The following is a 226,877-nucleotide window of genomic DNA, read 5'->3' on the forward strand; positions in this document are numbered from 1 at the left end:
TCCTATTTCATGTCTGTGATCATTAGATGTTTAATGAATATTTACCTTTAGGTAAATTCCTATTATCGATATGAGATATTTATCCCAAAATAAATTAACTTACTAGATATTTATAATAAAAGTTTTAATTCAAAATTCAGAACAGTTTTAAACAAATGTATTTTGAAATTAACTAAGTCTGTGTTAATATATATTCCATAGAGGCTTTAATTTTAGTGCATTTAGTTCATGGAACCCAAATACAGATTAAGAGGATAAAACATGATTTGAAAAATAATATATAAAATACTGTTGACTCTCACATTCAATTCATAGAGATCACAGAAATGGTCTGTTATAATGGCATTTGCTATAGTGAATTGACCATAATACTATAATAATCTACCGAATAGACTGCAAAAGTATATCTACATTTTGAAAACTTACAAGACTCAAGCCAATAATACATCCTATAAACAAAATAAATCATGAAAAACAATTCAAAATAAAAACCTGTTACATTGACAGACTCAACACTTGGCCTGGATCAAAAAATTATTCTAACTACTATACAGTGGTCTAATATTAAAAACTGCAGACATCTAGAAATTCATAAACCACCCAAAGCATCACAGAGATTAATAGACAATACTGACTAGCTAGACATTTAGCAAAGGATATATTAAGGAATGATAAACATTTAAAATTGAAATCTATTTACTATTAGTCTTGGTCACAGCTGCATGAGAAAGAGAATACACCATTAGTTCAAAGGAAACAACTATGTGTATTGGGAAGAGTACAGAGGCAGATAAAAAAAAAATATCAGGACTGTACAATGTTATGAGAATGAAGGAATGTGAACTGCAAAGTTTTGTAGATAGAATTAGAGGTGATGTGAATGAGACTTAAATTGTTGAAGGATAGTTACATGCTTGTTCTTTTGTTATGGTAACCTGGGGAATTCTTTTGTTTGGTGGAACAGGGAGGAGCAAGGATAAAGGGGCCATTGGTGCACCCAGGGAGGGGCCGAGAGGCCCTCTGGCACCCCTTCCAAACGAAAAAAAACACTAGAAAAATTTCCAAAATTCTTTTCCTCATTAAAATTCTTTTTTTTTTTTTTTTAATTTATGTTGTGTCGTGTCATCTATTTCTTTGCTACTTATGAATTAGCAGTCACATAAGGTGGGAATACCCTATAGCGCTCGGGAATCCTGGCCACTGTGAACGCAAGGCGAACGAAGTAGTGCTCGAGAGCTACTTCGTTTGCCTGAGCTGGGCCAGAGGAGATCACGGGTATCATGTATTGGCGATCACTGCAGATGCTCAGTCATAGCTCATATGCAATTCATAGTGTGTATATTCTCAAATCATCTACTCAACTCCCCACCCCCCAGGATTAAATCTTGAGTCCTCGGCCCCCTCCAAGATTAAATCCTGAGTGCGCCACTGAAAGGGGCCATCCCTGGAAGTTGCAAAAGGAGGTTGTGAGGAATAGGAGAAGTGGTTTCTTTGCATGGAGGATGATTGAACCATGGAATGCATTGCCTGACAGGGTAGTGAGAGCAAAACAGTGAATGAGTTCAAGGAGTGGTATGGTAGACTGTGTTTTCTACGATGGGCCTCACACATTGAGTCTTGACTCCATGGAGGTCCTGAATCATAATATTTCAGCTTCGAGAGAGAGATTCCGGTATTGAGACCACATGTTTATTAAATACGAACAGGATAAGTGAAAACCCGACAAGTTTTGTCAGTCGTATGACTTACATCATCAGGGGTATTGGTGTATAAAAAAAGTTAAACAGAACTAACAAAGATTAAATTCATAATCCATTAGGTGTTTCCAACTGTGACATTGAAAAAATTGAAACATTCGTTCTGAATGTTTATTGGAACGTTATATGTTGTCACATTCTGTGCTTCATGTGTGTTATGTCTGAGATCTGAGGAAGTTAAATTTTTTATGAATGCCGACCACACTTGGTATAATATCAAACCATGGTTTCTGTTGCACTGTGTAGGAATTCTAAGCATTTTTGCCACCTTCCTTGAATTTCCTTGTGAAACAGTTTTTATCAATATATGACATAATCGTTTTTTACCAAAGTACTTTATGGCCAGTGGAAGTTGTGTGGAAAGCTAGGCCTGATTTGTGTTCTATTCTTTTTTCTATGTCTGTTTATTTTTTTGTTCTGCCATACAGATTTCTCCTGACTTTCCCATCTGGCCTACATAATATGCCACAAGAACAATAGATTTGATAGACCCCTAGTTTTTTTTTTTTTATGGGATAGTGCGAAGGTTTCAGTGGATGTAGGAATCTTGATATTTTTTCTAAAGGGAGAAAAGCTGCTTTTAAGTTGTACTTGTAGAGCAATCTTGCTGATCTATCCGTGGCATTTTTGATGAATGGTGGTGAGATTGTGTTCTTGAAATCTTGTTTTTTCCATGGTTGTGGGAGCTATGTTGAGGATTTTTTTTTTTTGCTCAAATCCATTAGGTATGAGGTTCTGTGTTAAGTAGTGTAATTTCTCATTTCGCTTTTTTCCCTGTGTTGGATATATTATATGCTCTCTCAAGGTTTTTATTATACCTGTTTTTTGTGAGTGGTGGTGGCGTGAGGCTGTATTAAGAAATCTTCCTGTAGTTGTCGGTTTTCTGTTTCCTTCATTTTTTTCTATGAGGATGTCCAGGAAAGGGAATATTTTTTTTCTTCTATTTTCCAAAGTGAATTTTATATTTGTGTGTATTCTGTTAAGGTATTCTTTAAAAATATTAATTCATCTGTAGTTCCTGGCCAAATGACAAAAATATCGTCCACATAACGCACCCATTTCTTGGGTTTCTTTTGATAGTTTTTAGAGCATTAGTTTCAAGGTTTTCCATGAAGAGGCTGGCCAAAGCTGGGGGGGGGGGGACATTGCTAGTCCTTCCTTTTGTTCCCAAAATTTGGCCTGGAATGTGAAAAACATATTATTCATGCAGTGTTTATATATATATATACAGGGTGTTCGGGATAAATTTGACAGTTTCGTAAGGAAAAAGAAAATCTTCTTTGTATCTATTAAATTTAATGAATTGACAAAAAACATTACAGACAGAGTTAATTACAATACTATCAACAAGATTTACTCAAAATAACCACCATTAGCATCGATCACAGCTTCAATTCTGCTTCGGAACCTCGAACAAGCTGATGCTACAGTCTCCCTGGGAAGGGCCGCAAAAACTGTTTTAATTTTATCCATTAACTGGGCGTTTGTATTACTGGAGGTGCAATTGGTGTCTTTTTCAACTGCGCCCCATACAAAATAATCCATGGGGTTAAGGTCTGGGGAGTTTGGAGGCCAAACATTTGGACTGGTGAAGTCGTAGAAATTTTCAGACAACCATTTTTGACTTTTCCCAGAGGTGTGGCAAGGGGCCGAATCCTGCTGCCATACATACGGCCTACCATTGGCTACCCTTGTTATCCAGGGCTTGACTACAGTTAGCAACTCCACGAACAAAGCCCGAATTCCAATGCCAGGGTTCTTCAACACCTGTTCCTGCAGATTTGCGAGGAATTCTGCTGTACGAACGCAATCAGATCGTCTGCTAGGGATCTTTCTTCTTGCTACATCCTCGTAGTCACCATTGCAAGTCTCTAGTTCATGCCTGATTGTTTTTACTGTATTCAGGGAGCATTGGGCAGCAGTCGTAATATCCTTATTTTGATGGCGGGCACGAATCATCATGATACAAGTTATTCTCTTCCATGATTCAGGTGGGTTCCAGCTATCCATCCTTTCTGACATCTTGTATATGAATGAAGAAGGGTCCAAACTTTTAAATGAAGAGAAGTGTGTGTTAATACATGTAACTTACGGAAAAATATAATTAATTGTAAATATGTCAAATTTATCCCGAACACCCTGTATATAGTTCTACAACGTCTGGTGGAAAAGGATTTTCAAGAAGTGTCACTATCATTTCTTGATTCTCGTAGACAGGCTTATACGTTGGTTATGCATTATTAAAACACTTAAGGAATTGAACAACATAGTTAAGGATATAAATTAAATTATACTTTAATAAATATTTTCCGATATTTCGGCAATGTCACATTTCCATCTTCTAAAGGAACTTACAAAAAAAGCACGTGCACGTAGGCACTACAAACACAGTAACTGGGACTGAAGAGATGAAGCTATTGTTCTCCTAAAAGTCCTGATGGTGCCCTCTAGCGGGCTAAGTAGGTGTTCTTGACCGTTGGGCTGAAGGTCTGCTGATGTAAGCCTCCCAAATTTGGGGCAGTCGCATACAACCAAATTTGTTGAGGTTTGGAAAGAATTTCTTAGGGCTGAGGCTGATTCCATAAATAGTCTTTCGTGGCTGTTGGGCTGAAGGTCTGCTGATGTAAGCCTCCCAAATTTGGGGCAGTCGCATACTAGTCGAAATTGTATTAAGTGTATTAAGAAAGCTGATTCCATAAATAGTCTTTCGACTATTTATGGAATCAGCCTCAGCCCTAAGAAATTCTCCAAACCTCAACAAATTTGGTTGTATGCGACTGCCCCAAATTTGGGAGACTTACATCAGCAGACCTTCAGCCCAACGGCCAAGAACACCTACTTAGCCCACTAGAGGGCACCATCAGGACTTTTAGAACAATAGCTTCATCTCTTCAGTCCCAGTTACTGTGTTTGTAGTGCCTACGTGCACGTGCTTTTTTTGTAAGTTCCTTTAGAAGATGGCAATGTGACATTGCCGAAATATTGGAAAATATTTATTAAAGTATAATTTAATTTAAATCCTTAACTACATTCTTCAATTCCTTAAGTGTTTTAATAATATCATTTCTTGGTACCTTGGTGAAGAGGCTAACTTTACCCAAGCTTGCTAAAACTTCTGAAGGTTCTATATTAACATCTTTGGCCTTCTTGATGAAATATGAACTGTTCTTTGTGAAATGAATCTGTTTTTCCTATGTGTGTAACTAACATGTTCAGATATTTTGCCAGATTTGATGTTGAGGAATCTCTTCCATCGACAATCGGCCTTAATGGTGTATCTTTTTTATGTATTTTTGGCACTCCATAAATTCTTGGGACTAATGGGTGTTTAGATGATGGAGTTCATTTTAGTTCTTCCGACCAGTTAGGTATCTTTTTGATTAAGTCATTAGTTTTATTATGTACTCGCCATGTGGGATCTCTGGCAATAGGTGGTGGAATCCTCTAAGAGGGTGTTCATCTTTCTTGTGTAATCTTCTGAGTTCACAATGACTGTTGCGTTCTCTTTATCTACTTTATCACGATGTTGTTGTCCAGTCTTAATTTTTTAAGTGCTGCAGATTCCGGTTGTGATAAGTTCTTACATGGTATTTTGCATTTTAATAGTAATACAGAATTTTGTATATGGATGTTTGCTGTATTGCTAGGCAAATTGCGGATTCCTTTTTCAATTCGTGCAGTGATATCTATTTTCAGAATGTGATGCAGCGTTAAAGTGAAATTGATGCCTTTCATTAGAAGATTGTTTTCTGCTTTTGACAGAATGTGCGAATGTAGGTTAATCACCACTTTAGGGTGATATAGATGTATTTGTTGTTTTTCTTGCTGAAGTAAATTGAATTTCCTTATTAAATTATATTTTTTCTGTTCAGCAACCGATGTAGCTTTATCGTATGTAATGTTATCAATATTATTCCATAGGTCACACAGTAGCAAAGTGGCTAATTCATTGTGTATACCAAATCTAATGGCTTATCATCGCAAGTTCAGATCTAGTGATTGCAATTTGTTCTCAAGAAGAGAACACAAATCAGGCCTAGATTTCCACACAACTTCCACTGGCCATAAAGTACTTTGAGAAAAGTGATCATGTCATATATTGATAAAAACTGTTTCACAAGGAAGGTGGCAAAAATACTTAGAATTCCTACACAGTGCAACAAAAACCAACGTTTGATATTACACCAAGTGTGGTCGGCATTCATAAAAAATCTAACTTCCTCAGATCTCGGACATAACATGTGAAGCACAAAACATGACAACAAATAATGTTCCAACAAACGTTCAGTAATAAATGTTTCAATTAATTTTTTCAATGTTACAGTTGATAATGGACTCTGAATTTAATCTTTGTTAGTTGTGTTTAACTTTTTTTATACACCAATACCCCTGATGATGACGTAAGTCATACGACTTACGAAACTTGTCGGGTTTTCACTTATCGTGTTCATATTTAATAAACGTGGTCTCAATACCGGAATCTATCTCTCAAATAACTGATCCACAGAAACCTTTGCATACATAATACTTCAGTTTATTCAAATAATTCTGTTAGTACTGGATATTAGTAACAACCTTGATTGCCCTACCTATCCTTTCATTATTAGTTGTAGCCTTGCTGGGCGGGACTTGAATGGATTATAGGAGTGGGCAATAGTATGGGACTGTCAATTCAGTGTTGCCAAGTGTAAGGTTCTGAAATTTGGTAGGCAACAATGGGATGCAAAGTATACACTTGGCATGGAAATTTTGGAGGAATTTGAGGAGATAAGAGACCACAGAGGACCTTATAGAAATAAAGAGGTTCTACTTAAATTGTATAAACCCTTGATCAGGCCTTATATATATATAGGCTGTGCACAGATTTGGTCCTCCGGTTTTCATTTCATGGTGATATGTTGGAAGTTAATAGAAGATTGACTAAGGTCGTAACTGATCTTGTGGATATGATAAACATTTCTTCCACATTGAGACATTTAAGTTGGTAAAGGGTTGTTACAAGGTTATTGTGGAAGAAATATTTTATAGAATTGGGGAAGGGGGCATATCAGGTCATTCCAAAAGTAACGTAGTTTTTTTTTATAATGTCTTGTTCTTTTACCATTGCCATTTGCAAGAACTTGGAATAGTGTAAGCTTGGCAAGTGGGTTTCTCATGAACCAATGAACAACAATCGAAGAGAGCACGTCAACATCTGCACTGCTCTTCATTTTCCAGAGGTTCAATCTCGGTTTTGGAGTCGTGTAGTCACCGGTGATTAAAAGTGAATACTTTACAAGAATGTTAAGCTCTGAAGGCAGTGAGTTCATTTAGAGGAATATGCTAAACCTCAGCCAAAACCACACCTTCACTCTCAGAAGGTTTTGTTAAGCGTTTGGTAGAATATGGCTGGTATTGTGCATTTTGAACTCTTGCCACAAAACCAAACAATCACAGCTGAAATATACTGTGAATACTGATCATTTGAATGAAACACTGAAAGAAAATGGGTGTTCTCTGGTCAATCGAAAAGGTGTTGCTTTTCACCTTGATAATGTACAACTTCATAGCACAAGAACCACCTGTACCAAGATTGAGGAACTTGGATGGGAAACGCTTCCACGTCCTCAATATTCTCCTGATCTTGCACCTTCATTTCTAAGTTTGCAACATTTCATTAATGAAAAAGAATGCAATACATTAGAGGCACTGAAATTGAGCCTATGCAACTTCTTTGCCTCCAAACCTGAATTCTCTAGAAATGGCATTGTGAAGCTTTCAAAACGTTGGAAGAGCATTATTGATTCAAATGAAGAATATATACTTGATTAAATTAGCAAGTGATTTATCTTTTATATCCTTTCGAAACTTAATGCTAAAAACGACAATACTTTGGGGATGACCTGATACCTGAAAGTTGTATAAGGAGTGTGGACTGTGGCATGAGGAGTAGGTTCTCTGCATGGAGAGCAGTTAGTCAGTGGAATGCTTTGCCTGATTGTGGTGATTGCAGATACATTGAATGGGTTTAAAGCACAGTTTGATGGGATTTTTATTATTATTATTAAGAGAGACCTCCATGGAGTCAGAGACTCATCGAGGGAAGCCACATACTTATTCTTGAATTCATTCACACTACTTGCACTCACAACATCCAATGGCAATCCATTCCAATCATGCATCACCCTCTAAGAAAAATCTAGCCCTCACACCCTTCTTGGCAACCTTCATTCTCAGCTTCCTAGGATGCCCTCTCGTCCTTTCCCCACCTTCCATTAATTGAAAAATTCCAGGAATTGAAATCCTGCATGACCCTTTCAGAAGTTTGGAAGTCTGAGTCATATCACCTCTCTTTCTCCTCTTTGCTAGTGTCTGCAGTCTACAAATTCTCAATCTGTCTTCATAATCAGTATTCCGCAATCCTGATGTCATTTTAACATTCTCCTTTGTACTCTCCAACATATCAGAATAACACTAAGAAAACCAAGAGACCAGACATGCACACAATAGTCCAAGTGAGGTCTTATCAAGACCTTGTAAAGAGGCAAAATAACATCCTTATCTTTACATGCGAACGTTTGTTTCAGCATTGCAATTATCTTTTGAGTTGTATTTGCAATCTTTGCCACATGGCCCCTAAACTTCAACTTCCTATCTATTAACACTACAAGATCTCTAGCCTCATCAGTTTCTTCTAGCCTAATCCCACCAATATAATACGCCATTGGATATCTAATCATTCTGAAGTGAATGACTTTACCTTTACTGACATTGAACTGACACCCATTTTTCCATGCCCACAATTCCAGCAACATTCCTCATTACCCTACCTATCTTTGCATCATCAGCAAATAATTGTATGTCGCTTGTCAAATCCTTCCCAATATCATTAATATACAGATTGAATAACAGTGGACCAAGCATTGATCCTTGTGGTACACCACTTGTCACCTTAAACCTTGCAGATTCGGACCCTCCGTATACCATTTTTTGATATCTGTCAGTCAGTCATCCTCTTATCCATGCTAATATTGCATAATCCAAACCCATTTTCTCCAATTTATGCAGCAGTCTGCCATGCTGTATTCCGTCAATAACCTTAGCAAAATCCAAACGTATTATGGTGTATCCATTCCCCTTGTCTAGTTCAATGGTAACATTGTTATAGAATGTGAGCAAGTTGAGTTGCTAAAACATGACCTTCCCATAGTAAACCCATGTTGTTCATTGCAAAGTAGATATTCACTGTCAACCCATTTCTGAATGCTGGCCCTGATCAAGTTTTCCAAAACTTACCTTACCTTACAAATTACCTTACATTCCTGTGGAATCTTCCCTGTTCTGAGACTCCTATTAAACATCCTGGTCAAAGGAATGGCCAGTTCAGCTGAACACTCTTTTAGCGTTTCTTCATCTAGTGAAGAGGTAACAGTGAGCTCAATATTGCGTTCACCAGGTTGATAGCTTTTAATGAAATGGGCACTCATTAACTGAACAACCTCTTCTGCATCTGTAACCCTCATGCCATCTGGATTTAGAAGAGTTATTCTTTCATATTCATTCTTTCTTTTACTTGCAGCGTGTCTGTAGAATTCTTGTCGGTTGTCTTTAGCATGCAGAGCCAGTTTCTTTTCATAATCAGACTTTGCTTTCTGTACAACAGTTGTGACTATTCTAACCTGCTGCTTATAATGTTCATAACAGATGTCATTCTTATGCAAATGGTATTCCTTCCACATCGTCCTTTTCTTTTGAATCTCTTGCTTAACAAGATTACACATCCATTTGACTCTTACTCTATTTATTCTTCGAACTTTTGGGACACATTCCGATATTGCATCATTTAAGTATTGTTTAAATGCTTCCCATGCATTGTCGATATTCTCCATCCAGCAACCGCTCCCATTCCAATGAACTCGGTATACTCAGTTTTTATAATTTCCTGCTTTGTAGTTCAGCGTGTAACCTTTTCTGAACGGAACATTCATAAACTTACTTCCCAAGTGAGTACTGCATAATCACAGTCAGTAACTGGAGGCAGAATAATTACTTTTTTTAACTGAAACGCCCTCTGACACTATAATCAAAACTAACATTCTTTGATCTCGTGTTCCTTCTGTCACATGCTGCTTGAGGAAGTTGTCCTGCAACAGCTCAATAAATTTATTTTCATTCTTCTCATGAGATTCTACTGCTACCCAATCAATATTTGGATAATTAAAGTCTCCCATTATGATTACTCTTTTCACTCTCATCTTGTCTATTTGGTAATGCATTTCTTCATCACTAGCAACTGATCCACCAGGTTTGTAATAACACCACACTATGTAATTGATTTAGTTAGATTCCACCTCGCACCAGATGGCTTCAAACTCACTGCCACATGAAATACTGTTAGTAGTAGTATTACAATCATAGGTCTCGAGTCTAACTGGATTCAAGTCATCCGATATCATTAGCAGCGTGCCCCCTCCTCTCCTATCCACTCTATCCTTCCTAAAAATACTGTACCATGACACTCGATACCAATTAGTAGGTCTGATTCTGATAGCCATATCTCACTAATTCCTACAATCTGAGGTCGCAACATATTGACTAAGGCAATAAACTCTACTCCTTTGTTTCTGATACTCCTAGCATTCGTGTACAGACATAATAATCTACCTGCATGTTCTTTTGTATACTCTTGTTTGCAGTCTGCCTGACACAGTTGGACAACTTGCAGATCTGTATTCATCTCTATTGCCTTACACATGTAGACATCTTTGCACACATGCGATGGATCCGAACCGGACGAACACAAACCCGAAATCGTTCTCGCCTCATCAATTTTTCCATGACAAAGCCCATTCCCGTCATTAACACAGTTATATACCATTGTCGCTCTTACACTAACATTCACACCATTCCTCCCTTAGGTCTCATACCAGTTAGTTTTACAAACATTATTACAGTGTTTGCCTCCGGTGGTGAGTTTTTTGACACCATGGAGGTCTGGTGTTAATTGAACATCTCCTCTGAGATAAAAATCTCATGAATGTATATACTGAATAACTGTGATCCAAAGACTGATCCATGGGGTACACTACTGGTAACCTTAATTTAGGCAGATTCACACCTGTCATATATCACTTTCTGATATCATCTATCATGCATTATTTGCCACCTATACGGAATAGAGTGAAATGACTTCGTTCTCCTATTCTCCATAGCCCATCAATCCTTGGCAGATGTTCTTTATGATATAAAGGAGGAGGTTATCTCTAAATGGATATGTAGAGCTTAATAGTATTCTGTGGTCTTTAATCAGCAAATGATGCCACAGTTTTATCCACTTGAATATACTTGTTTTGTTTTTCATTCATGGCTGTGAATGCCAATAACCTGTTTATATACATAATGATAAACATGTAAATACAATAGAAGAAAATTTCAAATAAGAAATTTATTATTATCATTACGTGACAACTCCAGGGGGTCCAAAGACTCATGGAAAGAGGACACTTACTCTAACATCTCTGTCTCCACCACTGAATCCACCAACTACAACTAACCACAACTACACCAATGCTATCCACCGCCTCCCATCACCACTAGTATTTCCATAGACAATCACAAACATGCATACCCACGGCGGGATTCGAACCCGCTGCCTTTTGGCTGGAGAGCAGATACGCTAACTGCTCTGCCAGCCAGGTATTCATTTGGCAATTTTGAAGTATTTTCTTAAAAAGATGTACATTGACTCTGACCTGTATTAAATTTCTAAAAATTCAATTAGGGACAATTTTCTTTTAAAGTTGCATCTTATAAGTCTAACTTTTGTTATTTAGGTACTTTTCCTTTAAAAAAAATGCAAAGCCCAGTACAGTAAATCACTCTTTTTATGACCTAAGTGGTTCCTGGAAAACTCATTAACCAGTTATAAATCGAACTCTAAATATTCACAGGTTCAGTGTCATAAATCAAAAATATGTTCTTAAAAAAGTTTTAACAATATAATACCAAATAATAAAGAAACACATGTAATTGTGAAAATGTTACAAGATTTACTGAGTTTTTTAAAATAAAAATCTATGTGTAGTTTCTTCTGGAGCTTTTTTCCTCCCATCTTCTCTTTTATTGATAAATTTCTCTGTAGCATTAAAGGCATTCCTTGCAGTGACTATGACCTTAAAGTTCAATTTTATTCAAAATTGGATAATCAGTTTCCAAATTTTTCTAACTACCAGTGTAATTTTTTTCAATATCCTCTTCCCCTTCAATAGTTCCATGCTCTGCAATTTTGATAAGTTCCTCATTGGTAGCTCCTTTTCATGATATGAGTTTAGCAGCTCTTCTCTCAGATCACTCGCCCACAAATGGTGGGCAGGTGATCTGAGAGAAGGTGACCCATAAATCATGGAACGTTCTTAAGTAAGGGCCCATCTTTGTGAAGCTGAAAATGGAAGGCATTTATGTGATGTGGTTTTTCATAACTAATAAAACTGGTGATGTTAAAAAATTTATGCAGTTGCTTCACAAAGATAGGCCTTTTCTGTGGCATGTTCCATGACATGCCACAGAAAAGATCTTGATCAGGCCACTCTATAGATCTTGAGACCTGTTGTGTGTGTGTTTGGAGGAGGAGGGGTGCATAAAAAAAATCGGCATCTTCACGAGAGACTTCTAGTGAAGATGCTGATTTGCTTTTACCAAATAAGTTTTAAAACCCTTAAAGTCCTTCAGTTAACTATGAGCATCGTTTCTTTCAGACTTCATACTGGATTTCACAAATTTGTTTAGATACCTGTAATGGTTTTTCTTATTACTATTATTATTATGCAAGTATCTCCAGACTTAAGACTCATTGTTGGAGAACCACACTCTTACACAACTTCCATGGGTGACCCCTTGTTCTCTCTTTACTTGTCATGTATTGAAAAATTTATTTTGTATCAATCTTATGGAATCCCTTTAGATTGATACAAATTTGTATCAATCTAAAGTTTTGTATGTAATCTAAAGGAATCATGACAGACATAAATTCTGTTTATGTCTGTCATGATTCCTTTCCTCTACCTGTCAACTAACTCTGCAACCCACATGTTTAATCTATCCTCATGGAGTATTCCACATGCCTATCACCAGCTTCTTACTCATCTTTGAATCCTCTCCATCACTTACTAATCAGAAACCCAGGCAACCAAATCTGCACAATAGTCAGTGTGTGGCCAAATCATAGCCTTATAAAGAGGGATGACAACATGAACTTTACTTGTTAGAGTGTTTTTCCATATCCAAGTAATCATTTGAGATATTTCACAAACTTTTGCGATATGCCCTCTGAACTTCAACATTTTGCCACATTAAATTGATAGTCACAACACTTTTATCAACTATTGTCCTCAGTTTTGCATCATCAGCAAACAACTGAATATCCCCCTTCATTCAATCCCTATATCATTAATATACACATTAAATTAAAGAATAATGGCCATGCAGAGCACTGAGGTACTCCACTAATGACCATTGTTCACCTTGATACTCCATATACTATTCTCTGATGCTTGTTGGTGCATCGAGGTAGCAAAAGAGAAGAGTGAGAGAGTTAGGATGGTGAGTATCTTACTGCGGTATGACAGCGAAGTGTTTAGAAGGAGGGCCATAATTGCCAATGACTTTATGCGTGGGTTATGCATGGAGAGTGGTGTGGAATTTGTGGATGTGTAGAATGAGTTCGATGGGCGAAAGGACTTATATAAGATGGATGGGTTACATTTGAATGGAGTTGGTGTACGGAGACTTGAAAAAGTGTTGATGAATGATGTGGAAGTGGATGTACAGACTCAGGGAAACTAGATTTATTAAGGGGGGGGGGAGTAGATATGCAGACTTTAGGGAGGCAGTTGAGTGTATGAATGAGTATATTATGCCCGAGTGAGTACGAAGGACAACAAATCAGAATGGGATAGTTAGTATAAGGCATCAAAGTAGGGATAGGACAAATGGGCTTCTGCAATTCATGTACACTAATGCCAGGAGTATTAGGAACAGAAAGGAAGAGTTTTTGGCCATGGTTGGCACTTCCAGGCCACTGGTTGTTGGTATTAGTGAAACATGGCTGACAGAAGATGATAACGCTAGTGGGATTGAATGCGACGGGTATAGCGTGTTCAGGAGTGACAGGGTTAATAAAAAGGGAGGAGGAGTGTTATTGATGATAGCTGATGAGCTTCAGCCAAGGAGTATAGAAGTTGAACTGCAGGATAGAGAAAAGAGCACATTTGAGGCTGTTTGGTGTGAGATAGAATCTAGCAGAACAAAATATACAATTGGGTGCTGCTATAGACCAGGTGATGGAATAGATGGTGGGGATAGTATGCATAGGCAAATAGAAGAAATGAGTGGAAGGAGGGTAATTATTATGGGTGATTTCAATTATGGTAACATTGACTGGAAAGAGGAGAGGGCATGGGAGGAAGGAATTGGATTTTATGCGGTTATTAAGGGACAACTATCTACGGCAACATGTAGTGGAAAATACCAGGGGGCAGAGAGTGCTGGACCTTGTAATTGCAACTGAGGATGTGGCTGTAACGAACATGACCATGTTGCCACCAATTGGTGAGAGTGACCATAAGGTCATGACTTGGGAGGTGGCTAAAGGAGTGGAATTTACAATTAAGACAGGGTACATGTGGAATTACCGGACTGGTAAGTATGACAAGCTTAGGTGTGTGCTTGGCTCAGTGCCATGGCATGTAAAACTGCAAGGGCTGGATGTTGATAGTGCATGGGAGGTGGTTAAGAACTGTTTGCAGGAGGCAATGGTTGACTGTATACCAAGAGTCCGAATAATAAATCAAGTAGGGGTTAAATGGATGAATAACACTATTAAGCTTGAGCTGCAAAAAAAGAAACAATTGTGGAGGGAATTTAAGGAGAAAGGTGACCATCACGCACAGGAACAGTATAAAGCTCAGACCAGGGTGGTAAGAAAAGCAAAAGCAGATTACGAAAGAAAATTGGCCATGCAAGCTAAAGAGAATCCCAAACAGTTTTTCAATATGTTGCAAGTAAAAGGAAAAATGCTCATGGTAGAATGATCTTAAAAAATGCTGAGGGTAGGGAGGTAACCGAATTAGTCGATATTGTGGAATTACTGAGCGAGCACTTTGCAAGAGTATATCATCCAGGTGGTGACTTTGCAGGAATGGAAGAACCAACAGCTTATACTGGAATTGTGATGAATGAAGTAGAGGTAACTAGTCTATTACGGAACCTCAATGTCAATAAATGTCAATACATCTGTGGGATTGGATGGTATACCAGCTCGTGTCGTACGTGAAGCGGCTAAAGAATTGTCAGTGCCCTTGACCATTTTGTTTAATTTGAGCCTCGGGTCTGGGTCAGTCCCAAGGGGGTGAAAAGAGGGGAAAATAGTTCCGCTACACAAAGGTGGTTCCAGGGCTGCTGCTGCAAATTACTGGCCAATCAGCATAACAGGAATCATTATCAAGGTCTTAGAGAAAATAGTCAAGAGGAAAATACAAGATTGGATAGAAGAAAATGGGATACTGTATCGGGGACAGCATGATTTTGTGAATGGTAGGTCATGCCTCAGTAACTTGCTCACGTATTATAACACAGTGACGGCTGAACTGGATAAGGGTAATGGGTTTACAGTGATTCTACTGGACCTTGCTAAGGCCTTTGACAGGATACCACATGGAATTCTGATCAGTAAATTGCAGCATATGGGGATGGATAGGGGGGTGGTTGATGGAGAGAGATCAGAGAGTGGTTTACTCAGGAGTAGAGTCCACAAGACGGCCTGTGACTAGTGGTGTGCCACAAGAATCTGTTCTTGGACCACTGCTGTTTAATTTGTTCATTAATGATATAGGAAAGGATCTGAGAGGAACAGTTCATTTGTTTGTGGATGATGCGAAGTTGGGTAGGGCAATAGTGAATGCAGATGACGTCAAAATTTTGCAGGATGATTTGAATAGATTGGAGGTCTGGGCTAAGGAGAATGGATGTCAATTTAATGTGGCAAAATGTAAGGGTTATGCATTTTGGGGTGAAAAGATTGGTGGCAGTTTACTGCATTGGTGGATCTGTGCTCCAGGAAATTGATGAGGCACGAGATTTAGGAGTGTTGGTGGATAAGGAATTGAAATTTAGGGGACACATTGCAAAAGTGGCCAAATCAGCTCATCAAATCACTTGGTTGCTGAAGAATACGTTGACAAGCAGGTTATTGTTCCTCTGTATTGAGCCTTGATAAGACCCCATCTCGACTACTGTGCCCAGATTTGGTCACCTAGGTTTCTTCTTGATGGGGAGGAGGAGGTGGAGAGGATCCAGAGGCGAGTGACCAAGATGATAGCAGGTCTGTGGAATGAACCTTATGAGAACAGGATGAGGATTTGTGGGTTGCAAAAATTGGTTGATAGGCGGAGGAGGGGAGATATGATTGAGACATTCAAATTACTGAAGGGTTTCTATAAAATTAATTCAGAAGATATTTTTGAGAACGGCTGGTTTTGGGAGGACTAGGGGACATCCATGGAAACTGGGCAAAAGTGTGGTTAGTAAAGGTGTTAGAGCTGGGTTCTTTACTTTTAGAGTAGTGAATGAGTGGAATGCGCTCCATGAGTCTGTGGTGGATGCTGTGACAGTGAATGAGTTTAAGGCGAGGTATGATAGATACTGTATGAATGTTGAATAGTTGTGATGAATATGATTTGGGGCCTCCCTCGATGAGTCTAATGACTCCCTGGAGTTGCCCATAATAATAGTAATCACTACCCTATCCATACCACTAGTTCATATTCGTATTCGCTCCAACTTGTATAATATAATATAATACTCTTCCATGTGGTATTCCATCAAATGCCTTTTCAAAGTCCAGCAGTGCCACTGTGTAATCATTTATCGAAAGTTTTTTTTCACTTGGTTTTACTATAAATTAAAGATACCAAGAAATTATATTTTTTGTTTTCGTCTTTTACCCAAGTGTAAGCAAATCAAGTTTTTGTGTGAAGTAACCTCACGACTGGGCAACCTGTATATAGACACTAATACCTTCACATCAACTGCCTTAGAATCCCATAATGCATAAGGATATATGCTTGCTTGTCAGTAAGCATATATCCTTACAGGCAAATATAATGCTATACATTGTAGGAAGGGCCACTACTCAGACCTTTTTTTTGACCTTTATTGAGGTCTTATCAGTGGGAGCCAAACCCAGACGTAATATCTAGGTTGAAGTAATCGGAGGTCATATTTCCATATACAAGTAGTCAAAAGGTGTCACTTTATTACTTAAATACTCTGGATTAGAGATGTTGAAAATTTTTTAATTTGGTTATACTATTAATTAAAGATGTCAAGAAATTATATTCTTGGTTTCATCCTTTATCCAAGTGTAAGCAAACAAAGTTTGCGTGTGAAGTAACAAACTTCACGATTGGGCCACCTGTATGTATATACAGGGTGTTCGGGATAAATTTGACAGTTTCGTAAGGAAAAAGAAAATCTTCTTTGTATCTATTAAATTTAATGAATTGACAAAAAAACATTACAGGCAGAGTTAATTACAATACTATCAACAAGATTTACTCAAAATAACCACCATTAGCATCGATCACAGCTTCAATTCTGCTTCGGAACCTCGAACAAGCTGATGCTACAGTCTCCCTGGGAAGGGCCGCAAAAACTGTTTTAATTTTATCCATTAACTGGGCTTTTGTATTACTGGAAGTGCGATTGGTGTCTTTTTCAACTGCGCCCCATACAAAATAATCCATGGGGTTAAGGTCTGGGGAGTTTGGAGGCCAAACATTTGGACTGGTGAAGTCGTAGAAATTTTCAGACAACCATTTTTGACTTTTCCCAGAGGTGTGGCAAGGGGCCGAATCCTGCTGCCATACATACGGCCTACCATTGGCTACCCTTGTTATCCAGGGCTTGACTACAGTTAGCAACTCCACGAACAAAGCCCGAATTCCAATGCCAGGGTTCTTCAACACCTGTTCCTGCAGATTTGCGAGGAATTCTGCTGTACGAACGCAATCAGATCGTCTGCTAGGGATCTTTCTTCTTGCTACATCCTCGTAGTCACCATTGCAAGTCTCTAGTTCATGCCTGATTGTTTTTACTGTATTCAGGGAGCATTGGGCAGCAGTCGTAATATCCTTATTTTGATGGCGGGCACGAATCATCATGATACAAGTTATTCTCTTCCATGATTCAGGTGGGTTCCAGCTATCCATCCTTTCTGACATCTTGTATATGAATGAAGAAGGGTCCAAACTTTTAAATGAAGAGAAGTGTGTGTTAATACATGTAACTTACGGAAAAATATAATTAATTATAAATATGTCAAATTTATCCCGAACACCATGTATATATATATATAAAATCAGCTAACCCCTTTTTTTTCTTTTTTTTTTTTATTCCCGTATACGGGGAGTAGGCGAGGTCATTTAGCCATATCTAACTTTTGGAGACTGAATGGGCAGTTCAATCTCTACTGGTACCAATCAGAGATAGATGGCCCATGGCTATCACTAATTAAGCGGTACACAGTGAAGAGAGACGGCTCAAATGTGCCGCCATCTCGTGGTCCCTAACCCTAACACAATATATTTAATGTCTGAAAAAATGTGGGTTCTACGGTCGATTTTGTTGAGTTTTACAGGACGAAAAACCCGAGTTTCCGGGAGGAAAAACCTGCTTGCCCGTGCCAGAGATCGACTAACTCGGGAACCGATCGAAAAAAGGCTTAGAAAAATTTCCTCTAGTCGCCGACTAGACTCAAAACCAAGTCTTCCTTCGTGCGGCCAAGCGCCGTGGTGTGCAAACGCCACATCCACAGAGCTAGGGAAAAAAAAAAAAATTATAAAAAAAATTCTGTAAAAAAAAAAAAAAATTATGCAAAAAATTATGTATAATCTTCATTGTTAATACTAGAAGAACATGTGTTGTAAAAACATAATATAAAGGCAAAAAAGTATTATTAAAAATTTTAATTGAAATCCAATGTAGGAAATGAAGCACTTCGTGCTGAACTCTTTAAAATTATAAGGTGAATGTCACACAAGATGTTTATTGTATGAATAAATATTTTAACAATCAATAAATAAATACATATTAAAAAAATATGTCACCTCTAGGGAGTCCAAAGACTCATCGAAGGAGGGCATCTACTCTACAACTTCGTCTCCACCACTCACAAATCCACCAACTGACCGCAACTACACCAACGCCATCTATCGCCGACCACCACCACCACTGGTATTTCCACACAACCACAAACATTCAGGTCCACTGTGGGAGGCTGGGGAGCGGATATGCTAACCCCTCGACCAGCCAGGCTGGCCATTTTGGCATTGTTTTTGTCCCCAGATACAGTCTTTTGATTCCAGTCTATATTACCATAATTAAAGTCACCATAATGATCACTCGTTTCTTGCTAGCCATTCTAATTTGCTTATACATTTCCTTCTCATTACCCTCCATATTACCATGTCTATAGCAACATCCAACAATTAAACCATCTTTAATTTATGGTATAATCAATAATGAAAAAAACTTTCAACAACTCTAATCCAGAGTATTTTAGCAATAAGGTGTGACACCCTTTGACTACTTGTATATGGAAATATGATTTCTGCATTACTTCAACCTTGGAATCCCTTCTGGGTCTGGCTTCCAATGATGTTCCATAATGGGGAAATTTGCTGAAGTGATTTCCACAGAGTTGGGACCACCAAAGTGAATGCCTTTTCCTAGGATATGAGTAGCTCTGCTAGGAGATGGGGTGAGCTTGCCACTGAGTGAAACCACTGCTGAGTTATGAATTAAATGATCTTAGGGTCATTTGCTGAGATTAGCGTGATCTGGAGAGGGGGGGAGAATCGCCTGAATTTTTGGAGAATTCCCTTTATTTATATAGTGGGTTTGCTTACTTCCTGGGAAGTAGACAGGCTCTGCTTGGCGGCGGGTTTTTGTCCGCCGCCAAGCAGAGCCTGTCTTTTTGGAAGTGTATAATGTATAGCATTATACACTTCCAAAAAAGGGTGCATGCTTTGTATTATGGGATATTAAGGCATCTGATGTGAAGTCATTAGCTTCTATATACAAGTAACCTAGTTGTGAAGATACTTCACATGGAAACTTTGTTTGCTTACACTTGGATAAAGGATTAAACATTACCATCTTTAATTTATAGATGAACAAATCTTATAAGGTTCTTCATGTCCTAGATGGGATTATTACAAATGAAGAGTGTTAGAAAATTAATAATATAACAGATGATTTGATAGCATATCTAAAAGATAAAGTTCTCAGTGGTATCTTAATTCTAACATTAAAATAAAACATGCTAACAAAGTACATGAAATAAAAGAAGAGCCTGTGTAGCTCAGTGGATGTGGCGTTTGCCAACCACGGCGCTTGGCCGCACGAAGGAAGACTTGGTTTCGAATCTAGTCGGTGACTAGAGGAAATTTTTCTAAGCCTTTCTTCGACCGGTTCCCGAGTTAGTCGATCTCTGGCACGGGCAAGCAGGTTTTTCCTCCCGGAAACTCGGGTTTTTCGTCCTATAAACTCAAGAAAATCGACCGTAGAACCCACATTATTTCAGACATTAAATATATTGTGTTAGGGTTAGGGACCACGAGATGGCGGCACATTTGAGCCGTCTCTCTTCACTGTGTACCGCTTAATTAGTGATACCCTTGGGCCATCTATCTCTGATTGGTACCAGTGGAGATTGAACTGCCCACTCAGTCTCCAAAAGTTAGATAGGGCTAAATGGCCTCGCATACTCCCCGTATACGGGAATAAAAGGCGTTAGCTGATTTTTTTTTTTTTTCAAAATAGGATTAAGTATTTAGAATGTATGAAACTCATCTTGAATTACATAAAATACCTACTTCCTTATTATTATTATTTTCAAATTGTTGCTATACCTTTCCATGGATTGTAATAGTTTTATGTAGCACTGTTATGGCATTCAACTGCTTTCACTATGAAATTATTAATTAACTATTACTTATTGTAACTAAAATTCACTAAGAAGTGAATTTGGCTCAGTTCTTCCACACTAAGAATGAAATAAGTTAATTATCAGTTATTTGTTATAGATGATAAAGAAATAAAACGCTAGAATTAAACTGTTTTATTTCATTACTGGGTACATACACACTGTATGTACAATGTATACGTGTTTGGATAAAATATCAAAATTATGGTAAAAATTAAAAAAAAAAAAATTAAACATGAAAAAAATATTGTTTATTATCGATAAAATTATACAGTTTTTTGTATAATTCAAAATTACTTAAAAATAAAATATATTCTTCTTGATTTGTTTCATGAAAAAATATGTTTATCATCGATAAAGTTATACAGTTTAGTATAATTCAAAATCACTTAAAAATAAAATCCATTCTTCGTTTTTTTTCGAGCGAAAAGGTCAGTAACTTTTTCACTGAGTTTGTGTGACTGTTGAAGAATTTTTTCTCCATTGAAATCATCGCAAGTGCATTTGGTTGGTCGATTGGTAGAGCCTCTGCTACTAATGGCTAGCAAAAAGTTAAGCAAGTTTGAGCGCGGTTAGTAGTTGGAAGGGATTTTCGTTTGATGCTGGCACACTCTCCCTCGATGAGTCTTTGGACTCCCTGGAGTTGTCACAAAATAATGATAATAACCAATCCGGATTCATAGTGCTCCTCAGAAATGTTTTTATTCCCTTTAATGTTGAAAAACAGCGTTCAGGCTCAGATGTAGTCATAGGAATTGTCAAGAGAATTTTTATCAGTACAGTAATTTCAACATTAAACTAAGAACACAATTTAAATTATTTTCTGTTATAAATTTTAACAAGTCAATTAATTTACAATAATCATGCATGTCGGTCTACTGTAGAATACTCGAAGTTCAGTTTCAAGCTTTTCTTTGTTGATCGTGGGATATGCTTCAGTGGTCAATTTTATTTCTTCTTTAGGCAATTTATTCTTAAAATTAGCTAATTTATCCTTGTTAAGTAAGTATATAGAAAATAAATAAAATAAGTAAGACGGAGTAAACACGATAAGCACTACGAACACTCTACTACTGACTCAAACTGTGGTAAACACAGTGCTGCTAGCATCCTTCTCCCTCCTAAGTGCTACAAGATGGATTTTTATTATTTTTTATACAAAATAAGAGAATTGTATAGGATTGTTGATGATAAAATTAAATATTACAAGCAAATATAAATTAATAAATATATTTATATATTGAGAAAAATTGGGGGTGCTGCAGTTCAGCAGTGCCTATGCACGAGTCGCCCCTGTGTATATTGAATGGAAGGGAGTTTCAGGGAAATGCATAGGATAATATCATAATACACTGCAAGAGTAAACAAAAACAATCAACTGGAAATACTACGGAGAGGAATGTATATGCTCTGCTTAGTATTAATGACAAGATAGTTTTGTTGTATGTGTAGTTTTTTTTTTTTTTTTTTTTTTTTTGCACTGACAAAACCATCATTTTAATGTGACTGAGTAATAGCCTCAGTTATGAACCTAAAAGGTAGTAAGAGTACATTGAGGCAGTTAGCTGGATGTTAGTTTGTTAAGTGGATGTTAGGTTGTCCATTTGGGTGAATATTTTAATGGCAACTGTTCAGGAGATAATTTGAGAGGACATTACTATCCCACCATTTATTTTATTTAACTCTCAATTAGGTACACTGAGCCAAAGGCAATATTAATACTCCAGCAAAAACAATTTTAAACTAATCAATTTAAAATAAGTATAATAAACTGATAAGTTAATAATTATGTAAGTACATCTCTGCTTTTATTAATGATATTTTATGGGAATAAGAAATGGCATGCCATGTCATAGGAGTGAGGCAATCGAGATGTGTTGCTACTGATGGCAGGTTGCCGAATAACTGAAACCAAAGTGTACAACCAAGAATAAAATATTTTAACTAATAATAACTGAATCAACATGATTTATTTTTTATTTAATAACTATGGTTTATGTCACAAAATATTAAATTATACATTACGTTTACATACATACATTATGCTTACATATTACAACAAGGTGACAAACTCACTAAAGAAAATGCATATACGGTATTGTATTTGGATTTTTTAAAGACATATGATGGATTGCCACATGACAGGCTAGTAACTAAACTGAAACAGATGGGATTAGATAACAGACTAGTAAGCTGAATAGCTGATTGACAGTCAGACAAGTATCATCAGGTTATATACGGAGTAGTGGTATGCCAAAAGTGGAAGGTCATTAGTGGAGTGCACAGGGATCTGTTTTGGGACTATTATTGTTTCACGTATATGTTAATAACATTAGGACAGGCTTAACTGGAGATGTGCAACTGTTTACCGATGGTGCAAAGTCGGGAAGTGCTGAAATTTGGTAGGCAAGGTAGGAATGAAGAGTGTACAATTAATGGAGAAATTAGGAAGGAGGTGGGAGACAGGGGAGATCTGGGAGTGATGGTAGACAGAGACTTGAAGTTTTGGGTCACACTGCTAAAACTGTAAGAACATCCTAACATATTATGGCAATAATGAGGAGAATATTGACATTCAGAGGCAAAGAAGTTAATGGTTCCTCTGATCAGGCCATATATGCACTACTGTGCACAGATTTGGTGTTACCTGGTTTTCAGGGTGATGAGAATGTATTGGAAAAGGTTTATTAAGTTAGCGGAAGGACTATGAAATGTAAGATATGAGAAGGGATTAAGGAAATGTAACTTGCAGAGCCTTGTGAACAGTAGAAGGGGGGGATATGATTGAGACACATAAGCTGGCAAGGAGTTGTGTAGAGAAGATATTTCATAGAGTAGAGGGAGGCAAGGGTAGAACTAGAGGCTATCCATGGAAACTGTATAAGGAGGAATATGAGAGGAGTGAGAAGAGGTTCTTTGCATGGAGAGTGACTGATGAGTGGAATGCATTGCCTGAAAGTATGGTGAGAGCAGAAACTGTTAATAAGTTCAAGGCATGGTTCGATGAACTTTTGCATGAGACAGCACAGACCTTCTGCGACGAGTCCTTTGAATCCATGAACGTCAGATGATGATGATGACAATAATAATAATAAAAAGCTTTAACGGCTTTGATTCCCTTACAGGAAGCAGGCAAGTCGATCAGATAACATTTGCATTAAAAATAAATGAATAAAATGCTTCTCGATTCACTGTGCTGGATAAAGGCAGTTGATTAGATAGTCCAACGATCCAAGAATTTTAAAGAAAATTCAGCTTTTTAATTATATCAAAGTAGATAAGTAGAGGTAACAGCAGAAATGGATAAAGAAATGATTACATAATAAAATTAAACATGCCAAGAAATTATATTCTTGGTTTCATTCTTTATCCAATTATAAGCAAGCAAAGTTTGCATGTGAAGTAACTTCAGACTGGGCTACCTGTATATATAAGAGGCTAATGACTTCATCCCAGTCGTGAAGTTACTTCACGTGCAAACTTTGCTTGCTTATAATTGGATAAAGGATGAAATCAAGAATATAATTTCTTGGCATTTTTAATTTATATTATAATCAAGGGAAAATAACTTTCAAATTTCTAATCGAGAGTATTTTAGCAACAAGGCGTGACACCTTTTGACCACTTATATATGGAATTATGACTTCTGTATTACTTCAACCTTGGTTTCACTTCTGGGTTTGGCTACCATTGATATGCTTTTGTGTTGAAGTGGTTGCTTTCCCTGAGATGCGAGTGGCTCTGGCTCTGCTTCAGTGGTGGGGTAAACCTGCCATTGGGCAGAGCCACTGCTGAGGGTTCTTCTCGGTGGCAGGGTGATCATTGTCATTGAGTGGAACTACCGCTCAGTTAAATGATCCTTTGAGTCACTCATTGTTGGGTAATCAGAAGGATTGCATGAGATTTTGGAGAGGTATTCTCAATAATGGTCAAAACTGGTTTGGATAGTGGCCCTTCCCATAATGCATAGCATTATACTTGACTGTAGGGGATATATGCTTTGCATTATGGGATACAAAGACAACTGAAATGAGGTTCCTTCGAGGGGTTGCGGGACTGACAAGACTCGACAGGGTCAGAAGCTCTGCAATTCGGGAAACCCTCAATACTCAACTGCTGCTTCTCCGTGTTGAGAGATCACAGTTACATTGGTACGGGCACCTGGTCAGAATGCCACAAGAGGCTCCCTCAGCAGGCCCTTTTTGCCAACCCAGAGGGTGGGAGGAAGGCCAAGGACTCGCTGGATAGATTATATCCAAAACCTTGGGTGGACACGTTTGGGAATCCCACCAGAACACCTGAGGTTGGTGGCGAAGGATCGTGACCATTGGAAGTTCCTCTTGTAGCTGCTTCCCCCCACAACCCAGTTAGGAAAGGTGGGCCTTGAAGAGGTATGTGTGTGTATATATATATATATATATATCTGGGATTTCAAAATCCAGACTGACAAAAGCTTGGAATGTAATACACCCGATATGACAGTGGTTGTAAAAAGTGAAACAAGGGTGTTTAGTTTATCCAAATATCAGTACCAGGAGATAGTCGGATTGACGACAAAGAAAATGAAAAAATTACAAAGTATTGTGATTTACAAGTCGAAGTTGAACGAATCTGGCAAAAGAAAACGAAAGTTGTTCCCATAATAATAGGTGCTTTAGGCGCCATTCCTAAAACATTGAAAAAAACATCTAGAAGCACTCGAGTTAGATGGATTAAAAATTGGGCAGCTGCAAAAGGCTGCTTTGTTCGGCACAGCATTCATTTTCAGAAAGTATTTCCACAACTCATAGGCCCTTGGGTAGGGCTCGAATTAGTGGAATATAACTAGCCTTTTACTTAAGACTGAGGAAGCAAATCAAGTTTTGATGAATATTATATATATATATACTGTATATATATATATTTTTTTTTAAAGTTTGAGAAAGAGTGATTATACATACGAATTTCTGCATTTGCTTATAAGGATTACTTGTAGATGAGTGAGGCAAGTTAATCCCACTTACTTCGAAGCTTTTATGAAGAGAGTGGGATTTAGCCTTCACTATTTGTTGTTGCTACTGTTTACGTATGGGATGTAGGCATGGATGCTAGTGATTTGTGATGTGTATATTAGTGTTAATGGTTTTTAACCACCTCACCGGCCGTTATGGATCAAATACGCATCCGCATACGCTTCGTATCCATCATATATTTCATTGTCGTAACAATGGTATAATTTTAATAAGCACTTCGCATCCATAATAACGTGAACGTCTATAGACGTCTTGGCCGGTAGCGTGGTTAACTTTGTTGGTATATTTTCCAGAGTTCGTTTTTTAATGTTCTGTAGTTATCTACGTGTTTTAACTTTCTTGATAAGTTGTTGAATTGCGTGGGTATCTGATGCGATCTCACAAAAGAACCGTATGAGTTGTTGAAGGGTGTGGGGATGTAAAGAGTTGTTGTAGGTCGTGTTATACGATATGTGTCTCTGTTGTTTCGATAGGTGATGTTGAAGTAATTCCTTGTTAATGTCATGTAGTGTTTCAGGTTTTTAATGCTCAGAATTCTGTGTATCACCATGTGCTTGTCGGATATTGGTTGTTGCGTGTAAGGTGTCCAGATCACTGTTGACACGATTTTCCTGTGTAGTGTTTCTAATTTTGTTAGGTGACTGTTTGATGTATTTGCACAGACTGTTATTCCGTATCTGAGTAGGGATTCTCAGATACCGTGATATAGGAGTTTTTTTATGTTGGTTGGAATAATGTCTTTAACTTGGAAGAGTTTTGCTGCGTTGATCCGGAGTTTGGTGTGTAGGTATTCTGTATGTTTTGTCCATTTAAGGTGGGAATCTATGTAGAGACCAAGGTATTTTGCGTGTGTTACAGGTTTGATTTCGAAACATTGGCAGGTATTTTTGTTGTTAATGCAGCGGTATGTGTGACAATGTATCGATAGTGATGCGGGGCGTATGATTCTTAGGTTGTGTATTATCAACATCTGTGTTTTGGTGCCATTGATTATAATTGCGTTTTGGTGGAAGTATGTTGTGATTTCGTTTAGGTCTTGTTGAGCTTTGCAGAGAGCTGTGTTAATGTCTGTGTGGATTGCTAGTAGTGCAGTGTCATCTGCGTATTGAAATATTTGACTTCTTATGGATATGTTATGAACATCGTTAATGTATATGTTGAATAGAGTGGGTGATAATATGGCACCTTGAGGTACATCGTGTTTTACTTGTATATTCCGACTGTGACATGTACCTATTTTTGTTACTTGTGTTCTGTTTGAGAGGTAGTTCTTGAACCCTGTATGCAGTGTTCCTCTTATACCTATTGAGTATAGTTTGGTGAGTAGTATATCATGTTCAAGTGTGTCAAATGCTTTGGTTAGGTCCAGCAGTATAAGGACGGCGTACTTGTTTTTGTCGAGAGCTTTGTTTATTGTGTCGGCGATGTCTTCTAATAAAGTAATGGTGCTTTTTGTTTTCTGAAAGCCGTATTGGTTTTGTGAGATGATGTTGTACTTCTGTAAATAGTTCTGTAGTCTGGTGTGTGTTATTTTTTTTAGAATTTTTGAGATGACTGGTAGTGTAGCTATTGGTCTGTAGTTCTGAGTATCGTTTCTTTTGCCGTGTTTGTATATTGGCGTAATTACAGCAGTTTTTAGTTGTTGTGGAATAATACCTGTGTCGAATATTATGTTCACGAGTTTCAAAAGTTGGATTTATTTGTTCAAAGTGTGTTATAAGGTCTGTGAGTCTTATTGTGTCTATTCCTGGAGTGGTCTTTGGTTTTAGTTGTAGGATTGCTTCTTTCAGTTCCTGTTTTGTTATGGGTGGAAAATACATCGTTTGTTGTTGACTTTGTTTCGGTAGTGTTTTGATGATCGTTGGTAGTTTGTCTTTTTTGAGTTGTGTGATGTTGTTTGTGAAAGCATGGTTGAATGAGTCTGCTAGTTCCTCTTGGTTTGTGTCCTGACCGAAGCTTTTTGCAATAAAATCTTGTGCTGAAGTTTTCTTTTTTCGGGTGTAACATAATAATAATAATAATAATAATAATAATATTATTATTATTATTATTATTATTATTATTATTATTATTAATTTCTGGAGTTTTTGAAAGACAATTATCTAAGGCAGTACATAACATAGGGTACACAAGGATATTGGCTCCGATCATCTCATCAGATGATGTTATTATAAATGGATTATCAAATCTTCCACCAGTTGGCGAGAGTAACCATGAGGTGATCACTTGCAGAATGATCAGTCATTTAAGGACACTGTTAGAAAGGGATATATGGAAATTATAAGGCTGGTAATTATGAAAAATTCAGGAAACAGCTTGCATCAATAAATTGGAAAGAGGAATTGGATGGAAAGGATATCAATGCTTCTTGGGCCCTGCTCAAGAACTATTTGATGGAGGCTATATCAGAATATATTCCAAAGGACAAGAGGATAAATAGGGCAGTTGTAAAATGGATGAATCTAGAGGTATGGTATGCAACTGGAAGAAGCACAAGATGAGTGGTTATAATAACCAGTTGCATGAGATGAGAAGTACAAAGAGCAGGTGAGGAAGGTGACTCGCTTGATAACAGTAGAAAAAGTGCATTATGAGAAGCAGTTAGTTAATGCAGCTAAAAAACTAGAATTTTTTGTGCTATGTGGCCAGTAGAAGAAAGAATGGTTATGGAAGGATGGCATTGATAGTAAAAATGAAGGAATGATAACTGCTGCAGAGGATATAGTTGAGGTATTTAATGAGCAATTTATAAAAGTGTTTCATTCTTGTGAATGTGACAATTGGCAGAACTTGAATGCAATGGGAAAGGAGGAAGAGGAACTGTTAATAAGTGAGCAGGAGGTATACGAGGAATTGAATAAACCTGCTTTAAATAAGGTTGTAGGACTTAATACTATATCACCACATATTTTGAGGGAATGTTCCAGGGAGTTTACATTAGCTTTTACATATCATTTTAACATGAGTCTTGCACTGGGCCAAGTTCCAAAGGAATAAAAAGAGGGTAAATTGTTCCGATTCCTAAGGAGGTAATAAGACTATTGGGTTTGAATTATAGGCCAGTCTGTGTGTCTGGAGTTGTAGTAAAGGTGTTAGAGAAGTTAGTTAGGCCCAAGATTCGGAATTGGGTTGACAACAGAAAAATACTCTTTGGTGGCCAGCATGGGTTTGTTAAAGGAAGATCCTCTTTTATCAGTGTGCTTACTTATAATAATACTTAAATAATACTATCCCCAAATCTGTGGCTTCACCAACTCCCTATAGTTCTTTCAATGTGATACACAGATTCTAAACTTTGTGTCCCAGAAGGCACAACTTGACACTTTTCCACATTAAATCGATATCCATTATGTGTTTCCCATACTGTCAGACTCTTCATATCATCCTGCAAGCTCGATGTCACCTTGATTAACTATTACTCTTCCCAACTTTCCATCACAGCAAACAACTGAATATGTATTGCTTGAAATCATTTCCTATATAATTTTAGTACAAATTAAACAGAACTGGTCCAAGCACAGAGACCTGCAGCACAACAGTAGTCACCAACTTGCAGATTCTGCTCCTCCAAATACTACTTTTTTAGTATTATCTCTCCATGAGCCATTCATTTATCCATATCACCAGTTTGGTATCAATCCTCATTTGTTATAGTTTGCCTAAAAGTGTTCCATGTAGTATTCTATCAAATGCCTTTGTAAAATCTAGCAGTGTCGTTGTGTAGCCATTCTCTTTATCCCACTCAGCTGTCACTCTATTATAAAAAGTTCACAGATTACTGAAGCATGGTCTACCATTCACACAAAGCCATGCTGCCCGTCACAGAGTATCCTATTATTATCCTACCCATTCCTGAATTCTCTTTGTGCCTAACGTTTCCTGTACTTTTACTACCACAATGATCATTGGTCTATGATTTGCTACTACAAACTGAGATCTCCCCTTTATGCAAAGAAATTATTTTAGCCTCATTCCACTCCCCTGGGTCTTTGCGAGAGCTGAAACTTAAATTAAACAGCTTAGTCAAAGGCATCACCAATTCCCCTGCAGTTTCTCTTAAAACGCGAGCTTATATCCCATCCGATCCCAAAGCTGTATTTGCATCCATATTCTGCAATACCCTATTTTCCTCTAATTTATGAACCTCTGTTCTCATATCAGTCCCAATCACCTACTATAAGAATATCTTCCCATTGAATATACCTTTAAAATATGGGCAATCAGTATCTCAATAATTACGTCTGCCTCTGTTAAGTCTCTACCATCTGCACTCATTTAAGTTATCTTTCCATAGTTATTGTTCCTCCTATTTTCCACATAACACTATCTCAATAATAAGCATTCCTTTTATGTATATTGGAGCTTTGGTAATGTGTTGCTGGTTCTCTTCGGATCAAAGCACGCCTAGTTTCGCTTTCTATAGCAAATCGGGACTCACCTGTAAACAATAATCCATTTGTCTTGGGTCCAGTTGATATGGAGTCTCATGATTTCAAGTGTCTTTTCTATGGCCTGGGGATACGGCAAGCAGATTACCGGTCGCCTAGCATATAGACCACCTTCGCGAAGCCTTCTGATCAGAGTGGAAGCAGATCCCAATATTCCTGTAGTCAGTGTGAGGTAAGATCGTAGCTGATTCAGGGCAGCACAGTTTCTGAGAGAAAATAATCGGACACACCGGTCACCGACTGCGGTGTGCATTTCTTTACTGTTTCTCTGGATTTTGTTTGTGGCTGCTGAATTGGTTCCATAATCTGTGAATTACGGAATGATACTCACATGCCACCATCTGGCTACCTTCGCCTGAGTTTGGCATGCCTCTAGTCTTATCATGGCTCGCCACCTGAGATCATCAATTAAATAATGTCTTGCAACTATATCTAAGAATTTTCGATCAAGAAATGTCTTATTCTCACTGCAGACGCGAAATGGAAAACCACTCCGAAACACCTGCTTTTATGATATGGCTCATTTACATGTACTACTGACAGCACCACTCATTTCTGTGCAATAACTTGATTCAGCATCAATTTTTACATAATGTATCTGACTTTCACGTTTTTATTTTCTTTCTCACTCTTCCTCCCACCCCCACCAAGTTATGGCGATTTTTCTCTTTCCTGAATGTATGGAATCGAGTGCGTCACCAAACACACTGAGCTAGATCCAGGATAATACCAAGGTTAAATCAGGAGAGAACAGGGAAGGAGAACAAGAGATCATCCCTGTAAACTGTATAAAGAGGGTGTGAACAAGGGAGTGAGAAGCAGGATTTTTTCATGCAGAGTTGTGAATGACTGCAATGCCTTGCCTGAGAGTGTTGGTCTAGAGAGAATTTGAATGTGTTTAAGGCATAGCATGATGAGCTGTGTGTATAACAAAGTGACCTCCTATATGAGTCTTTGACTCCATGGGATCTTTATGTAATAATAATAAAATAGTTCTTAATACTGATCAAATGGAAGAGTAAAAAATATTTGGCGGCCCGGCTGTAATAACCTTTGCGTTATACCCACCAGTTGACATTCAAATTTTTGATGGCTTACTATCAATAATCCAACAACTTTTAAGATTCCGAATAGAATTTTGAAGGTGTTGTATCTTTTCTGAACAAATGGTTACTAATTTCTGTCTTTGACACAACCTCAGCGTTTGGTTCCCCGAAACAAGTTAGAATCAAACTCTTGCATCATCAGATTTGCAGCCGTTCCAAACTATCTACGTTGAAGAATTTTGCTATATAATGGTTTCGCTGCTGATTTGTCTGATTATCTACTTATAATATCAGCCTAACATTGCTCGCTACGCGATTTTACTCTGATTATTTCACGCCTTAGTGATACTATTGGAAGAGGCGAACATTTCGTTTACGTGAAATCAAGGTTCAAATCCCCAGACACATTCATAGGCTTTTCCTAATGAAACTGAGTCATCACTTCTCATACACAAATGCAAGATATTCGCCTCCCACAAACAAAGTGAGTCTACAACATGCAGTTGACGAATATAATGCCTTTGCCTCAACTGATATTTTAATTTTATTTTATTTAGTCATGATTAGCATTATTCATAAGGGTGGTTGTGGGCAGTAGATGGCGTTGATGTAGGTGATTGGTAGTAGAGGTTCTGTGTAGTAGTGCAGACGGAAAGTTGTACAGGAGGTGTCCTTCCGCGATGAGTCTTCAGACTCCTTGGAGGTGTCAGGAATAATAATAAATAATAATAACAAGAAGTACCCTTTAGGAGCCGCCCAGACATACATATAATTGCATGGATGCGAAATGTGAATAGAAATTAATATATCCTTTGAATATTGCATAAAGAATATTGATACGAAGAGGCGTATGTTTTGATATACAGGTAACCCTCGTATAACGCGTTACTTATACAACGCGGTTTCGATATGAGGTCTACAAACTGTAGTAACCTTTTATCTTTTCATATATAATACATTTATGTATTATGTGCAATGAAGTTTAAGTACAATTTATGATTTTATACTATGTATTTGCTTCATAATTTATGTTTTCTTAGCTTACATGAATTACCTAAATGAAATAAAAAATATTTTTGTTGGATATGTCATTGTTTATATAATCTTTAAAAAAAAATGATTTCGGAACCTAACCCAACTTTTTCTATGTGATCTGATTCTCGCATAACGCGATTTATATAACGCGGCATTTTTGTGGAACCTAACATCCGCTTTATACGAGGGTTACCTGTATTTTATCCCTATGGTCGTTTGGGTAGTTAAGCCTTCTGCTAATAGCTAATTCTTCGTAATGGTTGAACTATCATTGTATCTTAAAAAGTTTCTTTTCGCGGTCCTAAAAAAAACGACCTCCCTTCCCTTCATTGCTATTTCCCTCATCTCCTAATTTTGATGTTATTTTCCATAACTTCCAGATTTTAAATGTTTTTTTGTTTAAATTCAAATATTAAAATTTCAGTACCTTTACAGATTTATTTCTGAACACTGTACGTAATTTAATTTATTTCATTAGCACAATATTTTGTGCACATCAGTGTATACAATCCTTCAAGGTCAAAAAATTTTTTTTTTATTTTTTTGACTATGAAAAAAAATTTTTTCCCCTTTTTTTTCACTATGAAGAGAGAGCCTGTGTAACTCAGTGGATGTGGCGCGTTTGGAAGAGCCTGCGCAGCTCAGTGGATGTGGCGTTTGCACACCACGGTGCTTATCCGCACGACGACTTGGTTTCGAGTCTAGTCGGCGACTAGAGGAAATTTTTCTAAACCTTTTTTCGACCGGTTCCCGAGTTAGTCGATCTCTGGCACGGTCAAGCTGGTTTTTTGTCCCATAAACTCAAGAAAATCGACCGTAGAACCCACATTATTTTCAGACATTAAATACTAGGGTTAGGGACCACAAGATGGCGGCACTTGTTGAGCCATCTCTCTTCACTGCGTGCCGCTTAATTAGTGATAGCCTTGGGCCAGCTATCTTCGAATTGGGTACCAGTAGAGATTGAACTGCCCACTCAGTCTCCAAAAAGTTAGACAGGGCTAAAAACGGCCTCGACTACTCCCTGTATATACGGGAATAAAAAGGCGTTAACTGGTTTTTTGTTTTTTTTGACTATGAAGTGCCCGAGAAACCTTTTTTTTTTCTTTCTTTTTCTTTTTTTTTTTTTTTTTTTTTTTGTAAAAACTTTTCATGAAGATGAATTAAATATTTAATTGTCGATATATTCTTTATTTTAATCCACTTCTTAATTTTAAAAAATTGAGGAGAGATTTTAAAGAGGCTTCTAAGTGTCATATAAATTCACGATAAATTAAATTGAATGCATTGATTTGAGATTTGGCTTTTCATGAGAGGGTGTGTTTTTACTGATTACGGAATTATGTAGTTATTCTTATTAACTGTGACATTGCGGAATTTTTGACTATCTGGAATAAGCATTGCAGATACACAGGTAAGTCATTTAAAATGAATAATCTAGATACGGAAAATTTAATCCAAAGCCTTAACGAGAAACTTGCTTTGGAGCTACTTAAAAAGCTCTTAAAAAGACGTGATGACCTGGGTTTTTAAACCTATATTTCATGGCAAGTGAAGGGAAAGACATAAGACCAGAGGAGGAAAAGATTGATTTGGTGGTTCCCCAGCCACAACAGAGTTCAAGGAAGTACACGCGCACAAAAAGCGCAGAACAGAAGAAACACGCAAGGATGACAGGATGGAAGATGACATCCCTAATGATGATGATCCCTCTACTCTCCTAAAGAAAAGGTGCCTCCAATAGTCCTATGGGCGAAGACCAAGTGGACAACTCTGGTAGCAGTCATGAGAGAGGCAAAGATAACATACTCATGGGTGAAGAATGTTGTTAAGGGCATTAAAATTCAGCCCGCCACAGTGGGTGATTTTCGTCACCAAACTAAAACCATTGGTGCCCTGAATATCCAATATCGAACATTCTCCCTCAGCTCGGAGGGAAATTTTAAGGCGGTGCTTCGAGGTGTGACAGAAGATATCAACACTAAGGAGAGAGCAGCATATCTCTGCTGCTATGAACTACCACCAGTAAAGATTAGCAGAAGGTTACGAACTGACAAGAGCCCAATGCCACTAGTCCTTGTGGAAATTTAAAACTCCTTAAAAAATATTTACGATCTAATATCAATCTGTGGGCTCAATATCACACCCGAACCTTTAAAGAAAAAAGCTTCTTCGGGACAGTGCCATAGATGTCAGAAGTACGGTCATGCACAAAAACTCTGCAGAGCCGATTATAGGTTCCTAAAATGTGGTGAAGGCCACCATCCCACTAACACTTACACCAAGTCCAAAACCACCCTGACCAAATGTGCCAACCACAGTGGCCCTCACTCAGACAATTATGGATGATGTATTTACTATCCAAAAAATAAGAGGATAGTTAAAAATAATCACTCCGCCTCTCTTTCTCACATTCAGGAATCGGTGGATTTGGCTCCCCAATCTCACGAAGCTCAACGCAACAAAGCAGAATCTTCGCAACTGCAGGCAGAGATTTTTTAAGAGGGTGAATAATCACTGACAGGGCAGGACCTATACCGACGTGGCTCGAAAGATGAAGGTAACACACCAGGATCGACACCAATCACAATCACATCCAAATCTGACTGCAATCATTACAGCTTCTCTCACTAACATGCTCCAAGACTTTAGTGAATCCAACCCACAAATAAATTCCACAAAAAGATTCCTTCAACAAACGCATTCTATTCTAACAGTACTCTCAAATGATCAGAAATAGACTTCTCCGGATTCACTACAGATTATAGCTTGGAATGCCAACGACCTAACTATCCAGATCTTAGAACTCCGAGAATTCTCAAAGAGATATCATCCAGATATTATTTTAATAAACGTAACCCATCTAAAACCTGCAGATAATCCTAAACTGAAAGGATATCAGCTTCACAGAAATGACAGACTAGACAACAGAGGAGGTGGCACTGCCATCTTTATCAAAAGTTACATTAAACACCATTCATTAACCAACCGTTCATCCACTAACCTAGAGATTACATGCATTGACGTTCACACCAACACAGCAGGTAAACTAAAAATCTATGTTGTGTACAACTCACTGCAAGGCCTTTACTATTTTTTTATTTGGATGCCATTCTTGGAGTTTGGGAGTCCATTCTCATTGTTGGGATCTGAATTCCAAACATCCCTCTTGGAATAGCAAATCCACCAATAAGAGCGGTCCCATCCTTTTCAGTTACATAGGATTTAACTACGCTGTTTTGACAGATCGCACGGAGCCAACTCATCACAGTCCTACTGGCGCAGCTAACATCCTAGATATTACCATTCTACAGATTATTAAATAAAAAACATTAAATGAACTATAGTCAGATCATAATCCCATTCTACTTCATCTGGGAAACAAGAACAATTGTTCCCCCCCTACACACACACACACACACACACACACATTTTCATAACCTGGGGAAAATTATCTAAAGTACTTCCTGAATATATTGGTCCTGTTCCCTGTACAAGATCAAAGGAAGAAGTTGACATAGCAATACAAAAATCTCACAAAACAAATAAATAAAGCAATAGCAGCACTACAACTACAGCTGCCCTCAAGCCCCACCGTCTTTCAGAAGATATCATGAATTTAATAGGAGAGAAAAACAAACCAAGGAAAAAATATAACATAAGCTCAAGAAAAAAAAATTGCAAACATCAATTAGGAACATACGTGCAAAGGTAACTAAAGCCATCGCCCAACTGCACCCCTTGATTAAGAGACACAGGAAATTAAACACAAGAAACAAACTGATGCTCTTCCAGATGGTGATTCGTTATAATTACATATGCTTCTCCAGCTTGGAGTCGCACCTCCAATGTTAATATTCTTAAATTGCAACGAGTGCAACAAATATTTACGAATGATACTAAATGCTCCATGGTTCGTCAGAAATCTTCAGATTAATCTGAAGTGACATATATCTCTTCATTCATACACTTTCTAGCAGCAAAGTTCTTCTTGAAAACGACTACACACCCTAATGAACTGGTATAACAAGCTGCAAGCTACAATGAAAAAGAACGCTACAGGCATAAAAGACATAAAAGACCTAAGGCCATTTTAATATCAAGTGAAGATACTTAACCCCCATGCCCTCACAGTGCGAGCTAAAAGCTTATAATTTTTTTCCCTTCATTGTATCCTAGACATCAAAAATGGGGACTATAAAAAGCATTTTGCTTCATCCAATGAAACAGTATTGTTCTGCGTTCAATTGGATACATATAATACTGCTTATGATTATCAACATGTGATCGATGGTGAAGATTGTCTACTATATTCTCGTCCACTTTCATTTAGTACATTTAAATAAACATTCTCTAGGGGATACTAGCACGAAGGCAAAAGGAGAAGAACAAGAAAACTATCTATCTATGAAGAAAACCACAAAAGATCCGGATTAGGATTGAAATAAGAAAGATTTATTAATTTTATTTTATAATTTTATTTTATTTTATATATATTTTATATTTTATAATTTTATATATAAAATGACGAGCCTTTTTATGTCACGTTTTATGAAACGTTTTGAAACTCAGGGGCTACCCTGAGTGCCGAGTCTTCAAAATTCGGGTTATCAGAATTCAAGGAGAACCGGCCTACCAGTCCAGAACCCCGCTTTCGAGTCATCAGAATTCAAGGAGAACTGGCCTACCAGTCCGGAACACGAAGAGTTGATCCCCTTAGGTGCCAGGGGGGAATATCCCCCCTAGTATCATCTAAATAACAACTTAAGCTACAATCTCCCGGATAGTCATTCAGCTGTAATCATGTACTGGCGTTCACGTGATGCAGCAAGCACGCACTCTCCCAACAATGCAACAAATGAAAGAACAGCTTCAAATACAACTACAACGTTTTCATGCTAATTATGTATAAAGACTGTCTATGATGTTCATAGTCTTTTAACCCTCAATGTTTAATGTTTTTTTCTTTTATAATGTCACCTGAAGAAGGCTGTTACAGGCCGAAACTAGTAGTGTGTTTATATTAAAACCTTTTTAATTAAATCTCGGTTCTAGTCATTCAATATTTTTCATAAAACTATGTATGTTAACCGAGTCAATGATCATTCTGTCATCCATAACCTTCATGACGAGGCTTCTATTATCAATAATAAAAGAAACTTCAACAAGACACTAAAGAGGATTGGACTAAACATTAACAGGTTGGTCTTCTTAAAACGTTGCAAATTCCATGCTATCTTTCCTAAATTTATATGCTTTAAAGAAAACATAACAACTGAACGTGCGAAGAGAATCTATCATAAAGCTAAATTAGACCTACTGTCTGAAAGAATATCGGATACTAAACGCACTCTCGCTTTTCTTTTCAATAAAAAAAGAACCATAGCTGAAATACTGGAAGAATCTCTAGATAATGAAAGTTGGCATACGTTTAATACATGCTGTGAATCTCAAGCAGCCAGAATACAATATAATAACAAAGTAAATCTTATAAGAAAATTTGAAACGTTAAAGAGATTACAAAATAATAGGAACTCAAAACCACACATCAATATTGACAAAGTCGTTATCAACAAATCCTCCTATATACTTTCAGATGTAGAACAAAGCATCCTTAGTAAAGGTCTAAACTTCATTCCTTCACCAAAATTAATACCAAAGGAAACACTACTTACAAAAATAGAAAGAGCTGCTTCTTTTCTCCCTCCACAAGATGCAAACCTTCTACGTATTGAATCAATCTTTATTATCAATAACGCAAAACCACCTGCAGACAACATTACTTCAACTGAACGCAAAGCTATTAAAAGTTTAAAAAACAACAGAGATATAATCATCCTCCCTGCAGATAAAGGAAATGCAACAGTCATCATGAACTCCGAAGATTACAAGAATAAAATGATTGATTTACTACATAATGATACCTACTCAATACTTGAGAGAGATCCAACTCGTGAACTTCAAAATCGTACAAACAACTTATTAAAAACAACAACTGAATTATCCCGAAACGTCCGTTTATCTCTTCGCTCTCTCCATCCGTTAATTCCTCGCATATATGGTGTTCCTAAAATCCATAAAGAGAATACCCCATTACGCCCAATTGTAGAAGGTATCGATTCTCCTACATACAATCTTTCAAAATACCTTGCCAAATACCTCAAAAGTTTTTTCAGGGAAATCACCTTCCTTTATCAAGAACACTACAGAATTTGTTACATACATCAAGGATATTACAGTTGATGAAAATGACATCATGGCTAGCTTGGACATAACTTCTTTGTTCACTAATGTCCCAACAGATGAAGTCCTAACATTACTCAAGGACAAGTTATCCAAAAAAATGTTAGCCTTGCTTACACATTGCATCAGGTCCGGTTACTTCAAATTTCAAGATAATATTTACAAACGAAATCATGGACTGGCTATGGGTAATCCTTTATCTCCTGTTCTTGCAAATATTTACTTAGAAGATTTTGAAACCAAAGCTATCTCTTCCTTTATTTTAACACCTAAAGTTTGGAAACGTTATGTGGATGATGTCTTCATTGTTTGGAGCCATGGACATGAATCCCTTATGGTTTTCCTCGAACATCTCAATAGCCGACATCAAAGTATTAAGTTTACTGTTGAGCTTGAAACGGATAATTCCTTGCCTTTTCTTGATGTCAAACTGACTCGCTCTTCTGCTGGTAAACTAAAAATATCGATATATAGAAAACCCACACATACCAACAGATATCTGCACAGTCAATCTCATCATTTCCCTCCTCATAAGCTTGGAATAATTTCCACCTTGGGACATAGAGCCCGTTCTCTTCTTGATGATCCAAATGAACTGCTTACAGAAATAAACCATCTGAAAACTTCTTTCGAAGTTAATGGATATTCCAAGAAAATCATTAACAAATTCCTTCTTAATCCTCCCAGACATCACTCAGAAGAAACAAATAGATTCAAAAGCAATATATCTATTCCTTACATAAGTACTGTTTCACATAAATTAGCAAAAGTTCTAAAAAAATACAATATCAGAACCTTGTTCACTCCACTTCCAAAGATTCGTTCCTTAATTAGCCACCCAAAACCTTGTCATCATCAACTCAAATACCCTGGAGTATATAAAATATTATGTGACTGCGATATTCCTTATTTCGGGCAGACAGACAAATCTGTCGAAATGCGTATGGAAGAACACATGAGAGACATTACTTACAAGAGACAGCGAGCAAGTGCATTATCAAGTCATATCCTCTTCTCGGCTAATCCTAATGATAATAACCAAAGTCACAAAGTCTGCTGGGAAAAATCTACAAACATCTTCCGTTGAAGTGACGAAATAGAGAGAAAAATTGTGGAATCGAGAGAAATCATCTTCAATCCTGTTCATCTAAATAACAACTTAAGCTACAACCTCCCGGATAGTCATTCAGCTGTAATCATGTACTGGCGTTCACGTGATGCAGCAAGCACGCACTCTCCCAACAATGCAACAAATGAAAGAACAGCTTCAAATACAACTACAACGTTTTCATGCTAATTATGTATAAAGACTGTCTATGATGTTCATAGTCTTTTAACCCTCAATGTTTAATGTTTTTTTCTTTTATAATGTCACCTGAAGAAGGCTGTTACAGGCCGAAACTAGTAGTGTGTTTATATTAAAACCTTTTTAATTAAATCTCGGTTCTAGTCATTCAATATTTTTCATAAAACTATGTATGTTAACCGAGTCAATGATCATTCTGTCATATATATATATATATATATATATATATATATATATATATATATTTGTAGCGTCTCGTGCTTATTTCGGTTGGGTTACCTGCAGCTCTACAATCGCAATGGTGTACAGGCGTGCTGAGTTTGTTAATTCATTATCAAGGCATTGGTACCATTTTTCGACATTCTCGCAGTGCGTACACTTCTTGGTGTGTGTTTATAATGTCTAAGAAAACCGAATCACCCGACGCATGTAAAATCGAATCACCCGACGCATGTAAAATCGAATCGCCCGAGGCATGTAAAATCGAATCGCCCGCCACATTTGCAATTAGGTCAGTTATCCATTTCTTCAATGTGAGGAACGTTAAAGCACCTGAAATTCATCGGCAAATTATTGTAGTTTATGGAGAACACACAATGAGTGATTCAATGGTATGAAGATGGGTAACACTTTTTAATGAAGTAAGGACAGGTGTGCACGATGATGAACGGAGCGTGCGATAATCTTTTGGAAATGACGATTTGAACTAATGCCTAACGCCCGCCCACACACGGCAGGCGTAACTCAACAACTTCTCGCCACCTTCGGTTGAAAACAATTCCATCATTCCCCATATACTCCTGACCTCGCGCCAAGCGATTTTCACCTGTTCAAACATCTGAAATCTCATCTTGATGGCCGGCGGTTTCAGTGCAAACTTTTTACGACGAAGGTATAATACAACTCTCGGTGCCCCCTTACGATAAGTGCCTGAATAATGGTGGAAATTATGCAGAAAAGTAGTGAAAGATGTCAACTTTAATTTAAAATAAAGTTTTTTTGTAAGCATATTTTTGTTTCTCTGACAGCCCATCATAGAGCCTGTGTAGCTCAGTAAAATGGCGTTTGCACTCTACAGCGCTTGACCGCACGAAGTAAGGATGGTGGTTCAAATCTAGTCAACGACTAGAGGAAATTTTTCTAAGCCTCTTTTCGGCCGGTTCCCGAGTTAGTCGATCTCTGGCACAAGCTAGCGGGTTTTTTCTCCGGGAAACTCGGGTTTTTCGTCCCGTAAACTCAAGAAAATCGACCGTAGAACCCACACTATTTTCAGACATTAAAAATATTGTGTTAGGGTTAGAGACCACGAGATGGCGGCACTAGCTTGCCGCCTTCTTCCCTGCGTACCGATTAATCAGTGATATCCTTGGGCGAGATATCTGTCTGATTGGCTACCAGTGGAGATTGAACTGCCCACTCAGTCTCCAAAAGTTAGATAGAGTAAACGACCCCGCCTACTCCTTATACGGGAACAACATAGGCATTAGCTGACAGCCCATCATAACTAACTTTCTCGACATCTCTCGTATATATATAAATATATATATTTAAATGAATTGAATGACATAAACCGAGAGAAAAGGAAAAAGGTCTAATAGAATCACACGACTAGTTTCGGCTTTTTACAGCTTTCCTCAGGTGTTTTCAAAAAAAAAAGAAAATAACATTAAACACTGAAGATAAAAGCTGTGAATAGCACAGGAAAGTCACTATACATATTTAACGTGAAAACATTGTAGTTAATGTATTCAAAGCTGTTTGTTCGTTCGTTAGCCATATTGTTGGGTGAGTGTGTGCGTGTAGTATCCCGTGAGCGCCAGTATTTGATCACAGCAGAATAACAGTCTGGGAGGTTGTAACTTAAAATATTATTTTAAGGTACAGGTTGAGGATGGTGATTTCTCTAGATTCTACAATTTTTTTCTCCAATTCGTCATGGCAACGGAAAATGTTGTTAGATATATCCCAAAAGATTGTATGACTACGGTTTTCGTCATCAGAATCGTTCGAAAAAAGGATATGGCTGGATAGAGCACTGGCGCGTGTTCTCTTATAAGCGATGTCCCTCCTGTGCTCCTCCATACGCAATTCAATAGACTTGTCAATCTGGCCATACTAAGGAATGTGGCAGTCGCACCATATCTTGTACACACCATGATATTTTAGATTGTGATGGTTAGGCTTTGGACGGCTCACTAGAGAGCGGATCATAGGAAGCGGAGTAAATACAGTTCTAATGTTATATTTCTTGAGAACCTTGGCTAATATTTGAGAGACTGAGCTAATGTATGGTATAGAAATGTTGCTTTAACATTATTCATTTCGTTAGTATGGCGACTAAGAGGATTAAAAAGGTATTTTTAGTAATTTTTTGAGAATAACCATTCAGTCTGAAAGTAGATCTAAGAAAACTGATTTCTTCACGAAGTTCATCTGGGTCGTCAAGAAGAGAGCGAGCTCTATGTCCAAAAATAAAAATAATTCCACGTTTATGAGGAGAGAAATGATGGGACTGACTATGGAGATATCTATTGATGTGTGTAGGTTTTTCTGTACATCGAAATTTTAAGTTTTTCAGAAGAACGGGTCAGTTTCACATCCAGGAAAGGCAGGGAACCATTAATTTCAAACTCAGCCGTGAATTGGATATTCCGGTGTTGACTGTTGAGATGTTCAAGGAAATCCAGGAGAGAATCACGTCCATGGCTCCAAATGAGGAAATTGTTGTCCACATATAGTTTCCAAATTCTAGGCGCTAAGGAATAGGAAGAGATAGCTGTAACTTCAAAATCTTCCAGATAAATGTTGGCAAGTACAGGAGATAAAGGATTACCCATTGCTAGACCATGATTTTGCTTATATATGGTGTCCTGAAATCTAAAGTATCCAGACTTGATGCAATGAGTAAGTAAGGCTAACATTTGTTTGGATAACTTATCTTTGAGTAGTGTCAGGACTCCGTCTTTAGGAACATTTGTGAACAACGATACTATGTCAAAGCTAGCCATGATTTCATTTTCTTGACCAGTAATATCCTTAATGCAGTGGTCGCCAAAGTGGTCGATATTGACCCCCAGGGGTCGATATAACATTGTTAGGGGGTCGATTGGGGATCGATAGAAAAATATAAGACATCATTGTACGGGTAATATTTAATTCGGTTAACTTGGATTACCTCCATCCTGATTGACAACGCAATTAAGAGTGAATCGTGGAAGCAGTGACATGAATAGGACCTGTAAGATGGAGCAAGGTCATGAAAATATTAACGGAGGCCAATCATGTAGGCCAAAATGACGTATTTACCAGTAAACGAATGTCGGTGGTTTCCGTATGGCGGCGCGGCGGGAGCGAGATTGCAACACGTGCGTGGTTGCTTATTTACTTATACTTACACTTATTCGACCCCAGTCTCATTTTTGCGCATCGACATACAAGTGAACGTTAATGTTCTAAAATTCATCAACATACATATTATAATTCAATCGTTATTCATTCACGAACAAAACTTCATTATGTTTATCAGTGCCCTTGACCATGTTGTTTAATCTGAGTCTCAGGTCTGGCTTAGTCCTGAAGGTGTGGAAAGAGGGGAAAATAGTTTCACTGCATAAAGGAGGATCCAAGACTACGGTTGCAAATTACCGACCGATCAGCATGTCAGGAGTCGTTGTCAAGGTCTTAGAGAAAGTAGTCAAGGGAAAAATACAGGAATGGATTGATGAAAACGAGATACTGTACAGGGGACAGCATGGCTTTGTGAAGGGTAGATCATGCTTCAGTAACTTACTCAAGTTTTATAACAAGGTGACGGCTGAACTGGATAAGGGAAACAGGTTTACAGTGATACTGCTGGACCTGGCAAAGGCGTTTGACAAGATACCACATGGAATACTAATCCGTAAACTACAACATATGGGAATGGATATAGGGTTGGTGAGGTGGATAGGTGGTGGTTGATGGAGAGATATCAAAGAGTAGTTTATTCAGGAATAGAGTCCAAAAGACGGCCTGTGACTAGTGGTGTGCCGCAGGGTTCTGTTCTTGGACCACTGCTGTTTAATCTGTTCATTAACGATATAGGGAAGGATCTAAGTGGAACAATTCATTTGTTCGCTGATGATGCAAAGTTGGGTAGGGCAATAGTGAATGCAGAAGATGTCAAAGTCTTGCAGGATGACTTAGATAGATTGGAGTTCTGGGCTAAGGAGAATGGATGTCAATTTAATGTGACAAAATGTAAGGTTATGCATTTTGGCGTGAAAAGATTAGCAGCAGTATACCACATTGGTGGAACTGTACTCCAAGAGATTGATGAGGCCAGGGACTTGGGAGTGTTGGTGGATAGGGAGATGAAGTTTAGGGGGCACACTGCAAAAGTAGCTAAATCAGCTCATCAACTCACTTGGTTGTTAAAAAATACCTTGACGAGCAGAGACAAGCAAGTTATTGTACCTCTGTACCGAGCCTTGATAAGACCTCATCTCGACTACTGTGCCCAGATTTGGTCACCTCGGTTCCTTCTTGATGGGGAGGAGGAGGAGAGGATCCAGAGGCGAGTGACTAAGATGGTAACAGGTCTATGGAATGAACCATATGAGAACAGGTTGAAGATTTGTGGGTTGCAGAAACTAGTTGATAGGTGGAGGAGGGGAGATATGATTGAGACATTCAAATTGCTAAAGGGATTCTATAGGATTAATTCAGAGGATATTTTTGAGATCAGGACTGGTGGTGGGAGAACTAGGGGACACCTACCTATGGAAGCTGGGCAAGAGTGTGGTTAGCAGGGGTGTTAGAGCTAGGTTCTTTACTTTTAGAGTGGTAAATGAGTGGAATAAGCTGCCAGAGTCTGTTATGGGTGCTATGACGGTGAACGAGTTCAAGACAAGGTATGATAGATACTGTGAGAATGTAATCACATAGTTGTGTGGACATGATGTTTAGGGCCTCCCTCGATGAGTCTAAGGACTCCTGGAGTCGCCCGAAATAATAATAATAATAATAATAATAATAATAATAATAATAATAATAATAATAATAATAATAATAATAATAATAATAATAATAATAATAATAACAATAATAATGTTGAAGAGTTGAGCAGGGCTGGTAGTTTTGTACATCCTATATATACTTATAGGAAGATTGTATAATTGTTATCTAAATTAAATTTTATATTTTATATATTATTTATCCCTCCTATCAAATATGCAATGTTAAGAAGGACGTCAAAAACAAACACCTATCCCTTTGACGTTAAGCTAATATAATAATGTATACTATATTATACATACAAGAAACACTATAACTATAAAATAAACAATCTAAAAACTCACAAAGGCGTCTTTTTTGCTTGTCCTATTATAATTTTGTAATAGTAAAATAGAGGGGGTCGATAAAAAGTCAAGAAACTCTTGAAGGGGTCGACGGTCAAAGAAGTTTGGCGACCCCTGCCTTAATGTATAATAGAAAATCCGCAGAGTTATTAGTAAAAGACGAAGACTTGGCCGAAAAACATTTGAGGTATTTTGCAATATGTTTTGAAAGGTTGAATGTTGGTGAATCAATGCCTTCGATGACGGGACGAAGTGGGGTATTTTCTCTGTGGATCTTGGTAACTTCATATATGCGTGGCATAAGCGGATAGAGAGAGTGAATAGAAAGGCGAATGTTTCTGGACAGTTCAGAAGTTGTTTTTAATAAATTGTTGGTACGATTTTGAAGTTCACGAGTGGGATCTCTCTCAAAAATTGAGTAAGTGTCACTCTGAAGTAATTCACGCATCTTATTTTAATAATCTTCAAAGTTAAGGACTACTGTAGCATTGCGTTTATCAGCGAGGGGGGGGGGGATAATAATTTTTCTGTTATTTTTTAAACTCTTAAGAGCCTGTCGTTCCGACGAAGAGATTATCTGTGTGTGGTTTAGCATTGTTGATGATAAAGATGGATTCAATACGTACGGCGAAGTTTTGCATCTTGTGAAGGGAGGAAGGAAACAGCTTTTTCTATCTTGGTGAGGAGTGATTCTTTTGGTAGATTTTGGAGAAGGAATAAAATTTAAACCCTTGATGAGGATGCTTTTTTTCTTCACCTGAAAGGATGTGAGATGATTTATTAATTACAACTTTGTCATGGTTGATGTGGGGTTTTGAGAAATTAAGTTGTTTTGTACTCTTTTTAGGGCTTCAAATTTCCTAATAAGTTTTAAATTGTTATATTGGATTTGGGCTGCCTGAGATTCACTACGCATACCAAAGAGATGCCAAATTTCATTGTCTAGAGTTTCTTCGAGTATTTGAGTTAATGTACTTTTTTTGGCAAACAAAAAAGCGAGAGTACGTTTTGTGTCGAAGATTTTTTCAGCAAGAAGGTCTAACTTTGCTTTGTGATAGATTCTTTTTGCACGTTCCGTTGTGATATTCTCTTTAAATGATATAAACATAGGAAAGACTGCATGGAATTTGCAGCGTTTCAGAGCGAAGTTGGTCGATTTGTAGAGCCTCTGCTATTAATCGCTCGCAAAAATTTAATCAAGTTTGAGCGCAGTTAGTAGTTGGAAGGGGATCAATCGTTCGATAGTGTTGGCACACTCTCTCTCGATGACACTTTTGACTCCCTGGAGGTGTCACATAATAATAATAATAATAATAATAATAATAATAATAATAATAATAATAATAACCTGTTGATGTTCAGTCCTATCATCTTCAGTGTTTTGTTGAAGTTTCTTTTATTATCAATAAGAGAAGCCTCCTCATGAAGGCTATAGATGCATGGAGGTTCATTTACTCGGTTGTTAAACATATTTTTACAAGAATTGAATGACATAAACCGAGAGAATAGGAAAAAGGTTTAATAGTATCACACCACTAGTTTCGGCTTTTTACAGCCTTCTTCAGGTGCTTTTATAAAAAAAGAAAAAACATTAAACATTGAAGATAAAAACACGTGAACAGCACAGGAAAGTCATTATACATATTTAACGTGAAAACGTTGTAGTTAACGTATTCAAAGCTGTTCCTTCGTTAGCCACATTGCTGGGTGAATGCGTGCGTATAGCATCTCGTGAGCGCCAGTATTTGATCACAGCAGAATGACAGTCTGGGAGGTTGTAGCTTAAATTATTATTTAAATGTGTAGTGTTGAGGATAATTTCGCTAGGTCCCAAAGGATTGTATAATTATTTTCGTCATTACATTCGGCCGAAAAAAAGAATATGGCTGGATAAAGCACTGTGATGTGTTATCTTTTAAGCGATGTCCCATAATTCAATAGATTTGTCCATCTGGCCAAATTAAGGAATGTCGCAGTCACACCATATCTTGTACACACTGGGATATTTTCGATTCTGATAGTTAGGCTTTGGATGGCTCACTAGAGAGCAGAACTTAGGAAGCGGATCAAATAAAGTTCTAATGTTATATTTTTTGAGAACCTTGCCACAGTAGTCCCTAACTTTGAAGATTATAAAAATAAGATGCTTGAATTACTTCAGAGTGACATTTACTCAATTCTTGAGAAAGATCCCACTCATGATATTCAAAATCCTACCAACAATTTATTAAAAACAACTTCTGAACTGTTTAGAAACATCGCCTTTCTCTTTGCTCTCTACATCCGCTTATGCCAAGCATATATGAAGTTCCCAAGATCCACAGAGAAAATACCCCACTTCGTCCCTTCGTTGATTATGTTGGTATTCACCAACATACAGCCTTTCAAAACATCTTGCAAAATACCTCAAATGTTTTTCCAGCAAGTCTTCATCTTTTATTAATACCTCTGTGGATTTTGTATCATATATTAAGGATATTACTGTTCAAGAAAATGAAATCATGACTAGCTTTGACATAGTATCGTTGTTCACGAATGTTCCTACAGACGAAGTCCTGACACTAATCACAGATAAGTTATCCAAAAAAATGTTAGCCTTACTTACTCAATGCATCAAGCTTGGATATTTATATTTCAGGACACTAACTATAAGAAAAATCATGGTCTAGCAATGGGCAATCCTTTATCTCCTGTACTTGCCAACATTTATCTGGAAGATTTTGAAATTAAAGATATCTCTTCCTATTCCTTAGCACCTAGAAGTTGGAAACTATATGTGGACGACATTTTCTTCTATTGGAGCCATGAATGTGATTCTCTCCTGAATTTCCTTAAACATCTCAATAGTCAACACAGGAATATCCAATTCACGGCTGAGTTTGAAACTAATGGTTCCCTCTCTTTCCTGGATGTGAAACTGACACGTTCTTCTGAAAAACTTAAAATTTCGATGTACAGAAAACCTACACACACCAATGGATATCTCCATAGTCAGTCCCATCATTTCTCTCTTCAGAAACGTGGAATTATTTCTACTTTTGGACATAGAGGTCGATCTCTTCTTGACAACCCAGATGAACTTCGTAAAGAAATCAGTTTTCTTAGATCTACTTTCAGACTGAATGATTATTTTAAAAAAAATTACTAAAAAATACCTTTTTAATCCTCTTAGTCGCCATACTGAAGAAATGAATAATGTTAAAGGCAACATTTCTATACCATACATAAGCTCAGTCTCTCAAAAATTAGCAGGTTCTCAAGAAATATAACATTAGAACTGTATTTACTCCGCTTCAATGAGCCGTCCAAAGCCTAACCATCACAATCTAAAATATCCTGGTGTGTACAAGATATGGTGCGACTGCGATATTCCTTACTTTGGCCAGATTGACAAGTCTATTGAATTGCGTATGGAGGAGCACAGGAGGGACATCGCTTATAAGAGAACACGTGCCAGTGCTTTATCCAGCCATATCCTTCTTTCGACCGATTCTGATGACGAAAATCATAGTCATACAATCTTTCGGGATAGATCTAACAACATTTTCTGTTGCCATGACGAATTGGAGAAAAAAATTGTAAAATCTAGAGAAATCATCCTCAACCCTGTACATTTAAATAATAATTTAAGCTACAACCTTCCAGTTTGTCATTCTGCTGAAATCAAATACTGGCGCTAACGAGATACTATGCGCACGCACTCACCCAGCAATGTGGCTAACGAAGGAACAGCTTTGAATACATTAAAAACAACAGTTTCACGTTAAATATATATAGCGACTTTCCTGTGCTATTCTCAGTTTTATCTTCAATGTTTAATGTTTTTCTTTTTTATGAAAACGCCTGAAAAAGGCTGTAAAAAGCCGAAACTAGTTGTGTCATTCAATTCTTTTAAAAATATGTTTAACAACCGAGTAAATGAACCTCCATTAATATATATATATATATATGAAAGTATGATCATTAACTCGATTAACATACATATTTTTTTAAAAATAATTGAATGACTAGAACCGAGATTTAAGTAAAAATGATTTTAATATAAACACACGACTAGTTTCAGCTTGCAACCGCTTTCATCAGGTGACATTATAAAAGAAAGAATAAAGAAAAAACACTAAAACACTGAAGCTTAAATAAACTATGAACATCATAGAGAGTCTCTATACATAACTGACATTAAATCGTTGTGGTTCTATTTAAAGCTGTCCTTTCGTTTGTTGCATTGTTGGGAAAGTACGTGCTAGTAGCATCTCGTGAACGCCAGTACATGATTACAGCTGAATGACTATCTGAGAGATTGTAGCTCAAGTTATTATTTAGATGAACAGGATTGAAGATGATTTCTCTAGATTCCACGATTTTTTTCTCTAGTTCATCATTGCAACGGAAGATGTTAGCAGATTTTTCCCAGCAGACTTTGTGACTTTGGGTTTCATTATTAGAATTAGCCGAGAAAAGGATATGACTTGATAATGCACTGGCTCGCTGTGTCTTGTAAGTAATGTCCCTCATGTGTTCTTCCATACGCAATTCAATAGATTTGTCTGTCTGCCCAAAATAAGGAATATCAAAAATCACACAATATTTTATACATACCAGGATATTTGAGATGATGATGACAAGGTTTTGGGTGGCTTATTAAGAAACGGATCTTTGGAAGTGGAGTGAACAAGGTTCTGATATTGTATTTTCTTAGAACATTTGCTAATTTATGTGAAACTGTACTTATGTAAGGAATAGATATATTGCCTTTGAATCTATTGTTTCTTCTGAACGATGTCTAGGAGGATTAAGAAGGAATCTTTCAAAGATTCTCTTGGAATATCCATTAACTTTGAAAGAAGTTTTGAGATGGTTTATTTCTGTAAGAAGTTCATTTGGCTCATCAAGAAGAGAACGGGCTCTATGTCCCAAGGTGGAAATTATTCCAAGCTTATGAGGAGGGAAGTGATGGGACTGACTACGCAGATATCGACATCATAGTATTCAGTTAACCGCCGAGGTTGAAACGAATAATTCCCTGCCTTTTCTTGATGTCAAACTGACCCGCTCTTCTGGTAAACTCAAAATATCGATATATAGAAAGCCCACACATACCATCAGATATCTGGATAGTCGGTCCCATCACTTCCCTCTTCATAAGCTTGGAATAATTTCCACCTTAGGACATAATGACCCAAATTAACCATCTCAAAACTTCTTTCAAAGTTAATGGATATTCCAAGAGAATCTTTGAAGGATTCCTTCTTAATCCTCCTAGACATCGTTCAGAAGAAACAAATGGATTCAAAGGCAATATATCTATTCCTTACATAAGTGCAATTTCACATAAATTAGCAAAAGTTCTAAGAAAATACAATATCAGAACTTTGTTCACTCCACTTCCAAAGATCCGTTTCTTAATAAGCCACCCAAAACCTTGTCATCATCATCTCAAATATCCTGGTATGTATAAAATATTGTGATTTTTGATATTCCTTATTTTGGGCAGACAGACAAATCTATTGAATTGCGTATGGAAGAACACATGAGGGACATTACTTACAAGACACAGCGAGCCAGTGCATTATCAAGTCATATCCTTTTCTCGGCTAATCCTAATGATGAAACCCAAAGTCACAAAGTCTGCTGGGAAAAACTACTAACATCTTCAGTTCCAATGATGAACTAGAGAGAAAAATCGTGGAATCTAGGGAAATCATCTTCAATCCTGTTCATGTAAATAATAACTTGAGCTACAACCTCCCAGATAGTCATTCAGCTGTAATCATGTGCTCGCGTTCACGAGGTGCTACTAGCACGTACTTTCCCAACAATACAACAATCGAAAGGACAGCTTTAAATAGAACCATAACGATTTAATGTCAATTATGTTTAGAGACTCTCTATGATGTTCATAGTTTATTTAAACGTCAGTGTTTTAGTGTTTTTTTTTCTTTTTTCTTTCTTTTATAATATATATATATATATATATATATATATATATATATATATATATATATATATATATATATATATATATATATGTATGTATGTATGTATGTATGTATGTGTGTGTGTGTGTGTGTGTGTGTGTGTGTGTGTGTAATAAATTTTTTAATTTGGGAATATTGTATATTAGGATAACCAAGTTATTTTATAAACTTGGTTATTTTAACTCCTAATCCCAAGTATGCAAACAATTAAGTTTGCGCCTGAAACAAAGTTTAAGTCTAAGGATGATACAACCAGAGCATCTCATTGTAAAGGTGAGTAAAGCTCTGATCACTGTTCTTAGTATTTTCCCATAATGTAAAGCACATCTCACTAGAAGATGTATACTGCAATGCATTACGGGTGGGTTTACTACCCAGATCGGTTTCAACCTTTTTTGAGGTCTCCTCAGTGAATAGCTTAATTTATTACATCTATATCTCCTCCAGAGGTTTTTATTAAAAATAAAAACACCTTGTTTCAACTTCTATAGGTAAAGTTGATAAGGCTCCGTATTACAATAACCTTGGTATATAGGGTCTAGCAACTCACTGGGGAGACCTAAAAAAGGTTGAAACCGGTCTGGGTAGTGATCCTACCCATAATGCATTGCAGTATACATCTTCTAGTGAGATGTGCTTTACATTATGAGAAAATACTAAGAATAGTGATCAGAGCTTTACCCACCTTTACATGAGTTCCCCTGGTGTTGCATCATCTTTAGACTTGAACTTTGTATCAGGTGCAAACTTAATTGTTTACATACTTAGGATTAGGAATTAAAATAACGAAGTTATAACCAAGGATAACCAATATATATATATATATATATATATATATATATATATATATATATATATATATATATATATATATATATATATATATATATATATATATATATATATATATATATATATATATATATTCCTGAGCTTCTACTCGGTTGTAATGGTGCATTTTAAAGAATAAATATTTAGTGACTTAAACCGAGATAAAATATGAAGTTTTAATGAAAATGATACAACTAGTTTCAGCCTTTTACAGCCTTCTTCAGGTATCCACTAAAGGTAGAACAATTGAAGTTAAAAAAAAAATTGAAAATTACAGGCAAAAAATGCAATACATAATTGACACAAAAACGTTGTATTTTTCAAGTTGTTCTTTCTAACGCGCTATTGTTTGTTGCATGCGAGCTTGCAAGTTCTCGTGAACGCCAGTATTGAACATCTGCAGCATGGCTATCAGGGATGTTGTTGTTCAAATGTTCAGGATTAAGGAGGATTTCCCTGGACTCCACGATTTCCCTTTCAAACTCATCACTGTAAGGCCTGTGTAGCTCAGTGGAAGTGGCGCTTGCGTCCTTTGCGTTTGTCCGCTTGAAGTTAGACCTAGGTTCTAGTCTAGTCGCTGACTGCAGGAACTTTTTCTAAGCCTATCTTCGACCGGTTCCCGAGTTAGTCGATCTCTAGCACAGGCAAGCGGGTTTTTCCTCCCGGAAACTCGGGTTTTTCGTCTCGTAAACTCAAGAAAATCGACCGTAGTACCCACATTATTGCAGACAGTGACATATCTTGCTAGGGTTAGGTACCAAGAGATGGCAGCACTTGTTTGCCAGCCTCTTCATCGGTGGCTGCTATAATTAGTGATTGACATGGGCCCACTATCTCTGATTGGCTACCGGTGGAGATTGAACTACCCACTCAGTCTCCAAAAGCTAGATAGTGTATAAAGGCGTGTGTGTGTGTGTGTGTGTGTGTGTGTGTGTGTGTGTGTGTGTGTGTGTGTGTGTGTGTGTGTGTGTGTGTGTGTGTGTGTGTGTGTGTGTGTGTGTGTGTGTAATTACAAGTTCGGAAAGATTTGCTGATTTATAGAGTACTATCTCCCACAAGGGGGAAGGACGTAGTCCTTCGGATCTGTTTAGGTTAGGGGGAGTGAAGTAACGTTTCACATGTTTCTTTGTAAAGTAGTTCCATTAGGAAATGACTTTTGTGAATGACTTTTGTTTTGTTCCACTGAACTCTATGTCTCGTGCTGATGGTATGCTCTGCAAGTCCAGACTGTTCAGGTTCAAGGTACTGGATATACGACTTGTGTTCTTCTAACCGGATCAGAACAGATCTTCCTGATTGTCCGAAATATGGTAACCCACAAGAGCAGGGAATCTGGTAGACACCTGGATAGCTGAGATGCGAGAGCTTGTCCTTTGGAGACGAGGAATGTGGAGATTTTTCTGACGCGTGGAAGGGCCACACAAATATTTAGTGGTTTTAACACTTTAGTTATGCGTTTGCTAACGCCTTGCACATATGGGATAGGTATACACATAGGTTCTTCTTTATTTGAAGAGGTGCTGAAGCACGACTACTGAAAACCCTTTTTATGAAGGAATTCTTATAACCAATGGATATGAAGTAGGAATTAATATATTGTAATTCTTTTTGTAATAGTTCTTGTGAAGAACAAAAAGTGTGGGCTATATGAACAAGTGTTTCTATAGTACCTGCCTTTTGACTGGAATGGTGATGTGATTCAGCCTGGATGTACTGGCCTGTATGAGTCTCCTTCCTATAGACTGTGAATTGTAAGTTTCCATCTAGTTGGCGATGAATTAAGAGGTCTAGAATGGCTAACTGCTTATTTACTTCTACTTCTAGGATGAGCCGGATCCTTGGATGACGTGCATTTATTTTTGAGAGAAACTGTTGTAATTCTTCCGAAGTGCCCTTCCATATGGCAAAAATGTCGTCCTCATATCTGAACCAAAAGTTAGTTATGGGTGTAATGTTGTTGAAGATATGTTGTTCGAAGTGCTCCATAAAGTAGTTGGTAATAGCAGGAGATATTGGATTACTCATTGCTGTTCCTTCGATTTGTTGGTATAACTGGTTTTTGAAGGAAAAATAACCGGACTTTATTACAAATTCAAATAATTTGACTATGTCTGGAAGAAATTCTTGGTGCAGTATTTCAATGCCGTCTGCCAACGGATGATGCCTGTGATACTCAGGCGAAAATTCTACGAATAAAGAATATTTTACGTGAGTTAATTCCGTTATTACAGAGTGTTTCAAAAAGAATATCCGGTTTTGAAATTATATATCTCTGCAACCACGAACCACAAATGAATGCGACTTGTACCATGTGAACAGACTTGGCCATTCACATGTACAAGTGTGGTACAGTTACAAAATAGATTTGTAACTGCACCACATTTTCATTATTAAATATAATTATTTGTAATTGGGTCATTCTTTTTGAAACACCCTGTACCTATAATTTTTTTTAAAAAATAAATTTAAGAAATTTAACTTTAGCTACTTAGGTGGCGCTTTGTGAATATAACAGTTATTGTTTAATTAGCCTTTGTACCTGTACTGATGATGTCTGTGATGCTCAGGTCAAAATTCTACAAATAAAAAATATTTTACGTGAGTTAGTTCCGTTATTATAATAGTAAGTAGCTGTCTCCCATTGTAAATATGGACAAAAATGTTATATTATCAAAAATTATATATACAAAATTCGTCTATATAATATACAAAATTCGTCTATATAATACTGTCTCCCGTTGTAAATATGGGCAAAAGAGTTGTATTAAGAAAAATTATATATTCAAAATTTGTCTATATCATATATAAAAACACGTTTCTCACGTCAGTTCACACTTGATACATGCAAAGCAGATGAAACCCAGGAAAAAAAAACAGCAACTCATGATATTTGACGACGTTTAATTGGATTGGTTGACAAAATAACCAATCAAAGCCTCTAGGTGCTATTGTTTCAATACCACATTCTAATATTCTAAAACGCCAAGAATTTGACCGAATGCGCTATCTGTGAGCAGACAATGTATGGAAGAACAATGTCACCATTACCAAATGATCGCTCACTTCTCTTGGAGTTGTTTTACTCAAAATAACAGCTGTGCGTTGACAGCATCATGAAAGTTCAGAACATTAATGGGATTAAAAACTGGTCCAATGTATGGAAGAACAATGTCACCATTACCAAATGATCGCTCACTTCTCTTGGAGTTGTTTTACTCAAAATAACAGCTGTGCGTTGACAGCATCATGAAAGTTCAGAACATTAATGGGATTAAAAACTGGTCCTATGACTACAAATGGTTTACATAAAATCATCCGCTCGCCTACTCCCTATTAGGGAATAAAAGGCGTTAGTTGATTTTTTTTTTTTTTTTAATTTGAAGAGACAGGTTTTTCAGATGTCACTTTGGCAGAGGACAGAAGAAAATCAAACGGCAGGCAGTGGAGGAAGTAGAAACAGCATTAGAGGAAGAAAAGATGGCAAATATCGCAGGAAGCTGCAGCGCACGGTGTATTGCATGTTCTTTAGACAAACACAAACCCACAAGCATGGTTCACAAAGTCGTAAGGTAAATTTTGGCCGATCTGGTTGGCCGAGTGGTAGCTTATCCATTCTCCAGCCAAAAGGCTGCGGGTTCGAATCCCGCTATGGACATGGATGCTTGTGATGGTCTGTGAAAATACTACTGGTGGTGGTGTGCTGCGGTAAATAGCGTAGTTGTGGTCAGTTGGTGGATTGAGTTGTGGAGACAGAGTTGTAGAGCATGTGTCCTCCCTCGATGAGTCTTTGGACTCCCTGAAGATGTTACGTTATGATAATGATAAATTCTGTACTGTCATCCTTACAAGATTTCCCACATTCAGAAATTGCTTAATCCTGACCTTAGTGCACGAAAAACATTTGCCTTGTAGGTTCTTGCTCGAACTGAATTGGATAACGACTGACCATGGAACATTTGTTTGACCGACGAAGGTCAGTTCTGTCTGGACAGTGCTGTGAATACGAACAAAAACTGAAGAATTTGGGCAACCGCAAACCCACACGTCATCCGACAGATTCTGCATCATTGACCCAAGGTCACTGTATGGTCTGTTTTACAGCGAAATTCATTATCGGGGCTTTCTTTTTGAGGAGCTCGTTATTGCTGATTCGCTACCTGCACCGTTAATGGACAGCAATATGCATCTCTCTTAGCCAATCAGGTGATTTCAATACTTCATCAGTGTCAGAATCTTGATTCAACAGTTTTTATGCAGGATGGCGCCATCCCTCTCTCTCTCTCTCTCTCTCTCTCTCTCAAGGGGTTGCTTCAGACACATTTTACAGAGAACAGTATCATCGGACGCCATTTTCGTACATCGCGTCCAGCACGCTCACGGGAACTGAACCCCTGAGACGTATGACTATGCGGTTATCTCAAATATGTTGTCTATCGTGGACACACAGCCAACTTAGTGGACCTCAAGACCAGCGTTACATGTCATATCCACAACATTTCGAGTGAAGTCGTACGTTCTTTGGTCGAAAATGAGATTTTAGCACGTCGCCTACAACGCCTAGTGAAATCAGATGTTTTTTATTTTAAAGTTTTGAAGTGAAAAACTTTCAACAACTAGCTCTAACCATAGTATTTTAATAATAAGTACATTTTATATCTCTGACAGTGGGGAAAGCGTGTTTTTACTCCCATAATTACGGATTCTTCGTCCCCTAAACACTCAAGAAAATCGACCATAGAAACCACATTATTTTCAGACAGTAAACATTCACATATTTAGTTTTAGGGTAAAGAACCAGGAGATGGGGCACTTAGTCGCCTGTCCTCACCGGATGCTATGTATAAATAGTGGTAGTCTTGGGCCGGCTATATATAATTGGCTGCTTGTGGAGGGTGAACTGCCTTCGCAGTCTCGAAAAGTTAGAGCGAGCTAAAAAGACCTCGCCTACTCCCTCTAGGGTTATTATAAAACGCATTATGATGATTTGGTGACACAAAACAAATTATTGTTAACCATTCATATTTATTAGCCAGGTTATTTTTAAAAAATGAATTTCGCATTATTTTGTACGAATATTCCTGACGCATTATAAAGTTCCTCGCTTTGTACAAAAGCCGAATTCGAACCATATATGTATTTCTTAAATTTTCTTCTTCAATCTATTAATCAAATATTGCTCAAAATGAAGTCATTCTGAAGGAGCAGAAGTATTTCGAAATGACAGCACAAAAGCAACTTCAATAAATCTTATAAGATTGACAAATGAAATCTGGTTTTTACAAAAAGTTCAGCTAAATTTGCAAGCCGTATTAGTATGGAACCCCCTTTGACTTGAACGTTGTTTATATATTCCGGTGAAGTGCCATAATAAACGTCGTTGTTTCTTCTTCCTGTCTAAAGACTGAACACTACATCTTCTCGTGATCGATTCTTACTGAAGATGGTGCTCTTAATTCTGAAAATTCTAGGGAGATGGGGAGTGCTGTTTATTCAACTAGAAATATGAAATTGTCTCAGCCAATTGTATCAGTGTATATCTTTGGAATTGCTCATATTCGGGATTGCCACCTATAAGGGTGCGCTGCGCTGAGCTAGTTTTTTTTTTTTTTTTGTACGTGTTCAGAGTTCATTTTTGAGTTTAATCACTTGTCTGCATTGGCATGAACGTCTTATAAATATGTAGAGTTCTGTGTACACATTTTTCAGCCCCATTCCTAATTGTTTCAGTATTTTCAACTTTGCACAGCATTTTGACAAGAATAAATATGAAAGGGTTGAGAATGACAAAAAAATGAACTGTAATCATAGTAATTGTATTTGCATAATAAAAGGAGCCGCCTCTTCACTGGTTGCGGTGTACAGGCGGTCCCCGGGTTTAGGGAACCGCCTGTACACTGCAACTGGTGAAGAGGCGTCCGTACTTACAAACGGGCTCCCAAGGCTCTCCATAAGGATAATTAATAATTAAATTAATAATTCGGCAACTAGTTTCTTTAGGGCATGTAAACAAATCCGCATGGCCTAAGCAATTCATTGTCGCGGCATCTTTACGGTAGCGGCTAGTCTCATTGTTTATATGGTCGCTTATGCATTGCATCACTTTCGTCTTAACTTTTTTAATCGATTTTGTGAGTCTGTAATTATCCTTATGACCATGCCTCCAAAGCGAAAGTCCACTGTAAGTCCAGGTGAGCCTGCAGAGAAGAGAAAGGTGATTACAATGGAAACGAAGGTAGAAATAATAAGCGTTCGGAGAGGCCAGGCGTCATCATTCATTGGGAAAGCATTAGGATTCAGTCGCTCGACTATCGAAACAATTATAAAGGATGCCATCAAAAGCATTGCTGATTCTTGGGTGAATCAATCAACAATGAAAGGAGGTGTGGAACAAGGCGAGTCGTCAAGCCGTGTGATTTTCGTGGCTTCACAGAAGAAGACATCGCCGAAGCCAGAAAAGCTGTGGTGAGAGTGGCAATTGGACATCAATGGAAATGATGGCATTGATTTACTAGAGTTCAAAAGAAGGCTTTTGAACTCTAGTAAATTCTTCTCTATCTTCATAAAGCCTTCATTGGTTCAATGAAGGCTTTATGAAGATAGAGAAGCTGCTGATAGAAACAAAAGAACACGAATCAGAAAATCCAGAGCCAAGAAAGTTTACGATAAAAGAATTTGCTGAAGCCTTTCGTCGCGTTCAAGCAGGATTTGCTATGATTGAGGACCAAGATCTTAACATTGAGCGGTTTACAAAGGCTTGCCGTGCAGTTAGTGAGAACATCAGCAGATACAAGGTCAATTATGATGAAAAAAGAAAAAGCTGTGCAAATAACCCTAGATATCTTTTTCAAGAAACCGACTTCGGTGGTAAGCTCCTCTCCCATCCTCCAGAAACAGAATCTGATCCTGATTCAAATACCAATTCTCCAGCACCCATACCATCCTCTCCGGTACCATCTCCATCATGATCTTCCGATTCTCTTCGTTTGAATTAAAAAAAAAGAACAATAGTTTCTGTAACTTATTATTACAGAACAGGGGTATTATTATTACAGAATTACAGTGTATTATTATTGCCACACATGAGCCATTATAGTATTGTTTTTTTTTATTACTATTGTTTTAATCAAATAATTGATACACAGTCAAAACAAGATATCATTTAAACAACAATTTGACTGGTGATACAGAACAATTCAGATTCTACTCAAGAATCTAAGAATAGTCTGTCAGGTAGCGTCGTAAAATATGGACTATTCCAAGTAATGCTGTGTTTTTTTTTGTAGGTGATATGGGGGTCACTTCGTTGATGTTTAATTGCTGTAAATAGTTGGATAGCTTCTTTCAACTTGCACCAAGTGCACCGATAACTATTGGGATCTGTTTAAGCCACAGCCGGCCAACTGCGATTGCCAGATCTCGATATTTAGTAATTTTTTTCCAGTTCTTTGTTGTTATCACTGGGTACTACGATATCAATAATCCAAACCTGTCGATGTTCGATAATTGTTATGGCAGGTCTATTGTGTTCCAAATGCCGATCAGTTTTTATTCTAAAGTCCCAGAGAATTTTTGCTGTTTCGTTTTCCAATACTGTCTCTATTTTATGTTGCTACCAGTTATCAGAAGTAGGAAAGCCATATTTTTTGCCTGTGTGAAAATGAATTATTTTGGCCACTTGATCATGGCGGTATTTATAATCAGTTTGAGCTATCTTGCTGCAGGCACTGATTAGATGTTCTACAGTCTCATCTTTATGATCACATAATCTGTATTTGCTGTTATCATTGATATTCAAAATTTTTGTTTTCATTGCATTAGTTTGTAATGCCTGTTGAGCTGCTAGAATAAATCCTTCTGTTTCTTTTTTATTGTAGCCATTGCCACGTCTTGTTCACGTCAATTTCCTCTTCAAAATCTCGAAGAAATTGGCCATGAAAGGTTTTATTTTTCCAGCGTACATATAGATTATTTTGTTGTTCCTTTTTGTAATCGGATTTGTTTCCTGTTGCTTTTAGAAGACCCACTTGTGTAACAGCTTGAAGCATTGGCTCAGAGCTATTGTCGTTGTAACTTATTAAACTAATTTCTTCTTCTTCTACAGTCTGTCTCGCTTGCAGCAGACCCCATCCACCTATTATCCTTGGTAGGTACAACCGTTCAACATCACTTCGTGGATGTAATGCATGATGCATAGTCATTAACTTTCTAGTTTTGATGTCCAGTTTTTCCAGGTCTTCTTTTGTCCAATGTATTATTCCCGCTGTGTATCGGATTACTGGTTTAGCCCAAAAATTCATTACTCCAATTGTGTTTAATGCATTTAGTTTTGTTTTTTTAATTCTTTTCGTGTATTCTGCTGCTGCCTGTTGTTTAACTTTCGAGTGCAGAATATCATTGTCTTCTAATATTCCTATGTATTTATAGTGTTCGTCAGCTGAAATTGCTTTTATATTTTTCTCTTGATGAAAATTAAAATTGCTAGTCTCATTAATTTTTCCTCGTTTAATAGATAAAATTGCACATTTATCTAAACCAAATTCCATTTTGAAGTCCTGACCAAAAATACGAACTGTGTTCATTAAAGAGCCTATTTGCTGGGCCGATTTTCCTTATAACTTCAAGTCATCCATGTAGACCAGATGAAAAATTTTAATATTACATTTAGGAATTTCATATCCAAGTTTTGTTTTCTTTAATATCATAGACAAAGGTATTAAAGAAATGTTGAAGAATGATGACAAGGAATCATCTTCGAAAATTCCACGTTTAATACTGATATCTCCGAATTCACTATTATTCATTATTCACTATTAAAGTTGTTTTCCATGATGTCATAGCAGCAGCCGAGAAACGAACACATGTTTTTGCTAATTCCAAATATTTGTAGGTTCCAGGAGTGTGGGAGAGAATTGAATGCTTTCCTGTAGTCTATCCACGCCATGTTTAAGTTAGTTTTTCGTCTTTTTGAATTTCTGAGAATACTTTTATTAATAAGGATCTGGTCTTCTGTTCCTTTAGATATTTGAAAATCACCTTTTTTTGTTCAAATGGATAAATCTGATTATTTGATAATTAGTGGTATATGGAATTTGCTATGATTGCAGAGAACAGCTTAAGCATAGTTGGTAGGCATGTTATTGGACGATAGTTACTTGGGCTGCACCTTTATCCTTACATTTCATGAAGATAAAAGTGCAACAAATGCAAAACTGCAACAAATAATTAAATTATTCTGCCATTCGATCATGTAGAGTGGTTAGATGCTTTAACCAAAATCCATGTAGTTCGTCTTTGCCAGGTGCACTCCAGTTTTTTAATTTTCTAGCTTGTGCACTGACCGTTTCTTTAGTGATAATAGCATTTTGTATTTGTTTTGTTTCATTTCTGATTCTATTTCCTTAATCCATAAGGCATCTTTATTGTTTTCAAGAGGATTATCCCAGATTGACTTCCAAAATTTTTAGTGTTTCTTCTTTTTCTGGTGAATGATTGCTTGCATTTGTAATTATCTGGAAGGACTGAAAGAACTAACGTTGGTTCTGTGGAAATTGTATATTTTGAACATATTGCTTTATTCTTGCTTCAAAGGTTGGTCGATCGGTAGAGCCTCTGCTACTAATAACTCGCAAAAAATTTAAGCAAGTTTTAGGCGGTTAGTAGTTGGAAAGGGTCAATCGTTCGATGCTGTTGGAACACTCTCCCTCGATGAGTCTTTGGACTCCCTGGAGGTGTCACATGATAATAATAATAATAATATCTTTGAATTTTCTGTGCAGTCGCTATTATTCTTTGTTTTATCTCTTTGGTAACTTCAGCAATTGATTTGTTGGCAAAATTATATGTGTTAATCTGTTTGATTTTGTTATTATTTTTCAGCTGTCCTTTAAAACTATTAAAGTTGCTGAGATCAGCTCGAAGTTTGTTGATTTTTCGTTCCAAGCGGATTTTTCATGGTGCAGATTGTTTAATCCTCGGCTATTGCTCTTGTGGTTTGCAACCAAGCTTCACTGTAATGATATGGCTGTGCTGTATAGGAGCTGATTTTGTTTCCTTTATACTGACTTCATTTTACATTGCACTTCTGTCAAAACATTCTGAGATATGTCGTCAGCTCGATGCTTACTGAATTGAATTCCAAAGTTTGATATAGCTACCTCCTGATGATTTCCTGTTACTGGAGTTGTTGGTTTATTATGTAACTCTTGCAGCTCAAGTTCAGTAAATATTTTGTTACAGAAAATGAAATTCTTTTGGTCCATAAGTCTTTGTTCTGTTATTGCAGATTCTGGGAATTTTTGTTTCCAAATTAAATGCATACGCTTTCTAAAACCTCGTTTTTCTGCTGTTGATCTGTAAAAACATTTCATAACTTCTCTATTTTCTTCTACAGTCCATTTTTTTACGTTTGGTTTCTTCCAGTCGCTTTTCAGCTTCCTGCCTTGATCGCCCAGCAAGGGCAACTTATAATAATAATTATTATTATATAACAATATATAATAATACATACATACATACATCTTCAAGGCCCACTCTTCCTAATTGGGTTGTGGGGGCAAAAGCTGCAAGTGGAACTTCCAATAGTCACGATCCTCTGTCACCAAGTTCAGGTGTTCTGGTGGGATTCCTAAACGTGTCCGCCCAAGGTTTTGGATATAATCTATCCAGCGAGTCCTTGGCCTTCCACGTGGCCTCCCACCCTCTGGCTTGGCAAAGAGGGCCTGCTGAGGGAGCCTCTCTTGTGGCATTCTGACCAGGTGCCCGTACCAGCATAACTGTGATCTCTCAACACGGAGAAGCAGCGGTTGAGTATTGAGGGTTTCCCGAATTGCAGAGCTTCTGACTGTCGAGTTTTGTCATCCCCGCAACCCTTCGAAGGAACCTCATTTCAGCCGCTTGGATTCGTGTCTGCATTCTTTCGGTCATTACCCAACTCACATGACCATAGGTGAGGATGGGGACATAGACTGTACTGAAAACAGCCAGCTTTGCCTTCTGGCTTAACTCCCGCTTCAATACTACTGAACGGCCAAGCTCCCGCAATATTGAGCATGCTAAGCCAATTCGAGTATCTAGCTCTACGTCCCATTTTCCATCATTCGTGAATATAGACCCAAGGTATTTAAACTTCTCCACCTGTCTCATCGGGACTCCACTTACATTTAGAGTGCACTGGGATGGTTGTCTTGAGACCACAAATGTTTCAGTTTTGGCCACACTGATCTTCATTCCGGCATCTGCACAAACAGCTACAAACCTATCCAGGGTCCCTGGAGGTCATCTGTGGAAGAGCTAAGCAGAACTAGGTCATCTGCAAAAAGCAGACGTCCAATGCTACATTTTCCAATTCTGACACACTCACTGCCTCGGCTGTGCCTATCAATTCAGTCCATAAATATTATGAAAAGGAGAGGTGACAGAACACACCCTTGGCGGAGGCCAACGGAGACTGTGAAAGGTTCAGACTTTGTGCTGTTTACCCTGACACAAAACTCTGGGCATTCATACAGGGACTTGATGGCAGCTAATAGTTGGTCATCCACTCCATACTCCTGTACTACTTGCCAAAGCTTATCCCAAGGAACCTGGTCATATGCATTCTCCAAGTCCACAAAACATGTGTAGACATTCTTGGCATATTCCCAAGATTTCTCAAAGACTTGCCTTAAAGTGAAGATTTGGTCAGTTGTGCTTCTACCAGGACGAAAGCCACATTGTTCTTCCTGGAACTTTGACTCAACTATGCTCCTGCACCGTCTTTCCAAGCACTTAGCATACACTTTCCCAGGCAGGCTGAGCAGAGAGATGCCACGATAGTTACTGCAATCTTTCTTGTCTCCCTTCTTAAAGACTGGTATTATTATGCCTGTCTGCCATTGCTTTGGTGCTCGCCCAGATATCCAAGCAGCCTGACACACTTGAGTCAGCCAGAGAACACCATCTCGATTTAAGGCTTTTAGCATTTCGGGCCGAATTTCATCATCGCCAGCAGCCTTGCCCGATTTTAGCGATTTTATTGCTAAATGGACCTCTTCTGCTGTGAGACTAGTCATTGCCCCGATCTGCACCTGTTGGATGTCCACAACTGCTGGGCCACCCGGGTTAAGAAGGCTCTCAAAGTATTCCCTCCATCTGTGGAGGATATCTTTCTCGGTTGTTAAAAGTTCACCATCAGAGGCCTTATAATAATATATTAATAATAATAATAATAATATATTATAATAAAAAATCAACTAGCGCCTTTTATTCCCTAATAGGGAGTAGGCGAGGCCTTTATACCCTATCTAGCTTTTGGAGACTGAGTGGGCAGTTCAATCTCCACCGGTAGCCAATCAGAGATAGCTGGCCCATGTCTATCACTAATTATAGCAGCCGCCGATGAAGAGGCTGGCAAACAAGTGCTGCCATCTCTTGGTACCTAACTCTAACAAGATATGTCACTGTCTGAAATAATGTGGGTACTACGGTCGATTTATTATATAATAATAATAATAATAATAATAATAATAATAATAATAATAATAATCATTATTATTATTATTATTATTATTATTATTATTATTATTATTATTATTATTATTATTATTATTATTATTATTATTATTATTACCGCATATGTGCTGTTCATTAGAGATCTGAGTTACATATGTACAAATCCGACCTAAAGACGTTCTGAAGAGCGTATCGTATCTCATCCGTAACCGGGAACTGCCTGTTTAAGTAGTGATAGTCTAGCCCAGCTAACTCTGATTGGCTATCAATGCAGATGGAGTTGCCCCTTCAGTTTACAAAAGTTAGATAGGACTAAAACGGCATCGCCTACCCCCTCCCCCCATGGGGAAATTAAGGCTTCAGCGATTTTTTTACAAGTTAAAATTATACATAAACCCAGACCTATTTTTCTTCCTTTTCCAAAAAAATAAATAAAATAAAAATATACTGATTTGTTTTCTTCATATTGCTTCTGGTTGTGTAATTTCTGCATGGTTAATGGACTCTTGTAGGCATGTAAAGTACTAGAGAAAAATAAATAAATCTCTGATTATGTCTTTGGAAAAGGGACTCTCCAGTACAGTTTATCCTAGAGCAATAGCATCTCTTCACTCCGATTAAACCGGTACTGCTTTTATTTTATTTTATTTTATTTTATTTTATGGCCGAAAATTTGCATGCTATTGATTTTCTTCAGCGCCAAGCAGAAAGAAACCAAGAAGGCACTGATAAAAGCAAATGTTCGAATCCTCAGAAAGCGTCTCTTAAGAATATTATTATTAAGGCAATTCATGCTCAACCTACCAACTTTATAAATAATCGAACACTTTAGAAACAGTTAAAGATTTTAAGCGCAAATACTGTTTGCCTACTTGGTTAAAATAATAATGGATGCTTATCATTTTCCGTTGAAAGAAGGTTCAAATATAGGGCTGAAGCAATTCTTTCCTATTATTCGGCTATTTTAAAAATTGTGCCACGAGAGGCGCCACTTTCTGCGAGCACTATTTCGATCTTTTTAGAAATGGCGTCTTCTGGAACTGGAATAGTTGAAAACGAGGTATTGTGAAACGTTTTTTTTTTTTTTCATTATTTGATCTAGAAATTTTAGGTTTTATTTATGGTATACATACACATCTTAGCAGCTATGCTAACATTAGTCCACCTGCAAATATCATCTGTTAGAGTGGTTAATGCAAGCTTGTTGTGTTCCGTAAACTATTTTCATCTCGTTTAAGTAACTGTATTTGGATGATTTTCATCGCCCGGTGTGAGACTGCCACTCTTCTTTACTAGACCTTTTTTTTTTTTTTTAAGTAGTAAAAATTCTTTTGGGGTCATATGTAGCCTTATATTTTTTTTATATTTTTAAACCAGGCTAGTAAGAACAGTATGCTTTTCATACGAGTATTTTTTTTCTTCTTGCACTTTTTTGTACAGCCTTACATATTGTTAGCCTGTGAGTAACAAGACAGTGGTTATGTTGGGTATTACAGTATTATGCCTGAAATTAAACGCTCATAGAAAACGCACAAAATATCGTCCGATTGTCCAGATAGATCTGATCATGAGAGAATAATGGAAAACGTACTAGTAATGGAACACATTAAGAATTGGGAGTTGGAAAATTTTCCTTAAATCAAAGATAAGAATTAGATAGGCAACATATAAAAATAGCATGCATATCACGGGGGGGGGGGAAACAACTAAAGGAATGTATAAATTAAGTTGTTGGAACTTTTTCCACTTGGTTATACTATAAATTAAAGATACCAAGAAATTATATACTTGGTTTAATCCTTTATCCAAGTGTAAACAAACAAGTTTGCACCTGAACTATTTTCAGTACTGGGACAACTCATTTAAAGAAGCTAAGAGTTCACATCACTTGCCTTAGTATCCCATAATGCAAAGCACATCTCCTTGCAAACATGTATAATGCTATGCATTATGGGAAGGGTCACTACCCAGGCTGGTTTCGACCTTTATTGAGGTCTCATCAGTGGGAGCCAGACACAGAGGTGATACTAATCCAGAGTATTTTAATAATAAGGTGTGACACCTTTTGGCTACTTGTATATGAAAATATGACTTCTGCATAACTTCGACCTTAGTATCACCTCTGGCTGCCACTCATGAGACCTCATTAAAGGTCGAAACTGGTCTGGGTAGTGACCCTTCCTGTAATGCATAGCATTATACATGTTTGCAAGGAAATGTGCTTTGCATTGTGGGATACTAAGGCAAGTAATGTGAACTCATAGCAGGGGCGTGCCAGCCATATGTGCAATGTGTGCGATGCACACAGGTGCCAGGAAGTAAAGGTGCCAAAGAGGAGGAAATACTTTAAAAATAAAACGTTTTTTTTAAAGTGATTTTTTTATTTGGGGGGGGGATAGGGGTGCCAACTAAAGTTTTGTGCACGGGTGCCGGACACTACTGACGCACCCCTCACTCGTAGCTTCTTTATACGAATTTCCTCAGTCCTGAAAATATAATAGTTCAGATGCAAACTTCTTTGCTTACACTTGGATAAAGGATTAAACCAAGTATATAATTTCTTGGTATCTTTAATTTATAGTATAAATTAAGTAATCACTTTTCCAGTGGAGCAGAGAAAAACAGAGTTGAATTAAGTAGAGGAATAATAACACAGGATTTTCCTACTGAAAATATATATTGGAAAATATATATATGCTAAATTCTCAGTAAAGAATACTGAGTGTAAAAATAAAATTACAAAATAAATATAATCAGTTTTTATAGCCTTGAAGAAGGAAAAACAGAAATTTGAGAATTTCATGAGATGCTACAGGAAAAAGAAGAAGAAAAAAAATCACCTGAATTAATTATACTGGCAGAAGACTTAAATACAAGAATTGGAAACAGTGTTATACCCAGACATATTCAGATGACAGAACTCAGCTGAAATCAGATGATTCACTTTTGTACAAATAAATTTAGAATAAATAATGCTTTCTTTAATTACAACAATCAACACAAAATAGCATGCTGACTCTTGTCTAAGTAAGTGTATTTTAAAATGCCAGTTTTACACAATCTAGCATAAACTGTGTAAATCCGGTGAATTGGATATTTGAGTTCTAACATCTGCGGACATTGAAAGTGATCATGGACTTTTGATGAGAAAATTTAAACTCTAGCAAAATATTAATAAAGTGAAATAAATAAAAATCAACAAGGAAATAAATTTAATGTGGAATTATTACAAGAAGTATATGAATGTGTTACCAAAATAAACTAAAGAGCAGTTTAAAAAAAAAAATCGCATTAGTAAGAAGATTTAGATTCTCATTAGGAAAAATTGAAAACAAGCATCATATGAAGCACTGAGACAGAAACAAATAGTAAAATAAAAAAAAAAAGATGAACTTTGGTATACTGAAGGAAAAAAAGCACTGTCAGAAATGGGGAGGGGGAGGGAGTGCATTTTAATAAAAATTTTCAAACTAAAATTAATAGTGCCAAATATGAAGACTATAAAATAATAAGAAATGAAGTAAATAAAATAACAGTAATTAAAGATTATGAGATTATATTCTGGATTTATCCAAGTGTAAGCAAACAAAGTTTGCGCTTGAAGTATCTTCACGACTAAGCTACTTGTATATAGAGGCTAATGACTTCACAACAGTTGCCTTAGTACTGACATACTATAAATATAGTACTGAAAATTGTACTGTTTCATACTTTGAGTACTATAAATATTACTGAAATAAGGTATGGAATACTAAGGCATTTGATGGGAAGCCATTAGCCTCTATATACCCAGTTTTGAAGATACTTCATGCACTTATACTTGGAAAAAGGATAAACCAAGAATATAATTTCTTGGCCTCTTTAATTTAATTTATAATCAAGTTAAAAATATTCTTATTCCAAAAATAAGAATCATAAAGCAAAAATATTGGGAGGATTACTCTAAACAACTGGAATATGACTTTTACAGAACACACAAGCATGGTAATAATCTTAAATCAAAGAAACTAAATTTGTGAATACATAAATAGAATGAGTATGTCAATAGGAGGAGGAGAGAGAATATGATTGAGACATAAGCTAGTCAAGGGTTGTTATCAGGTTGACATGGAAGAGATTTTTATAGAATGGGAGGGGGGGGGGAGAACAAGAGGCAATTGCTGATGAGTAGAGATGATCGATGCAATTGCATCGATGAGTCTAAGGACTGCAAGGAGTCCTTAGACTCATCGATGAAATTATAAGGTGTGTAAGGGTGTGAGGAGAAGGTCCTTTGTACGGAGAGTGGTTAAACTGCTCGTTGCCTGAGTGCAATGCATTCTCAGCTCTTTAGTTTATGCAGATGATGTTATACTTCCAGTACAAGTCTGCAAGATTCTCCAACTCAATTGAATAAATCTTGTAATAGATATGGTATGACGGGCAGCAATAACAAGACAAAGACAATGAAAATAGGCAGAAGCATTGAAAATATCAACTGCATTGTGAATGGAGAACCTATAGTAAAGTAAAACATTTCAGCTGCTTAGACACGATTTTTAGTGAAGATGGTAAATTAAATATGGAAATAAACAACAGAATCAATAAAGCTAGTATGATAGGAAGTCAACTGAATAAATTTATATGGATTAAAGAAATTATAAACCTCTATAAACCTTACTATATTTCTTCTATAATCTACTCTTTCCCCTTCAATATATCCTATTCCTCCTATGGGTTTAAATTCGGAACAAGGCTAGTTCAGAAGCCTTAAAGTAGCAGCCCTACCACTGAGCTATTCCATCGTCAGGCTAGTCCCCCGACATGGAGAACATAATCCTACTTGTAAGCTGACAGAAAAAGATAATCGGATTGAATCTATGGGAAACGACCCTGGAATGGAAAAGGGAAAATGAAAATGGAAACAACAAAATATAATACACATAGCAAACTGGAATGTAAGAGGAATAGCATATAAAGAAATAGAATTAGACCAGTTACTAAATGAAAGAAATTTTAAAATAGCAGTAATCACTGAAACAAAAAAGAAATTAAAAGGAACTATGAGAACTGAAAATTTTAATATGATATACAGTGGAGTCGACAGAGACCAAAGAGCACAAGCAGGAGTCATGATTTGGATTCATAACTCCCTTTCAAAACAGTTAAAACATTATAAATTATGGAATGAAAGAATAATAGAAGCTAGAATAAAAATAGATAGAGGCTATTTAACAATAATTGGTTTATATGCCCCAGAAGAAGGAAGAGAACAGGATAATATTGATTTTTATAATCAGCTACAAAACATATATAATAAAATAAATAAAAATGACTACATAATTTTAGCAGGAGACTTAAATGCAAGAATTGGAAACACGAAAATTAATAATAATATAGGAATACATGGAGAACACACTCTAAACAGAAATGGTAAAAAATTGATTGACTTTGTAGTTTATAATAACCTAAAAATAATGAATTCCTTCTTTAAACATAAAGACATACATAAATATACTTGAGCAGCAAGAGGATGGAAATCAATATTAGATTACTTCATATTAAATGAAAAGACATCAAAATTTTCACTAGATGCTAGAGTTCACAGAGGATATGAAATAAGCAGTGACCACTTCCTTGTTAAAATAAAATTAAGATTACCACCTAAATGGCTACAAGTAACAAGAACAGAAAGAAAAATTGAAACATTTGCTTATAAAACTAGACTATTGAATGACACAAATGTACAATGGCTATATGAACAAAGAATTAACCAATATCTAGATAAAATAAAACAAAATGAAGAAATAGAAATAGAATGGCTTAATATAAAAATGATACTAAATGCAGCAGCAAATGAAAGCTTAGGAAAGACCAAAAAATTCAATAAAAGAGAAAACTGAAGATCTGGGATGATACAATCAAAGAAATAATTAAAAAGAAAAAAAAAGCCGATCACAAATGGTTAAGCAGTAAAAGATTAGAAGATGAAATAGAATATAAAAGAATAAGAGCCATAGCTAAAAGAGAAGTCAGAAAAAGACATAGAGAATCATGGAATAAATTTGTTTCTAATTTAGAACATGATTTATATAAAATAAGACCCAATGTATATAAGATTTTGAAACACCTAAATGCCGATACCAAAGAAAACATAAATTTAAACACTGAATTAAAATTAGAAGAATTTCTAAATTACTACACAGAACTGTGGACAGACAAATATTTTAAAAAAGACAACTGGCAAACAATTAACGAAAATGAAAAGGAAATAACTGAAGAAGAATTAGAAATCAGCCTGAAAGAAACAAGAAACGGAAAATCACCTGGAGAAGATAAGCTAGGTTCAGAACTATATAAATACGCAGGAACAAGGTTCAAAGAAAGACTCTTATTATTTTTAAATAAAATTTACTCAACTGGTATCCCCCCCCAATAGAATGGAAAAAAGCAATTGTGATTCCTATCTTTAAGAAAGGTAATAGAGATGACCCTAAAAACTATAGAGGTATCAGTATACTAAATTCCTGTTACAAAATATATAGTAGAATCTTAAATAACAAACTAATGAAATATTCCGAAAACTTTATTCTAGAGGTACAGAATGGATTTAGAAAAGGACGATCATGTATAGACCCAGCCTTTTGCCTAAAATTAATAGTAGAGAAAAGAAGAGAATATAATCTGGAAACATATATTGCATTTATTGACTTTGAAAAAGCATTTGACAAAGTTAAAAGAAACATATTATCTAACATATTAAAAGAAAGACAAATACCAAATAATATCCTAAAAGCTATCACAAGTATATATGAAAATAATCAAATACATCATCATCATCATCATCATCAAATTCCTGCCATGTACCCTCAAGGGGTGTACAGGATATGACAGTACTACACGAAAAAATTACATCATTACTAACTTCCTATCTACAATTTTCCTCCAAATCAGTCTGTTACTTGTCAAGACTCCAACATTATCAGATCTTATATTTCTATCGTCTAAGGCACTTTGTACCGTATCAATCCACCTATATCTTGGTCTTCCTCTGGGTCGTTTTCCTGCCAACCTGGCAGAGAACACTTGTTTTGCTAATCTTTCCTCTCCCATTCTATTTAAGTGACCATACCATCTGAGATTAGCTCTGCTAACGCATTCCTGGATGCTGACAATGTCAAGTTCTTTCCTAATATCCTCATTTTTAATATGATATTGCCATTGATGCCATCTGTTCACGCCTCTAATCTTTCTCAGGACTCTCATATCTGCAGTCTCTAGTCTTTGGTCAAGCGTTTTACTTCTGACCCAGCTCTCAGATCCATAAGTTAAAATTGGTTTGAACACAGTCTTGTATACAGCTAATTTAGTGTTCCGACTAATTTCTTTCTTATTCCATATGAATTTATTCAATTGACTTCCCACCATACCAGCTTTGCTGATTCTGTTGTCAATTTCTATATTTAATTTACCATCTTCAGTAAAAATTGTGCCTAAGTAGCTGAAATGTTTTACTTGTTCCACAGGTTCTCCATTCACAACACAGTTGACATTTTCAATGATTCTGCCTATTTTCATTGTCTTTGTCTTTTTATTGCTGACCTTCATACCATATCTATTACAACAGCTATTCAATTTAGTCAGAGAATCTTGCAGACTTGTAGCGGATTTATTTAGAAGTATAACATCATCCGCATAAAGCAAAGAGCTGACATTAACATCTCCAATTTTGATATCAGGTTTAATACCACATTCCTTCATAATGTGATCCATATAGATAATGAATAACAGAGGGGATAATGTACATCCTTGTCTCACACCAGATTTAACATTAAACCATCTTCCTGTACTTCCTTCAATTCTAACTGCTGACTCACAACTCAAATAAAGACTAAGTATTGCTTGATATAATGCCCCATTGACACCATATAACTGCAGCGTATTGAATAGCTTCTCTCTTGGCACCTTGTCATATGCCTTTTCCAAATCGACAAAACTTAAATACAGATCTTTGTTATATTCCCATGCTTTCTCGACTATTTGTCGTAAAGTGAAGATCTGATCCTGACAGCCTCTATTTGGCCTGAATCCAGCTTGTTCTTCACCAAGCTTTTCTTCCACAATTCTTCTCAACCGTTTCTCAAGTATACTTGCATAGATCTTGCCAGGAACACTCAGTAGGGAAATACCTCTGTAATTCTCACATTCAGTTTTATTTCCCTTTTTATATATGGGTACTATGAGAGCTCTACTCCAATCATCGGGAATTCGTCCCTCTGTCCAGGCTTTCTGAACTATGTAGTGCAGCCACTGTAAGACTCTTATACCACCATACTTCAGCATTTCTGGTCGAATATCATCTACTCCTGCTGCCTTTCCACATTTCAAGCCTTTGATGGCTTTTTCTACTTCAAGTATGGATATGTATTCCTGACTGCATGCCTGGTCAGTGTTTTTTATCACTGTGCTGTCATCACTGCTTGTTTCATTTAGCAGTTTTTCAAAGTAATTACTCCATACTTCAAGGATATCTTTTTCTCCTGTTTTCATTTCACCTTTATCATCTCTAATTCCTTTTACAGCATTCTTTCCTCCATTCCTAAGCTTCTTCAACAACCTCCAGAATATTTTGCCACCTTCTTGATATTTATTTTCTATATTCTTGCCAAAGTCCTCCCATGACTTTTGTTTAGCTAGTTTTACACACTGTTTAGCTTTCTTACATTTGTCTCTGTATTCTGTAAGAGTAAAAGCTGACTTATTTGCCAGGAACTTTTGATATGCTTTCTTCTTTTCCTTCACTGCCTCTTTAACTTCCTGTGTCCACCAGGGAGTTCTGATTTTTTTATCTTTGCACACAACCTCACCACATGCCTCTCTGGCAGAATCAATCAATGTTTCCTTCAGAGTTTGCCACTGAATCTCCAAGGTTTGATTCCTGTTCTCAAACTCTTTCATTTTCTTTTCAATAATATTTCTGTATTTTAGTCTACAGTTCACATCTGAGAGCTGCTCAACTTTTATTCGCTTTAAAACTTTCTTACATGTTATTCTTTTCAATATGAAATTCAATTTTATTCTGCTCAAGACTAAATAGTGATCACTTCCAATTTCAAATCCTCTGTACACTCTGGTGTCCTGCACCAGGGAGAAAACATCACTATCAACAATAATATAGTCAATGAGACTTTTCTTATTCCTAGTCTCTTCTCTCCATGTGAATTTGTGCACATTTTTATGTTGGAACATGGTGTTAGTAATAACCAGTCCATGTCCTGAGCAGAAATCCAACAGATATTTGCCATTATTATTAGCTTTGCTCTTTTCTCCAAATTTTCCCAAAATATTTTTGTATGTCTCACAATCATTTCCTACTCTACTATTTAGATCCCCAACAAGGACCAACTTTTCCTTTTTCATTGTGTCAGTTGCTTTTTCTAAAGCCTCAAAAAATTCCTCCACTTCTACCTTAGTAGAACCTTCTGTGGGACCATAGGCACAAATAAGTCTCATTGTCCAGTTCCCCATTCTCATATTTGCCCACATTACTCTACTTGAGACTGACTGCCATTCAAGAAGATTAGCCTCGTATTTTGTGTTGAATACTATGGCTACTCAAATTTGTATTTAATCAAATACAAATAAGATTAAATCACGAGCTATCATATACAAGAGAGATTATTATTATTATTACGGGTATCTCCATGGAGTCAGTAGACTCATCGCGGGAGACCCAAACTAGCAAAACAATATCTGTCATATCTCTTCTTGAATTCATTTACAGACGAAGAGCTCACAACTAAGTCAGGCAATGAATTCCACTCATTCACCACCCTCCAGGCAAAAAACTTTGTTCTGACACCTTTGTTAACCACACTCTTCTTTAATTTCCAGAGATGACCTCTTGTTCTTCCATCACTATCACACAGCTGAAACATTTCCCCTGCATCAATCCTATAAAAACCTTTTAGTAATTTGAATGTTTCTATCATATCCCCTCTTCTTCGCCTATCAACCAATCTCTGCAATCCACAAGCTCTCAATCTATCAATGTAGGGAGCATTTTTTATATCACTCACCAACTTGGTCACTCTTCTCTGAACCCTCTCCACAGCCTCCTCATCTCCAAGGAATCCAGGTGACCAGACCTGAGCACAGTAATCCAAATGTGGAAGTATCAATGCTTTATAAAGGGGAATAATAACCTCTTTATCTCTGGATGTCAGTGTGTTCCTCAACAACCAAGTAATCCTATGTGCAATCTTGGACACCTTAGCAATGTGTCCTCTGAACTTCATCTCCCTATCTACCAATACCCCTAAGTCCCTAGCCTCATCAATCTCTTGGAGTACCTTTCCATCGATGTAGTACACAGCTGGTAATCTTTTAATCCCAAAATGCATGACTTTACACTTTTCCACATTGAACTGACATCCATTTTCTTTTGCCCATTTTACCAGCTTATTTAAATCCTCCTGCAAACTTTCAACATCAGCTTGATTTTTTATTGCACTACACAACTTTGCATCATCAGCAAACAACTGAATATCTCCCTTTAAGCCGTTTCCTATATCATTTATATACAAATTAAACAACATTGGCCCAAGCACAGAGCCCTGAGGCACACCACTGGTCACCTGCCTCATTCTGGACTCGGCTCCTCCATACACCACCTTATGGTATCTCTCCCTGAGCCATTCTCCTATTCATATCACCAATTTAATATCCATTCCCATCTGCTCCAATTTGCGTAACAGTGTTCTATGGGGTATATCCTGTCAAAAGCCTTAGCAAAATCCAGAAGTACCACTGTGTAGCCAGTTCCTTTGTCCAACTCAGATGTTATTCTATAATGAATAGTTAATAGATTGCTAAGGCAGGATCTACCTTTAACAAAACCATGTTGGCCTCTATAGAGTATCATATCCTGATCCACCCATTCTTGAATTTTGTCTTTAACCAACTTTTCCAATACTTTTACCACTACTCCTGAGATGGTGATTGGTCTGTAATTCAATACCGCTGTTTTAGATCCACCACCCTTATGCAAAGGAACCACTTTGCCTAACTTCCACTCCCTAGGGACCATACCAGAGTTCAAACTTAAATTAAATATCCAGGTAAGAGGGGTTGACAATTCATTTGCACATTCACGCAACACCCGAGCTGATATTCCATCTAAGCCTACCGCAGTGTTTGCATTTAAGTTTTGCAATATATTTAATACCTCTGATTTTTTAGCTTCAATTCTCACATTAGGTATTGCTATAGGTATAGAGATATCCTCACTTGGGTGATAGACTTTTGAAAAGTGATCACTCAGTAACTCGACTATTACCTCTGATTTTGTCACCTCAATACCATCAGCACCCACTAAGGTTATCCTTCCGAAGTCATTCTTCCTCTTACTTGCCACATAGCGGAAGAACTCTTTGGGATTACCCTTGATCTCTTTGGCTAAGGTCTTCTCATAATCTGATTTAGCTTTTCTTAGTATGCTGGTAACCTTCCTAGCTTGAGCCTTGTACTGCTCGTGGTTGTCCTGATCGCCTTTCTCCTTGTAAATTCTCCATAACATTTTCTTTTTTTGCAGTTCAAGCTTGATACTACTGCTCATCCATCTAATGCCTGCCTTGTTTGACCTCCTGACCATGGGGACACAATCTGATATTGCTTTCCTCAGATACCCGCTGATTTTATCCCATGCACTGCTAACATCTTTCCCTTGCAATATGTTCTGCCATGGGATGGCTGCAAGCTCACTCCGAAGCTTGTTATAATTGCCTAACCTGTAGTTCCGTACATACCCCTTCTTAATAGAAAAATCCACAGATTTTGCAACCTCCCAAGTCAATACCACATGATCGCTTTCACCAACTGGAGGTAACGAGGACACCTTACTTATGCATATAACCTCTGAACCAATAACCAGGTCCAACACTCTCACACCACGTGTCCCTTCAGTTACGTGCTGTTTCAAGTAATTATCTCGTAGAAGATGTATGAACTCCATTTCCTTTTTGCTACGTGATATTTCCTCCTTCCAATTGATATCACCATAATTAAAATCCCCCATAATAATCACTAAGCCTTCACTCATTGCACTAAGTTGCTGATGCATGAATTCAATATCTCCCCTCGTACTCCCTGGCCTATAGCAGCATCCAACTGTATATTTGGTTGCGTTGGTCACTATTTCGCACCAGACTGCCTCAAATGAACTCTCATTCACATGTCTATCATCATGATATACTACTTTCTTTGGCTGCAACACATCAGCTATCATCAACAGTACTCCTCCTCCTGTTTTATCTTCTCTATCCTCCCTGAAAATACTGTACCCATCACATTCAATTCCAGTGACCACATCTTCTGCTGACAGCCAAGTTTCACTAATGCCTACAACTTTTGGTGAGATTTCACTGACTAATGCCAAAAATTCTTCTCTCTTATTTCGAATGCTTCTAGCATTGGTATACAAAAATTGCAGATTCCCTCTAGATCTTGTACCGGCTTTAGAACTGATATATAAGTCACTAACTACCGTAGTCCTATGCCGATTTTTATCCCCTCTCTTCTGCAATTTATTCTGCCTATAAGGATCAATAAGTACACAATCAGTGCTAAAGTTTCTCTCTCTTACGCTCAACCTTTTCAATATTAGTTTCCCTGCCCAATAACTTCAACCTGTTCAGAAAACAATAACTTCTTCAATCGCTTATGTCCTTCCATGTTAAGATGCAGTCCATCTCTAGCATACAACTGCCTTTTTCCTTCAAACACACTCCAAACATCAACAAACTCCAGATAAACCAAGGGGTCCGACAGGGATGTCCCCTCTCAGCAACTCTTTTTAATATCTACTTAAATGAAATATAATAATAAAATGGAGTAAAAATTTACATCAAGGAATTAAACTTTCACCTATAGTTAACTTAAACACTCTCCTCTTTGCAGACGACCAAATAATAATTACAAATTCTGAAGATAACTTACAGAAAGCTATTTTAAATCTAAATGAGATATCCAAAGATTATGGTATGATAATATCAACAGAAAAATCAAAAACTATGGCCTTTAAAGCAGTGCTTCCCAAACTTCTGGATGTCAGGGCCCCCTTTGCAAAAATTAAAATATTTCACGGCCCCCCCTCGAAAAAAAATCGTAATAGAGAGATATATTATTATAATATTTATTGTATTTATATTCAATACAAAAAATACACAGCGAATATTGCAAAAATCAAATACATATATTACATTTTTTGCCTCTTACCGTTTGGTTCTGAAGACGATGCGGGCTGCTCTGATAAAATATGAAATACTGTCCTTTTTTTTTGAGTCTGTTTCTGCTTCTTCTGATTGTTCGCGGGATTTTTTTATTTTTTATCAGCTACTTATCCATATCAGGGTTAAATTTTTTAACATAGAATAGATCAAATAATATCACCACTTACTGATACTGGCACACCACAGACTGATAACATGAAATTAGTGAATATTACCTGAATAAGGGAATCCCTGGACCAGGAACATTTTTCTCTTTTGTGACTTTTCTCCCCGTACGGTACTTAAGCCTAACGCGAAACAGACAGCAAAGGCAGGTTATTAAAATGTGCATATGATTGGTGCGGTATTAACAAAAGATCACGCAACCGAAAGATAAAAGCATAGCTGACAATTGAGTTGAAATGCTAACTCTCTTCAACCGAATTCCATATGTGAAACTGTCATGACATTCATTATATATATATATATATATATATTACTTAGTTTTAACACTTTTACGAATTTTAACACGTTCGGTTGAATTTTATTGCTGCCTTGGGAAATCGAACTCTCACACATCTAATTAATAACAATAGTTTTTAGTTAGATACTGTGTTTGCCCATGCAACATATGGTTTTGTTTCAGTCTATACAGCATAGTTTCTGTATGAGGGGGACATGTGATTCATTAATTAGTGTTTTGATCCCAGTTGTCTCTAATTGCGCTATTTGTTGAGAAATATATTACACAGATCCTCATACCTTATTCACTGGCATAATAAAAGTACTTGTTTTTATTGCCTCTGCAGTATAGTGGCTGTTAGGGAGGACATGTTGTTTACCACTGCAAGCAAGTTACTATCTCCCCACATGAACTTGTTTAAGCTTTTTTCAAGTGTGAAGTATATGCAAAACTTTTATTGGTGACAGAAAACTAGCTCGGATGAGAGTGATAATATAAAACGAGTTTTGATATGTATATAAAGTCGATATCAACAGTCCCTGTTTACGAACCCATGATGAAAGGGACAGGAAGATTTGGAGCTTCCCTGGAGAGCATTCGAAGTAAATACAATTAACCACTGCTTTGAAATGAAACTTATGAATAAGCAATATTTACTAATATTCATTAAGCGCCGAAATACGCAGGAAGCAAAGTTTGTGAACCAATAACAATGTGCGAATTTTTCCATTAAAATATAAAAAGCAACAAAAAAGAAATAATAAATAATAAAAGTTAAATACGTTTCTTTTAAAATAAAAAAAAATCTACTTAGTCTTAAAACATTTTAAATTGGTTTTCATTATTTCACGGCCCCCCTCAACAATACCTACGGCCCCCAAGGGGGCCGCGGTCCACAGTTTGGGAAGCGCTGCTTTAAAGGACAAGATCCATCAAGAACTAAAATAGTAATAGATAACAAGATCTTAGAACAGGTGAATTCATTTAACTACCTAGGATGTATGATCACATATGAAAATGAAAAAGATATAAACTTAAAAATTGCAAAATATTTAAAAATAACAGGTGTAATTAACTCTATATTTAAACCAAACCTAGTTCAAAAACAAACCAGCTAAAAGTATACAATACATTAGCCTTACCAGTCTTAATGTATGGAAGCGAAATCTGGACAATAAAACAAAAAGACAAACAAAGATTAACAACAGCAGAAATGAAGTTTATGAGAAAAACTGCAAAGTATACCCTATTTGATCACAAAAGAAACAAAGATATTATGAAAGAATTAAACCAAGAACCAGTAATTGAAAAAATTAAAAAATATAAACATAAATGGATGAAACACGTTCAAAGAATGAAAACAGAAAGATTACCAAAACAAGCCTAAAGTACAAGCCATTAGGAAAAAGAAAACCAGGACGTCCTCTTAAATGATTCAACGATGACTTCTAAGGCCGGAACAGACCATGCTAGGCCTAAATCCTTGATACGTATGATGATGATGATGGAATAAAGAAATTAGTCAAAATGCTAAATTAGCTGTATACAAGACAGGCAACTCGTGAATGCCATAATCATTCACGAGTTATCTTAAGAGTCTGAAGAGAACCAACCAATTTGAAACAGCTATCAGGCCAGGGAAACCTTATCAGAATGGACTAATAAAAGGTGAATATATAGATGCTTGGGCAGTGCGTATGTATGTTTTTTAAGTAGTCCATACTAAGGAAACTCATAAATGCTGGGGAGTGTATTCTCATAAGCTCTCTGGTCAGCTTACCTTATGAAACTTTCATAGTTTCTATGTTCGGCTTTGAATTAATGCTGGATCTAATATCCACTTTGCTTATATAATTTTGCATTGCTGAACTCCCTAGCCTTTTGGCTCTTCATTTTAGTAATTCCTTTAATATCTTAAAAGTTTCTGTTATGTCGCCTCTTGTCTGCCTATCAACTAAACTTTGTAACCCACATACCTTCAACCTATCCTCATAGGGAGTATTCCACAGACTTGTCACCATCTTGGTCACTCGTCTCTGAATCCTCTCTGCCACCTCCTCGTCCCCATGAAACCCAGATGACAAAATCTGTGCGATAGCCAAGATGTAGTCTAATTATAGCCTTATAAAGAGGGATAATATCTTTCTTATCTTTACTTGTGCATTTTTCAACATCCAAGTAATCCTTTGAGGTATTTTATCAACTTTTGCAATATGCCCTCTGAACTTCAACCCCTTGTCCACCATTAACCCCAACTCCCTAGCATCATTCAATTTCCTGCAGTCCAATACCATCAATACAATACATCATATGCAACCCTTTCAACCCAAAGTGCATAACCTTACATTATGCAACATTAAATTGACAATCATTATCCTTTGCCTACAGTGCCAATTTATTTAAATCATCCTGCAGGATATCTACATCACCTTTATCAACTATTGCTTTCCCCAGTTTTGCATCAACAGCAAGCAACTGAATATCCCCTATGTCATTGATACACAAATTAAAGAGTAGTTGGCCTAGTACCCAACCCTGAGGTACTCCAATGGTCACCATTATTATTATTATTACGACACCTCCAGGGAGTCGAAAGACTTATTGAGAGAGGGCACCTACTCTACGACTCTGTCTCCACCAACTACAACGAACTGCGACAACCAATGCCATCATCATCTACACCAACGCCATCTACTGTTCACCACCACCACCATTAGTATTTTCACAGACAATTGCAAACACCCATGCCCACAGTGGGATCCGAACCCACAGCCTTTTGACTGGAGAGTGGATATGCCAACCACTCGGCCAATCAGGCTGGCTATTATTCTTCTAGATTCCACTTCACCATATACTACGCTCTGATGTCAGTTTGTCAATTATTTCCTTTATCCATGCTACAAGCCTCACATCCATTCCCATTTGCTCCAGTTTTTGTAACAGTTTTGGATGTATATGCAATGGCAATGAAGTAATATTTCACATGTTCTGTAAGGAATTTACTTTTATGCTCCATATTTAGTAGAAATAGCTTGCTCAGCAAGTCCAGACTGTTCAGTCTTATGATATTTAATATAGGCTTTTGTTCTTCACTGTGAATAAAAGCAGATCTTACAGTTTGTCCAAAATAATTAAGCGCATGAGCAAGAAAGGACTAACTAGATCTGCTTGACTGTTGTTTTTCATTAGTTTCTACTGTGGTGTTTTTTTAGAATATTTGGCTGTTTTTAATTGCTGTTCCATTTTTTTGTACTTAAGTTGGCTAGTGTTAGATCTTGAATGATGGCTCTATCAAGAATAGAACTGCTCTATTCAAGATTTAACAAGAACAATATCAAGCAAAAGCACATTATACTCTTGGCAAAACAGACATAATATGTGAAGATGCAGTTATTAACTTTGCTTAAAAGGAAATTAAAATATAAAAGAAGAGGTTGAATCTTAAATTAAAACGAAATCGAAGGAGGAAATAAATATTAATTTGTACTATGTTTAAGATTATTGTCTAAAATAAATGGAATCTTAATTTGTCAAAAACATCAATGTTAAAATATGTCATGTATAAAGTCATGTATCATCGTGCTAACGAAAGTTCAAAGGTTGCAGTTTGACCACCAAAGATGACGTAACGAGCGATGAGTAGGCATTCGTGGAAGGTGCAAGAAATTCGCATTCCCCGAAAAAAGCAATGTGCGTACACTCTCCCATTTGCTGTCACACTCAGTGACAGCAAATGGGAGAGCGTTGTAGACAAATTTGGAGTGCAGAAAGAGGGCGCTATAATGGAGTTTAAAACAGATTCACATCGTTGAGAGAGGCCTTTTTGCTTCTTTTCACGTTTTTTCTCCTGGTTCCAGTGGTGTTACCCGGTCGCGTGTGTTTGCCTTGTGGGTCTCTGCTCGCAGTTCCCAAGCGGATCAGCATGCCTGATACCCGACAAGACGTGTGAAGACGGCAAAGCGGCAGCGTGTTTCCCGTTGCTGAGCGATGCGAATCGAAGAAAGTATAGCACAAGATGACGGCAGTGTTCGAGTTTTAGACCATCGGTGTGGATCTAACTGATGAAAAAACAGCAAAGGATTCCTTTGAAGGTAAATTGTGTTAGAAACGGCAACACGAAAAGTTCATAAGCCCAGAAGAAACAAGTGGCTAATTCGGGACGAGCACATGACTCCCACGTGGCGACAATCCATCATACAGAGGAACAATCTATAACAAAGAACAGACGGAAGGATCAAGAAAACATCTAACAAGATGGTAATGTACAAATCTTCCCTTTTATGTGTTATCTATTAGTGACGAAGGTGTAAAATGGACAGAGTTTAGAAAGGAAGAGAGAGAGATTTTTGAGACAGCTTCCTGTGTTATGTAAAAATTGAATTGGACTGGTAGTCTACATTCATAAGTTTAATGTATATGGGTCGTTAGTAGCAGTAATCTAGTCTAATACCGACATCCATGTTTGTGATATAGATGAACGTAAGATTCTCATGAGTGTGTTTGGATAGCCTGTCTGTTTGATTATTATTACCCTGCTTTACTTGTATTTTAGTATTAACCTTGATTTGCTTGATTATATGTGTTGTTTAAATTGTAATGTTCTTAGATAAATAAATGTGTTTTCCCATGTATACCTGAGTTTGTCTGAGTAAGAGGTTGAATTTTACCACTCGCGAAAATATCGAACCTATGTTTAGAGGAAAAAAGGGGAATTTAAGATTGTGAAGGCCATGACTGTATACTGAGAACTCAATCTACCTAACTACTTAATCTACATAAGGTATTACTTGAATTCTGGGAAAGCTTCTTCGGATAAGAGTTTCTATCCTAGAGTTCTGACTGGCACAGCATAAACAAATAAATTTCGTCAGAGCTCGAAAAGAGAAACAGCCTCAGAAAATCAGTTTAGAAGCCAGATCTCAATAGGCACAAGGAGAAAAATAGAGGTTAAATATTTAAGAAAACAACAACGTAACAATGGTGCAGCCGGTAGGATGTGTTTGATCCAAAGAAATAAAAGAACTCGGTCAAATACCGTGAGTTGGTCTTCGGTCTCATACTCAGCAATCAGGACATTTTGAAAATTTTGGAAAAAGAAGAAGGGAGGGAACTTTGAAGTTTAATCTTTATATAAGAGTATAAGCCGAGCATACAAGAATGTCTCTTCCATCTAGTTCGGATCTGAGCGACCCAGAATTTTTTAAAAGCATAAAACCCCAGCAGATTTTTCCTCAGTTCTCTGGAGACAACTCTGATGATGTGAGGGCCTTTTTTTGACTACTTAGGAAGATTGGGCGATGGAGTGACTTCCAGCTGCTCATTCTGCTTCGCAGTAAGCTAGTTGGAAGAGCAAAGAGTTTCTTTTATTCCTCGCCATTCTTAAGAGAGACTTTGGATTACCGGAGGTTTAGGGAAATCCTCATTTCCCAGTTTTCAAGGGTGAAAAGTGTGAGACCCAGCCTCTGGAAGCTCCAAAAGATAGTGCAAAAGGAAGGAGAATGTGCCTCTGACTTTCACAACAGGCTGCTCTCATTTGCTACAGGTGTGGCGGTATATGTGCAATGTGTCTGCGAAGCACACAGGCACCAAAGAGGAGGAAATACTTTAAAAAAACGTTTTTTTAAAGTGATTTTTTTATTGGGGGAGGGGGGGGGATAGGGGTGCCAAATAAAGTTTTGCACACAGGTGCCGGACACTACTGGCGTGCCCCTGATTTGCTAGTACTATAAATGTGCCCGACAAGGAGAAAGATCACTTGGAATGGGCCATATTCCAGCATTTTAGAGTTGGCCTAAGGCCAGAACTGAGGGAAACAGCATTCGGGAAGGGGATAATTACTCTGAGGGATTGTTTCGAGGCTGTAAAAGAAAGGGAATAGCTGCTTGGGGATATTTGTCCTGCAGCTGTAGCAAGCCCAGTTAATATGATCAAGGAAAGTACAGATGTGGGTAGAAATTCCAACCCAGCAAGGGAAGGAATGGACAGGAAGGAGAAACAGAAGGTGCAGGGAGGTAATGGAAGAAATAAGACTAAGTCAATCTGTAGTGTTGCTGCCTGTGAATTTAGCGAAGTTCGCTCCTTGATGACAGGAGGTAGAGATGTTTCGACAACCGCTTATTAGAAAGTCTTGACTCAGTGATTAATCAATTGACATTGGAATCACCCAAGAATCATGAATCTCTTTCCTCCCAAGAAGAGGGGATAACAAAAATAGTTCAGAGAGAGGTAGAAAGATTGCAACAGCCTATGTTAGAAAGGATGGACACAATGATGAGAAAGTTGACTGAGCTGTCTGCCAGGTGTGAAGATAACTCTCCTTTGTCCCTGGATGGAGAAAGTAGAAGAGTCTACTGCCGAGAACCTCCTAGGTGATACAACTGCAACAAGTTGGGGCATAGAAGCCAGATCTCAGTAGGCACAAGGAGAACAATAGAGGTAAAATATTTAAGAAAACAATGATGTACCACTAGAAACATGAGCAAAAATTTTACAGATAATCTTTAATATGAGTTTGTTTTCTGTTTTATAGTTATTAGTATGCCCGCTTACGGTAAATAACCTTTTTTTCTTCCTCACCACAAGTTCTGGCAGTATCGAAACATTCATAATGATATATGCATAATTTCTGTCTATGCAGCCCATAGTCTCTTCAGGTGATCTTGGTCTGTGGTGATGATGATGAACAGCCTATTTTTCTACCCACTGCAGGGTGAAAGCCTCTCCCATTGAAAAAGGTTTGAGTACTACTCCCATGGTGACCCAGTCCATATTGGGAGAGTGTATCTATACTTGGGTGAATAAATGTATGAAGGTGGAAGACAGTCACAAACATCCATGCCTACACGGGATTTGAACCCACAGCCTCTTGGCTGGAGAGCGGATACGCTAACCACTCGGCCAACCAGGCTAGCATCTTGGTCTGTAGTAGCACCCAATTATGAATTTTGTCTTATTAACCTCTCAGTCTTGTAACCTATTGCATGGATCACTGTGCATAGACCAGTTACCAAGATGGTAGCTGGTCTATGGAATGAACCTTACAAGAACAGGTTGAAGATTTGTAGGTTACAGAAAATGGTTGATAGATGGAAAAGGGATGATATGATGAAGACATTCAAATTACTGAAGGGGTTTTTACAAGATTAATATAGAGGAAATTTTTCAGAGCAGGTGTGGTGGGGGAACTAGGGGCCATCCATGGATATTGAGCAAGAGTGTAGTTAGCAAGGTGTTAGAACTAGGTTTTTTACTTGGAGAGTGGTGAATGAGTGGAATAAGCTGTCAGAGTCTGTTGTGGGTGCCATGACTGTGAATGAGTTGAAAGTATGATAGATACTGTACGAATGCTGAATAGTTCTTGACATGGTGTTTAGGGCCTCCCTCAATGAATCTAAGGACTCTAGTTGCCCATAATAATAATCATCATTGGTAATACTCTTCATTTCTTGTCTATCTACTCTGAACCTATCACATTTTATTCTTGTAGCGTTATCCTTCCCTGTTGGCCATGTTGCACTATGCAACTGAATGGTGGTAGTACTCATTATAAAAGCTAATAAACAACCACCATTTTGAGTTAAATAACTTTAATTGAAATTAAAGTCTACATTTCAACTTTTATATCATGATCAATCTTAGGAGAATATACCTATATACACTACACAAATGCTAATTTAACATTGTGTTATTGTAAGTTGCAGTATATTTTGAGTTCATTTTGTGACTGTGTGGGATGAGTATGAGCTACATTTGAATGGATTTGTGTTAGTTGGAGTAACTGTTGCTACAAGAGAGAATGACTGAAGTGAATGTAAGACCCAAGGAAACGAGGTGTTATGGAAGAGCAGGAGAGTAGGCAAGTTTGTGAATGGAGAGATGAGTGGAGAGAATAATAGAGAAGGAACACAGAGTGGACAGGGAAATGATTCATGTTGGAGGTTTAATGGAATATTATCAGCACTGAGAAAGGATTAAAAAAATTTAATACTTCCAATATTTCATCTCCGTCACAGAGACATCATCAGGGATTACAAAAAAACTTTTGTAACAACACACACACAAATATAATACAATAGTGAGTGAAACTAAAGTCCTATCTAGGTGATGAGCCCTCTATGGGCATTTGCAGGTGGCCTAGGATGTAAAGAGGGATCTCTGATAATGTTTCCCAAATTTTGGGAAGTTTAATGCAACTGTATTTGTTTAAATTCGGTTGATTCCTGAGTACAGATGCAGATTCAAAGAATAGTCTTTCTTTTTTGAATTTACTATGGTGGAGCATGGTGGTTTTTTCCCAAAAGATCCTGTGGGTAGTATCCAAAACATGGTCTGCAATGCCAGATTGACCATAATCATGATTGCAGATGTATGACTTGTGTTCTTCTTACTGGAATTTTGCCGAATCTGCCTGTCCGAAGTAAGGTTTTATAGCTAAACTGGCTACCCTTATCCGTTCCACCAAAGACCAGCTTCTTCCTCCTCTCTGTGCCTGGAGTGTATAGAGTACCTTGTGCCTGTAAACTGGCTTACTTTGGACAGACAGGCAGATCAGCAACAATCTTGTTAGAAGAACACAAGTCATAATCTGCAATCACGATTATGATCAATCTGGCCTTGCAGACCATGTTTTGGATACTACCCACAGGATCTCCTGGGAAAAAACCACCATGCTCCACCATAGTAAATTCAAAAAAGAAAGACTATTCTTTGAATCTGCATCTGCACTCAGGAATCAACCGAATTTAAACAAATACGGTTGCATTAAACTTCCCAAAATTTGGTAAACATTAATTATCAGAGATCCCCTCTTTACATCCTAGGCCACCTACAAATGCCCATAGAGGGTGCACCACCTAGATAGGACTTTAGTTTCACTCACTATTATTATTATTATTATTATTATTATTCAGACCTCCATGGAATCAAAAGACTCATCGTGGGAGGTCCCCCCCCCCTAAGAAACACAAAGTCTATCATACCACTCCTTGAACTCATTGACCGTTCTCGCTCTCACCACTCCATCAGGCAATGCATTCCATGGTTCAACCATCCTCCATGCAAAGAAACCACTCCTCACCCTCCTGCTCACAGTTTCCTTTCGTAACTTCCAGGGATGGCTTCTTGTCATCACTCCTTCCCACTGTTCAACCAAGCAAAAGAACTCCACAGTGTCAACCCTGTAACCACCTCTCAACAATTTAAAAGTCTCAGTCATATCACCTCTCCTTCTTCTATCCACCAAACTCTGCAGTACACATTCCCTCAACGGATCCTCATAACTATCATTGTACAGTCCTGAAACCATCTTTGTTATCTGCCTTTGTACCCTTTCCATAGTTAATTTTACCCCTTCAAATCCTTTGGACCAAATCTGAGAACAATAGTCCAAGTGTGGTCTGATCAGGGTCTTATACAACGGAATGATAAATGTTTTATCTCTGCAGGTCAGTGTCCTTCTCATTATTGCAGCAATCCTCTGTGTTACCTTCACCACCTTTGCAATATGTCCACTAAATTTCAGGTTTCTATCAGTCATCAACCCCAGATCTCTTGTCTCCCCTACTTCCTCCAGTATAACTCCTCCCATAGAGTATGCAGTGTCCCATCAATATTTCCCAAACCTCAAGACCTTACATTTTGCTGCATTAAACCGACACCCCCATTCATTTACCTGTCTATCTAGCATATTCAAATCCTCTTGCAGGGCTGCCGCATCTGCACTATTACTAATCATCCTTCCCAGCTTCACATCATCTGCAAACAACTGAATATCCCCTTGCAATCCACTGACAATGTCATTGATATAAAGGTTAAACAATATAGGTCCCAGTACTGAGCCCTGTGGGACCCCACTTGTAACCCTTGCTTCCTTGAAACCACCCCACCATTCACAACTCTCTGATACCTATCGGACAGTCAATCCTGAATCCAGTTGACCAATCTGACATCCAGACTCATGTGCTGCAACTTAAATATCAGCTTATCATGTGGCACCCTGTCAAATGCCTGTGCTAAGTCTAAGAAAATGGCAGTATATGCCTTTCCCTCATCTAATGCTCTTGTAACTTTATCATAAAAGGCTAGCATATTGCTAAAACGAGCACCCCTTCACAAATCCATGTTGACTCTCACAGATAACATTACCCTCATCTGCCCAATGCTGTATATGGTCCTTCACTACTTTCTCCAAGAGCTTATTAACTACTGATGACACACAAACTGGCCTATTATTAGACACTTCCAGTCTGCTTCCGCCCTTATGCAATGGCACTATCTTACCTTCCTTCCATTCCGTGGGCATCTTTCCAGCAGCCAGACTTTCATTGAAAAGCCAGGTCAAAGGCACTGTCAGTTCCCTAGCACATTCTTTCAAAATTCGTGGTGAAATACCATCCAGTCCCACAGCTTTACTGACATCCAGAGTACTCGGTATTTGAAACACACTCTCCTCCTGTACCTCTAAACCTCGAACGTGCCCTATCCCTCTAGCATTAAAACTGAGTCCTCCAGGATGAAATACTCCAATAAAGTGTTCATTGAACAATTCCACTATGTCCTCTGCATCAGTCACTCTATTCCTATTTTTATCCCAATTTGTATTATATTGTATTATTGTATTATATTGTATACAATATTATATTGTACACACACAAATATAATACTATTGTATTATATTTGTGTGTGTGTGTTGTTACAAAAGTTTTTTTTATAATCCCTGATGATGTCTCTGTGACGGAAACGAAATATTGGAAGTATTAAAATTGTTTTTAATCCTTTCTCAATGCTGATAATATTCCATTAAACCTCCAACATGAATTCTTCACAGCACTTAAGCCTCACAGAGAGGGGAAATGGGAGAGGTCAGGTCAGGGTGAACAGGGGGACACTGTGTGAAAAGTGTAGATGATGATGATGTCACAAGTAGGTGTGTGAGTGCACAAGAAAGGATTAAGACAGTCAAGGATGTGGGGGGAGTAACATTTAGGTCTGGGGGAGCACAGTGTAAATATCAGTGATAATAGACAGGAATGGACAGGAGAAAGTATAAAGGAGTCATGTACGAGAAGTGAAGTTAGTGGGACTTGTTATAGAAACAGAAATGAGCTAGTGTGTATGTTTACAAATGCTAGAAATATTCAAAAAAAGGGGAATGAAATTGTAGCATTGATAGAGTTCATTTTCCCAAAAATTGTTCGTATAAGTGACACGTGGTTAATGAGGATGATATTCTGACAGGAATAGAGATGGAAAGATATACAGTATTTCACAAAGACAGAAAAAGCAAATAGGGAGGAGGAGTGTTATTGATGATGGCAAAGAAGTTGTGCCCATCTAGGGTGGTAATGCAAGGAGCAAATATTGAGTTTTGAAGCAGTATGGTGTGAAGTGGAGGTGAACAGAATGAAATGTTTAGTAGGGGTTGCTATAGATCTGGTAATGTGGAACGCAACGAGAAGGAAATATTTAAACAAATTGATTTGACTAATAAGAAAAGGGATCATTATGGGTGATTTCAATTATGGTAATATAGAATCAGAAACCAAAGAGAATTAATTTATTGAGTTTTTAAGGGAAAACTACCTGTTATGTTAACTCTGTTATGTATTAAGTAGTACATAACACAGGCCACACCTGGATCAAGGGTTTTGGATTTGATTATCTTATCAGAAGATATTGTTGTTAATGAAGTGTTACATCTTCCTCCAGTTGATGAAAGTGATCACTTGGGTGGTGGCCAGCCATATCAGGACTTTTGTGGGAAAGAGTTATATGTGGAACTATAAGGAAGGTGATTATGACACACTCAGGAGGCAGCTTGCTGTGATATCATGGAATGAGGAATTGCATGGGGAGGAAATCAGTGCTACTTGGTCTCTACTCAGGAAGTATCTGGCAGAGGCAATGACTGAGTGTATTCCAAAGGTCAGGAGATTAAATAAGGTAGGTATAAAATGGATGACTGAAGAGGTGAAGCGTGCAGTCGAAGAAAAAGGTATTGCAGAGGCAGCACAAGATGAGTGGGGATAATCAGTTATATGAGGAGTACTAAAAGCAAGCAAGGAAGAATAGGAATAAGGGTAGCAAAAGTGCGGTATGAGCAGCAGTTATCAAATGACACTAAAAAAAATCCTAGGGATTTTTTTGATATGTGACCAGTAGACGGAAGAATGATTATGGGGGGATGATGTTGGACAGTGATAATGGGAGAATGATAAATGGTGAGAAGGATATAGCAGAGGTGTTTAATGAGCAGTTCATTAAAGTATTCCGTCCTTGTGATTGTAACATAATGCTGAACTTGAGAGCAGCGGGAATGGGGGAGAGAAACCACTGATGGTGAGTGAGCAGAAGGTATATGAGGAATTGAGCAAGCTTGATGTCAACAAGGCCATACGACTTGATGGTATATCACCGTGTGTCTTGAGGGAATGTTCCAGGAAGTTGACAACAGCTTTAACGTACATTTTTAACATGAGTCTTAAATTATCCCCAGTCTCAAAGGAGTGGAAATAGGGCAAAATTGTTCTGCTTCATAAAGGAGGTGATGAGACTAAGGCTTAGAATTATAGGCCAATCTGCTTGTCTTGAGTTGTAATTAAGGTGTTGGAAAAAGGTAGTGAGGACAAGGATTCAGAACTGGGATGGACAGCATGGGTTTGCTAAAGGAAGATTGTATTTTTACAATCTGCTTACTTATTATAACAAGGTGAATAATACATTGGACAAGGGGGATGCATATACACTAGTATATTTAGATTTTGCAAAGGCTTTCAATAGATTGCCACTTGACAAACTAGTAGTTAAATTGGAACAGATGGAGTTGGATAGTAGATTAGTGCATTGGATTGGAGATTGGCATTTGATAGGTATCAGCAGGTTGTGTATAGGGGAGGGATATCCCAGAAGAGGAAAGTCACTAGTGGCATGCCTGAGGGGGTCTGTTTTGGAGTCGTTGTTTAATTTGTTTGTGAATTACATATTGGAAAGGACTTAAATGATAATATACAGTTGTTTAAATTAAGGGGATATTAAATCCCACATTGTTTTAAAACTGAATAAGAAACTCAAAGATTGGAATCAGAGAGTTTCGTGCCGAATATAGTAAACTATAAAAGTATCGGCGATTACTACCGTGAGCTAAATGCAAGTGATCCTAGTACGTAGCACAATACCGAGCAACTCACAGCAAAGGTGGTAAAGTTCTGATCGCTATTCTTAGGTATTTTCCATAATGTAAAAACTTATTTCCTAGGAAATGTATGCTGTTATTACATTATGGTGGGAGGTCACTACCCAGACCGGTTTCAGACCTTTTTTGAAGCTTCATCAGTGAGTAGCTAGACCAAATTAATACCAAAGGGTATAACGAAAAGAACTTATATACTCTGCTATACGAGTTGTCAAACAGGTGCACCCATTAAGTTATTTAAATATAAAGAGCCAATAGGCTTCATTTTGGCGATATAAACATTATTTAAATTAAGGGGATATTAAATCCCCTTAATTTAAATAATAAAGAGTTTCGTGCTGAATATAGTAATATTCGGCACAAAATTCTCTGATTCCAATCTTTGAGTTTCTTATTCGGTTTTAAAACAATGTGGGATTTAATATCCCCTTAATTTAAATAATGTTTATATCGCCGAAATGAAGCCTATTGGCTCTTTATATTTAAGTAACTTAATGGGTGCACCTGTTTGACAACTCATATAGCAGAGTATATAAGTTCTTTTCGCTATACCCTTTGGTATTAATTTGGTCTAGCTACTCACTGATGAAGCCTCAAAAACGGCTGAAACCGGTCTGGGTAGTGACCTCCCACCATAATGTAATAACAGCATACATTTCCTAGGAAATGTGTTTTTACATTATGGAAAATACCTAAGAATAGCTATCAGAACTTTACCACCTTTGCTGCGAGTTGCCCAGTATTGTATTACGTACTAGGAATACTTGCATTTAGCTCACGCTAGTAATCGCCAATACTTTTATAGTTACTATATTCGGCACGAAACTCTCTGATTCCAATCTTTGAGTTTCTTATTCGGTTTTAAAACAATGTGGGATTTAATATCTCCTTAATTTAAATAATGTTTATATCGCTGAAATGAAGCCTATTGGCTCTTTATATTTAAGTAATATACAGTTGTTTGCAGATGATGCAAAGTTGGGGAGAGTTATGAGAAGTAGCTTTGAAAGAGGACCTAAACAGGCTGTCTGAATGGGCGAGTCTGTGGGATGTCATTTGAATGTTGTAAGTGTAAGGTTTTAAAATTTGGGAAGCAAAGATGGGATGCAGAGTATAGGATTGGGGGATATTTTAAAGGAGGTTTTGTAGACATTTTGCTAAAATTGTGAGGACAACACAGCAGATTATGGGAATGCTGCTGAGAACACTGATGTGTAGAAGTAAGGATGTTTTAATTCCATTGTACAAGTCTTTGATTAGGCTGCATATGGATCACTGTGTACAGATTTGGTTACCAGGTTTTCAGACAGATGATGAGATTTTCGAGAAGATTCAGAAACAATTGACTAAGTTGGTTTTTGGTCTCTGGAATGTGGAATATGAGGACAGATTGAGAGAATGCAAATTACAGAGCTTAGTGGATAGAAAGAAGAGGGAAGACATGATTGAGATATATGAGTTGGTAAGGGATAATTACCAGATTATCATGGATGAGAGTTTTCATAGAATATCTGGAGACAGTGGGGGAATGAGAGGCCATCCCTGGAAGCTGTATGAGGTATGTGTGAACAAGGGGGGGGGGGGTGAGGAGTAGATTTTTTGCATGGAGAGCGGTAGGATTGGAATGCATTGCCTGAGAGTGTGGTAAGTGCAGAGACAGTGAATAGTTTTAAGTCAAGGTATGATGAGCATCATCTGAAATTTGCAAATGATATTGTCCTAATAGTAGATAATCTTGAAGATCTGAAAGAAAGGCTAAATCAGCTAAATGAAGCCTCCAAAGTAATTGGATTAAAAATAAATAGTGAAAAAACAAAAATAATGATGAATAAATACATAAACCCATGAAATAGAACAAGTTACTTCATATGTATACTTGGGCCAATTGTTATCCTTTGAGGATTGCCAAAGAAAAGAGATTGAACGAAGAATTCACCTTGAATGGATGGCTTATGGGAAAATGAGAGACATATTCAGAAGTGACATCCCTATGAGTTTAAAAAAAGGAAAGCTTTCGACCAGTGCATATTTACTGTCCTAACATACGGAGGAGAAACATGGACTTTAACAGAAGCCCTAAACAAAAAGCTGAGAACAACACAACATCACATGGAGAGAAGTATGCTAAAAATAACATTAAGAGATAGGAAGACAAATACCTGGATAAGATCTCAAACAGGTGTTATGGATATTGTAAAATATCCATAACACCTGTTTGGATATTTTACAATATCCAAACAGATGGGCTTGCCATATTGCCAGATGCAGTGACGGGAGATGGACTAGAAAAACAACAGGGTGGAGACCAATGGATGAAGCAAGACAAAGAGGAAGACCGAGAAGAAGGTGGAGGGATGAACTGGAACAAATTGGAGGAGTGAAATGGATGGGAGAGGCAGAAAACCTGAGTGATCTGGAAAATCACTCAGGTTTTCTAGGCATACTGAGTATTATCAGGAGTAGATTTGCGTTAGATTTTAGGGCCATCATTCCTATTTAGATTGGGTTGTTTAATAAAAGCCTTACTTACATACTTCCTTAAATTTTCTTTCAAATCATATTCTGGTTGGATGTAAAGGTTGTCTGCCTTTTCAGCCAGGTGAACAGGCCTTTCCACTCTTACTCTGCTGACATCCTAAACTGTTGATTGGAATAGCACCTGGAAATGGTCCAGTTTAAATCAGTTAAATATTAAAATATTCAAGCAGGTAAATTAAAATTTAGGTGGCTTCACAAATAGTATGGATCCCATCTATCAAATTGCCATTAACTTCACCCAGATAAAATGGAGGAATGAACAGACAAAACAAACTCAATATGCACTTAGTATTACACAAACCTACTTAATATTAGATTTACAAACGATGAGGATCCCAACTTCACTTTTCATGAGCATTTGTCCTGTGCATTGTTGATTTGCCTTTTGAAGTGTGTTTTTAAGAATGCAGTCCTATTTTCTGTTATCATGTTTATCATTAACTAATTATTACCTAATGTGAATACTAACTATTAATGTCATATTTGCAATTAGTTTATACATTTCAATGCATCTAATTATCTTGCATTCTATATGAATTTTAAAGTTTTTGTTCATTTACAGGAAGAGCCATTGGTTAGTGTAAATGAAGATATCTCCATTGTGAGAAGCAGTGATATACAGCATGCTGACAAAAATATTCTTGATATTAGAAAGGAGTTAATTGAAAATGGTGAATCTCAGAAGTCTGACAGTATTATAGATGCCAAAGTATCTGATAACACTATCACCTCACCATCTGAATTTCAACAACACAATACCGCAATGTTGATTTCTGATGATGGAAATTGTGCTCTAGAAGGAGATGCACTTGATCAAGGTGTTCAGGCTGCTACTCTGGATAGCATCATGAGTGCTTGTTCATCCACAGCACAACAAATTAAGCAGACAATTACTGAAGTTCTTAAATCACGTGAAATACCACAATGTTCTCCTGAACCTGATGATTTCCCATCACAGTTGGCTAAAAATCTGAAAGAGAAGATAGCTGATTTTGAAAAGACAGTTCAAAAGAGTAGTGGTTTAGCAGAGAGCATTACATCTGTCTCTAATGCCAGTATTACTAGTCATGATGCACTGCATGAAGGCAATATTAAGGATGACAATAAAGGTGATTGTACAATAAATGCGGGTAACTCTGAAAATAATGAACTAAATAATCTAACAAGTGATTGTCATGTTGGAGACAGTAGTAATTCAGTATCTGCATCTCAAGAGAATGCCTCAGAAACTGAAGTAGACGATAGCAGCAGCTCATCACTCCCGGAGCAGGTAAGTAGATAAGTATAACAGACCCATTATTATTATTATTTTATTTATTTTTTTATTATATATATTATTATCTTTGTTATGTATTTGGAGAGGGGAGTTAGAATGGAGGTGATTGTGTTTATATTACCTTTTTTATTGTTTATATTACCTTAAATAATTAGGTTTCTCAGAAATGTATTAAGGGGTGCTTAAGGGTTAAAGCTGTATAACTGAGAGTAGATCTCCACATAGCCTTTAAAGGAATGCAGAGAACCGACCAGGACTTCTGACTTAATATCCAATCCTCACCTTCTCATGGTGCACCCTGTTAGGTATCTACCCAGATACTGAACGAGGATGGGCTGGCAATTTGCCCAACCAAATTGTGTTCTTATTGGCTTAAACCAAAACATAAAATGATGGTACAACATGACGGCTGGGCGTCTCCCAGTTAAACAAGGCCCCCATTGTTTTCACCAGGGAACAGGGTGAATAGCAAAAAGTCAGCAACTGGAACAAATCCTGAGTAACACCTCAACTCAACATCACCAGAGTTCAAGATCGGTACTATCAACATAAGAAGCCTGAATGGCAAAGAAATGAAGCTAGCTGAAGAATTGGATAAGTACTGCATTGACATAATAGGAGTGACTAAAACAATAAATAAAAAAAAAAAAAAAAAAAGACAAAATCTGGTCTGATTTTCTGAGCAATAAATACAAAATGTTATATTCAGATCAGACAGTGACAATCAGGGAAAAGAAGGCCTGGACAGAGGAATGAATTCTAGACGATTGGTAGAAAGTGTTTTGTAGGTAGAAAGTATTTTGCCACACTTTCTACCCCCCCCCTCGTTGCTAACTTTTACATGACATGGAACATTTTGAGCAACGTGCTCTAGATTCCTTTAAAACACAAAGTCTGGTTTAGATACGTTGACGATGTTTTCGCTATCTGGCCCTGTGGCTGCTAGACACTTTCCTCAGCCACCTAAACAGACAACACAAAACACATACAATTCACAATTGAGATTGAAAAGTAGAACACACTTCCTTTTCTAGATACACTTGTCACATGTCTTTCTTCTGGCAGTCTTTCCTTCCATGTTTACCGAAAACCGACACATACTGGCCAATATATACACATAAACTCCTACCATCACCACCCAACACAAAAACTAGGGGTCATTAATACACTTAAAAACAGAGCTTTGAAGATTTGCTCCAATGAACAAGCATTTAAAGACGAATTAAAAGTTATCTGCAATACCTTCCTAAAAAATGGTTACAGCCGAAATACTATGAACAAAATTCATGTACAAGACCTCACTTAAAAACAAAAATAAACAAGACTACAATAAAACTGTAACCATTCCATACATTAAAGGGATAGCAGAGAAAACAAAGAGAATATACTACAAAAATGCAACCTTAAAGCCACCTTAAACCTCCTGCAAAATTAAAGAACTTACTCAACTCATCCAAGGATCCACTCTTTCCACGGGCTATCCTGGAGTATATCATCTTCACTGCACCTGTAATTTGCCCTATATAGGAGAAACAGGACACACAATTCCTATCAGAAAAAAGGAACATAAACAACACATTAAATATAATAACTATGGTCAAGCTGGTCTTTCTGATTATGCTCTGAACTTTACATAGAATTGACTGGAAAAGCACCTGTTGTTTATTTACATCACACCAAAACATGGTATGAACATAAATTTAAGGAGGCCTGTGAGATTCTTATCAATCACCCTAATCTTAACAATAATGATGGTTGAAAAATCCCAATCATATGGAAGGCACATATTCTACCCACTTAACCTTTCTCCATAAGAGTTAATTTTAAATAGAACCATAAGTAATCCAGGATCCTAAATCTAATATAACAATTGTCATGTTAAATTAGGACATCATTTTCATTGTAACAAAACTATCTATATGAAAGAATGTTTCCCTGATGTTGTCTTAAATAGAAATATAGCTTTGATGTAGTTAATTTATTTTCACTAGAGGTCAGGCTAGTACAATAACCCTTGATCAAATCATTGTCTCTTCAGCATACTATGTGAAATGTAATTTAGCTTGTCTCTCTCTATATATATATGTGTGTGTGTATACTCCAGATGATGACATTAATATGAAGATTAGTTATGGACATTAATTATGGACTCTATAACACAGTTGTAGAGTCCATAATTTATCTAAAATGAATGCTGATCATTGTGTAACACTAAAGGAAAAGATTGTTTTGCAACTGTTGCAAGCTGCAGTATAGGCAGTGGGCAGCTAGAATTTTGGCCTTGAGCCATTTGTGGTAAGCAGAGGTTTTTTTCTTTTACAGCATTGGCACACTTTTTTGAGAACCAAGGCTTTGATGATGGCTGAGAATTTGGAGTGGAATAAGGGATGAAAGCCTTCATTCCTGTTATTTGGTCTGAGTAGGTGTTTGGATTAGAAGAACTGATGCAGTAGTCAGACCACGGAAATGAGTAGAAGTCATGGAGGTACTCCCACTTGGCACCCCCCCCCCCTGCAGTGCCCAAGGACACGAGACTGTGAACCAACAACCACAGTATATCTGGGAGGGAAGCTTGTTAGGAAGAGGTCATGCGTTGGCATATTGGAGGGGGTTGTCAGGTATTCCGGTAGAAAGATTGATGATCTGAGATAGGTCACTGCTGATGGCAAACACCTCCCTACCTGCTTGTTCGGTGAAACTGGAGAAGGGGAAGCCAATACAAGTTGTGGACATTGAAGTCTCCAAGAAGGATGACCTCACTATTGGAGTATTTTGACTGCAGAAAGTTGAGCTTTAAAGTGAGATATAGTTGAAGAGGTTGGTGGAGTTTGGAAAGCAATAATTGAAAAGGGTAGGTTGATTTGGTAGAGAAATTTTGAGCCAAAGCAGGTCAGACATTGGGGAATTTTCAGTCATTGGCATGACTGCCCTTGTGGTAGAAAGAGCTGTGTAATATGTAATTTGGGCAATTGAGCTTGCCAATTGTGGTACATTAATATTCATTTAATGTATATTAAATGGGATCATGTACCTTAATGATATTCTCTCACTAAACTCAAATCTTAAATAATTCTATTGCTGACATTACACCCCATTCTACATCTTAATTCTATAAATTCAAGGTTTTTAATAAGTTATCTCTTAAATACTCTTCACCATTTTCTTCATTTGGATGAAGATAATTAGTGAAATTCAGTGTTACCAAAACACAGTCTTGTCATTTCTTTTAAGAAAGATTTTACTTTGTTCTTCCTTACATTTGATGATATTCTAACCTCTAGTTAATATCACTTTTTTCTTCATAGGTTGAATTTGTGGAATATCACATCTAGCTTATCTCTCTCTCACACACACACACCACATCCAAAAAAACTTCTCTTTTTGTTCAAAACACTGCTTCTTGCCAGCATAGTCCTAACACTGTAAATCGCAAATCTGTCCAATCTTGGAATATTCTTCCCACATTAGTAGTAGCACACCAGAAACCTCTGGTGAAGTTTCTGGTGTGCCACTACTAATGTGAGAATACTTGATGCTCTGCATAATAGATAACTCCTTTCCTATAAATTTTCATCAATCACTTTTTTTATTGTGGATAATTAGTGAAATTCAGTGTTATCAAAACACAGTCTTGTCATTTCTTTTAAGAAAGATTTTACTTTGTTCTTCCTTATGTTTGATGATATTTTAACTGCTAGTTAATATCACTTTTTTCTTCATAGGTTGAATTTGTGGAATATCACATCTAGCTTATCTGTCTCTCACACACACACACACACACACACACACACCACATCCAAAAAAAACTTCTCTTTTTGTTCAAAACGCTGCTTCTTGCCAGCATAGTCCTAACACTGTAAATCGCAAATCTGTCCAATCTTGGAATATTCTTCCCACAGTAGTAGTATTCATCATCTACACCAATGCCATCTACTGCCGACCACCACCACCACTAGTATTTTCACAGACAATCACAAACATCCATGCCCACGGCAGGATTCAAATCCACAGCCTTTTGGCTGGAGAGCAGATACACTAACCACTTGGCCAACCAGGCATTCTTCACTGAAATGGATATCATTTTTTCCACTTTTTTCTAAGCATGTTAGAATACAAACTGCTGTCAGTCAGTCTGTCGAACTTACTGAAAAGATTTCTCATCTACCTTTTTCTTCCATCCACTTATTATTATTATTATGGGCAGCTCCAAGGAGTCCTTAGACTCATCAAGGGAGGCCCAACATCATGTCAAGAACAACTATTCAACATTCACACAGTATCTATCATACTTCTCCTTGAACTCATTTACAGTCATGGCACCCACAACAGACTCTGGCAGCTTATTCCAATCATTTACCACTCTCCAAGTAAAAAACCTAGCTCTAACACCCTTGCTAACCAAACTCTTACCAAACTTTCATAGATCGCCCCTAGTCCTCCCACTACCAGTCCTATTCTCAAAAATATCTTCTGAATTAATCTTATAGAAACCTTCAGTAATTTGAATGTCTCAATCATATCACTCCTTTTCCACCTATCAACCAATTTCTGCAGCCCACAAATCTTCAACCTGTTCTCATAAGGTTCATTCCATAGTCCTGCTAATATCTTGGTCACTCATCTCTGGATCCTCTCCACCTCCTCTCCATCGAGAAGAAACCCTGGTGCCCATATATGGGCACAGTAGTCTAAATGTGGTCTTATCCAGCCTTGATACAGAGCAACAATAACCTGTTTGTCTCTGCTCGTTAAAGTGTTTTTCAGGCTACCAAGTGATTTGATGAGCTGCTTTTGCCACTTTTGTGATGTGTCCCCTAAACTTCAACTCCCTATACACCAACACTCCCAAATCGCTGGCCTCGTCAATCTCCTGGAGTACAGTTCCACCAATGTGATATATATACTGCTGCTAATCTTTTCACCCCAAAATGCAAAACCGTACATTTTTCCACATTAAATTGACATCCATTCACCTTAGCCCAGTCTTCCAAACTATCCGGTCCAAGAACAGAACCCTGCAGCACACCGCTAGTCACAGGCTGTCTTTTGGACTCTACTCCTGAATAAACCACTCTCTGATATCTCTCCATCAACCACCCTCCTATCCATCTCACCAACCCTATATCCATCCCCATCTGCTCCAGTTTACTGATTAGAGTTCCATGTGGTATCCTATCAAAGGCTTTAGCAAGGTCCAGTAGAATCGCTGTAAACCCGTTATCCTTATCCAGTTCAGCTGTCACTGTGTTATAGAACGTGAGCAAGTTACTGAGGCATGATCTACCCTTCACAAAACCATGCTGTCCCCCATAGAGTATCCCATTTTCATCTATCCAATCTTGTATTTTTCTCTTGACTATTTTCTCCAAGATCTTGACAACAATTCCTAATATGCTGATCGGCCGGTAATTTTCAACAGCAGTCTTGGAACCTCCTTTATGCAGTGGAATTGTTTTCCCCCTCTTTCCACCCACTTGGGACTAACCCAGACCTGAGACTCAAATTAAACAAAATGGTCAAAGGCACTGACAATTCTTTAGCCGCTTCTTGTACAACACGAGCTGGTATACCATCCAATCCTGCAGATGAATTGACATTGAGGTTTTGTAATAGACTATTCACCTCCACTTCATTCACCACAATTCCCATATAAGCTGTTTGTTCTTCCATTTCTGCAATGTCACCACATGGATGATATACTCTTGCAAAGTGCTCACTGAGTAATTCTACTATATCAACTGATTCGGTTACCTCCCTAACATCGGCATTCTTTAAAATCAATCTGCCGTATACATTTTTTCTTTTACTTGCAACATATTGAAAAAACTGTTTGGGATTCTCTTTAGCCTGCATGGCTAATGTTCTTTCATAATCTGCTTTGGCTTTTCTTACCACACGTTACCCTTCTGGCCTGGGCTTTATACCGTTCATGTGCCTGCAGGTCACCTTTCTCCTTAAATTCTCACCAAAGTTGTTTCTTTTTTTTTCAGCTCAAGCTTAATGGTGTTATTCATCCATTTAATCCATACTTGATTTATTATTCAGACTCTAGGTATACAGTCAGCCATTGCCTCCTGCAAAAACTTCTTAACCACCTCCCATGCAATATCAACATCCAGTCCTAGCAGTTTTACATGCCATGGCACCGAACCAATCAAACTCCTAAGCTTGTCGTACTTACCAGCCTGATAATTTCACATGTACCCTTTCTTAATTGTAAATTCCACGCCTTTAGCCACCTCCCAAGTCAAGACTCTATGATCACTCTCACCAATTGGTGGCAATGTGGTCATATTCGTTACAGCCAAATCCTCAGATGCAATTACTAGGTCAAGCACTCTCTGACCCCTAGTATTTTCCATTACATGCTGTTGCAGATAGTTATCCCTTAATAACAGCATAAAACCCAATTCCTTCCTCCCATGTGTCCTCTCCTCCCTCCAATCAATGCTACCATAGTTGAAATCTCCCATAATAATTACCCTCCTTCCACTCATTTCTTATGTTTGCTTGTGCATACTATCTCCACCATCTTTTCCATCACCTGGTCTATAGCAGCTCCCAATTGTATATTTTGTTCTGCTAGCCTCAATCTCACACGAAATGGCCTCAAATGTGCTCTTTTCTCTATCCTGCAATTCAACTTCTATTCTCCTTGGCTGCAGCTCATCAGCTATCATCAGTAACACTCCCCCCCCCCCATTTTATTCTCCCTGTCATTCCTGAACACACTATACCCATCTCAAATATAATACCTCTAGCTATATCATCTTCAGTCAGCCATGTTTCACTAATGCCAATAACCTGTGGTCTGGAAGTGCCAACCAAGGCCAAAAATTCTTCCTTCTTGTTCCTAATACTCCTAGCATTAGTGTACATGAATTGCAGACCCCCGTTAGCCCCATCCCTACCTTGATACCTTATAAAAACTATCCCATCTTTCATCAGGACAATACACCTGCCCACCAAGGTGTTTTGGCAATGGGAAAATTAAAGGATCTGCACTATGAATTGTTGGAACATTCACCGTATTCCCCAAATTTGGCTCCCTCTGACTTCTATCTCTTCCCAAATATTCTTATGAGGGTGGTCTGAAAAGTTCTCAGCCTAACAATGAAAAAACAAATTTATAATTTCAAAATTATTTTTATTTTTCAACATAATCTTCCTTAAGACTAATACATTTATTCCAGCGATGCTCCAGTGCCATTATTCCGTTCCTGTAGTGGTTCTCAGTAAGATCTGCAAAATACCCCTCTACAGCTGCAATCATCTCTTGATTTGAAGAAAAACGGTGACCCATGAGGAAGAATTTTAGTTTTGGGAAGAGATAGAAGTCAGATGGAGCCAAATCTGGGGAATTGAGTGAATGTTCCAACAATTCATAGTGCAGATCCTTTAATTTTCCCATTGCCAAAACACCTTGGTGGGCAGGTGTATTGTCCTGATGAAAGATGATTTTTTTTTCTTCTGCAAACTGGGTCTTTTCTCATGAATTTTTTTGTCTAGTCTGGTTTAAAGATCGGAATAATATTCCCCTGTTATTGTTTTACCCTTTTCAAGATAATTAATAAACAGAATGCCTTTAGCATCCCAAAACACCGATGCTATGACCTTTCCTGCTGATGGAACCAAATTTGTCTTCTTTGGTGCTGAACAACCAGCTTCTGTCCACTGTTTTGACTGTTGTTTGGATTTTGGTGAATCCAAGTGTCATCCATAGTAATAAATCGACACACAAAATCAGTTTTATTCTTGTTAAAACACTCCAAGCACTGTTCAGAGAATTTCATGCGAGTGCGTTTTTGATCTGCTGTGAGCAAGCGTAGCACCCATCTTGCGCAAAGCTTTTTCATTTGCAATTCTTCATGCAAAATATATCCTACACGTTCTTTTGAAATGCCTATAATTTTAGCGATTTCACTCACTTTGACTCACCGGTCATCCAATACCATATCGTGCACTTGATCAATGATTTCTGGTGTTATTACATTTTTGGATGTCCTTCACATGAATCATCTTCAAGGCTGGTACAGCCACGTTTAAACTTGGCAGCTCATTTCTTAATTGTTGAAAATAAAGGAGAAGAGTGGCCGTAAACTTTTATGAACTTTGAATGAATTTCTTCTTTAAACCTTTTTTATATAGAATTTTATAACTGCACGATACTCAATTTTATCCATTTCAAGGGATACAGATAACACTTTAGCTTCAGACAGCCGTATAAAACAAACTACTTTATAGAATGACTTGCAGTATCACATGGATGCTTATGACAGATGTACCAACTTAGGAAAAAAAAAAATCTCGCCAATAGTGTTGCATCTATGGTTGAGGCCAGGAACTTTTCAGATCACATTTGTATGTTCTTTGGAACAGCCTTACTAAATTACTAACTTTTACATTGGACTTACAAGTTTAGTATGTATGTATGAGCCTGGATGTTTTTTTATTTTCCTGATAAATCTTTAACTACCTTATCGGCCATTATGGATCAAATATGCATCCTCATACTTTGTATCCATCATATATTTCAATGTAATATCAATGGTATTACAATTTTAATATGCACTTCGCATCCATGATAACATTGACGTCTATAGACGTCTTGGCCGGTAGCGTGGTTAATAGATGAAATGAAGACTAAAATTGTTCTCTTTTGGATATTGCAGATGAAGGTCTTAACAATAAGTTTGTAGTTATAGCCATTAACTGGATTTAATATGCTGAATTTCCTTTTGTAACAGTACCTGACTTTTGAAAAAGATAATGGAATGTAATATTGATTTATTTCCCAGTGTTGATTTGGTTTCTATAGACAGAAAACTAAGTTACCTTCTAACTGTATTAGAATAAGTGTAACTAGAAATGGAAGGCTGTTGTGTTTTCTAATCAACAGTAAATTTGAAAAATGACTACTAAGGCTTAGCTGCTGCTTTATACTCATTAGGTTTAATGGAATGAATACTCAGGCATGCAATAAAGCAGATTCCTGGTTTTGTACCATCCCATTCTGCTTATTGCATGCCTGCTGCAGGGCTTAACAAAAGTACCATGCTTGCGTCTTCATCAGAGATTTTGGGTTCTTTCAGATTTTAAAAATAAAATAAAACAAATAAATACAACTGCAGGTGTAGCCAGTATACCAGAGTTAAAGTGATCAGTAACAAATAATATAAATAAAATTCTAGAATCAAAAGTAAAAAGCATATAATAAAAGTAACCTATAGTTAATTATACACATTTAACAAATATAACTGAATAATGATATTGCATGTGCTTACTTATAAGTGATCAGTTGTGTCCTCTCTGAGTGGAGAATTTGAAGGGAAATGGCACTAATGGTTTTGAAATGGATGGATAGGATATTTAGTGGCATGTTGCTGTAAGTCAGAGAGCATAGAGAGTGAAGAGAAGGAGATGTTTAGGCAGCTGAGCTTGGTGAGTGCAAAAGAATGTTGTTATGATAGATTTTAACTACAGTAGTATACATTGGGAAAAGGAAATTGCACTTAGAAGCAAGAGAATGGAATTTCTGGAATTCTTGAAGGATAAATGCCTTTGGCAACAAGTAGTAGAAGGAACATGAGGTTCAAGAGTTTTGGATTTATTTGTCTTAACATCAGAGGATCTGATTGTAACTGAGGTGGCATCCTTGTCCCCAGTTGGAGAGGATGATCATGTGGTTTTGACTTGGAGTATTCCCTCTTTCCAGTCTCTTGGAGCTCTACCAGAACCGAGACGACTTAAGTTAAAGAGCCTAGTGAGAGTCATTGCCAGTTTATTTGCTCATTCTCACAAAATGTGAGCTGATATCCCATCTAATCCCATGGCTGTATTTACATTAAGATTTGCAATATCCTAAGAACCTCAGTTGGATGATATACCCTTGCAAAGTGGTCTCTCAGTAAGTCAACAATTTTATCTACTTAGTAACCATTGTTACCTCATCACCATCAGCACTCATTTATTCTTCCATAGTCATTCTTCCTTACCATGTAACAAAAGAACTCTTTGGGATTTCCCTTGGCCTGCTCGGCTAGTTTTGTCTTGTAATGTGATTTTACCTTCTTTACCGTACTGGTCATCTTCCTTGCCTAATCCTTGTACTGTTCATGAGCTTGCTGGTCACCTTGTTCCTTATATATCCTCCACAACAATTTCTTTTTTTGCAGCTTGTGCTTAATAATATTGCTCATCCATCTAACTCCTACCTAATTTACCCTCCTTACCTTAGATATACAATTTAATGTTAGTCCTCTAGATACCCCTTAACTATCTTCCATGCACTACTGTCATCCATCCCTTGTAGGGCTTCATGCCATGGCTTAGCTCCAAGCTTCCTCCTAAGCTTGTCATAATCACTTCCCTTGTACACTGATGTCCAAAACATAAGGACAAACACTATTTCTGATGATTAAAACTGCAAATTCAGATGAATCTGCAGTTTTAATCTTAAATTTTGAATAGAAAGCAGGTAAACATTAAAATTTTTGAATCATGTGCAAAGGAGTCATGGTAGCACTCAACAGGATAAAAGACAAAAGGCTGCACTAAGCGAATTGTTTGAAGCAAGCTCTTTTTTTGTGAAGGAATAAAGTTTCAAACTTGGATGTCTAGTAATATCTCATTGACATAATCTAGATGATTTTACATGTGGAAAGAATTATTGGAAAGCTTGAAGAAGGTTACAGAATTACTGGTATTGCCAAATAGTTTGGAATCTCACATAGCATTGTGTCTGGAATCTAGGCAGCACCTCAAACCAATGAAATGTGTTCCAGACGTTTGCTAAGAGGTCACCCTCCCTCTACCCCAGAGCAAGACAAATTTTTGGTTATAACAGCAAAGCATAATCGACGCACCAATGCAGGTTATCTTGTAAGTTGGCTTCATCGAAACACAGGTATGCAGATATCTCAAGAAACTTTGACAAGATATTTGCGACAAGTAAGCTTATACGTCCAGGGTCCTGATTCTGCATTCTTTTATGTACAGCTCATCGTAGAGCACATTTTCAGTGGTGTTGTATCCATAAAAATTGGACAAGACATTAATGGACTAATATACTCTTTATAGATGAAAGTCGTGTTAGTCTTTCCTCCAATTCTAAATGACACTTGATCTGGCGTGAAAGTGGTACTGTTTACTATCGTGAGAATGTTCTTGAAAGGGACAGATAAGGCAATGCCGGGGTGATGGTTTATCAGTCATTGTCCCTTTTTCCAGCACAAGTGCTGAGCTGAAATAAAAGGGACTATGACTGGTGAACATTATTGCAACAAAGTTCTTCAACATCATGTTCGATGGTTCTATAGTGCTGTAAGCAAAGAATTCATTTTTATGGATGACAGTGCTACACCACATCGTACACAAGCAGTGGAAATACTTGTGGAGACTGAGGATATTAATTGAATTGAGTGGCCAGCACGCTCCTCAGATCTCAACCCCATAGAACATGTTTGGGATGCAATAAGGAGATGCATTACTGCTTCTAATTCCCCCCTTCTGGAGGAGGAATGGGCTAGTTTGCCTCAAAGGACTCCCGAATCTCTTGGTGCTAAGTATGGTACGATGTTGTGGGAACTGCTTCACAGTTTGGAGTGGACATATTTCATGCCGAAATATCTTTCCACAGTTTTCTGTAAGCACTGTACATTAATTCCTTAACTATATCCTTAGGAAATTTGTAACTTTGCCAAAAACATATTGTTGTTTAATTTGTACAAAATTTATAACACATTTTTTGTGTAGTATAATTTATTAATATGCTGGCAATAAATTTATGTCCACATTTGACTGTAGTCATGAAAATTTTTTCATATACAGGTAAAAATATAGTTCATCCTTAGCTTTTGGACAGCAGTGTGGTTCTACATATATCCCTTCTTGATAGAATATTTCTCATGTTTTGCCATCTCCCAAGTCCAGACTGCTTGGTCACTTACGTCAATGTAGCCACCTCGGTTATGGATAGCTCTTCTGATCTTATGATCAGGTCCAATACTCTTGCATCCCAAGTCCCCTCCATCACATGTTGCCTCAATCTCTCAGTAGGTGTATAAATTCTATTTCCTTTCTAGTGTGTAATCTTTCTTCCTTCTAGTCTCTATCTCCATAGTTAGAAGTCTCCCATAATAATCACTCGATGTGCACTCATATTAATTTTCCCTGATGCTCCACCTTTGCAAGGAGTGCCCTGGTGTTGTACTACCTTACCCCAGTCCTGAAGATACTTTCAGGTGCAAACTTTGTTTACTCACGCTTGGATAAAGGATTAAACTAAATTTATTATACATTACATTTAATGACTTTTCTGTTGCTGAGTACTGGTAGAAAGTTGCTTTATAGAAGTGCTATAGTATGTACATTTTAATGCTACACAGGCAGAGCTCAAATCATTGCTCAATCTATTTCTCCCTTTCGATTTGATGTTATTTAAGGCAGAAAATAGAGTTTCACAAGGGTATGTAGAAGAGAAAATTGTTTGAAGAGCTTTAGCAAAGATTTTAAGAGCATGAAAGTTTTCTGGAAGGCTATTCCACACGCTTAGAATTTCACGGTCTGAATTTTTCATGCGGTATCATGCAGACGTTCCCGCTCAAGTTCTTCTAATTCATTTCTAAGAGCGATAAATTTTCTTTTTCAGATAGGATTACACGGGAAGTCGGCTAGTTGCATTTCTAGATCTTTTAAATCCAACCACTCAAAGCCATCTAAGAATTGGATTGTTTGTTCCAACATTCGAAATTGCTCAAATTTAGAAGAAAACTGCTCAGTTACTGACTTTAGAACTTTGATAGATTGATTGATATGTTGTTCACGATTTTTGGAGCTGTTTTTGTTAAAAAAAATTTTCACTCTTGGGAAATACTTAAAATTGTTACTTTCTAAATCATATGAAGTATTTTGAGTTTATTCTCAAAGCTCTTGATCGTGCCAAACATAACATCGACATTTCTGAAACCTTGCAGTTGTATATTAAGTTCATTCAGGTGCAATGGAAAATCTGTGAAAAACACAAGCAGAATCGTTCAACTGAGAAAATTCATGCTCCATGCCCTTCATATTTAAATATAATTTAATTTCATATAAACATTCAACAAACCGTTCAAGTACTTGGCCACAACTCAACCATCAAATATTATTGTACATTAATAGACCATTGTACACTGATTCAACTTCGCTTAAAAGTGAATTAAATTCTCGTTTGTTTAAAGCCCTGGCAGCAATAAAATTAGTTACCTTTGTCACAATTCTCATCACATTATCCAAATCCTTTAAGCCTGATTTCGCACACAGTGTCTCCTGATGTATAATACAATGGAAACAAACCAGGGGATGACCAACATATTCTGTAAATTGTTTGATAAAACTGACATTACGGCCAAACATATTAGGCGCACCATCAGTTGTAATCGAAAATATTTTCGATAAATCTGTTTCTCACGGAACACTTTAACTCCACAGTCGCATATGTCTTTACCTGTCGTGTTTTGAGATAAATTTTCTAACTTTATCAGTTCCTCGTGCATAGAATCACCATGAACATACCTTGTAATAATAGCCAATCAAGCTGATGACATAATATCTGTAGTTTTGTTGAGACAAATGGAAAAACAATGGCATGAGTTCGAGTCTTGTTGTATTTGATTTTCTATACTGGCATTCATTGATATAACTCTGTCTTTAATAGTATTCCTACTTAATGGTAACTCTTTCATGCACTTTACAACAGCTTCCTTATTATGAAAGTCCTCAAATAAAAACGGTGCTTACTTTATGAAAGCTTTAATATAATCATCATCACTAAGTGGTTTCCCGTGTTCAACAATAGTATGTGAAATACAGTAACTTGCGGCTACTAAATTTGAAGGTCCTGAAACAAATTTAATTAAAGTCCCTGATTGTGATTCTGCCAGATTTAGATGTTGCAATATGTATTCTTTGCATTCTTCAAAAGTTTTTTCTAGGAGCCACATTCCAAGTTCTACTCACAGATAGCTCACCACACAATTTACAGAGAACTTTATCGCCTCTATCAATAACACCATATTGTTCAGTCCAGGTATCTTGGAAATTTCTTCCACTTCCTCTCTGTGATAATTTTAGTTTTTTATTAGTGTTAGCTGCCATTGTAAAAGGATTCACAAATTAAAAAAGAGCACAATTATATACAGTGGTAATTAAGCAGTAATAATTAATAAAAACTAACAATTACTGGAAATGAATTATACACCAGCAACTCAAATTACTTAAGTGGCAAACCATGCAAAACTACCACTACTTCTTTCAGCAGGGTTGCCAGATTTATTACCGGTACGTTCTTAGCAACCTTGTTACGTTTTACTCTCTATCACGCTACTAAATAGCAGCTATTTAGTAGGTTTTGTTGCAATGTCATCGTAAGTTGTTACTATTTGCATTATTTAACAAAATTTACTGAATTTATTGCAACTATAAAAATGTTTTCATTATTTACTCAGATAAATTCCATATTTAATGCTGCAAATTATATTTTCTGTTAAAGTGGTTTTAAATATGTTTAGAACTTGTATTACTCAGTCGAGAGACTTGGAACGCATGCATGAAAGAATTTCACACAGAAGTCAAATGAAAACTTTAAGTTTATAATATATAAAGCACGTATTTATAAATTTGTATCATATAATGTTGATAATAATTTTTATAAGTTTTTATAATATCATATGACTATGCAGAAATTATAATGATTAAGAAAGAAAACGTAAACTTAAAACGCTTTGTTTATAGGCTAGTTACAAAATAAAATAGAAATAAGTTAACTACAAAATAAAATAGAAATAGGCTAACTATAAAATATAATTCTTTCAGTGAACCGAAACCTACCTTAATCTAATACCTTAAATTAATACGTGTCTTAATCTTATGTTCCCATGAAGATGGCAATGTGACGTTGCCAAAATATAGGAAGTATATATTAAAGTTTATTGTAATTTATATTTCAGGATATGTTGTGGATTCCTTAAGTTATTTAGATCATTATTTATTTTCTTTATGTCGCAGAAATTTTATTCTATAAAGATATTTCACATAGAACATGTCTGGAAAATGTCTGGTCTGATTTGCACATGCCTGGAAAATTATGTTTTACCAATTTATTATTGAAGAAATATTGTTAATATTTCTTTGTAGTGAATTACTAAAGATAAGGATTTTTGAATAATGTTCAGTTATAATAATGAAATTGGAAGATAAATGGGTCTATGTTGCTAAATAATAATGGTATTTTAAAATTCTTTTAGTCAGGTTCCTCATCTTTAGGTGACACTGAAAAATCACCCAAAAAAGTTCAGAAAAGTGGCAACGTTAGTAAGAAAAAAGGAGAAAAAACTGTTGGTTTGTATTTTTCAGCACCTTAAAATATTGAAATAGTTTCTTTATTGACTATGTAATAGTAAAATTATAACATCAGTACTTACAGCACCTTTGGCTTATTTTAGTAAAATTATAGTTTTTAAAAGAATTAATCTTAATGCATGAAAAGGACTAGTAATCCTTTTATTCTGTATAGAATAAGTATTACTACAGGTGACTCTCATATAGCAAATACTGCTATAACAAACTCATTCACTATAACCAATTAACTAACTGATGAAAAATCCTAACCAAAGACCTGTCGATAATTCACTATAGCGAACTATGCATATAACAAACTGTTCTTGCAGTCCTTTATGAGTTTTATAAGTTTGCTATAGTGAGTCAGTTGTATTCATTGATAGTAGTCATCACCTGCTTGATATCGATGAAAGTAGTATTTTCATTGTGTCATTGCTTACTAAATGATAGTAGAATGGATGGAATATTGGCTGCACAAAAGAGTAGATGGGGAACATAGCATGATATAAGAAGCATGTACATGTAGGCATTAGTTACAGACTATGTAGGGTAGCATGTTCCAGATTACATATGCTTTTCTATGAAAATTTTTGAGTGAAAGGATTGCAACTGAATTTGGCAGGTAGATTTTTGTTAGTGGAAATTTAGCAGTTTCCAGCAAAATCACATTGTCAGTCTATAACAAAGAATGGTAAATAAGCACATTTTTATATTGTAGTTGTCATTCAGGAGATCATTCAAATTTGGAACACACTTGAATATGATATCCCACATAAACCTGATGGAATGGATGAATGAAAAGATTTCATTACCTTGGCAGGTATGAGGTAATGAAATCTTTTCATTCATCCATTCAGAAAAACTAAAATAAATTATATTTGATAAAAAAATTATGTTCTTATTTAATCCTTTACCTAATTGTAAGCAAAGAGCATTTGCATGTGAAGTATCTTCATGACTAGGCTACTTAACCAAGAAAAAAAAGCTTTCCACAAAATATAATAGAGTATATATATATATATATATATTAATTCTTGCAATGAAGCCAGTGCAGCATGGACAAAATTCTTTCTACTCCTCTTCCATCAACCACATCACATAGAGCAGAGTCCCTGATAATGAAGGAAAAGGTGAACACTGTGTGAAACATCTGTGAACATATTAAATTGTATAGAATCATGCCTAATTGAGTAGAGTGGGTTTAACGTTCTAGTACATGATCTGAATCTGTGAAACAGAAGAACTTTTGGAATCCAGCCTGTAAAAATGGAATTTGCGTACCAATGGTACAAATTTCATAGTACAAATAGATCTGATCAGTTCATCAGAGGATGTAATCACCTTCATGAAGTGATCACCTGGATTTTGGCTAGCCATATGCAGACTTTTGTGAAGAAAGGATATATGTGGAATTATAAAACTGGTGATTATGACAAGCTTTGGAGATGGCTTGGAGCTGTAGCATGGAACAAGGAGTTGAGTGGTAAGGAAATAAATGCTGCATGGGAACTGACAAAGAAATACATAACAGCATCAATGTGTGAATGTATTTCGAAGGCCAAAAGGCTGAATGAGGTAGGGGTAAAATGGATGAATGTGGAGCTTAAGCATGAAATCTGGAAAAAGAAGGTACTTTGGAAGAAGTACAAGATGAATAATGGTAATAATCAGTTACATGAAGAGTATAAAGAACAAGCCAGGAGAATGACTCAGTTAGTAAAGAAAATAAAAGTGCAGTATGAGCAGAAATTTTCAAATCAAGTGAAGAAAAACCCTAGAGAGTTTTTTAGATATTTTGCAAGTAGAAGGAAGAATGTTAATGGATGAGTGGTAGAATGGTAACTGCTGCAGAAGACATTGTTGGGGTATTCAGTGATCAATTTATAAGGTGTTTCATCCTGATCAGGTTAGAATCATGAGGAACTTAAGTATAGAGGACATAGGAGAGGATGACAATTGTGAGTATGAGGTATTTGAGGAAATAAACTTGATGTCATTAAGGCGATAGGATTTGATAATATATCACCATGCATCTTAAGGGAATGTTCCAAGGAACTGGCAGTAACATTGTCATGCCTGTTTAATAAGAGCCTTGCAACAGCATAGGATCCAAGGGAGTGGAAGGAGGGTAAAATTGTTCCACTGCATAAAGGTAGTGTTTATCTCTGTGGTTATCAGCATGGGCTTGTTAAAGGGAGATCATGTTTCACTAACTTACATATGTACTATAATAAGGTGACAAATACCTTGGACAAGGGAGATGCATATACAGTGGTGTACTTGGAAAAAAGCATTTGATAGACTGCCACACAACAAACTGATAAATAAATTGAAACAGATGGGACTGGATAACAGATTTCTGAATTGGATCAGTGACTGGCTGTCAGATAGGTATCAGAAAATTGTATATGGGGATGCAGTATCCTGAAAAAGAATATCATAGTAGTGTATTGCAGGGATCAGTTTTGGGACCATTGTTGTTCATTTTGTATGTTAATGATATTGGGATGTGTTCATCGTCATCATCAAATTCTTGACATTTACCCTCAAGGGGGTGTACAGGATATGATAGTACTACATGAAAAATTTACATCATTATTAACTTCCTACCTACAATTTTCTGCAAATCAATCTGTTTCCTGTCAAAGCTATAACATTGTCAGATCTTATATTTATATATCTATCTTCTAAGCCACTTTTTACCATATCAATCCACCTATATCTTGGTCTTCCTCTGGGTCTTTTTCCTGCCAACCTGGCAGAGAACACTTGTTTGGCTAATCTTTCCTCGCCCATTCTGTTTAAATGACCACACCACCTGAGATTAGCTCTGCTAATGCATTCCTGGATGCTCACAATGTCAAGTTCTTTCCTAATATCTTCGTTTTTAACATGATATTGCCATTGATGCCATCTGTTCACGCCTATAATCTTTCTCAGGACTCTCATATCTGTGATCTCTAGTTTTTGGTCAAGTGTTTTACTTCTGAGCCAGCTCTCAGATACAAAAGTTAAAATTGATTTGAACACTGTCTTGTATACAGCTAATTTAGTGTTTTGACTAGTTTCTCTCTTCTTCCATATAAATTTATTCAGTTGACTTCCTACCATACCAGCTTTGTTAGTTCTGTTGTCTGTTTCCATATTTAATTTACCATCTTCACTAAAAATCGTGCCTAAGTAGCTGAAATGTTTTACTTGTTCTATAGGTTCTCCATTCGCAATGCAGCTGATATTTTCTGAGCTTCTGCCTATTTTCATTATCTTTGTCTTGTTATTACCTTCATACCATATCTATCACAACAGTTATTCAATTTAGTCAGAGAATCTTGCAGACTTGTAGCAGATTTATTTAGAAGTATAACATCATCTGCATAAAGCAAGGACATGAACATCTCCAATTTTGATATTAGGTTTAATACCATTTCCTTCATAATGTAATCCATTTAGATAATGAATAACAGAGGTGATAATGTACATCCTTGTCTGACACCACATTTAACATTAAACCATCTCCCTGTACTTCCTTCAATTCTAACTGCTGACTTACAACTCAAATAAAGACTAAGTATTGCTTGATATAATAATCCACTTACACCATGCAACTGTAGCGTATTGAATAGCTTCTCTCTTGGCACCTTCTCATATGCTTTTTCCAGATCGACAAAACTTAAATACATATCTTTGTTATATTCCCATGGCTTTTCAACTATTTATCGTAAAGTGAATATCTGATCCTGACAGCCTCTATTTGGCCTGAATCCAGCTTGTTCCTCACCAAGCTTCTCTTCCACAATCCTTCTCAACCGTTTCTCAAGTATACTTGCATAGATCTTGCCAGGAACACTCAGTAGGGAAATACCTCTGTAATTCTCACATTCAGTTTTATTTTCCTTTTTATATATCGGTGCTATGAGAACTCTACTCCAATCATCTGGAATTCGTCCTTCTGTCCAAGCCCTCTGAACTATGCATTGTAGCCACTGTAAAACTTTTATACCTCCATGCTTGAGCATTTCTGGTCTAATATCATTTACTCCAGGCCGCCTTTCCACATTTCAGACTTTTGATGGCCTTTTCCCCTTCAAGCATGGATATGTATTCCTGATTGCATGCCTGGTCAGTGTTTTTTATCACTGTGTTCTCATCACTGCTAGTTTCATTTAGAAATTTTTCGAAGTAATTACTCCATACTTCAAAGATATCTTTTTCTTCAGTTTTCATATCACCTTGATCATCTCTAATTCCTTTTACAGCACTCTTTCCTCCATTTCTGAGGTTCTTCAACAACCTCCAGAATATCTTGCCACCTTCTTGATATTTATTTTCTATGTTCTTACCAAAGTCTTCCCATGACTTTTGTTTAGCTAGTTTTACACAGTGTTTAGCTTTCTTACATTTTTCTCTGTGTTCTCTAAGAGCACAAGCTGACTTATTTGCCAGGAACATTTGATATGCTTTCTTCTTTTCCTTCACTGCCTCTTTAATTTCCTGTGTCCACCAGGGAGTTCTGATTTTTCTATCCTTGCAAACAACCTCACTACATGCCTCTCTGGCAGAATCAATCAGTGTTTCCTTCAGAGTTTGCCACTGAATCTCCAAGGTTTGATTGCTGTTCTCAAACTCTTTCATTTTTTCTTGAATAATGTTCGTATATTTTAGCCTACAGTTCACATCTGAGAGCTGCTTAACTTTTATTCGTTTTAAAACTTACTTGTTAAAACCAACTTCTTTTCAATATGAAATTCAAATTTTATCCTGCTTAAGACTAAATGGTGATCGCTTCCAATTTCAAATCCTCTGTACACTGAAGCAGAGAGAAAACATTACTATCAACAATAACATAGTCAGTGAGACTTTTCTTATTCCTTGCCTCTTCTCTCCATGTGAATTTGTGCACATTTTTATGTTGGAACATGGTGTTAGTAATAACCAGTCCATGTCCTGAGCAGAAATCCAACAAGTATTTGCCATTATTATTAGCTTTGCTCTTTTCTCTAAATTTTCCCAAAATATTTTTGTATGTCTGACAATCATTTCCTACTCTGCTATTTAGATCTCCTACAAGGAACAACTTTTCATTTTTCATTGTGTCAGTTGCTTTTTCTAAAGCCTCAAAAAAAATCCCTCCAGTTGTACCTTAATAGAACCTTCTCTGGGACCATAGGCACAAATAAGTCTCATTGTCCAGTTCTCCATTCTGATATTTGCCCACATCACTCTACTTGAAATTGCCTGCTATTCAAGAAGATTAGCCTCGTATTTAGTGTTGAATACTATGGAATGGACTAAAACAAGAAAGAGATTGCGATAATTTGGCCAAGTGACCAGAATGGGAACAGAAAGACTACATCTAACGCCCTGAATACGACGATGGAAGGTAAAAGATCCAAAGGACGGCCCAGAATTAGATGGATAGACAAAATAAAAGAGGACCTGAAAAAGAAATCACAACAAGCGACACCAAACTGGACAGAATTGTTCGGACTCTCCCGGGAATAGACAGAAGTGGAAAGAGTTCATTCGGCCTCATCATCATCCACATAGATGATGGAAGAGAGAAGAAGAAGACTATGGCTACTCCTTCTTTTCCTTGATTGTCATTGCCTGAATGTAACATTTTGTATTTATTGCTCAGAAAGAGCTCACCAGTTTTGGTCTTTTTTGTTTCAGTCACCCCTATTATGTTTATCTGGTACTTATCTAATTCATCAGCTAGCTCCATTTCTTTGCCATTCAAACTTCTTATGTTGATAGTACTGATCTTCAATTCTGGTGATATCGAGTTCTGGTGTGTTTTAGGATTTGTTCCTAAAACACACTTTAAAACATCACTATCAACAATAACATAGTCAATGAGACTTTTCTTATTCCTTGCCTCTTCTCTCCATGTGAATTTGTGCACATTTTTATGTTGGAACATGATGTTAGTAATAACCAGTCCATGTCCTGAGCAGAAATCCAAGTATTTGCCATTATTATTAGCTTTGCTCTTTTCTCCAAATTTTCCCAAAATATTTTTGTATGTCTGACAATCATTTCCTACTCTGCTATTTAGATCCCATAGCTGACTTTTCGCTGTTTGCCCTTGTTCCCTGGCGAAAACGTTTTCCTTGTTTAACTGGGCAATGCCCCAGCCGACATGAAATTCTATCATGTTGTACCATCATTTAATATTGTGGTTTAAACCATTAAGAATACAATTTGGTTGGCTAAATCCCAAATTGACAGCCCATCCTCGTTCGTTCAGTATCCAGGTAGATACCTGACAGGGTGCACCATGAGATGGTGAGGATTGGACATTAGGTCAGAAGCCCTAGTTGGTTCTCCACATTCCTTTAAAGGCTATGTGGAGGTCTCCTCTCAGTTGTGCAGCTTTGAACCTTAAGCACCCTTGGGTTGGGTTTAATTAGTGATATGCAGCTGCTCGTAGATGATGCAAAACTACAGAGAGCAATGCCGAGTCAAGCGGATGTTATGGCCTTACATGAGGACTTGAATACATTACGTGAATAGGCAAGTAAGTGGAACTGTCAGTTCAATGTTGCAAAGTGTAAGGGTTTTGAAATTTGGTAAGCTATGATGGGATGCAAAGTATACACTTGGTGGGGGAAACTTTAAAGGAGGTAGATGAGATGAGAGATCTGGGAGTGGTGGTGGAGGACACAGACCTGAAATTCAGGGGTCACACTGCACAAATTATGAGGATGTCACATTGGATAATGACATTGATGCAGAGGATCCTGACATTCAGAAATAAAGAGATTATGAGCCTTGATCATGCATCAAGTGAATTATTGTGCACAGATTTGGTCAAGTTTTTGTGGTGATGAGGATATGTTAGAAAGAATGCAGAGAAGATTCACAAAAGTGGTCAGTGGTCTTTAGAATATATGAGTATGAGGATAGATTGAGAGAATGTAAATTGCAAAGTTTCGTGAATAGGAAGAGGAGTGGGGGGGGATATGATCGAGACATAAACTAGTCAGGGGGTTGTTAACAGGTTGATGTGAAAGAGATTATTTATAGAATGGGAGGGGAGATAGAACAAGTGGCCATCACTAGAAACTGTATAAGGAGGGTGTGAGCAGAGGATTGAGTAGCAAGTTCTTTGCATGGAGAGTGGTTAGTGAGTGGAATGCATTACCTGAGTGTGTTGCAAATGTAGACACATTTAATCAGTATAAGGCATGGGTGGATGAGTCTCTAACTCTGTGGAGGTCAGATGTTAATAATAATAATAACATCGCTGCTTAATACTGCATTCCATTCAACAAGCTTGTTTTCATGTTGTGTTAAATACTATATCTACTATTTTCTGTCTCTGATCCTCATTGTTGCCAGAATACAGCACTTGCATAGGTTGGTTTGATTTGTTATTGTGGTACAGATCTACTTCTTTGGTGCCCATCTTGAATTCTACTGATTATTTGGAGTTTGCTCCAGTGACTGACCTCAATGTTTCCTGACAAAAACAGCAAGAGCCTTGTATAACTAGGTGGCATCTCCACCTGGCATGTTATTTCATCTTGTTGTACCATCATTGTCTTTTGTTTAAGATAAAATTTAGCAAAAACATACTGACATTGATAATCACTCAAATACATGAGTAGTATTAACATGCAGATTGGCTATGTGAGTTCCCCCACCTTCTTCCAGGATTACTTATTTCATACGTAAAGACAGCTGGCTCCACTTCTACTTAGAAGATAAGAGGAATCGCTCATTTCTCTCGCTTTCCAAAATTTTTTAGGGATTTACAAATGAAAAAAATGAGAAGGAATTTGAAGTTCAATTTATTATATGCAAACAAATAAGTATTGGTACATAATCAGCACAATGCAGCAGGAGCATCTTATGATATAAAGATGTGCACCTGCAGATTATATGTAAATATTGTTATACATAAGATGTATCAATGAAATTAAATATTCAGATTTCATAATTTCTACAATAATCATAAATCAACTTACCAGTTGTAATAAGAACCATATCTTTAGAATTATTAGGAATAATGAAGCCATATTCAAGCAATAACTTTTGGTTATCATGATTGCCATAATTTATAAATACTTGTTGAGTCTTTTTAAAATGCTGTTGTACTGTTATTTCAAAACAGCTTGTTTCTTTATTATAACCTACTCGAATCTGAAATTGTTGAGAAAATTTAGAAAATTATTTGAGAAAGATGGTCATTTAGGAACAATTTAAACTTGAAAATTTTCAAATGTGAATTGTTTAAACAATGTAAATGTTTCGATTTTCATATTTAAAAATATTAATAAATATACAAAATAATTTGAAATAAATATCGAATTATAAGAATCTAAAATAAAAATTAGTGACTTTAAACTATATATAAAAATTAATTATTTTGATTCTAATATATAACCTGTGGGTTTTCATTAACTTAAACACATAATCACAGTAAGTTGAACATGTAACGTACAGTGGAAGATTCAAAAAAAACAATGTGTGTATATAAGTGTGTGCTTAATAATTGCTACCTTTTAAGTGTAAGTATACTAGCTTAAATCTAAATATGAACTATGAGAATGAAAACATTTACAGCAGACACACCTGCACTGTAGCAAACACCATTATAACAAAATGTGCTATTAAATAATAATATTTTTTGGTTTACCGATCAAGTGTTGATCAATTTTATTAACTGAACCAACTAGTTTCGCCACACTTATCTGTTGGCATCTTCAGGGCTTACATAGAGGTTTAAACAATTTCACAATTATGCGTAACTGCAAACTGACAAGAATAACTGTAAAAAACTGACTAGAATAATTACAAATAAAATAGTATCGAACGTGAGTGAAACACATATCGCGTGTACAAGATCAGCTAGCTGTTGCTGAGGAACTTTCTGTAGTTTGTATTAAAGTTCATTTCTTCCGTTTTTAAGGTTCTGATTAGGGTTTTCCATATCTCTGGGAGTATTAGGCCTTGATTTCTGTTAAGGTTGACAGTAGAACGGGCGACTGTGGCTGCCTCTTTGAAAATTCTTGAATGGTAATCTTCCTCTATGTAAGGGGAACAGCTTTTGTCCCACTCGATGACGTGGTTAATTGTAGAGAAATGAGACGATAGGCCAGGAATGTCCTGTCTATTGTTTTTGACATAGCCAATGTGCTCCTTTTTCCTGATTTCGAGGCTTCTCGAAGTCTGTCCGATGTAACTAGAGCCACATGAGCATGGAATATTATAAACTCCAGCATATTTGTAGAACAGATGGTTGTCTTTTGGAGATCTTAGTAGTTTACTAATAGATTCTATTGGTTTGAACGTTACTCTTATTTTATGTTGTTTGAGAAGATTGGCAAGCTTGTTGGAGATGCCACTTACAAACGGAATTGCAATCGTTTTTATATATTGAATATCTTCTTGTTCTCTTTGTGGTGGTTCAGAGAAAAGGATTTTATTGAATAGTCTTCTTGGATATCCGTTCAAGTACAAATTGTTGGAAATAAATTTTAACTCATCTTGAAGGGTCTTGTTGTCCGTTGTGATGCGAATCGCTCTTTTCTTTAACATGTGTACAATTGCTGAGTTTATGTGAGATGTGGTGGGAGCAGTTGAAATGTAGGTTGCGACCTGTATTGGTCGGTTTTCTGTACACCGATAGATTTATACTGCTGTCAATTTGTTTTTTGATTAAGATGAGAGAGATGTCACCTCTCTCTTTACAAACATTCCTGTAGTAGAGGTCATTAACATCTTAAGTACCTTGTTCCCACAAGATATAACCTCATTGTTTGCTCACTGCCTAAACTCCAACTACTTTTCTTGGAAAAATAAGATCTATCAACAATTAACAGGCTTGGCAATGGGGAGCCCACTCTCACCTTCATGTGCTGACCTCTTTATGGAAGACTTAGAAAAGAAAATCTTATCGCAAATTTTTCCTAAACCTAAAATTTGGTTTAGATATGTGGACGATATCTTCATCGTATGGAACAATAACAAAGATGACATATATTAAGGTTATTAAGGGATAACTATCTGCGACAGCATGTAATGGAAAATACTAGGGGTCAGAGAGTGCTTGACCTAGTAATTACATCTGAGGATTTGGCTGTAACAAATATGACCACATTGCCACCAATCGGTGAGAGTGATCATAGGGTCTTAACTTGGGAGGTGGCTAAAGGTGTAGAATTTTCAATTAAGACAGGGTACATGTGGAATTATTGGGCTGGAAAGTATGACAAGCTTAGGAGTTTGATTGGTTCAGTGCCATGGCATGTACAACTGCAAGGACTAGAAGTTGATAGTGCATGGGAGGTAGTTAAGAAGTGCTTGCATGAAGCAATGGCTGACTGTATACCTAGAGTCCGAATAATAAATCAAGTAGGGGTTAAATGGATGAATAACACCATTAAGCTTGAGCTGCAAAAAAAGAAACAACTATGGAGGGAATTTAAGGAGAAGGGTGACCGGCAGGCACATGAACGGTATAAAGTGCAGGCCAGAAGGGTGACGAGCGTGGTAAGAAAAGCAAAAAAGGATTACGAAAGAACATTGGCCATGCAGGCTAAAGAGAATCCTAAACAGTTTTTTAGATATGTAGCGAGTAAAAGGAAAAATGTACATGGCAGATTGATTTTAAAGAATGCCGATGGTAGGGAGGTAACTGAATCAGTTGAGATAGTTGAGTTACTGAGTGAGCACTTTGCAAGAGTATATCATCCAGGTGGTGACATTGCAGAAACGAATAAACCAGTAGATTATATGGGAATTGTGGTTAATGAAGTGGAGGTGAGTAGTCTATTGCATAACCTCAATGTCAATACATCTGTGGGATTGGATGGTATACCAGCTCGTGTTGTACGAGAAGCAGCTAAAGAATTGTCAGTACCCTTGACCATTTTGTTTAATTTGAGTCTCGGGTCTGGGTTAGTCCCGAGCGGATGGAAAGAGGGGAAAATAGTTCCACTGCATAAAGGTGGTTCCAAGACTGCCGTTGTAAATTACCGACCGATTAACATATCAGGAATCATTGTCAAGGTCTTAGAGAAATTAGTCAAGAAAAGAATACAGGATTGGATAGATGAAAATGGGATACTGTATGGGGGACAACATGGTTTTGTGAAGGGTAGATCATGCCTCAGTAACTTGCTCACGTTTTATAACACAGTGACGGCTGAACTGGATAGGGGTAATGGGTTTACAGTGATACTACTGGACCTTGCCAAGGCCTTTGATAGGATACCACATGGAACCCTAATCAGTAAACTGGAGCAGATGGGTATAGATATAGAGTTGGTGAGATGGATAGGAGGGTGGTTGAAGGAGAGATATCAAAGAGTGGTTTATTCAGGAGTGGAGTCTAAAAGATGTCTTGTGACTAGTGGAGTGCCACAGGGCTCTGTTCTTGGACCACTGCTTTTCAATTTGTTCATCAGTGATATTGGAAAGGATCTGAGAGGAAGTGTTCACTTGTTTGCTGATGATGCAAAGTTGGGTAGAGCAATTGTGAGTGCACAGGATGTCAAAATTTTACAGGATGATTTGGATAGTTTGGAGGACTGGGCTAGGAAGAATGGATGTCAATTTAATGTGGCAAAGTGTAAGGTTATGCACTTTGGGGTGAAAAGAATAGCAGCAGTATATCGCATTGGTGGAACCATACTCCAGGAGATTGATGAGGCCAGGGATTTGGGAGTGTTGGTGGATAGGGAGTTGAAGTTTAGGGGGCACATTGCAAAAGTAACTAAAACAGCTCACCAAATCACTTGGCTTCTGAAAAATACTTTAACATGCAGAAACGAACAAGTTGTTGTTCCTCTGTATCGAGCCTTGATAAGACCCCATCTGGACTTCTGTGCCCAGTTATGGGCACCAGGGTTTCTTCGTGATGGGGAGGAAGCGGAGAGGGTCCAGAGACGAGTGACCAAGATGATAGCAGGTCTGTGGAATGAACCTTATGAGAATAGGTTGAAGATTTGTGGGTTGCAGAAATTGGACGATAGGCGAAGGAGGGGTGATGTGATTGAGACATTCAAATTACTGAAGGGTTTTTTATAAGATTGATCCAGAAGATATTTTTGAAAATATGACTGGTGGTGGGAGGACTAGGGGCCATGAATGGAAGCTGGGCAAGAGCGTGGTTGACAAGGGTGTTAGAGCTAGGTTCTTTACTTGGAGAGTGGTAAATGAGTGGAATAAGCTTCCAGAGTCTGTTGTGCGTGCTACGACCGTGAATGAGTTCAAGGCAAGGTATGATAGATACTGTGTGAATGTTGAATAGTTGTTCTTGACATGATGTTAGGGCCTCCCTCGATGAGTCTGTCGACTCCTTGGAGTTTCCCGGAACAACAATAATAATAATAATAATATATGATTTTCTCAAAAAGATCAATGCCTTCCATCATTTTATTAAATTCACTCTGGAACTTGAAAGAGAAAAACAACTACCGTTTTTAGATATCTTAATCAAAAAACAAATTGACAGCAGTATAAATCTATCGGTGTACAGAAAACCGACCAATACAGGTCGCTACCTACATTTCAACTCCTCCCACCACATCTCACATAAACTCAGCATTGTACACATGTTAAAGAAAAGAGCGATTCGCATCACAACGGACAACAAGACCCTTCAAGATGAGTTAAAATTTATTTCCAACAATTTGTACTTGAACGGATATCCAAGAAGACTAGTCAATAAAATCCTTTTCTCTGAACCACCACAAAGAGAACAAGAAGATATTCAATATATAAAAACGATTGCAATTCCGTTTGTAAGTGGCATCTCCAACAAGCTCGCCAATCTCCTCAAACAACATAAAATAAGAGTAACATTCAAACCAATAGAATCTATTAGTAAACTACTAAGATCTCCAAAAGACAACCATCCTTTCTACAAATATGCTGGAGTTTATAATATTCCATGCTCATGTGGCTCTAGTTACATCGGACAGACTTCGAGAAGCCTCGAAATCAGGAAAAAGGAGCACATTGGCTATGTCAAAAACAATAGATAGGACATTCCTGGCCTATCGTCTCATTTCTCTACAACTAACCATGTCATCGAGTGGGACAAAAGCTGTTCCCCTTACATAGAGGAAGATTACCATTCAAGAATTTTCAAAGAGGCAGCCACAGTCGCCCGTTCTACTGTCAACCTTAACAGAAATCAAGGTCTAATACTCCCAGAGATATGGAAAACCCTAATCAGAACCTTAAAAACGGAAGAAATGAACTTTAATACAAACTACAGAAAGTTCCTCAGCAACAGCTAGCTGATCTTGTACACGTGATATGTGTTTCACTCATGTTCGATACTATTTTATTTGTAATTATTCTAGTCAGTTTTTTACAGTTATTCTTGTCAGTTTGCAGTTACGCATAATTGTGAGATTGTTTAAATCTCTATGTAAGCCCTGAAGATGCCAACAGATAAGCGTGGTGAAACTAGTTGGTTCAGTTAATAAAATTGATCAACACTTGATCGGTAAACCAAAAAATATTATTATTTACTAATTTATGATCAAGAGAATAACCTTCATGAAAAAATGTGCTATTACTAGGGAAAGTCCCACAGAACCAATGCTATTTTAAGTTCATTATTACAAAGTGAAAATGGTAAAAGCTCAAACCTTCAGGACAGTGAACTGTATTTCCTAGCAAAATGACATCCTAATAAACACTAATAACAGAACACAAAGAACATTTGCATGATAAGAACCATACAAAGAGCATACACAAAATGACAACACAAAAAAGTACAAAAGTACAAACAGTAAAAGGAGACAGACATAGGAAAGAAGTATAAATTATAAAAATGAAAATTCAGAATTAACACACAGATTTTCTGAATCTAAGGTTTCGTGTTGCTGTTGATTTCAGATAATAGAAAAAAAATTGTAAAGTTTAGTAACTATCTCCAATCAGAACTTAGGTTTAAAGACTAATATAAAATTTTAATAAATTATTATTATTACTCTCTGACCTCCATGGAATCACAAGACTCATCGTGAGAGGTCTACCAAAGTCTATCATACCACCCTTAAACTCATCCACAGTCTGCATGTTCACCATCCTTTCAGGCAATGCATTCCATGCTTCTACCACACTCAATACAAAAAAACTTTCTTACCCTTTTAAACGTTATTCATAACTTATTTTTAACTGTATTAACAACACCAAACTACTATTTTATAAAAAGATGTTATTGTTAATAAACATCTTTTTTTTTTATCTTAATTAAAAAACTTTAATTAATACTTCCTATATTTTGGTAATGTTATGTTACCATCTTCAGGGAACATAAAATTAATGATATGTGCACGCAGGCACTAACACTGAACAAATATGGCTGAAGACAACAACTGAAGTCGGTCCTAAAAGGTGTTGCCTAGTGGGCTAAATTGGGTAATATGGCAAGCTTCCCATATTTGGGGAATATTCTCATGCATCCAAATTTGTTGAGGGTTAGGGAGTTTTTTTAGAGCTGAGGCTGATTCCAGAAATAATCTCTCATATTTATACTTGCTGCGGTGTAGTAAGGTTTCTTCCGGCGTATTTTGTGGTGAGTGTCCAAAGCATGGTCAGGAAGTCCTGAGTGGCTGTATTGGTGGAAACGGATATAATCCTTATGTTCAGATATCCTGATATTAGCTGTCCTGCAGCTAATATCAGAGAAAGCCAGGGATCCATCAGGCTGGCATGTAATCAGAGTGTCTAGGAAAGGGAGATTGTTATTGTTTTCTTTTTCCAAGGTAAACTGGATCCTGGGGTGTTGATGGATCCCTGGCTTTCTCTGTTTACAGAAAACCTACACATACAGATAGATGCAATCCCCCCCCCCTTTCCAACAATATGGGATTATAAAAACCTTATATAACAGGGCAAAATTAATCGATTGAGATAACAATGCTTTACCACTGAACTTAACCATATTCTTAACACCTTTGTAGCCAATGGCTACAACCTCCATAAAATTAAAAAAATATTAAAACCAATTAACCTCAACCCCCCCTCTATGACAGGGACTACTCTGAATCTATCACCATTCCTTATATTCAGGGTACTTCTGAAAAGCTAACAAAAAATCCTAAAAAAATATGACTTGACAACTTGTTATAAACCATATAAAAAATTGGCATCTCTTATCCGCTCCCCCAAGGACCAGCCATTTCCCCTAGACCTACCTAGAGTATACCAGGTCCCTTGTAGTTGCAAACTGTCTTACTACGGCCAAACAGGCAGGACAGCTAATATCAGGATATCTGAACATAAGGATTATATCCGTTTTCACCAATACAGCCACTCAGGACCTGCTGACCATGCTTTGGACACCCGCCACAAAATACATTGGAAGAAAGCTACCTTACTACATCCCAGCAAGTATAAATATGAAAGATTATTCCTGGAATCAGCCTCAGCTCTAAAAAAAAATCTCCCAAACCTCAACGAATTTGAATGCATGAGACTGCCCCAAATATGGGAAGCTTGCATTCTTAGAACATCAGTCCAACAGTCAAGACTACTACCAAATTTAGTCCACTAGGTGGCACCTTCTAGGACTCTAGGATCGACTTCAGTTGTTGTCTTCAGCCATATTTGTTCAGTGTTAGTGCCTGCGTGCACATATAAATTTTATGTTCCCTGAAGATGGTAATGTAACATTACCGAAATGTGCTTAAGGGTCAAAGCTGTATAACTGAGAGGAGACCTCCACATAGCCTTTAAAGGAATGCGGAGAACCATCCAGGGCTTCTGACCTAATGTCCAATCCTCACCTTCTCGTGGTGCACCCTGTTGGGTATCTACTTTGATACTGAACGAACGAGGATGGGCTGGCAATTTGGGATTTAGCCGACCAAATTGTATTCTTATTGGTTAAACCAAAATAAAAAATGATGGTACAACATGACAAAATTTCATGCCGGCTGGGGCGTCGCCCGGTTAAACAAGGCCCCCGTTGTTTTCGCCAGGGAACCAGGGCGAACAGCGAAAAGTCAGCTACTGGAACAAATCTGAAAACAAACCCCAACTCAACATCACCAGAGTTAAAGATCGGTACTATCAACGTAAGAAGCCTGAATGGCAAAGAAATGGAGCTAGCTGAGGAATTAGATAAGTACCAGATCGACATAATAGGGGTGACTGAAACAAAAAAGACCAAAACTGGTGAGATCTTTCTGAGCAATAAATACAAAATGTTATATTCAGGCAATAACAATCAAGGAAAAGAAGGAGTAGCCATAGTATTCAACACAAAATACGAGGCTAATCTTCTTGAATGGCAGTCAGTCTCAAGTAGAGTAATGTGGGCAAATATGAGAATGGGGAACTGGACAATGAGACTTATTTGTGCCTATGGTCCCACAGAAGGTTCTACTAAGGTAGAAGTGGAGGAATTTTTTGAGGCTTTAGAAAAAGCAACTGACACAATGAAAAATGAAAAGTTGGTCCTTGTTGGGGATCTAAATAGCAGAGTAGGAAATGATTGTGAGACATACAAAAATATTTTGGGAAAATTTGGAGAAAAGAGCAAAGCTAATAATAATGGCAAATATCTGTTGGATTTCTGCTCAGGACATGGACTGGTTATTACTAACACCATGTTCCAACATAAAAATGTGCACAAATTCACATGGAGAGAAGAGGCTAGGAATAAGAAAAGTCTCATTGACTATGTTATTGTTGATAGTGATGTTTTCTCCCTGGTGCAGGACACCAGAGTGTACAGAGGATTTGAAATTGGAAGTGATCACTATTTAGTCTTGAGCAGGATAAAATTGAATTTCATATTGAAAATAATAACATGTAAGAAAGTTTTAAAGCGAATAAAAGTTGAGCAGCTCTCAGATGTAAACTGTAGACTAAAATACAGAAATATTATTGAAAAGAAAATGAAAGAGTTTGAGAACAGGAATCAAACCTTGGAGATTCAGTGGCAAACTCTGAAGGAAACATTGATTGATTCTGCCAGAGAGGCATGCGGTGAGGTTGTGTGCAAAGATAAAAAAATCAGAACTCCCTGGTGGACACAGGAAGTTAAAGAGGCAGTGAAGGAAAAGAAGAAAGCATATCAAAAGTTCCTGGCAAATAAGTCAGCTTTTACTCTTACAGAATACAGAGACAAATGTAAGAAAGCTAAACAGTGTGTAAAACTAGCTAAACAAAAGTCATGGGAGGACTTTGGCAAGAATATAGAAAATAAATATCAAGAAGGTGGCAAAATATTCTGGAGGTTGTTGAAGAAGCTTAGGAATGGAGGAAAGAGTGCTGTAAAAGGAATTAGAGATGATAATGGTGAAATGAAAACAGGAGAAAAAGATATCCTTGAAGTATGGAGTAATTACTTTGAAAAACTGCTAAATGAAACAAGCAGTGATGACAGCACAGTGATAAAAAACACTGACCAGGCATGCAGTCAGGAATACATATCCATACTTGAAGTAGAAAAAGCCATCAAAGGCTTGAAATGTGGAAAGGCAGCAGGAGTAGATGATATTCGACCAGAAATGCTGAAGTATGGTGGTATAAGAGTCTTACAGTGGCTGCACTGCATAGTTCAGAAAGCCTGGACAGAGGGATGAATTCCCGATGATTGGAGTAGAGCTCTCATAGTACCCATATATAAAAAGGGAAATAAAACTGAATGTGAGAATTACAGAGGTATTTCCCTACTGAGTGTTCCTGGCAAGATCTATGCAAGTATACTTGAGAAACGGTTGAGAAGAATTGTGGAAGAAAAGCTTGGTGAAGAACAAGCTGGATTCAGGCCAAATAGAGGCTGTCAGGATCAGATCTTCACTTTACGACAAATAGTCGAGAAAGCATGGGAATATAACAAAGATCTGTATTTAAGTTTTGTCGATTTGGAAAAGGCATATGACAAGGTGCCAAGAGAGAAGCTATTCAATACGCTGCAGTTATATGGTGTCAATGGGGCATTATATCAAGCAATACTTAGTCTTTATTTGAGTTGTGAGTCAGCAGTTAGAATTGAAGGAAGTACAGGAAGATGGTTTAATGTTAAATCTGGTGTGAGACAAGGATGTACATTATCCCCTCTGTTATTCATTATCTATATGGATCACATTATGAAGGAATGTGGTATTAAACCTGATATCAAAATTGGAGATGTTAATGTCAGCTCTTTGCTTTATGCGGATGATGTTATACTTCTAAATAAATCCGCTACAAGTCTGCAAGATTCTCTGACTAAATTGAATAGCTGTTGTAATAGGTATGGTATGAAGGTCAGCAATAAAAAGACAAAGACAATGAAAATAGGCAGAATCATTGAAAATGTCAACTGTGTTGTGAATGGAGAACCTGTGGAACAAGTAAAACATTTCAGCTACTTAGGCACAATTTTTACTGAAGATGGTAAACTAAATATAGAAATAGACAACAGAATCAGCAAAGCTGGTATCGTGGGAAGTCAATTGAATAAATTCATATGGAATAAGAAAGAAATTAGTCGGAACACTAAATTAGCTGTATACAAGACTGTGTTCAAACCAATTTTAACTTATGGATCTGAGAGCTGGGTCAGAAGTAAAACACTTGACCAAAGACTAGAGACCGCAGATATGAGAGTCCTGAGAAAGATTAGAGGCGTGAACAGATGGCATCAATGGCAATATCATATTAAAAATGAGGATATTAGGAAAGAACTTGACATTGTCAGTATCCAGGAATGCGTTAGCAGAGCTAATCTCAGATGGTATGGTCACTTAAATAGAATGGGAGAGGAAAGATTAGCAAAACAAGTGTTCTCTGCCAGGTTGGCAGGAAAATGACCCAGAGGAAGACCAAGATATAGGTGGATTGATATGGTACAAAGTGCCTTAGACGATAGAAATATAAGATCTGATAATGTTGGAGTCTTGACAAGTAACAGACTGATTTGGAGGAAAATTGTAGATAGGAAGTTAGTAATGATGTAATTTTTTTCATGTAGTACTGTCATATCCTGTACACCCCTCGAGGGTACATGGCAGGAATTTGATGATGATGATGATGATGAAGAAGTATTAATTAAAGTTTTTTAATTAATATAACAGTATATGTTGTCTTTCCCTAAAAATTGACAGTTATGTATCACCAACATATAAGTTTATCTACAAGAATTTTTTATCTTATATTTCGCTGAATTTCAAATCGGCATCTTCAGAGCACAACACAGCATGCATATGCAATAGTGAGTAAGAAACAATACAAATTGTAACAGACAAAAAGATTTAAAGTCCTAATGTTTTAAATTTTAAATTAAGGTTTTAAATCCTGAACTCTGGACCATCTGACATATCTCTGAAGTTGCAGCAGAAAAAAAGAATTCACAAAAGTTAAAAGCAGGCACTTGAAGAAATTTGAAATATTACAACAGCACCAACATAATACGTTCCGTTTAGCAAGCATCCTAAACAAGGTTAAACCACCAAAAAGTAATATACCGCAGAATGAAATGACTGCCTTAAAAAAAGTTTTATAGGAATAAAAATATTGTTATTACTAAAGGTGTTAAAGGTAATGCAACAGTCATCATAGATCAAGAGGATTATAACAAAAAAAATGCAAGATCTCCTATGTGACTGTTCTACTTACTAAATTATAGATTGAAACCCCCCACTATGTCTCAAAGGAAAAAAGGTCCACAAATTATTGAAAAAAGTGGCTTCCTGGCCCAAAGAAATCATCAAAAATAATAATAATAATAATAATAATGATATATAAATAAAATAAAACCTGTTCATGTTAAACCATCCCACATTTATGGATTATGAAAAATCCATATTATTAATCCATAAATAATATTCCCCTAAGCCCTACAGTTGATAGCATAGATAGTCCTACTTATAAACTTGTCCAACAGGTTGCCAAGTATCTTGTCTCTCTTACTGACAACTTTTCTACTTTTGTAAAAAAAAAAAAGAAAAATCAGTCCATTTCAAATCATATCCTTAAAATTTCAGACATAATGGTTAGTTTTGATGTCACTTTATCAATATACCACTAATAATCACCCTTGATTTATAAAGTCTAAATTTCCCCCTGATATCTTTGAATTATTCAGATTTACTATGTGTGCAGGTTATTTTACATGGGAGGAAAAATCTACAAACAATGCTATGGGTTCCCCATTTCACTTTATCAATGTACCACTAATAGACACCCTTGGTTTATAAAGTCTAAATTTCCCCCTGATATCTTTGAATTATTCAGATTTACTATGTGTACAGGTTATTTTACATGGGAGGAAAAATCTACAAACAATGCTATGGGTTCCCCATTTAGCAAACTTTTACATGGACCACTTTGAAAACAAAATACTTACCACAGCTACAAGCAAGCCCCTAGTACGGTTATGCTGTGTTGATAATGTGTTTGCCATTTGGCCCCATGGACAAGACACTTTGGATGCTTTTGTCACATACCAACATCCCAAAATTCATTTCACAGTAGAAAAGAATCTAATAACTGTTTACCTTTTATTGACACATTAGTCACCTGCCTTTCAGATGGATCACTATCCTTTTCCATTTACAGAAAGCCAACACACGTGAGAAGATATCTACATAACCAGTCGCATCATCATAGAGTCCAACACTATGTTATTTTAAAAACACTTACACACAGAGCCAGAGCCATCTGTTCTAATGATACAGCTCTGTCCACAGAACTCAAATATCTGTGCCATACTTTCTTGGCCAATGGCTACAATTCCTACAAAATAGATAAAATACAACATAGCCCCATTACTTCTCCCTCCTCTAATACACAGGAACAAAATGTTACCATTCCTATTCCCTATGTCAGAGGTACATCAGAAAAGATAGTCCAAGTACTAATAAAACATGGCCTTCACATCACATTCAAACCACATGTTAAATTAGCAACTTTGATTTGCTCTCCTAAGGATAAACTTTCACCTCTAGCACATTCTGGAGTGTATGATGTTCCTTGTGACTTGACCTACTATGGGCAGACAAGAAGATCTGTTAACATCTGTCTGGAAGAACATAAATTATGCATTTGTTACCATTATTGCCAGTCAGGACTGGCAGACCATGCTTTGGACACCCCTTCACACAGGATTAGATGGAAGAAAATGAATGTGCTATTTAGAAGTCATTATAGATCAGAAAGATTATTTTTTGAGCATAAGGAGAATACTTATGAAGAATTCTCCTAACTTGAACAAATATGGTTGCATTAATGTGCCAAAAATTTGGGAGGCTGTCATCTTAAGAGTGACTCCCACATTGTCTTAATATGTGAATATGGTCCAAAGTATTGTAATTCTTTCTAAATCCAGCTTGTTCACAGGATTGCATTCCCTCTAGGTTTAGATTTTATTCTATTTTTTTGTGAAGACTTTATATATGGTGGGGAGTAGGCTTATAGGTCTGTAGTTTTTAATTTCTTCCTTATTGTCCTTTTTAAAAATTAATATTAGGAGTGAATGTCGCAAACTGTTTGATTGCAATATTTATTTGTAAAAAGGACTTATGTCTAATTTGGTTTTTTATTTTTCTAACATAACCTTGAGAGAAGAAAATATTGAACTTTCCAACGACACTTTCGCACCATTGAAGAACTGCAGTCTTGTTTACAACAAGCCACTTCCATCTCACTGTTGCTTACCTCGTGAGGCAGTAGTGCGCTTGCACGAAGATTGTACTTCCAAAGAGGAAGTTGAATTAGTGTGTGTGAGGGAGAGAGAATAATAAAATAGCTGTGGTATTGATTACAACAGAGACGACATTCTAAAACATTAGAAGTTCAGAGGAGAATTAGAGTTTAAAGGAATTCTTAAGCCAAAAAGGTGTAAAAGAGCATTATGAGGGAAACAAACATTATCCCAAAATGAATGGATGAATTTCTTTTAAATGAAGCTAAGTTGTGGTCCCAAAGCAACAGACAGTTTCTTTTGATATGTTATGCCTCTAACCTGTTCTAGCACTGTAAACCTGAAAGAGATGAATTCTTTATGAATTCTTTCTCTGTTCAAGGATAAGGAAAAAGAGAACTTTAAAATTATCTTTGTTTTTCAAGAAAGTAAAAAAGGAACTGATATTGCAGAGAAGATATGAAAGAAGAAATACATTCTTTTTTTTAAGAAAATTTACGCACAAACTATTTTCTTGTTTTAGAAGAAAAAAAATGATATGAGCTAAGTATTTATATTTTCCATTATTGAGAGCAAAAGAAACTGTGCCTTATAAGTTCGAAGTTTATGCATATCATCAGATCCTGTGATCTTGTAGAGAAGAAATCTTGTGTGATGTTTATGTTCTTTAACTTTGTTAAGTTTGTGGGCCTTTTTCTTTTATATTTATATTTCATTTATATTTATTCACTGTTAAATATAAAACACCACCTATTTTCATCTGGCATCTTTCAAAGTCCTTTGATTGTACAGCCTATTTTATTATGTCAAACTGTAGGGTTTGTTGAGAGAGGTGTTTCTGAACATAAGCTACATCTTCATACACCAGGCTGGGCCAAGCAGGAGATTTGTATTAGTTATAGAATATTTTTAGACCATGGAGCTCTTACAGAGAAGCAGAGACGTTTGAGAGCTTCTTCAAAGAGAACGCTGAACCCTTGAACCACCATCCCATCTTAAATCTTCTAAATCTATCTGAACTATGAGAATTCATTATTGTGAATTGTTATTTTATTTTATTTTTGGTTTTTGGACCAATCAACTGTTATTCTCTTGTTTATGAGAATTCGATAGTTTCTATCATTTTGCATTCAACACATTGGGCAACATAACAGTCTGCAAACACTGTTTGCCAGTTGTTATATAAGTTTTCTATCCTGTTACTTTTGAACTCAACCATTTAACATCACACCAGTAATAAATTTGAAGACAAATGCAAAATATCATGTATCTTTTTCAAATGTTGGTAATGAGCTCATTTTTTGTAACTAAATTAGTTAAAATTATTAATATGTGCACAACTCTGAAATTCCTATGTAAATATGTTTTTACAATTTAACTATGTCAATGATATGTAACATTTTTCACTGTTAACTATAAAATGCCACCTATTTTCAGTTTAAACACTTCTTTAAACATGGTTGGATGTAAAATCAGATGTAAGACAAGGATTCATACTGTGAATAAAATGAAAGAAAGTGTCATTAAATCTGATACGAAACTTAGTTCTTTGCTTTATATATATGATATTATACTCCTAAACAAATCTATTGCAAGTCTCTAGAATTTAACTAAATTAAATAACTTCTGTAACAAATTTTGCATGAAAATTAGCAATACAAACACCAAAACTATGAAAACACATGACAAGAAAAACTTCCAGTGTATTCTCAATGGAAAGCCTGTAGAAGAAAGTAAAATATCTCATTTTTTTTTGGCACAATTTTTACTGAAGATGGCATATTAAATATGTAAATAGACATGAGCAAAGCTGTATGATAGGTAACCAATGGAATAAATGTATATAGAATAAGAGAGAAATTGGCCAAAATACCAAACTAGCAGTATACAAGGCAATTTTTAAACCAGTTTTATTGTTCTGAGAGTTGGGTTAGAAATAAAACATTGAAGAGTAGAAATTACAGATGTGAGAGTTCTGAGAAAAATTAGTGAACAGATGCATGAATAGTAGAATCATATGAAAAATGAATATATTAGGAAGGAATTTGACATTGTTGGCATTCAAAACTGTGTGAACAGAACTAATATATTAGTATTCAGTAATGCAAAACAGTGTATAATTTTAGGTATAGAGGGTGGTTCAAAATTCCATGTACAAACTTTGAGGAAAGGTAGAGAACATCAAAATCAACCATATTCACATAGGAAGCATGACCAGAAACTCCACTGGAAGGTACTAACAGGAACACAAAGAACAGAAATAACACAAGGCAGTAAGTAGTGTAAAAAAACTTTATTAGGCATAACTGAACAGTTCAATAGTAGTTGAATACATAATATGGTAAACGAGGTGCATGTCTGCTATCTCAGCTTTGCATGTTCTTCGTACGACGTTGAAAGCTTGAATGAGGAAGCCCCAATTGCTCACCTAGAGAGCTGGCGAACAGTGCCACCTATCACTTTTGGGAAGCGTTTCCGGTCATGCTTTCCTATGTGAATATGGTTGATTTTGAAGCTAAGGATGAACTACATTTTTATCTGTATATGAAAAAATTTTCATGACTACAGCCAAATGTGGACATAAATTTATTGCCAGCATACTAATAAATTATATTATACAAAAAATGTGTTGTAAATTTCATACAAATTAAACTGCAATACGTTTTTGACAATAGTTACAATTTCCTAATTTGTAGTTTTTCAATATATTCTTAACTACATTACAAATTTGTAAATATGTAACGTAGTTAAGGAAATGTACAGTGAGTACAGAAAATTATGTAGAGAAACATTTCAGTAAGAAATATGTCCACCCGGAACTGCAAAACAATTCTCTCAACATCGTACCATGCTTAGCACCAAGTGATTCAGAAGTTAGCCAGCTTGCCTCAAGCAAACTGGCCCACTCCTAAAGAGGAAGGATAAGACCCTGTTTGTTTTCTGGATGGGAATTTCGAGCAGCAGTGCATCTCCATATTGCATCCTAAACATATTCTGTGGTGTTGAGATCTGGGGAGTGTGCTGGTTACTCGATTCAATTAATATCCTTGGTCTCCACAATTATCTCCACTGCTTGTGTACAATGTGGTGTGGCATTGTCATCCATAAAAATGAATTTTTTTGCCTACAGCACTATAGAACAATCAAACATGATGTTGAAGAACTTTGTTGCAATACTGTTCACCAGTCATGGTTCCTTTTTCCAGCACTTGTAGCTTGTTGTGTCCATAAGCATAATGCCTCTCCACAGCATAACTTCAGCACTGCATATCTATCCCCTTCAAGAACATTCTCAAGATAGTAAACAGCTACTTTCATGCGAGATCAAGTGTTATCTAGAATCAGAGGAAAGACTAAAACGACTGTCATCTGTAAAGAGTACATTAGCCCATTGGTGCCTTGTCCAATTTTTATGGATATAACACCACTGAAAATGTGCTCTGCATTGAGCTGTGGATAAAGGAATGCAGACCTTTATAAATAGATAAAGGGATGTAGTATAATACACAGCATTATATGCACCCAAAAGGATCTGCACTTTGCGTTATGGGATACTAAGGCAATTAATAAGAAGTCATTAGCCTCTATACACGAGTATCCTAGTCATAAAGAAACTTCATATGCAAGAATATAATTTCTTGGCATTTTTAATTTAATTTATAACCAAGTTAAAAAACTTTCTATAAGTACCCATTATTTTCAGTGATGTTTCAGATATGAAGTGTTCTGTTTGTGACCACATAAGTTTTTGTAATGTCTTTGTTATGCTAAACTCCTCAGACCATAAATATCAAAAAAGCAAAAATAATTTAAAGTTCTGAATTTTCATTGAAATCTTAATTTAATGAAAATTTAATCATTGTGCCCTTTATGATCATTTATAGGAATGATATTAATGAGTAATCAGATTTCTGGACAGAAAGTTTATTACAATTAACTCTCACTGTAGCCATCTCAGCTAACTGCAGCTAAGAATAGTTCATTATATGAGGTTTGTTATAGTTAATTTCCTTCAGAATAATCTTGATGCTGAGACATTGTCTGGATTTACCAGCAATTTGTTACGATTTGTTTGCTATAGTTGAGAGTTGACTGGAGTTATTGAAGGAATCTATTAAATCATAAAATAAGGTCATTTATTTTTATTAGCATTTAATAAAATAAACTTGTTGTTGTTGTAGAGCAAGTTTTGAAATCACTGAATAATTATTCTACAAGTGAAGAAAAGCTACAAGCACTGTGCAGGAGACACGTTGAAGTACTTGAAGATCAGAGGAATGCTGAGAGTCGCTTAAAGCAAAGTGAAAGGAGTAATATTCAAGTAACCAAAGAGAAAGAACAACTTCAGGCTGAACATAACAGAACAGTACTTGCAAGAAGTAGGTTAGAAAGTTTATGTCGTGAGCTTCAACGACAAAACAAAGCACTAAAGGTATATTTTTTCTTGAAAAATCAAAATAGAAATAATTGCTTTACTGAATGTATAGAATAACCTAAAATATTTACAGTAATATCTTGCATTCTGTGTTTTGCAATGCACTTGTTTAGTTTATTATCACCAAACACAATATTCATCCTGGAAATAATGTGACAAATCTTATGTAGAATCAGCTATATATCAGACCCACATGCAAAAAATGTTACAGAATCCATAATGCATCAGTGACACATGTTGACAAGCGAGGTTAAAAGAAAGAAGGGATCCCACTGTTTTGAATAGCTGAAGGTTCCTTTGGAGGAAGACAGAGTGAGGTGGAAGCTGTTCCAAAGAATAGAGGTAGATGAAATGATAGAGGACGAAGAAAAGTTAGTTTGGTAAATTAGAAGCTGGACAGTAAATGGATGTTGACCAGCAACTGGTCTGTGTTACACTTTTGGTAGAAAATAGAGAAGTAATGATGGTTAGTTCAGAACACTGTCCATGGAAATACCTATAAAGAAACATAAGGCAGATATAGAATATCTGTGGCTGTGTGACTTGGTGGTGGGTGGCATTTATTAATTGGATTGCTCTTTTCTGGTTAGCATTAAGCAACTCTTAGTCAGGTTTTAAGTACTCACTCTTAGCAGTATTTGAGGATTGAATGGATTTCAGATTTGTATGAGTGCTAGTAGTTATACAGGTAAGTAGTAGTTTCAGGAAAAGTGCACCAAATTTTAATTATTAGTAGTATTATTATCCTGAGACACGATAGAGTCAAAGGCTCATCTAGGAGATCCCTTTTGTCATATACACAGTTCATCATAATATGCCGTAAACGCATTCAAATTCTCTTCATACACCACACTCTCAGGTAATGCATTCCAATCATTCAGTTAACAATGACATCTGTATCCAAATTTTCGGATTCCCACTGGACCAAAATATCATCATCATCAAATTCCTGCCATGTACCGTCATGGGGTGTACAGGATATGATAGTACTACATGAAAAAAATTACATCATTACTAACTTCCTATCTACAATTTTCCTCCAAATCAGTCTGTTACTTGTCAAGACTCCAACATTATCAGATCTTATATTTCTATCGTCTAAGGCACTTTGTACTGTATCAATCCACCTATATCTTGGTCTTCCTCTGGGTCGTTTTGCTGCCAACCTGGCAGAGAACACTTGTTTTGCTAATCTTTCTTTGCCCATTCTGTTTAAGTGACCATACCACCTGAGATTAGCTCTGCTAACGCATTCCTGTATGTTGACAATGTCAAGTTCTTTCCTAATATTCTCGTTTTTAATATGATATTGCCATTGATGCCATCTGTTCATGCCTATAATCTTTCTCAGAACTCTCATATCTGCGGTCTCTGGTTTTTGGTCAAGTGTTTTACTTCTGACCCAGCTCTCAGATCCATAAGTTAAAACTGGTTTGAACACTGTCTTGTATACAGCTAATTTAGTGTTCCGACTAATTTCTCTCTTATTCCACGTGAATTTATTCAATTGACTTCCTACCATACCAGCTTTGCTGATTCTGATGTCTATTTCTATATTTAATTTACCATCTTCACTAAAAATCGTGCCTAAATAGCTGAAATGTTTCACTTCTTCCACAGGTTCTCCATTCACAACACAGTTGACATTTTCAATGATTCTGCCTATTTTCATTGTCTTTGTCTTTTTATTGCTGATCTTCATACCATATCTATTACAACAGCCATTCAATTTAGTCAGAGAATCTTGCAGACTTGTAGCAGATTTATTTAGAAGTATAACATCATCTGCATATAATATATAAAGCAAAGAGCTGACATTAACATCTCCAATTTTGATATCATGTTTAATACTACTTTCCTTCATAATGTGATCCATATAGATAATGAATAACAGAGGGGATAATGTACATCCTTGTCTGACACCAGATTTAACATTAAACCATCTTCCTCTACTTCCTTCAATTCTAACTGCTGACTTACAACTCAAATAAAGACTAAGTATTGCTTGATATAATGCCCCATTGACACCATATAACTGTAGCGTATTGAATAGCTTCTCTCTTGGCACCTTGTCATATGCCTTTTCCAAATCGACAAAACTTAAATACAGATCTCTGTTATATTCCCATGCATTCTCGACTATTTGTCGTAAAGTGAAGATCTGATCCTGACAGCCTCTATTTGGCCTGAATCCAGCTTGTTCTTTACCAAGCTTTTCTTCCACAATTCTTCTCAACTGGTTCTCAAGTATACTTGCATAGATCTTGCCAGGAACACTCAGTAGGGAAATAGTAATTCTCACATGCAATTTTATTTCCCTTTTTATATATGGATACTATGAGAGCTCTACTCCAATCATCGGGAATTCGTCCCTCTGTCCAGGGTTTCTGAACTATGCAGTGCAGCCACTGTAAGACTCTTATACCACCATACTTCAGCATTTCTGGTCGAATATCATCTACTCCTGCTGCCTTTCCACATTTCAAGCCTTTGATGGCTTTTTTTTACTTCAAGTATGGATATGTATTCCTGACTGCATGCCTGGTTAGTGTTTTTTACCACTGTGCTGTCATCACTACTTGTTTCATTTAGCAGTTTTTCAAAGTAATTACTGCATACTTCAAGGATATCTTTTTCTCCCGTTTTTATTTCAACTTTATCATCTCTAACTCCTTTTACAGCACTCTTTCCTCCATTCCTAAGCTTCTTCAACAACCTCCAGAATATTTTGCCACCTTCTTGATATTTATTTTCTATATTCTTGCCAAAGTCCTCCCATTACTTTTGTTTAGCTAGTTTTACACAGTGTTTAGCATTCTTGCATTTGTCTCTATATTCTCTAAGAGCACAAGCTGACTTATTTGACAGGAACTTTTGGTATGCTTTCTTCTTTTCCTTCACTGCCTCTTTAACTTCCTGTGTCCACCAGGGAGTTCTGATTTTTTTTTATCCTTGCACACAACCTCACCACATGCCTCTCTGGCAGAATCAATGTTTTCTTCAGAGTTTGCCACTGAATCTCCAAGGTTTGATTCCTGTTCTCAAACTCTTTCATTTTTTCTTCAATAATCTTTGTGTATTTTAGTCTACAGTTCACATCTGAGAGCTGCTCAACTTTTATTTGCTTTAAAACTTTCTTACATGTTATTCTTTTCAATATGAAATTCAATTTTATCCTGCTCAAGACTAAATAGTGATCGCTTCCAATTTCAAATCCTCTGTACACTCTGGTGTCCTGCACCAGGGAGAAAACTTCACTATGAACAAACATAGTCAATGAGACTTTTCTTATTCCTTGCCTCTTCTCTCCATGTGAATTTGTGCACATTTTTATGTTGGAACATGGTGTTAGTAATAACCAGTCCATGTCCTGAGCAGAAATCCAACAGGTATTTGCCATTATTATTAGCTTTGCTCTTTTCTCCAAATTTTCCCAAAATATTTTTGTATGTCTCACAATCATTTCCTACTCTGCTATTTATATCCCCAACAAGGACCAACTTTTCCTTTTTCATTGTGTCAGTTGCTTTCTCTAGAGCCTCAAAAAATTCCTCCACCTCTACCTTAGTAGAACCTTCTGTGGGACCATAGGCATAAATTAGCCTCATTGTCCCGTTCCCCATTCTCATATTTGCCCACATTACTCTACTTGAGACTGACTGCTATTCAAGAAGATGAGCCTCGTATTTTGTGTTGAATACTATGGCTACTTCTTCTTTTCCTTGATTGTCATTGCCTGAATATAACATTTTGTATTTATTGCTCAGAAAGGTCTCACCAGTTTTTGTCTTTTTTGTTTCAGTCACCTCTATTTTGTCGATCTGCTACTTATCTAATTCCTCAGCTAGCTCCATTTCTTTGCCATTCAGGCTTCTTATGTTGATAGTACCGATCTTTAACTCTGGTGATGTTGAGTTGGGGTTTGTTTTCAGATTTGTTCTAATATCTGACTTTTCTCTGTTTGCCCTGGTTCCCTGGTGAAAACAACAGGGGCCTTTTTTAACTGGGCGATGCCCCTGTCGGCATGAAATTTCGTCATGTCGTACCATCATTTTTTATTTTGGTTTAACCAATAAGAATTCAATTTGGTCGGCTAAATCCCAAATACCAGCCCATCATTCATTCAGTATCCAAGTAGATACCCAACAGGGTGCACCACAAGAAGGTGAGGATTGGACATTAGTTCAGAAGCCCTGGTCGGTTCTCCTCATTCCTTTAAGAACTATGTGGAGGTCTCCTCTCAGTTATACAGCTTTGACCCTTAATCACTCTTGGACCAAAATATTGGTGGATAATCCAAATTATCTTTATCATATTTAGAATCAAATTTTTTTACACCAGGCTATTTCGTTGGGCATTACATTTTATGGCCAATATGTGGATGATGTTTTACATTGAGGAACCAACACTCGTTATTTCTTTACAAGCTTCCTTTTAACAACTTCAGCAATAGATATTATAGAAATAGAACATGAAAAATCTATAAATTTCCTAAACTTAACATTAATTAGAACTAACAGCAAAATAGTCACAAAAATATTGCACAAACCTAAAAACCTATAAATATTGGTAACTACTTCCGTTTTAACTATCATCCTTAGTCTATTAAAAAATCAGTTATTCTTTCACAGTTTATAAATGCATACAAATTTTGACTACAGATAATTATCTTAACATGGAAATTAGAAAATTAATACAGATATTTAAAAACCAAAATTACCCCATTCAACTAATAAATTATGCCAACCAAACAGCAAAAACTCATCTAACCCAGTCCCATAATCAAAGAAAACTTTCCAACACAAAAAATCATTAAACTGCCATATATCCAGAACACATACAAAGCTTTTAAATATATATATTCAAGCATACTGACTATAAATTAGTGTTTACTACTAGTCACAAATTAGCAGCTTTCTTAAAACCTACCAAATTTCACTCATACAAGGAAATCTTAGAATACCACAATGTGGTGTACAAATTTCCTTGCCATCGCAACTGGGATGTTACTTATACAGTTTCCACGATTAGATCATTATGGACAATACTACAGGAATACTTCCATGATTGCAATATACCAATTCCAGAATATCTAAATAATAAGAGTAAAAACCATAATAAGAACAAAAAAAATTATTACCAGCCAAACAGAAATCGCAACTCACTCGCTTGAACAGAAGCATACCCTGCAAATTGAAAAAGCCATCATATTAGACATACAGAATGCTAAGGATATCAGAAACTATAGCCATTAAATGCAACAAAAACTCCATAAATATCCACTGCCCCTATGTAATCTCAGAGAGTTGGAAGCTCCACAAAATGCAAATTAGGCCAAGATTCCCATCAATAAAAAAACAACACAGAAAATCTTATAAAATATAAAGTCATAGATTTATATGACATAGACTCCACTTTGTCCATGAGCTCTGAAGATAACACTTAGTCAAAATGGCTCATATCCATACTCCCATTTTTATCTTTATTTTTTTTATTGTTCTCCTTTTTCAAATTTTGTAGTTCATCCTTTGCACAAAACCATTATGAAATCACTATATGCATTTTTTTTAATAGGTTTAAAGTTCAGTTATATATACTTTTATCAATATATTTCCAATACCATTTCATAAAAAAATTAATCTTGAGGATTCAACAAAGGTATGTTAAAAATCATTCCTTTTATATTACTTTTCTTTTAATTTGGGTTTTTGAAATATATATCATCAATGTTTTAATCTAATTAGAGTAAAAAAGCCAATGATGTAATACGAGGGGTACTCCTTATGAAAATAGGCAAAATAGCTATAAGTATTAATAATGATAGATAGATCTTCTGATGCTATTACAAGATCCAACACTCTCCAAACCCTTGGTCTCCTCCATTACATGCTGTTTCAGGTATCCATGATAGTTGCTTGGCCTGTATTCATTGTGCTAATCTACCAAATGCACGTCATCCACATCTTCTGGACTCCCAGGTTTCTAGCAGCAACCAACAATATACAGGGTGGCTATAAATTAACTTTCCCTCTTTGGAGGTATCTGTAGCTAAAACTAATACACGGAATGAGACCACATTTTATTTTGAGACTTTCGAAGGCATGGGGGAGATGAATTCCGTGAAAAAAACGATTTAGCACCAAAAGTCACCGATAGGGAACATTTTGGTGCTGGTGGTGCCGAAAGCAGTCAGATATTTGCAGTAAACGCAGGTAAAAAGGATTATGCAAATTTTACTGTGCGTACGTGAGAGCAGCGCCACCAATTACACTTAAAAAGGGATTGGGAACATTCAGGCAGTTATTCGAATGACTGACAAATTCTGCTCAATATGCGTCCTACCTTGCCTCAGCATGCTTTACTTGTTAAGTTGTTTTACCTTAAACAGTGCAGTGCCATAGTGGCCCTTCTGGAATTTAGAAGGCTTCATAACCTGTGTACAGGTCCTATGTCAGCTGTAGCACTGAGAGCTATGATTAAGAAGTTTGAAGAAACTGGATCACTAGGAGTTAGACCTGGCAGAGGACGGAAAGCGGTGCAAGAAGAGGCAGTAACAGACGTTGCTACTGCGGTGTTTGACGACACAGGGACCAGTACTGGTCCAAGCGATCGTGCCATAGCTCTCTTGATATGCTTCACTTCTATCCACATAAGTTCAGTCGTGTGCAAGCACTAACTACTGCAGATTATGATAAGCGCATGACCTTCATGCTAACGTTTCTTGCCTGAATGGAGGTCGACAATGACTGGTCTTGGAGAATATTGTGGGGTGATGAGGCTCATTTTTATCTGAATGGGTCAGTCTACACTCACAACTGCAGAATTTGGGAATCTGAACATCCCCAAACAATCCAGCAAGTACCACTGCATTCTCCAAAAGTAACCGTATGGTGTTGCTTCACAGCTGATTTCATAATAGGACCATACTTTTTTGAGCATATTACCCCTACAGGTCCTGTAACCTGCTCCATTACTGGAGCGATTTATCAACGAATGCTGGAAAATTTTGTCATTCCTGCATTGCAGCAAAGTCAGTGTTTTGACTCCATAATTTTTATGCAGGATGGAGCACAGCCACACATTGAACGTTCAGTACAGTGCCTTTTACGCCAGCATTTCAGTATTGAGAGGGTTATCAGTCAGTTCTATCCAACAGCATGGTCACGTCGATCCCCAGACATCACTCCATGTGACTTTTGGCTGTGAGGGTATTTGAAATCTGTTGTGTATGTTGGTGGCATTCCCAACTTGCATGTCTTGAAAGAGAACATAAAAGGGGCTGTTATGAACATCCAATCAGACTCCTTGCACTCAGCTGTAGAGCATGTCACACACCGGATGCAATTTGTTGTACACAAGAAAGGTCAGCACATTGAAAATCATGTATGTGGTCCAGGGGACCTTGATTCTGATGAATAAAACATTATTTCCTGTGAGTTCAATCACTACATTAATTTCTGTCTCTCTTGCAAGTTGTTGTTTTAGTTTAATTATTATTATTATTATCATTGTAACGTGCCACATATCCAGCTGGAATGAATGACGCGGCTGTTGCTTGCACCGTCGAAATGTTGTTATTCCACTCTATCTGCCTTTAATGTAATTATCTGCTTGTTTTCAGCTCTGCCAGTGCCAAAATTTCTCCTATCGGCAACTTTTGGTACTAAATCTTTTTTTTTTTGCGGAAATCATCTCCCCATGCTTTCAAAAGTCTCAATATAAAATTTGGTCTCATTCCGTTTATTGGTTTTAGCTACAGATGCCTCCAAAGAGGGAAAGTTATTTTATGGCCACCCTGTATTTTGTCCTTTTGGCTCCATTTCATGCCAGACAGATTCAAACGAGCCATTTTCCTCGGATCTACAATTTTCCTTAACTTCTATTTTTGTTGGTTGAAAATTTCCGTTACATTCTATCCATCATTCTCTGTCAACCAGATGTTGCTGATTATAATTTTTGGTCCAGCTCAAGCTAACCAGTGCCAAAAACTCCTCTCCTTTATTTCGGATACTTCGGGCATTTTTGTCCATGCATTTCAACAACCCCTTGGACCCACAGTTACCCTTAAATAATGCTATTACTTGCCAATTCAGATTCAAAACCTGGAGAAACTGCACCTAGCTCTTCACATTCATTCCTGCACTCACATTTGTTTGTCCCATCGATGGCTAGACACATGCTTGATTGCTTCTCCCATAATATCTCTAGTTGCTCTGATTTTGCACTTCCATTATAGATAAGTTATAATTTTTGAAAGCTTTTAGAGTTTAATTTGCTATGATAACAGAGCATTTGTTTCTTGTTCACAGCCATTGATTTCACTGTCATTATTGATCATGTCCTACTGTATGATAAGTAGTAACCTCATTAACTGCTGTGTTTTCATTGACAGGATAGTTCACATCATTTTCAAGTGTTTTCATAAGAGCCAAGGAAATCATCAAAATCATTACCATATCTGATTGACTTGTAATAATAATAAACAATAGTTTTTTGGCTGCACCATTTTTTTTAACTTGTGACCCACACCTTAATGGTTGTGAACTGTACATTATTTTGTCAAAAATGTTAGGACTGAAATAAAACTGCTATTTGTTAGCTAGTAGATTTCATGTGCCTTTTGCAATACTTCCTCAGCAGTCAAAATACAAAAATTAAGATATAAAATGTTGTAGAGCCAACCACAACATTAAATAGTTAATAATTTAGAAACATGTAGCAATATATCACAACACAACAATACTTCTCTTGAGGTATTGTTGTGATGCAAAACATGTAATGTCCATATCCTAGATCTGCATGGTTTATATGTTTGATTAGAGTGGACTTAATATAAATCAGTGATTTCTATTAAGCTAGTGAATATATTATATATAAAGAAAAGGTGAGCATACAAATCTGGCTTAGCTTTTCTTACTACCAATGAAATGTATCATGAACTTTGACAACTGACAAGAATGTGTTAGTTGAATTCAACAGCTATGTTTGCAGATTTTGAGAAAATATGAAAATGATATATTCAACAATTGAACAAAAATCAGTCTTATTTATACCGTCTGTGCCCAGCATACAAAAAGATCTAAGAAGTTGGGAACTAGGCCATTATAGACATTATATAGTACAGCCCAACAGTGAGTTCTGTCTGAAATCTAAATATGATATGTACCATCCATTTAATGATTTCTATATGTGGCAATTTATGTTTTAGAAATTATTATTATTATTTAGGCCTCCAAGTAGTCAAAGCTGTATAACTAAGAGGAGACCTCCACATAGCCTTTAATGGAATGCGGAGAACCTACTAGGGCTTCTGACCTAATGTCCAATCCTCACCTTCTCGTGGTGCACCTTGTTGGGTATCTACCTGGATACGGAACGGACGAGGATGGGCTGGCAATTTGGGATTTAGCCGACCAAATTGTATTCTTATTGGCTTAAACCAAAATACAAAATGATGGTACAACATGACAAAATTTCATGCCAGCTGGGGCGTCGCCTGGTTAAAAAAGGCCTCCATTTTTGCCAGGGAACCAGGGCAAACAGCGAAAAGTTAGCTACTGAAACAAATCCTAAAACACACCCCAACTCAATATCACCAGAGTTGAAGATCAGAACTATCAACATAAGAAGCCTGAATTACCAAGAAATGGAGCTAGCTGAGGAATTAGATAAGTACCAGATCGACATAATAGGGGTGACTGAAACAAAAAAGACAAAAACTGGTGAGACCTTTCTGAGCAATAAATACAAAATGTTATATTCAGGCAATGACAATCAAGGAAAAGGAGTAGCAGCCATAGTATTCAACACTAAATACGAGGCTAATCTTCTTGAATGGCAAGCAGTCTCAAGTAGAGTGATATGAGCAAATATCAGAATGGGGAACTGGACAATGAGACTTATTTGTACCTATGGTCCCACAGAAAGCTCTACTAAGGTAGAAGTGGAAGAATTTTTTGAGGCTCTATAGAAAGCTACTGACACAATGAAAAAGGAAAAGTTGGTCCTTGTTGGGGATCTAAATAGCAGAGTAGGAAATGATTGTGAGACACAAAAATATTTTGGGAAAATTTGGAGAAAAGAGCAAAGCTAATAATAATGGCAAATATCTGTTGGATTTCTGCTCAGGACATGGACTGGTTATTACTAACACCATGTTCCAACATAAAAATGTGCACAAATTCACATGGAGAGAAGAGGCAAGGAATAAGAAAAGTCTCATTGACTATGTTATTGTTGATAGTGATATTTTCTCCCCAGTGCAGGACACCAGAGTGTACAGAGGATTTGAAATTGGAAGTGATCACCATTTAGTCTTAAGCAGGATAAAATTGAATTTCATATTGAAAAGAATAACATGTAAGAAAGTTTTAAAGCGAATAAAAGTTGAGCAGCTCTCAAATGTGAGCTGTAGATTAAAATACACAAAGATTATTGAAGAAAAAATGAAAGAGTTTGAGAACAAGAATCAAACCTTGGAGATTCAGTGGCAAACCTTGAAGAAAACCCTGATTGATTCAGCCAGAGAGACATGTGGTGAGGTTGTCTGCAATAATAGAAAAATCAGAACTCCATGGTGGACACAGGAAGTTAAACAGGTAGTGAAGGAAAAGAAGAAAGCATATCAAATGTTCCTGGCAAATAAGTCAGCTTTTGCTCTTAGAGAATACAGAGACAAATGTAAGAAAGCGAAACACTGTGTAAAACTAGCTAAACAAAAGTCATGGGAGGACTTTGGCAAGAATATAGAAAATAAATATCAAGAAGGTGGCAAAATATTCTGGAGGTTGTTGAAGAAGCTTAGGAATGGAGGAAAGAGTGCTGTAAAAGGAATTAGAGATGATAATGGTGAAATGAAAACAGGAGAAAAAGATATCCTTGAAGTATGGAGTAATTACTTTGAAAAACTGCTAAATGAAACAAGCAGTGATGACAGCACAGTGATAAAAAACACTGACCAGGCATGCAGTCAGGAATACATATCCATACTTGAAGTAGAAAAAGCCATCAAAGGCTTGAAATGTGGAAAGGGCAGCAGGAGTAGATGATATTCGACCAGAAATGCTTAAGTATGGTGGTATAAAAGTCTTACAGTGGCTGCACTGCATAGTTCAGAAGGCTTGGATAGAGGGACGAATTCCTGAAGATTGGAGTAGAGCTCTCATAGTACCCATATATAAAAAGGGAAATAAAACTGAATGTGAGAATTACAAAGGTATTTCCCTACTGAGGTTTTATGTTAAGATTTATGTTAGTATACTTGAGAAACGGTTGAGAAGAATTGTGGAAGAAAAGCATAGTAAAGAACAAGCTGGATTCAGGTCAAATAGGGGCTGTCAGGATCAGATCTTCACTCTACGACAAATAGTGGAGAAATCATGGGAATATGACAAAGATCTGTATTTAAGTTTTGTCGATCTGGAAAAGGCATATGACAAGGTGCCAAGAGAGAAGCTATTCAATACTCTGCAGTTATATGGTGTCAATGAGACATTATATCAAGCATTACTTATGAATTGTAAATCAGCAGTTAGGTTTGGATGAAGTACAAGAAGATTGTTTAATGTTAAATCTGGTGCGAGACAAGGATGTACATTATCCCCTCTTTTATTCATTATCTATATGGATCATATTATGAAAAAAAGTGGTATTGGACCTGATATCAAAATTGGAGATGTTAATGTCAGCTCTTTGCTTTATGCAGACGATGTTATACTTCTAAATAAATCTGCTACAAGTCTTCACGATTCTCTGACTAAATTGAGTCAGGGAATCGTGAAGATATGGTATGAAGGTCAGTAATAAAAAGACAAAGACAATGAAAATAGGCAGAATTGTTGAAAATGTCAACTGCGTTGTGAACGGAGAACTGAGAAACAAGTAAAATATCAGCTACTTAGGCGCAATTTTTAGTGAAGATGGTAAATTAAATATGGAAATAGACAACAGAATCAACAAAGCTGGTATGGTGGGAAGTCAATTGAATAAATTCATATGGAATAAGTGAGAAATTAGTCGGAACACTAAATTGCTGTATACAAGACAGTGTTCAAACTAGTTTTAACTTATGGATCTGAGAGCTGGGTCAGAAGTAAAACACTTGACCAAAGACTAGAGACCACAGATATGAGAGTCCTGAGAAAAATTAAGGGCATGAACAGATGGCATCAATGGCAATATCATATTAAAAACGAGAATATTAGGAAAGAATTTGACATTGTCGGCATCCAAGAATGCGTTAGCAGAGCTAATCTCAGGTAGTATGGTCACTTAAACAGAATGGGCGAGGAAAGATTAGCCAAACAAGTGTTCTCTGCCAGGTTGGCAGGAAAACGACCCAGAGGAAGACCAAGATATAGATGGCTTGATACGGTACAAAGTACCTTAGACGATAGAAATATAAGATCTGATAATGTTGGAGTCTTGACAAGTAACAGACTGATTTGGAGGAAAATTGTAGATAGGGGGTTAGTAATGATGTAAATTTTTCATGTAGAACTATCATATCCTGTATACCCCTTGAGGGTACATTGCAGGAATTAATTGATGAGGAGGAGGATTCAAAAGACTCATCGCAGGAGGGCCTTCCTGGGAAACACAAGTTTATCAAGCATCATCGTGGGATTAGCTTGTTAATGTGAATTTTACAAATCAGAATATCTTATTCCAGATGAAAGTGTGCCACAGAACTTAGGAAACGTTTTAAATTAAATGATTTTACTTAGTGTTTTTTCCTTGTGATTCATGCTGGAAGTAATACCATAAATCATTGATTTTTATTGCATTAGGTGGAGTGTGTAACATTTCAGAAGCCACCTTGAATTTCCATATGTACCTATTATAAGTAGTATAGTCTTGTCTGTTGCCAGAGAACTTGATGATCTTCATTTCGTCGTGGAGAAGACTATACTCCACTTATGTTTTTTGACATGTTTGCATATTTGTTCAGAGAAGATATGTCTTATGTTAGCTGGTACTACACAAGAAGTATATTTTATAAACTCCTGGTTTTTTTAGGGAGGATGTAGCAGTTTAAGTGGATCTAAAAATATAGAGACCTTACTCTCTTGTGATCCCAATTTTCCTGGCAGCTTCAGACTTCCCCAGGAAGTTTTTAGAGGGTGTTTTTATTGTTTTGCATTTTATAACCATTTTATGATAGGGTTGCACTGAGACAAAGACAATGAAAATAGGCAGAATCATTGAAAATGTCAACTGTGTTGTGAATGGAGAACCTGTGGAACAAGTAAAACATTTCAGCTACTTAGGCACAATTTTTACTGAAGATGGTAAACTAAATATAGAAATAGACAACAGAATCAGCAAAGCTGGTATCGTGGGAAGTCAATTGAATAAATTCATATGGAATAAGAAAGAAATTAGTCGGAACACTAAATTAGCTGTATACAAGACTGTGTTCAAACCAATTTTAACTTATGGATCTGAGAGCTGGGTCAGAAGTAAAACACTTGACCAAAGACTAGAGACCGCAGATATGAGAGTCCTGAGAAAGATTAGAGGCGTGAACAGATGGCATCAATGGCAATATCATATTAGAAATGAGGATATTAGGAAAGAACTTGACATTGTCGGCATCCAGGACTGCGTTAGCAGAGCTAATCTCAGATGGTATGGTCACTTAAATAGAATGGGAGAGGAAAGATTAGCAAAACAAGTGTTCTCTGCCAGGTTGGCAGGAAAACGACCCAGAGGAAGACCAAGATATAGGTGGATTGATACGGTACAAAGTGCCTTAGACGATAGAAATATAAGATCTGATAATGTTGGAGTCCTGACAAGTAACAGACTGATTTGGAGGAAAATTGTAGATAGGAAGTTAGTAATGATGTAATTTTTTCATGTAGTACTGTCATATCCTGTACACCCCTTGAGGGTACATGGCAGGAATTTGATGTTGATGTTGCACTGAGCTGTACTTCTTGGTTCTGTTTCTCGTCATCACTTGAAATGTATACCTAGTACTAACACATACTAGGAGATACAATAGCAAGCAAATTAATCCGAACATTCACATTTTAAAGAAAAATTTTAATTTTGCAAGAAATGACTAAAAAAAATTAAACTCCAACCTTACCTAATAATTTATGTGTTCCTAATAAGTTCATTAATTTGCTTAGTCATAGGCTCTACCAACGTAGAACTCATTTTTCTTATTTCTGCATCTTGAAACCATACTTTTGTAATAGAATGTATTAAGTTATCCTTTGTATTACAATTTAATTTTCCAAGTCTCTTTTTCACTATGGCTCACAAAATTGATTTAATGTCAAGAGAGTTACTTGGCCACTGAAGTAATTAGATGTGATTTTTGAGGAACTCTTTCACTTTTTTTTTGAAGTACGACATGGAACGAAATCTTGTTAGAAGATGAGTTCTTTTGTCTTTCTGCATTTGTGGGACCACTCTTTTCTCCAATATTTCTATGTATTGGTCACTTTTTATCTTACCATCAACAAGCACAAGTGATCCTGGAACGTCATGTGTAAAACAACCCCAGAACATTTTTTTAGCTGGGTGTTTAGGAGCTTGTTGAAGGTGGGTGGAAGAAGTCTTCTCATCTGAGAATATGACCTACTTCTACTTTTCAGTCTATTCTTTGTACTTTTTCCCACTGGAGCCACTTTTTCTGCATAACCTTCATCAGCAGTTCTTTCTTTCTTTCTTTTCTTTCTTTTTTTTTTTTTTGAAGATTGCTTCCAGCAATCTTCGACGGACTGTCATGTTAGAAACATTATTCCCACTAGCTGCCAAGTCTCTATTCAAGTCTATAGCAGACAAAGTTGGATTCATTTTGCTTTTCCTGACTAGTAGATGATCTTGAGTAAGTATAGTTTTCCTTTTCTGTCAGGGAAAAAAAACGTACCTGTCTCCCTAAACCTCTTAAAATAGCATTAACAGTACTCGAACTACACTCATTGTCAATTTGTGTTTGGGTCATGGATGTGTGCTGAGAAAGAGTACATATTTTTGAATGCTTTCTTGGAGATTTCTCTAGTTTATAGCTACACAAAATGAATAAAATGCTACGAATGTCAGTATTTATAGTATTAAAAAGCACAGACTATTAATAAACATTGTAGAGACAGTTAAAACACACAGCACTCAACTACAATAGTGAACTAAAACCAAAAATTTGACTTGTTTGGATTAATTTATTTGCTACTGTACCTCCATGCTACATTCTCATATTTCATACCTCATGTCCCCCCCCCCCCAGCCTTTGGGGAGCTAGCTATGATCAATAAATAGGTAAATTAATAGATGACTTACTGTATATTTATGTTTAGAATTGAGTTTTTTAGCATATTCAAAAAACTTGAATGTTCTTCAATTTTTTTTTTTTTTTTTTTTTTAAAAAGGCTGCATATTTTGGAAAGACTTTTTTTATCAAAAACTCTGATAAGATTTTAAGAAATGGAGACAAAAATATGAGAATAAGTAACAGATTTGCTCTTAGTGAAACTTTTTTCTCCAAATATTTTCTTTTAAATTTAATAATTTTTCTTCTATTTTTTTCTTCTTCATTTAAAATTTTTCTTTAATAATTTTCTGAATAAAAATGCAAATCAATTATCTGCTTATAATTCATTCATAATTAAGCTTCATTAATTGTAATTTGCCGCATTCAAAAATATGACTAGTGAAGGGTTCAAATAATTAAATGACACAATAGTTATGAAATTTCTGTTCCTAACAGCCTATTATATCAAGAAGAGTCGTGAACACTGAGAACTATAACTGCCAAATAAATTATATAAAAATGTGCTTAAAATATGTTGATAAATATTAAATTCTAATAATTATTTCAGTCGTTGCATTTATAGAAGGATTTTTTTGAAATCATTTTAATAAAAATCCTTCCATAAAAACTGCCAGCCTACATAGGAAAGATAGTTAGAAGATGAGATTCCATTTCCAGTTAGGCTGCACTTGTTGCATTGTTTCTGTTTTATCACTTTTGAAAGACAGTTGTCAGTATTGCTAAATCCTCTTTTTTGCATTTTGTTTAAATGATCATCATCTTTAAGTCTTTTCTTTTGAGGTTGCCTTAAGTTGAGAGAAAAGCAATAACTTACATAATGCTGTTTGGTAAGTATAGAGGTGTTACACTAGAGAAATACCGTGTTTATTCAAAAATTACTGCACAACTAAGTGAGTTTAAGAGTATTATTATGGTAAGTTTCCTGCTAGGCACAGTTATTTCCAGCATGTTATTTGTGGAGACACCTCAAAACTTGTAAATACAAATGATGTTGACAAATGGTTGGCCTCGTGGAATATTCTTCTAATACATTGTAATGATCTTAAAAAACCACAAGCATGCAAGACCAGAAAACAGCAGAACCGAAACTCTTTGCATGGCTCATTATATCATCGCCAAATGCTGTTCTTTGCTTTAATTCACGTGTTTTGGTTTCTTACACAACTCATTCTTGTACCTTTCTCAGATGTTAGGAATTCATTGACAGTATAGTTTATCAGGGAATAGTATGGTGTAAGATTACCCTTGACCACATGCCTGAGGGTAATCTTACACCATGTTAACTTTTGTAACACACTGCTTAGTCTTTTAATTGCAAAGTTGCTTATACTGAATAGCTGAGTTAAATCAGTACATATAAGGGTTTTTTTGTTTGTTTTTAACAGCTTGTTATGACAAAATACTTTGGTAATTAGTGCACATTGTGAAATATATTTTGCACAAATTAGGATGGAGAGATTAAAAATTACCATAATCTCAAAAATAGGTTATTCTCTTTAAAAAATTCCAGAATTTAAAACATCTAGCATTAAATGCAAACATGTTATACTGAAGGGACTGTTTTATGCTTAATTACACTCGTGAGATATTATATATTTTGAAATATGTAACTAATTTTTTTGATTAGGAAGAAAGTTTATTACGAATTCGGGAAGAGGAAGAAAAAAGAAAGGAAGTAGCCAGCAAATTCCAGACAACCTTAAATGACATCAGTACTCTAATGCAGGAAAATTCACAGCGAAATTCACAATTAAAAGAAGAAAATGGAGAATTAGCAAAAAAATTGAAATCTTTAGTTGAGCATTATGAAATGTGGGAAAAGGTTTGTCTGTCATATTTTTATTTATTAAATTATTTTACAAATTTACAAATTAATGAACTTTTTTGTTTTAATACATTGACTGGTCTTTTAAATGCAAAGCTGCTTGTTCTGGTTAGCTGAATTAAATCAATACATTTAGATTTAAATGTATTGATTTAAATACATTTAAATGTTCTATGTGTACATTTAAATGTACACATAAAAAATACAATTTAAATGTTCAAATTTTGCATATTATTAAGTATATTTAAAATTCCATAAACATACCCTTTGCTTTCAAAATGTCATTAGAGGAAAAACATTAACAAGTTATCAAGAAAGTGTTTTTCAAAGCCAGTTAATTTTCTCTTGGGGAACTAGAAAGAAGTGATAGTAATATTTCTTGTTGTTTCATTAATGGTGATAGCACTAATATTGTACTATCAGTCAAATAGGAGCTACCATTTGTATTTTTCAAAACAAAGCTGATTCCATATTTACTCTTTTTTTTTCCCCTTTTAATTTTTTTTAACCGATTGCTTTGTTCTGATATGCAATTTATTTGTATGTATCCAATGGCTAAAAAAAAAAAAAAAAAAAAAAAAAAAAAAAAAAAAAAAAAAAAAAAAATACAGCATTTATTGGTTTAATGCTTCCTAGTTACATGATTTTAGATTCTAAGGTGGTGACTGCGTAGTGTTATGAAGTCTTTGACTTCATGATAATATAACATATAGTTTTTCCCACTCATCCTCATGGTAGAACCTGTTATTGTAAAAGAGGCTCTAGTGTCCAAGTATTGGCAGCATGACTGAAATATCTACATGGGAGGAAATGCTTGTGTGTGTGTGTGTGTGTAAAATGCATGTCTTGATGCTCTAAAAGGTAGCAGCCCTACCATCAGAATAGGAACTCATTGATCTAATAACCCACAAGGCTGCAAAAATTTAAATGTTGAAAGTTTATTTTTCACTTGGTCAGACTATAATAAATTTAGTTTAATCCTTTATCCAAGTGTGTGCAAACAAGGAGATGTGTTTTGCATTATGGGAGATACTGTGACAGGAGTGTTGGTAGCTTGCTCCACCTTTGCAAGGAGTTGCCCGGTGTTGTACCACTTTACTCCAGTCCTGAAGATACTTTCAGGCACAAACTTTGTTTGCACACACTTGGATAAAGGATTAAACTAAATTTATTATAATTTAAATATTGTTTTAAAGTCAGAAAAAATGACAACACTTCTCAATGATGACTAAAGCTTGAAAAATTAGGACATGAATTGGCCAGCAGATTGTCAGAACATGTCGAATAGAAAAAGTAGCCTAACTAAGAAAGGAGATGGGATAAATATAACCCTGAATTATTTGGGGTTAGTGAAGTAACATGGAATGACACTAGTAGTGAGAATATCTGAGTTAAAATTCAGATATCCTACAAACTAAAAATTGAATTGAATTAAACGTATGTTTCTTTGTTGCATGTTATGAGCAAGACATTTTGACATGTTATTTCTGTTTTAGGCTGAAGTCTTGCTTAGGTATCAAATAAATGTATTTAAGCTGGATATTAGGTCTTAATTGTAATTTTGCATCAACTGTCAAGTGTTGAATGTTGGTGCTGTTTATATCAAGATGATTTGATGTTGTCACTGACAATGACAAAAGAAATAAAGGATACTGCTCTATCATTGGAAGTAATTAAGCAACCTTACTTCATTGCTTAAATCATTGTGAAATGAAGAATTGTTATCATTTCCACTACTTTCATTTTGAAACTATAATTAAAATAACATTCCTACACTATGAAAATAACTTTATCATCATTTTAAGCATTGAAAACAGTAATGGTGTCACATAGTGATGGCCTGAATGGAAGTTGTGCCACTGTATTTCTGAGCATGCACAGAGTACATGCTTAGAAATACAGTGGTACAACAAGCATTAATTAAATTGCTAAGTAAAGATGTTAAAGCAAAATGCGATGAATTGCAGTTTAGAAATTATTATTATTAAGAGAGACCTCCAGGGAGTCAGGGACTCATCGAGGGAGGCCACATACTACAGGAACCAGCTGTCATACTTATTCTTGAATTCATTCACTCCTTGCACTCACAACATCCAATGGCAATCCATTCCAATCACTCACCACCCTATGAGAGAAAAATCTAGCCCTCATCCCCTTCTTAGCGACATTCATTCTCAGCTTCTGAGGATGCCCTCTTATACTTTCCCCACCCTCCATAAATTGAAAAATTCCATCAATTGAAATCCTGTATGATCCTTTCAGAAGTTCGTACGTCTCAATCATATCACCTCTCTTTCTCCTGTTTGCTAGTATCTGCAGTCTACAAATTTGCAGTCTGTCTTCATAATCAGTATTCCACAATCCTGATATCATTTTTAACACTCTTCTTTGCACTCTCTCCAATATATTAAAATCACAACAGAAGCCAAATCGGACCTGCGCACAATAGTCCAAGTGAGGTCTCATCAAGGCCTTGTAAAGAGACAAAATGACATCCTTATCTTTACATGTGAACGTTCATTTCAGCATTGCAATTATCTTTGGAGTTATATTTGCAATCATTGCTACATGGCCCCGAACTTCAACTTCCTATCTGCTAACACTCCAAGATCCCTAGCCTCATCAGTTTCTTCAAGCATAATCCCACCAATATAATACAACATTGGATATCTAATCATGCCGAAGTGAATGATTTTACATTTACTGACATCCATTTTCCCATGCTCACAATTCCAGCCTATTCAAATCATTCTGCAAGCACTGCATATCAGAAGCATTCCTGATTACCCTACCTATCTTTGCATCATCAGAAAATAGCTGTATGTCGCTTGTCAAATCCTTCCCAGTATCATTAATGTATAGATTGAATAACAGTAGACCAAGCACGGATCCTTGTGGTATACCACTGGTTATTTTTTATTTATTTATTTATTTTTTTTATTAATCTTTGTACTGATTTTGGGCGGTACTACCCTTACATCTTGTCCAGACTTGATATAGGCCTAAGCCATTACAAGTGTTTTACCCTATGCCTATTCTAGTTATCATTGTAGTCATTCTCTGCTGGCAACGCCATGCCACTAGTGTTCTCTGTAGGCACTCAAGGAAAGAAGTTTTATATTCTTCTGCATAAGCCCAAGCTGTTTTAAGTCCTTATAGCTATCTGCGCTCCATACGCCATGTAAAGAGATGGTAGCACTGGTAAACCTCGGAGTTGCCCCATGCTCCTCCCATATCTTACTTACTAGATCTTGGTTATTCTTATAATAGTTGACCTTATTATTATGGCTGTAGGCTAGTGGGCACCCTGTTCCCACCACCTGGGCATCAACTACCCAAGCGTCAAAAAAAAAAAAAAAAAAAAAAATCTTGCAGACGCGCATCCTCCAATACCACTTTTTGATATCTGTCAGTCAGCCATCCTCTTATCCATGCTAATATTCTATAACCCAAACCCATTTTCTCCAATTTTTATGGAGCAGTCTGCCATGCTGTATTCTGTCAAAAGCCTTAGCAAAATCCAAAAGTATTGTGGTGTATCCATTCCCCTTATCTAGTTCAATGGTAACAATGTTATAGAACGTGAGCAAGTTGCTAAAACATGACTTTCCCTTAGTAAACCCATGTTGCTCATTGCAAAGTAGAGATTCACTATCAACCGATTTCTGAATGCGAGCCCTAACCAATTCTTCCAAAATCTTCACTACCATCCTGAGATACTTAGTCGATAGTTGGATACATCAGTCTTTGCACCACTCTTGCGCAATGGAATTACCATACATTCTTTATTTCTGGAATCTTCCTTGTTCTGGGACTCATATTAAACAGCCTGGTCAAAGGAATAGCCTGTTCAGCTGAACGCTCTTTTAGCACACGTGCTGATATCCCATCAGTCCCTATTGCTGAATTCTTATTCAGTTTGTGCAACAGCTCTAATACCTCATCCTCATACACCTGAGTTTCTTCATACAGTGAACAGGTAGCAGTGAGCTCAATGTCGTGCACACCACATTGACTGCTTTTAACAAAATGGGCACTCATTAGTTGAACCTCTTTTGCATTTGTAACCGTCACATAAATTAAGCAGAATTAGATGCAGGAGGTTGTAAACTACTTTAGTAAATACTAAAGAATTAAGTATTTTGCAAATGAATATAGCTAATTAGAAGAAGAAATACTGCTTGAAAAGCAATATTTATTTAATAATGAAATACATGCTGAGAAATTACTGATATGTTACACTTGGTTTGATAAGGCTAGAGATAGAAATTATATATGTTAGAGATGTGTGCCAGGATTAATCAGTCCACTTTTGATTATCCTCAATGAATTACTGAGATTGGGATTAGCACTTTTCTAATTGGAAATGTGCAGGCTACTCCAGTTAAGGATGGCTCATTGCATTCAGGTGTGAAATGAATTTCATTATATGGTGTAAACTACCACTTTGCTTATTGAACTGAAGTGACTTGGAAAAGTTCCATGTTTGGTGTATAAAGTAGGGTTTCCTAAATTTGGCCTTCAGCCCACCCACATTGCTAATATTAATGTATTATATAGAAAATTTGTTTCACTTGGTTACAAAGTAAATTATACCTGAAAGAAATTACATTCTTGTTTAATCCTTTACCTAAGTATAAGCAAACAAAGTTTGCACATGAATTATCTTCGCAACTAAGCTTCTTGTGTATAGAAGTTGTTGGTGTCACATCAATTCTCTGAATATCCCATAATTCAAAGTGTACTTCCTTTTGGATGTGTATATTTCTATGCATTAAGGGAAGGATCATTACCTAAACTGATTTTTGACCTTTATAAAGGTCTCATCAATGAGGGTCAGACCCATAAAGATTCCAAGGTTGAATTAATGCAGAAGTCATATATTTTTCATACACAAGTAGTACTAATGAGACCTCGGTAAAGACCAAAACCGGTCTTGGTAGTGACCCTTCTTGGAAGTGTACTTTGCACACTTCCAAGAAGGGTCACTTCATCACATACACCAAGCCTTCTTATCTAATGGCTACAGTTTCCACAGTATGAAAAGAAATAATTCAATACTTCCCTCAGTCTTCTCTTCAGAAAGATTTTAGTAATGCTATCATCATTCCTTGTGTCTGAGGCACTTCAGAAAAAATATCCAGAATCTTAAAAGAAATGCAATCTCTACACGACTTTCAAGCTCCACTAAGAGCTTGCTACCCTTATACTTTCTACTGAAGATCAGCTCTCTTCTCTTTCTATGCCTGGAGTATATAAACATCTGCATGGAAGAACAAAAAAAATACATCTGCAGTCATTACTATAGTCAATCAGGGCCTTGTAGACCATGTTCCATTGCAGTAAATTTAGAAGAGAAAGACTATTTTTGAAATCTGCAGCTCAGAAATCAGCCTAATTTAAATAAATATGGTTGCATTAAACTTCTTAAAATATGGGAAACACTAATACTTCAAGGTCCCATTTTACACCCTAGGCTGCCAACAGGTGCCCACAGAGGGACACCCTGCCTATTAGAACTCTAGTCTTTTGTCCATGTGTTTCACTTAATTTTGTGTTGCCTTTGTGTGTGTGTGTGTGTGTGTGTGTGTGTGTGTGTGTGTGTGTGTGTGTGTGTGTGTGTGTGTGTGTGTGTGTGTGTGTGTGTGTGTTACAAGTCTAATGTTATACTCCCTGATGATATGTTAATGATTGAGATAAAATATTGGAAGAATTAAATAATATCTTTAATCCTTTCTCAGTGCTGTTTCACTCCATTAGGTCTCTAAAATGAGCATCCATATCTTATCAGACAAATGTTTGTTGTTTGTAACCATATTTTTGTAATGTGTTGCTATGCATAATTGAATACTGGTATGCATTATTTACATTTTTCTGTAATAAAATTTTAATCATTTTTAGAACAATGGAATTGCATGACTACTTGTTGGCAAGTGTTATGAGCAGATTATCTCCCCAATAAGTAATGGGCATATTTTATCAAGATTGCTATGCTATACATTTTCATCTTGTAAAAAGTTTAGACACATGAAATTTGCAATAATGGACATCTGTGAAGTACACTTTGTGTTTCTTTTATTCACAATCTGTTATTCGTCTAAGTGTATTTCATTTTTCTCTAAGAGGACTTGTGTGTTGTTTAGAGCACTGTAAAGATGAGTCACGACATTAAATCTGAACCCCACAGCCTCCGTTTTTCATGGACAGGCTACTTTATACTATGTGCACGGGTGTTAAGTGGTGCATCTCTTGCAATGATTGGGCAATAGATTTTGAGAAGGCTGTAATATGGCATGATGTATCGTTATACATGCTTTTCTAATTATATGGATGTCACGACATTAAATCTGAACCCCACAGCCTCCGTTTTTCATGGACAGGCTACTTTATACTATGTGCACGGGTGTTAAGTGGCGCATCTCTTGCAATGATTGGGCAATAGATTTTGAGAAAGCTGTAATATGGCATGATGTATCATTATACATGCTTTTCTAATTATATGGATGTGTTTATGGTGACTGAAGCTACTGTGTTTTCCAGGAAGCCTCTTAATGTGTTGCTATTTTGGTTTGATAACATTTACAGGTAAAAGATGTTATGAATGTCTTGAATAGGCAGGAATAATGTTTTATAGGTATTATTTCTGGGAAATCCCCATGTTACTCCTTTTAAAAATTATTATTTTAAAAGCTATTTTTGCCTGTTTTCGTTTAGGAGTGTCCCTTATTTTAAATACATTGGCTTTTTTAATAAAGAATTCATAGGGTAATATAAGTGTATTTTAAGGGTAAATATATGCAGACTAATAGAGGAAGAAATTTTGCATATACCTTGTTTGGATGTTAGGATGTCTTCGTTCTCCATACATCTGCTGTTAGGCTGTTGAAGGGGGGTAGGAAATGTGGGGGTGTGTTTGAGACAAGGTGGGAAGATTAATTAGAAAACCTGGGTTTTTTTAAATAGTATATATATATATATTATTATTATTATTATTATATTTAAGGGCGCTACTTTGGGGAAGGGGAAAGGTCTTATGGGAAACGGGGACTGGGGAGAGCGTTAACGGGGTGCGAGCCGTTTTGATCATGTTCGAAACGCTCTTCCTCATCCCTGTTTCCCATAAGACCCTTCCCCAAAGTAGCACCCTTAAATATAATAATATATATATATATGTGTGTGTGTATACTATTTAAAAAAAACCTGTGTTTTCTAATTAATCTTCCCACCTTGCCTCAAACAATCCCCCCCACATTTCCTAACCCCTCCTTCAGCAGCCTAACAGCAGAAGTATGGAGAAAAGACATCCAAACAAGGTATGTGCAAAATATCTTCCTCTATTAGTCTGCATATATTTACCCTTAAAATACACTTATAATACGCTATGAATTCTTGAGTAAAAAGCCAATGTATTTAAAATAAGGGACACTTCTAAACGAAAACAGGCAAAAATAGCTGTTAAAATAATAATGTTTTATGTTTACGGCTGTCTAAAACTTTACAGTTCATTATAAAGTCCTAAGAGGACACACAGTTTGGGTTCAGAGTAGCAGGTTATAACTGTAATTGGTTCCGATATAGCCAAAATAAATATTAAAATCATATGGTGAAGCCAACCCACTGCATTAATAAATTAAAGTAAACATTGAGAATTTATTTATCATTTGATCATATGGCTTGGATGGCCAAGTAGACAGTGTCTCTGATTGCCAACAAGCAGCTGTGGGTTACAATGTCACTGTGATATAAATATAATCTGTTATACAAATGATGTTTGTTTAGGCAGCCTATCACTAGCTATGATGTTATTCTTACCAGCCATGTTTTATTTGTTTAACATTTTTTAGAACTACTATATAATTTTGAATATCTCTAAAAGAATATTTTAGTGAGTAATGATATGACAGGAAATTGGTATTTATTCAAAAATAAATAAATAAATAAATGGTTATCTTATAAATGAAGAATGAGGAAACATCCATACCTCAAGGCTATGGATTTGTTTGGAACATCCACTAAGTAACTTTTTGTAGTGACTTCTTTCTGTATTATTGTTATGAAATAGGCTTTCATAGCTTATAGCCAGTTATTTAATGTTAAATAGCATGGAGGGTATGCACTATAATCATCTCATCTTAATAATCTGTCATACTTACCTTCATCTCACTTGTAGAAACCTGTAAATATATCATCATGTCTTGAAATGTTTTAAATGTGTAAATCATGTTCATGTTATATACAGTACTATATCATGGCTTAATCATATTCCTTTGTTATATTAAAAAAAAATTGACTTAACTGTGCATACTTAAACTTAGTTAATGTTTATGTATTAATGGAAGTGGTAACAAAAAATTCATAATAAATGACATTTTTATCATCGTATTGAGGACTTGTGTGTGTGTGTGTGTGTGTGTGTGTGTTCTCTGCAATTTTTCAATGATCTTCATCTTTGTATAATTTTCTTTTGTAGCACATGGAAAAAGTAGTTCAACAAAAAGATCTTGAAGCACAGTTAGCCAAGGCAAAACTTGCAAAGTCAAATTTGCAGCAAAAACAAGAAACAGAAGCTTTCCTTAGAGAAAAGCAACTTCTTTTAGAGAAGATGAATGAATTGCAGAAAAGATGCTCAGATCTGTCTTCTAATGAACTTCAGTTAAGAACCGAACTTAGTTTATATACATCCAAATATGAAGAATTTCAAAGTGTTTTGAATAAAAGTAATCAAGTTTTTGCATCATTCAAAGCTGACATGGAAACTGTATGTATAAATTTATTAATATGTGCTTTTAGAATCATGTTCAGTGTGTTAATGAAATGAATTGCTTCTAATTTAATCTCATATCTATCTTATTACATATCTTGTAAAATATTAATCATAATGTGGAATACTGTTGTTTTCATTATTCTGAATGAAACTGGTAGCAAACATTGTATGCCAAGGAATGTACAACATCCTATTCATCAGCAATCTTTTCTTGTGCACTAGTATATGCCAAAAGCAATTTGTGCATGGTGTGCAATTAGGAAGCAAGTGAGGTGCAGGTTCTCATGGTATATGTGCATGTGGAATGGGGTACCATAGCCCCCCCCCCACACACACACACCCCTTATCTGCAGTTTCAGTTATCCGTGGGCAACCCCATCCGAAAATGTTAAATGGAAAATTCCAGAAATAAACAATATATAATTACATTAGCAAAGTGGGTTTTAAATCCAACGTTATTTCCAAGCTGAATATTTGTAGAACCTATGAAAGTTTTATAAGTTGACCCGAGAGTTTATGAGAATACAATCCTCAGCATCCCTGAGTTGCCTTAGTTTGCACTATTTGACTTAAGTAGCTAAGGCAACTTAAATCAGATAACTCAGAGAGTTATCTGACCTATAACTGACTTATATAAGTAACATAACTCAGAGATGCCAAGGATTGTATTCTTGTAAGCTCTCAGGTCAACCTACGAAACTTTCATAGTTTCTACAAACATTTGACTTTAAAATAATGTTGTATTTAATATCCACTTTGCCTGTGTAATTTTACATCACTGAAATTGTACCATATGGTCTTTCCTTTTAGTAATAGACAAATTATAAGTTTTAAATTGCATGCCGTTCTGAGTAGTTCTCAGTTATTAGATCGACTATCGCAGTGCTTTGTTCAAGTAACCCTTATTTTACTTCATAATGGCCTCAAAGCACAAGCATAGTAATGCTACAATTGTGATATGCCAAAGAGAAGCTGTTAAGTGAAAAATATGAAAGTTCTTGACTTCATAAAATAAATAAATAAATAAAAACGGGTCTGCGCAGTTAGCCTAGTGGCTGTGCACTTTGCAACCATATGTCTGGGGAAGGAGTGACCTAGGTTCGATTCCCATCGGTGACGTGAGGAGCTGAAGGATCTTCCTTAGCCATAGCCAACTGCAAGGTAAAAGAGGGAAAGGAAGAAGAGATGATGAGATTAAAAAAAAACATATGCTGAGGTTGCTAAGTTTCCACTCACATTCTGATAACTTTTATTACAGTATGTTGTTATAATTGTTCCATTTTATTATTAGTTATTGTTGTTACTATTACTGTGCATAATTTATAAATTAAACCTTATCATAGGTATGTATGTATAGGAAAAAACATAGTGTATATTTAGGGTTCAGTACTATCCATGTGGTGTCGTGGAACATATCTCCCACAGATAAGGGAGTAAGGTATTGTAAGTGCATTTTCTGTGAATGTTATTAAAGAAAGATGCGATAGGTGTTTAGGCACTGTGCAATCTGAAAGTGGTCCTATCCTCTCTTGATGAATCCTCGACTCTTATTGGAGTCAAGGATTCCCTTATTTTGAGGCAGGAAGTAGTTTGAAAAAGTTCTGTGTTTGGTTTCTAAAGAAGGGTTTACAGACTGACTTCTCAGTTCACCCAGTACTAATATGCATCAGTTTAGAGTCTTTAATGAGTAGACTTTGCATTAAAATGTGTGTGTTTGTGTGTACACATGCTTGCACTCATGCACACTACTGATCTCTCCAATTTACTAATTTTTGTACCAGAGAAAGAAATTTCTTCTGCTACTTCACAAACAACAGATCTATGTAGAGCTCTTCATGTTAAGCCATTTTACAGTTTCAAATTTCACCAATTGCTTTTTCCATAGTAATTCAGTGTCCTTAAGACAGAAGATGAAACTTTCCATTCAGCATTTCTTTGAACATTCAATTAGAATGTGAACTGCAATATCTTATTTTATTTACTAAATACTTGTTGACAGTCTCAGCTTCTCCAGTTTAAAGACTCACAGTTCTACGATTCCTTTTCGGAATCTTCTATCAACATTCTCCAGACTCTCACATAAAACTTAAAAACTTCCCAAGAACAAAAATTCTCCGGTCTTCATTCTTATACTTCCATTAGCTCTATCTTGTTTTGTCTCGTTACTTCGATACCGAACACACACTCTCTCTCTGTCAGCTGTCAATCACCCATCAATCTCCTCGGCAAGCATGCGCACTCCATGTAAATAGCAAGGGGGAAGTTACGTATAATGGCTGACACGTTGTCTCCATTAGCATAAACAGAATGTCTAAACAAACTACCACAAATACCTCAATACTTAACAATACAACTATCAAAATCTAGTAATACATCAATTTTTCAAATGCTTTACATTTCATTTTGACAATAATAACATTGATAACAGGCACATCGCAAGTGCCTATATATTTGTTATGAAACCAAAACTAATAATATACTAACAGAGAAATAATTGTAAAAAGATTCATAATTATAAATTATGATTATTTTTACATCAGTTTCATCTTTCTCCCATTTTTTTTTTAAATTTCTAAATATTTAACTTATATCTAACAAAACTTACAATTCTTTTAATTCTTATGCCTAAACCTTAAATAATAATGAGGTTCTTGCTGATCATTATTTACAATCTCTGAATGGGTACTAGTTTCAGAATTCATCTAATTCTAGAGATAATTGTCAATTTATCTCTCCCAATTCATTATACTTACAAATTTCATTTCTGTACTTTTCAAATATTTCACTTAAATTATTTGAATTATGTTCTAAATTTACAGAATCATCACTATCAGAATCAAATTCTACAGGTTGAGATTCTTTATTTTCATTAACTACATTAGAGGTATTTTCACATTCCTCTGGTTTATTTAATTTTAAGTTAATTAATCTGTGATACTCTGTCACTATTTCATCCATGTTAGAGTCATTTTGACTATCATCACTCTTATGTTGTACATTATCTGAATTATGTACCCTGGGGTTTCTGGAATTTCTTGCATTAGGTTTTGTTTTACCCGAATTTAATGTTCTCCTTTGCTGTGTATTTGAATTACGAGGTTTGAAACCATTACTTTTCCAACTATCTGACTGTGAATGAGATGCACAGTTAGTATCAGAAACAACCTTGTCAGATCTATAATAGAGGGTTCACCACCCAGATAGGAGCTTAACGTCACCACGTGTTTCATTTAGTATTGTGTTGTCTTTGTGTATGTTACAAGAGTTATTTGTAATCCCTGAAGATGTCTCAGTGACTGAGACAAAATATTGGAAGCATTAAAATTAGTTTTTAATACTTTCCTAGTGCTGTAAATATTCCATTAAACCTCCAATATGATGTTCTCTATTTGGCAACATGGCTCACACACATTAGACTCCTCCTCCACCTCAACAGTCAACACCCCAGAATTCAGTTGACTATTGAAAAAAAGAGAGAGAAAAACAGCTTGCCTTTTTCAGATACTCTAATCACACATCTGTCCACTGGTACCCTTTCTTTCTGAGTTTCTGAGTTTCTGAGAACCCACCACACAGGTAGATACATGCATAAACTTTCTCACCATTCCCCTTCTCAACAATATGGGGTGATCAAAACTCTTAACCCTAGTTTTGATGACCAGCAGAGCTTCCAACCTCTGTTTCACCCAAGCTTCTCTTATAGCAGAACTTGCCTTTATTTGCCAAACCTTCCTGCCCAACAATTACAATGCCAAAAAAAATCTACACATTATCTGTCCCTTCCACCTCTTCACATTCCTCTCAGCATAGACTACAATAACACTATTGCTATTCCCTATATCTGGGTCACTTCAGAAAAAACCAGAACTTTAAAGAAATATGATCTCTGCACTGCTTTCAAACCTCATTTGAAGCTGACTTCCCTTTTTTGCTCTCCTAAGAGCAAAAAAGGGAAGTCAGCTAGGAAGACCTCCCCTCTCTATTCCTAGTGTTTACAGGGTTCTTTGTTCTTGCAACGCAACTTATTATGATGCCTAGAAGAACACAAAAAATACATCTGCTGCCACAACTATAGTCAGTCATATCTATCAGACCAAATCTTGCATAGAATCAGATGGAAAAAAACCACTATGCTCCATTGCAGCAAATACAATTGAAAGACTCTTTTTAGAATCAGAAGTAGACTTAAAAAATTAGCCAGTCTTAATAAATATGGTTGTATGAAATTCTCAAAATTTGGGAAACACTTTAGTCTTAATTTATTCTAATCTCATTTCTTCCACTTATTGTTCCTTGTGTGTGTTATTACAATTTTAACATTGCATTCCTGAATATATGAGGTGGTAGGTATCAAAAAGTTTCGAGACTAGCTCTGTTTACAAGAATTACTATATTTATCTACGTTTACACACTATCACCTTCAAAATAGTCCCCTTGCATAACAATACAAGTGGCAAGAAAGCTAGGAGCATTCTTGCCACTTTTGGAATGTGTCCGGAAGTCTTCTTTTCGAAGCATGTCAAGCACCTTCTGTGATTCACGCTGGATCTCTGCAATGGTGTCAAAACAGTGACCTTTGAGCTGGATCTTCGTGAAGAGGGCGAAGTCTGCAGGAGCCAAATCTGGCAAGTAGGGTGGGTGCGGTAGTGAGATCACGTTGTTTCTGGCAAGAAACTCGTATGAGGAGAGGCTCTGTGACAGGGTGCATTGTCATCGGGGGGGGGGGAATCCAGTTTTTCGAGCGCCACAGATCTGGTCACTTTCGCCGAATGTCCTCCCTGAATGTGTTCTCATTCCCTGTAGGACATCTGTATTTGTCACATGTTCTGGCAATGAGATTTTCAGGGCTCTCCTCTAGCATCACATTTCAAAGGCCATTATCTGTTGTCTTACTCTCTTCTTGAATATCCAAGAATGCATCTTTAACTATGGCTGTTCTAATTTTTATTTCTTTATCTTGCTTTCCATCTGCAGTAAAGTAGGTGCCTATTTGTATTCTGTTGTATGTCCAATTTTCATATTGTTTATGAAATATTTCTGGCTTGGATCTGATTTCTTTTGAGATTTTCATAAATTTGGCCTTTTTTGCATTTATATTTAATCCAAATTCTTTACCTTCAATTAGTAGCTGTAGTAATTTGATTAATTTGTTTCTGTCTTGTACTATTAGAATGGTATCATCAGCATATCTAAGTTTGTTGTATTTTATACCAGTGATACTGATTCCTATTTTTTATTTTTCAGTCTTTTTCATCACTGTCTCACTATAGATATTAAATAGCTTTGGTGAAAGGATACAACCTTGTCTAACTCCTCTTTTTATTTTCATTACAGAAGTCTCAGAGTTAACTGCATTTTCCATTTGGTGTAAATCATTTTTATAATTTTAAGTACATGATCTTCTATGTCTAATTTATCTAATATATTGAACATTCTATTATGTTTTACCTGGTCAAAAGCCTTTTGAAAGTCTATGAAGCATATGTAAATGTTCCTATTTCTTTCAAGTGATCTTTCTATTAGTATTTTTAGTTCCAGGATAGCATTAATGGTTCCCATTCCTCTTCTGAAGCCTTTCTGTTGTTCACTCAATTCACCGATTAAGGCTCTTTCAGTTTGTTTGTTAACAATGGTTAAAATAATTTTAGATGCATGGGATATTAGGCTCACAGTTCTGTAATCCACACATATAAGAAGGTATTTATATAAGAAATCACACCACCATCCAGCCCAACAGCATGTCATCCTCAAAACACTTACACATAGAGCCAGGGCAATACCTTCACAGCACTTTTTCAGCCAGTGACTGTAACCCTTATAAATAAAATACTGAATGCCATTCTCCTATTCCTCTTACAACCAACACACAAAATTACAGCAAATTATTCACATCCCTTATTCAAAATACATCAAAAAAGATAGCTAAAGTTCTCCTTAATATAATCTTCATGCCGTTTTCAAAACAATCATTCAGCTAGCTACCTTCATCTTTTCTCCTAAGGATCAGCTTCATCCTCTTGCACATACTGGAGTGTACTGCAGTTTAGCCTCCTTTGGACAGACTAGCAGATCTGTTAACATTCACCTTGAAGAACACAAAAATAATATCCACTTCTCCAACCTCAACAAATATGGCTGCATTAATTAATCACTCTAAGACCAAAAAGCCTGAATTCTCCAAATTAACTTTTATCTGTCCCATAGAAGACACCTTGTTAGGACATTAATTATTTTTCAGTTACAATTTGAATTATTTTCTTCACCGTCTAGTTGAGTTCTGTTTGCCACAATTGTAATTTGTGCTCTGATGATGAAAACCAGAAAAATATTAGTAAAAAGCTTAATAAATTAATTATATCTTTCTCTTGGTATTGTTTATATTGTGAAACATCGTTGTAGTTTTACACTCTGAAGAAATTTTTAGTCATTTATATGTTCTCACTATGTGCTGTTTAATTGTATCTTAGTTAAGTATGATAGTTTATATATATATATATATATATATATATATATTTTATTTATTTATTATTTTTTTTCCAGACCTCCAAGAAAATAAAAAAGCTAGAGAAAGAGACAGGACGATGGAAACAAAAATGGGAGAATAGTAATCGTGCACTAATCGAAATGGCAGAAGATGTAAGTATAACAAAACATAATTGACATAAATATTGGAAATTAACATTATTGTAATAAGTTTAGGAATAAAAACAAAAATATTGTTGATAGTTATTTTTATTTTTTATAGTTATTTACAGTCAATTTGCATGAGAATATAAATTAATGGCTTAACTCTCATCCATGTTTCCTCTAGTCCAATTGGAAGAACAACATTCTTCCAATTGGACTAGAGGGAACATGGATGAGAGAAAAGACCTGCATTCAGTTCTCATCGTGATGAGAGGACTCTTCATATGGGCTTTTTCAATTGAAAGTGAATTTGCCCAAGTTTCTGGGAGCAGGGTTTTTTCCCCTCCCAGAAACTTGAGTTTTTCATCTTGCTTACAGGCAAATTGGCCATGAGGATACATGCAATGCAATGTATCCTCATGGCATGCAATACACATGCCTAGTAACTGTGTATTGCATGCAATACACATGCCTAGTAACTGTGCATGCAAAATTTTTGCTTTCAGAATTTCTAATTTACAGTTAATAATTTTTTAATGTACTACAAAAACGAATTATATGATAAATCATATTTGCCACCTATTTTATTTAGTAATTTCTCCAGTGTCTCCTCTCCAATATTACTCTAACCCATTCCAATTTTCTAATTAATTACTTTTAGTTCTATGCTGTGTGAGCAAACTAATGCTGATGTCAGCAAATTGCAGAGACAAATTTGTTTAGAGTGACAGTACAGTCACTTGGACTCGTTCAATGAGCGACAGATTTTTGTAGCTATGCAGATTTAAGTGAATTAATTTAGGGCTCACAATTTTACAGGTTATAGCCAGATAGCATCATTAATATGAGAAGTATTACATTAGCAGTTTTAGTGCATTAAACCTTCAAAATGACACTGTCAAAATTTAAGCATTAATGAACTGCAAATTCATTTAAATTTCAGTACCTGGACAAATGTGATATAATGTGTGTATAAACTGCATGTAATGCAGTATTTAAGTAGCTGAAGGAGTAAGCATTTAGGTTGCTCTTATAGAAATATTTAGAATGCAGTGTGCAACAAAGATCTGTAGTCACCAATTTTAGGGCATGAAATTAAGAGTTTGTGGCTTGTGACTCATTGTAAAAAAAAAAGTAAGAATTTCAGTAAGTGTATACAAGAGGAAATTACGTAATCTTGTGATAGTGTCAAACAGAAGTTTTTTTTTTTTTTTTTTTTTTTTTTTTTTTTTTTTTTTTTTTTTTAAACCAGTTTGCTGTCATGAATTTTCTGTTTGATCAGCTCTTTTCTAAGATTTTTATTTTACCTTGTTATTTTCTTAAAGGTAAAAAGAAGTTACTGGAAGGATGACCCCACATAAGCCTGTAAGGAATGTGTATAAACAGCCAGGGAGATCAGCGATGTTGGCTGATCTTCCTGCCGATCTTAAGAACATTGAAACAAAAATCGAAAAGTCTGCTCAAAAAAAAAGTGCTGTTATTAATCAAACAGAAAACCATAAATCTTTCTCAGCAGCAAAAAAAAATTCATATTTAATTTCACATCAGCCTTGTTTAGCAATGGATCTTCATTGGACCTATCTAGGTAATTATGATAGGAATATTTTTACATATAACTTACGAGGAATTTTACTGAAATTCTGAGTATTGCATATAACAGACAGCCATATTTATGAATAGTTTGGTATGCTATATAGCCAATGTCATAATGTTAAAGAGAGGAATATTTTTTTGGTTGTAAAAGAACACTTGATTTTTTATAGCAAGCTTGAGTTGTTTTCAATGGGTTGGAGCAGTCCACTGCTGGACATAAGTCTTCCCCCAGTTTTCTCCATTCGGTTCTCTTTTTAACATTTCTGATACATGCCAGCAATTATTTCATCTTGCTATCTCTTCTTTGATCTTCCCCTTTGCCTACTATGCATGCAGTTGTTACTTTATTTTCTTCTCTAGGTAGCTTTCACTGTCATATGTAATTACTGGTAGGACACATTGGGCAAAAGCTTTTCTCTTCAAACTAGTTGGAATATTGCCTTTGAAGATATCATTCATCCTCCCAAAAGCCATCCACCCTTGTATCTTTCTTTTTATTTCTTCTATTTGTAAATTTTTGATTAAGATTTTTCCCAGTTAAACATATGAATCTACTCTCTCCACTTTTACATCTCCCAATATAATCCCAAATTAATTCTGTTCGCCCTAACGATGAAGATTCTATCATTCATCCAGTGATCTGGAACAAATCAGAAAACGTTTTTAGATGCTATGATGTACTGGAGAGAATTGTGGAATCATCAGAAACTATCCTTTATCCAGTTCATTTTAATACTAAACTTAGCTATAACATATGTAACATAATATCTAATTGTCACTCTTCAGCTATCCATCTTTAGTGTTCATAAGATCATGTCCATGTGACTAAACACAGAACTTTTTCAAGTCATTTCAGGCCTCCGATAAGTGGGGTGATGGTAGTCTCACACCAGACAATGAAATTTATCTCCCACATAAAGACGATTACAAACATCCATGCCCATTGCATGATTTGAACCTGCATATTGTTGACTATAAAGCAGGTACGCTGACCACTTGTCCAAATCAGGCCAGATATGATCGGTACTACTGCAATAATCTATAAGCCTTGTCTGTTCCTAGGATTGTATATACTCCATCTGATGCATCATTCTGTTACTTATTACTTTTTTGTAAATCTTTTGTATATTGCTGATAATGGACCTGTAATTTTTTTTTTTTTTTATTATTATTATTAATGCATTGTTCTGTACCTCTGGGATTGTTCTCTGTTTTAAAGACAGCATGAAGAGTTTTTCCAGGTAATCAGCCACTATCTTTCCTCCAAATGTCAGTAATCTCACTTGGATTCCACTTTCAAGACTGTGTCATCCTCTTATCTCATAACTTTTGACACATCCAGTTCACAACTTTTCTTCAAGTTGATTGATTCTAAAATTTCTTTCTTTGAACTTCTTTATGATCACTGTCTTTCATTCATGTGTTAAGGCGCTTAAGTGTCAGGAGGACATTATGTTGGAAGTTGACAGCATTAAGAAAAGAATAGAAACTATTTTAATGCTTCCAGCATTTCATCTTAGTCACTAAGACATCTTCAGGAAATACAACTAGTGGTTGTAACACACAGAGGCAACAATACCAAATGAAACGCGTGAATATGACCCTAAAGTCTTATCTAGATGGTACACCCTCTATGGGTGTTTGTAGGAGGCCTAGATTTAAATTGGGACTTCTGATGAATAATGTTTTCCAAATTCTGGGAAAATTCTTGCAGTCATATTTGTTTAAATTTGGTTGATTGAGTGTCGCTGCAGATTTCAAAAACAGTCTTTCTTTTTTAAAATTTACTGTGATGAAACATGATGTCCCCACCCCCAGAAGATCCACTGAGTTGTATCCAATACATGGTCTGCATAGTCATAATTGCAGATGTACAATTTGTGTTCATCTAAATGGATAGTGGCTGAAGTAAGCCAAATTGCAGGAACAGGATACTTTATATACTCCAAGCACTAAGACAGGAGGGAGCTGATCTTTGGTAGAACAGATATGGATAGCAAGTTTCTAGTGGGGCTTAAAAGCTGTGCAGAGGTTGTATTTTTTTTTTTTTTTTAAAGTGTTGACTATTTTTTCCTATGTACCCTGGATGTGGGATTGAGGACTGATTATTGTTTTAATTCTGTAAGAATTGTAGACATTGGATAGGAAGGTGTGGATATTGTTGAGTTCTGTTGAGAGGTTCCACCTGAATAAAGATTGTAGGCTCTATTGGTTTTAATGATGCCATATTGTTGAGAGGGTTGGTGCTGGTGGGGAAGTTTGTGAATGTATCTGCCTGTGTGAGCAGGTTTCTGTATTCAGTGAAGGAGGGCGTTTGATTTTTGATTAATTTTTGATCAAATATGAGGGCATGAGAGGGCATTTGGAAGGCGTGTTACTAAAGTGTCCAAGAAGGGTAAACTATTATTATGTTCCTTTTCCATCATAAACTGGATTCTTGGTGTAGACTACTGAGGTGATAGAAGGAGTCTAATGCCTGAGCCATGAGGCCAAATAGACAACACACCATCTCCATATCTTAGTCAGATAGAAGGTTTGGGGGGGGGGGGGGGTTATGGCTCATTTTTCATGTAAAAATTGGCGAATGGGGATAACCCATGGCAGTTCCCTCTTTGTTTGTAAATTTTTTTCTTCCAAGAAAAATAGCCAGAAATGATGGCAAAGGAAAAGAGATCTAAAATATCAGAAGGAAAAATGTTTTATGAGTGTTAAGGTGTCATTCAAGGGAATATTGGTAAACAGTGAGGTGGTGTCAAAGCTTACCAATATATCTGTATTATTTAAAGTTAGATTTTCAAGAGGTTTTAAAATGGTTAATTAAAAAAAAAAAAAAAAAATAGGATGTGGTATGACCAGTAAGTGGGGAGAGTAAGAGTTCTAGCTGTTTTGACAATTTGTAGCATGAAACATCAATAGCATCTACTCTGAGATTTCTCTACCTATATCCCACTAGATTATGATTCAACAAAATGCAGGTCAAAAAATTAAAAAGTATCTTCCTACCACCTGACATAAAAAATAAAAAAAAAACTCAAACCCTTCGGTTCTTATCCCCCTCTCCCTTTCACTGGTCATACCATATCCTATTATGTGTATGTATATATATATATATATATATATATATATATATATATATATATATATATATATATATATATATATATATAAACCACTGGAGATCACAGATAAGAGAATTCTGCAGAAAAGTGGAGTGAACGGATAGTATCATTAGAACTGTGTTAAAAAAAAAAAAAAATTAGAGATATTAGAAAAGAACTTGAAATTATTAATATTCATGCATGCTTTAAAGCAGAGTTAATCTAAAATTATATGATCATTAATTTAAACAGAATAGGAGACGAATGGTTAGCAAAACAAGTGCTTAAAAGCAAACATGGTAGGAAAAGGACCCTCAAATGGTAAGGATGTTTTAAAAGATCAAAATGTGATATATATATGATCAAATCAGACATTAAAAAGGATTTAAAACAGTTTTGTAGAAAATTGTTGATAGGAAACAGTGCCCCTAATATATTAATACATTCACACTGAGTTATGTAATGTGTTGCACATCAAGTAGGAGCTTGCTTGATCGCATATCATGTCCCTATCAAGTGGGTGCATTTTTAGAAATCTGTCAGTATCTTATTTCAAGTCTCTCTCTCTCTCACACACACACACACAAAACCCTGAGCATTTTTTTAAAAATAATTATGCATTTCAAGTCTCTCTCTCTCACACACACACACATAAAACCCTGAGCATTTTTTTAAAAAATAATTATGCATGACAAAAATCACTTAGGGAACTATATATATATATATATATATGTGTGTGTGTGTGTGAATTTTCAATTTTATGATTATAGAGGACTGCATAATCTACAAAAGAGTGAGATAAAACAAAGTTGTTATTTTTATTTGTAATTTTATTAAGTTTAGCAATAATAAGGTTACACTGCATATACTAGTAGTCCAAAAAGCTGTTACCACTTATTTTCTACAACGAATTGTTTTTTATAACATAATAAAAAGTTGCTTTGAGAAAAGTGGATAAGACATGCTATTTTGTGTGCTTGAATTATTGATTCATTGAACTTGTGGTGATTAACATTAATGATGCTAAATGTTAAAATAGGGGGTCTCAGTAACTGAAAATAAGTCAAACATCGTGTACCAAATCAAGTCACTGTTACTTGTTTAAAATAATCTGATATCATTGATTTCATTTCCAAAAGAAAATTCTAATCACTGTAATATTATATTTCATGAATATTTTTGTATGGAGTAAAGTCTTGGGCACATTAACAAATTTCAAAATGCAGAATTTGCATAATATCGTATTCTTTTTTACTCATCATCATCATCAAAATCCTGTACACCCCTTGAGGGTACATGGCAGGAATTTGATGATGATGATGATGAGTAAAAAAGTAGTAAAACAGTACTACATGAAAAAATTACATCATTACTAACTTCCTATCTACAATTTTCCTCCAAATCAGTCTGTTACTTGTCAAGACTAAAACATTATCAGATCTTATATTTCTATCGTCTAAGGCACTTTGTACCTTATCAATCCACCTATATCTTGGTCTTCCTCTGGGTCGTTTTCCTGCCAACCTGGCAGAGAACACTTGTTTTGCTAATCTTTCCTCTCCCATTCTATTTAAGTGACCATACCATCTGAGATTAGCTCTGCTAACGCATTCCTGGATGCTGACAATGTCAAGTTCTTTCCTAATATCCTCATTTTTAATATGATATTGCCATAGGTGCCATCTGTTCACGCCTCTAATCTTTCTCAGGACTCTCATATCTGCGGTCTCTAGTCTTTGGTCAAGTGTTTTACTTCTGACCCAGCTCTCAGATCCATAAGTTAAAATTGGTTTGAACACAGTCTTGTATACAGCTAATTTAGTGTTCCGACTAATTTCTTTCTTATTCCATATGAATTTATTCAATTGACTTCCCACGATACCAGCTTTGCTGATTCTGTTGTCTATTTCTATATTTAGTTTACCATCTTCAGTAAAAATTGTGCCTAAGTAGCTGAAATGTTTTACTTGTTCCACAGGTTCTCCATTCACAACACAGTTGACATTTTCAATGATTCTGCCTATTTTCATTGTCTTTGTCTTTTTATTGCTGACCTTCATACCATATCTATTACAACAGCTATTCAATTTAGTCAGAGAATCTTGCAGACTTGTAGCGGATTTATTTAGAAGTATAACATCATCCGCATAAAGCAAAGAGCTGACATTAACATCTCCAATTTTGATATTAGGTTTAATACCACATTCCTTCATAATGTGATCCATATAGATAATGAATAACAGAGGGGATAATGTACATCCTTGTCTCACACCAGATTTAACATTAAACCATCTTCCTGTACTTCCTTCAATTCTAACTGCTGACTCACAACTCAAATAAAGACTAAGTATTGCTTGATATAATGCTCCATTGACACCACATAACTGCAGCGTATTGAATAGCTTCTCTCTTGGCACCTTGTCATATGCCTTTTCCAAATCGACAAAACTTAAATACAGATCCTTGTTATATTCCCATGCTTTCTCGACTATTTGTCGTAAAGTGAAGATCTGATCCTGACAGCCTCTAATTGGGCTGAATCCAGCTTGTTCTTCACCAAGCTTTTCTTCCACAATTCTTCTCAACCGTTTCTCAAGTATACTTGCATAGATCTTGCCAGGAACACTCAGAAGGGAAATACCTCTGTAATTCTCACATTGTTTTATTTCCCTTTTTATATATGGGTACTATGAGAGCTCTACTCCAATCATCGGGAATTCATCCCTCTGTCCAGGTTTTCTGAACTATGCAGTGCAGCCACTGTAAGACTCTTATACCACCATACTTCAGCATTTCTGGTCGAATATCATCTACTCCTGCTGCCTTTCCACATTTCAAGCCTTTGATGGCTTTTTCTACTTCAAGTATGGATATGTATTCCTGACTGCATGCCTGGTCAGTGTTTTTTATCACTGTGCTGTCATCACTGCTTGTTTCATTTAGCAGTTTTTCAAAGTAATTACTCCATACTTCAAGGATATCTTTTTCTCCTGTTTTCATGTCACCTTTATCATCTCTAACTCCTTTTACAGCACTCTTTCCTCCATTCCTAAGCTTCTTCAACAACCTCCAGAATATTTTGCCACCTTCTTGATATTTATTTTCTATATTCTTGCCAAAGTCCTCCCATGACTTTTGTTTAGCTAGTTTTACACACTGTTCAGCTTTCTTACATTTGTCTCTGTATTCTGTAAGAGTAAAAGCTGACTTATTTGCCAGGAACTTTTGATATGCTTTCTTCTTTTCATTCACTGCCTCTTTAACTTCCTGTGTCCACCAGGGAGTTCTGATTTTTTTATCCTTGCACACAACCTCACCACATGCCTCTCTGGCAGAATCAATCAATGTTTCCTTCAGAGTTTGCCACTGAATCTCCAAGGTTTGATTCCTGTTCTCAAACTCTTTCATTTTCTTTTCAATAATATTTCTGTATTTTAGTCTACAGTTCATATCTGAGAGCTGCTCAACTTTTATTCGCTTTAAAACTTTCTTACAAGTTATTCTTTTCAATATGAAATTCAATTTTATCCTGCTCAAGACTAAATAGTGATCACTTCCAATTTCAAATCCTCTGTACACTCTGGTGTCCTGCACCAGGGAGAAAACATCACTATCAACAATAACATAGTCAATGAGACTTTTCTTATTCCTAGCCTCTTCTCTCCATGTGAATTTGTGCACATTTTTATGTTGGAACATGGTGTTAGTAATAACAAGTCCATGTCCTGAGCAGAAATCCAACAGATATTTGCCATTATTATTAGCTTTGCTCTTTTCTCCAAATTTTCCCAAAATATTTTTGTATGTCTCACAATCATTTCCTACTCTACTATTTATATCCCCAACAAGGACCAACTTTTCCTTTTTCATTGTGTCAGTTGCTTTTTCTAAAGCCTCAAAAAATTCCTCCACTTCTACCTTAGTAGAACCTTCTGTGGGACCATAGGCACAAATAAGTCTCATTGTCCAGTTCCCCATTCTCATATTTGCCCACATTACTCTACTTGAGACTGACTGCCATTCAAGAAGATTAGCCTCGTATTTTGTGTTGAATACTATGGCTACTCCTTCTTTTCCTTGATTGTCATTGCCTGAATATAACATTTTGTATTTATTGCTCAGAAAGATCTCACCAGTTTTGGTCTTTTTTGTTTCAGTCACCCCTATTATGTCGATCTGGTACTTATCTAATTCCTCAGCTAGCTCCATTTCTTTGCCATTCAGGCTTCTTACGTTGATAGTACCGATCTTTAACTCTGGTGATGTTGAGTTGGGGTTTGTTTTCAGATTTGTTCCAGTAGCTGACTTTTCGCTGTTCGCCCTGGTTCCCTGGCGAAAACAACGGGGGCCTTGTTTATCCGGGCGACGCCCCAGCCGGCATGAAATTTTGTCATGTTGTACCATCATTTTTTATTTTGGTTTAACCAATAAGAATACAATTTGGTCGGCTAAATCCCAAATTGCCAGCCCATCCTCGTTCGTTCAGTATCAAAGTAGATACCCAACAGGGTGCACCACGAGAAGGTGAGGATTGGACATTAGGTCAGAAGCCCTGGATGGTTCTCCGCATTCCTTTAAAGGCTATGTGGAGGTCTCCTCTCAGTTATACAGCTTTGACCCTTAAGCACCTCTTTTTTACTCTAGGTGATTTTAAAAAAAATACAGAGAGATCAAAGGATAAGTGAGAAGACTTCTTGGAAGTAAACTTCAAAAACTTAAAAATCATTTTGAAATGCATTGTTAGGAAACTGTATTGGATTTATTGCTAAGATAAAATGTCTCATTTGTTTGTGTTTGTATGGTATTGTGGAGGCATGTTATTTGCTTTATATAGTCAGGTTGATTCCATATGGTGTAAATGGGTCATTATATCAAGCAATACATAGTCTCTACTTAAGTTGTAAATCAGCAGTTAGAAGTGAAGGAGGTACAGGATAAGTCAGGTGTGCAACAAGGGTGTCATTCATCATCTATATGGATCACATTATGAAGGAAAGCAGTATTAAACCTGATATCAAAATTGGAGATGTTAATCTCAGCTGTTTACTTTATGCAGATGATGTTATACTCCTAAATGAATCCAGGGAAAATCTGTAGAATTAGCTGACCAAATTGAATAACTGCTGTAACAAATTTGGCATGAAAATCAGCATTAAAAAGACAATGAAAATAGGCAGAAACATTAAAAATATCAGTTCATCCTAAATGGAGAACCAATAGAACAAAACATTTCAGCTTTTTAGTGAAGATGGCAAATTAAATTTGGAATAGACAGCAGAATTAGCAAAGCTGGTATGGTAGGAAGTCAACTGAATTTATATGGAATAAGAGAGAGATTAGTCAAAACACTAAACTAGCTGTATACAAGACAGTGTTCAAACCAATGGATCTGAGAGCTGGGTTAGAAATAAAACTCTTGATCAACGACTGGAGATCACAGGTATGAGAGTCCTGAGAAAGATTAGGGGACTGAACAGATGGCACCAGTGGCAGTATAATATTAAAAATGAGGAAATTATGAAAGCACTTGAGATTATTAGCATTCAGGAATGTGTCCCAGGTGGACACAATCTTGAATTACTCCTGGTGTTACACCTGATATCTTAAGAATGTAGAATTCTCAGCTATCATGGTGTAATATGAAGAGAAATAAATTAAAAACCCTGCATAAAAGCTAATAGCTAATTTAAATGAATTATTTAAAAGAAAAGGAAATATTCTTGCATCCAATAAAATATATAAAAAGTAAAGGTGTTTGTTAAACTAACTAACAAAAGAAAGAGTATATTAATAGTGTGATATGATTTAAAAGAGAAAATTTTACTAAATAAGACAGAAAAGGATTATTCATAAAATATGGTATGCGAGAGGCTAGAGATTAAAATATTAAGTAAATTCATAGAGAAAATTTGAAAGGGGATTAAGTTAGAGGCTAGCACAAGAAAAACAACAGAAAATCGCTTAGGGCCGATTTCCTAATTGAGACATTGTTTGGCTCGCTGACCAAAGGACGTTTGGCAGAAAAACACCACCCTAATTGGTCGGTGAAGTAAAATCAAGAAGGGGCGGAGAAAAGAAGTTAAAAAAGGTGCCGTTAGGAGAGCAGGTATAAAAGGGTTGGGAACCCCCCCCCCCCCTCCCAAGGGACTTTTTGGTTTTTGTTTTGGTTCTGTTCCCGAGGAGTTCTCTACGAGCTCAGTGGCATGGGTTTCACGCCGTTTTCCTTAGTGGAGATTGGGGTTATATCTCCGTCGTCACAACATGGAAACAAAAGTGAGCGGGATTTCGATTCCGGATTTCCTATGTAAGAAGCGAAGAATGCCATAGAGTCAAAGAAAAGGAAACATATTCTTTGTGTTTCAACTTCAGTGACAACCACGAGAAAGGGAAAGCCATAAAGATATCGATATCCACGTCGCGAGTCGCACAGCCGTCATATAGATGATTCAAAGTGTGTCCTAAGTTACGAGAGGTTAAGACCGCGTAAGCAAAGTTCAATTCCAAAAGGAACGTAGGAGAAGCAGATTATCGGAGAGGTTATACCAAGCTAGTTCAATCAGAAAAAGGTAAAGGCCCATATGAAAAACTCAAGAAAGAAAGGTACTGCAAAATATATCTAATGTTAACTAAAATTTGTCTGTAATAGGTATCATTATTCTAATACGGAACTGTTGAAGTGACCATGGAAAATTTATACTAGGACTTTAGTATCTGACAGAATATATTAAAAGTAAGCTGGCTAGTGTTAATGTTATATGAATAATTAAGTGTCCTGAGAATTTTGCATGTCTATTGTAATGTATAGGAAAGTTAAAATGTCATAGTTGTGTGTTAGTGCAGTAAAAGGTTTAGTTAATCTACTTAAGTTTGGATAGTTAAATAGTGTGAATTAATCTTATATGTCCGGGTCAAATGAATTTATGTGTTGAATGTATATGGCGGCATGATCGTAATACCCATTATTGGATCATAGCCTAATTACTTGTAATAAGTTAATGTTAGTTTGTAAGTATTTAGTTTAGCATTGAATTGAGTAATAACAAAAATTGAATTGTACCATGTTAAAGTTTTTAATAAACCTTTTGTCCAATGATAAAACAGTTGTCTGAAATTGCTGTCCGATGCACCACTTGAAAAATTACAAACCTAATCACGCGGGAAATTAATGTGTTAAGAAGCGAGATAAAGTGTCACGACTGCAACATTGTTTCACTTTCAGACATATTTGAGTTCTTTCTCCTTGTTTTTATATATAATATATCAAACTAAATATCCCAAAAGGCGCAGTATAAATACAAATATTAGGGGTACTAAGGGGAGAAATAACTTAAGTATTAGTAAAATTTTTGGTGATATCTCGTGCGTAGATAATAGAAGAACATAGATAAGAGGAAATTACTAGATAGAATAAAAATCATAAATTGGGACACAACACTGGGAACTAATCCCAGGTGGCATGGCCACTTCAATGGGAGAGGAAAGATTAGCTAAACAAGTGTTCTTTGCCAGCATGGCAGGGAAAAGACCCAGAGGAAGACCAAGATGTAGATGGATTGATGCATTAAAAAGTGCCTTAGAAGACAGAAATATAAGATCCAATAATATTGGAATGTTGACAAATAACATGCTAGGCTGGAGGGATTATAAAGATAATCCCTCCAGACTAGCATCTTAAATATAAAGAGCCAATAGGCTTCATTTCGGCGATATAAATATTATTTAAATTAAGGGGATATTAAATCCCACATTGTTTTAAAACCGAATTCGGTTTTAAAATAATGTGGGAATTAATATCCCCTTAATTTAAATAATATTATTATTATTGTTATTATTAAGAGAGACCTCCAGGGAGTCAGAGACTCATTGAGGGAGGCCACATACTACACACATCAGCTATCATACTTATTCTTGAATTCATTCACACTGCTTGCACTCACAACATCCAATGGCAATCCATTCCAATCACGCACCACCCTCTGAGAGAAAAATCTAGCCCTCACACCCTTCTTGGTGGCCTTCATTCTCAGCATCCAAGGATTCCTTTCTGAACCCTCAATAAATTGAAAAATTCCAACAATTGAAATCCTGTATGACCCTTTCAGAAGTTCATCATCATCAAATTCCTGACGTTTACCCTCAAGGGGTGTACAGGATATGATAGTACTACATGAAAAATTTACATCATTAAGAGTCCTGAGAATTTCTTATTCTCAGGACTCTCATATCTGTCGTGTCTAGTCTTTGGTCAAATGTTTTACTTCTGACCCAGCTCTCAGATCCATAAGTTAAAATTGGTTTGAACACTGTCTTGTATACAGCTAATTTAGTGTTTTGACTAATTTCTTTCTTTCTTATTCCATGTAAATTTATTCAGTTGACTTCCTACCATACCAGCTTTGTTGATTCTGCAATTTTCCTACCTACAATTTTCTGCCAAATCAGTCTGTTACCTGTCAAAGCTACAACATTGTCAGATCTTATATTTATATATCTATCTTCTAAGGCATTTTTTACCGTATCAACCATATCACCTATATCTTGGTCTTCTGCTGGGTCTTTTTCCTGCCAACCTGGCAGAGAACACTTGTTTGGCTAATCTTTCCTCGCCCATTCTGTTAAGTGACCATACCATACCACCTGAGAATAGCTCTGCTAACGCATTCCTGGATGCTGACATTGTCAAGTTCTTTCATAATATCCTCGTTTTTAATATGATATTGCCATTGATGCCATCTGTTCACGCATTTGACCAACATGTCAAATGTTGGTCAAAAACATTTGACCAACATTTGACATGTTGGTCAAATGTTGGTCAAATGCGTGAACAGATGGCATCAATGGCAATATCATATTAAAATTTGATATTGCCATTGATGCCACACATTTGTCAACATTTGACCAACGACTAGACTCTCATATCTGTGGTGTCTAGTCTTTGGTCAAATGTTTTACTTCTGACCCAGCTCTCAGATCCATAAGTTAAAATTGGTTTGAACACTATCTTGTATACAGCTAATTTAGTGTTTTGACTAATTTCTTTCTTATTCCATATAAATTTATTCAGTTGACTTCCTACCATACCAGCTTTTTTGATTCTGTTGTCTATTTCTATATTTAATTTATCATCTTCACTAAAAATCGTGCCTAAGTAGCCGAAATGTTTTACTTGTTCTATAGGTTCTCCATAAACAATGCAGCTGATATTTTCAATGCTTCTGCCTATTTTCATTATATTTGTCTTGTTATTGCTGACCTTCATACCATATCTATAACAACAGTTATTCAATTTAGTCAGGGAATCTTGCAGACTTGTAGCGGATTTATTTAGAAGTATAACATCATCTGCATAAAGCAAGGAGCTGACATTAACATCTCCAATTTTGATATCATGTTTAATACCACTTTCCTTCATAATGTAATCCATATAGATAATGAATAACAGAGGTGATAATGTACGAGGGCTGTTCAATAAGTAATAAGACTAATTTTACTGTCGCGAAACCACTCATCACAATATTAATTTCTGTGGAATAAAGAAATGTTGCTGTCTGTATTAACAAAAGTGGTTGATAGATGGCGTATAGGGACTGATGTGCCAGAGTGTCACGTGACTAAACGCAAGCTTGTTTCGACGTGCCTACGAGCCGCGATGAGTCGTCGAAATGGAAGTGTCCTTGGAACAGCGTTATGCGATTAAATTTTGTGTGCGTTTGCAAAAATCAGCATCGGACACTTTTAACATGATACGCGAAGCTTTCCACGATGAAGCAATGTCGAGGGAAAGTGTTTTTCGCTGGCATAAAAAATTAAATATAGAAATAGACAACAGAATCAGCAAAGCTGGTATCGTGGGAAGTCAATTGAATAATTTCATATGGAATAAGAAAGAAATTAATCGGAACACTAAATTAGCTGTATACAAGACTGTGTTCAATCCAATTTTAACTTATGGATCTGAGAGCTGGGTCAGAAGTAAAACACTTGACCAAAGACTAGAGACCGCAGATATGAGAGTCCTGAGAAAGATTAGAGGCGTGAACAGATGGCATCAATGGCAATATCATATTAAAAATGAGGATATTAGGAAAGAACTTGACATTGTCAGCATCCAGGAATGCGTTAGCAGAGCTAATCTCAGATGGTATGGTCACTTAAATAGAATGGGAGAGGAAAGATTAGCAAAACAAGTGTTCTCTGCCAGGTTGGCAGGAAAATGACCCAGAGGAAGACCAAGATATAGGTGGATTGATACGGTACAAAGTGCCTTAGACGATAGAAATATAAGATCTGATAATGTTGGAGTCTTGACAAGTAACAGACTGATTTGGAGGAAAATTGTAGATAGGAAGTTAGTAATGATGTAATTTTTTCATGTAGTACTGTCATATCCTGTACACCCCTTGAGGGTACATGGCAGGAAATTGATGATGATGATGATAAAACTTTTAAGGAAGGATGGCAAAATGTGGAAGATCTTGAACGTGAGGGAAGACCTTCAACGTCCATCACAGAGACAATGATCAACACAGCAGCGATTATCATCAAGGAGGATCGCCGAATTACAGTACGCCAGCTGCATGTTGACCTGAGTATTTCTGTGGGAAGTGTTCACTCAATCATGGCTGAACATTTGGGTCTGAAACGTGTTTGCGCCCGATGGATTCCCAAACTCTTGACACCGGAGCAAATGCAGCATCGAGTGGATGTGTGCACAGAATGGAAAGAAAGAGTGGAACAAGAAGGCGACAACTTCTTAAAACGCATCATTACAGCAGCATATGAAGCTTGGTTGTATCACTATGACCCTACAATGAAACAACAAAGCAGTGAATGGAAGCATCCATCTTCGCCTACCCCCAAGAAAGCAAAAACTGTAAAATCAGCTGGTAAAGTTATGACCATAATGTTTTTTGACTACGAAGGCATTGTTTACCAACACGCTGTAGAACCCGGGAATACTGTAAATGGCTCATACTATGCGGATGTTTTACGAACAATGGTACAGCACGTCAAAAGGAAGCGTCCATTGCTGAAGAATGGCTTCTTATTGCACCACGATAATGCAAGGCCACATATTGCTGGTTGTGTAGTGGACATTTTGCAGAAGAACAACATAGATATCCTACCATACCCTCCATACCGTCCTGATCTCGCACCGTGCGATTTCTGGCTGTTTCTTCAGCTCAAGAAACCACTTAGAGGCTGCCATTTCGAAAGCAACAAAGTATGTGTAAAAGCTGCGGAGGCAGTTTTGAAAGAACTCTCAAAAAACGGACTTTCACATGTGTTTAAGAAGTGGACGCAACGTTGGGACAAATGCATCGCGTCTCACGGTAGTTACTTCGAAAAAGACCTTGTAAATGATGACGATTAAAGGTAATCTGTTTTCTGTATAAACATAGTCTTATAACTTATTGAACAGCCTCTGTACATCCTTGTCTGACACCAGATTTAACATTTAACCATCTCCCTGTACTTCCTTCAATTCTAATTGCTGACTTACAACTCAAATAAAGACTAAGTATTGCTTGATATAATGATCCACTGACACCATACAACTGTAGCATTTTGAATAGCTTCTCTCTTGGCACCTTGTCATATACTTTTTCCAGATCTACAAAACTTAAATACAGATCTTTGTTATATTCCCATGACTTTTCAACTATTTGTTGTAAAGTGAAGATCTGATCCTGACAGCCACTATTTGGCCTGAATTCAGTTTGTTCCTCACCAAGCTTCTCTTCCATAAATCTTACCAGGAACACTCAGTAGAGAAATACCTCTGTAATTCTCACAATCAGTTTTATTTCCCTTTTTATATATCGGTGCTATGAGAGCTCTACTCCAATCATCTGGAATTCGTCCTTCTGTCCAGGCCCTCTGAACTATGCAGCGTAGTCAGTGTAAAACTTTTATACCTCCATACTTGAGCATTTCTGGTCTAATATCATCTACTCCAGCTGCCTTTCTACATTTCAGACTTTTGATGACTTTTTCTACTTCAAGCATGGATATGTATTCCTGATTGCATGCCTGGTCAGTATTTTTTATCGCCGTGCTGTCGTCGCTGCTAGTTTCATTTAGCAATTTTTCGAAGTAATTACTCCATACTTCAAGGATATCTTTTTCTCCAGTTTTCATATCACCTTTTACAGCACTCTTTCCTCCATTTCTGAGCTTCAACAACCTCCAGAATATCTTGTCACCTTCTTGATATTTATGTTCTATGTTCTTACCAAAGTCTTCCCATGACACTTTTGTTTAGCTAGTTTTACACAATGTTTAGCTTTAATACATTTGTCTCTGTATTCTCTAAGCGCAAAAGCTGACTTATTTGCCAGGAACTTTTGATATGCTTTCTTCTTTTCTTTCACTGCCTCTTTAACTTCCTGTGTCCACCAGGGAGTTCTAATTTTTCTATCTTTGCAGGCAACTTCACCACATGCTCTCTGGCAGAATCAATCAATGTTTTCTTCAGAGCTCACCACTGAATCTCCAAGGTTTGATTCTTGTTCTCAAACTCTTTCATTTTTTCTTAAATAATGTTTGTATATTTTAGTCTACAGTTGTTCACATCTGAGTGCTGTTCAACTTTTATTCGTTTTAAAACTTTCTTACGTATTCTTTTTTTCAATATGAAATTCAATTTTATCTTGCTTAAGACTAAATGGTGATCACTTCCAATTTTAAATCCTCTGTATGCTCTAATGTCCTGAAGCAGAGAGAAAACATCACTATCAACAATAATATAGTCAAATTTTTTTTTATTCCTTGCCTTTTCTCTCCATGTGAATTTGTGCACATTTTTATGTTGGAACATGGTTTTAGTAATAACCAGTCCATGTCCTGAGCAGAAATCCAACAGGTATTTGCCATTATTATTAGCTCTGCTCTGTTCTATAAATTTTCCCAAAATATTTTTGTATGTCTCACAATCATTTCCTACTCTGCTGTTTAGATTCCCAACAAGGACCAACTTTTCCTTTTTCATTGTGTCAGTTGCTTTTTCTAAATCCTCAAAAAATTCCTCCACTTCTACCTTAGTAGAACCTTCTGTGGGACCATAGGCACAAATAAGTCTCGTTGTCCAGTTCTCCATTCTCATATTTGCCGACATCACTCTACTTGAAATTGCCTGCCATTCAAGAAGATTAGCCTCATATTTAGTGTTGAATACTATGGCTACTCCTTCTTTTTCTTGATTGTTATTGCCTTAATATAACATTTTGTATTTATTGCTCAGAAAGAGCTCACCGGGTTTGGTCTTTTTTTGTTTCAATCACCCCTGTTATGTCGATCTGGTACTTATCTAATTCCTCAGCTAGCTCCATTTCTTTGCCATTCAGGCTTCTTTTGTTTATAGTACCGATCTTCAATTCTGGTGATATTGAGTTGGGGTGTGTTTAGGATTAGTTCCAGGAACTGACTTTAGTGTTCGCCTTGGTTCCATGGCAAAAACAACAAGGTCCTTGGTTAACCAGTCGACGCCCCAGCCGGCATGAAATTTTGCCATGTTTTATCATCATTTTGTATTTTGGTTTAAGCTAATAAGAATACAATTTGGTCGGCTAAATCCCAAATTTCCAGCCCATCCTCGTTCGTTCAGTATCCAGGTAGATACCCAACAGGGTGCACCACAAGAAGGTGAGGATTGGACATTAGGTCAGAAGCCCTGGTTGGTTCTCCGCATTCCTTTAAAGGCTATGTGGAGGTCTCTTCTCACTTATATAGCTTTGACCCTTAAGCACCCCACTCAAGACTGCAAATATTATTGTTCACGTGTGCAAAACCATTGAGATCTAAGAAATTGCCTCTGGCTGGAGCTAATCTCTTTGTCTGAACAACTGGTGTTTTTCTAAATTGAAAATTTATTTGATTTCTAGCTGCGCCACCAAAATTCGTGAATAGGAGATGAATATCCCTCCGAAGAAAAACACTCAGTTAATCACAGAACTTTCCTCTCTTACTTATGATTTAACTATCTGTGAATTAAATATGATTAAATTATGATTAGGTCAGAAGCCCTGGTCGGTTCTCCACATTCCTTTAAAGGCTATGTTTTGGTCTCCTCTCAGTTATACAGCTTTGACCCTTAAGCACCCCTCAGACGATTTCAGAAGTTTGTAAGTCTCAATCATATCAACCCTCTTTCTGCTGTTTGCTAGTGCCTGCAGTCTACAAATTCTCAATCTGTCTTCATAATCAATATTCCACAATCCTGATATAATTTTTAACACTCTCCTTTGTACTCTGTCTTTAATAAATCAGAATCACAACGGAACCCAGGATACCAGACCTGCACACAGTAGTCCAAGTGAAGTCTTATCAAGGCCTTGTAAAGAGGCAAAATAACATCCTTATCTTTACATGTGAACATTCGTTTGCATTGCAATTATCTTTTGAGTTGTATTTGTCAAATGGCTCCCTAAACTTCAACTTGCTATCTATTAACACTCCAAGATCTCTAGCCTAATCCCACCAATATAATACGACATTGGATATCTAATCATGCCGAAGTGAATGACTTTACCTTTACTGACATTGAACTGACACCCATTTTTCCATGCTCACAATTCCAGCAGCATTCCTGATTACCCTACCTATCTTTGCATCATCAGGAAATAACTGTATGTCGCTTGTCAAATCCTTCCCAATATCATTAATGTACAGATTGAATAACAGTGGACCAAGCACTGATCCTTGTGGTACACCACTTGTTACCTTTAACCTTGCAGACTCAGATCCCCTGTATACCACTTTTTGATATCTGTCAGTCAGCCATCCTCTTATCCATCTAATATTGTATAACCCAAACCCATTTTCTCCAATTTATGGAGCAGTCTGCCATTCTGTATTCTGTCAAAATCCTTAGCAAAATCCAAAAGTATCATGGTGTATCCATTCCCCTTGTCTAGTTCAATGGCAACATTGTTATAGAACGTGAGCAAGTTGCTAAAACATGACCTTCCCTTAGTAAATCCATGTTGTTTCTTGCAAAGTAGAGATTCACTGTCAACCCATTTCTGAATGTGGGCCCCTAACCAATTTTTCCAAAATTTTCACGACCACTCCTGAGATACTAATTGGTCGATAATTGGATACATCAGTCTTTGCACCACCCTTGTGCAATGGAATTACCATACATTCCTTCCATTCCTACAGAATCTTCCCTGTTCTGAGACTCATATTAAATATCCTGGTCAAAGGAATGGCCAGTTCTGCTGAACACTCTTTTAGCACACGTGCTGATATTCCATCAATCCCTATTGCTGAATTCTTATTCAGTTTGTGCAACAGCTCTAATGCCTCGACCTCACATGCCTGCGTTTCTTCGTCTAGTGAAGAGGTAACAGTGAGCTCAATGTTGCGTTCACCAGGTTGATAGGTTTTAACGAAATGGGCACTCATTAACTGAACAACCTCTTCTTCATCTATAACCTTCACGCCATCTGGATTTAGAAGAGTTATAATTTCATATTCATTCTTTCTTTTACTTGCATTATCTTAATTATTCGTTACTCACATACACACACACACACACACACACACACTGAAAACAATAGATTTGTTTCTCTACACAGTTTTGGAGTTGATAATAAGTATATGCAACAATTTGTAGTCACACGTCACACAAAAGCATAAGCAGTTTCTCATATCTTGTTCTGTGGACAAGTTCAAAATGAGACAATCTTTACCCAGCAAGAACAAGCTAACTGTTATTCATAATATATTTTCATTATGTATATTATATTAGTATATCATTTGTAGGTAAACATCATAAAATGATAATGTTTATGGAGATTTTTTAACTGCTTTAGTATTAGTTCTAAGAATATTATGAGGGAATCACTTAAGTGTCAATGCTAGATAAATAGGAGGAGACCTCCACGACTTTTACTATACTAAATGAATGAGGATGGACTGATTTTCAGATTTAGCCAACTAAACTGTATTCTGTATTGGCTTAAACCATGATGATACATGTGAAGAAATGTCATGCTGGGGTATTACTTGGCTAAATAATGATCCTCCCACTCCTTTTTATCAGGAAACTAGAGCAAAAGGTTTTCACCTTTTTGCTCTAGTCAGTTAGAACTCTAGCTTAAATCAGAAGGATTTTATGTACCATCAACATAATTATTAATGGAAAAGCAATAGAATTAGAGAAGTACACATTGACATTACTGATGTTATCAACAAATTCATTCTACTTGAAATTGTCTGCCATTCAAGATTATCTTAATGTGTAGTGGTGAATGCTACTGCAGCCCTTTCTTGTCCCTGATCACCATTGTCTGAATATAGCATCTTATAGTTTTTTAAAATAATCTATGTTTCAGTAACACTAGTTATGTCAACATGTACCTCTAATTTTAAAACTTCATATTCCACCCTGTCGAGGTGGTTCTGAGCCATCTAGATGCAGTGAAATAAGAGCAGTTGTGTACTTGTGTCCTATATGTTGGGTTCTTTACTACATCCATTCTGGCCAGCATTTAAGTCTGCACTGGCTGACATCTTCAGAATTCTTTCACCCTCATGGAATCCATTCTCCAAAGAGTTGACTCTTCTAAATGTTAAAGGATTAGCTACTCGCTATTAAGTAGCCAGGTAAATCCAAAACTTAAATGCTGCTTTCTGTAATGTTCAATTTATGTCAGTGTTTCAATGAATAATTATTAAGTTTCTAGTTTTAGTTTTTTGTTTCTTTAACAAAATTCTTTAAACAATGATTACTTGTGATTTTTTTTTTATTTATTGCAAATTCCTTTTTCATCAGAAACAAAAACGAGACCAGGAAGTGATGAATGCTAAACAGCGAATTGAATTGCTGGAAAAATTGTGTCGTGCATTACAACAGGAAAGAAATGACTTGCACAGTCAGCTCAAAGTGCACATCCCTTCAGGTATAGTATAGCATATGGGATTTAAAAAATAAATAAAAGAAAGAAATGCAGTTTGCAAATTTTGAAATATAAATCTTTTAATTAAACTCAGGGTAGACATCAATCAGAAATGTATGGAACTACAACAAATCCTTATCCTGTGCATAAGAATTTGTTGCAGTTTGTCTTTAAAGTAGCTTATTTTAAGATATGAAGAGATTAAATTGCTATGAAAAACAGACTTAATGAACATTAACGAAGGATCAATATACAAGAACACAATTCCATTTTGTTCATTGAATTATTGACCAGACTGATCACCTGAGTCGGTTCAGTAGATTTTGTAACAATCATTCATAACATAAAGTAAGTAGACTGTAATGCGTCAGCACTCTGTATCTCAGTTATATTTATGATACAAAGCTCCATTGGTCTTGATGTTATAGCCTGCATTAAGGTGAAATAGAAGATGTGAACCATTTGAGGAACAAGCTAGCAAATGAAGTCTCATAGTATTGATTATAATACCTTGTGAAAAATACTGTGAGGTATTGATTATAATAACATGTTAGTATTTTTTTTTTTTTTAATATGGCAGTTTATTTCCCTGCAGTACAAATCATCAGATGTTTACTTAAGGATCAAAGCCAGATAACTGAAAGGAGATTCCACATCACCTTTAAAGAAGAACTAGAAAGTACCATGTGGACATAATTGTCATTACAGAGACAAAGAAGGATAAAACAGGTGAGATCCTACTAAATAAGTATAGGATGTTATATTTGGACAATTACAATCAATGAAAAGAAGGAGCATGATAGCATTCAACACCAATAAACTTCTAAATTGGAAAGGTAGAGCTATGTGGGCAAACTTCAAAATAGGAAAATAGACAATGAAACTTATTTTCTATAATCCCACAGAAAGTTCTCCTAAGGAAGACATGGAAGAATTTTTTGAGTAATTAGAGCAGGCAGCTGACATAAAGAAAATGGCAAAAATGGTCCTTGTTGGAGATCTAAACAGGGTAAGAAATGTCTAATTATTGTTGTACTTATAATCCCCAGAATAAACAACTTCCCTAATGGAATCTCAGGAAAGCAAGCTTGGCCAAAATTTAATGAATTCATTGAAAACATCAGGATAATTCCACCTGCAGTTGATAACTATGAAAGATTCACTAAATTTCTTTTAGCATCTGGTGAGAAACACATTCTGAGAAGATTCAGAAAGATCTACAGATGCCATGCTGGTCAACTGAAAGTAATATTCTTCTGGCAGAGTATGAATGATGAAACTATCCAGACACTTCTTCTCCCCTCTTGGCATGAAGAAATGAACAACCTCAACTTTAGATCATGTGGCTTAGTCACTGCTCCATCAACTGGGAGGCACCAGCACTACAAACAGGACTTTCTTACTGTGCCTAAGAACAAAAACCTGGCTATCTAATTTTTTCTCCTCAATAATAAATGATGAATGCCTCCCAAAACCTTGTCATGAATCAAAGATAAGCCTTACCAAAACCCAACAAGTCAACTGTAATAACCCTAACAACTACTGCCCTATAGCACTGCTCTGCACTCCTTACAAACTTTTTAAAAGGATTATCCTCCCTAGGATTCCTCCAAAAAATACAAACCATCTTATCCATTGAACAGGCTAGGTTTAGACCTGACAAAAGCTGTTGTGGCCAGATTCTGGCCTTTACAATCTGCATAGAAGTTGGTAGCAAAAGGGTTTTAAAAACAAGTAATGCCTTCATAGACTTATCAGCTTATGACCATATGAAAGAAAGTTTACTGTATAACAGTTAAAATAATCAACTGCAAAAAAAAAAAAAAAAAACCTATTAGAACAGATGCTTTCCAATAGAAAAATAAAGGTTCATCTGAATTCACAAAAAAGCAGACCATGTATTGTGTGGTATGGATTGCTACAAGGATCTGTCATTGTCCTGGCTCTATTCAACCTGTCAAAAATTTATCTACACTGATGACATAGCAATCACCACCCAGACAGCATTTTCCAAAGTCTTGAGGAAACTGAGCAAAGATCTGAGTTTACTATAAAACTACTTTGAAAGTTGAGGACCATCTCCCCTAATTCCAGCAAAACTGTTGTTTCAGCTTTCCACTAAATAACCTTATGATAATAAGGTTATTTAGTGGATTATCCACTTAATAATGCTAAAAGAGAACTAAAAGTCTGCAATAGGACTCTAATCAATGAAAGTAACCTTTCAGCTTAACATGTGAAAATATTTGGAAATTTAGTCAAGAACATCATAAACTAGATCACAGGGCACAAGTTAGGGTTGTAATGCCTCAACTCTTAGAACAGCAACCTTGGCTGTGGTCTTCCCAGTGACAGACCATTGCTCTGCTACTTTAGAGCCGGGTCACTACATGACCCTCGACACACAGCTCAACATAACAATGAGGACCATCTCTGGTACCTTAAGATCTACTTTTCTCCAATGGTTGCCTGTTCTCTCCCACATCACTCCTCCATGCTTGAGAAAAGAAGAAACTCAAAGCAATAAAATCAGGAATAGCATGAGCCTTCCTAGATGTCGGTATATCTCCAGCCTTACCTCCAGATCTAGATCTGGAGGTAAGGTCAGTATATCTCCAGATCTACATCTTGGAACCATTATGTGGAAATACCACATGATAGTTCCAAGGACTGGTGGAGAAGACTCCAGATTGAACTACAAACAAGTGCCTGATTACAGATCCAACTATCAACACCTCTGGAGCCATCTAAACAGATTTAAAACCAGACAAGGTCACTGTGCTTATTTATTACATCTGTGAATTTCATTCACCCTTTTTTTCTTGTGTGTATGTGTGTGGGGGGGGCACTGTGCAGACTATGTATCATATCACTGATGACTACGCTGTGCACTCCTTTCCTGGAGGCCTTAGGAACTTACATTTACTCCCAGATAGTGTGCAATCAATTGACAGAACTGTCAATCCATATACAGTTTTATTCTTTTTTTTTTTTTTTTTTTTTTTATCCATATGCTAAATTATAAGAATTCGGCAATAGTGACTGATAGAATATCAGCATGGATGTGCTCAGCTGAACTTGTTGCATAATTTGAGTCTCAGCACCAGGAAGGAGTGGAAAGAATGTGTGACAATACCATTGCACAAAGACTGATGCATCTAAATATCGACTTATCAGTATCACTGAAGATGTAGTGAAGATTTTGAAAAAGTTGGTAAGAGAGAATATAAATAATCAACAGTATGAATTTACTAAGGGAAGATCATATTTGAGTAACTTGCTTATATTTTGTAATGTTAGTTGAGTTGGTCATGAAATGATACTTGGACTTTGCTAAGACTTTTAACAGGATATAGCATGAAAAGCTGTTATGGAATTAGATTACAAGCTATTAGCTTGGATTAAAGGATGGCCAATTAACATCTCAAAAAGTGGTGTATGTATAGTGGATGTGAGTCTGCAAGGTTTAAGTTAACCAGTAGTATACCTCAAGGATCAGTCATTGGTCCACTGTTATTCAGTCTTTACATTAATGACATTAGAAAGGATTTGATAAGTGACATACAGCTGTTTGCTGATGATGCAAAGATAGGCACAATAAGCAGGAATGCAGGCTGCTTCTAGTATTCAAACCATTTTAAAGTTGCAATACATAGGAAGTTTAGGAGAAATATATATCCCCTAAGGTTTTGCTACAACTGCATTTGGATTTTTGACTGCTGGTTTTCCAGGTGATTCAGATATAGTAGAGAAGATGCAAAGGAGAATGTTAAAGATATCGATACTATGGAATGTAGATTTATGGGGAAAGATTTAGAATTTGTGGACTGCAGACAATAGCAACCAGATGAAAGAGGTGATATAATAGAAATCTACAAATTTCTGAAAAAAAGATCATACAGGATATCATCATATGGAATTTTTTTTATTTTATAAAGTTAAATGAAGAGAATACAAGAAAGAGAATACAGAGACAAATGCAAGAATGCTAAACACTGTGTAAAACTAGCTAAACAAAAGTCATGGGAGGACTTTGGCAAGAATATAGAAAATAAATATCAAGAAGGTGGTAAAATATTCTGGAGGTTGTTGAAGAAGCTTAAGAATGGAGGAAAGAATGCTGCAAAAGGAGTTAGAGATGATAAAGGTGACATGAAAACAGGAGAAAATGATATCCTTGAAGTATGCAGTAATTACTTTGAAAAACTGCTAAATAAAACAAGCAGTGATGATAGCACAGTGGTAAAAAACACTGACCAGGCATGCAGTCAGGAATACATATCCATACTTGAAGTAGAAAAGCCATCAAAGGCTTGAAATGTGGAAAGGCAGCAGGAGTAGATGATATTCGACCAGAAATGCTGAAGTATGGTGGTATAAGAGTCTTACAGTGGCTGCACTGCATAGTTCAGAAAGCCTGGACAGAGGGACGAATTCCCGATGATTGGAGTAGAGCTCTCATAGTACCCATATATAAAAAGAAAAATAAAACTGAATGTTATATTTTTAAAATTACAGAGGTATTTCCCTACTGAGTGTTCCTGGCAAGATCTATGCAAGTATACTTGAGAAATGGTTGAGAAGAATTGTGGAAGAAAAGCTTGGTGAAGAGCAAGTTGGATTCAGGCCAAATAGAGGCTGTCAGGATCAGATCTTCACTTTACGACAAATAGTCGAGAAAGCATGGGAATATAACAGAGATCTGTATTTAAGTTTTGTTGATTTGGAAAAGGCATATGACAAGGTGCCAAGAGAGAAGCTATTCAATACACTACAGTTATATGGTGTCAATGGGGCATTTTATCAAGCAATACTTAGTCTTTATTTGAGTTGTAAGTCAGTAGTTAGAATTGAAGGAAGTACAGGAAGATGGTTTAATGTTAAATCTGGTGTGAGAGACAAGGTTGTACATTATCCCCTCTGTTATTCATTATTTATATGGATCACATTATGAAGGAAAGTGGTATTAAACATGATATCAGAATTGGAGATGTTAATGTCAGCTCTTTGCTTTACGCGGATGATGTTATACTTCTAAATAAATCCGCTACAAGTCTGCAAGACTCTCTGACTAAATTGAATAGCTGTTGTAATAGATATGGTATGAAGGTCAGCAATAAAAAGACAAAGACAATGAAAATAGGCAGAGTCATTGAAAATGTCAACTGTGTTGTGAATGGAGAACCTGTGGAACATGTGAAACATTTCAGCTACTTAGGCACGATTTTTACTGAAGATGGTAATTTAAATATAGAAATAGACAACAGAATCAGCAAAGCTGGTAGGGTAGGAAGTCAATTGAATAAATTCATATGGAATAAGAGAGAAATTAGTCGGAACACTAAATTAGCTGTATACAAGACAGTGTTCAAACCAGTTTTAACTTATGGATCCGAGAGCTGGGTCAGAAGTAAAACACTTGACCAAAGACTAGAGACCACAGATATGAGAGTCCTGAGAAAGATTATAGGCATGAACAGATGGCATCAATGGCAATATCATATTAAAAATGAGGATATTAGGAAAGAACTTGAAATTGTCAACATCCAGGAATGCGTTAGCAGAGCTAATCTCAGGTGGTATGGTCACTTAAACAGAATGGGCGAAGAAAGATTAGCAAAACAAGTGTTCTCTGCGAGGTTGGCAGCAAAACAACCCAGAGGAAGACCAAGATATAGATGGATTGATACGGTACAAAATGCCTTAGACGATAGAAATATAAGATCTGATAATGTTGGAGTCTTGACAAGTAACGGACTGATTTGGAGGAAAATTGTAGATAGGAAGTTGCTAATGATGTAATTTTTTTCATGTAGTGCTATCATATCCTGTAAAACCCCTTGAGGGTACATGGCAGGAATTTGATGATGAGTTAAAAGAAGACATCCATGGAAGTTCAGAATGAATGCAGTCAAGAAAAGGATGAGAGCTAGTTTTTTCTCTCATAGTTCAGTGCGTGATTGGAATGGCTTGCCTTTCAAAATGATCAGTGAATGCAATAAAAGGTATGGCAGGTGTGAATGATAATGCTGATAGTCTCTTGTAATAATAATAGCATTTTGTCACAGTATTCTTACCAACATCTTCCCATTATGCATTGTTTTACTTTCATACATTTTGCACTGTATTCTCTTCAGAACACATGATTACTAACCTGCTTCTTCAGCTTCCTGAGTCCACCATGGAGTTATATCATCATGGTACTTCAATTCTGCTAGCTCCACTTCTCTTCCATTGTTACTCTTTTTATGTTCATGGTGCCTCTTGTAACTCCTGTTGATGCCACATTTGTTCCAGTAGCTGACTTTTCATTACTCTGGTGGCCTAACTGGATTCTGCACCAGCTAGCATGACATTTCATCTTATTATACCATCTTTGTCATTTGGTTTAAGCCAACAGAGAATACAATTTAGTCTGCTAAATCCCGAATTGCCAGCCCATCTTGTTTGTTGAAGTATCTAATAATGGGGTGTACCATGAGAATATGAGGATTTAAGATCAGGAAAAATTAATATAAGGGTTATTATAATGGATCAGAAAATTTAGTAAAATGGGATATTTTTATAGTAGGAGATATTAGTTCATTTTAAATATTGAATTACATTTTCCTTTATGACTGTTGTATTTCATGTTTGGAGGTGGGGGGACCACCACTAAAAGTTTTGCCATAATTAAAAGTGCATTCTTTTTATGTTATTCATTTAATCTCCACTTTAGCCTCCCTACTGGCAAGGTGGGTGAAATAATGAGACCAACTTGCACTTCTTATCCGTGTTATTAACAGGTGTTACAGAATCATATCCAGATTTAGCCGGATGTCTATAGACGTCATGCCCAGTTGGGGGTTAAAACAGGATTCATATGAGCATTGCATTATTGATTTGATAAATGGACTCTAGTTGTATTGGCTTATGTTATATTGGCAGTAATTCTAAACTCAGTTTCATGTTTTCTATGTAAATGTATGCCATTCCTTGAAACAGTCATAATAATATGTAATATGCAAGTTTATAAAAAAATATTTTTTGTGCTCCATTTCCATCATCCCTCCCCCCCCCTTAACAAAAATGAGTAAAGCACAAAATCTTTTTATATGTTCTTTGGATGAAATATTTCCCACCTGCACCGTAATCAATTGACCTAAGCTACTGTTGCCATAAGACTGGCCGTATTATCCTAGTTCTGGCTTAGCAACTTAGAACTGGATTCATCATACTAGTTGTGACAGAAAAACTGGTATAAGAAATTGTGTGCCAGATGGGTCCCAAAAATGCTAACCGATGTACATAAATAGCAGTGCGTGAAATCAACTCAAACATTTTTGGAGTATTTCAAAAATGAACTTTTTTTCTCATATCATGACTAGTGATGAAATGTGGATTTTGTATGCAAATGTCAAGTCAAAACAACATTCAGTGTCGTTTTTGACTCAGGGCACAATTTATCATCTCAAAAAACTCTTCCTGGACCAAAAAGGGATCTTGTTCATTGATTTTTTTTCAGAGAGGAACCACAATTTTCATGTTCACTCTTTCCATCAAATCACCTGTCAACCATTGACTGACCACTGCACCCTTTCTTTAAACAAACAATACCACTGCCTAACCTGCCAGTCATTACACAGTCATCAGTTAATTTCTGCAACACACACTACTGTTTTCCACCACCAAAAACCAGATCACACCATGAACCTTGCAACTGGTGGGATTTTTTTATCACAGCACTCAAATTATTTGTAGAAGACAACAAACGATAACAGAACAAAAGTAAAATAGTTGCATGCGCTCTCCCATATCTTTATTTGGCAGTAAATTCTGAATAGCCTTACTTTATAGATGTACCTCATACCAACAATCATGATATGCTCAAGGTCACTTGGATTGTACCATTGGCCTCGTGCAGTTGACTCATTATAACACATTACTGAAATTTTCTTACCAAAACCTTATGTGTACAATGCTATCCTCAAGCTATATGAAACTAATTCTTTGACATCTGCAACAATCAAGGTTTCTTTAGTAAATAATCCATAGAGCAAACTATTCCTGTGGTCACTGTCAGTTGGTTATAATTTGGTCAACATTCATTTACAATCTAGATGCAAACCTACTGAATCAACTACTCTCATGTGTTTGGCTTTAGGTGCTAGTTCAAACTTATATCAAACATTTAATGGAATGGGGTGCTTAAGGATCAAAGCTGTATAACTGAGAGGAGACCTACACATAGCCTTTAAAGGAATGCGGAGAACCGACCAGGGCTTCTGACCTAATGTCCAATCCTCACCTTCTCGTGGTGCACCCTGTTGGGTATCTACTTGGATACTGAACGAACAAGGATGGGCTGGCAATTTAGGATTTAGCCGACCAAATTTTATTCTTATTCGTTAAACCAAAATAAAAAATGATTGTACAACATGACAAAATTCCATGCTGGCTGGGGCATCGCCCGGTTAAACAAGGCCCCTGTTTTGTTTTCGCCAGGAAACCAGGGCGAACAGCAAAAAGTCAGCTACTGGAACAAATCTGAAAACAAACCCCAACTCAACATCACCAGAGTTAAAGATCGATACTATCAACATAAGAAGCCTGAATGGCAAAGAAACGGAGCTAGCTGAGGAATTAGATAAGTACCAGATCGACATAATAGGGTGACTGAAACAAAAAAGACCAAAACTGGTGAGATCTTTCTGAGCAATAAATACAAAATGTTATATTCAGGCAATGACAATCAAGGAAAAGAAGGAGTAGCCATAGTATTCAACACAAAATACGAGGCTAATCTTCTTGAATGGCATTCAGTCTCAAGTAGAGTAATGTGGGCAAATATGAGAATGGGGAACTGGACAATGAGACTTATTTGTACCTATGGTCCCACAGAAGGTTCTACTAAGGTAGAAGTGGAGGAATTTTTTGAGGCTTTAGAAAAAGCAACTGACACAATGAAAAAGGAAAAGTTGGTCCTTGTTGGGGATCTAAATAGCAGAGTAGGAAATGATTGTGAGACATACAAAAATATTTTGGGAAAATTTGGAGAAAAGAGCAAAGCTAATAATAATGGCAAATATCTGTTGGATTTTTGCTCAGGACATGGACTGGTTATTACTAACACCATGTTCCAACATAAAAATGTGCACAAATTCACATGGAGAGAAGAGGCAAGGAATAAGAAAAGTCTCATTGACTATGTTATTGTTGATAGTGATGTTTTCTCCCTGGTGCAGGACACCAGAGTGTACAGAGGATTTGAAATTGGAAGTGATCACTATTTAGTCTTGAGCAGGATAAAATTGAATTTCATATTGAAAAGAATAACATGTATGAAAGTTTTAAAGCGAATAAAAGTTGAGCAGCTCTCCGATGTGAACTGTAGACTAAAATACACAAAGATTATTGAAGAAAAAAATGAAAGAGTTTGAGAACAGGAATCAAACCTTGGAGATTCAGTGGCAAACTCTGAAGAAAACATTGATTGATTCTGCCAGAGAGGCATGCGGTGAGGTTGTCTGCAAGGATAAAAAAATTAGAACTCCCTGGTGGACACAGGAAGTTAAAGAGGCAGTGAAGGAAAAGAAGAAAGCATATCAAAAGTTCCTGGCAAATAAGTCAGCTTGTGCTCTTAGAGAATATAGAAACAAATGCAAGAATGCTAAACACTGTGTAAAACTAGCTAAACAAAAGTAATGGGAGGACTTTGGCAAGAATATAGAAAATAAATATCAAGAAGGTGGCAAAATATTCTGGAGGTTGTTGAAGAAGCTTAGGAATGGAGGAAAGAGTGCTGTAAAAGGAGTTAGAGATGATAAAGGTGACATAAAAACTGGAGAAAAAGATATCCTTGAAGTATGGAGTAATTACTTTGAAAAACTGCTAAATGAAACAAGCAGTGATGACAGCACAGTGGTAAAAAACACTGACCAGGCATGCAGGCAGGAATACATATCCATACTTGAAGTAGAAAAAGCCATCAAAGGCTTGAAATGTGGAAAGGCAGCTGGAGTACATGATATTCGACCAGAAATGCTGAAGTATGGTAGTATAAAAGTCTTACAGTGGCTGCACTGCATAGTTCAGAATGCCTGGACAGAGGGACGAATTCCCGATGATTGGAGTAGAGCTCTCATAGTATCCATATATAAAAAGGGAAATAAAACTGAATGTGAGAATTACAGAGGTATTTTCCTACTGAGTGTTCCTGGCAAGATCTATGCAAGTATACTGGAGAAACGGTTGAGAAGAATTGTGGAAAATGGTGAAGAACAAGCTGGATTCAGGCCAAACAGAGGCTGTCAGGATCAGATCTTCACTTTACGACAAATAGTCGAGAAAGCATGGGAATATAACAAAGATCTGTATTTAAGTTTTGTCGATTTGGAAAAGGCATATGACAAGGTGCCAAGAGAGAAGCTATTCAATACGCTGCAGTTATATGGTGTCAATGGGGCATTATATCAAGCAATACTTAGTCTTTATTTGAGTTGTGAGTCAGCAGTTAGAATTGAAGGAAGTACAGGAAGATGGTTTAATGTTAAATCTGGTGTGAGACAAGGATGTACATTATCCCCTCTGTTATTCATTATTTATATGGATCACATTACGAAGGAAAATGGTATTAAACATGATATCAAAATTGGAGATATTAATATCAGCGCTTTGCTTTATGTGGATGATGTTATACTTCTAAATAAATCCGCTACAAGTCTGCAAGATTCTCTGACTAAATTGAATAGTTGTTATAATAGATATGGTATGAAAGTCAGCAATAAAAAGACAAAGACAATGAAAATCGGCAGAATCATTGACAATGTCAACTGTGTTGTGAATGGAGAACCTGTGGAACAAGTAAAACATTTCAGCTACTTAGGCATGATTTTTACTGAAGATGGTAAATTAAATATAGAAATAGACAACAGAATCAGCAAAGCTAGTATTGTGGGAAGTCAATTGAATAAATTCATATTTAATAAGAGAGAAATTAGTCGGAACACTAAATTAGCTGTATACAAGACAGTGTTCAAACCAGTTTTAACTTATGGATCTGAGAGCTGGGTCAGAAGTAAAACACTTGACCAAAGACTAGACACCACAGATATGAGAGTCCTGAGAAAGATTATAGGCGTGAACAGATGGCATGAATGGCAATATCATATTAAAAACGAGGATATTAGGAAAAAACTTGATATTGTCAGCATCCAAGAATGCGTCAGAGCTAATCTCAGGTGGTATGGTCACCTAAACAGAATGGGTGAGGAAAGATTAGCTGAACAAGTGTTCTCTGCCAGGTTGGCAGGAAAAAGACCCAGAGGAAGACCAAGATATAATTGGATTGATACGGTACAAAATGCCTTAGACGATAGAAATATAAGATCTGATAATGTTGGAGTCTTGACAAGTAACATACTGATTTGGAGGAAAATTGTAGATAAGAAGTTAGTAATGATATAATTTGTTCATGTAGTACTATCATATCCTGTTATGTACCCCTTGTGGGTACATGGCAGGAATTTGATGATGATGATGGATGGGGGGTAGCATACAAAGAATGAATTATACCATGCAATGTGCTTCCAACAATAATTTGTCTGTAACAGACATAGTGGAAATTGTAATGTATATAAAAGCAACAAAATAAAGTGAAACTTAATTGTAGATGTCAAAGAATTAGTTTCACATAGCTTGAGGAAGTGCACACAGCCATGAAAATCTGATCTTGAGAACCTCTATTTGGCCTGAACACCCACTGTTTTCTCATCCTCTTTTCAAGTATGGTTGCATTTTTTTATAGAGTTCCACTCCAATCATTTGAAATATGACCTTCTGACCAAGCCTTCTGAATTAAGCAGTTAGCTACTGCAGAACTTTTCTACTTCCATATTTGAGCAATTCTAGTTCAACTATCAACTGCCTAACCACATTTCAAGTTTTTGACAGTTTTTTCTAACTCACATATTGGTATGTACTCTTGTTTGCATTCTTCTTGGAAATTTTATATTACTGTTCTGTCACTATTTGTTTCATTTAACAGCCTTTCAAAGTAATTACTCCAGATGTCTAGGATATTTTCCTTCTCCCAATGAGAATTTAAGTGTCAGATATATAGAATATACTAATTGTAATTCTATAGAGAATATGTCAGGCCTGCTTAGACGAAGAGACTTACTAAATATACAGAATCGAATATATTGTATAAATTTACAGTAAATATTTTATTTATTTATTTTATATACACAAATGCTGATTTTAATGTAAATACACCATCATGGAATCTGAGCCATTCTAACAGCTATGTTAAAAAAATTATGTATAAACATGATCTTAGTCTTCACAACTAGTTCATTTAAAAGTTGGATATAACATACTTGAAAGTTTGTCCATTATATATGTATATATAGTACCATGTGCAAGGCTATTCTATAGTCTTTCATTAAAAACAGTACTGTATGCTTGACAAAATTTCTCAAGATATATTCATTTTACTTCACATCTCTATTTAATTCTGTTAATTTTTCAGAAGAAAAAGTGGACAACAGTACCTGTGTTAATGGAAATTCAGGAAGTTCTGAAGAAAATAGCTTTTCAGAAGTAAAAATAACCAGCCATGTTATGCCTCTGAAGGTGATGAATGAACCAGCCTCTGAAGGTGATGAATGAACAAATCCCACATGCAAGTTAAACCCAAGTGTGGAAATGAAATGCTAAAGATGGAAAATTATGTCATCTATGGATGACTTGTTTGGAGTGAAATCAAATGCCAGTGTTTGCTCTTGTTTCATTCTGTAATATAACTGTTGCTGTATGCTGTTATATATATCTATCAGTTTTAAGTGAAACATTAAATTCTTTCTTGTAAAATGGTACTGAGAGTTAGCAGCACAATTAAGATTAACATGTTAATATTCTAAGTGCCTTTAGCCAAAAGAAGTTTGAGATTTCGCTGTGCAAAAAAAAAAAAAAAGTTATATATTATGCATATAATTCAATTTATTTTTTAAATATAAATTCATTTATCACAGATTTCTATATCTTCAGGGTTCCTATATAAATAAAAAAAAAAAATTTTTTTTTTTGCAAGAAAATTTAAGGGATAAAGTAATTGCTGTATTGTAAACTGAGTGGTAACAAAGATCAGCCAAAAATAATTATATGGTGTGAAAAAGTGCAGAATTCAGATATTTTCAGATACTGATTTTTTTTGAAGCAATCTTACATTTTATTTATATAATTATTTATAAAATGCATTTATTCATTATGAAATCTTATTTTTTTATTTGCTTTCCAAAGATTTCAGAAAAGTTATTGTTTATACCATTATAATTTATATTTTCTCTTATTTTAAATATTAACTTTTTATCAGATAGGTACAGTTTCAGGGTTCCTATATAAAAATTATATGCAAGATAATTTAAAGGGTAAAGCTTTTTGCTGCAAACTAAGCAGCAAAAATAGATGAGTTGAAAAGTGCAGCATTCAGATTTTTTTCTGAAACTTTTACTGATACATTTTTAATACATTTTCTTTATAAACTGCATTTAATTTTTATGTAATATTTTATCTGCTTTTTAAAGGCAGTAAGTACAGTATAAAAAGTTAGTTTACACCATTATAATTTATATTCTAAGTTATATATGTAATTTATGACACCTGTAGGTGTGTGCATTGTGTGCTAGAAAAATAAATCTTTTTTTTTTTTCTTTTGTTGCCTTAGGAAATTGTGGCTGATGTCATTTGGTGTAATATAATATATGAAATGAATGAGTAAACAAACTTATGCCAGATTTTTCTATGGCAGTAGTTCTGAATATCTTTATACTAAGCCTCCTTCCCAACACAACTTATTTATCCTTTCTCTGATTAAAATTATTTAATTGTAGATGTAAATACAAAATTTCAAAAAAAAAAAAAAAAAAAAAAATTTACATATATAGAGCTTGTAAGCATAAGCTTGATGTAGATTTTGCAGTTTTAGATATTAAAAATGAATTATAAAATACACTGGCATCCAAAATCTAAGGATGAACTACATTTCTACCTGTATCAAAAGTTTTCATGACTAGCCAAATGTGGATATTACTCATTAGTGTGCTGGCTATAAATTTTGTATAAATTTATATTATTATACATATTAATATATATAATAATTATTATGGTATAATAATTATAAATATTATTATACAAGTTAACTGCAAAAGTTAAAAATTTCCTAAGGATGCTTACAGAACACTATGCAGAGACAATGCAGTATGGAATAGGTCCACCACGAACTGTGATGCAGTTCTGACATTGTACCATACTTAACACCAAGTGATTCAGGAGTTCTGGAGACAAAATGAACCACTTCTCCTCCTTTAGAGCAAGGATAAGGCTTATTTGTTTTCTGGAAGTAAATTTCGAGCAGCAGTGCATCTCCCTATTTCGTCCCAAACATGTTCTATGGGGGTTGAGATCTGAGGAGTGTGCTGGCCACTCAATTCAATTAGTATCCCCCAGTCTCCACAAGTATCTCACAATGGTAAGAAGTGCCATTTTCATGTCAAACCAAGTGTTATCTAAAATCAGAGGAAAGACTAAAATGACACTCATTGGTAAAGAGTACATTAGCCCACTGGTGCCTTGCCAATTTTTTGGGATACAACACCACTGAAAATGTGTTCTACAATGAGCTGTGGATAAAGGGACAAACTTTTGGGCATAAAGGCTTACTTGTCACAGATCCATCTCACAGCTGAGGTATCTGCATATCTTGCTATTATAACAAAAAAATCTGTCTTCATGCTCCATGTAGAGTGAGGGTGACCTCTTAGCAAATGTGTGGAACACATTCCATTGCTTTGAAATGCTGCCCAGAACCTGGCTACAAAACCGAGATTCCAAACTCTGGCAATATCAGTAATTCAGCCTTCAAGATTTCCAATAATTCTTCCCTCTGTGAAATCATCTAGATGATGTCTTTGAGACATTTAAGACATCCAAGTTAGCAACTTTATTTCTTCAAACACAATTCATTTAGTGCAGCCTTTAATCCTGTTGAGTGCTACTACATGACCCTTTTGCATGCGATTTAAAAATTTGAATATGTACCTGCTTTCTACTTGAAATTGCCAATTATACAAATTGCTACAATCATAATCTTCAGGAAATGTTCATCCTTTGGTTTTAGACAACAGTGTATAAGTTACACTTGGCTAGGAAGCTGTTACATCTTTTCTTTGTTATCAGCAGGTATTGTTGGAATATCTGCTATGCATGTTATACAGGATTAGCCTAAAAGAAAGACACTTTCAAAGTATTACAGAAAGAAGAGTTTTAATAGCATGGCTGAAGTACTTACATAGTTTGAAGAGTACGTCCTGAAGTTTACATGGATAAGTTACAAGTGTTCTATGTGTGACCCTTTTGTAACACAACAAATATCAATGCGATAATCCAGTTCTTCCCAAACACTTCTCAGCATGTCCATGTCAACAGTTGTTGCAGCAGCTACTGTGATGTGTTGTTTAAGATCGTCCACACTTGTAGGGAGGGGAGGTACAAAACATCTGTCCTTTATGTACCCCCATAAGTCTTTATGTCCTTTATGTACCCCTTTTGTAACTAGATTATCGCATTGATATTTGTGTTACAAAAGGGTCACACATAGAACACTTGTAACTTATCCATGTAAACTTCAGGACGTACTCTTCAAACCATGTAAGTACTTCAGCCATGCTATTAAAACTTATTTTTGTAAAACTTTGAAAGTGTCTATTTCTTTTAGGCTATCCCTGTATATTAGGAGCTTGTGCATCCATATTGCGCAAGTCCAGATTTTATTAGATTTCTACTTTTTATCATCATCAAATTCCAGACATGTATCCTCGAGGGGTGTATAGGATACAATAGTACTACACGAAACTTACATCATTACTAACTTCCTATTAACAATTTTCCTCCAAATCAATCCATACCTATCAAGACTGCAATATTATTGGATCTTATATTTCTATCTTCTAAGGCACTTTGTACTGTATCAATCCACCTATATATCTTGGTCTTCCCATGGGTCATTTTCTTGCCAACCTGGCAAAGAACACTTGCTTTGCTAATCTTTCCTCTTCCATTTTGTTTAAGTTACCATGCCACCTGAGATTAGCTCTGCTAACATATTTCTGGATGCTAATAATGTCAAGTTCTTTTCTAATATCCTCGTTTTTAATATGATATTGTCATTCATGCTATCTGATCACTCCTCTAATCTTTCTTAGGAGTCTCATAATTTTAACTCCATAAGCTAAAATTGGATTGAACATTTGTATACAGCTAATTTAGTGTTTTGACTAATTTCTCTCTTATTCTATATAAATTTATTCACTTGACTACCATACCAGCTTTGTTGATTCTGTTGTCTATTTCCATATTTAATTTATCATCTTCACTAAAAATCGTACCTGAGTAGCTGAAATGTTTTACTTGTTCTATAGGTTCTCCATTCACAATACAGCTGATATTTTCAATGCTTTTGCCTATTTTCATTGCCTTAGTATTCTTGACCTTCAGTACCATATCTATTACAACATTTATTCAATTTAGTCAGGGAATCTTGCAGACATAGCGGATTTATTTAGAAGTATAACATAATCCACCTAAAGCAAAGCTGACATTAACATCTCCAATTTTGATATCAAGTTTAATACCACTTTCCTTAATGTGATCCATATACGTAATGAATAACAGACGGGATAATGTGCATCTTTGTTTGACACTAGATTTAACATTAAACAATCTCCCTGTACTTCATTCAATTCTAACTGCTGACTTACAACTCAAATAAAGAAAGTATTTGCTTGATATAATGATCCACTCGCACCATACAACTGTTTGAATAGCTTTTGTTCTTGGCACCTTGTATGCCTTTTCTAGATCTACAAAACTTAAATAGAAATCTTTGTTATAAGATCTCTATTTAAGTTGAGAAACATTCCCATGATTTCTCAACTATTTGTCGTAAGCTGAAAATCTGGATCCTGACAGGATCCAGATTTTCCTTCCACCACCAAGCTTCCCTTCCACAATTCTCAACTATTTCTCAAGTATACGAAGGTGGTCTGAAAGGTTCTCGGCCTCCACCATAGATGGTAACACTATCAGCACTTTTTTCTTTCTTTCTAAGTTGGTACATCTGTCATAAGCATCCATGAGAAATTGCAAGTCATTCTATCAAGTAGAATGACTTGCAACGACTTTATACAGCTGTCTGAAGCAAAAGTGTTGTCTGCGTCCCTTGAAATGGATAAAATTGAGTATCGTGTGATTATAAAATTCTTTGTAAAACAAGGTTTAACGGCAAAAAAAATTCATTCGAAGTTCATAAAAGTTTATGGACACAATTCTTCGTTTTCGACAATTAAGAAATGGGCTTCCGAGTTTAAACGTCGCCGTACCAGCCTTGAAGATGATCCACGTGAAGGACGTCCAAAACACCAGAAATTATTGATCAAGTGCACGATATTGCATGACTGGAGAATCAAAGTGCTGTGAAATTACTGACACTAAGCATTACAAAAGAATGTGTAGGATAGCATAATAATATTTGGTTGCAGATCAAGTGTTGATCAATTTTATTATTAAACTGAACCAACTAGTTTTGCCACACTTTAACTGTTGGCATCTTCAGGGTACATTATAAGTTTAAACAATCACAATTATGCAGAACTGCAAAACAAAATTAACTAAAAAACTGACTAGAATAATTACAAATTGGATAGTATCGAACGTGAGTGAAACACGTATTGCGCGTACAAGGTTAGCTAGCTGTTGCTAAGGAACTTTCTGTAGTTTGTATTAAAGTTCATTTCTTCCGTTTTTAAAGTTCTGATTAGGGTTTTCCATATCTCTGGCAGTATCAGGCCTTGATTTCTGTTAAGGTTGACAGAACGGGTGACTGTGGCTGCTGCTTTGAAAATTCTTGAATGGTAATCTTCCTCTATGTAAGGAGAACAGCTTTTGTCCCACTCGATGATATGGTTAGTTGTAGAGAAATGAGACGATAGGCCAGAAATATTTTGTCTGTTGTTTTTGACATAGCCAATGTGTTTCTTTTGCCTGATTTCGAGCCTTCTCGAAGTCTGTCCGATGTAACTAGAACCACATGCACAAACGATGGAAGGAGTTGATTTTTTTGAGATAATCTCAAAAAGATCAACTCCTTCCATCATTCTTTCAAATTCACTCTGGAACTTGAAAGAAAACTAATTACCGTTTTTAGACATCTTAATCAAAAAACAAATTGATGGCAGTATAAATCTATCGGTGTACAGAAAACCGACCAATACAGGTCGCTACCTACATTTCAGCTCATCTCATAAATTCAGCATTGTACACATGTTAAATAAAAGAGCGATTCGCATCACAATGGACAACGAGACGGTTCAAGATGAGTTAAAATTTATTTCCAACAATCTGTATTTGAACGGCTATCCAAGAAGAATAGTCAATAAAGTCCTTTTCTCTGAACCACCACAAAGAGAACAAGAAGATATTCAATATATAAAAACGAATGTAATTCCGTTTGTAAGTGGAATCTCCAAGAAGCTCGCCAGCCTCCTCAAACAACAAAATAAGGGTAACATTTAAACCAAAAGAATCTATTCGTAAACTAAGATCTCCAAAAGACAACCATCCTTTCTATAAATATGCTGCAGTTTATATAATATTCCTTGCGCTTGTGGCTAGTTACATCGGACAGACTTCGAGAAGCCTCGAAATCAGGCAAAAGGAACACATTGGCTATGTCAAAAACAACAGACAGAATATTTCTGCCCTATCGTCTCATTTCTCTACAACTAACCATATCATCGAGTGGCACAAAAGCTGTTCTCCTTACATAGAGGAAGATTACCATTCAAGAATTTTCAAAGAAGCGGCCACAGTCGCCCGTTCTACTGTCAACCTTAACAGAAATCAAGGCCTAATACTCGCAGAGATATGGAAAACCCTAATCAGAACTTTAAAAAAGGAAGAAATGAACTTTAATACAAACTACAGAAAGTTCCTTAGCAACAGCTAGCTACCTTGTACACGCGATACTTGTTTCACTCACGTTCGATACTATTTTGTAATTATTCTAGTCAGTTTTTTACAGTTAATTTTGTTATGCATAATTGTGAGATTGCTTAAACTTATAATGTACCCTGAAGATGCCAACAGTTAAAGTGTGGCGAAACTAGTTGGTTCAGTTCTAAAAAAAAAATCAGCTAACGCCTTTTTATTCCCATATACGGGGAGTAGGCGAGGCCATTTAGCCCTATCTAACTTTTGGAGACTGAGTGGGCAGTTCAATCTCCACTGGTACCAATCAGAGATAGATGGCCCAAGGCTATCACTAATTAAGCGGTACTCAGTGAAGAGAGACGGCTCAAATGTGCCGCCATCTCGTGGTCCCTAACACAATATATTTAATGTCTGAAATAATGTGAGTGCTACGGTCGATTTTCTTGAGTTTACAGAACGAAAAACCCGAGTTTCCGGGAGGAAAAACCTGCTTGCCCGTGCCAGAGATCGACTAACTCGGGAACCGGTCGAAAAAAGGCTTAGAAAAATTTCCTCTAGTCGCCGACTAGACTCGAAACCAAGTCTTCCTTCTTGCGGCCAAGCGCCGTGGTTGGCAAACGCCACATCCACTCAGCTACACAGGCTCTCGTTGGTTCAGTTTAATAATAAAATTGATCTGCAACCAAATATTATTATTATACTAATTTATGATCAAGAAAATATCTTCATGATGAATGTGTAGGATATATTTAGCATGAAGAATTGCAAATCAAAAAGTTTTGCGAAAGATGGATGCTGTGCTTGCTCACAGCAGATGAAAAATGCACTCGCATGAAAATCTGAACAGTGCTTGAAGCATTTTAATAAGAAAAAAACTGATTTCTTGAGTTGATTTCTTACTATGAATGAGACTTGAATTCACCATTATACACCAGAATCCAAACAGTAGTCAAAACAGTGGACAGAAGCCGGTTGTTCAGCGAAAGTCGATTCCATTAGCAGGAAAGGTCATGGCATCAGTGTTTTGGGATGCTTAAGGCATTTTGTTTATTATCTTGAAAAGGGTAAAACAATAACCAGGGAATATTATCATCATCAAATTCCTGACATTTATCCTCAAGGGGTGTACGGATATGATAGTACTACATGAAAAATTTACATCATTACTAACTTCCTATGTACAATTTTCTGCCAATTCAATCTGTTACCTGTCAAGGATACAACTTTGTCAGATCTTATATTTCTATATTCTAAGGCACTCTTTACCGTATCAATCCACCTATATCTTGCTCTTCCTCTGGGTCTTTTTCCTGCCAACCTGGAAGGGAACACTTGTTTTGCTAATCTTCCCTTGCCCATTCTGTAAAGTGACCATACCACCTAAGATTAGCTCTGCTAACGCATTCTTGGATGCTAACAAAGTGAAGTTCTTTCCTAATATCCTCGTTTTTAATATGATATTGCCATTCCTGATATCTGTTCATGCCCCTAATCTTTTCCAGAACTCAGATATCGTCTTTGGTGAAGTGTTTTACTTCTGACCCAGCTCTCAGACCTATAACTTAAAATTGGTTTGAGCACTGTTTTTAAACAGCTAATTTAGTGTTTTGACTAATTTTTCTTATTCCATATAAATTTATTCAGTTGACTTCCTACCATACCAGCTCTGTTGATTCTGTTGTCAATTTCCATATTTAATTTACCATATTCACTAAAAAATCGTGCATAAGTAGCTGAAATGTTTTACTTCTTCTATTGGTTTTCCGTTCACAATGCAGTTGATATTCTCAATGTTTCTGCCTAATGTCTTTGTGTTTTTAATGCTGACCTTCATATCATATCTATGACAAGTTATTCAGGGAATCTTGCAGACTTGTGCTGGATTTATTTAGAAGTATAACAATCTGCATAAAGGAAAGCGCTGACATTAACATCCCCAATTTTGATATCAGGTTTAATACCACATTCCTTCATAATGTGATCCATATACATAATGAATAACAGGGGATAATGTGCATCCTTGTTTGACACCAGATTTAACATTAAACCATCTTCCTGTTCTTCCTTCAATTCTAACTGCTGACTTACAACACAAATCAAGACTAAGTATGGCTTGATAAAGTGTCCCATTGACACCATATAACTGTAGCGTATTGAATAGCTTCTCTCTTGGCACCTTGTCATATGCCTTTTCCAGATCGACAAAACTTAAATACAGATCTTTGTTATATTCCCATGATTTCTCAACTATTTCTCGTAAAGTGAAAATCTGATCCTGACAGCCTCTATTTGGCATGAATCCAGCTTGTTCTTCACCAAGCTTCTCTTCCACAATCCTCAACCTTTCCTCAAGTATCTGGCATAAATCTTACCAGGAACACTCAGAGAGAAATGCCTCCGTAATTTTCACATTCAGTTTTATTTCTCTTTTTATTTTTATATATAGGTAGTCTGAGAGCTCTACTCCAATCATCTGGAAAACGTCATTCTGTCCAGGTCTTCTGAACTATGTAGTGTAGAGACTGTAAAACTTTTATACCTCCATAGTTCAGCATTGCTGGTCGAATATCATCTACTCCAGCTGGCTTTCTATATGTCAGACTTTTGATGGCTTTTTCCACTTCAAGTATGGAAATTGCTAAATGAAACTGGTCAGTGTTTTTCATCACTGTGCTGTCATCACTGCTAGTTTCATTTAGCAATTTTTCGAAGTAATTACCCCATACTTCAAGGATATCTTTTTTTCCAGTTTTCCTATCATCTTTATCATCTCTACTTCTTTTTAAAGCATTCTTTCCTCTATTTCTGAGCTTCTTCATCAATCTCCAGATTATCTTGCCACCTGATATTTATGTTTTGTTCTTACCAAAGTTTTCTAATGACTTTTGTTTAGCTAGTTTTAGAGTGTTTAGGTTTCTTACATTTGTCTCTGTATTCTCTAAGAGTACGAGCTGGCTTATTTGCCAAACAACCTCACCACATGCCTCTCTGACAGAATTAGTCAATGTTTTGTTCAGAGCTTGCCACATTATCTCCCAAGTTTGATTCCTGTTCTCAAACTCTTTCATTTTTTCTGGAATAATGTTTGTATATTTTAGTATAAAGTTCACATCTGAGCGCTACTCAACTTTTATTCGCTTTAAAACTTTCTCGTATGTTCTTCTTTTCAATATGAAATTCAATTTTATCCTGCTCAAGACTAAATAGTGATCACTTCCAATTTCAAATCCTCTGTACACTAATGTCCTGGATCAGAGAGAAAACATCACTATCAACAATAACCTAGTCAATGAGACTTTTCTTATTCCTTGCCTGTTCTCTCCATATGAATTTGTGCACATTTTTATGTTGAAATATGGTGTTTTTAATAACCGATCCATGTTCTGAGTAAAAATCCAACAAGTATTTGCCATTATTATTAGCTTTGCGCTTTTCTCCAAATTTTCCCCAAATATTTGTGTATGTCTGACAATCATTTCTTAATCTGCTATTTAGATCCCCAACTATTCCTTTTTCATTGTCAGTTGCTTTCTTTAAAGCCTCAAAAAATTCCTCCACTTCTACCTAAGCAGAAACTTCTGTGGGACCATAGGCACAAATAATAAGTCTGATTGTCTAGTTCCCTATTCTGATATTTGCCGACATCACTACTTGAGTCTTCCTCCCATTCAAGAAGATTAGCCTTGTATTGAGTGTTGAATACTATGGCTACTCCTTTTCCTTGACTGTCATTTCCTGAATATATCATTTTGTATTTATTGCTCAGAAAGATCTCGCCAGTTTTTGTCTTTTTTTTTTTTTTTTGTTTCACTCATCCCTATAGATCTGGTATTTATCTAATTCCTCAGCTAACTCCATTTCTTTGCCATCCAGGCTTCTTATGTTAATAGTACTGTTCTTGAACTCTGGTAATGTTGACTGTGTTTTTTTTTTTAAGATTTGTTCCAATAGCTTACTTTTTGCTGGTTCGCTGGCAAAATCAGTGTGGGGCCTTGTTTATCCAAGCGACGTCCCAACCAGATTGAAATTCTATCATGTTGTACCATCATTTTAAGCCTATAATTGTGCACATTGTATTGTTGAAACATGGTGTTTTTAATAACCGATCCATGTTCTGAGTAGAAATCCTACAAGTATTTGCCATTATTATTAGCTTTGCTCTTTTCTCCAAATTTTCCCCACATATCTGTGTATGTCTGACAATCATTTCTTAATCTGCTATTTAGATCCCCAAGTTTTCCTTTTTCATTGTCAGTTGCTTTTTCTAAAGCCTCAAAAAATTCCTCCACTTCTACCTTAGCAGAAACGTCTGTGGGACCATTGGCACCCATAAGAATGCAGTTTGGTCAGCTAAATCCCAAATTGCCATCCCATCCTTGATCGTTGAATATCCAGGTAGATACCTAACAGGGCTGCACGAGAAGGTGAGGATTGAACATTACGTCAGAAGCCCTGATCGGTTCTCCGCATTCCTTTAAAGATTATAAGGAGGTTTTCTCTCAGTTATACAGCTTTTACCCTTAAGCACCCCGTTGATTATTATCTAGTTATGACTTTTTATTATGACTAGACGAACTCGTGAGGTACTGCAGCTATCGAAATATACAGTACATATATACAGTGTATACGTGTTTGCATAAAATAAAATTATGGTAAAAATTAAACCAAAACACGGGATCTGCACTATGAATTGTTGGGACATCCACCACATTTGGCTTCCTTTACTTCCATCTCTTCCTCACTGGTCATCATTTTTCTTTGAATCAAAAGGTGCTGTAGACGGGTGTTTTGTAGATCTTACTGATCATTGGAATAAATGTATTAGTCTTAAGGGAGAATATGTTGAAATATAAAAATTATTTTGCAATTATAAATTCCTTTTTTCATTGTTAGGCCGAGAACTTTTCTGATCACCCTCGTACTGGCATAAATGTTACCAGTTCCTGGTAACATTTATGCCATTGTTCCATTCAGTAGGGAAACATCTGTAATTCTCACATTGTTTTATTTCCCTTTTTATGTATGGGTACTATGAGAGCTCTGCTCCAATCATCTTGAATTCTTCCCTCTGGAAAATTCCAGATGATTATATATGGAGTATGGAGGTATAAAAGTCTTATAGTGGCTGCACTGCAGCCATTATAAGACTTTTATACCTCCATACTTGAGCGTTTCTTTTCGAATATCATCTACTCCAGCTGCCTTTTTCTACTTCAAGTATGGATGTGTTCCTGATTACATGCTTGAGTGTTTTTTTTATTACTGTTCTGTCACTAATTGTTTCATTTAGCAATTTCCAAATTAATTACTCCCTCCATTAAGTATATCTTTTCGCCAGTTTATGTCACCTTTATCGCTAATTCCTTTTACAGCACTTTCCTCCATTTCTGAGGTTCTTCAACTACTTCCAGAACATCTTGATATTTATTTTTATATGTTCTTACGAAAGGCCTCCTATGACTTTTGTTTAGCTACTTTTATGGTGTTTAGCTTTCTTACATTTGTATCTGAGAGCTGCTCAACTTTTATTATCTGTGGCGACTCATGGCTTGAAATCGTGAGGTGCTGCAGCTTTCGAAATATACATATGCAGTGTATACGTGTTTGCATAAAATAAAATTATGGTAAAAATTAAACATGAAAAAATATTGTTTATTATCGATAAAATTAGTTTTGTATAATTCAAAATTACTTAATTTCAAAATTTCCACAAAATGACAGTTAATTACCTTGAATAAAATTTCACGGTTTTTAGCAACCTTTTTGTTATGCTCATTAATTGAAATTTGTAGGCTTCACTAAGTTTTTGTTTAATATCTAGTTTCTTAAAGTGACAAAGAAACTGCATTTTCAATGTTTTTTTTTTCTTTCATTTTATTTATATTTACAAAGCCATCCTTTTTCCATTTCGTATCACCCCCAAACAAACACGGGAAACAAAATAGTGCATTTTTCACTTCAAAACCACGTAGCCAACTTTTCTTTTCATACCACTCTGTATGAAAACTTCTTATCATTGCTTATTCCTTGCATTTCTGAGGTCATAATTGTCAATAACCCCAATAATGTTCTAAAATAAAAACTATAACAAATATAATGTCCACATATTTAAAGAGACTAAGTAAACACGATAAACACTCTACTACTGACACAAACTGCATATAAACAACAGTGGAACTGCTCGCATCTCACTATGACGTGCATATGCTTGCGCGCGTAGCAATATGACACTGATAAACACTGCTGCTAGCGTCCTATGCCCTTCTAAGGGCTACCAGATGGGATTGTTGGTGATAAAAATGAAATATTACAAGTAAATATAAATATATTTATATATCGAGAAAAATTGGGGGTGCTGCAGTTCCGTAGTGCTCTGCATGAGCCACCTCTGATTATTATTATGTGACACCTCCAAGGAGTCGAAAGGCTCATCATCGAGAGAGTGTGCCAACTGCATCGAACGATTGGTTCCCTTCCAACTACTAACCGCGCTTTTTTCGTGAGCCATTTGTAGCAGAGGCTCTACCAATCAACCAACCTTTGCTTGCTTTAAAAATTTCTTACATGTTCTTCTTTTGAATATGAAACTCAATTTTATCCTGCTGAACACTAAATGGCAATCACTTCCAATTTTAAATCCTGGGTACACTCTAGTGTCCTGCACCAGTGAGAAAACATCACTCTCATCAAGTCTTAGTCAATGAGACTTGATAGTGTTGGATTCTAATTATGTAGAAAAAAGAATAAATGTTATTTGATTCAGAATCTAACATGATTTTCCGTCACAAGAACTAAATTTGTAAATAATATTTAATGTAAATATCATAAATTATAATTGATATCATATAACTGCCCTAATTATATCAAGTTTTTAATTATTTAATCAAAAGAAAGTGTTAATGATAAAGAAGTTCTGTATTAAATATTAATAAGCTGTTTTATTTATTGTTATGTCAATATTGTAAGAACATTATATTTGTAGTTTAACTGCGCATTTATTGAAATGCGATCATTCTATTTATTCTTTTTGTGAAAGCTTAATGTTATGTAATAACTCAATGTAGTTGTATAGCCTAATATAACATTCGCGAGAATGTTTACGTCTATCGGTTGTCATAGAGACGCGTGGAAATAAACGAGCGCGTGTGAAGGGAGCGTTTGTAGAGGAGAAGAGAAAATAGATACGTAGTAGTAAGTGTGGAAGTCGGAACGGAACTTTGGAACTATAAGGTAGCAAGGAAGTAAACTAAAGAAGTAGAAGTAATTAAAAGATTCCTAAGGATAGGAGTTGAGTAGATATTTTTTTTATATAAGTGAATCTTATAGTTGGCTGAAAGCAAAACCAGCCGTAGTAATAAAAAGAAATTATTGCCGTAATCGGATAATTAGAGAACTGGACATTCAAAGAAGAATACTGAATAAATCCAGTCAGTCTACAATTACGACTTATTTCTGTACTACCATGAAAGGGAATTGTAAGGAGATAAACTAGTTGATGAATGATAAATAAGAATAATTAATGTACCTTATAGTTGTTATCTGGATTTTTGAAGCGCGATTAGTAATGTTTTAGTTATTTAGTGTTTCGCAAGTGTGATAAATACAATTTGAAAGTGTGCTCACAAAATATTGGAAGTACTGAAGATTATTTCTGGTAAGGACAGTCATATTAGTTTATTTCAGTGTATGCAGATTTAAGTATTAGTTCCGTTGCACTGTTTCTAACATTAACTGTAGCTTACCATCGAGGCTGAGAGTTGAAAATATAGACATTGAAGTGATATCTACCGTGGTTAGTGCCTGTTATGAGTTAATCGTAGAGTGTAGCTGAGAGATACATGGAAACTGAATAAATAAGAAATTCTATTGTAATAATTTGAGTAAAGAAACTTTGTGATTCTGAAACTGTGAATTTGTTTGAGAAAGTTTGAAAGATTGGATTAATATGAATGACTTGACTTGATGTGCTAACTTGACTGGTTTGTCATATTTAGAAGTGGAATTTATGTAATTGTTATATAACCATATATTAAATGTTTTGTTTGTTAATTTAAATATTGTTTGCCTGAATTTCTTTTTACTGCACCGTTCACAAAAATTCGGATCTAGCGGGAATCCCAGAAGGAAAGAAAATAAATACCATCGGCCTGAATGAGTGAAAAGACTGCTAACTAATTTTGAATTAATCCTACTAATTCATATAGACTTATCTAAGGATAGAGTGGCGCAGTATAATAGAAATTTCTCTACCCTTAGATCAGTGATTAATTTGCAATTAGTTTTCCTTATTTGATGAAAGTGACTTTTAGCAAGATGGCGGATTCGAACGTCAAGAGAACACGTCACGACAAAATGGCGCAGTCGACAGGATGTGATTTAATTGATAGAAATTAATTTAACAGCTGTAGATTAACAGATTTAATTTAACTTGGTAATAATAATTGTGGAATTGCTCCCTGAAAATTTAGAAAGTAAAAATTGAATAGATCACAATGAACTGGTTGTAATCAGAAATCAGGCAAAGATAAAGTTTTTTTGTGAAATTAAAGGATTATATTATTTGAATTGATACTCCAATTATCACAATGGCTGTTACTTCCAATTCAGAGATGGAAAACAGTGAATTTTTTAGAAGTATGAATCCCCAACAAGTAATTCCCCAATTTTCAGGAGAAGACTGATGATGTATTATCTTTTTTTACTTATGTTGAGAAACTCAGAGAAACAGCAGGTTGGACAGACTTTCAATTGTTGGTATTACTTAAAAACAAACTAATTGGTAAAGCTAAGACATATTTTTTTTCATCTCCTATACTTAAGGAAACATTTGAATACAAGAAGTTTAAGGAAGTCTTGCTATCTCAGTTTTGTAAACGGAGGAGTGTTGGACCAAATTTGTGGAAGCTACAGAGGATTATACAAAAGGACAAAGAATGTGTTGGTGATTTCTACAATCAGTTACTAACTCTCTCTGAAAGTTTAAATGTATCCAATGAAGACAAACCTCATTTGGATTGGGCAGTTTATCAACAATTTAGACAAGGTGTCAGACAAGAACTGAGGGAGACAGCCTATAAGAAGAAGATAACCTCACTAGAGGAATGTCTTGTAGCTGTCAAGGAAAAGGAACAGATGATTGGAGACCTTTGCCCTTCATCCAATATTGGCCTTGTAAACATAGTAGAAACAACTGATTGTTCCATAGGAGTAAATAAATCCTCAAAAGAAAATAGAAAGAAAGAAGATGAAAGGAAAATCATTAGAGAGAATCCTATTGATCATAACTGCATGTCCGACACAAAGGAACAAACCAACAAGAAATTATTCAAGGAAGTAAGACTTTGTTCACCAGGAAGTAGAAAAATTGCAACAGCCAATGAAGAATAAATTAGATGAAGTAATAAAAGAATTGACAGAAATGACTGTAGGATTTCAAGAAAATTTCAATCCCACAGCAGAACATATTAGTAAAGTTGTCAAACTGGAGGTTGAGAAGCAAAATAAACCAATTGGCTAAATTGGATAGAGTAGTGGAAGCCCTGGAGAATGTTCGACAGCAAATTCCCATTGATCCTCAACCTCAGACACGGAGAAAATTTCTCAGAGATGATGGAGATCCTCCTAAATATTTTAATTGCAACAAGACTGGACATTATGCCAGGAATTGTTTCTATAACAAGGGAAACTACTCTAATAGCAGATGGGACTCGAAGTTTGGATACAAACCCCACAGAAGAAATAATGGAATTCAGAAACAGCAGACACCTAATGAAAGAATGATGACAGTTAGAGGAGAAATCCTAGGTTCTAAGTGTAATATTTTATTAGATACTGGATGTAATGCTTCAACTATTAGAAAAGATTATCTCCAAAGTATAAGACATAAATTAAGGAATAATATTGCATAATAAATGGCAATCACTTCCAATTTTAAATCCTGGGTACACTCTAGTGTCCTGCACCAGTGAGAAAACATCACTCTCATCAAGTCTTAGTCAATGAGACTTAATAGGACCAACTTTTCCTTTTTCATTGTGTCAGTTGCTTTTTCTAAAGCCTCAAAAATTTCTTCCACTTCTACCTTAGTAGAACCTTCTGTGGGACCATAGGCACAAATGTCTCATTGTCCAATTCCCCATTCTGATATATGCCCACAAGCTACTTGATATGGCTTGCCATTCAAGATTAGCCTTATATTCGGTGTTGAATACTATAGCTACTCCATTTCCTTGCTTGTCATTGCCTGAATATATAACATTTTGTTTAGTTCTCCACATTCCTTTAAAGTAGTGTTTCTTAACCAGGGGCGCATGCACCCATGGGGGTGCGAGCTGGAAAATATTCCAGCATATATTAATTACAGGAATACCTCGATTATCGTGGTTATTGCCACGAAAAATACCGCAATAATCGGGATTAATAATGCGTATCAAATGGGTATTTCAATGCCAAGGATTTTTCAAATCTATTACTGTAATTAAATTTTATATATCAAGTATATATCAAGTAAAAAAGAAATGTGTTAAACGTGTTAAGTAAAAAATGAAGGTTCATTAAGAAAAAAAAAAGATTATTCTTTAATCTTTATTTATATATAAGAAGTACATACAATTATTCTTTCTTGGATAAAAATTTGTGTCGAGTTGTCTGGTGGAATTTTTTCTTCGTATAAAACTCGGTAGCAACAGATGGAAATTTCAATTTCCTGACGAACTTTCAGTGATCGCTGTTGAAGATTTTTTTTCTTTAAAATTTTCAGCAATTCTAAACATTTCGTCTATTTCTTTGAGGGTAAATTCCTTCAGTGCCAAGTCAATTTGTTCGTCATTATCATCGATTTGAGCATCGTAAGCACGTTCTCTCTTGAGGTTAATTAGGTCTTCATCATCCAGTTCCTTATCATTTGACTGAAGCAGGTTCTGAACATCACCTTTTTCAATTTCTTTTAGTCCTAGATCCAAGCCAAGCTCAATTATGTCATTGATAACATGGGTTACTTCATTTTCAAATCCTTTAAAATCATTTGCACAATGAGGAATAATCTTTTGCCATGCCGCTCTCAGGTTTCTAGATGTTACTTCACTCCATGCTTCCTTGACATTCTCAATGCAATTTTTGATATTGAATGCCTTCCAGAATTCTGTCAAAGTCATAGCTTCATCTCCTGTAGTCTTTTCTATTGCTTGTGAACAAGTTCTTCATAGGTAATATGCCTTAAAGGATGCGATTACACCTTGATCCATTGGCTGGAAGTGGTATTAGGTGGTAAATAAATAACTTTTACATTTTCACACAAATCATTCAGTGCTGTTGGATGATTAGGTGCATTATCTAATATCAACAAGGTTTTGAAATCAAGATTTAATGATTTGGAGTACCTTTCAGCTTCAGGACAAAAACGGTTTTTAAACCAATCCTCAAAAATAGTTTTCGTCATCCAAGCTTTTCTGTTGAATCTCCAATGAACAGGGAGAAAATTTTTATCTCAACTTCTAAGCGGGCGAGGATTTTGTGAACGATAAATAAAGAGAGGCTTCATCTTGTAATCTCCAGAAGCATTGCCACATAGTAAAAGTGTTACACGCTCCTTCGAAACCGAAAGTTGTGATATTTCATTTTTTGCTAAAAATGTTTTAGTGGGCATTTTTTCCCATAATAAGCCTGTTTCGTCAGCATTAAATATCTGATCATCGGTATAATTTCCTTCTTCAATGATCTGTTGCAATTCACCAGGAAAACTAGCTGCTGCTTTTTCATCGGCGCTTGAAATTTCACCTACACGAACACTATGAATGCTCGATCGCTTTTTGAACCGATCAAACCACCCTGAACTTGCAGAGAAAGTTTTTTCCACTACTGACGCCGAATCATTTTCGCTAATTGTTTTCTTTTTAAAGTTTCAAACAAATTCAATGCTTTTGTTTTTAATCATTTGACTAAGAGGAATTCACTTTTGGTTACAATCTTCTATCCACACTGACAATAGCGTTTCCATTTCAATCATAAGATGGCTTCAGTTTCTCGTAGTTTGGGACACAGACGAGGTCGATGCATTTTGTCCTAGTTGCGTATAGTTTGCAGCGTGGTCCAAAATATGGCGAACAGTTGATTCATTTAGACCGTACTCTCTTGCAATTTTGGCTTTGGTTATGCCTGCTTCATACTTATCATATGCAACTTATCTTCCAAGCTGATCACTCTACGTTTGTTCTTGATAGCTGTAGACTTGAAATCATCCTTGTTTCTTTTAGCATTCATTGTAGGGGTAAATAACAAGAGAAATAAATATCTACATGTACTTCAGGCAAGGGCGGATAGTTACTGGTAAGTGGTGAGAAGGCACCGTCGGATAAAAACGAAGCGCTACAAGAGAGCGATCCTGGAGAGTGGCTACGCGAACTGGTTGCATATGTAGTGGGCTACATCTCGCGGCCGCGATAATTCGAATTTGGAGCGCAATAATTGGAATTTTGGTATCAAATTATAAACCGCGATAATTGAGGTATTCCTGTATTTAAATCACATTTGCTTTTTCCACGAGAGGAAAAAAGTTATGCAAACTAAATTATATTTAAGGTATGTAATCTTTCAACCCATACAGAATTATTCTGTTTCACCAAGAACCATTAAATATAAGTTATACATATTTTTTTGTTTCATTTTAAGAAATTAACCATATTCAGAAAATATTCCCGAATGTACTGCCGCTCACGCATGCGCCAAGCCGAACACATACTTGCTGCGCACACATTCGCCATTGTCATTTCGTTGTGTACAAACGTCAACAAAGTGGATCAAGTGACAAAAGAACGCTAATTTTTTTTTGTTTACCGGCAGTAATCAGAAAGTAAATCACATTTGATTAATTTTTTTCACTCGCATTTTGTAAAGTTTAATAAGAACTAAAAAATAATAAAATAACGTTTACACGTTATTTTATTATTAGAAGCGTCTTATCAGGTGGCATATCTGTATACGTAATGAAAAAAGCCTCACATATATATAATAGCTGAAGAATTGGTGAAACCATATGCATTGAAAATTGCATTAGGTTCTGACGCACATAAAGATTCGATCACGCATTAAAGACATCAGTCAGGGTATTAAAACCAAACCTCTGAAAGTGTGTATTCAATTGGATGAGTTAATTGACGTTTATAATTGCAGTGAGTTATTGGTATTTGTGCAATACATAAAGGAAATTTTGGGAGAATTTTTATTTTCTGATCAACTGGAACTGATAGCAATTACACCTCCAAGGAGTCCAAACACTCATCGAGGTAGGGCACCTGCTCTACAATTGTCACCACCAACCACCACTATTTCCACAGATAATCGCAAACATCTATGCCCACTGTGGGATTCGAACCTGCAGCCTTTTGGCTGGAGAGCGGATACGTTAACCACTCGGCCAGCCAGGCTGGCGATGGTATTTGATGTTTTCTTGAAACATCAAATACCAATGGATGTGATTAGCTCAATATGTACTGATAGTGCACCTGCGATGTTAGGCAATAATTCCGGTTTTGCCTATGCCTATATCAAGAAAGAAGTACCGCAAGTTACAATAACGCATTGCATGTTGCATCAAAAACTTGGCCAGAACTTAAATTTCTTACTAACCAGAATTGTGATTTAATTCAAGACTTTGTAATTCTTAGCAGATATTTTCGCTCACCTCAATGAATTAAATATATCAATGCACGGGTATAATAAAAACATAACGTCTAGTGAAAAATTATTTGGTTTTACTGAAAAACTTAAAATTTGGATACGAGTTGAAACTGGTAATTTTGCAAACTTTCCCTTGCTTGGAAAACGAAAAAAATCAAAATTTTATCTGAAATTGTAATACATTTGCAATAATTGATTCTTTTCATGGATATATTTCAACAGGAGATATTGGCTAAAAGCAGAGGTGGACACTGGATCCATTTCTTTTTTATCTTAATTCTATAAAGAATGGTAATTTAATAACTTTCTTATTGAAATGCGAGCCATTGCACGTATTCAAATGAAATTTGAAAAACTGGATTTAGAACAATTCTGGTGTACTCAGAACTATTTCCAACTGTCGAAAGCAGCACTGCAGACACTTCTATCATTTGCTACCACCTACCTTTGTGAAATGGGATTTTCATCACTTTTGCACACAAAAACAAAAACCCGAAACCGCTTAAATGCAAGTGATATGCGTGTAGCCCTTTCGAAAAAGCAACAAATTAGTCACTAAAAATTTGTTATTTTGATTTTATGTTGATACATGTATTTTTCAATATTGTTTTGCAATAAATTTTCTTTTCTAACAAATAATTTTTTAAGGGAATGCAAAAATATAAATTGAAATTCACTGGGGTATGGGCCAGTGAAAAGGTTAAGAACCACTGGTTCTTAACCTTTCTACTGGCTTCTATCGGTTATATAGCTTTGACCCTTAAGCACCCCACTTTTCTGTGGGTGTGATTTTCGATGTTCACGTTTCACGAATTCATTTCTTATATCTTATAGATGTTTCTATGCGGTACCGAATGGTCCAATACTGGTCAGTCTACAAAAGACATGAGTTAATGCTTGCTGCTATGTATTTCTATTTAGGAGTAATGGAAAGAGCTATTTAAATGAGAATGTAGAGAAGAGAAAAGATGTCTAGGGATAATAATTAACTACTCAGACAAATATCTGAGCAAAACTTTCTTGAGATATTTCACAAGAAAATAGTCAAATTTCTGAAGAATCTCAGGTGCAATTATCATAACCCAGATTCAGTTAGTTAATTTGTGGTGTGTTGTAGGATCATTTCCTTAAATGATGGTATCTATTTCTGCTTTAGGGTTTTCAGAAACAAGGCATTCCAAAAAAATGTCTCCATTATGATAGTTCCCCTACATCCAAAAGAACTCGTTTTTTAAATTCAATTTTTTGAAGGTCTTCACCTAACTTTTCATTCCTTTGGCTAGATAGTATTCACTTTATGAAGATAAGATTCTACCCCTATGAGGTGGTGATATTCTAAGTAGATTTTCATTTCAGGGTCATGTGCAAAACAATCTCCTTTGGCAATCAGCAAACTAGCATTTTCCGTTTCATTTTTCTAGTCAATACACTTCCTTGTAGTTCACTAATAATTAGATTGACTCATGCTAATCCAATGTTCAATTGCAGTGGTATTTCTTCTTGGTCAATTTTCTCCTCAAGGAAACATCTACAAGCTTTTGGCCACCCACTTCATGATCATTAATGTCAACCTATTCCTTCTTTTTTGTGCCCAAGAGATATGGCTCAACAGTTTGATTAATAATAAAATGTAGTACTTACAGATCCTTAAGGTCCACCACCCTTGGCGCAATATTTTTAAATTAAATTGTGTTTTCCTGACTGCAGAATGAAAACCCCCTAAACCTATGAGAGCAACTAAATTGACCATACTTTGCATTTTGATTATCACACACGCATAGTTTACAAACTTCTATAAACTTATGTATATCAAACTATAAGAATAAAGGAATAAGCTAAAGACCGCTCACATTCCACAATAGGCAATTTCAAATGTACTTTTACTTTGTGAAGATCGGACTTGTGCAAATCGTCAATTTAACAATTGTTATTCAATTAACCTATAAAAACAGGAAAACTAACATTAAAACCCATTCATTTGTAGACTTTTCACATAAATTTCATAGGTATCTTCAGTACAGAATTAGGATTACTGGTGGTTTAAGGATTGGTCACTTAACAGAAAAATTCTAAAGCATCACCTCGGTAGAAGATGACTGATTAATTTCTTAATCTTAACCGGAGTTAAATGTGTGTGTGTGTGTGTGTGTATATATATATATATATGTATGTGTGTATATATATATGTATAAATATATAAACCCTTTGTCCAAAAAGAAACCGAACTTTTTTTTTTAAAAAAATCTTTTTGTTGTCGGAAGCTGCAATGTTCATTAGTGTTGTGGCAACTGTTTATGACATTTGTTTCATTAGAAGTCGAGTTAGTGTGTTTTGACGAACGCTCGGAAAATGAGTTTCAGAGAGCTGCGATTGACTTTTGTGTTAAACTTGGTAAAAGTTTTTTACCGAAATGTATCAAAAGCATACGGTGATGAATGCTCATCGCGATTTCAAAGTGGTCGTGAGATGCTTGAGGATGACAAAAAAGCTGCACCGTCCAAAAACTGGATTGAACGAAGTGCGCGATTTCATCAAAGAAAACCCCAAATCGTCCGTGAGATTGATTGAGGCTGTTGTTCACTGCACATCTCAAATCTTGGAATCGAAGCGGACACAGGTGCCACGGCAGTTTAGGTACTATTACACACACACACACCCTCTGTCCAAAAAGAAACCGAACTTTTGATTAAAAAAAAATAAATAAAACATAAAACACAATCCAATTATAATTATTCAAATCATTTATTTCAATCAATATACTCTCCCTCAGCTTCGATACAGCTTTTAGCATGGTCAATTAATTCTTTAAATTAGTTTTTTTATATCGGTTTTTGGGGGTACTGTTGAGGGTCGTGGTTGCTGCTGCTTGAACGTTTTCAGTTATGTCGGATCGCTTTCCTTTCATCGGCAAATGAAGTCGGGGGAAGAGAAAAGTCATAGGGTGCTAAATCAGGTGAGTACACAAGTGATCCAAAACACAAACTTCGTTTTTGCTCAAAAACTCACAATGTTCGAATGATGAGATGGTACATTATCATGCAAAATTGACCAGCTGCTTGCATCACGATATTCATGCAATACGCGACGAATTTTCGCAATCAATCGCCCAAAACTTCGAGATAAAACTCGCCATTGATCGTTTGGCCAAGCGGAACGAATTCTTTGTGGATAATGCCCTTGGAATCGTATCAGCATTGTCTCTACTTTGATTTAGTTTAAAAAAAAGCTGCAATTTTGTTCTTTATTTAAATATATATAAATATAAGTTTGCAATTAAAATATAGACTATGACAGTAATAATAAATCAAATACAGACACTTATAAAGCTTGTGGGGAATGAGAATCCCAGTTCAATGAGTACAAAAATTACTTTAAATACACAATATGATTTGGCTATCCATGCTGCCCAACTACCATTACTGTGGATAAATGAGTAATATAATTA

General features: G+C 36.2%; 1 protein-coding gene across 1 annotated transcript; it reads left to right on the plus strand.

The window, feature by feature from the left end:
* The first annotated feature begins 65,526 nt into the window (after window positions 1-65,526).
* Window positions 65,527-204,523, plus strand: LOC150096257 (beta-taxilin-like). Its single transcript, XM_090408837.1, has 9 exons — window positions 65,527-65,565; window positions 94,505-95,212; window positions 110,503-110,596; window positions 136,385-136,635; window positions 153,549-153,743; window positions 162,217-162,504; window positions 169,051-169,146; window positions 190,609-190,735; window positions 203,244-204,523. The coding sequence occupies exons 1-9, from the start codon at window positions 65,530-65,532 to the stop codon at window positions 203,381-203,383; spliced, it is 1,935 nt and encodes a 644-aa protein (XP_090264963.1). The 5' UTR covers window positions 65,527-65,529; the 3' UTR covers window positions 203,384-204,523.
* The last annotated feature ends 22,354 nt before the right edge of the window (window positions 204,524-226,877 follow it).

The sequence above is a fragment of the Typopeltis vanoorti genome, chromosome 19 (assembly GCF_054136105.1).
Source record: "Typopeltis vanoorti isolate ZY-2024b chromosome 19, IOZ_Tvanoo_1.0, whole genome shotgun sequence".
In the NCBI taxonomy this organism is placed as follows: Eukaryota; Metazoa; Arthropoda; class Arachnida; order Uropygi; family Thelyphonidae; genus Typopeltis; species Typopeltis vanoorti.

What these genes read in the sequence shown, in the direction of transcription:
- LOC150096257 (XM_090408837.1), top strand. Translation starts at nt 65,530, where the DNA reads ATGGCGTCTTCTGGAACTGGAATAGTTGAAAACGAG. An exon ending in GCTCATCACTCCCGGAGCAG is followed by an intron (nt 95,213 to 110,502) that starts GTAAGTAGATAA and finishes AAATTCTTTTAG; the next exon opens with TCAGGTTCCTCATCTTTAGG. An exon ending in TCAAAGCTGACATGGAAACT is followed by an intron (nt 162,505 to 169,050) that starts GTATGTATAAAT and finishes TTTTTTTTCCAG; the next exon opens with ACCTCCAAGAAAATAAAAAA.